The 279,452-nt window shown below is 30.6% G+C and overlaps 19 protein-coding genes, 7 long non-coding RNA genes and 1 pseudogene across 49 annotated transcripts; 13 read left to right on the top strand and 14 right to left on the bottom strand.

Annotated features, from left to right (window-relative positions):
• Positions 1-2,964: 2,964 nt before the first annotated feature.
• LOC123263706 lies at positions 2,965-3,435 on the top strand. Its single transcript, XR_006509213.1, has 3 exons — positions 2,965-3,008; positions 3,072-3,161; positions 3,235-3,435. It is a non-coding gene; the product is annotated as an uncharacterized LOC123263706 (long non-coding RNA).
• A 1,645-nt stretch (positions 3,436-5,080) lies between these two features.
• On the bottom strand, positions 5,081-14,244 carry LOC123263026 (muskelin). 2 transcript variants are annotated; one of them, XM_044725539.1, is made up of 5 exons: positions 13,618-14,243; positions 13,462-13,531; positions 13,231-13,373; positions 7,975-8,112; positions 5,081-7,893 (listed from the first exon to the last, which is right to left on the bottom strand). In XM_044725539.1, the coding sequence occupies exons 1-5, from the start codon at positions 13,713-13,715 to the stop codon at positions 6,081-6,083; spliced, it is 2,262 nt and encodes a 753-aa protein (XP_044581474.1). In that variant the 5' UTR covers positions 13,716-14,243; the 3' UTR covers positions 5,081-6,080. The 2 variants fall into 2 exon arrangements, with proteins under 2 accessions (XP_044581474.1, XP_044581475.1); XM_044725540.1 differs by lacking the exon at positions 13,231-13,373 and having other exon boundaries at positions 13,618-14,244.
• Positions 14,245-17,172: 2,928 nt separating this feature from the next.
• Positions 17,173-19,209, bottom strand: LOC123263806 (nucleolin). Of its 2 annotated transcripts, none has more exons than XM_044726785.1 (4): positions 18,916-19,209; positions 17,746-18,508; positions 17,517-17,655; positions 17,173-17,424 (listed from the first exon to the last, which is right to left on the bottom strand). In XM_044726785.1, the coding sequence occupies exons 2-4, from the start codon at positions 18,468-18,470 to the stop codon at positions 17,212-17,214; spliced, it is 1,077 nt and encodes a 358-aa protein (XP_044582720.1). In that variant the 5' UTR covers positions 18,471-18,508; positions 18,916-19,209; the 3' UTR covers positions 17,173-17,211. The 2 variants fall into 2 exon arrangements, with proteins under 2 accessions (XP_044582720.1, XP_044582721.1); XM_044726786.1 differs by having other exon boundaries at positions 17,746-18,505.
• Positions 19,210-21,628: 2,419 nt separating this feature from the next.
• LOC123263812 lies at positions 21,629-42,067 on the bottom strand. The gene is made up of 3 exons (XR_006509236.1): positions 41,667-42,067; positions 35,094-35,098; positions 21,629-21,639 (listed from the first exon to the last, which is right to left on the bottom strand). It is a non-coding gene; the product is annotated as an uncharacterized LOC123263812 (long non-coding RNA).
• An 11,718-nt stretch (positions 42,068-53,785) lies between these two features.
• On the bottom strand, positions 53,786-56,382 carry LOC123263802 (DNA primase large subunit-like). 2 transcript variants are annotated; one of them, XM_044726776.1, is made up of 8 exons: positions 56,287-56,382; positions 55,979-56,205; positions 55,556-55,893; positions 55,211-55,438; positions 55,016-55,153; positions 54,564-54,942; positions 54,318-54,485; positions 53,786-54,235 (listed from the first exon to the last, which is right to left on the bottom strand). In XM_044726776.1, the coding sequence occupies exons 2-8, from the start codon at positions 56,139-56,141 to the stop codon at positions 53,988-53,990; spliced, it is 1,662 nt and encodes a 553-aa protein (XP_044582711.1). In that variant the 5' UTR covers positions 56,142-56,205; positions 56,287-56,382; the 3' UTR covers positions 53,786-53,987. The 2 variants fall into 2 exon arrangements, with proteins under 2 accessions (XP_044582711.1, XP_044582712.1); XM_044726777.1 differs by having other exon boundaries at positions 55,979-56,196; positions 56,287-56,302.
• Positions 56,383-57,051: 669 nt separating this feature from the next.
• LOC123263798 (nuclear pore complex protein Nup93-like) lies at positions 57,052-60,291 on the top strand. Of its 3 annotated transcripts, none has more exons than XM_044726767.1 (4): positions 57,052-57,428; positions 57,523-57,707; positions 57,802-57,982; positions 58,055-60,291. In XM_044726767.1, the coding sequence occupies exons 1-4, from the start codon at positions 57,402-57,404 to the stop codon at positions 60,200-60,202; spliced, it is 2,541 nt and encodes an 846-aa protein (XP_044582702.1). In that variant the 5' UTR covers positions 57,052-57,401; the 3' UTR covers positions 60,203-60,291. The 3 variants fall into 3 exon arrangements, with proteins under 3 accessions (XP_044582702.1, XP_044582703.1, XP_044582704.1); XM_044726768.1 differs by having other exon boundaries at positions 57,053-57,451; XM_044726769.1 differs by having other exon boundaries at positions 57,053-57,457.
• LOC123263808 (ADP-ribosylation factor-like protein 2-binding protein) lies at positions 60,275-81,579 on the bottom strand. Of its 8 annotated transcripts, none has more exons than XM_044726790.1 (7): positions 62,285-62,459; positions 61,857-61,952; positions 61,670-61,776; positions 61,499-61,584; positions 61,335-61,431; positions 61,126-61,257; positions 60,275-60,373 (listed from the first exon to the last, which is right to left on the bottom strand). In XM_044726790.1, the coding sequence occupies exons 1-6, from the start codon at positions 62,349-62,351 to the stop codon at positions 61,171-61,173; spliced, it is 540 nt and encodes a 179-aa protein (XP_044582725.1). In that variant the 5' UTR covers positions 62,352-62,459; the 3' UTR covers positions 60,275-60,373; positions 61,126-61,170. The 8 variants fall into 8 exon arrangements, with proteins under 8 accessions (XP_044582725.1, XP_044582728.1, XP_044582729.1 ...); XM_044726793.1 differs by lacking the exons at positions 60,275-60,373; positions 62,285-62,459 and adding exons at positions 62,467-62,494; positions 62,607-62,669 and having other exon boundaries at positions 60,813-61,257; XM_044726794.1 differs by lacking the exons at positions 60,275-60,373; positions 62,285-62,459 and adding an exon at positions 81,480-81,579 and having other exon boundaries at positions 60,813-61,257.
• Positions 62,413-65,822, top strand: LOC123263803 (protein nessun dorma). Of its 4 annotated transcripts, none has more exons than XM_044726779.1 (5): positions 62,413-62,681; positions 63,740-64,661; positions 64,743-64,947; positions 65,024-65,287; positions 65,358-65,822. In XM_044726779.1, the coding sequence occupies exons 2-5, from the start codon at positions 63,745-63,747 to the stop codon at positions 65,610-65,612; spliced, it is 1,641 nt and encodes a 546-aa protein (XP_044582714.1). In that variant the 5' UTR covers positions 62,413-62,681; positions 63,740-63,744; the 3' UTR covers positions 65,613-65,822. The 4 variants fall into 4 exon arrangements, with proteins under 4 accessions (XP_044582714.1, XP_044582715.1, XP_044582713.1 ...); XM_044726780.1 differs by lacking the exon at positions 62,413-62,681 and adding an exon at positions 63,089-63,498; XM_044726778.1 differs by lacking the exon at positions 62,413-62,681 and adding an exon at positions 63,090-63,502.
• On the top strand, positions 71,639-184,887 carry LOC123263801 (RNA pseudouridylate synthase domain-containing protein 2-like). Of its 4 annotated transcripts, none has more exons than XM_044726775.1 (8): positions 71,639-71,894; positions 72,785-73,114; positions 136,171-136,275; positions 157,090-157,177; positions 158,097-158,319; positions 160,886-160,973; positions 182,810-182,986; positions 183,616-184,887. In XM_044726775.1, the coding sequence occupies exons 2-8, from the start codon at positions 72,971-72,973 to the stop codon at positions 184,384-184,386; spliced, it is 1,596 nt and encodes a 531-aa protein (XP_044582710.1). In that variant the 5' UTR covers positions 71,639-71,894; positions 72,785-72,970; the 3' UTR covers positions 184,387-184,887. The 4 variants fall into 4 exon arrangements, with proteins under 4 accessions (XP_044582710.1, XP_044582706.1, XP_044582709.1 ...); XM_044726771.1 differs by lacking the exon at positions 71,639-71,894 and adding an exon at positions 107,150-107,336 and having other exon boundaries at positions 72,961-73,114; XM_044726774.1 differs by lacking the exons at positions 71,639-71,894; positions 72,785-73,114 and adding exons at positions 106,421-106,551; positions 107,150-107,336.
• On the bottom strand, positions 125,840-137,628 carry LOC123263811. Its single transcript, XR_006509235.1, has 3 exons — positions 137,618-137,628; positions 130,431-130,434; positions 125,840-126,054 (listed from the first exon to the last, which is right to left on the bottom strand). It is a non-coding gene; the product is annotated as an uncharacterized LOC123263811 (long non-coding RNA).
• LOC123263810 lies at positions 139,150-153,834 on the bottom strand. The gene is made up of 3 exons (XR_006509234.1): positions 153,821-153,834; positions 148,172-148,181; positions 139,150-139,287 (listed from the first exon to the last, which is right to left on the bottom strand). It is a non-coding gene; the product is annotated as an uncharacterized LOC123263810 (long non-coding RNA).
• On the bottom strand, positions 163,031-165,921 carry LOC123263804. 3 transcript variants are annotated; one of them, XM_044726784.1, is made up of 7 exons: positions 165,394-165,921; positions 164,394-165,302; positions 164,129-164,232; positions 163,801-164,046; positions 163,571-163,714; positions 163,360-163,463; positions 163,031-163,281 (listed from the first exon to the last, which is right to left on the bottom strand). In XM_044726784.1, the coding sequence occupies exons 1-4, from the start codon at positions 165,590-165,592 to the stop codon at positions 163,897-163,899; spliced, it is 1,362 nt and encodes a 453-aa protein (XP_044582719.1). In that variant the 5' UTR covers positions 165,593-165,921; the 3' UTR covers positions 163,031-163,281; positions 163,360-163,463; positions 163,571-163,714; positions 163,801-163,896. The 3 variants fall into 3 exon arrangements, with proteins under 3 accessions (XP_044582719.1, XP_044582717.1, XP_044582718.1); XM_044726782.1 differs by having other exon boundaries at positions 163,360-163,714; XM_044726783.1 differs by lacking the exon at positions 163,031-163,281 and having other exon boundaries at positions 163,317-163,714.
• On the top strand, positions 165,829-169,543 carry LOC123263800. The gene is made up of 2 exons (XM_044726770.1): positions 165,829-166,222; positions 166,986-169,543. Exons 1-2 carry the CDS (start codon positions 165,917-165,919, stop codon positions 169,161-169,163), a joined length of 2,484 nt encoding a protein of 827 aa, XP_044582705.1. The 5' UTR covers positions 165,829-165,916; the 3' UTR covers positions 169,164-169,543.
• On the bottom strand, positions 175,287-181,928 carry LOC123263807 (GATA zinc finger domain-containing protein 8-like). Of its 2 annotated transcripts, none has more exons than XM_044726789.1 (2): positions 181,721-181,928; positions 175,287-177,648 (listed from the first exon to the last, which is right to left on the bottom strand). In XM_044726789.1, exon 2 carries the CDS (start codon positions 177,640-177,642, stop codon positions 176,743-176,745), a length of 900 nt encoding a protein of 299 aa, XP_044582724.1. In that variant the 5' UTR covers positions 177,643-177,648; positions 181,721-181,928; the 3' UTR covers positions 175,287-176,742. The 2 variants fall into 2 exon arrangements, with proteins under 2 accessions (XP_044582724.1, XP_044582723.1); XM_044726788.1 differs by lacking the exon at positions 181,721-181,928 and adding an exon at positions 179,784-180,014.
• Positions 184,888-188,913: 4,026 nt separating the features above from the next.
• LOC123263081 (NADH dehydrogenase [ubiquinone] flavoprotein 1, mitochondrial-like) lies at positions 188,914-196,105 on the bottom strand. Its single transcript, XM_044725618.1, has 6 exons — positions 195,843-196,105; positions 195,574-195,641; positions 194,764-195,432; positions 194,451-194,683; positions 194,160-194,363; positions 188,914-189,188 (listed from the first exon to the last, which is right to left on the bottom strand). The coding sequence occupies exons 1-6, from the start codon at positions 195,889-195,891 to the stop codon at positions 189,002-189,004; spliced, it is 1,410 nt and encodes a 469-aa protein (XP_044581553.1). The 5' UTR covers positions 195,892-196,105; the 3' UTR covers positions 188,914-189,001.
• Positions 196,106-196,393: 288 nt separating this feature from the next.
• Positions 196,394-197,308, top strand: LOC123263082. Its single transcript, XR_006509089.1, has 3 exons — positions 196,394-196,614; positions 196,717-196,829; positions 196,914-197,308. It is a non-coding gene; the product is annotated as an uncharacterized LOC123263082 (long non-coding RNA).
• Positions 197,309-200,291: 2,983 nt separating this feature from the next.
• LOC123262769 lies at positions 200,292-201,808 on the bottom strand. The gene is made up of 2 exons (XR_006509038.1): positions 201,177-201,808; positions 200,292-200,684 (listed from the first exon to the last, which is right to left on the bottom strand). It is a non-coding gene; the product is annotated as an uncharacterized LOC123262769 (long non-coding RNA).
• Positions 201,809-202,644: 836 nt separating this feature from the next.
• LOC123263087 (leucine-rich repeat and guanylate kinase domain-containing protein) lies at positions 202,645-210,148 on the bottom strand. The gene is made up of 11 exons (XM_044725623.1): positions 209,944-210,148; positions 209,332-209,564; positions 209,225-209,276; positions 207,138-207,340; positions 206,908-207,069; positions 205,272-205,570; positions 204,799-205,207; positions 204,150-204,365; positions 203,805-203,961; positions 203,478-203,731; positions 202,645-203,151 (listed from the first exon to the last, which is right to left on the bottom strand). Exons 2-11 carry the CDS (start codon positions 209,395-209,397, stop codon positions 202,885-202,887), a joined length of 2,085 nt encoding a protein of 694 aa, XP_044581558.1. The 5' UTR covers positions 209,398-209,564; positions 209,944-210,148; the 3' UTR covers positions 202,645-202,884.
• Positions 210,149-211,225: 1,077 nt separating this feature from the next.
• On the bottom strand, positions 211,226-213,543 carry LOC123263387 (protein disulfide-isomerase A6 homolog). Its single transcript, XM_044726118.1, has 5 exons — positions 213,181-213,543; positions 212,842-213,035; positions 212,532-212,759; positions 211,924-212,450; positions 211,226-211,856 (listed from the first exon to the last, which is right to left on the bottom strand). Exons 1-5 carry the CDS (start codon positions 213,194-213,196, stop codon positions 211,538-211,540), a joined length of 1,284 nt encoding a protein of 427 aa, XP_044582053.1. The 5' UTR covers positions 213,197-213,543; the 3' UTR covers positions 211,226-211,537.
• Positions 213,544-214,952: 1,409 nt separating this feature from the next.
• On the top strand, positions 214,953-225,378 carry LOC123263370 (ubiquitin carboxyl-terminal hydrolase CYLD). 2 transcript variants are annotated; one of them, XM_044726074.1, is made up of 11 exons: positions 214,955-215,683; positions 215,766-215,907; positions 215,985-216,308; positions 223,135-223,313; positions 223,503-223,625; positions 223,702-223,919; positions 223,998-224,467; positions 224,541-224,656; positions 224,739-224,804; positions 224,938-225,088; positions 225,170-225,378. In XM_044726074.1, the coding sequence occupies exons 1-11, from the start codon at positions 215,201-215,203 to the stop codon at positions 225,355-225,357; spliced, it is 2,460 nt and encodes an 819-aa protein (XP_044582009.1). In that variant the 5' UTR covers positions 214,955-215,200; the 3' UTR covers positions 225,358-225,378. The 2 variants fall into 2 exon arrangements, 1 of the variants encoding a protein (XP_044582009.1); XR_006509154.1 differs by lacking the exons at positions 224,938-225,088; positions 225,170-225,378 and having other exon boundaries at positions 214,953-215,683; positions 223,998-224,472.
• Positions 225,379-227,733: 2,355 nt separating this feature from the next.
• Positions 227,734-230,484, top strand: LOC123263404 (repressor of RNA polymerase III transcription MAF1 homolog). The gene is made up of 5 exons (XM_044726151.1): positions 227,734-229,117; positions 229,196-229,345; positions 229,413-229,694; positions 229,824-229,943; positions 230,026-230,484. The coding sequence occupies exons 1-5, from the start codon at positions 229,035-229,037 to the stop codon at positions 230,108-230,110; spliced, it is 720 nt and encodes a 239-aa protein (XP_044582086.1). The 5' UTR covers positions 227,734-229,034; the 3' UTR covers positions 230,111-230,484.
• A 3,279-nt stretch (positions 230,485-233,763) lies between these two features.
• Positions 233,764-234,485, top strand: LOC123263415 (annotated as a pseudogene).
• A 2,248-nt stretch (positions 234,486-236,733) lies between these two features.
• Positions 236,734-242,152, top strand: LOC123263361 (GATOR complex protein WDR59). Its single transcript, XM_044726054.1, has 12 exons — positions 236,734-236,947; positions 237,284-237,333; positions 237,423-237,564; positions 237,645-237,858; positions 238,622-238,905; positions 238,985-239,291; positions 239,542-240,359; positions 240,443-240,588; positions 240,669-240,875; positions 240,945-241,071; positions 241,372-241,786; positions 241,859-242,152. Exons 1-12 carry the CDS (start codon positions 236,894-236,896, stop codon positions 241,996-241,998), a joined length of 2,904 nt encoding a protein of 967 aa, XP_044581989.1. The 5' UTR covers positions 236,734-236,893; the 3' UTR covers positions 241,999-242,152.
• Positions 242,153-244,042: 1,890 nt separating this feature from the next.
• LOC123263432 lies at positions 244,043-245,210 on the top strand. Its single transcript, XR_006509164.1, has 3 exons — positions 244,043-244,848; positions 244,918-245,077; positions 245,171-245,210. It is a non-coding gene; the product is annotated as an uncharacterized LOC123263432 (long non-coding RNA).
• A 2,334-nt stretch (positions 245,211-247,544) lies between these two features.
• LOC123263389 (angio-associated migratory cell protein) lies at positions 247,545-250,810 on the top strand. The gene is made up of 6 exons (XM_044726122.1): positions 247,545-247,694; positions 249,240-249,414; positions 249,492-249,748; positions 249,845-249,989; positions 250,060-250,633; positions 250,708-250,810. The coding sequence occupies exons 2-6, from the start codon at positions 249,243-249,245 to the stop codon at positions 250,775-250,777; spliced, it is 1,218 nt and encodes a 405-aa protein (XP_044582057.1). The 5' UTR covers positions 247,545-247,694; positions 249,240-249,242; the 3' UTR covers positions 250,778-250,810.
• Positions 250,811-250,964: 154 nt separating this feature from the next.
• On the bottom strand, positions 250,965-253,057 carry LOC123263408 (UPF0598 protein CG30010). Its single transcript, XM_044726160.1, has 5 exons — positions 252,974-253,057; positions 252,487-252,574; positions 252,368-252,416; positions 251,411-251,616; positions 250,965-251,324 (listed from the first exon to the last, which is right to left on the bottom strand). Exons 1-5 carry the CDS (start codon positions 253,021-253,023, stop codon positions 251,073-251,075), a joined length of 645 nt encoding a protein of 214 aa, XP_044582095.1. The 5' UTR covers positions 253,024-253,057; the 3' UTR covers positions 250,965-251,072.
• Positions 253,058-253,312: 255 nt separating this feature from the next.
• Positions 253,313-262,460, top strand: LOC123263367 (katanin p80 WD40 repeat-containing subunit B1). Of its 2 annotated transcripts, XM_044726064.1 has the most exons (8): positions 253,313-253,650; positions 253,823-254,792; positions 254,863-254,990; positions 255,160-255,213; positions 255,409-256,483; positions 258,964-259,038; positions 261,238-261,357; positions 262,021-262,460. In XM_044726064.1, exons 1-8 carry the CDS (start codon positions 253,617-253,619, stop codon positions 262,151-262,153), a joined length of 2,589 nt encoding a protein of 862 aa, XP_044581999.1. In that variant the 5' UTR covers positions 253,313-253,616; the 3' UTR covers positions 262,154-262,460. The 2 variants fall into 2 exon arrangements, with proteins under 2 accessions (XP_044581999.1, XP_044582000.1); XM_044726065.1 differs by lacking the exon at positions 255,160-255,213.
• Positions 262,461-279,452: the final 16,992 nt, after the last annotated feature.

Here is a 279,452-nt window from a genome sequence, read left to right as displayed (position 1 = left end):
AAGTTTAGTTTGAGGTTCATTAAGCAACCTAAATTTTTGTAAGTTGTCGCTAATTCTTCTACTAACGTCCTGTAGTTTTCGCTTTTTATGAAATATCGTCAAAATTGATATGATCTTTAAAAAAATTAAAATTTAATAATTTACAGTTAAATTTTTAATATTGATAATTTTAAATATTAAAATTTATAATAAAATATTTAAAATCCACAGAGTGATGTACAAAGTCTAGAATAATATAAGGACTTGACTTTTGCATTTTTTTAATTAATAACCATGTGTAAAAAATAGTTAATTTTCATCAAAACACAATATTAAATAACATAAATTATATAAATATTAAACCGTCACACTTCATCATTATATAGATTTAGCTTATGAGAATGATGAGATGTATAGTAGCTCATCGGTCGTATAGTGTAGGGGTTAGGTATCGGTCTAGCAAGTGCGCTTCTCGGATTCGAATCTCGGGTAGGACGTACCTGAAGTTCCGAACGTTCGTGAAACAAAATCGTTTTTCATTCATAATTTCAACGATATTAAAAATATCACGCCAAATATTTCTGAAAAACGTTCTTTTGGGGTCTCAAAGGTATGAAAAAAATTTTAATCCTCTCAGACTTCCGGAACACCCCCTAATGACTCCCTTTAACTTTAAAAAATTCATAATTCCGTGATTATTAAAAAGATCACGTCAATTCTCGCTGAAAATTTTTATTTTGGCGTCCTACAACTATTAAAAAAATTTGAACCCTCTCGGACTTCCGGAACACCCCCTAATGGCCACCCTTAACCTTAAAAAATTCGTAATTTCGTGTCTATTAAAAAGATCACGCCAATTCTCGTTGAGAATTTTTGTTTTGGGTACTAGAAGGTATAAAAAAAATTGGAACACTTTCCGACTTCCGGAACATCCCCTTATGGCCCCCAATGACAGCCGTTATCAATGAAAAATTCATTATTTCGTGTCTATTAAAAAGATCACGCCAATTCTCCCTGATAATTTTTATTTTGGGGTCCTACAACTATTAAAAAAGTTTGAACCCTCTCGGACTTCCGGAACACCCCCTAAAGCCCACCCTTAACTTTAAAAAATTCATTACTCCGTGTCTATTAAAAAGATCACGCCAATTTTTGCTGAAAATCTTTATTTTGGGTACTCAAAGGTATAAAAAAAATTGGAACACTCTTCGACTTCCGGAACACCCCCTTATGCCCTTCTAATGATTACCCTTATTATAAAAAAATTCATTATTTCGTGTCTATCAAAAAGATCGTACCAATTCTTGTTGAAAATCATTTTTTATGGTCTCATCCCCTTATAGTCCTTCGGCTGAAAAGGGAAGCCTGTATGCACTTTTAGGTTCTCGGGTTCTGATTGATGATATGTACGTATTTTTTCCCGAGGATCGCGAAAAACTAGGTTGTTTTGCTCACCGATGGTAAGTTTAATTGTTAATAACAATTTAATTGTATAAAACGATATAAATCAGAAACGACTGATTTGACGGGGAAGTTTATTTGAGAAAAAAGTTTTAAAATTAAAAAACCAACAAAAAATGTCTTTATCACTTTTTCGATAAAATGAATATTTTCGGAGTTATCGCAAAAAAAAACAAGTAGCGGTCGAACCTCTCTGTCGCGCGCACGCATGCCACGGACTCTAGCGACGGACGACTTGCAGAAAAAAATATAGAGACGAAAAAAAATTCAATTCTCGGTATCCACTGGAGATTAAGAACGGAAACTCATCGGAATCATAGAGTAGACTCTACAGAAGATTTCCAGACCCATAATCGATCGATTAACCCCATGGACACCGAATGACAGCTCCATAAGAGACGTTTTTTGACTTATTTGACACAAATGTGACATTAAAAAATGCAATCCTCGATGTCCACTCGAGATTTTGATAGGAAACTCATGGAAATCATAGAGTAGACTTTATAGAATATTTCCAGACCCATAAACGATTGATCAACCCCATGGATACCGAATGGGGTGTGCGAATATTCGAGTTTACGAATTATTCGCCTCGAATTCGAATCGAATTATTTGATTCTAATTTCGAATCGAATATTCGAATAATTCAAAAAATTCGAATAGTCCGAATAATTCGAATCATTCAAATAATTCAAACAGCCGTTTTCTGTTGATAAACTGAATAATTTTTGTGTAAAAATTAATTCGTTTTATTTTATTTGACTAAATGAAGTCTTCATGATTATTCGATAGTAAAGTCTGCTTATTATTCGTAATAAATATGTCTAGGTATATTCGGACTCCCCGTCTCGGGGCATCTCGCCAATTTGACATTTTTCCGGAAAAATTCGATTTTTTAAAAAATGAGATCTACGGACCTGATAGATCAGACATTGAAGGAGTGTCAATATATAGACTGCATTATATCTTTACGATTCATGAAATTTCGAATCGTTTGATACCAATATTGTGAAAGCAAATTTTTTTTTTTAAATAATTATTTGTTTAAACAAATGAAAAAAAATTAAAAAAATAAAAGTTATCTAGGCGATAGGATATCTTTACGATTCATGAAATTTGAAATCGTTAGATACCTATATTGCAAAAACAATTTTTTTTTGTTAACTAATAATTTGTTTAAACAAAAAGAAAAAATTAAAAAAATAAAGTTCTCCACACGATAGGAAATCTTTACGATTTATGAAATTCTGAATCGTTTGATACCTATATTGTGGAATCGATTTTTCAAAAGTCAATTAAGACTTAGAAAAAATTATCAAAATAATGAAAACCAGGGCGGGCCCTTACTATGGTTATTTATATATATATAGATATATAATATATATATATATATATATATATATATATATATATATATATATATATATATATATATATATATATATATATATATACATTATAATATATAATATCATATAACATCATATAATATCATATATAAAATAATACAACAGAGCTCAAAAATATTCATCCTACAAATCCTATAAACAACAAAATTTATCAATTAGGTATGTAAATGTCAACCTCACATTTATGTTCGATAAATTTAATTTGATGTGACTGTTTTTTAGAATTTATGAAAGAAAATTTGGATCCTACGCCTGCAATGATTGACGAACATCGTTTTATTCATAAGTTTTCATCAATAACTGTTGATAACGGTAACGTAAAATAATTAGTTATGAACTAGTTTTAAAAATTATGATTAGAATTACGAAAAATTCATATTTTTAGATAAATCTCCCGAAAAACCTCTGAAAGAAATATTCACTTTGCCGTAGGATTATTTACTGAAGAAAAAAATAATAAAAATTGAAAAAACAGGCAAGTCAAAGTTACCATCTGTGGGGATCTCTGATGAATGGTACAAACAATTAAAAAAAGAAAAGTTAAAAAACATGAAAGAAGAAAAACTTAAAAATAAAAAATATTACACGAAGAAAAGAAAAAGTTAATTGCTCAAGTCGAAGAATTAAAAAAAAAAATCAAGAAAGAAAAATAGATTTAATTCAATAATTTTCGTTAATTAATTATTTAACTGATAAAAATTTAATTATGAGTTGATTAAAAATTAAAATAATTTCTTATTTTGTAAATAGGACTGTCTAAAATTAATAAAAATATAAAATTTGATCAATTTCACTGATTTTTTAACTGTCTCAAAAATAGGGTCCTGTGGTTTGAGACACTGGGGACATGTGACTTTAAAGTGTCTCATAGGTTCTCTTAAAAAACCATAATTTAATTCATTTTTAACCAAAAAAATTATAAACACATTAGAAATATTGATTTAATAATCATCAAATTACTGTACAGTGCGATTAAAAGTGTATTTTCTTCTTAAATGGATTTATTATTCGCAAAAATGTTCAACCTACCTTGAAAACTGTCTCATAATAGGGACTTTTACCTTACCGTAGAATTAAATAAAATTTTGCAACCTCAAAATACCGTTCTGCTTACAGTAAACACAGTCGGTAGTCTGGCGCTCCGTTTACAACGGATTTCAATGGAACTTGGCGCCAGATTCTACCGAATCTGTGGATAGAATCACATATAAGCAGATGGCTGCAAATGTTAAGAGCGGGAAAACCCCAGTAAGATTTAAAACACATGTATTTTTATTTCTATAGCATGAGCAAGAAAAAAATAAGAATCCTTAAAATGCTGTAAACTTCTCTATGTTAATCTTTATTGTTAAAAATGGGAAATTTTCTATAATAAATTTTAGGGTATTAAACGAATTTATAATCACCGGAAATTCCCTATATAATTATATAATATGGAATTATATAGAATTAGATATAATTATATAGAATTATACATAATTATTTCCATAGAAAAAAAAAAAATTCGGCGCGTGTGGGAATCGAACCGTGGACCCGACTCTTGAGAGTATACTTCAAGCGTAAACAGAATATTATATTAATTCTATTTAAGTTATTTTCTAAGAAGTTTTTGACTTATTTCATGTATCTGTATTATTGTTAATAAAAATATACTTTTTAAAACAAAAAACAAAAATGAGTACTTTACTACCTGTTTATCTACGAGACTTACTTCAAAAGTAGAGCTTGTAATAACTACAAGTAATGCAAATCGTATACATGATCAATTCGCATTGAACAAAATTCTTGATTAAATTTATAAATTATTAATTATCAATTTACCACTGTATTCTTTACGTTAATTTTGGTAAGTACTACACCATAAAAGTAGAATTAAAATTATCGAGAATAGTAATAAATTAATGCATCAAATTTCCATCAACTGGAAAATAATGTTCAATGATATGTTTATTTATTTATTAATAAAAAAATCGCTTTTTAATATCATAAATGTCCAACTGATCTTTACACAATAAAAAAATTTACAATTCCGTCAATATCTTATATTATTATTATTTTATTTTAGCCTTATCTTTTTTACACTATACTTATGAAATTTATACATTTTTTTCCTCATTTAAAAATCTTACATTAGAGAATATAAACTATGATTTAAAACAATTTTTAAACTCATTAGAACAACAAAAAAAAATGTATTCAGCAAAGCTAATTAAATGAGGCGACTAGTTTATATGTTTTAATATTGTCAGTTGCCATTGCAATTTTTTAATTATGAGTATTAAGTTTTTTATATGCAAATAAAAATCGATTTGTTAACATAAGTAATTTTTTGATTACAATAAAGTAAATGATGTAAAAATCTATTAAAGAAAATATAAAAATAAAAATACCTGAAGACTAATAAATACTTTCTTAAATAACAAATTGATAAAAAAAAATTTTTAATATTTTTAACGAAATATTTGCTTGTTAAAATTAAAAAAATCTAACGTTGAATAAAGCTGGAAATAAAAATTCATGTATGTTCATTATTGGTAACTACATTCAAATTTTTACAATATATTTGTACTGAAAGTTGAAACTCCAGCCTTGATTTAAAGAAAGGATGTAGCACTTGTCACTCAAAAGAAATTCATTGACATGACTTCACAATTTTCCGCACCCAATGGTAAAAATTTAAAGTAGCAAAGCACTCTATAGATTCAATGCTAGTGTAATTTTATTGGTAGATAGAGTGAATCTAGGACGTGATTTGGAATGTCCTACTTTCTTCTTTTACTGTTTAATATGTTATTTTTAAGTTATTTCAAACTCAGTTCAAAATTTCAATTAAGTTGAACAATAGAAAATATGTCTTTGGCACAATTATTCAAAAGATAATTATTTTATTTTTTTTTATCAAAAAATTCCTCACCAAATATGCACCACTTTAACGATTTTTAAATTTAGCCTATAAAAATATCGTAATTCTTTAGAAATTGATGAAATCATAACAATAAATTTTTATTAATTCACAATAAATGGTTACAACGCGATGTACATTAAATTTTACCGATTTTTATCTATCACATTGCATAAAACTTATTATTTTAAAATCTTTGATAAAAACAGTAAAAAAAAATTATATCTTTTTTATTTACTAACATGAAAATTTCGTATAAGATTGTATGATTTGAATATTTAACAATATATTGTTCATTAAAGTAAGCAACGAATTCAACAATAACTATATCACAAAAGTAAAAGATCAACTAAATTAGTGCGCGGTTGAGTGAGTTTTTCGGGGAAAAATTTCATGAGCTGATCAAATAATTTCGTACGACGCTGATGGAATTCTTTCGCTAATGTATCCGAACTACTCGTATTTGATGAAATGTCAGTAACTTTTGTCAAATGTCTCCCTAAATTCTGTTCGTAGAAGAGCACAGAAGTCAATAGTTGAAAGTCCTTAGTTTGTTCAACATCATTATGGTCAATAATTTCAGAAATATCTTTTTGTAAGTACTCAAGTGCTTTCATACTATTGCAAAAAGAAAGTTCTTTAAATTTATGTTTCCTAATTATAAGTTTACATCTTGTAAGAATTTGATCTTGTTGTGGCTTACTAAGTTTTAGTTCCCAAAAATCATCAAGTCTTAATTTTGGTAAATAAGTACGCCCAGGATTACCACCAAATAAATAGTGAATTTTTCTAACGTTGTCATAAACCAATTGATGGGCGAAACGAGGACATGGCTCAAAATCTTGCATTTTATTCCAATATTTTTCACCAACATTTTCATTTCGATAAACACAAGACCAAGTATTACTTTTTATTTTATACACCCAAAATGAATTATGTACATTTTCGTCCCGTTTTTCTTTATTTTTACTAAATCCCGATAGGACATAAATTTCACCTGACTCGGAATCAATTGTTGCTCTTTGCGTATATCCTGCTGCTGGTATATGATTCAACTCTTCACTTTCAAAATCTGATAAACTAATGTGTTCTACTATACTTGTATCCACATCAAACGTAAGGAAATCATTTAGATACTCCTTACTTCTTTGACCAGAAAAAATATACAATTTCCGATCACTTGGGTGAAAAAGCATTGAATGACCAACTCTAGACTTTATTGTAGGTACATTTATTGGAATACTTGATCGAGCAATATCACAGGCTAAAAGTTTCCAAGTATTAGTTGACACATCATATGAATAAAGATCCGAGAAAATAGGTTCGACTGAACTTAATGATATTCCAACTGCATGATCATCAATACCCACTGAAGTTACGAGAATTCGACCACCAAAGACATAAATTACTCTATTTTCAACATCCATACATATCTGATGATCAAATATAAGTTTTGGGCCTCCGTTAACACTTGTATCGTCAGATATTTTAGTCCATTTATTAGATTGTATATCATAAACGTAAAAATCACTTTTCAAATTTTCAGCACACCGATATTGCGTATCTAAATACTTTCCTAATGTGAATAATTGTTTTTTGTCAGGATCAAGGCACATTTTATGACAGGACCGAGCTCCTGGTCCGCCTACACTTTCCGTATCTTGGCAAATAAGAGTCCATTTTTTTTCTCTTATATCATAAGACCATAAATCAGATAAATCCTTATGCCCATTCCATCCACCGAACAAATATATAATTTCTGATACGGAATCAAACACCATTTGATGACCACCTCTCATACCTGGTCTTGGATCGTCGCATGTAACTTTTGTCCAAGTCGCACAGTAGGGTTGATTTTTAGTATATTCGTCAATTAATCCACTGGAAACAGCATCGGTAATAAATCGCTCAGCTTCAAGATAATCTCCCTTATTTACTAAAATATCGTATAAAGCTGATAATCGGTGATCTTCTAATTGAACATTAGATACTTTACCCAGGGTTTCAACTATTTCTGTCTGTTTTATACAGCGAAAATATTTCATACAAAGTCTCAGAATTTCACTTTCAAAATACTGGTTAACCGACTTGATGCAAGGGTCAACAATTTTCGGATCATCAATACCAGTTAGGCGTACATACCTAGGAAAATATTAAAAATTTACATACTTATGTGTACATCAATTAAAATATAATTATAATAAATAATAGAAAGAACCATACCAAATGCTAAAATTAAAGCTCGGCCCCCATGATTGAATAGGCATTATTTTGATGTATTTTATTGGATAGTATATTTCATCCAAACCAATTTTATGTTTAATTTCTAATGTTTCTGCTACTGAATCATTCTTCAAGCTTCTAAAAAAAGTAAAGAACAATTAGTAAATTTATATATATATAAATTTATATATATATATATTAGGGTGTGCCATTTTTAGGCGACTTTTTTTTTTCAACGAAAAAACAGGCTGCAAACTTGCAAGAAGGTAAGAAAAGATGCCTGTTCAAAGCGAAGCTCTTAATATTAATATTTAGAGGTGTCTGTATCTAATTTTCTATTTCCCATTTAAATAACATGGAAAAAAAAATTTTTTTTTTTTTTCCATTTTTATAGCTTGGCATTTACACCTCATATAAATAAGCTGATAGCATATTCTTGTAGAGAATTCAATGTTCTACAAAAAAGGTCTCTTACACTTTTATCATAGAGATAGCCGTTTTAAAGATATTCGAACGTAAACTTCAAAATGTATAAAATTTTGAATTTTCAGTTATGAAACTAATAAAAATTAATTTATTACTATCTTAAAAATTATTTTCATAAGTAAAACTGGTCCTGATGCGCTAATATTTTCATAAAGCTAAAAGAAAAAATACTCATGTATTAAATTTTTTTCTTCTTTATTTTATTTACTGTAAGAAAATCATGACCTGAGTTAAATGAATTTAATATTCAAAGGTTTCACGAAATTATCAATTTACTACTACATGAAAATTTTGAAACATCGTTTATATTATAGAAACGTGATCGTCAGTCAAGTTATAATGAATTACTATGCGATCGATTTGATAAATTATTATCGGCTCAGTCGGTAACATATCATTGGGATTAAGTTTCTCACGAGAAGACATAGGTTAAGATTTTGTTGGTATATCAGCTTCTTTTTATAAATACATCATTCAATTCGAATTCACTGTAATAATTACATTTACGTGTTAGTCATTGTAATATTAAATATTATTGTAAAAAGTACCATTTGGACAATTATGAAGAATTCAATATATTTGATTGGAAATATAAGTGAAAATTTTGTTGGAAAGAAGCTTCTAACCGTAAAAGAGGTTATGTCTAATTTTTTTTACGAACATACTCATGCTAAAAGAACAATTAAATACAGCTCGAAAAATACAATTACGAAAGTAAATAAAGTATGGTATGATGCCGGAATACCCACTTGCGGATTTCAATATGCGACATTAAAATTGACAAAGATTTTTAATTCTTGGAAGTTGTTGCAGAAAAACTGTCAAAAAAAAAAAGTCACCTTCTCAAAAAACAAAAGAAACACTTTTCTTACAAAATCTTAATAAATTGTTTGATATTTCCAAAAAAAAATGTAGAAAAATTACTTGATGATGAAAAGAAATTATTTTTGATGTCTCAAAAATCAACAAACCGCTACGGATTTATTGATAGCATTATCCTCGAAAGATCTTCAGCGAGTCATGATGACGGGATGGACATTGATAATAGTGGTAACTATCAATTTATCTTTTTTTTCGATAGTTAATTTAATAATAATTGATTTCGAATATAATTATTAACGACAGTTTTTACTTTACAGCCTTTCAGATATAAGTCAACCGATGACAGTTAATGCTAATGAGATTTTACCCTCTCAGTCTACGGTTGTTTCATCATTCATTTCAAGTCTATCTTCACGTACCGTTTCAAATTTCGAAGATGAATTAAATTGTTTCAGACCGGCTTCTAAAATTGATGTCATGACTTCAGATCTTTCCGCTGCTCTAGACAGAGCAAACGTTAGTAGCAGGAATGCTACTTTTATCATTGCTAATACGTTAGCGAGTATTGGAGCCAATATTGCCAACTATAATTTGAGTCATCGGACAGTTCATCGAAGCCGTATTCATTTTAGAAAAAGTATTGCTGAGGGGTTAAAAAATAATTTTAATATTGATGACCGTTATGTTCTACATTGGGATGGCAAAATTTTGAAAGATATTATTGGACCAAAATTTGTAGATAGGCTCCCAATTTTATTATCTGTGTCAGGTGTTGAACAATTGCTCGGCGTTCCGAAAATGATTAAGGGTGATGCGGAAAGTCAGACCACAGCAATCATCACTACCTTAAACAAGTGGAAAATTGGTTCTCACATCAAAGCCATGTGCTTTGATACAGCAGCTGTTAACACAGGTATATTAATTTGTTCTTATTATTTTTATTCTTTATGAATAATTAAGTAAACAAAATAACTGGATGTTAAAAAAATTCAATTGTTGAAAATAGTTTCAAAAACTTCAAAACATTCATTTTCGTTGCGCATTATGCTATTTAATTCAATTATTCATCAAAGTTCTGATATTCTATTCTATGTAGTTTACTTTCTTATGAATTTTTTGTGAGAGCCAGTTAATCTTGATATAATTTCTATTCACTGATTTTTATTATCATTTCTCGATCAGGCAAACACAATGGAACATGTGTTCAAATTGAGAGAATTTTACAGCGAGAATTAGTATATCTGCCTTGCCGTCATCATATTCTAGAAGTTGTTTTACGAAGTGTTTTTGAAATTTATTGGTCGGTGAGTTCTGGTCCAAATGTACCAATTTTTTCGAGATTCTTAAAAAAATGGGATGACATTGATCAGTCTAAATTTCAAAATGGCATGACTGATCAAATTGTAGCCGATGCCCTGACAAAAGAAAAAGAAGATTTACTTACATTCATCAACAACTATTTGCAGGTAAAAACTTTCGTAAATGTCTTTGAAACATTTTAAAAATCATTGTTACAATTTATAATTTATATATTATTAGATTTCTCATCCACGGGATGATTATAAGGAACTCCTGGAATTGTCCTTAGTATTTCTCGATGATACTCCAAATCAGATAATTCATTTTAAGCGTCCTGGTACTATGCACCATGCAAGGTGGATGGCAAAAGCTATTTACAGTTTAAAAATATTCTTGTTTAGAGGTGAATTTCGATTAACAGCACAGGAAACGAAAAATCTACGAGAAATTTGTATTTTTGTTGTTTTGTTTTACATTAAAGCTTGGTTTACTTCAACTTCTGCAATTATTGCTCCGAATCAAGATTTAGAATTATTGCAAAAATTAATTCTATACAAAAAACGGAATTCATTTATCTCACTAGCTGCTACTCGAAAACTCTCTGATCATCTTTGATATTTAAGTGAAGAGCTGGCTACTCTTGCATTATTCGATGAAAATGTTCCGGTTCAAATTAAACGACAAATGGTTGAAGCAATGAAAGTAAATCAAGAGAAGACAATAGTTATCGAAAAACGACGCGCAAATGCTGAAAATTCACTGGAAATTTTCTTAAATAAAAATATAAGTGAATTTGTTTCTGAGAAATCATTGAAAATATTTGAAAAATTCGATTTGCCATGTGATTTTCTTGATGAAGATGTGCAATTGTGGCCAGGAAATGAGAGCTATCAAGAAAATTTAGAATATTTTAAAAAATTGAAAGTTGTCAATGACATTGCAGAACGCGGTGTTGCATTAGTGGAAGAATATAATACATGTCAAACTAAAGATGAAGAACAATTTCAATTTTTACTACAAGTCGTAAAAGAGCATCGAAAAATATATCCAGACTGCAATAGAAGAACACTTCAATCGTTTTAGTTACATTGCTTAACTTTGTTTAAAAAGGACAATATCCATTACTTCTAAAATTTTCATGTAGTAGTAAATTGATAATTTCGTGAAACTTTTGAATATTAAATTCATTTAACCCAGGTCATGATTTTCTTACAGTAAATAAAATAAAGAAGAAAAAAATTTAATACATGAGTATTTTTTCTTTTAGCTTTATGAAAATATTAGCGCATCAGAACCAGTTTTACTTATGAAAATAATTTTTAAGATAGTAATAAATTAATTTTTATTAGTTTCATAACTGAAAATTCAAAATTTTATACATTTTGAAGTTGACGTTCGAATATCTTTAAAACGGCTATCTCTAGGATAAAAGTGTAAGAGACCATTTTTTGTAGAGCATTGAATTCTCTACAAGAATATGCTATCAGCTTATTTATATGAGGTGTAAATGCCAAGCTATAAAAATGGAAAAAAAAAAAAATTTTTTTTTCCATCCTCTAAATTAAAATAGATGAAATAAAAATAAGTGTGAAGTTAACTTAGTATCGAATTATCGCAAAAATGTGGTCCCCGATTCCTTATTGGTTGAAAAATTAAGGTACGCAATTTAAATTCCTAGTGTTATTTAAATGGAAAATAGAAAATTAGATACAGACACCTCTAAATATTAATATTAAGAGCTCCGCTTTGAACAGGCATCTTTTCTTATCTTCTTGCAAGTTTTCAGCCTGTTTTTTCGTTGAAAAAAAAAAGTCGCCTAAAAATGGCACACCCTAATATATATAATATATATACAATCATGGTCATTATTTTAAGTATGTTTTTAATAATACTGGAAAATAGCCGTTTGTAAACTAGAACGTTTATTAACTCTAAATTTGGAAATCAGTTGATAATGTCATTTATAAAATAGCGAAAAACAAAAATCTGTGGCTACGTGAATTTAGCCAATTCTTACTGCAGAAACTTGTAAAAATAGCCGATTGTAAACTTTACGAATTGTAAAATTAGCCGTTTTTAAACTTCTTATAACTTTTGAATGGGTCGGTCGAATCTGCTCTAATTTTCAGAAAAACTAAATTTATGAAAGTCCTTTAGATGCCTCAAATCGTTTTTTGATCCGTCGATCCATTCAAGAATTACGAAAGATTTCGAAATGGCTAATTTTACAATTCACAAAGTTTATAATCGGCTAATTTTATAAGTTTCTGCAGTAAGAATTGGCTAAATTCACATAGCCACAAATTTTTGTTTTTCGCTATTTTATAAATGACTGAATACATATTTGGTGAAATTTTCATTTCGCTAATTTCATTAATATCATTTTTTATTAGCGACTAATTTTACAAATTACATTATCAACTAATTTTCAAATTTATAGTTTATAAACGTTCGAGTTAACAAATGGCTATTTTCCAGTAAACTTAAAAACATACTTAAATTAATGTCAACGATTATATATATATATATATATATATATATATATATATATATATATATATATATATATATATATATATATATATATATATATATATATATATATATATATTTAACGAATATTAATAAATAAAAGTATTTACAACACACCCTTTTAAAAGTTCAGTCATATTTTCATGCTCCATACCACCATAAATTATAAACTTCTTTATGTTGCATACTAGAGCTTTTTCAAATTTTCCGAATGTGAGGAATTTAACAATCGCCGGTCGAGATAATTTAAGAACTAAATACTAAAATTTCAAGTTGAATAAACAAAATCTTTGTTAATTTTGTTGTATGCATATTTATAAAAACGTCTATATTTGAGCCAATGTTTACCTGTGGATAGTGGTCATGATCGGACGACCACCGAGAAGATTGATCTTGAGGCTTATCCACTAAAATATTTCTGTGAAAAATAAAAAAAAAATGAAATCATTTTATTAGGATATTATTAATTAAATAATAATTACATGTTCAATTAAAAGTGCTTACTCAGGTAAATATGTGGGTGAATAACTAGAACTTCTAGAAACTCTGTACTCCAAAGTTTTACATTCGAATTTATCATCAGATATATCGGAAGACGCCATATTATATAAGTAACATAACTATAACTTCAATGAATTACATATAACTAGTTCTTTAAAACTTGTTTAAGATTTTTATTTCAAACGGCTAATTTAGTCAATGAAATTAAAAAATGCAATTTAAAAATTAATATCATTTTTTGTTATGAATGATATTGATTTCTTTTAATAACTATTTGACACTCTAATTGGAATTAGTTTTAAAATTATATTGATTACTTCAAAGTCGACAATATAAACATTACTTGAATAAATCATTAGAACAATTTTTTCATGAAAAATCCTGGACTTTGATCATTTTCAATGAAAAAAAATTTAGTAAATACTCAAAATAATAATAAAAAGAACAATCATGAACGATATACATATGATATATTGGACATCTTCCAGACGGGCAGTATTGCTTCGGGTTAAAGTCACAATTCACGTAGATAAGACAGTTGATCTCAACTTGAGAAAAAATTTTCCAGTTGAAATTTGACGTCGTCAAAGCCGCTGTTCTACAAACTTTCGTTGCTTTTGGTATCCAACGTTGATCTTGGAGTTGTAATGCACCTAGTGCATCCAGCAGGTGACGCTACCTGTTATTAGAGCGCTATCTATTATGAGAGCGCGAATTCAAATGAAATATTCAAATTAATAAATATTAAATGATTAAAATTAGTTAAGTTTTATATTCGAAGTAAATATTCAAATCATTTATTTAATGCTTTTACTCTTACCAGTTGTAATAAACATCTTTTAGTTAACTCTGTTTTATTTACAAAATAAAATAAAAAAACATATTTCGGTACAAAAGGACATTGTAACCGAATTCTCAGAACCCATAAAAAGTACTTGAATAATTCAAGGACTATTTCTCGCCACATGGAACTTAAAACCCTATGAGGAAAAGTCGTAAAAGACACGTGTGAAATTCAATAGACCCTTGTTCTAAAGTAACAAAGAATAATACAAAACCATGTGTAACTAAACAAAAATAAGATTGTTAAATAACATTTACTGTTAAAATCTAACTTTATATAATATTGTAGTTAAGCAAAATTAAGTTAAAATAATTAATAATTATTATTTAATTTATAATTAAACGATAATGTCTATTCTTTTATACATGATAATAATTAAATTGACTTATAATTTTATTAGAAAATCCGATTGTAAAATAATAGAAATAATATTTAATTCAAGTTATTAATTAGTCAAACTCAAACATTAATCCAACATATTATAAACAATATAATATATATATTTTCATGTTATAGTTTATTATAATTTTTATTGTAATTTAATTTCAAGTTAATTATAAGTTAATTTTTATTATAAATAGATTTTAAAAGGGTCTGTTAAATTAATAAAAATAGTTAAATAAACATAATGACTGTATTGCTAAAAGTGTATATTAGTGAAGTCTAACTTTCAGGCCGATAGGCTGAAATAAATATATATAGATATAGAGAAAATACATGTTAGTATATAAGGATCATTTATATGTAGTAGAAAATGTGTGTGCTTAGAATATATAGCGTCGTTGTAATCTGGTCTGGCGGTTAGAATCTGCTTCCGCGGTTTCCGCTGTTGCACGATGTCGCCACTACCTTGAGCACTGACGTGCCCCCTCACGGTAATGTCAGGTACTGGCGCGGATGCCACCGGTACTCCCCCTCCAGTGTATTTGACGTTTGAGGAAAATTACGCTCTTTTTTAATATAGGTATACAAATACATGGAGTGATCATATTGTTATGATCTGATCCGATGTTTAGTAAGTTTTTACTGCTGTAGATGTCTCAATATTATAGTTAGATTCGGCTCAGATCGGCGGGCTCTTTAAAATTCGCTAAAGAATACGAAAGTATTCCTGTTACGGACTTTCGTGAATAATAATTAATATTATTATTAATTTATACTAGTTAGGATGAGGATTTGGCATTCGGTATTATGAATGATGAGATTTTATATGCAAGTTATATAGGATATATTGTAAGATGTTTCATATACAGGAGTTACTTGCTTACCGCTATATCTTAATTTTCCTAAGTTTTACATCGAGTTAATAACTTATTTTAGAGGGGAGATTTTAGCTTTAGGGTTGGATTTATTATAAGAATGATTTCTAATTGGTCGATTTCTTCAAGAGTGGGACTCAAAAGTAAAAGTGACGCCTTCACTTAATTTTCTCTCGGAAAAGTGAAACTAACTATGTGTTTAACACATGGCGTCGTAGTCGTTGCCTGGTTAGAAGAAAAGCCATAAAAAAGGGAATATTTAGTTTAGTCTAGGATAATAAAGTCCTTTATTCAAAGTCGTAAATTGTAGTATTTTGCTAGAGTCTCTAAGAAACAAAGATGTATTTGTTATTTAAGATTTTAGTTTCTTCTTTTTATAGCTTTTCTCGAGATATTATATTGCACGCCTCATAGCGCGAAGCGCGTGAGGTTGTGCTTTATACTCGACTCGTCAAGATCAAGCAATTTTGTGATCTTTAAATGCCTCTATCACAACCATATTACACTTATTCAATAATATAAGTAGATGTACACCAAAAAAACACTTAAATTAAACCATCTTTTACTTTCTAAAATCATTTCATGTTGCTATTTTGAAAAAAAAAAAACGTTTTGAAAAAAATTTTACGTGGACGTCCGGATGTCACCCCATTTTGGATGTACCAACGATTACTCCCGAACAAATTGATATTTCAAGACCGGACTTTTTTTATTAGTTTAAGAATTCGATGAACTGGGTCCGTATTTCATATCAGTGGCCTAGCTTATGTATTTTTTTTTAAATTGAATTTTTATTAAAATTCACGGATACAACCGTACAAAGCCAAACGAACTTTTCTTATTTGTCACGTGAAAACTTTGGCGCCACTTGATCAAGCTAGATTTTTTTAGACTGCGTGCGCATATGACAAGAAAAAAGAGCGCTGATATTTAAAAAAATAAAAATACTCTAAGAAATTACTTAATTATAATTTTTTTTAATTAATTATACAATTAATTTTTTCGTAAAAAATGATTGAGCGTTATGAGGCGTGCACTTTTGGATTTTCCAAACTTTTTATTTTCCTCTCGAGTGATCATTCTATATTTAAGTATTCCATATGTTTTATTTTCTTTGTTACGATGTTCTTAATATTATTCTTATTATTTTTCTACAAATAATTATTCTTATAATTATATTATTAATCAATTATTTGTCTGATTTGGATTTAAATAAACCGCTAATTTATATCCTATGTAGATGGCGGCATGTGCTGCTACATCACAATATACTGGTACATGATCATTTATTGGGGCTTTTACCTTATTTCCTGAAAAAAATCGAAGAGACATTTTAAAATAATGTCTGATTTGTTTTTTAATAAGTCTAAATTTTAAATTAAAGTAAGAATTGAATCAGAAATTTAAAAAAATTTGCATTAGAAAATGGAAAATGAACTGTAGGCACAAACTTAGTTTGCATTTTAATACTTTTTTATTAAAATGTAAGATTGTTTATAATTTATTTGTCTCTTGATACTTTTTAAAATTTTGTCGACTTTTAAAATTTTTATCACCAGCTAACTTTCCTTGTTTTCGAAGAGAATGTAACAATTGATTCTTTTTAATTATTTCAGATTTCTTGCCCGCATTTTTGGAACCACTTTGAGTATATTGAACATTTATTCTTCGGCCATTTAACTGAGAGTGATGCAATGATAATCCTTTCTGTAATAAATAAACAGTTTATGAGTTTTACAGTTATATAATTTAAAATACTCAAATTTAATAAATTTTTTTTGTTTGATTCAGTTTGTTACCTCATAATCGATACTGTTACTGAATTCAACATAAGCGAATCCGCGAGGTTCATTTATTTTTTTAACAGTTGGAATCCTCACACTTATTACTTGACTAACTTCCTTAAGAAAATGATTTTTAATTTCTTCAACAGTTGCTCTAGAATATTAAAAATATAAAAGTTATTCATCAAACTATTTTTAAATATTAGTCATCAAAAAAAAAAAAAAAAAGTTTAACTATGCTTACCCATAAGGGATGTTACCGACAAAAAGAACATGTCGCTTTTTTTTTTGTTGTTGTTCTTTGCCAATTTCTTTTTTTGATTGGTTAATACGATTTGTTTTATTTTCTTCTGTTTCTTCTTTGTTAGACAATGTTTTGATGTTATTGACATTTTCTTTTTTTATTTTTTTTGATCGTACTTCATTTTTATTTTTTTGATTTAGGTTTTTTTCATTTTTTGTATTGTGAGTTTTTTTCGCGGGTTGTTGAACAGAATGCTTTTTTTCGACACTTTTTTCTTTGTCATCAACAGTACATACTTTTTCTGCAAATTCTTTTTCAACTTGTTTCTTCGGTAACGCTGTTGCGGAAATATTTTCTTGTACACTTAATTTTTTTTTTAATTTAGCTAAATTTTTACGGGCACTTTTTGTAAGATTGTCTTTGCTAGAAAGAATTTCAATTTTTTTTTTTAATTCTTCCACACTGTAATTTATTTTTTTTGGCTCACTTTCTTCTACGACATTTTCAGTCTCCGATGAAACATGATCTGATTCATTAAGTGTATTTTCCAATTTAATTTTTTTCTCAGTAGTCTGATCCATATTATCTTTGGGAACATCTAAACTTTTTGCCTTTCTTTTTTTTCTTTTTGGAATAGATTCATCCGACGGATTACATCCATTATTTTTATTTTTCAAAGCTTTCTTTTTAGGAGTCTCCATGATTTCTAGTTTTGGTGGTTTCATTTTTTATGTGTTTTGATGTTTTACTTAACTTTATGCTGCTTGATGGAACAAATTAAATTATTAGGTAATCTATTTTTTTTTTTTTTTTTAATTTACATGAATGTAACAAACATTTATTAATATTTTTAAAATTTTTGAAACCAAATAAAATATTAATAGATTAAAAATAAAAAAATGCATATTCAGAAAATTTCAAAATTAATAATATTTATATATTAAGTAATGTCACATTTTAAATAATTTTCTTTACATAATTACAGTACAAAATTTGCTTTGTGCCTATTTCATCTACATTCATTCAATTTGTATCTAATTATGTTATGGTAAATAATGAAAGATTGGATTAATTAATTGTAAATTAAAAACCAATAGAATCATAAAATACAAAAAAATTGTGTAAATTTTTCATATTATCATTATTTTTAAATACATTAAAACTACTTACTTTCTTGATTATGTATTCATAAATTTTGAACCGTTTCTTAAAAATTTTTTGTTTTGTTTGGAGTACACGTGGTAATTTTTAGGTTACTTGAATCAAATAATTGTCATTGGCCGAACTGAGTAAATTCTATATAGTAAGAGTTTTGACGTTCACACTTATTTGCTTTTTTTGTCATATGATTTCCTTACCTTACTTTGAGTAATTTTAGGGTGTGTGTTATGGGTGTTATGGAGGGTAGAAGTAAGAAGGACCATCTCAGTGTATTAAAAAGTACCCGGTGAAAGCCAGCATATTAAGGTGGCGCTATAGTAGCAAGTGGAATAATTTTGAAAGGAGCGCCACAAATTATTAGAGTAGGATACTAAATTAATAAAGGAGAGAGAAATTTCCGCTTTGTTACAGCGCATTTTTTTAAATTATAACTTTAATTTGACGTAGAAAATAGGGCTCCGCGCGGCTGTTACGGCATGCGCGCGCCGCCGCTAAAGAGAGTTCAGCAATAAAAATAATTTTTTTATAACATTAAATGTGATTTTAAAAATTTGAAAAAATTCTAGTATCTTCTTAACACTTGAAAGAATCGAGCCCTGAAGAAAAAACAGTTTAATCACCATTTTTCAAAAGTTTAATCAATTGTTAACTAACAAATTTTTTCCCAATCTCCGTTGGCATAAACAATGGGATGAAAGGTGTAAATAATTGGTCTATAAATTTTAAACTTCGTGGAGCCCTTTTGATATATATATATATATATACTTCATAAGATCCTGCGATAAATTTCCATAAAAGCTTATTAATTTATTAATTATGATTTTTTATAACTATTGAAAAAATAAAAATTAAAAAAATATTGATAAAAATTTTTTTTTCAATTAATATTTAGCTATGTTTGTTTTAACATCAAACAATGGCAATAATTAACACAGGTTATGAATTTTTTACGTAATTTGTTTATAAAATTGTTTCAAACAAATAGAGAAATTGAATATTTTTGAAAAATTTCTTTTTGCTATTTTGTTGTCCACAGAAAATTATGATTTTAAAAAAAAAAATTTTTTCTTAATTTTAATTTTTAATTGTTTAAAAACCATTTTTTTATATTTCGATTGTTTAAATAATTAGTTAAGAAAAAATTTTGCTTTTAAAAATCATAATTTACACTTTTAAATAGTTCGGCAAAAAAAATATTTTTTTTTATTAATTATTTAATTGTTTATTGGTTTAACAATTTGTTATAAACAAATATTGACCAACGGTATATTTTTTTTCTTAAGCAGAAAAAAATTATAAAAACAGCTATATATAAAAAAGTGCAAAAAAAATTTTTTTTTATTTATTATAATACTTTTCAATATCATAAGATACGGTAAATATAGCGCCTACTTGATTTGTCAATTAAAAAATTGATATATCTTTTAAACTATTAGAGATACGATAAAGGACATTCAAGTCTTTTTTATAGAAAATGAATTTTTCTTTCAGATGAATCTAAGATCAAGTTCGTATTTATTGTTTATTAGCTATTAAATGCATTTGTTTATAAAAATTCTATATTTTTTTTACTTTTTCGTATCTTTTGTGATCTTTAACTAGTTAAATTATGCAGATACAGCAAAAAACCTCAAAACAATTTTGTTAAGGCATAAATTACCTAACAAATTATTAATTAATCATACTTTTATTGCTAATTGTTTAAACAATGTACTCACTGTGTTTGGGTGTTCATTTGACTGAAGATCCGTTGAGCATAAATGTATTCTATTTTATTATGTAAAAAATCAAAATTCTTTTTGTGTATATTATTTAATATTGTTCCCGTTATATACTCAACAGTTTGATAGACTTTTCGTCAAGATTCTACTTATTTTTTTTAATTTTCATCCCAAATTTCTTGTTTTTATTTTATACTATTTTATTAATCTATTCGAAAAGTAACTTTTTTTCGGTCAAAGCATATAAGATTTTTTGTAATAATGAATTAAGGTGCTTGAATAATAATAAAATTTATTCGATTACATGTATGTTCTTTATTTTTATTCTTTACAGTATTGCAAATTGTTTTTACGGTTTTTATTTTATATTTGACGCTTTCTTCTTTTTTTCAAAGGAGAAATTCGTGAAGTACTTGGCTCATCAACGTTAGAAGTAAATTCGATCATAGTGTCATAAGAATAAAGGAAAAAAATTAGGAAAAAAATTGATCTGATAAAAAATTTCGGAGTTATTACAAAAAACACTTTTTTCGATTTTTTTCGACAATGATATCTCATGAACGCAACAACCGATTCTGACGCTTTTGGTGGCGATCGATGCAGGTTCTCAAGGTTAAGAGCTGATTAGTTTTTGAAGTCGATCGGTTCAGTCAATTCGGAGATATTTTCAAAAAATGAAAAAAAAAAACAATCTAAGTTTGGCGAAGACCTTTCGAATGACACCAACTGCGATCAAATCGGTCAAGCCGTTCAAAAGTTATAAGAGTTTTACACACACACACACACACACACACACACACACACACACACACACACTCGGGGCAGAAGAGATACTGCTACCGGGCGCGTCTCCCCGAGCGGATGGGAGAACGCTCGCTGTCCTTGGATGACACTGAGTCTCTTAGTTGACAAGGTACAGAGGGTAGGAGCTAAATAAAATACGCTCCCGTGGACAAAACTCCCCTTAATGGGTTGGTCACACTAACTGACCTAGCAAGAAGAAGATCGTTCTCTGTTGTAACCCACTGGGAGTGTCCGGAACCTATGTCGTAGTTTCCGACGACGCAGGCCACGGCTGATGTGAGCTTGCTCTGCCGAGGTGTAAGTTACAGCAGTAGATCAGGAGCCAGCCACCTCGGGCCTTGATCAGGGAGTACGCAGTGAGTGCTAGAGATCGGAATCTTCACCGCTCCGAGCGAGTCTAGTCCGTCCACGTTTTCAAAAATTATAAAAATAAATAATTTATTTGTCCCCGGCTCGAAATTTGCTCGCCGGAGTCCAGGGTCATAAACGGGGATTACATTATCAATAACAAAATATAACAAAACACTTTATTTTAAATAAATCAAAGAAAAAGGAAAACCTCTTTATTGGCCTGATCATGTTAATAAACGATATAAACAATATAAACAAATTAAACAATATAAACAATATATTAGAACACTCTTTTCACACATACTCGCGGTTCAAAATCGCGAACTAACTGTCAAGAGCTGGTTCCCCGCTTCCCCAGGAAACTAGCCGTCACCCCTGGGCCTAAACCTCTACCCCGAGAGCGAATGGAGAGTGTCCTCTTCGCCCCCACCTACACGGCTTATGATCACCTACCGTACCTCAGCTGAAGGCTTCGGCACGGGGAGAAGCACTTTCATCCGGTCGGATCATGATACTTATCTGGGCCTTGGTCAGACTCCAGGTAGAGTATCATCCTCTGGAATTACTTGGTGAAGAGTATTCGCCCGAGTAATTCTCCCGAGAAAGAACTGCTTGCTTTATCGAGCCAAATTTTGGCGTTTATCATTTTTCCCCCAACTCTCTTGTAACGAACCGGAAGGGTCGTTTTAGACACCTGTCCGGTGCCCTCGAACTAGCATTCAAAAATAATTATTTATTATTTTAATCGTAATTTCCTTCATTTTCTATCCATTCGTCTCGCCAAATTCTAAGTTTTTATTTTCGAAACTCAATTCTTTATTATTTTAATCGTAATTTCATTCATTCTCTATCCATTCGTTTCGTCAAATTCACAATTCTTTATTATTTTAATCGCAATTTCTTTCATTATATATCCATTCGTTGATTTTCCATACTAAATTGTCCTCGGGACTTATAAAATCTTCGCTTACCTAAATTATTTCTTACAAAATAATAATCGTCATTTCTTTCATTTTATATCCATTCATCGCTTTCCCATACTAAATCTTGTTCGGAACTTAGAATAATTTTCCCAGTCTTTTAATTTCTTTTACAATTAATTCGCTCGGCTTCGTAATAATTTCTCACACGCTTAATTTCTTAATTTTAATCATACCTTCAGTAACAATAATATAAAATTATTAACTAAATAAATACAATAATTAAATAATAATCGCCGCACTAATAACAATAATTGTTTCTATTAATTTTTAAGTAATTAACAAAAAATAAACTAAAATACTCAAATACAAAAAGTAAAATTTGGGTCATATCCGGGACTGGATAAGTGTCGACTAGGCCTCAGGGAACTGGGGTAGGAGTACTATCTCCGAGGGTACACCCGTTCCTAGTTATGACAACCCGCTCCACTCCGTACGATGCGCTGGTAAATCAAAAAAGTATGAGTAATTTACAGGAAACAAACAAGAGTGGAAACGGGCTACATGTCCAACAAGCAGCGATTGACGCAAGCGCTGAAATAGCGCTTTCGGAACCAGCTCTTGACAGTTAGTTCGTGATTTTGAACCGCGAGTATGTGTGAAAAGAGTATTCTAATATATTGTTTATATTGTTTAATTTGTTTATATTGTTTATATCGTTTATTAACATGATCAGGCCAATAAAGAGGTTTTCCTTTTTCTTTGATTTATTTAAAATAAAGTGTTTTGTTATATTTTGTTATTGATAATGTAATCCCCGTTTATGACCCTGGACTCCGGCGAGCAAATTTCGAGCCGGGGACAAATAAATTAGTTATAGATATTTTTATAATTTTTGAAAACGTGGACGTTACAACATGGTGTTGATGTTGCAACAACACAAGTATTTTATAGCTACAGTCAACAAATAGGGGTAATCAGATTCGAGCGATTTCCAAGTTGCAATCAGGTTAGGATTATTTTTCCAGTCTACTGTAGACCGATTAATAAACTGCATAAGTTCGATAGGCAGACCGCCTGCTTCATCACTGTCAGCGACTTGAATGTTGTGTTGCTCAGCGTCGTCTAAAAAATCCCACAGATCATTACTACCTGAAGATGGTTGATGATCTGTAAGATTATTTTCGCAGGTAACCACAAGAGTTTTCGATGACTTAATTTCTTTTTTCAAAATTTCACATATACAGACAAGATTTCAATACCATATTAAAATCATATATAAATGAAAATAAAAATTTTCTCAAATATTTGAATTGAACGAAATCCGATTGAATGCGAACGCACAGTTAGCGCTAAATTTAAAATATTTTCATAATCAAACATAAAATTACTTTGGGCCATTTTTTATTTAATATACACTAATAGAAGGATTTATTTGTATTAAATAATATTTGTTAGTAGTTAACAAATCATTTATTAGAGACCACTTTTTAATATTAAACAAATATTTCTCAGTATTTAAAATGATTTGTTTGTATTTAATAAATCTGATATTCATTTATTAAATATTAATAAATATTTTTAAATACTAAGAAATATTTGTTAAGGACTAACAAATGGCTTCTAATAAATGATTTGTTAAATATTAACAAATCTTTTTAACTAGAAACAAATCCTTCTATCAGTGTGTTGATGCTATAGTGTTATTACTCCGGCATTAAAATAAATTATAGACTCGATCACTAAGAATCGATTCTGATAACTGGGAATCGAGTCTAAATAATCGAGTTTTTTGACCACAGAATCGATTCTCGGGTAGAATCGGAATCGATTTTACCATCCCTAATATAAACACCTGAGTACCCAACCCTGAGAATCTGACAGCACATTCAAAGCTGTCATCTGGTCATGTGGAAAGCCCCCTTTCCAAAATGCAGTTGACAACAGCAATGCCGGCTTTGTAGCAGTATCAGTAGAGGGCATCCGCTTCTATAGCTGTTACGCACCACCTAGCCTCTCTACTGTCGAATTCACCGCATTTCTGGATCGACTTGCCCAGGACGCGAAGCATTACCACCCAGTGGCAATAGCCGGGGACTTCAACGCCTGGGCAGTAGACTGGGGCAGCAAGCATACAAACGCGCGAGGAAAGGAACTACTAGAAGCCTTTTCTACATTAGATGCAGTACTGCTCAACAGTGGTGATACACTAACCTACACCAAAGGAGACGCAAGTTCTATTGTAGATCTCACTTTCGTCAGTAACAGCCTCACCAGAGGTAATATCAACTGGAAGGTGATGGATATCTACACAGCCGGCGACCACAACGCGATTCTCTGGGAAATATCAAACGTCCCGAGCCCGAGAAGACCTAAAAAGCAACTTAACACCATTGGTTGGAAGGTAAAAACTCTTGACCCAAGTGCATTGTTAGTAGCTCTCAATAGTGACCAGATTATCGCGGGCTGCGCAGAAGAGAAGACCAAGGACCTGATGAAAAGAGTGACCCAGGCTTGTGACGCCAGTATGTCTCGTAGACGTGGCATGAACACAAGACATTCCGTTCACTAGTGGAACGACCACATCAGCGCCCTTCGTAAAGAGTGTCATCAGAAGAGAAGAATATCTCAGCGTGGCTACCGACGACCTAACTCTGCGGAGCTGGTCGCAGAGTACAAAAAAGCCCGTTGATCCCTGAACAAAGCCATCAAAGATAGCAAAAGAAAATGCTGGAAGGAGCTCATCAACGAGGTGGACAGAGATCTGTGGGGTAGGCCATATAAGGTGGTCATGACCCATCTTAAAAACCAGCTAATGCCATCACCCACGTGTCCTCAACTCCTACAGAAGATCGTAAACGCGTTGTTCCCCGAACAAAGCGAGTTTAACTACCTATTAGCGCAGAATGAAATGGATGACATTCCATCTGTCACGGAGGAAGAACTGATGGAGGCTTGTAATCGTGTAGGGAACAATAAAGCGCCGGGATTGGACGGGGTCCCCAATATTGCTTTAAAAACAACTATAAAAGCAGTGCTATCATTGTTCCTGGACGTCTACGACATATGCCTCAAGAAAGGGATTTTCCCTCGGAAGTGGAATCAGCAACGACTAGTACTACTTCCAAAAGGGAAAAAGCCACCAGAAGAACCGTCATCTTATCGACCACTTTGTATGTTAGACACGGCAGGTAAGATATTTGAGCATATAATCCACCAAAGAATAGAAGCAGTTGTCGATCCACTCCTGGCAGACAACCAGTATGGTTTTCGGAAAGGACGATCAACCCTGGACGCAATAAATCTGGTTGTTGCAACGGCCAAGGAGGCAATCGAAGGGATCAGATGGAAGGGTGGAGCGAAGAAGTACTGCCTGGTGGCCACTTTGGATATCAAAAATGCCTTCAACTCCGCCAACTGGGACTGCATTATGCAAGCCCTGGAAGAGAAAAACGTACCAGGATACCTACGTAGGATAGTGGCTAGCTACTTCACAGACAGAATCCTGAGATACGACACGAAGAATGGTCCAAAAGTGTATGATATTACCGGAGGTGTACCCCAGGGTTCCGTTCTGGGTCCACTTCTGTGGAATGTCATGTATGATGGCCTGCTGAGACTGACTATGGTTTTTATTTTGGTTTGTGTCTTTAATAACTAAAAAATAAATGTTTTTTTCTCCTCAAGAATCGAAAAATTCCTATTTATTACACTCTTAAATTCTACACTATTTTTTTTTAAGAATATGTCTGATTATCAATATAAAAACCCTTTGTAGTTCATGAACGTGATTGAAAGATATTCTGTATGGAGCGCCAATTACAACATTAGAATCCATTGGTTCCAATAAAAAATTTTTCTTTTTTTACTGACTCATGATAATTAATAATTAAAACTTCCTAAATTAAATTTTACTCAGTCTGTCTATAATTAATAAATCAAAATTTTTCGAAACACCAATTATCGCTATTTATGAAATTTATGGAAAATTTTTTATTTAAGTTTATCGTTCAACATTTTTTATCTTTTTTGTTAGAAATAAACATCCATGAGATTTGTAAAGAGCTTAAATTTGAAGTCAAACAACTTATCAACTGCTATATTAGTTTAATTTTTTTCTGTACTTTTTTTTTGGGATCACAATTAATATTTCTTTATGTATACCGAAATTGTTTTATCTTGAAACATTTTAGTTTGTTGCTCCTTAAAACTTGTACCATCGCAAAAGTAAATTTTTTTTTCTCTGTGATAACGTTAGTATCTTGCTTCAATAATTGTGTATTTAGGTGAAAGTAAATTAACTTGTCACCGGAATATTTAACCCTTTGCTCTACAATGCTTTTTTTGGCGGAAGCATAGATGTAAAATACAATGAGAGTTGCGATTTTTTATTAATTATAACTGAACAAGACCATGTAAAACAGTTAGATGTTGATGAAGTCATAACGTTTTAATCAACAATTGTTTTAAAATTAGACGTAGTTTATACAGTAGAATTAAATTCGTAAATTTGTTATGGAATTTTAAGATCTTTCGTACGGAATGCCACTTATAACATTAGAATCCATTAGGTTTCAATAAAAAATGTTTGTTTTGTTACTGGCGAATGATAATTAACAAAATTTAAAAAATATAATTAAATTTAGACTTCCTAAAACCTGTAGATATAAATTTTTTTATAGCAAGAATATCTATTTATTAGTTCGTTATTAACAATAATTAACTTTAATTATTTATTTTATTTGCGTTAGTGTCCCAATAAATTTGAATTCGTAAATTTTATTTTGAGAAAATAAGAACAGCTTACTTTTTGGCGCTGCTAATTTTATTGTTTTTTTTTTTTTGCATAAAATATTTTCAATAATTGTTTGTATGGAACCTTAACAGATTATGGAATCGTAAGATATTCTGTATGGAGTACCAACTACTATATTATAATCTATAAGCTTTTATTAAAAAATTTACACTTTGTTTTTGGTGTATGATAATTAACAAAGTTTTAAAAATATTACTATATTGAGAGGCTTTCCTATAAAAAATTCAAAGATACTTCCTAGAAGAATTATTATACATTTATGATTTATGATTAATCAATAATAATCTATTATCAACATCACGTTTTATTTTCGTAAATGACCTAGTAGTTTTAAATCCGTTACTCTACCATTCAAACATACCCTGGCTGCATCTTTGCGCTAAAGAATGTGATCCTAATTTTCTATAGGATTTTTTCAATAAACTGCTATTAGAAAACTGAAGTAGTTCTGGGATTGGAAAGTATTTTATTTGATGTATCGATTATAATATCAGAGTCCATTAGGTTTCATTATAAAATTATTATTCCGTAGCTAGCGTAATTAACAATGCTTTAATAAAATTATAATATTTAAAAAATTAACATGTATGCATGATTTCATGTAGGCAAAAACAATCAATTTTTATAGTCCGGTTCTATTTACGTATATATCTAAAATAATAATAATTTGTAATTTTTTACTATGAAAATGAAAAATTTTGACTTTTTTGCGTGATTAAAATTCATACTTTCTTTCTGCTAAAATGTTCCTAACAATTTAAGTGAAAACCCTTACTGATTACAGGATTAAAAGGTATTCTATTCTTTTGAAAATTCTGTATATGAATATTGATATAGCACGACTCACAATGCGTAACATCAGAGATTGTGCTCTACGTTTCAAAATTTTTTTGCCTTTGTCTCACAACTATTTTAATAATTATACTTTCGGGATTTTTCCAAATTAAAATAATTAAAACATTTTATAAATAATTCAATGGAGATTACTTCTGTCACCTCAAAATATTTAAAGTTAAAATAATTAAAAACAATCAAACAACTATTTATGAGAATTTTCTTTTTATCTGTTTTCCTATGCTTGTTTTTTACAAAGATATTAGCATTATGAGTCGTGCATTTTTGGATTTATTAAACTTTTCGTATAAATTCTTTTTCAATTGACATAAATTAGATTAATTTTTATATTATAGTTTTTATTGAACATTCGGTTTAGCCCAAATAGTAATCAAATTTGTTTAATGTAATTCTCATTGCTGGTTAAGTTATCTTTTTGAAAAATTTCTATAGATGAGAAAGAAAAAATAACTATAATGATTGAATACTTTTACAAAATATTAAGGAATAATTTCAGAAATCTTTTATTTTTATCGTTTAAAATTTTTTATTCCTTGCCAGAAATAAACTTGCACGAACTTTTAAAAAAAAAATCAGCTGTTGTATGTTTAATTTTTCTCTAAATTTTTTTTTTGGGATTGCAATAACATTTTTTTTCTTCTATCGTTTTTTGAGCGGAGAAAATTTATCTTCTGCCAAAATTTGTCTTTCTGCCAAAATGTAAATTATCAGATATCTATTGATTATTTTTTGTTTCTTTAAAAAAAACTCTAAAGAAGAAATAGTTTTTAATCAGTTTTTGTCCCTGTCTTGTTTTTCAGAAACTGAAGAAAAACTTCAACAGACTATAGATAGTCAGCGTACCAAATTTCCTCCAGTTTCGAAACTAGTTTCTGGCACTGAAGAAAGTGATGTGGATATGATAAAAAATAACCGTGAAAAAAAAAAACGTTTCTTATAGAGCTCTGAAGTCCTTTCAATAGTTATTTGCAGATAAAAATATATAGAATTATCTGTATTACTGTATGGAATGTTCTTGTAGAGGCCCACAGCTACACCTAGATGTATTCAAATATGTAACATTAAACCTGGAATAAAAATTTGGTATGGATAGTCTATTCGATCTCATATAGCTTTAAGGAAGTTCTAATTGTTATTTACAGATAAAAATACATTAAAATACTCTTATTTTTATATCGGATATTCCTATACAGGCCTATAGCTACATCTGAGTACATCCAGATACATAATATTGGACTTGAAATAAAAGTCCAATCTGAATAATCCATTTGATACCATTTAGTTATAAGACATTCTTAATTGTATTTTACAAATGAAAATACATAAAAGTGATTGTAATATAATACTGGATGTACAAATAATTTTCTATGAAAATTTAGTGTAACGGGAAAAATTTTAATCAACGGCAAAATTCGTCACACTTTAAGCTAGACAGATTTTAATTTTACTTATGAGACCTGCAATTACTTTAACTGAAACTTTCAATGCTCATTTCAAATTTTTTTCTTCGTGTCAATTAATATTCATTTTTGGAGAAAGCTACGGGAATGTTATAGTGATTGTACATTGAAAATTACAATGAATATTAGCTAGAATGATGACATGGATAAAAAGTACAGGCCAATCCGATAGAGTTTGGAATCTGTGCAAGTCAAAACAATACTCCAATTGAATTTCAAGTCTAGATCTCAAAATACAATTCTATTAAGTGCCTAGTGGAGCGGGCGAGTATATATACAGCTAGTATTCTATAAATGTCAGAAATAATAACATAGATTAAAATTTAAGGGCAAGCGTGAATTGACATAACTAAGAATGGCTGTTTATAATCATACCTGATTCATACTTTTTGGCCAAGCCCGATTATACATAGAATCGTATGAATAAGCATAGATTTTTGTATGATTGTGCATGATAATGTTTAATTTATACAAAAATTATAATTACACATGATAAAGTTGAATACATACAACTATTACTTTTATTAAAAAATCATTACCTTCATTGGATTTTTTTGTTCTTTCTAATTTATTAACCCAATATTCATAATAAAAAAAAAATTAGGAAAACGGTTGACCCTGAAGGCCATCCTTGCAACTTCCCGCTCATTTCGTACCTAAGCGCTTAAAATTGCATTTGTGATGTTTTTGAGCTCAAAAATACAGTTTATGTGTTATTTTGAGCTCTCCGAGCTCAAAGAGATAGCTTTCCTATGATTTTGAGCTCTTCGAATTCAAAAATCTTAACACAGTTCGATGAAACACGATTTTTTTTTTTAATTTTTAAACTGCTATAACTTTTGAATGAATTGACCTATTTGCACGCGATTAGTGGCAATCGATGTAGTTTTTTAAGTTCTATAAATAATTCTCAACAAAAAAATTGATCTGATGAAAAATTTCGGAGTTATTACAAAAAAACACTTTTTTAGATTTTTTTCGACAACGATATCTCACGAACGCATCAACCGATTCTGACGCTTTTGGTGGCGATCGATGCGGGTTTTCAAGGTTAAGAGCTGATTAGTTTTTTAAGTCGATCGGTTTAGCCAATTCAGAGATATTTTATTTTATTTATTTAGTTTTAATGCCAAGGCAGAAGCCAAATGGCAAACTTAATACAATTTAATTGTTTAATTTAGATATAAGTTCACGTATAATTCACAATAGCCAGTAATTTATCACAAATATTGTACAGAAATAATAAATACTTATTTAACACTTATCCAAATATTTACAAATTAAGTTAAAGTTTAAAATTGAATTTAATGTTTAAAGAAAAAAAAAAAAAAAAAGAGAAAGAAAAAAAAAAGAAATTTGAGACTGTAGAAGAATTTTGATTTCTATTTTATGTAAGTTTACTGATTTTCGAAGTCAAGATTTATGAAGAAATCAAAAGCTTTAGATTTAAAAGATTTTAGAGTTGTTATGTTGATGAGGTCTGGTGGTAGATCTCGCCAAAGTCGTATAGATGATATAAATGAGTGTTCATAGGTAGTGGTAGCGAAGTTTGGCATCTTGAAGGTAATATTGTTGTATTTTGCAGCTAATCTATCTGACCGTCTAATAGCTTCTTCTTCTAACAGCTTCTTCTTCAATAAACATGTTTCTTAAGAACTTCGGTTCACCTGAACTTAGTAATTTATAAAGGAAACAGGCTAGATAGTAAATTATTTTGAGTTTGACACTAAGCCAGTTTAAAGAGCGTCTGTGAGGTTTTATATGCTCATCACGTTTCAAGTTGAAGATAAATCTGATTGCATTATTTACCATCCGTTGCAGTTTATAATCTAGTCTCTTTGATGAATCAAGCAATACAAGAGCACAATAATCAATGATGGGTAAGATGGTACTAGTCACTAGAAGCTTTCGAGTGGTAGTTGGAAGAATATTTTTCTTGTACTTCAAACTATTCAATGATGCATAAACTTTTCGAGCAACATGTGCAACATGTACATCCCAAGAGAGGTTGTTTGACAAATGAATGCCTAGAAGTTTGGTTGATGTTACATATGGGATAATATTTCCATCAATGATGAGTTGGGGTAGATCACAATTTTCTAATAATTTTAATTTTCTGTTGCTACCTAGTATCATAACTTTAGTCTTTTTAAAACTTATTTCGACATTATTTTCTTTCGCCCAATCTGCAACAGCTTGTGCATCTGATTCTAGCTTATATGTTGCTTCTTTTAGTTGAAAAAGTTTGAAATGAAGGTATGCATACTTGTCGTCAGCAAAAAGACCATGCTTCGAGAACCTGAGCCGCTTTGACGCTCCATTTATAACAATCAGGAAGAGGATAGGACTTAGAATAGATCCTTGTGGAACAACCGAAGTAGTGCTGATGAAATTTGAAAGATTGCAATCAGATTCCAAGACAGCTTGAGATCTAAATGTGAGATAAGATTGAAACCAAAAAATGACTTCTATCGAAAAACTCATCTCATACATCGTAGTAAATAGGACTTTTGGATCCACATAATCAAAAGCCTTTGAGAAGTCAAATAATAGAAGATATGTTAGAACATCTCTATCTATGGCTTTCCGAATTTCATCAGTTAATAGTAATAATGCTGCTTGAGTGCTCTGGTGTTTCTTGAAACCTGACTGATGATCATCTAGTAAATTGTTTGTTTCAAGATAATTTACCAATTGGTTGGCAACAATGCGTTCAAAGACTTTAGCAAGATGAGAAAGGTTTGCTATCGGTCGTGTATCTGACATAGACTTTGGTGGATTTATCTTATTTAGTGGAACGATGAACACCGATTTCCAAACATCCGGAAATATATTTGAGTCCAGTGAACAATTAAAATAGTCGTGAGGATGATGGATATTTGTGGTAAGTGATCTTTTAACCACTTTAAATTAAGACCATCTGGACTTTGTCCTTTGGATTTCTGCAATGTCAATTGGAGGCTTTTGGTTGTAACGGGTAAAATTGGTGATAATAGGGATTTTAGTCCCTTTTATTATCTAAATTAACTAAATTAACCCGAAGAATATATGGCGAGGCTTTCGCCTACCTCCGAAGAGGCCGTTTCCTGGGCTCAAAAGAGCTATACACGCAACTAAATTAACCCGAAGAATATATGGTGAGGCTTTCGCCTACCTCCGAAGAGGCCGTTTCCTGGGCTCAAAAGAGCTATAAACGCACGTATAATTGTCCTACCCACAGATAGGAAATACCCAGCCAAGTTTGCCGGCAAGGAAAACACCTGTCCTCAAGCATTTACGCTATCATAGGACAGATGTGAATTGAGTTGATTTTAATGTCAATCTGTTCTCGTACTTAGTAAACTGTATCAACCCATTCAACGACTGCGTTGGCCTGATCGGTAATATAATAACAACCCGACCAGTTACCAGCGGGGCCCATGCGGGGAGGTGCAGCCGTAAGACCTGTTTGAGCCGTAACACCTATCCCCCTTACAAGAGTCTCGTTCGTTCGTTCTTCTGTCCATCCTAGTCCCCGAATCTTTGAGCTTACTTGCGTTGCCAAATTATTTTGACAACGTCACGAGGCCTTGCTCAGAACTAAATTAACCCGAGTCCAGTTTCGCTTGATCCAAAAAAATCCTAAAATAGACCGTACTAGACAGTATCAATAAATCCCCGGCTCGAATTTAGAGCTCGCCGATGTCCAGGGTCAAAAAGGGGATTGTCCAATCAAACCATAACAAACGTAATAGAAGAAACAATAGAAATCTTTTATTTAGTAACAATAATTACACATCGTGATGAAAGGAAAACCTTCTATCACCTTTACAAAATAGTAGACACACTCATTCGTCCAAATCCGAGCTTCCCGGTATTTTCCCGGTTTACCGACTGATGGTAAAACAGGAACCTGTTTGTCTACTTTTTTGTGCGATCGTTTTCTGTTTTACCGACCGTCCGGGGTTTTCCAAAAAATCGCGTTCTCCAGTTCGCGGCGCTAGTGGGTTAATTTTCTACTCGGGATTCCCCCGGAGAAACGAGAGGATAGTCTCCAACTCCCTTCTCCCGCGGTGCTGCCACCCAGGTCCCCGAAGTCGAGGTATCTAGCCAACTTCCTCGACCTCCTAATCGCCGTCCCCAAGGATCGAGAGGATAGCCTCCAGCTCGATCCCTCCTACTCGACTATGATCACCTGCCGCACCCTGACAGAAGGTCGGAGTACGGGGAGTCCGTAATACCCTGAAGAGAAGAGCTCCACTTACCTTGGTACAGTCGTACTCTGGGTAACTTGAGTTCCTTAGCGTTTTTCCCTTCTGGATAGCCTCCACAGGGAAAATCGTCTCAGTGGTACTGGATGTCTTTTTCCGCGACAAATTTGGGACTTTATCATTTTTCCAAAAAGTCACTTGCAACGAAACGGAAGGATCGTTTTAAACACCTATCGCCAGGTTTGGAAGCTCGAAAAACGTCAATTAATTCTAAGTTTTTAATTTCGAAATTTCATTTTCAATAATTAATTTTGCACAAAATTATTTCCCTCACTAATTTTTGCCCGGGACTTAGAATAATTTTGGCGTTTTTACGGCCATCCTACGGCGCAATAAAATAATTTACACGGCGTTCTCCAGGCCAATTCTTACGATTTTGGATTCTCCAAAATTCGAGCCTATCCTGGCGGACATTTAGCGCATACCAAAATTTAACATAAATAATACATACTTAACAATAATTGTAATAAACAATCCTCGTTATGCCCAAAAAAACGATATGCGCGGGGCAAAATAATTTTCCTTCGTCGGATTTTATCGGCAAAATTCCAAATTTCATATAGGTTCATACATATACATGGTCTTTAGTTAACCATTAAAAAAAACAATAACAAAAGATATAAATAAACAATAAATTTCGGCTCTTTAATGCCCTCCTGCGCCGGCTCAGCCGGCATAACATACCCAAGTCGCCGGGTGCGTCACACGAATAACAAAAATAATAAAACACACCTTAAATAAAGTTAACTAAATAAACAAATTAAATAAACATATAATACAAAAATGAATCTTGAGACAGTGTTGGGTTCCTGGGGTCGCCATGACGATATCTATGTTGCATGGTCATATCAACTATATCTACTTCCGACCAATTAAAAATACAATTTACTTTTCTCAAAGCATGTAAAGGTAGATCATGAATAAATTCTTGTGAGGAAGAAGGATGTTTTCTAAGGATATTTGCATAGTAATTGTTTAAATCATCAGCAGTGAAATAATCCAGCGGTGACATTTTCTTAGTTTTTGTGATTCTCATTCGTTTTAGACAAGCCCAAATATTAGATTGATGCATTTTATTTTCTACTATATTTTTAAAGTAGTTGTCTCTGGCAATATTTAGCTTAATTTTTAAACTCTTTCTAGTATTTTTATCGATCACAAGTAGATTTAGATCTCCAGTACGACGCGCACGCTTGTAAAGAGCATCACGCTCGCGAAATTCTTTTTTAAGATTTTTCGTTAACCATGGGCTATGAGGACGATTTAGCGTTTTTTCCTTGAATGGTGCAGCGTCATCCAGACAGTTTGTGACTGAATCCAAGAAGTAAAGCACAAGCTCATTTGGGTCTAAGTCCTCACAGTTAAGATCAGTTAAATTTAGTTTCTGATGTAGATTTTGTGTTAATGCCATACGATCATAAGTTCTGAAGTCACGAAATCTAACACTCTTTGTATACTTTACCGGTGGTTCCAATTTGTATTCACAAAAGAGATAGTCATGACTACCAATGAAAGGCGTCGGCGACTTTGAATAATTGCCCAGTTTATCTTGACTGTCAATAATGATTACATCCAACCAGGAGTCCACTTCGTTTGTGTGATAGGTGGGACCATAAGGTATACAAAAAAGGGCAGTTTCCAGAATGAATGACTTCAGATGATTGATCAGATTTGAGGAGATTGCAATTTAGGTCACCCATTATCGCTATGTTTTTATAAAGAGGGTAGTATTTACTAAATTTGACAAAGAAATCATCAAGATTTTCACCTTGGGCCCTTCTATAGATCGATGATAGAAGAATGTGAGATCTACATGGTAAAGTAACATCTATTATTATATACTCTGGGTGATTTAAGTCTCTAACCTCGGAGGTATAGAGTATTTTAGACCTTAAAGAATTATGGATAAAATAAGCCACTCCACCACCTCTTGTGTAACGACCATTGCAATTTAATAGTCCTCTATATCGTCGTATGGTAGTGTAATCTTTAAGAGAGATGAATACATCTGGATTTAGCCAGGTTTTAACAACAGAGATAATGTGTGGCTTTAACTCGTTTACTAGAAGCTCAAGTTCAGCAATATGGGCTAGGTAACTTTATTGTAAGTTTATTTAAGTCAACTTCCGTAAGAATTGGTATCTTCGAAGAGTCATCGTCTTTCTTGATATAGATGGTAACTTCAAACACCCAGACAAATTTGAATTTTAGCTCTTTAGCTTTAGCCTTGACTTTGTTTAGAAGATTGTAGGTATCTGAATGGAGAAACTCATTTATAAATACTTGTCCACTTGAAGAGATTTCTGAGCTGATCGTGAAAATATCTTCTGCCAGAAGTTTTCTAGCACGACGCTTCACATCTATGATATAGTCACATACTTGTGAGGATTTTAAACTTAAGATAAAAGAATGCAATGATTGCTTAGTTTCTGATCTGTTTGAATTTTTCTTGTTTTTGAATTCCCGAATACTTAAAACATCATTTGTGAGATTTCCGACTTCAAGTTTAGTGAAGATTTGATTAATTATTTGACTTGATGTTAATTCATTTTTGACTTGATCTGGTACTCCGGATATCAACAACTGAGATGATTTATGAGTATCAATAATTTGATTGTTTTTTTCTATCAACGACTCCATTTTGGATTTCAATATTATAATATTATAACTTCGTTTGCTATTTTTTTTATTTCTTCTGTAGCTTCTGCGTGAGATTTGGTAATTTCAACTAATGTTCTGTTTACGGCACTTAAATCTTCCGATAATTTTCTGATTTTGTTTATGTTCTTTACAATATTTCTGGACAGGTCTTTGATGTCTTGGTTGGGTTTATTTAAATTTTCTAAGACAATTTGTATATTTTGACTGTTTTTGAATGACATGTCCAATATTAAATTCAATTTTTCATCCATATTTAGACTTGACCAGTCTGGTTTCTCTGAAGATGTTTCAGTCATTTACGGAGAGTTTGCAGCAGCTGGTGACAAAAAAACAGAGTCCTCAACTGAGACTGGTGGTGTACCTGGTGACACATTCAATGATTTACAGCTAGATTGAGATGACTGTTTACGTTTTAGACTTGTAAGACTTGAAGGTCTTAGTATGCTGGAACGAGCAATCGGGTCGTGGGTTGTAGATTGTGAATCACTCGGCGATAGTGGTGTGTGGGACGATTTTACACAACAGTCATTTGGTGGTTTTATTTTTAACACCTCTTTATGACAGCTAGGATGATAAGAACGTTTGCAGATTTTGCAAGTAATCGATTTAATCACAGCTCTCTTACATCTAGCACAAATCATAGCCAAAAATAGGAATTTAGAACCTAAATAAACAAACCAAGGTATAGATGCATGAATAAGGTTTGTGATGACATCTATGGAATGACAGCAGTACTTTGCTAACTGTGAAGGTGTAGTAGCCAGTACGTGGTAGTACAACGGTAGCAATGACTACAGACTAATATCACTGACCCACGAGAAAAACACCTAAGTTCACGTCACATTAGAAAACCATAACCCCAAAGCCAATGCGTGATATTTAAAAAAATTTATTAACCAGCCTGTCGTAGGACAATCTTGATGAATTTTAGCAATCTCGGAAGATTGCAAAAAGACACATGCAATAATATCTGCAACAAAAAAGCCCGAGGGCAAATGAGGCAGAAAAATGAACCAATAAGTCGTACGATAAAAAAGGCGTGTTTGTAGTACTTACGTGACTATAGACTATTTAAAAAAAATGAAAAAAAAAAAAACAACTTTTTTTTTCACTTTTTTTGCGATTTCTCGAAATCAACTGGTCCGAATCGGTTCCAACTTACAGGTATATAAAATAGGCGCGCAGTAGCCCTATCGGATCCGGCCCTTGCTTACCAAAGCATTGGACCGGGTTCGAGTCCGGCGTACACCAATGAATATTTTCAATATTTAAGTGTATTATTCTGCTCAGCCCAAAAAATAAAACGAGTTCCAATCTCAAAAGTTTACCCCCTACCGTAGTCGCTCATGACCTTAGTAGTTTATGCGACTTTAAACAAATAAAAAAAAAAAAAACTTACAGGAAATCTAAGTTTGGCGAAGACCTTTCGAATGACACCAACTGTGATCAAATCGGTCAAGCCGTTCAAAAGTTATAAGAGGTTTACACACACACACACACACACGCGCGCGCGCGCGCGCGCGTGCGCACACACATACACATACAGACGTACGGACATCATCGAAAAAATAGTCAGAAAAGCTTCTTAGGGCTTCAAAACGTCGAGATCTGTTAAAACCTCGATTTTTGCAAAACGGGGTGAAAACAAAAACTCCCCGATTTTTCGAAAATCTTCGATTTTCTTAGTGGAAGTTAAAAATTAGCAACATGGTTGACCCTGAAGGCCATCCCTGCAACTACCCGCTAATTCCATACCTAAGCGCTTAAAATTGCACTTATGACTTTTTTGAGCTCTTCGAGCTCAAAAATACAATTTTTGTGTTATTTTGAGCTCTCCGAGCTCAAAGAAATGGCTTTTTTATGCTATTGAACTCTTCAAGCTCAAAAGTTTGATAGAAGTTTCATAGAATACTATTTTTTGAATTTTCAAACCGAAATAACTTTTGAATGAATCAACCGATTTTAACGCGGTTGACGGTATTCGACGCAGTTTTTTAAGCCTCATGAAGAATCTTTAAGTTTAAATTGATCGAACTAGGAATTTCGGAGTAATTCCGAAAAAAACCCTTTTTCTGGTTTTCTTTCGTTCACGATATCTCTCGAACAAATCAACTGATTTTAACCGGATTAGCGGCGATCGACGTGATTTTTCAAGGTTACGAGCTGATTAGTTTTTGGAGTTGATCGTTCAAGCCGTTTAAAAGTTATTCAAAAAAAAAACACATTTAAAAAAATTATTTTTCTTAGTTTTTTTGAGATTTCTCGGAATCTACCGGTCCAAATCGGTTCAAAATAATAGGAAATCTGTAAATCTAAGTTTAAAGGAACTCTTTGAAACGCTGTTTCGTAGGTTCCGATCTTTTTGAGATTCTAGGAACCTTCCCCGAATGTTTCCGCAATGATGTCCGTATGTCTGTATGTATGTGTGTGTGGCCGTATGTAAACTGCTTATAACTTTTGAACGGCTTGACCGATTGAAACCAAGCTAGTGGCGTTTTAAAGACTTCCATCAAACTTAGATTTCCTGTGATTTTGAACCGGTTTAGGCAGGTAGATTCCGAGAAACCAAAAAAAAACTAAAAAAAATTTTTTTTCAAATGCAGTTTTTTTGGAATTACTTTTAAACGGCTTTACTGATCAATTTTAAAAACTGATCAGCTCTTAACATCAGCAAGAAACCACGTCGATCGCCGTCGGTCCGATCAAAAACGGTTGATTCTTTCGTGAGTTATCGTTGTCGAAAGAAAACCGAAAAAAGTGTATTCTCGGAATTACTTCGATTCCTAGTTTTATCAATTCAAACTTAAAGATTCTTCATGACGTTTCAAAAACTGCGTCGAATGCCACCAATTGCGTGAAAATCGGTTCATTCATTAAAAAGTTATTGCGGTTTGAAAATTAAAAAATTAGTGTTATATCAAACTGCTATCAGACTTTTGAGCTCGGAGATAGGAAAAGTATATTTTTGAGCTCGAAGAGCTTAAAAACGTAATAAGTGAAATTTTGAGCGTTTAATTATGGAATTAGCGGGAAGTTGCAGTGATGGCCTTTAGGGTCAATCGTTTTCCAAATTTTTTCATTTATCGAACGAATGAGCATTATGAGTCGTGTACATTTGGATTTGCCAAACCTTTCAAACTGTAATTTGGTCCAAAAAATACTTTAGTTATTTTTATTAATGTACACATATAAAATATTGTTTTTGTATTAATAACCTTTATTAAGACATAGCATTCATTAATGTGTGAGCAATTTTTGTGAGTTTAGTCATGTTAGAACGGTTTTTTGATGTAGTTAAATTTTTTGAGTTTTGTGCGTAAAAATAATGCAAACTATATCAAAATCGGTTGAATCATACGTTAAACTAGTCGCTATTAATATTTCTAAATTTAAAAAAAAAAAAATTAAAGGGGTCCCATAAGGAGATAATTCAATTTTTCTGCCCAAAACGGCCGAAAAGACCCTAAAAATAATTTTATTTCGATTCTTTATTCTTCTAAAAAGTAGATAACGAAAAAAATTACCTCTGATAAAGTTAGAGTACCGTAATTATTGTATAAGTTACGAGTAATTTAGAAATATTTCTTCAAAACGGACTACTTCAATACGTGTTGAGATAGAGAGCTACACTGATAAAAAAATTGACTTGACTCAAGAGCCAAACTTTTGAACCAAGAATACCATTTTGAAGAAAATGATATTCTTGAGTCAAGAGAATAAATTCTTGAGCTAAGAAATTATTCTTGGTCTAAGAAAATTTTCTTGAGTCAAGAATTTATTCTCTTGACTCAAGAAAATATTTTTCTTCAAAATGAAATTCTTGGTTCAAGAGTTTGGTTCTTGAGTTGAGTCAATTTTTTTATCGGTGTATAAATTTACATTGATTCTTCTTTTTTTTAGATGATCATCGAAGTCAAGTTTAAAAAGTTTAAATATGAGCAAAACCGATCTGTTAGTTTAGGAATGGCAGCAATTTAAAATGTTCAAAAATTAAAAATTCCATACTTTTTTTTTTTTTTAAATAACTTTTGAACACAATAGCTTTCTCAAAAACTAAATTGAATTTTCTTAAACTGCAGAGGAGAGATTATAAAATAATTTTTAATTTCCATATCTCCACGAGTTTCTAGGGTGAAAATAAAATAGTTTTTAGGAACTGTAAGAAATCTATTTCCATTTTGGCTGTTAAATGGCTTTTTTCCATGACTGTATGTAATCGTGCATGATTCGGACAAAGTTATGCCTGATTATTCATCATTCAAATTCATGCTATCAATGAAGTGATTAAAGCTTGTGCTGTACCCTGTTAAAAAACTCCAATAAGATCCTATCAAAAGCGACAAAAGCCACTTAGAAACAAATAAAATTTATGGGTTTCTAAGTGGCTTTTGTCGGTTTTGATGGGATCCTATTGGAAATTTTAAACATGGTATATTTCAAGGGTTCTGAACTTGAGCCTCGACAACGAATAATTTCAAGTCATATCCAGTTCAAAAAACAAAATTACAATTAATAAGTAATATAATAAGATATGAAAATCGAGAAGAGATCTAGATAAAATGCAGACCTAGATTCATTAATTATATGATATACAAATTGGAAATAAATGCAGTATACAAATATTAGAGAATCGTTATCTAGCAGAAACATAATGTTTTTATCTTAAGATTTTAACAAAAAAAAAATAAGTAAAAATAAGACAGTTTTAATTTCCGACGAATTTTATAATATGTTGAACGTTTTGATTTAGTACTCATAAAGTAACTAATTTTTAGTTGATTCCTCATCTAATACTTTGTACAGCTTTTGTCTTGCTTATTTTCCAACTCGATAAGCCTATTATACGTGTAAAAGTGTTCACCATATAAAAAACGAGGGTGAACATATATATGAAACTCGCTACATGTCGTTAAAACACTCACTTCTATCCCAGGCTGTAGTGGCTGATAAGAAAACGTGACCGTGACGTCAATAAACACAGGTATATGAGCGACGGTGAGACTAAGTCCACGTCACTTGTTCTTAAACTCTGCTCTATACATTTGTCTTAATTATAAAGGTTCACTAAATTGTATTAATTTGATATATTTTCATGGTCCCGGCAAATTCAACATATAAAATTGTAAAAAGTTTTTTCATAAAAAAAAAAAAAAAATTTATTTTTAATCAACAAAGTTGAAAAGGTAAGTTAAAGAATTATTATAGAAGTTTAAAATTTAGAAGTATTGCACACTTTAAGCGCAAAGTATTACTTATGTTCGACTCTCACTCAAATTTTTTTTATCTATGCAGTCCATTTTTATTTCTTTAATCTCTCATTGTCTAAAATTGTGAATATTTTTTTAATAAAAATAAAATCTTTTTCACGCAGATGATAGTTGAAACAATAATTAAAAAGAATAAATAATAATAGGAACAATGACAGAAAATCATATATTTACACGTGATGTTAGAAATAATTTCTATTCAGCTGAATTTTCTGAGGTCAAACATTTAAAGAGTAAATTATAAGAATACTATTACTAAAATCAGTACATTGCTCTTCTTTGAATAGTTATCCCGAAGAAACTTATGTAATATTTATACTATCAGATAACTTAAATAAATGATGATGTTAACTTTTGTGATTCATTGTATTATGTTTTTTCCAGTATATCCTAAACTATTCTGAATTAATAATAAAGTATTAATTAAAAGAATATAAAGAATGAAAAAAATTAAATTTCTTCATATTACAGTCTTGAATAAGACATTACTTATAAGTTTTATAATTTTATCTTTTGATATCATTAAAAATGATATCTTGACATTTCCTTTTTTAACAAACATATGGTAGATTTTCGGAGTTATGTCTATTTCACTCTTATTATCACATTCCTTATCATATCTCGTCTGCTTGATTATAGATAATGATATATATTTTCTTTCTTTATGATAAAGATATAAAAAAAAGTTAAGAAACAATAGTGATTCGTTTTGTTATAATCATAATTCATTGTAATTTTGTAATTCTACTTTATTTATGTCCTTAAATGTTATAAATTTAACTGTGAGAATTTATATTTTAATTAAATCTAATTTAAATTTGTATAGAAATTTAATATTCTATCGATAAAAGAAAAAAAAATGCAAGAAATCTTATCATGTATGTCTTCACTCAGTTTAATTATTGATAAAATTGTCAAGAAATTCCAAAATTTAATATGAATAAGACAACTATTTTTATTGTTTCGACAGCTGTTTTTTCTTATACAATATAAAATTAACAAAAAATTTAAATACATGATTGTTATTGAAAAATAATATGATAAAATTCTACGTAAAGCAACGTGTTTTTTTTGTTTCTTTTTCTTTTTTATGAAATATATTTTCGATTGATCTAAATAAATTCTAAAAAAATGCACCGTACACTTACTAACCTGAATGATTGAACTATTTAACCAGTTGTTGAGCACAGGTGAATACATCATGTGATCAAATAAAAAACGTTAAAAGACTAATATAACACTCCCATTTTATTGAAAAGAAAAGAAAAGACGGATAAAAAGATGGAGACCAAATGTCCCATTTGTTTGTTCAAACATTAGGAACACTGTGATAATCGCATGCTGTTGGAATGAATTTAACGAGTTCTTAATCTTACGCAAAATGTCCCTACTCTTCAGACTTCAGAGATGTATTTTGAACCTCTTCGTTCACGCATGTTTCATCGAACACCTTTTATTTAGTCGTTCTTTGAACGTTGAGTGCAAACTACAGCTCGATTACCTACGACACCGGCCTCCATTTTTTTTTAATTCTATTAAAAATTGTCACTTTTTCTCATTGTAGAAAATAATAAATTCATTAATAAGCTAAATTTTCAATAAATTGCTGATAATGTAGATATTACTTATAATCTGCTTTTACAAAATTAAAAAAATCAATAGATCAATAGATTCCTTTAAAAAATATACGTAATAAAATTAAATTTTCATGTCAGAAAGTTTGCCGCGCAATCAGGTAAGTGCTAAATAGAATTGTCGGCTAACACTACCTCGATAACAAGCTAAATTTGTAGAAGATATACTTGGCCTTGTTTTTTTTTTTTTACGTACTGAAAATAATAGAAAGAATTTCGCCGATATTCAATGTACTCTGCAGGAATTAAAAACAAGTTTTGGATGAATCAAATTAGCAAGAAATTATAACAGAATTAATTGAAAAAAAAAAAAACATCTGGTGTATAACTACTGTGAGTGCATACAAAAGATAAAATATCATCAAAGATGGACGCTATGAAGAGAGCTATCCATCGACAGTATGGTAATAATGACACTGTCATGGAATTGCTCTCTTTGTTGACGCCGTCGAACTCAACGATTTATTCTTTTGAAAAGACTAACTGTTTTGCACACTTTCAACATCAAGTCACTGGACGATTTATATTCATATAGAGTCTTAGGAGGATGTTTTCGATTTACTTTTAAAATTAAATAATTGAATCTACAATAAATAATCATATAAACTCAATATTGAACGCATATTGAATGATTTTATGTTTAAGTTTAAAATTAAAGTTATGTGTTTATATTTTGTTATGTGTTTAAATTCAAAAACTCTAAATATATATTATAATTATATAATTATACATTGTGAAATTATTCATCTTTCTTGTAATTTTATTATAATTGTAACCAACAATACTTTTTTCAAACTTAATTGATAAAAGAAAATAAATTAAGATTCATTTTCTAACTCAATCTTGATTATGTAATTGCTTGAATATCTTCCAGGTTTTCATGCTCAACCACATTTTTTTCATTAATGTTTTTGAGTAAGCTAGCTTTTCAAACTATAAAATGCTTTCTCTCGTATAAATAGAAAGTTTTTATGGTAGTACGTTAAATATTATTAAAAAAAAATATGATGAATTAAAGAGTCGGCATGGATGTATGATTATGCATAGATCATACTCAATCATAAGTTTCTAGGGAAGAATATTTGAACATTATCCCGCGAAGTTATACAGAATGATTTTGCATGAACGTTCGTAAATATATCTGGTGTATTTAAATTTGACTTAAGTCAAACTTGGTCATCCATGTCTGTGCTTAGCGAAAAAAATTTTCCATGCATACCACTTTTTGAGTTTTCATCAGGGCATCTGAGTTTTTTCAAAACTTTGATTAATAGATTTGGAAAAAATGTTTCGTGTATCGATCAACAAATTAATAGGGCTATTAGCAGAGTATAAAGGTGTAAAAGTTTGTAAGAATATTAGCTGCCCTATCAAAATTTATCAAAGATTCGGTCGATTTACTGAAGGAAAGAAAAGAGTACTTTTTTTCGACGATTTTCAAAATTATATGGAGGGAGCAAAAAGTTTATATTTATTCAGAAATTACAAAAGAATCTCGTCGAAAATTATTCCAATTTCTGCCCTTAAATTTTGTGTACGACCATTGATTGTTGAGATACCACACAGAAAAAAAAATGTTCTTGAATCAAGTATATATTTTTGAAGAGCTCAATATTCTTAGTTTGAGTAGAAAAATTCTTGATTTAAGAAAATTTTTCTTGATTTAAGATAATTATCCTCTTCAAAATTATATTCTTGGTTTAAGAATTTTTCTCTTGAATCAAATTAACTTTTTTTTCTATGCAGTATTAGGGACAAAAAAATCCTTTTTTATTTAAAATTTGATATCTCCGTGAGAATTAACCCTCACGGTTTTGGAAATGCCGTAAAGATTCGGTATTTATACGATATAAATGCTGTATTTTTACCGTAATACTTCAGTTATTTTAGCCAGTTTTTTTGTCGAATTATTACGAAAAAATTACGAAATAAATTCAAAATATTTACGGCATTACAATAGAAAAATTACAGTATATTAACAGCATTTAAACCGTAAATGTACCGCATATTTACTGTATATATGCGGCACTATTGCAGCAAAAAACCGGAAAAGAAGATCCCTACTTTCTATTACTGGCAAAATACCAAAAATATGCTGCTTTACTACTATTTTTCAATAGCTTAAAATTATTTTTTTTATAATATTATAAATTATCATGAATAATTTTTAAGAAGCTGATAAATTAATTTCTCTGTTATTACTATTATTATCATTTTTTTTAGTCCAGACCGGGATTCGAACCCGGATCATCTAGTTACGCGCTGAAGGCTCTACCAGTTGAGCTATCAGAGACACTATCCGCATCTATTTACTCAGTCACCTAATAAGACTCACCGAGTAATAAACACAACCGTCCATCTTACGGTAAAAAGCATTATATCTTTAATCATATCAGTATAAACGCGGTAAAATTGCTGTATATCTTTGGTATTTTTACCGTAGAAATACGATTTTATTATTATAAAATTATAGTAATATTATAGTTAATAGATAGATTTTTTACGGTAAAAGTTCTAGAGTTTTACGGTAATTTTATCGTATTATTTCTGAACTTTGCAGCAAAAGTACGGTAGAAATGCTGTATAACTATAGTAAAAAAACTGGCCAAAATAACCACAGAAATACCGTATTATTTCAGAATTATAACGGTTAATTTATGGTAAACGCATTAATACCGAAAATTTGCGGTATATTTCAAAAACCGCGAGGGAACGTATTATAGAAAAGTTTCTATTGAGAAATTAAACCTGAATAAATAGGCAATTAGGTTCATATTAAGGCTTAGGTGGGAAAATTTTCTCCAAGCTAATAATAGATTAAAAAAAAAATAGCAAAAAATTTCCACAAATATTTTTTTTTTTATGTTTTTAGAATTACGTGATAGCTAGGGAACTCGTCTTTTTTTTTTTTTTTTTTTTTTTAACTTTCCGCTAAGAAAATTGAAAATTTTCAAGAATCGGGAAGTTATTGTTTTCACCCCGTTTTTCGAAAATCGAGTTTTCATCCGGTCTCGACGTTTTGAGGTCAAAGGATGATTCCCTGACTATTCTCGCGATGGTGTCTGAATGTCTGTATATATATATCACAGACATAATAAAATTTATTCATCGTGCACTACTACCATTTTCGGCTGCTGTTGCGGAAGAACTTAATCAAGACAAGAGAAAAAAAACCTATAATCCTTAGTGGAGATTTTAACGTAAATTTTTCATCGGAGTCATCGGCCGTTTTGGTTGATTTTTTAAAGACCAAATTTGATTTAGCGATAAATAATAATCCAAATGAACCAACGACAAAACATGGGACAACAATAGATGCGGTTTTTTCGAGATACTTAAATAGAATACAGACAAAAATATTTATTTCACATTTTAGCTATCACAAGCCACTGATAACATTTGTTGATAATTCAAGTAATGATAAAGAATAAATAAGATGATAATTCTAAAAAATAAAAAGGAAAAATAAAACTTACATTTGTTGTAAACATAATATTCTTAGAAATAAATTCATTTAAATTTTAATTAAAAAATGTGTAATTGTTTTAATTCTTAAAAACCGAATAATTAATCCAATAAATTTATTTTGTTTGAGAATAAATGAAATGCTATAATATATATTTATATATATAGATCTGTTTATTTATTTAAAGCGGCTTAAAAAAGTTTCACTTCTATTGTGACCTTATGTCTGTGAGGCTCACTCATTTTTTTTTTAAAGTTTATCTTTGCTCTCATGTAGTTTCTTTCATTTTTCTTTCATTTGTTTAACATCTTTACAACTCGAACAGATACCACAAAACTTCCAGCTTTACTAGTATTCAAGTTCGATGGACCGCATAGAACTAATGCAAAGAGAGAATGTCTCTCGACCAATAGTGCAGATGGAATATCCATCGCTTGGCTTGAATAAGGTTCACTAGTCACTTGACCAGTAGGCATGAAAAAAAAAAAAAACTTTAATTTGTAATTTATTAAACTTCTATCAGACTTTTTAGCTCGGGGAGCTCAAAACTACACGAAAATTATATTTTTGAGCTTTCCGAGCTCAAAAACGAAATAAGTGCAATTTTGAGTGCTTAATTACGAAAGTAGCGGGAAGTTGCGGGGATGGCCTTCAGGGTTAACCGTTTTCCTAATTTTTTTTTTTTTTATTCAAATAATTTGCTCATCGTGTAAAATTGATACACCACTAACTTTTAGGTATGTAAAACCGGAAAATTCATTTCTGCAGTGTGAGTATCGCTGTATTTTCAATCATCGATCGAGATCATTCTAAAGTAACAAATTAAAAAAGTAGGAAAATGGTTGACCCTAGGAGCCATCCTTGCAACTTCCCGCTAATTCCATACCTAGACTGAAAAAAAAGTTTTCTACACCGTACGATACGAGATCGCTACTGTCACGATCTACACTTTACTATCTAGAGGAGAGTGAGATTAGGAAAACTGCATACTAACGGTAGCAATACGTTTCGTGAATGGCACCGAATGGATCGTGACGGTCACTATCCAGACTGCTACTCGTAGCCTCTACGGATCGTACCGCGGTGACGATTCACTCTTACTATACAGTAGATCGTGCCAAGCAGAAAACTTTTTTCAGTGTAACACCATTCACTCACCATTCCACTTATTTTGTTTTTGAGCTCTCCGAGCTCAAAGAGACAGGTGATCTATGTTTTCTTCGAGCTCAAAAGTGTGATAGGAGTTTCATAGAACACTATTTTATGAATTTTCAAACAGCAATAACTTTTGAATGAATCAACCGATTTTCTCGCGGTTTACGGCATTCAACGCAATTTTTTGAGCTCTTTGAAGAATCTTAGAGCACGAATTAGTCAGATCGGAAATTTTATTTATATGTAGAATGTATCAAATTTTTTATTTATATGTTTGTGTAATTATGAGTAAATTTATTTATTCATTATATTTTTCTTTTTTATAAGTTTCTAAAAGACATAGATAATTTACAAATGATGAATTCATAACAATTTTTCTTTTTCAGTACACTCAACAGAAGCGTCTGAAAAATTTCGTTAAGATATATTTTTTCCAATAATCAAAAAATACAAAAGTTCTTATTGAAGTAATAACTAATTCATTTCAACTCTCGAATATAATGTATTCTGATAAATAATAAACCTGACACATCGATCAATTGTAAATAAAACATCTAAACTTTTCATTTACATGACTTGGGTCAGTGAGTAACGTAACAGACTGATAATCGTAAGGTACCGCGTTCAAATCCACTAGAGAGACCCATAGGTTTTTTCATAAAATATTAATATCATAGTTACTAATTGAATTCAACATTAATATGCAATAATTGACTTTTTCGTATGCCTCAAGCGCGAATGCGCGGTGGCTATTCTCTATTAACGCCTGAAAAACTAAATCCTCGATATCATTATGTTAAATTTTGTCTACATTCAATAGTATTTATGAAAATCTTATAAAAATGATCCTAATACAAAGAAAAATGATTAATCAATACATCAAAAATAATTCATAATAGATTAATTGAAATATTCGGTAAGAAAAACTATTATAAAAATTTTTTAATTGGCAGGTGGAGACAACTCATGAAGACCTCATGGACTTGATAACTAAACTTTTTGTTGGGAAAAAAAACAGCAATACTCTGTGAAAAAACTGGCAAAATTCCACGAAATCTCCGATAAAACGCCTTCAGAATCTCGTGTAGCAACTGCACAAACTCCGCGTTTCCACCGTTTAAACAACGCCGGTTGATATCCTGAGTTTCAGCCGTGTTTCCAAGTCGAAATTTAGAGCCTATATAAATCCCCTCTAACCCAAAATAGATCCGACTGAGAGCCTTGTAGTCTTTTAACTCCGACTTCGAACCCAGGGGTCCGAACACTCACCGAGAGGTCCGATTTTGAACCCTCAAAGTTCAAAGTCGAAGTCCGACAATATCAGCCTTTTAATATTAATAAATTTCTACTAATTATTTTTAAAATATTTATGATATTAAAAAAAATTAAAGATTTAAAAATTTTTTTTTTGCTAATCAGCTCAGAATCGTCCAAAACGTCAAGATCAGTAAAAAAAAAATTTTAATTTACCAACGCCAAAAGGGCGCATTTCAAAGGTATATGCCCTTTTGGTTTTATAAAAATTTTTCTTAAAGTCAAAAGAGCGTATAAAGAAAATTATGTTTTTTATTATAAAACATGAAAATAATGCAGCATCGCAGAAGCAATATCATAATACTGGTGAAAAATGAAAAATTAAACTATAAAAAGAAGTAAAATGAGCAACGAAAAATTTTTTTTTTAATTTGCTTAAAATTGTCAAATTTTTTTTTCAGTTTCATTTGACTCTATTTGGAACTCTCGAAAATTACCCAATTTTTTTTTCTTTTCTTGTTTTGAAACTATTTTGTAAGATTAAAATTAAGAAAAAATTAACTCTTTTAAAAAATGACTATGATGATTAAATATATTTGGGTCATTCCATGTCAAATCGACCAATAGTTGGAATGGACCCCTTTCGATTTGGATAAATACTGGTCAGAAGTTTTCTTTCATCACAAAACAAAATTCTGCCAAAAGAAAAAAAATAAAAAAATGTTTTTTTTTAAATTTGCAGATTCGAAATTTCGCGATTTTTTCAATTTTTCAATCTTGTTTTTGTAATATATCGAACGCTATCATAGATATAGGAATGGCCATTCGTTTGTATGATAGGGGACACTTGGAACTATTAAAAAAAAATATTTTGAAAAAAGCCAAATTTGTCAATTTCGGAATTTTTGTAAATCGTCAAAAATGACGGCCGACATTAAAATTTTGGCTTGATTTTTTTTGTATAATACCTTGTACTGATCTTAAGAGATCCTGAAATTTTTAGAACTGTGTTTTTTGTTTTTTCAAAAATATGAATTTTTGAATTTAAAAAAAAATTTTTTTTTGTTTTTTGAAACTTTTAAATAAAGTAAAGTTATGCAGTTATATAGTATTGTGATTTTGAGCATTAAAAAATTAAATGCACGACGTCGAAATATAAAATAATAAATTAATTTCAACTTTTTTTTTTTCATTATTTGGATGTAATCTTCAAGTCAGACTTAACACATGATATAATTTCTTATTTTTTTAACGCATGATATATTTTGTTCGTTTATTCACTTCAATTACAGATTTTAACGCCAAATAATTCAAACAGATATTAATTTCCAATAAAAATCAGAAATAATGGGATGAGAATTTGTATTTTTTTCGTATTAACAAGTGTTTATTTAATTTATTGTTAAACCAAAACAATTTCGTATTGTCAAAATTAAAATAGTCTTAAAAAAATTAAAATATAACGATTTACAGTTGAATTTTTAATATTAATAATTTTAAATATTATAACCTACAGTAAAATATTAAAAATATACAGAAGTATGTACAAAATCTTCAGTAATAAAAGAAGTTGACTTTTGCATTTTTTTAACTAATAAACATTCGTCAAAAATTGTTGATTTCCATCAAAACACAATATTAAATAACATAAATTATATAAATAATAAGCCGTCACACTTTGTCACCTTGTAGATTTAGTTTATAAGAATGATGAGATGTGCATCAACTCATGGGTCAACCAGTACTTGTAGCCGAGCGGCTAACGTGCTTGACTTCGAACTACGGGTACTGGCCAGGCATGGGTTCGAGTCCCACCATGGTCGAATAATTTTCGCTATGCGCCAGGTTAATTTTCGATTATCTTCGACTGTGAGGACTCGGCTCATTGCCGAACAAACATTGGCTGTACATGATATTCATAGAGGCCAGCTGGATTACACCAGCAAGGAATATAAAAAAAAAAAGCTCATCGGTCGTACGGTGTAGGGGTTAGTTATCGGTCTGGCAAGCGCGCGGCTCGGGTTCGAATCTTGGTTAGAACGGAATGTGGATTTCACTTTATTTCTATAAGTTTCGTCGAAAGTTAGTTTCAAATTAAGAGTCAAACGGTCTAAACTTGCATTAGCTCTACATCAAAATTAAAATAAAAAAATGACACATAAAAAGTTCTTTTTTCATAATTTTTTTTCAAATGGCATGGACCAGACTTTAAAATTAACTATTATTATTATTATTATTATTATTATCATATTGCTGTTATTGTGTTGTTATTATTACTATCATAAAGTAGAATACAGGGGTATAATATCGGATCTAATTTTTATTTCTACCAGCTCCGACTTTGGACCTGCTAGTCTAGAATCTATTTTGAGCCCACAAGTCCGAGTGGAATCCTACTTATGGAGGTTCTATGTCGGCGTTAAATTTCGACTCGGGTTTTCTCAGAGTTTCAGCGGTGGTGCCTAAACCGCTAGAACGATTCAAAAATTAAAAAAAAAAAAATTTTTTTGAGATAACTTTAAAATTCTTCCACCATTTAACTAAAAACATTATGCAAACTTTGTGTATTCCAAAAACTTCGCCGATTAGTGCCAAAAAAATCAAAATTGAACGACGCGTTCAAAAGATATTGTAGTTTAATAATTTCAAATAAATTGATTGAAAAAATTATCAGATTTTGAAGCTCTAAAAGTTCAGTAGGAATATTTTTATAAGTATAATAAAATTGCTTACATACAAAAATAATATATCCCTCTTCTTATTTTGTCCTGATTTCTGCAACCTTAGATTTTTTTTTCTAGTGTTCCGCATCTATTTAATACTTAATAAACAGTTTTTTAAAAGTAATTACAAAAACCAATAAAAATTTAACATTTCAAAAAAATCTTTACAATTATTCAATTTTTTTTTTTCTAAGTTTGTAAATGCATACCTATGTAGTTAGATCGAGCGACAAACCTTTCACAGGAGAGAAACGCAGTGACTGCGAACAAGAGATTTAATCTGACTTATTCGTTATCGTCAATACAATATTGATCGGGTGGCAAGTGAATCTCTTGATAAGAATAAAAATATATGTATAAAGCCGTCTGAAATTTAGACGACCGGTCTCAATATTTTAAAATAGTGGCAAGGGAATTTTTAAAATCAAAAAATCTGAAGTAAAGCGGCTCTTGAATAATACTAGTAACGATAATGTCTATTTTTAATGCCTCCTAGGAAATTTATTTCATTTAGGATAAAATTTTTAAAAATGATATTTTTGTATCATCAGTATTAAATTAGTTATTTAATTATTATGATGTTAAAAAATTATAATAAATACAAACGTACTATTATTGATTAATATTTATACACTTCCCTATATCATTTTTTTCAATTCATAACCCAAATGTATCGACTGGAATGTAAGATTGAAAAATATCCTTTTATTTTATCTATGCTCAGACATTTGTCTATATAGAATTAGTCTTATGAACTTTTTTGCTTACTATACACCTATTAAGCTACAATATTTTTAAATATTGAATGTAAAAAAGCAATTTCGAACGAAATGATGAAGGTCAACGATCTTGTTGATGAATCTTGATTACATTAAATTTCGACATTTTAAGATCTAAATAAATTTCTCTAATTTCAGAATAAAGACTAGTTGAACTTTGAATTACGTTTACGAAATTCACCAAATGAGATGAAATTTAGAAGCATTCAAAAAGATTTTACATACAGACTGAACCTAGATTTTGTGATTATTTTCAACATTGATCGGCTAAAAAGATTTCGAGAAATTTTAAGTAAAATTAAAAAAAAATTTTTTTAATGAATTTTTAACTACTGAACTGATCACCATATATTATAAAATTATTGCAATTTTATGATATCATTAAAGTTTCAACTTGCTTTTAAATTATTTGAGTAAGCAATTCCTTCAATCTAATCATTATCGCTTTAAAAACCGTCTTACGTGACAAAAACTTTGTGATAGTCGATTGATTTATTTGAAGTACAGCGCCGAAATCTTTTAGAAATTACTTTCCGAAAAAATTTACAAGGAAAAAAAACAATAATGCGGAAGACTACTTATAAGTTTTCAAATAAATGATAGGATTAAAAATAATTGCGGTTCAATGTACTTAAATGGTAGAGAGTGATACGCACCACAGAAATAATTTGCCTTCAGATGTAAATCATTACTATGTAAAATTTTTCAAAGCTTAAGCTCTTAATATTGAGCTGTTTTTAAGTAATAATTTTTTCAATTTCGATAATTTTTAATTTTACTTTTATTTTTTCAATGACTGCTTGTGAACAAAAATTATCTCAATAAAAAAATACAAACTTACGAAATACAGCTATTTTACGAAGAATAAATCTATATGAAAATATTTACCACAATAAGATGTCAATTTTTTAGATGATTATTCTTAATTATAATTTATGACGAAAACTAATTATAATTCAGAATGATTAATCGAAATCCACTTCCATTGCATCTTCATTTAACATTTTTTCAATATCCACAGGCTTCACATCAATTATTTTTCTAGCTAAAGGTTTATCATTTGTTCTGGTTGGTGTTCTGATGGGTGTTCTAGTAGAGGGTGTTCTAGCAGTGGGTGCTTTAGTACTGGGTGTTCTGGTAGATGTGAATTTTTCGGACTTAACTTTTATCTTTTGTTTAGGTGTATTATTTTCTGATGGATTTTCACGAGAACCTGTAAAATAATATGATTATAGCAGATAAAAAATAACTATTATGATATTACACAATGAACATGTTTCGAACTATATACGTACTAGAAGGATTTGCAGTAAGTTTATCAATAATACTTCGACTGTCCGAATAATAAGCATTTGGATGCATCACCGGATGCTCTGGTGGAATTTTATGAGTTACTTCGAAACACTTAGCGCATGCTAGTTGATAGTGATGCTCTTCAGCTAATGAGACAATCTCAGAAACATCTATAATTTTTTTTGATTAAATAAAAATCTTTTTTTAACTGAATTAAGAAAAAAATTTGTTTATATTGTATTTATTACCTGTGGCTAATAATCCGTAACTAGTCAATTTCTTTTTGAGAGTACCACTATCCATCAGTCTATATGGACAACCGTGATACTCTCCTGTACCTGCAATATTACTAATAATTTTAGAACACCCCATCGGTGTATAATTTTTCTGGCTCCCGACTTTTCCATAGATAAATTTAATAGTGTAAGCGTATTCTTTATCAAACTTATCAGCATCAATTTTTTTTGTGAATTCTGTTCGCCACATTTGCAATGCTTCATCCATTTTAACACCAATGCCTTTCAAAAAGAGCCCATATTGTACTCGCCCTGAATTTTTGAGATGATAATTACTTTTTAATGCTTCATGTAGTGTTCTCATACATAATGGATAAGAAGTTTTCGAAAGCTGCAGCAAAATAAAACCATTTAAAATATTTAATTATTAAAATACAATACAAGATAAAGAATTGGAAAAATACTTCATCTAATGCATCAACTGGGGTCTCTGTATTTGACCAAATAGTACGATCATGCTCAGGAAAGTAATTCGGTAAGTTTTTGAGATACTTAAATATTCTTTCGTCGCCTTGTAATTCATAAAAACATTGCGAAGCGATCTGTAAAGAGAAACATTTAAGAATGTGTAAAATAATGGAAATAAGTTTATAAATTACCTCAACAGCTTTTGTTAAATGTCGCTTATATTGTGATACGACTAGAGACGACAGTTCAAATTGTGGAGTATATGCGACACCTTTTTTGAGATAAACTTTTCTGGTTTTAACCAAATCCAGAACTTTTGTAAAAGGCACTTTATAAAAATCAACGTTATCTACAACAAATGATTTAGATATTGAACAACTTAATTCTTCTCGTAATTCATCTTTTTCTTCTTGCGGAATCTACAATAAAAACATTCAGGTGAATAACATAACATGCTTTCCTATTATTTATGAAAAAATATGTCAACAAAAAACATATATTTTTATTGATATTTTGAAAAACGTATTGAAACTTACAGGTTTGTACGTAAAATTATTGATAGCTAATAGCTTAGACATGCCTTCGTTATTTAATGAAGTAAGCCTGAGCTTCATATATTCAACTTCCATAACTACAAACCATTTTCTCAATTCTGGATTCTGAGAATATGCAAGTCTCAAAATGAAATGAGATAAAACATCTCGTTTTCGTGCTTCTATGTCCATATCTGTATGAGACGAACATCCCACTGCAGTTAATAATTTGGCGGCATAATTATAACCATCTTTTTTTAAAGCATTTTTGAGTGCTAACTTTCGCTCTTCAATGGTTTTTAAATCTGATCTGCTTAGCATTAATTCAATCAACTTAAGAGCTGTAACAAAAAACGTTTATTATAAAATTATTATATTATCAAATTTTGAATAGCGGTTAAATTATATTTGTCACTTTAAACTTACTTTGCCGTCTTTCATACCCTAATTCATAGAATTGTTCAAGTTGGACTGAGTTATTCGGATACTCGGAATACATCTGTACATCATGGTTATACTGGTTTTTTACATCGTGTTGTTCTTCAATTTTACAATACCTTCGATTTTTATAATAACTCGTCAAATCCATAGTAGATTTTAAATGTTATTTTGATTAATAACTGACGTGAGATTATTTAATCGCCCTATGTGCACTTTGATTTATAAATTTATTGTAAGAGAAATAAATTTATTTCAAGAAATATATCGATAAATGTGTTAAGAATTTTATTTACCTAATTTTTTTGTGCCAAAATAACTATTTTTTGTTCAAAATTACCTGCAATAAAACAATTAGTAGTATGATAACAAAAGCTAATAGTAACGTTATATACGCTAATATATTTATGTTTATTATAGTATATAGGGATCGTGCGTGAAATATAGAGGCAGCACTACTGTCGAAGTAAGCGCTCTCTAGTGTTCCTTTGCCGAAGATAGTGGCATCAAAACATTCATTAAAAACAACATAAAATATTTATAAATAATGGAAAAAATAATAAAATATGGCTTTCAACCGGTTGTCAATAATATTATACGTGGCCAAAATGATGAAAAAGGGAAAAAGTTATTTAACTCTAATCATGTCTATGGTGTAGTTGAAAAACAAAATAATTTTGCAAGTGTCATAACCAGTTCCTTGGGCAGGTTGACAACTGTACTCCAAATTACGGGAAGAAGTCTATTAGGTGTAGACCAATGAGTTAGATTACCGGTGACTTAGATCCCGATTACCTAGATTTCCATAACCCAAAATCCAATTACCCAAATTATCCATGACGTAGAATTTCTATGAGATAGATTACCGATTACCTAGAATTCCGATTACTTAGAATCCGATTGCCTAGAAATTTTATTGGATATTTTAATTTTTTTTTTTTCATTTAATTTTAATTTTTTTTCAATACATTTTTTATTATATTAATTTATTGTTATTGTAAATATAAATAAATTAATAATAGACTCCAATTTACATATCATCAGATATCAAGCTTTTTATAACTTAAAACAGATATGTCTTGAGAAAAGTATTTTATTTCGATATAAAGGGTATATCAGCCATCTATTAACTGATTGCAACACTATCATACAACTTCCTACTTTATCCAGAAGTAACAGGCGGCATATGTAAAAAAATTTAAATAATACTATTCATTAATAATCCTAGAGACGGCAGCACAAGACATTCTGTTCACTATGTGTGAACTCCTTAATGGATTTATAAGAGTTCGTGGTAATGCCAACTTATAAACTTAAAAAGCCCAAAGTTTGTCGGCAAAGTGTCCCCATCCCAAGTGTCCCCATCCCCTTGTACGTACGTAATATAGCCCATAAATAATTTATAAAGTTGATGGTTGTAAGTCAATCAAGAAGCGCGGTAAAAACATTAAAAACATACATGTATAGGTTATATATTCTTTAAATAAATTGATCAATCTAATATCATACTATAATTTAAAATTTGATTACAGACATTTGTCATCATGAGTGATTCAGATTTTAATGAATTATTAAGATCAGCTGAACAGTTGTCTGCAACTGTTGAAAGCATTACTGAGTTACAAGTTGAACGAAATCTTCGCCAAATTTTAGAAGCTTCCAATGAACTTTGGTCTCGTGTAACACAAACCGGTACTCAAGACACTCAAGTACAAGCGTAAGTTGTTATTTAATCATTATGTATTGTAATAGTTCTAATGATTCAGTTGTGAAGAATAATTTGGCTAAAATTAAATTTATCCATTTTACAGACACCTTTTGTTAGGTTCACGTGGTATCGATTTGCCACAAATTTCTCAGAAATTAAATTCACTCAGCGCAAGACGTACGTTTGAACCTTTAGATCCGATCGCAGATACTGATATTGTCAGTTATTTACGAAATGAAAAAGAAAATGCTATTCTTTCAATTATTGAACAAGTTCACAAAGACGTAAGTATTCCTATCGAAATAGTTTTTAATATTTATGTTTTTATAAATAACAATTAATTTTTATTTTGACAGACGTTTGAGCTTAATAGAATTCAGCAAATGGAGCATATGCTTGGAGAATGGAAACAGATGAGATTTGAGATAATAAATGCAATGACTGCTCCTTCTGGTGAACTTGTTGATTTGAGAGGTACGCCCCAAAGGACAAAATTGGCTGGTTCTATGGTGACTGGACTGTCTAATATTGAAATGGCTTATGTCAAAGAATTAAAATCATACAACGATTATGTACTAAGAAGTATCACTAGACCAAGTCTTTTTAACGCATTTTCAAAAGCTGCGGAATCATTTGACGACAAAAAAGTTTTGGACATGTGGAACATGGTCGGGTGTATGGTGAATATTCCACCAACTATTAGAGGAGATCAAGTAAAATCACGTAGCAGTTTAGAAGTAGAAGAAAAAATAGTTGAACAAGCTCGAAAATATCTAGAAAATCGTTACCGTGAATTTATGAATTCATTGGTTAATGAAAATTTGGCCCAAGCAAAGCGCGGTGGGATTCCGGGTACTGTACCATTAGTAGCAAGTTTTGTTGGAATTAAAGTACAAAACTTACGTGATTTAGAAGATGCTGTAGTTAATGATAGACCACTTTGGCCTCTTGTTTATTATTGCATGAGAGCAGGAGATTTAAAAGCTGCTTTACAATGTCTTAATCAGTATGGATTAACATCACATGAATACAGACAATCATTAGATGAGTCTGTAGACAATTCTCGTCGTTCCGGAAATCGTGGTTCATCATTTCAAGAATTCAAACAAGCACTAGAAGAAGCTCTTGAGAATCCACAGCGACGACCTAGTTCTCGAAGTGAGTCTGTTATCAAGCTTCACTATCGTAAACACGTAAGATCATCTACAGATCCGTATAAAAGAGCAGCTTACTGTACTCTCGTACCTTGCGATCCTGATGACTTACATTCTGAAGTAATGTCTACTGCTGATGATTATTTATGGCTTAAATTATGTCAAGTAAGATCTCAATCAGATACAGAAAATAAATTAACTCTTGAGAATTTACAAACAACTATTTTGGAAGAGTATGGAGAATCATATTATCACGCTCATGAACAACCATTTTTGTATTTTTCAATGTTATTTTTAACTGGACAATTTGAAGCAGCTATTGAATTTCTCGCAAGAGGTGCCAACGCACGACACTTGCCTCATGCTGTTCATCTAGCAGCAGCAATGAATGAACACAATTTATTAGCGCTTAGTCAAAGTGTTCTAGCACCTTTAATAACAGTTGATCCTGCCGATAAACCACCAGCAAAAAGACTAAATTTTGCTAGACTTATTTTATTGTACATTAAACGTTTTGAATGTTCTGATCCAAAAGAGAGTCTTCATTACTTATTCTTACTGAGATGTATGAAAGATCCTAACGGACAAAATATGTTTGCTGCCTCTGCTGCTGAAATGGTCATCAACTCACCACCGGAAAATCGTTCATTATTAGTTGGTAAAATTGATAATGACCGAAGACTTCCCGGTATTTTAGATCAATTCCAAATCAACGTTGATAAAGTTATTAATATTTGCGCAGAAACTCTTTACAAAAAAGGATTGTTAGAAGAAGCTGTAACTATGCACGATCTAGCTGGTAATCATGAAAAAGTACTTAACTTAATGTGTATGTTATTAGCACAAGTAGTAAGTCAAAAAAATACTGCTGGATCATTGAGATCTCGTTTACAAACAATTGCTAATGTAATTAGCTTACGTTATCAAGGGATTGCAATTCAGGTATCTGCTGAGCTAGTTGCTGCTTTTTACACATTACGTGATTTAATGACATTTTTCGACCAGTATCACAATGAACAGTATCAAACTGCTTTACGAACAATTTCCGATTCAAAATTATTACCTCTTCATGTTCAAGAAGTTGATGAAAGAGTTACTGCTTTAAGAAGAGTATCACCTGAAGTTTCAGGAACATTGTCAGATGTTCTTTTAGCTACTATGACAATTCTTTATCGGCAGTACCAAAAATTACGATTTGCTAAACCGGGTGATGAAGCCACTAGAGAACAACAGTTTCGAGATTTACGAGAGCAGGCACAAGCATTAACAAGTTTCGCTGGTACTTTACCTTACCGAATGCCTAATGAAACCAATAGCAAATTGGTCCAGATGGAGATACTTATGCATTAACATAAAAAAAATTAATTGTTCATTTCTAATTTGGTATAATTTTTTTCTAATAATGAATTTAAATACATAAAATTTCACTTTGATACATTGAATATTTTATTTAATTTGCTTTTTTTTTTATCATTCCATTTGAGTAGATTAATACATCTATTAATATTTATATATATTAAGGAAGTCCTTTCGCTCCAATTGAGTCAAAACAACTGTAGTAGTCAATATACGATAAATTAAAATAAAAAACCTATAAAAATTCCTAAAATTAAAAAATAAATAGTATATGAGGCATTGGTCGTTGAAATTTTGAAAATAAAAAAAAAAAAAAAATAGTTGAATACAAAAATTAATTTGACTCTTTCAAATCAGCTGCTAGTAACCTGTCCGTGATTTGGCAACGCTGTACTTCGGTTGTTTACATTTTCATTTGCACAATATAACCTTAACCACGTTTAAGTTTTTGCAGTCAGTGTAAATAAATAAATTAGTTTGAATTTATTGAATGGTCTGAAGCTTGCGCGCTACGCAACGTTGCCAAATGTTTTGACTTTATTTTAATGTAGGTTGCTTGAGAATTTTTTGTGATTTTATAATTTTAATTTCTCCATATATTCCACGGCAACCTATATATTTTATTGCAAAAAATGAAACCTGAATATTTCAAAAACCTTATTTCGATTTTTTTTTTATCCCATCTAATCGGTAGTTAATACCATAATTCGAGAAAGTTGTTAAGGTCTGACTTTCTCGTAAGACTCGGAAAAAATACTAACATTTAAAAAAATTTTTTTTTTTTAAAAATTTTCACGGTAAAGACTTAATTAAACTTTACTAGTAGATAAATAAGGACTAACTATTAGATTAAAATTAATTTTATGCGTAATCTAATATTTTTTATTTAACATTGATGGCGAAAGGACCTCCTTAAGTAAGTACACTTGAGTGAATTGTGAATAATTCGTACCTATTCTAAGCTAGCTCTTTAAATTACTTGAACTTTTAAGCTTTAAAGGAGTAATTGTAATACCAGTACTTAGATCTTGAACCTTTCCTTCTTTTACCTAAATAAAAAGATATCATATTTTTATTATAATTGTATTAATAATTGTAATTTGATTGTACCATTTATTTTACTTACGGCTTTATAATCCAAAATCATCTCTTTAAATGCTAAAAAGTCCGTTAAGGCGTAAAGAATGTCGAAAACTTCACCTTCTAATTTTGAACTGTTATCACTAATTCAAACATAAACAAATTATAAATTCCACATTTTTCTAATAATATAATTTTACTTTAATTTACCTCAGTTGTTTAAATAACATCTCTATTGAAAATTTTGGTATTATTTTTTTCAAATTGGTTTCTATGTAATTTTCTATCGTTTTATGCTGAAAAAAAAATATGTATATACATATACACATATAACATGTGAGTGATTACTTTCTTGACTGAAAAAATATTTTTCATACTTACATATTCTTCAAATATAATCATGTAAATCAATTTATTTTCTTCTTCGGAATCAAATTCTCGCCAATATTTTTCCAAGATATGTTGTTGAGTTTTTTGAAAATCAGTTTCTGGTACACATCAATTATTTCAGTATAAAATAAAGTGAACAAAAAAAAAACAATATACTATTAAAAAATAGAATATTTACCAATTAAAATATCTTCTATGTGTCCAATGACTTCATTGAATGAACTATTACAATCATTGCTGTCAAAATTATATTCTTGCTCCATATCAACGCTCACTGTTGAATAATAAATAAATCAATATTGTATTATAAAGTTGTTTCGTTGGTTTTATCATTAAAATAGTGAAACTCAATTGATGAATTTGACCGTAAGTTTCAGATGTTTATAATTATATATTTATTTAATTATTTATCGTCAACTACTTATTTGTTTATCGTGCTAATTTTTAAATTAGTAAATGCATTGAACATTTTCTTAAATTTTTTTATGCTAAAATTTCAAAAATAAAAGTAATTTTTATACACTTAATAAAATTTTTTTCGACAATATTTCATTCTTCATTTAAGAATAAGAATACTGTTGAAAATTAAATATTTCTAATAATAACAATTAATTATGCCCATAAGCCTTGTGTACGTTGGTTTGTATACGTTGAGGTTGGTTAGGCGTGTCATACACTCGGAGGGTGTGTATATATTATTATTATTATTCTCCCTTAACTATCGTTCATATAAGGCCACGAGCTACTTAATACAAATTCAAGACCGAAAAATAAAAAAATAATCTTACAACATCGAATTTATAAAGGATGTTTTAACCCTTCAGTACCCACGTTCTTTTTAGTGTCTCACTTGCACTGCAGCGACATCCTATAAGTTAAATGTTGTTGCGTGAGAAAAATTCTCATAGAGAGGGTACTGAAGGGTTAAAGATGTATGTACATAGAGCTAAATCACCAGCTGATAAGCCACAGTTGCGAAAAACTCCACTTGAGAATTTCTATTGTAAGTAATATAATATCTAGTAATGAAAAACCGAAATAGAGAAGAAATTAAAAACGAATACAATTAGAAATTATAAAAAAAAAAAATGTTGATATGTGATAAATATTTACAGAAAAAAAAAGAAACGCATTAAAATTTCGAGTGAAATTAAGTTCAAAACAACGTTTATCGAATAATATTTTTATAGCGAAAAATTATCATAATTTTATTCATTTCGTTTGGATTAGTTGAAAAAAATGCTGCAAACACTAATTAATTAATTGAGCAATATCTTGCATATTTTTTGGTTAATTTCGTAGAAATCTATTGCATAATACTAACTTCATCAATCATATATACTTTGTTAATAAATTTAGTTTTAGTAGAATTAAATTATAATTTTTCTAAGAACTCGTAAAATTGATTTAAAAACAAATATGTCACCGGCTATTGGGCACGTATGTATGTATATATCATTTCCATACGGGTTGGAAGTACACACGTATAACGTGCGTGTGCGTCTCCATCAAAATAAAGACAAAATATTAATTAATGAGATCTGTGTATTAATAATAATTAATGAGATCTGCGACATAACCCACTGTTGGAATTCATAAATTCAAATTATCTTTATCTGTCGAACTGTCGAACTGCCATCTGAATCAGCTGATGACTTGTAACGTATTTCTATTTTCAACTGAACATTTTTGAAGGATTCACTCTCAACATTAATTACCAAATAAACAAACAATACTTAATTTTATCATTAGTGACTAAGCTCACCAAAATTATTAACTATCAGTTATCAGTCGGTTGAATTGATTTACTTATTGAACTTGTAAGTATAAAAAAAATATTAATAATACATTAACAAATACTCACCAGAAACGTTATAAGTCTGTTATTAACCCCGGCGACACAAAAAAGTCTTTACTTTTTAGGTAGATTTTGTTCAACAGTTTTATTTAAGTAAAAAATTACTGATAATTTAATTTTTATAAGATTTTACCAAAAAATCTTATGTGCCACTTGGTAGATTGTTGTAAATATACGTACATGCTTGTTAATTTATTTTCTAGGAATAATGGAAGTTTATACTTTTGTCAAAAGTTTTCAAGAGCGTATCAATGAATTTACCGAAATATTATCAAGCCGTGAAACAATTGTTCCAGCATCTAGAATAAAATCAGAATGGTCGTACCATCTTGAGTTGGTGATTGAACCAGTTGGTTGGCAAGCGTTGTGGAAAATCCCTCGATTAACTTGTCAAGATTTACAAATTCATTATCCTACTGTTGTTGTCGTATCAGCAGAACACATTGATTGTTCTGAATTGACTGTCTTTGTAAAAATAATTGCGGTACAAGATGAGATACATTTGCCAGAAAAATATCAAGTACCTTTGATTGAATTATATCCAGCAAAAAATCAAAACAACAGTACATTAGATATAATCGGTACTGCTGAATGCATTGAACAGTTGAGGTTTTTTTATAACCATCTATGGATGCCTTGGGATGTTGATGATGATGAAAACTTCGATTGGGTATTACTTCATTTAGAAACACGGTTAAGGTTATTTTTTGACATTAAACGGAACAATGTAAATAAAGAAACTGCTGATATTATAAGGACTTTAATAAAAGAAGCTAAAGATATTTCTGATAAAATATCTAGATTAGAAGCAGACATTTCTGATGATGACGAAGAAACAGAAGACACCAAGTTTTTGGTAGATGAAGGAAAAACTTGTCAACTTATGAAGCTTCACTTGAGAATGCAACAAATTAAAGCAGAAGTTAACGTACTTGAAAATCCAGCAATGAGAGATGTACTACAACGGAATCCTAATTCTAACACACCAAACCGACAAGTAAAAAGAGAAGAAAGTCTAGATAGAAAACCGGAAGCTTTTGTCGTTTGGCGAGGAGGATCGTTGGAGGATACAATTATAAGCTTAAAAAAAGTTGATAAATTTGTGACAAAAGATACATTTATCAAGTTAGAATAATTTTTTTATTTTTTATTCAATTAATATTATTTTATAAATAATGGATTAAATTGTTCATCATCATTTTTCAGAATTACAGCAGATTTACAAGAAGCATTAGATGCTTCTGAGACAAATGATAAAGTATTTGTAACAGAGGGAGAACATTATATTTCAGGAGCTGGTGGCTTAGAGTATGGAGGCACTATTAAAAGTATTGGCAATAGTATAAATACGATTATTCATGCTAAGGAAAATGTCTGCTGTTCATCTTTATTTGATTTTTCTGGAGAGGAGGTATATATTACTGTTTTGATTTGGGTTTTATTTTCAAGTAATAATTCCACGATTATAAATACATTATTATTTTAAGGTGGTCTTAGATAATGTTACTGTTGATCTTGGTGAGCTTCTAGTGGGAATTTTAGCAAGGAAAGGCATCATTAGGCTAAGATATTGTAAAATATTTGCATCGAATCATAGCGTTATGAAACTAGGAATTGTTGTATTGCCAAACAGTAAATTGATTGCTGAAAATACAATTTTTGTGAATCTTGGAACTGCAGTTGTTGCTCATGCTGATGGAGAAGTTACTTTAAAAGATTGTAAATTTGAAAAATGCACGGAAGGCATTCAAGTATGGTTTTTAAGTTTATACTTTAATTTATTTTATTTATTGATTATTGATTAATTAAATCTAATTTTAGCTCCAAGATGAATCGCGAATCCGCCTCACAAATTGCTGTTTATCAGGCTTTATGGAGTACGGCATTCGCTTAGAAACCCAAAAATATCTTACCAGCGCGGAAGGGAAAAATGGCAGTGTAAATCTTTTAGAGGATGTTACAGAAATATCCTTGAAAGGCTGCACTTTTGAAAATAATATTCAAGGAGATGTATTATTAAAACCTCGTACGATGGCTGTTATAATACCGAATAATGAAAATCCAATGGAATTATGATCTGTTAAAATCATCCAATTAATAAATACGTTATTTTTTTATAATAATTAAGTGGTATTTGATATTTTAAACAAAAGCGACTTGACATTAAAAACTAATTATGTAATTTTCTCAGTATGTTTTGTATCTACAATAAAATAAGTTTTTTTAAGTTATTTTTAAATTATCTTATTAGTCATTAGTAATAAACATAACATTTTGAAAATGAAAGTTGTTCATTTTAAGTTTAATATCAAAATTTATTCATCAAATTAATATCAAGATTTATTCATCAAAATAAAATTCATTTTTAAAGTATTTGTTCTGATAAATTTTTTCCAAATAACAACTTTATCTTTTTATAAATTAATTTCCAAAATATATATATACAGAGTGTCCCAAAAGTGACGGACGCCATTGTAAAATCTGATAAACAAAAAAAATTTTGAGACGAAAAGTCCTTAGCCATTTTTTAATCAGACGCATAGATAATTAATTAATTAAAATAACGTCATTTTATGCGTTAGAGAGAGCTAGTTAGTTGTGTCTTTGTTTGGCACATACTTTACTGGACACTGGCGCTCTCTCTCTGACACATAAAGAGACGTTATTTTAATTAATAATTAATTATCTATGCAGTTAATTAAAAAATGGCTAAGGACTTTTCGTATCAGAATTATTTTTTTCATTAGATGCTACAATGGCGTCCGTTACTTTTGGGACACCCTGTATATATATATATATATATATATTTTAAAATTACCAGGAAAATAAAAAAAAAAACCTTATTGTTATAAGTAAATACCAATACAATTAATTTTTATTTAATTAAAATTTTACTAGAACAATCCAAAACGGATTAAATTTAGCAAAAAAAAAAAATAATTTTATTCTTATTGTTAATTTTTAGCACATGTGCGGGTGGAGTAAGTAGTGGGGTTGTAGGGTCCCTATATTATTTTAAGTACTATATTACATATATTACCACTTACGAAAAGTATTTATAATTTTTTCTAATAGGTGAAGCCATCATGAAGTTTTTTTTCCTCTTGAAATATTAGAATTTTATTATTTAGCATAACATTTATTAATTTTTATACATATATATTATTTATAAAAAAAATAGTTCATCATGTATGCATGAAAATGAAATTAGCAGACATCTGACAATTTTAATCATTGAAAGAATTATAACTAAAAAATTAAAATAAAATTAGAAGATCTTTTCGAAAAACGATAAATACACTTTTTGGAAATTAAAAGAAAAATTTTACATGCAGAAGATTTTTTTGAAAAACTATAAGTGCAATTTTTGGAAATATTTTTTTAGTTCTAATTTAATTAATGAAAAAAAAACAAAAAATTTTTAAGCGACTGCTGATTTCAGTATTATCATTGCATTATCAATAATTTTCAAATAAAACAATTGAAAATTAAAAATGAGTTGACAACAAATTAAATTAAAGGCTGGATTCTAGGAGTCGAATACATTGTCACGTGGTGAATTTGAAAAATTTATGGGTCATTCCATGTCAAATCGACCAATAGTTGGAATCGAGCCCCTTCGATTTGGATAAATTTTGGTCAGAAGTTTTCTTTTATCATATATAATTTAGCATGATATAAATTGTTATTTGTCCTTTTTTTACTTCATTTGTAGTTGTTGACGCCACTTATCGTCTTATTAACATGGGAATAATTTGTAATTTGAGATTGAGAACCATTAATGTGCAGAAATTTGTAAGTAAATAAGTATTCGAAAGAACGAAAAGAAATTGATATTTTCATGAAATTATTTCTGATTTTTATTGAAAATTAATATCTGTTTGAGTTATTTGACGTTGAAAACTGTAATTGGAGTGAAGAAACGGACAAAATATATCATGCGTTAAAAAAATAAAAAATTATATCATGCGTTAAGGATGACTACAAGATTATATCCAAAAAATAAAAAAAAAGTTGAAATTAATTTATTATTTAATATTTCCACGTCATGCATTCAATTTTTAAATGCTCAAAATTACAATATTATGTATCTGCATAACTTTACCTTATTTAGAAGTTGCAAAAAATAAAAAAAATTTTTTTTTTTTAATTAAAAAATTCATATTTTTGAAAAAAAAAATACCTCTCCAAAAATTTCAATATCTTTTAAGATCAGTGCATGGTATTATACAAAAAAAATTGAGCCAAAGTTTTAATGGCGGTCGTCATTTTTGACGATTTTCAAAAATTCAACATTTGACAAATTTGGCATTTTTCGAAATTTTTTTCTAAAATATTTTTTTTTTCAATAGTCCCAAGTGTCCCCTTTCAAACAAACGAAAGCCTATTCCTGTATCTATAATAGCGTTCGAGATATTACAAAAACAAAATTGAAAAACTGGAAAAATCGCTAAATTTTGAATTTGGATATCTTTTGAAAAAAATTTTTTTATTTTTTTTCCTTTGGCAGAACTTCGTTATATGATAAAAGAAAACTTCTGATCAAAATTTATTCAAATAGAAAGGGGTCGATTCCAACTATTGGTCGATTTGACATAGAATGACCCATATTAGTTTATTGTTAATTGATGGAATTTTTTTTATCATTTTAAATATTTATTATTATCACATATTTTTCATGTATTAAAGTAACATAAATTATATAAAATACTATTTTATTTTATTAATTGAAAGTTGAAAATAAATTTCTTATTATCGTTAGCAACCAACTGTTGTGTAAATATGGGACGGCGTAAAATTATGCGAACAATAGAGGAAAGAAGAAGACATTAAACGAATACGATGTGAAAAAAAAAGAAAAGGCAACGTAATCCACAAATTGTTAAAGAAAAAAACCACCCTAGCGGTTTTGTAAATGCCAAAAAAATGTCGCAATTATACAGTATTAATGCGGTATTTTTTCAGTTGTTTTGGTCAGTTTTTTTATCGAAAAATTACGGAACATTTACCGTAAAAATGCGATACATTTACGCTGAAAATGCGGCATTTTTACGGTAATAAGGCGGTAAAATGACTGTATTAAAACCATATTTAAAAAATGGTGTCAAATTAAATAACGCTCGGACTAGGATTCGAACCCAGAACGTCCTGAGGACATGTCGGCTACTCTACCATTTGAGCTACCCGGTCTATACCATAGTGTTTTTTTGCTTATTCAATATACATTAAGCCACACCGTCCATCTTACTATAAGCATATTTAAAATTAAATAATATAGTTATATATGTGAAACAATATAACTTTTCGATTTTAGAAAATTTGCAATTTTCTAAGTGAGAAATTAAAAATTGAAATTAAAATTAGAATATATTTACTTAACATATGTATTATTTTATATTAATTATCGCTAAATACCTAATTAAAAAATAATATTCTAAGTACATATTTTTTATTCAAAAACAGTATTTGTTTTTGCAAAGTAGCGATGGAGAATAAAAAGCAAAATTTGAAATTTTTCATTTTATGCATTTCTAACATAGAAGTGAACTAAAAATAAAACTAAATCTTTAATAATTGTCCATTATGTCAGAAAATATTCGGCAAAATTACTGTATTATTACGGTAATTATTGGGAATTTTTTGGGTAAAATTTGGGCATTAATGCGGTAATTGTATAGTATATTTTTGGTAACTGTACAGCATAAGTGCAGTATATATACTGGATAACTAGAGTATAAAAACTGGCCAAAACAACTATAGTTTAACCGCATTATTACCGAATTATAACGGTAAATATACGGCATGAGCATAAATGCCGAAAAATTACGGTATTTTTACGGCATTATCAAAACCGCGAGGGCACCCAATCAATCCTCTCATATTAGATCATCTTCAAATAATTTCGACAGATATCATATTATAAATAGTAATTCGAAAAATGTTACTATAACACCTTCTGGCAATGCTAACTGTCCCTAAGATTCTGCTTTAGATGATATTATGAACAATTTTGTAAATCTTTCGTCTACGCCTGGTAATATATCATTGTTTAGATACCCAGAAAATAACAATCTGATTTCCAACCCTATGCATCACAATACTTTCCCATTAAAGTCATTTATACCTGAAGCAGTCTCTCCAATAACATCTAACAAACAACACAATGTGAGATCCAATCATGATTATTGCTCTACTGTACATGACGGTTTTTCTACGTCGATCCCTACATCGTTTTCGACAAAATCAGAATATCAATATTCTGAAGACAATCATATCATTCTCCATCTTCGTATGAATCAACGACATTTCAATATTGTCAATCTGATCGTAATTATAGTAAACCAAACGACGAACTTCATCAAACAGAGTTTCCTAATGATAACAATCCAAATCAAAATCAGCCTTTAAGACAACCTAATGAAAATAACTTAACAGTAGCAAACAATAACGATGAAATTCAAGAGCATTACATCATTGGTAATATGATTGTTAAATGTTGACATTGTAATGCAAAACATTTTGTTGCTGAAAAAGTCGCTAATAAATATAATTATTTTAATGATTGTTGCCGTCATGGCGAAGTAGATTTGAATCAAACAGATCCTCCAGCTTTAATAAAATCTTGATTTTCGGGAATTCATGAAAAATCACAAAATTTTTTTGATTGCATTAGAAATTTTTAATAGTTCATTCTCTTTTGCTTCTTTCCATGCTAACTTAGCAAATCTTTCTTCTCAAAGACGTTGATCATATTGTTTCACGATTCAGGGACAGATATATTATCAAGTAGGGGAAGGGGGGGGGGGCAAAGTGGGCCCTCCTAACATTTAGGACTCAAAATTTTAGGGGCAAAGTGGGTCCCCTGAAATTTTTTATAAAAAAGGTGAATAATAAATTATTTATACTTTTAATAATGATTAAAAGTGGTTTTTGTCAAAAAAATTGTCATTGATTATAAAAAGTAAGAAAAAGAAATAAAAAGAACGGTTCGTCAAATTTTGCCATACTGCTTTTTCGTAAAGGGTAATGAGAAACAAATACTAAAAGAAAAGAAATAAGTCAATAGGTTCATTCGCACGCTTTTTCATATTAAAAAATAGCAGATCGAGTTCAAAAGTGATCAATTTGACAAATAAAATACCCCGTATTTTCTGTAATTCTCCTAATTTTTTAAAAGAAGTAATTTGTTAAAGACGTCATAATAGATAATGAAAGAACAACAGTTTTGTTTGGAAGTGGTCGTAGATAAAAATTTAAAACTACAAAAATTTAAGATGTTAATATCTCCTGAAATATTGATGTTAGCAATTTAGTGCTCGGGATCTTTTTTGTAGAAAATCAAATCTACTACAAGTTAGTTATTCAAATGTTTTTCGCAGCTCTTCTCAGTGACGAGAAAAGGACATAAAAACGTAAATTTGATGAAAAAATTGGATTTGGTGGTCCATACTCCCTCGCCAGTATGAGTTACGATTACGCGCAACAATGGGCAGTTTTGTGGAACATTCAATTTTAAGTAAAATAACCCATCTTTGATTGAAATAATGCTATGAAATGCTGCTGAGCTGTGAAAATTTAAGGAAACAGTTCGAGTTTTACGTGTATATTTAATGGGAAATCTTTTCACACCTTGATCGAGCTTTGAGAAGTTACATTATCCCTGATATTACTGAACTTATAATAAGTGATGCTCTAATATATGAAATATGTATAGACGTGTTTTCTATTATTTCATCTGCACGTAACATTGCTGATAGTGGTATAATGAGTGTACATAGGATTCGTGTTACTAGACGTTTACGAAAATGATAATCCTATTTAAATACGCACTAGAAATTTAAACAGTGCGCTACGCGCGCGCCTTAATTTTAACCAATGATAAATCGTGGCCCGACTTATAACTAACTTCAATACTTTTATATATTTTTATTCAGAGGATTATTTTTAGGAATAATTTTTCGGAGTATCCATTATTTTAGTAAATATCAAACAAGTGAATGCACAAAAGATTTGATTACGGGTCTCTGAGTTATTACTAAAGCATTACTTGCACGCGCGCGCTTGCGCGCGAATATCATTTGTAGTATATGTATATTTATCATTTTTAAGTTGCCTGAGTGCAGTGTGTTTTCTCGGACTTAATATGATAATAAAGACAATTTAATATAAAAATATCAATTGACAAAAAAATACATTAATGACAAAATTCTTGAATTTCATAATTCATAAAAATTTAAACCATTTTATACATAATAATAAATTTTTGTTTATAACCTGAAAACTTGATTTGTTATTTCTGGAAACACGTGTACTTTGAGTTGTAAACAGGGGTTCGACAATTACACAGAAAATTTAAAGGTATATTGAATTTATAGCAATAATCATATCTAATTTTAATATTATTCTTTTTTTTTTTTTTCTATCCCATTTCAGAACTATTTTGTTTTAACTTGTTATCAGAAGCATAAATAGTCGAATGCAAATTTAATTTTCTCAAGTGGTTGCTAAAATATTCAATTATAGAATTTTTGTCTATGAAGTTATAATGTCAATATTTAATATAATAGGTGTCCGAAAGATCTATTTTGGAATTTTATTAAGAATTAGAGCGGTCAAAATTTTATCACAAAAAGTTTTTATTAAGAAAATGTCCCAAGCGTAATTTTATTGATAGAAGTCAAAATTGTTCAAGTTTAATAGTAACGTGAAAATATTTTAAATTGTGGATCGTAGTATATATATATTCGAAAAATTGATAAGAATGACAATGTTCCATTTAGTTTCAAAATTTTTTCATAACTTTCTGCGAGGAAATCGCTTAGATGTATGCACTTGTTTCGTTTTTTGATATACTTTTAACACAGGAAAATAAGTATTTATTTTTTGACTGAGAAATCCAAAAATATAAACATTTTTTCTATTATATACTACTTTTGCATTATGGTAATACCATACATTGGTACCCATATTGAAAATTATAAGGCATAAACCGTAAAAGTGGAGAAAGAAAAAATTTGTTACTTACATCAGTGTAATGCAATAAATATATTTATATGGAATTTATCCAAAAATATACGATCGAAATTAATATTTATAGTTATTATAATCAGTAACTTTTTTTTTGTAATTTAACGTGAGATAATGAGACATGAATTTTTTAACCAAGATTTTTCAATATTTAAAGTAATTATTATTTATTTTTTTTTTTTTCAAGTTTCTAAAAAACTTATTTCTCAATATTATTTTAGGTGTCAACAGGAGACTGATCAGTTAGTATTACTACGAATTAAATCGAATGATAGTTTTTGAAGACACCAATAAACCTGACGAAGCATAAAAGTAATAACCAGTTATAAAACTTAACTACTATATTCAGTTTTTCACAAAGGACCTAAAACTTTTTAAAGTTTCGCGAATTGAATAAATTAATTAATATGATAAAAACTAGTGATTTATCTGATCAGTTGATTGATAAACAGACTCAATTTGGTAACAGTCGAATTTTGAGTCCTTCGGATTCTATTTTTGTTTTTAAAAAGACAGAATCTGATTATGAAGAACGTTCTTCTGATGATGAGGTAAGATATGGTTTTTTATTTATTTTTGTTTATCGATATCCAAAACTATTTTATATGTTGAACAACTTTACAAGCTATACATAATGAAAAATATGATTTAATGACAGTTATGTAAAATGCACTGACGTCGACCAAATGCTTTTACGTACAGAGTAAGTTAATTCACAGGTATTTGGGAATTTAAAGTCAAAAAATGATTGAGCCATTGATGATCTGTGATTTTTTATTGCTTCTCTATTAGAGACTTTATCAAGAAACTTAAGTTGTCCAACCGCTTGTCATGATATTAATTATAATCCATGCAGTTAATTAAGTACAAGTATTTATTTAATTTAAACACTGAGGTGAAATTACTTAAACTTTTTTAAATAAAATAAACTAAAATTTCTTAATTACCAGCAATGTGCGCACCCCAATCTATCAGCCAACCCGTGAAGTAACTAAATCTATTTATTTATTTGAATGCCCCGGAAAAAAATGAATTTGTTTAATCATATATAGTTATATATAATCACTTATATATAATTAGACCTGAAAATTGGGAAGATCTAATCATATATAATTAGATATAATTATTTCTATAAAAATAAAAAAAATTCACTGTAAGCGGGAATCGAACCGGGGACCTGACGCTTTAAAGACTAACACGCTACCTGTTTACCTACGAAACTTACTGGAAGAGTAAAGCTTGAAATACCTACAACTAATGCAAATCGAATACATAATCGATTTTTATAAGTTAAATAAATTAATACAGTTCCATTATTTCCTCCACAAAAAAATATAGTTTAAAAGATTATTAATCATTGGAGTAGCAGACTCTGAGATGAAAACAGAGAATGTTTTATAGTAATCACAAAATGCATTTATAATTATATATGATTTATATATAATTAGTTATGATTCATATGTAGTTATATATGATTCATATATAATTATATATGATTTCCGTATAGTTACACTGATATTGATAGAAGGATTTGTTTATATTTAATGAGCTTTATTAACTGTTAATAAGTGATTTTTTAACATCATGGGATTTATTATATATTTATTACCAGTTAATAAATTATTTATTAAATATGATTTATTAAATGTTAATAAATATTTGTTAACAGTTAACAAATATTTATTTAAAATCAAAAGCAAAAATAGCAATTTTCTTTTGACATTTTTTATAACCAGACAGCTGGAATACATAACTGTAACACATGATAATAATTCAAATCACTAAATAAATTAACGTTTTTAATATTGAAAAATTTAAAAGATAATTATGAGCTGTGATAGAATTCGGTATGTTACAATAAACGTTATTATAATGTAATATAATTAATGAAAATAATTTATAAAGATGATTTTTGTTTATAAGCAATCTTCATATATATCATATGACATTGCAAGTGAAACAAATTCACTCAACAAAATATTTATTATATACTAGCCGTGAACACCCGCTTCGCTGGGTCATTTTTAATAGTGCAGTTATTTGTTGATTTTTTTTTTTGCTAAAAAAGAAATTAATGTCGCTGTCACTTTTACTAAGCTAACAAATTGTGTTTTTCCTTATGACGACGAAAATTATTTTATTTTTATTTATCATCCGAGGTGATTATTCTCTAAATAGTTAACACATTTCGTCGCAAAACATGATTTTTATTGATCAAAAAGAGTCGCACAAACTTTCTTTTCCTTATATCTTTCCTTATATAACATATATAAATATATGAAAAATTGATGTGGGTACTCAAATGAAAGGTCTCTATGAGTGTAACTCCAGATGAGCTTATATCGTAGAAAATATCATCAGTAAACAAAATACGACGTCATTTCTTAATTATTGAAATTTTTTAAGATATAAGCTCATCCCGATGTTACACTCATCAAGAGCTTTCATTTGAGTACCCATATGCATTTTTGATATATATATATATATATATATATATATATATATATATATATATATATATATATATATATATATATATAATATATATAAATTTATAAAATATATGAAAAATTGATGTGGGTACTCAAATGAAAGCTCTTGATGAGTGTAATGTCGGAGTGAGCTTACATATTTCAGAATATCAATATTTAAGAAAGTAGAGTGCAATTTAACAAAAATCGATATGTAATTAAGCAAATTTTATTTATTCGTAGTTGGCAATTCTCGGCAGTCACATAGTGACTGCAGGTTGCTCGTGTTTTATATTTTTCAACAACGATGTCTACCGAACTAATTAACCGATTTCGACGTTCTTCATAGCAATCGACGCCGATACTCAAAAGCTATAAATTAAATTACGACTACAATAACAATCCGACATTAATTGAATAAATTATTTCAAAAAAATACTTTTTTTGAATTATTTCGAAAATTTTTTCGAAGTTTTTCGAAAATCAGGGTACAACTACTAATTTCCCGATTTTTTGAAAATCATTGATTTTCATAGCGGGAAGTTGAAAAATACTTCGATTAACGATTAAATTTAATATCTAATTTCAAAAATTTCCATTAATCATTGAAAAAAATTTTTTTAATTTGATATATTTCCATTAACCATTAAATTCAATATTTTAATTTAAATGATTTTTACTGATCATTAAAAAAATATTTTTAATGATAAATATTTCCATTCACAATTAAATTAAATTTTTTAGTGGAAAATTTTTTCATTAGAGAATTGAATTTAATGAGTTAATGAAAATATTTTTCATTAAAATTTTCACAACTCTGGTCTGGTCCCATCGGTCAATTTTTGAAAAAGTTCTAGCGATTAAAAAAAAAAAAGAGGGGTTTAATAAAAGATTCGTAACTTTTTTTGGATTGGGTAAAAAAAAACTGAAATAGTTCCTAAAAATGTCTTTTGGGGGGTAAAAAAAGATACAAAACTTTGAGAAGCATTGAAGAAGGTTGGGTAGAAAATTTGTCGATTTGGCATGGCATGACCACCCATATACTATCATTTTATGAAAAGGACAAATACTCATTGTTATTAATATAATCCTCATGTTAATTTGTTATCTGTATATGATTTGATTTTTTATATGAATACTTTTGTCATTTCTTTAGCTGTCATCACATGTTCGTTTTCTCAAAAGTAATGAACCCATCGGTTGAGATACTGGCCAGCCGTTTTTTTTGCGCGTTTTTTTTATTTCATTTATCCAACTTCTGCTGTTCTTACTATTCGTTTATTTTTACTGCCAAAAAGTTTCTCATCGGCCGTTTCAGACTCTGAGTGTGGAATGCGCTTCCTGGTTGCCAAGCACATTAGACGTATTTAGTAGAGAACATGGTTTCAGCATCATTTATTTGAGTGAGACTGATTCTTAACTCTATTTCTAAAAAATCTAACTTGAGACAGGATGAAATTTTTAGATTAGCCTAAAATTAGATGCTATGTTTCAGGCTTATGACATTATTTATTATATTCAAAAGCTTTTCTATAGATGATTAAAATTTGAAACATGTTCTTTCTCAACTTAAGCTACCCTGATAAAAGTGGTATCCATACCTAGTTCTGACGTCTGGCTGGATTGTCTCAATGACAAAAGAGGTCCTTAGTCCAGTCAGAGTTAACATTTTTCATGGAAATCAGGTTTAGGCTTCCGTACAATCGCTTACATGCATACACGCTACAGCTTCCTCACAATGGACACTTTCATAGATCGTTTAATTCTGAGTAAATTTCAATTTAGACCATTATGATAGTGGTTGCAAAATATTTTACTTTTAATGAAATTCGTAAAATCTATTTACTAGGACTTTAAAAAAATTGAAATACACAATGACGCACACCAAGTACGTTCTAAAATTTTTTTTTTAATTTTTAAATTTACAATAAGATTTTTTTTAATTTCCGAAAATCATAAACAATCATATCGGTTACTTGGATTTTTTGATTTTTTTATTTTGTATCTTTTTGTAAAGAAAAAAAAAAAAAATTTTTTTTCCTAATAGTCTTATGAACGTGGACTTGGCGCGACTTTTTTTTACAGTGAAACTGTTTTTGTTCGGATATACTAATAACAAGCTGACAACACCACCTGTACTTGAGTTACGAAAAAAGCGCGCATGCGTTAGAATTTCTTAAAACTATAAGCTCGGACGGTGATATTAGGTTTTTTCTTAAATGAATAATTTAATTACTCGTACGCGATTGGCTAGGGAAAGTACAGAAACAACAAGTTTTGAGGTCCTGATTACAGTCCTGATTGTCTGTGTTATATAATTTGGTATAAACTGTTTGCTCCGATTGTCATGATACAACTATCTTAAAACTACTAAATTTGATGAAAATTCGGTTTCAGAAAATTGAACTAAAATCTATAACATCTTGAATTTTCGAAAATCTATTATTTCTATACCGGAAAATGAAAAAGATTGACTAGAACTAATAAAATTCTCAAAAACACTGAATTGTCTTAGAAGAAAAATAATTTTTTTTTACTAAAACATTTTTTCTTGGTTTAATAAAATTTTTACAACACTAAAATTATTAGATCCTTTGTGAATATCCTCGCAATTAAAAATGTTTTTAGTTTAGTCAAGATTTTTGTTTACTATATATACAATCAATCATCAATAAAAAAAACATATGTAAGTTTAAAATTTCAATATTGTGACATTATGAGATAGTATTGTGTTTAATTTAAATTTTAATACACGGAAAAAAGTAAACTGTAATATTCACTCGGATTACGGTTAATTTTTATAGTTTCAAACAGTAAAGCGGACATCGGGGTGCCAAAAATATAAATATTACAGAACTTAATGTAGAAAGTATAAAAGCCACAATTTATAATTTAATATCCAAAATAAGTAATTAGCAGCCGTCACTATAGTAAATAACGACTCTTTCATCTTAAAAAATTACAGTTTCAAACAGTAAAAATTGCCATTTCAATATATAGTCGATATTATGAGGAGAAGGGGAACTCAGATGAAAGAGAAGGGGGTCTCATTCTGGGAGAATTTAACATTTCAAACAGTAAAAATTATACTTTTAAAATATACATTTTACCAGTCCAAGCAAGTCAATAATTACAGTTTGATCTTTAGCGTTGCGTTTAAAATTTACCATTTTACTTTATAAATATTGACGTTGCTTATATTAGAAATTTACTAACTTTATTTTATACTTTTTACATATCATAAGATCATTTTTTAGGTACCAAACGATAAATATCAAAGTCTGAATTGTTAATTATTATACTTAAACATTTTAGACATTTATAGCGAATATTACTGTTTGAAATAGTAATTTCTTCCATATAAAGAGTAAATTGTAACGTTTAAATGGTAAATATTATAAAGTGAATAGTAAAATCACGATTTTACTGTTTGAAATGGTAATTTTTAGCAGTTGATCATTACTTATTATAAATCGACTGTTATTTATTACAGTTTACTTTTTTCCGTGTAAAGTTGACAAACTTCTGAGAAAACTTATAGCACAGCTATCTGAGAACAATGTATAGCTTTAATCGCCCTGCTGTTAAATATATCGAGCGAGATTCAACTCTTCTTGCCAATATATTTTAAGAGATTCTTCTTCCCTTGGAACTCTATTACGTCTGATGTTATAAATCAAAAATTTTAAAGAAGAATTGTATTCATCTGTCTATATGAGGTGTATTTTTAAAAGCGCTCTTTGCTCTCATGATACGAAGTATTCCATGATCATATGTCGCACAAAAACATCAATTCAAACGTATTTTAAATACGTACAATGATAAAAAAATCTAACTTCTATTCTACAATAAAATTGCGACTGTATTTTCATGGGAAGAGGTTTGATTTGATCAAATCAGATCGTTGAATTCGATGAAAATTTAGGTATAGAGTGCGTGTGTTGATAGATCCGATTTTATCTGTTCAGATCATACCAGATCTGATCTAATAGGTATTTTTTTTAACGAAATAAAATTTTTAGATTAAGTCAGATCTAGATTGATAAAACAAGATGTGATGTTCAATCTAGAATGGATAGTAAAACTACATAAGCACATCATTTATTGTTAATTTTTTTTGTTATACTATTGAAAAAGTTAAAAAAAATCGAAAAAAATAATAGGCCTAAAGCATAAAAAAATTTAATACTGGTAAACATCAACTTCAAATCTCTACTCTCATCCTCATAATTAATAGCTTCAAAAGTGCTTTTCTCGAAACTATATTTTGAAAGTTGGAAAGTAACATTTTACGTAAACGGCTCAACTGATCAATTTAAAATTTCCATGTAAGTTTTATAGGTATTTATTTTAGTAATTAATTAAAGATGAACTTTTTCAATTGATACTAGCTTTTTTCAAAAAATTTTAATGCAAAAATATTAGTTAAAAAATCAGTATCCCTTTTTCGAAAGCCGCAATTTTGTAGAAATCTTGTAGAAATAGATTGATTTATCCACAAAATTATGGATATTCGTATTTTTTTGAGCTGAAAAAAGCTAATAATATAAGATAAGTACAGCTTAGAATGTTTCGAGTTCAAACTAACGAAAGGTTCGAGGAAGACAAAGTCAACCATTCTTCAAATTTTCTAAAAATAAAGAAAATTTCTTTTCCTATTTACCTCACCGATGACATCACATTTGAATGTCCGTCTCGTGCACGTACGTCATATATTTTTTTCGTATTATAACTGCATAGCTCTTGTAGAAAATCGAATTATTTCCATTAAAGACTCTTGTTATATCAGTGTAATAAACACGTAACAAACACACGTGCATGCACTTTTCCTAAAAATAGCTAGTTTTTTTTTTTTAATATTATAAAATGTTGACGTCTGTTGAAATTTAAATTTCAAAAATTAGTCAGCCCGTGACTAATTAAGTTTCTATTAAAAATGTAAAAACTAGGTTTTAACACTCAAAACATGTATTGTAAACAAATAAATATACTTAATTTTAATACAACACAGAAATAGAAGTTTTACTGGGAAATAAATTTTTTTGACTCTAAGAAAATATTTAAAAGGACGGAGATTTTTTTAAAGAGATAAAATTTTCGTGCTTCTAGAAAATTGTCATTTGAATCAAGATTGTTTCGATTCTTTCCAAAAATATTAATTGTTTAAGTAAATTTTTTCTTCGTACGTTACGTAAATTTTTTATACAGAAACATTCAGAAAAATTGCAAAGGAATTTTTTTTTTCAATTTTTTCAGAATTAGCAATAAGGAAAAACTTATTGTTTTTACTTTTTAAAGTATTGAATTAAAAAATTTAGGTTTATAATACAAGCACAAAATTCAACAGAATTCACAAGTCTTTCTCATAACTGATGAATTTAAATTTTCCGTGTCCAATTGAACTAAAATTAAAACTGCCCGAAGAGCATTAAAAAGCACAGAAGTATTCAAAAAATAAACTGAAGAAATGGATCATTAACTTATAAATAAAAAACGAAAAAAAAAATTATTACCAATAAATGTTTAGTTTATTGAACGGCATATATTCATGAAGCTACTTTACGGTCACTGATGTAATTCAAAACAATAACAATATAGAATACTAATTATTAAGTTTTGACGAGGTGACAGACAAAGATAAAAATATTTATAAGGTCTCGTGTGGTGTCTAGGATCAAATTAAATGAGAGACCAAATGACTTAATTTTATAAAAACAGTTTAAAGTAGCAATTACATCGAGATAACGCGATAACCGATAAATCTTAAAAGAGAAAAGCACATGGCAGATTTACCATTATGCTATATGTGGAAGAAAAATCGGCTCATACAACGGTTTTTTAAAATTTTATTTTGTTTATTTATAATTTTTGCCCATATCTCTGTTACAAACAATAGTATTTCACAAAAATTTGGAAAAAAAAATTTTGTCTATAAATAAATTTTGATGAGTAAAAATTTTCCTTTAATATTAAAAGATATTATAATATTTCAAAAATTCTTTGGTCAAACTCAAGAAAAGGAATACGCTTAAGAGAAAAAATTAGAATATTTTCTGTGGTTCAATTAATTGATTTTAATTAACCTAACAACAATCGAGTATCGATCAAAGATCACAGTATTTGAAATCAAAAAAGTTTTACAAAATTATCCTATAAAACCTTCGTTGATTATCAATTATCATAATCAGATTGAATCACCATTCAAATCATTACTTTTTTTTTTTTTTAGATAACATACGCCAATAGTATTTTATATACATATAAACATTCTATAGTATATTGCTGGGTAAATATGTTTCTGAATAGTCTTTGTAGTTGATTTAAAAATTTGTCTAGGTAATTAATTACCATTTAAAAGATTAAAATGTTATTTATCAACGCTTTTTCCCAAGCTGATTTTCAATCATATGTATAGTTACTTATTCGTAATAAATTTAGTTGCTACCTTATTTCAACATTGTTGTGTAGAAAAGCAACATAAAAAATAACAGAAACTGTTCCCCGGGCAATCACGTGCTCTGAGCCAAATATACTTCCAGTGTCTTTCAGCTCTCGGCTGTTACTGGGTAAGAAAGCAGAGAGCGACCTGTATGTTTTTGTTTTACTTTTCTCTGTATATCTCTATTGCTCGTTTTGCGTGCTGTTTCTGTCCTTTAATTTATTGTGTGCTGTCTACGAGCATTTTCCTTGTAGTTATTTTACTGCTTTTATGCGAACTGTCTATGCAGCAGTATTACCAAATACAGAAATCTAATTAGAGATGGTCTGAATGCAAATTTACTTCATTTTTTCCGGTGTCTAAAACGTACTGCATCGTATTAATGGTGACACGTATTGATAGCCTCGAACAAGTATCCCTGCAATAGAATCTTCTGCGATAAAAGATCACTCTGATATAATATTTAATCATTTTTACCGTAAAAAAGACATCCAAAAATGACGGTGACTTCCACTGTTTGGTAGTACCATGCTAGTTGTAATTTTGTTCATTATCACGCGTTTTTTTTAGGATTTCAGTTGATAGAAATTTTATCATAGGTACTTTGTCTACGGTTATTTCGTTAAGGTGCTATCATGAGATGATATTATATTGATATTCTGTCGTGGTGATATCTAATCGAGAGAATTTTTGTCTGGTGATTTTTTCTCACAGGGATATTTTGTCGGGAATATTGACGCACGTGACGTGTATTAGTCTACCCCCTAAATGAATCTTGAAATTTATTATTGTAATAAGCAATACTGATTTTTTCAGGTTTTACTTAACGGAAAAATTTATCAATCTTCTATCACTTCTAAAATTTGTACAAATCTTTCAATTTTTCAACATATTTGATTAATAGTAGTCAAAAAATGTTCTTTAAATTTACACCATTTAATTTTACTACATTGTATCTTCGTTTGAGTCGTTTTAAAAGTCATAAAACATTTTTATCAAAACCGATATATTTATCGACTGATAGATAATTGCAATCTAAATATTTTATCTTTAGTTAAGCTCAAAAAATTATGTTGAATGTCACAGGCCTCGCCCAACTCAATTGATTTATTTAATTTATATTATGTTATAATATTGTGATCAGAAAATTAGAAAAATAAATGTATTTTTCTTTAAATAATAAGAAGATTTCTCGGCCACTATTCATTTACTCATTCAAAAGATATTATACAACAAGTTCTTCAATAATGTTTATTTTTTATTTTTTAATGTGTTAGAGTTATAAAACAAAAACAATACGAAGTGCAAAATCTAATTAAAGAAATCTAACCAACAATAAATGACCGATCTTTTTGAACTCAAAAAGAAATAAATAATTATGTGAGCTCTTGGAATCCCTTAGAATTTTATTTAGAAATTTCCAATTTGATCGCAAATTATTCAAGCAGTATTATTGTATCAACCTAAAATTTAACGGAAAACTTAAATAAAAGATTACATTTTTTTATGTTTCTCTCGCATATTTTAAAGTTTTACGATCTGAACTGCATTAAAATTATTTATCTTCTACTCGAAGTTTTTCTTGACATCTTTAATGAAAAAATGTATTTTTGCTTAGGGAATTATAAATAAAAATTGAAATTATTTCTCAATCAATATCAAAAGTAAAAAAAATTACAAATAATTTTTTAGGATGATAAGAAAAATACATTTTTGAGCGTGGAGTTTTGAAAAATTTCTAATAATGAAGTGTCGAGCTCAGGGTGCTGAGCTCTATAAAAGTTTGAAGTTTTTAACTTGACTTAAAAAATTCTATATTAATCGTTTGCATAAGTGAAAACTTTAACAAATATTCCGAAATATCGAATACTTTAATTATGTGTACTGATAATGAAGAAAAATACATAGAAGATAGACAAACGAGAGCAATCTGGTATTCTTGGAAAAATTTGAAGAATACGCCCATTAAGTGCATCTTTGCCAACTCGATATTAAGTACAATAAGACTCTCCTGTTTTTTTATTTACTGGCTTAAAGAGAACTCATTACACTTTTACATACCGTATAATCTTACTTCAAGTTGCATTTATATTCGCTCATATTACTGCAACATTGAGACCATACTTCATTTCATTCTTTGTGTTGATCTCACTACATGCCATAAATATAAAGCTGAATTAGATTATCTGTTAGTATTCTCCTAAAAAAAAATAATTTATCACAGCGCTTGTCTTGAAACTTGAAGTTTTAATGACTTTTGAGCCTGTAACAAGATTATTTTAGACTAATGCGATATTCGACTGAAGAAACTAGTCGGTTTCTCCCTGAGAGTAGAAACTGTTCAGTTTCTGTACGCTGATTAAAAGTTAGAAATATTTATAAGCAAATATTTATGAGACAAAAGAAATAATGTAAGCATTTGCTTTTGTTTATTATAAATCTCAAAATAACTGAATGAACCGAGATTTCAGACTCCGGACGAAGCAGTCTTGAAACCGCCTCGTTTTATTCCTTGCTACACAATTATATAATATTGTAGCAAACATAATTTCGTGTATACTTATCTACCTAATACAAAATTTAAATTTACTTTTAAATCTACACTAAAAGTATACACGGAAAGAAAATTATCGGAACTATTCCTATACCTTTATGGGAATGGTTCCCATAATACTATAGGAATAATTCCTATACTATTATAGAAACTATTCCTAAATCATTATGGGAACTAATCCCATAATATTATAAGAACTATTCCTATAATATTATGGGAATGGTTCCCATAATGCTATAGGAATCATTTCTATGCTATTATAGGAATGGTTTCCATAATTTATGGGAACCATTCCTATAATAGTATAGGAATGGTTCCCACAACATATAGGTTTAAATCCTACATGGAAAAAAAAAATTGGGGCTGCCGCATGATATATTACTATGGAAGATACATGATTTTCATATGACAGCAACATGATTTTCATGGGGCAGGCAATAATAGTTGAAACAACAATAATGATTAAATAATAATCATAATAATAATTTACATTATTAAGAGAATAAGAACAATTTTGTCTCCTAGATAGTTATATGATGAAATCGATTTTTTAGTGAAATTTAGTGTCATTGCAAAGGATTTGACATGAATTTGTGCTTTTTCAAGGTTTCATATCATTCTCGTCGATAGTCAATTTATAATAGATATTTAGGTTGCATTCGAAAATGCTCTATCTCTAAACATGTAATTAAGAAATGAGCTTGTATCTTGTGAACTGTCATTTTTAAAAAAATAAGCTCATATTGATGTTACACTCATCGAGACCTTTCATTTGAGTACCCACATCAATTTTTCATATATTTTATATATTTATATATATTATATATATCGTCCCCTTTCTGTGTAAACCTCGTAACTCCATTTTTTTCGAAATTAAGATTTTTAGCGAAAATCACTCCTTAGTATTTTTGTAACGTAAAACCAAACATGCAATGTTCATAATGATAATAGAATTTTTTTTAGAGACTTTTGATTTTTCTCGTATCTACATGTTCGAATTCAAAAACCTCGTATCTACCGTAAGTATCGCCGAAAACGTTAAGATGGCGCTGTTGTCTTATTACTGAACGTTTGTAAACATGTTCACACTTATTTGACTGTATTTTGTTGATTGACATTTATTTTTTATCCATATAAATCCATACAAATATTATTTAGCTCTTCGAGCTCAAAAGTCTGATAGAAGTTTGATAAAACACTATTTTTAAAATTTTTAAACCGCGATAACTTTTGAATAAATGGACCGATTTTTACGCGGTTGATGGCATTCAACCCAATTTTTCAAGTCTCATAAAGAATCTTTAAGTTTAAATTGATTAAACGAAAAATTTTGAAATAATTCCGAAAAAATACTTATTTCGGTTTTCTTTCGTCAACGATAACTCACAAACGAATCAACCGATTTTGACCGGACTGGCAGCGATCGACGTGGTTTTTTTATGTTAAGAGCTGATGAGTTTTTGGAATTAATCGGTAGAGCCGTTTACAAGTTATTCCAAAAAAAACACATTTAAAAAAATTTTTAACTTCCCGCTAAGAAAATTGAAAATTTTCAAAAATCGGAAAGTTATTGTTTTTACCCCATTTTTCGAAAATTGAGTTTTCATCAGATCTCGACGTTTTGAGTTCCTAGGAAGCTTCCCTGACTATTCCCGCGATGGTGTTTGTATGTCTCTATGTATGTATTAGGGTGTGTCATTTTTAGGTGATATTTTTTTTTTTACTGCTATACCAGAAAATCTGGTAGTATATAGAAAATAAAAAATTATGCCTCTGAGCTAAAGGTTTTAAGTCCAATAGCGGCTTAGCTCATCAAAAAATTCGATTTCCCATTTAAATAACACAGGAAAATTTTTTTTTTTGTTTCAAGTAGACTTTTCGTTATTAAAAAATTTTTTTTTTGAAAAACCTTTTTATGGTTTTTGTAGGAAATTAAATTCTCTACAAAAATATCTCTTTGGACGAAGACTGTAGAACCACTATTTTCGAAGTTATAGCCCGTTAAACGGTAACATTTAAAAAAATACACATTAAATTCCATTTAATTTTCAATTTATTACTCTTAATAATTTGATTTATTATTCTTGAATAATTTAATTTTATTGTACATTTTTGAGCATTAAAATTTTTAATTAAAGTATTGACTCGTTTCAATATAATAATCTAAGTCAAATTATTATTAATTAATCGTTATAATTACAAAAAATTTCATTTTTTCATTTATCTAAAAATGGTAACATTAACGTCTGCTTGTTAGCATTTGGAAATATTTTCCTGTGCATAGCTGAAAATTGCAATAAGTACTGTTTCTTCTCTTCATCAGCAGTTAAGCTTTTATTGTAGGCTTCCATTAATTGGACCGCCCGTTCCGCAGTATCATTAACAAGGTGTAAATTTTTTAAAATTTTGAGGCACGTATTGTAACTTTTGTCAGATATCCACTGATCAGGATGTAAATTTAAAAAATCAGTTGGGAGTTCCAACCTTTTAAAAATAATCATCGACTCTTCTGATGCAAAGTCATACAATTCTTTGTTTAGTAAGGAATTAATATTAACATTTTTTACATTAAATCGTTTATAGTTTTTAATTTGACTTTTTTTTTTCTGAACCGATTCAATTAATTTTGATTTGATTTCTGCGCTAACATTGTCTCAACTAATTACAAACAAATAAGTTGTTCAGATAAATACCACAAGTGATTGCTGAATTTTTTTGACGCTACTTCTAAAAAATTTTTATTTATTTTTTTATAATTCAGTTAATCTTTCATTAGAGAAAAAATGGCGACTTCTCGGTGCGCGGCAAATTTGAAATTGAAATATAATCATAAAGCTTTTTTGCGATAAAATAAATTGTTGTTAAACATACATTAAAAGTTCATGTAAATTATAGCAGATTTAATATATTGAAGTGATATTTGCAAATTTAAACAATAAACGAACACCGTGAGCAACTGTTTTAAGTACCGACCTTACATAACCTATAACAGTTGTTATTGTTTTGTGACAGCCCAGTACTTGTCAGTTGATATTTTAATAGTTATATTATTATAATTATTTGACCATAATTATGAATTGAATTTAATCATTTAAATTCTGATTAGAAATAATTTTATATTTTATACTATTTTTCGAGTGATCTCTTGCAAAAAAGAAAAAAAAATATCTATTAATTTGACCTCAGAATACGACGATCAAACTACCTTAATAATGAATTGAAAGCCTTGCATAACAAAATTTTTCGCCAATGATCTTATGAAAAAAAAAATTTTTTTTTGTTTCAAAACCTCGTATCTGCAAAAAAATTACCAGGGTATTTGATAAAAAAACTCGTATATACATGAAATTGACAATAACAACAAGGTATCGATGCAGATAGCAAAAATCATGTTTAATTTTTTTAAGGTGATGAATGAAGAGTATAAATTTCAAATTAGTTATAAATTTTTATCAAAATTAAGTAACCTTAAACGTTTTTATCGATTTACCGAAAATTACGATTTTGTAGATACGAGGTTTACTCAGAAACGGGACGATATGTATATATGACAAATATATCAAAAATGCATGTGGGTACTCAAATGAAAGCTCTTGATGAGTGTAACATCGGGATGAGCTTATATCTTCAAAAATGTCAATAGTTTACCAGATACAAGGTCATTTCTTCATTATGTATCTAGGCACCGAGCATTTTCGAATGCAGCCTAAATTCTTATTATAATAAATTGACTATTGATGAGAATGATATGAAACCTTGAAAAGGCACAACTCCAAGCAAAAACCCATTTTATCACATAAATACACTGGCCACAAAATTTTCCTTATTCTCTTAATAATATAGATTGTTATTATTATGATAATAATTATTATTATTTAATTATTATTGTTGTTTTAACTATTATTGCCTACAACATGAAAATCATGTAGCTGCCCCAATTTTTTTTTTCCGTGTATATATTATAGGAATTATTTCGAACTCACTCCGCACGAAGATTTTATCTTTATTTTATTTTGAGAATGATTCCCATAATGGTATAGGAATTATTCCTATAACATTCTAGGAATCCTTCCTATACCATTATGGGAATAGTTCCCATAATGATATAGGAACCATTATTATATCATTATGGGAATATTTTCCATAATATTATGGGAATGGTTCCTATAATTGTATAGGAATCATTCCTATAATTATAGAAAACATTCCTATACCATTATGGGAACCATTCCCATCATTATGAGAAAATTTTCCCATAATTCTGGGAAAATTTCCTATAATTATGGGAACAGTTCCTATAATTGCCTGGGAACTGTTCCCATAAAAGTATGGGAATACACGGAAAGAAAATTGTATGAAAAATTACAATGAAAACATCGTAATTTTTAGTATAGGAAATTGCAGTGCTGGACCAGAACTCAAACATCGTAATTTATACGATGCAACATCGTAAATTTCTATCACTCAAATTAAAAAGAAGTTTAGGTCACCGAAAAACCAGGATTTTGTATCTCGGTTCCTGGAACCGGAAACCAGAGCTGAGCTTATAATCTACAGCGAGAGAGAGTGGAGGAAGGTGATCTGAAAGAAATAAATTTTTATTTAACAATATATCGATATTTATTAACCATATAAAATAACAATTGGTGATCACTCACGCACTCACACTACAATTAACAACTTAAGACTAGGCTTAACAGCCTAGCTAACGGCTGGCCAGAACTTCTTAAAACTAACAGCCTAACTAACGGCTGACCAGGACCTCTTAAAATTAACAGCCTAACTAACGGCTGACCAGAACTTCTTAAAATTAACAGCCTAACTAACGGCTGACCAGAACTTCTTAAAATTAACAGCCTAACTAACGGCTGACCAGAACTTCTTAAAATTAACAGCCTAACTAACGGCTGACCAGGACCTCTTAAAATTAACAAAAATTCTTAATCCTACAGTACCCTCATTGGAGCGTCTATACTGCAGTTTCTAACTAAGTCGCGCTGTCCACCGGACCCTCACGCTCTATAAATGCCTCACACCACCCACACGATCTTCACACACACACACACTGGCTCTACTTTACTTTTTACTTCTGACTTATAAAATTAAACTCCAAAAATTACAACATTAATTTTTTTTATTAAAATTTTCAGTCATTAGCTCGCAATTAAATCGTAACCCATTTTCACAACTAATAATTTGATTCTCAAAAAAATCTACACTAAAAACCGACGCTTGAATTTATTCCAAATTATCCACGAGTTTAATACTCAACATTAAATAAAATTTTAGGAACAATATTGACGCAAAATTTTACTCCAATTTCAACTCGTAATTTTATTTCTTAAATTTTGAATAAATTCTTAAGAATAATTCTTTGTAAAATTCTAACTAAATTTTCTCGGACGTAATCCATACTGATAAATAGTTTTACAAATAATTCCAATAAAACAATAATTTTAGTCTTCGATAGTTCAATGTATGAATGACCACGTGGAATTTTTCGATTTATAAATAATTAATAAAACAATTTGTCTCAATATAAAATAAATTCACGAAAAATTATCCACGGGTAATTCGATCTCAATTGCGTCGAAGTTCAGTAGCCAATTCTCAATAAATTATATTAAATAAATAATACTTTCTTGTAACAAATAATATTAATAAATGATAATTCAATTGTTATAATTTATAATAATAGTCCAGTTGTTAATTTCACAATTTACTGCGTACTAAAATTCACAAGGAATTTGCGCGCCAAAAATGGACGCCGGCGTTCGTAACTGCGTAACACGTTTTGACCTCGGGTACCAAATACTATGTCGTGTTGACTGGGACTTTCTCGATGTTCAGAATTTAATCAATATAAAATAGATTTATTTAACCCAATCTAAGATGTTAATAATTATTAACCAGCTGTATTAATAAAATTAATTATTCATGACTTGCAAACCCAAGAGGTCTAGAACATTCCTCGGGTATAATATCCCCAAGAAGAATGTTCAAACTGCTAACGAACCAAATTAATTAAATAAATAATTATTATTAAGTAAAATTATTATAAACAATTGAATTACCAAAAAAAATTAATTTATAATGAGAAGTAGTAAAATTGATGAGCCGGGTATATGACCCCCTTGGCTCATCAAAGGAATCAAAGTCTCAATACCTGTGTAATTTTTGTGCTTTGGAAACTCAGGCTTCCTTCTTTGGACTGTTTTGGCTAGCAATGTTACTGCATTGGTCACTGCACTACTTCTCACTTGTTGCCTCTACTCAACTGACCAAGAAACCTAAAATTTCCCTCACTTAATACTAGTCGGGTCCCGAAGACCGAGACGCGCCAGTGCTGCGTCGACTAATTCACGCACGAGTGCGGGTTTACCGTCAAAGGGTAATTTACCCTGTTACAATATATATATATATATATATACATGCCTGATAAAAGTTTCGATTATTCGTTCTTAATTCATTCAAGAGTTATTGCACTTCGAAAGTTCAAAAAATAGTGTTCTTTGAAACTTTTATCAGACTTTTGACTTGAAGAGCTCAAAAACCTCATAAGTGCAATTTTAAGCGCTTAGATATGGAATTAGCGGAAGTTGCAGGGATGGCCTTTAGGATCAACCATTTTCCAGATTTTTTTGTGATAAATGAGCGTTATAAGACGTGCACTTTTCTGATTTTCCAAACATATCTTTCCCTCCGTGTAGAGTAATAAATTGATAATTCCGTGAAACTATTTAAAAATTTAATTCATTAAACTCGGGTCATGATTTTCTTACAGTAAATGAAATAAAGAAGAAAAAAATTTGATACATACACATACACACACACACACACACACACACACACACACACACACACACACACACACACACACACACACACACACACACATACACACATACGGACTTCATCGCGAAAACATTTAGGGAAGCTTCCTATACACTGAGAGAAAAATATGGTCAACTGAACTAGGAAAATCTAGTTAAATAGCATCATCACTATTTAATTGCAGTTATTGTACCTAACATTATTTATTATATTGAACCCCAATAGATAGTTACTTGAACTATTTTCAGTTAAAAATCAGCTTAATAGCCATCTTGATTAACTTTAACTCAGAAAACAGAAAAAATAATTCGGATAGCTCGGACCGGGAATCGAACTCGGATCTTTTGGTTACGCACTAAGGGCTCTTCCAGTTTAGCTATCTGAGACGTCGTCCGTAAAAATCTTTCAGTCACCTAATAACTTTTTGTTTAACGCGATAACAAAAACATATTAATTAAAATATAGTCGATATAACTATTTATCAATAGTTACTTAAACTAATGCATAGTTTGAGTAACTACAAAAAAAAAGTTCAGAAAACTATATTTTCATAATTGTGATGTTATAATTCAGTTAACTATGCACTTTTTTCTCAGTTTAGGACCTCGAAACATCGAGATCTGATGAAAACTCGATTTTCGAAATACGCGTTAAAACCAATAACTTCTCGATTTTTGAAAATCTTCGATTTTCTTAGCTTAAAAAAAAAATTTTTTTAGAAAGTGGTTTTTTTGAAATAACTTTCAAACGGCTCTATCGATCAACTCCAAAAACTAATCAGCTTTTAACCTTGAAAAACCACGTCAATTGCCGCTAATCCGGTCAAAATCGGTTGATTCGTTCGAGAGATATTGTGCAAGAAATAAAACTGAAAAAAGTGTTTCCTTGGAAATACTCCAAATTTTCTAGTTTTATAAATTAAAACTTGAAGATCTTTTATGATGCTCAAAAAACTGCGTCAAATGCCGCCAACCGCAAGAAAATCGATTCATTCATTCAAAAGTTATTGCAGTTTGAAAACTCAAAAAATAGTGTTTTATCAAACTTCTATCAAACTTTTGAGCTCAAAAGCACACAAAAGCTATTTTTTTGAGCTCGGAGAGCTCAAAATAACACAGAAATTGTATTTATTAGCTCGAAGAGCTCAAAAACGTCATAAGTGCAATTTTAAGCATCCACACAGAAAAAAAAGTTTTCTTCTCCGCACGATTCGAGATCACTACTGTCACGTTCTACACTTTACTATTTTGAGGAGAGTGAGGTTAGGAAAACTGTATACTAACGGTAGCAATACGTTTCGTGAATGGCACCGAATAGATCGTGACGGTCACTATCTAGACTGCTACTCGTAGCTTCTACGGATCGTACCGGTGACGATTCACTCTTACTATACAGTAGATCGTGCTGAGCAGAAAACTTTTTTTTCAGTGCAGGTTTGGAATTAGCGGGAAGTTGCAGGGATGGCCTTCAGGGTCAACCGTTTTCCTAATTTTTTTTTTTTTTCTAATCTTAACTCCATTTTTCATGTCACAAAAAATATAGTTCAATATAGTATATGTTCCAAAAGTGAAAATCCTGGTGGACTTCATGAGTATTTTATTTATTTGTGATTGTATGATATGTTGTTAACAAAATCTCGCACACAATATATGCGGTCTTCTTGAAAATGAGCCATAATTTCAGATTCGCAATCTCACTTTTGAAACCTGTTGGAATCTCTATATTTGCACACATGTACAGAAAATATCTATTTACACATATTGACATATTGATTTTCAAAGTTTGGGCAATAGTTTATTATTGTTGTCAAGCTTTGAGCTTGAAACATGCAATAGTGAAAAAAGCCATTTTTGTGAGTTTTATTACTCAAATAGTTTTCGAATGAATCAGATATCCTATTTTGAAAAAATGTTTGCTAAAGATGATAATAAAATTATTTGTTAGCCAAAACTCGCATTCTATCATACTCAATAATATCATACTTAAGTAGAAATTGCGTCTATTATTTTTAATAGTTCGTAATTAAACTCCGTACACTTATTCTTTTAAGTAATCATCTTAAACGAGTTTAAAGTTAAGAAGAATCGTTTAGTTAATGAAATTGCGGTGAATAGTTTGAAAAGTTCAAATCAGCAATACACGTTTTCAGAATTCAACTTATTAATAGTTTTTTTATGTGTATATAAGATTAAAATTTTTTTTTTTATGTAAGGCTAACCACATGGATTTTTTTGTGTTATTATAGATTTTTTATAGTTTTGTAATCATATATCGACCCACTTATTTAAGCCAATGAATTAATTGAGCTAAACTTCATTTATGATATTTGTAAATATGAGTTTTATAAATTTTACTTTATTTAATTCTCCAATTAACATTATCAATTGTGTATGGAAATTAATCATTTGTATTCATCATTTCTATAATCATACGAATTATAATAGTGCAAAGCGTGCATCGATTTTTAATTAATGAAAAGGAAACAGCGGGTGAATCTTGATTTAACCTTATGTTATACTACATACTGTAGACGATTATCCATCTTCAGTTCTATATTCTGTCCTATGAAAATGAGGAGTCTCGCACTGAGTTACTTGAATGCAATGCTCTGCATTGCGGTAAAAAGTACTGCCTGCTTCTATAATATGTTGAAACTCTGAGAGTGAAAGGAATAAAATGAATTTGCTTGAAATTCAAGTGATAAACACACAGAATTTTTTAATTTTTTCGATAGAACTGATAAGAAAATTAATCAAAAAAAAGTACTGCAGTGAAAGAAAATCAAAAAGCTGAGTTCTTGGTATAAATATTTTGAAGTATAGTAAGAAATTATCGAAGAAAATTTTCTTAACCCTTCAGCACTCTCGCTATGAGATTTTCTCTCACGCTCATCAATAACTCAAATTTTCTTTCAAATTTCAAATGGAATGACTATGTGATTTTTTTTCTATCTGCCAAAAAATTAATATTATTTCAGATTGCAATATTATTATTTAAATTGTTCTATACTATAAAAAAATAAAATAAATTTCATTAACTCTATGAGATATTTTCTCATCGCAATAGTAAAGTAGAGGGGTCAGAATTTAAAAAATCGGTACAGTTCGGAGGTTCCCGTAAGAGTGCATTTGTGTTTGGATGTATTATTATTAAATAAGTAAATTTTTTTTTATTTTAAAAAATTTATCTTGTTTGAGATTTTTTAAATTAAAGGGGCTATAAGCATGCGTGCGCTTCCACAAAAGGCGTGAGAGTTTTTCTCATCGCGCGAGTAATGATAGTAAATCGTTTTGCGAGAGTGCTGAAGGGTTAATTGTGCTTAAGATAGAAAAGAGAATAAAAAAAAAATAAACCAGAAGTATCCAGAATCAATTTTCCCAAAATCATTTACTAGTGATATGCGAAAACGCAAATATTTACTTGCATTTATTCACAAGCGTTGATGAAAGAAAAACTAACTTAGAAAAAAATAGTTGTGTTTTTTTATTTTTTCGGGATTATAAAAACGATTATTCCAAATCATGGGATTTTCATCTATAATTTTTTAATTTCTGGGAATATCTTTTATAATTATCGGTAACAATACTTATAGGCCATATACAGTTACAAAATTATGACACTTTTTTTAGTACTAGGTCGGAATAACTCGACTACTTTAAAAGCCACTTCACAAGATTTAATTCAAACGCACACAGTAAAAAATTTTATGTATTAGTGCTGAATACGGTTTGTTTTCAAAATAATTGTGTTGATTTTTTTGTGTTACTCACTTTTTTAACATAAAAAAAATAAATGTGTTATTTAGTCTTTCGTAACACTTTTTCTGTGATACTTAAAAATCATTATAAATTTTGTGTTGAAATGTCAACAGCAATAAAAAGTTTGTGTATTGACGCTCTCTTTCTTCGGTTCACACAGCAAAGCGCTACATTAGTAGTTACAGTGAGATAATTCATGTTTGTTTTTGTTATCAACGTATTATTATAATAATATCGTTTAAAAAAAGATTTTATTTTAATAAAATCGCGAAGTTCATTTCTAATAACAAAAATTTAAAATATCAAGCTGTAACTTACAGTAATTAATACATTATGATTTATTTATATAACCTCAAATTTCCACACGATTATTTTATTTAAATAAAAAAATTTATTTGAGTCATATTCATTAAAATAAACAAAAAGAGATAATCGTTAGACAATTTATTATTATTTTTTTGAAAATAATATAAAATTTAATTTAAAACAAATATATTAACTATTTGTACTTGATTTATTTTCTTTATCTGGTTGGAATGAATAAAAATGTGTAATGAAATAATTTGCAAATAAACATCGTGAGTTTCTTTCCTTAAAACTATTTACCGGAATCTCGTTTTCATTCAGAAGCCGTATTAAAATTAATTATTAAAAAGATGCAAATTTCAGTTAATTAGCACTTAGTTTGTGTTTCTATTGACAATTCAATTGTGTTAGGTCATTTATTTTCTTTTAGTGACAGTATTTTAACACAAAATTTGTGTTAAAAATTTGATATATTTTTTTTTGTAAAAATTTAACATAAATTTTGCGTGTGCCATACTTAACAGAAGAATTGTGTTAATTTGACACAATATTTTTTACTGAGCATGGTTCGATCCGAAAAATAATTATGATTTGATTATCATCAATTACATTATTTAACAATTAATTCAAACTTATAAAAGTAATATTATATTTTTTGAAAATTTTAATTTAATATAATTGGGTGCGAAAAAATCTAACGAACTAAAATCGAAAATTAATCAGATTAAAAGATAAATTTTTTTGTGATTAAAAAATTTACTTCAACTAAGATAAAATATTATTCGAAGGAAGAAACTAAACTTTCTTAAATCAGGAAAGATTTCTTGAATCAAGGAAAAAATTTCTTTCAGGAAGACTTAATTTTTTTGAGATGATATAAAAAAACAATAATAAAATTTTTTTTTCTTGATTCAAACGAATCCTTCTTTGTATATGTTATTGAAAGAATAAATATTTTATTTTGTGACGACACATTACCGCTGAACACATTAAGTCCACCAGACAGCATATCGATCGCGCTTTGGTCGAGATACATCTAAACATAACATAACCTTTTATTATTTGTTAACTTTCTTCTTATTTTAAATCATTAATTATTAATACTATCTGGGCAAGGTATATTGCAACATTAATTAAATTATATTACATAAATATGCGAAAGCTAGGTAAACTTTTTGTGGACAGCAAGCAGTTCCACTCAATTTTTTTTCTGCATGTTTGGATTCACGGAGAACAATGTATCATATGTATCAAGACTCTGATTGGTTAACTGGAAAGCATATTGTAATTGTACAAAAAATAAAATTTATCGAATATTTTTTTTTTAACTTCCCGCCAAGAAAATCGAAGATTTTCAAAAATTGGGAAGTTGTTGTTTTCACCCCGTTTTACGAAAATCGAGTTTTCATCGAATCTCGACGTTTCGAGGTCCTAGGAAGCTTCCCTAACTATTCCCGCGATGGTGTATGTATGTATGTGTGTGTGTGTGTGTGTTTTTTTTTAAGGGGGGGAATCTTTTTTACGGATTCTAGGCATATTTGTTTGGCCTGGATATGTGGTGACTCGACGCAGTGTCATACTAAAACTCGACGCTAACGCCCCTACCCACTAAACCCTAAACCTCTTTTCCTCTTTCCCCTAATCCCTCATGGAAACCGCCGTTAGGCATTACTTCGTGAGGGGAGGATCTAGCTACTGCTCTTTCTTCTGGTAGCTAAGGTGTTATTTTACCTTTCTTCTAGTTGTTGTCATTTGCTCTTCTTCTTTCGATGAAACGCAAGTCTATGAGGACTTCTGTTGCAAATATGCTGATGGCGTTCCAGGAGGCTCTTGATGACAACATTGCTTCTACTATTGTCTCTGGTTGGATTTTCTTCTTTAGGATCATCTCCAGCTCATCTCGCTGTGGGTAAAATCGTGGGCACTCAAAGAAAACGTGCTCCGCGTCTTCATTGATTCCTGGGCAGGGCGGGCACTCCGGTGAATCATCATGCTTGAAGCGGTGAAGATACGTCCGAAAACATCCATGTCCTGACAACAACTGCGTCAGATAGTAATTGACCTCGCCATGACTTCGGTTTAGCCAAACGTCGATCTTCGGTATGAGACGGTGTGTCCATCTCCCTGTTGTCGCGGCGTCCCATTGCGATTGCCATCGTGCGATGCTGTTCTGCCGTTCTTTAGCTCTGAGTTCCTCGGCACTTAGTGTGGTTGTCCTCTTTCGTTGATAAAGGTTCCGTCTTTCCTCAGCTAGGACTCTGAGCGGCAAAGTTCCGGAAATAACACACACTGCTTCCTATGATATTGTTCGAAAGGCGCTGGCTACTCTTAGCGCGCTCAGTCGGTAAACTGGACATGCTTTCCTCCATGATTTTTGGATCTCAAGTGCGTCGGCCCAAATGGATATACCATATGTGAGGACCGATGTAACTACTGATGATAGCAATGACCTCCTTGTCTGCTTCGGGCCACCGATGTTGGGCATCAATCGTACTAGGTTAGTTACTACTGCTAATGCTTTGGCGGTCACGTGTTCAACTTGTTGTTTGAAGTTAAGTCGGGCATCGAGCACCACTCCCAGATATCGAATGAATGGTTGGGATGTGATTTCTTGGTCTCCGACGTTTAGATTGATCGTTTCCACCACTTTTCTGCTAGTGATAAGTACAGCCTCGGTCTTCTGTTTAGCCAGTTGTAGATTTACTGTGTCCATCCACTGGTTAATTCGCTCAAAGGTGATAGCGAACATATGTTTTATCTCATCAAGATGCTTGGCGACGATTACTACGGCTACGTCGTCCGCGTACGCTACCAGTTTGACATTTCTTGGTAGTTTCAGTCTCAGCAATCCGTTGTACATGACATTCCAAAGAAGTGGACCGAGAACAGAACCCTGCGGTACACCTCCAGTAACATCATACTCCTTTGGACCATTCTTCGTGTCATATCTCAGGACTCTATCTGTGAAGTAGCTAGCGACTATCCTTCGTAGGTATCCTGGTACGTTCATCTCTTGAAGAGCTTGCATGATGCAATCCCAGTTGGCGGAGTTGAAGGCATTTTTTATGTCTAAAGTTGCCACCAGGCAATATTTTTTCGTTCCCCCCTTCCATCTGGTACCGGCGATTGCGTCTTTGGCTATACCGACAACCAGGTTGATCGCGTCCAGGGTTGATCGTCCTTTCCGGAATCCGTACTGATTGTCTGCTAAGAGTGGATCGACAAATGCTTCTATCCTTTGGTGGATTATACGTTCTAGTATCTTACCGGCTGTATCCAGCATGCAGAGTGGACGATAAGATAACGGTTCTTCCGGTGGCTTTTTCCCTTTAGGAAGTAGTACCAGCCGTTGTTGTTTCCACTTCCGAGGAAAAATCCCTTCCTTCAAGCAGATGTTGTAGACGTCGAGAAATAACACTGGCGCTGCTCTAATAGATGTTTTCAAGGCAATATTAGGGATTCCGTTCAATCCCGGTGCTTTATTATTCCCGACGCGGTTACAGGCCTCCAACAATTCTTCTTCAGTGACAGGTGGAATGTCGTCCAGTTCACCTTGCGTTGACTGATAATTGAGACTGTGTTGCTGTGGAAACAGCGCAGTGACGATTTTCTGAAGGAGTTAGGGACACGTAGGTGACGGCATTTGTTGTTTCTTCAGGTGCGTCATGACCACCTTATACGGCCGACCCCACACGTCTTTGTCGACCTCGTATATGAGCTCTTTCCAGCATCTTCCTTTGCTATTTTTTATGGCCTTATTAAGTTCACGACGAGCTTTTTTGTACTCTGCGATCAGCACTGCAGAGTTAGGTCGTTGATAGCCACGCTGAGATATTCTTCTCTTTCGATGACACTTTTTACGGAGGTTGCTGATATGATCATTCCACCAGTGTACCGCAGGTCTTGAATTCATAACACGTTTTCGAGGCATACTGGCATCACAAGCTTGTGTTACTCGCATCATCAGGGCCTTAGTATGTTCTTCTGCACATCCAGTCTCTATCGGATCACTATCGAGGGCTGTTAACAATACTTCTGGGTCAAAAGATTTCACCTTCCAACCGACGGTGTTAAATTGCTTGATAGGCCCCCTGAGGTTCTGGTCGTTTGACGTTTCCCAGAGTATCGCATGATGGTCACTGGCAGTGTAGATGTCCAGTACCTTCCAGTTAGAGTTACCTTTAGCAAGGCTGGTACTGACAAAAGTGACGTCTACAATCGAGCTTGCGTCACCTTTAATGTAGGTCGGCGAGTCACCACTGTTGAGCAAGATTACATCTAGTGTAGAAAGAGCTTCTAGCAGCTCTCTTCCTCGTGCATTAGTCTGCTTACTGCCCCAGTCCACTGCCCAGGCGTTAAAGTCCCCGGCTATCGCCACTGGATGATGTTGCTTCGCGTCCTCGGTCAGTCGATCCAAGAAGTCAGTAAACTCAGCAATTGAGAGGCTAGGTGGTGCGTAGCAGCTGTAAAAACGGATGCCATCTACTGTTGCTGCTACAAAGCCAGCGCTGCCATTGGTAGCTACACTCTGGAAAGGGAGCTTACCACAAGCCCAGATCACAGCTTTCGTGGTGATATCCGTCTCCCAAGGTTGTCCAGCTAAATGTTTATATGGCTCCGATAAAAGCACAACGTCGAGCTTTAATTCCCGTACTGTCTGCATAAGCAGGTCATGCGCAGCTTCGCAGTGATTGATGTTAAGCTGCAGTATCCTCATGTTCGTTTATTTGTCAGCTTCTGGAGTGCTTCTTGGAAGACTGGGCATCGGCCAGAACCAGACCGGTGAGCAGTGTCCTGAGAGCCAGTTTTTTCCGCACATAACGCACATTTCACTTTATTTGGGCATTGAGCAGCTTGATGACCTGTTTGCTCACATTTGATGCAAAGCCCAGATCGGTCGGCTTCGCTTTTACATTGGGCAGTAGTGTGCCCAAAGTGCCAGCACTTATAGCATCGTAGTGGTGTCTTAACTGCTCTGACATGGCAATTTACCCAGCCAATCCTTATTTTGCCTGTCTTTCCGAGTATCTTCTGCACTATTGCTGCTGGCAATCGTACCGAAGCAGTTTGAGTACCTCTGTAGGCCGGACGAATTTTAATGATATCTTCAGGTGTGTGTGTTTTTTTTTTTTTTTTTTTTTTTTTTAGGGGGGGAATCCTTTTTACGGATTCTAGGCATAGCTGTTTGGCCTGGATATGTGGCGACTCGACGCAGCGTCATACTAAAACTCGACGCTGACGCCCCTACCCACTAAACCCTCCATGATCCCCCATGGTACCGCCGTAAGGCATTTCTTCGCGGGGGGAGGAATTAGCTGCCGCTCTTCCTTCTGGTGGCTAAGATGTTATTTCTTCCTTCTAGATTCTGTCTTTCGCTCTTTTCCTTTCAGTGGATCGCAACTCGGTAAGCACTTTTGTAGCAAAAGTGCTTGTGGCGTTCCAGGCAGCTTCTGACGACAACATTGCTTCTACTATTGACTCTGGTTGGGTTCTCTTTTTCAGAATCTTCCCCAACTCATCGCGCTGTTGGTTGAAACGTGGACATACAAATAAAACATGCTCCGCATCTTCATTGACCCCTGGACAGGACGGGCACTCTGGGGTATCATCGTGCTTAAAGCGGTGAAGATACTTCCGGTAACATCCGTGTCCTGATAACATCTGCGTTAAATAATAGTTGATCTCACCGTGACTGACCGACCTTTCTCTGAATCATTCCAGTCTTGTTGCCATCTTGCGATGCTGTGTTGCCGTTCTTCCCTTCTAAGTTCTTCAGGGCTCAGTGTGGTTGACCTTTTTCATTGATATAGGTTCCGTCTTTCCTCAGCTAGGACTCTGAGAGGCAGAGTACCGGAAATAACACACACTGCTTCCTCTGATATTGTGCGAAAGGCGCTAGCTACTCGTAGGGCACTCAGTCGATATACTGGTCCAGCCTTTCTCCATGATTCTTGCGTCTTTAATGCGTCGGCCCAAATGGATATTCCGTAAGTGAGCACCGATGTGACTACTGATGACAATAATAGCCTCCTGCTCTGTTTTGGGCCTCCGACGTTCGGCATCAGTCGTGCATGACTAGCCCTCACTACTGACGCTTTGGCACTGACATGTTCCACTTGCTGCTTGAAGTTGAGTCGGGCATCAAGCATCACTCCCAAATATCGAATATAAGGTTGTGATGTGATTTCTTGTTCGCCGACTTTCAGCTTAATGGTCTCTACCACTTTTCTGCTGGTAATAAGTACTGCCTCAGTCTTGTGTTGCGCCAGTTGCAGGTTCACTGCGTCCATCTACCGGTTAACGTACTCAAAAGTGAGATCGAACATATGATTTATCTCGTCAAGGTGTTTGGCAACGATCACTACGGCTACGTCATCTGCATATGCTACGAGTTTGACGTTTCTTGGCAGAGTTCGTCTTAATAGACCGTCATACATAATGTTCCACAGGAGCGGGCCTAGAACTGAACCTTGTGGTACCCCTCCAGTAATATCATACTCCCTCGGACCGTTCTTCGTGTCATACTTCAGGACCCTGTTTTCAAAGTAGCTTGCTACGATCTTAAGCAGGTATTCTGGTACATTCTTCTCTTGGAGGGCCTGCATGATGCATTTCCAATTGGCGGAGTTTAAGGCGTTTCTGATGTCTAGTGTCGCCACCAGGCAATACTTCTTCGTTCCACCTTTCCATCTGGTTCCTGCGATTGCTTCCTTGGCCGTATCAACAACCTGTTTGATTGCGTCCAGGGTTGATCGTCCTTTCCGGAAACCATACTGATTGTCTGCCAGGAGTGGGTCGACTACTGCTTCAATTCTCTGGTGAATTATGCGCTCAAATATCTTACCCGCCGTATCTAGCATGCAAAGTGGTCGGTAAGATGACGGTTCTTCTGGTGGTTTCTTCCCTTTAGGTAACAGTACCAATCGTTGCTGTTTCCACTTACGAGGAAGTCCCCTCCTTGAGGCATGCATTATAAGCATCGAGGAATAATGTTGGAGCTGCCTTAATGATGGTTTTCAAGGCTATATTAGGGATTCCGTCCAATCCCGGCGCTTTATTATTCCCTACACGGTTACAGGCCTCCAGCAGTTCTTCTTCAGTGACAGGTGGAATGTCGTCGAGTTCGCCTGGCGCCAACTGGTAATCGAAGTTGCGTTGCTGTGGGAACAGTGCAGTGACGATTTTCTGAAGAAGTTGAGGACACGTAGGTGATGGCATTTGTTGTTTTTTAAGGTGGGTCATAACCACCTTATAAGGCCTACCCCACACGTCTTTATCCACCTCGTATATAAACTCTTTCCAGCATCTTCTTTTGCTCTCTTTGATGGCTTTATTCAGTTTACAACGCGCCTTTTTGTACTCTGCGATCAGTTCCACTGAGTTGAGCCGTTGATAGCCGCGCTGGGAGATTCTTCTCTTTCTATGACACTCTTTACGGAGGACGCAGATGTGGTCGTTCCACCAATGCATCGAAGGTCTCGAATTTATGCCACGTTTGCGAGGCATACTGGCATCACAAGCATGTGTTACTCTCCTCATCAGGTCCTTAGTATGTTGTTCTGCACATCCAGTGTTGATCGGATCACCATCGAGGGCTATTAGCAACGCTTCTGGGTCAAAAGATTTCACCTTCCAACCAACGATGTTAGACTGCTTGATCGGTCTCTTGAGGTTCTGGTCGTTTGATATTTCCCAGAATATCGCATGATGGTCGCTGGAAGTGTAGATGTCCAACACTTTCCAGTTGTAGTCACCTCTAGCAAGGCTATTACTGACAAAAGTGAGGTCTACAATTGAGCTTGCGTCACGTTTGGTGTAGGTCGGCGTATCACCACTGTTGAGCGAAACTACATCTAGTGTAGTAAAGGCCTCTAGTAGTGCTTTCCCTCGTGCGTTGGTATGTTTGCTGCCCCAATCAACTGCCCAGGAGTTGAAGTCTCCGGCTATCGCTACTGGATGGTATTGCTTCGCATCTTCAGTTAGTCGATCCAAGAAATCAGTGAAGTCAACAATGGAGAGGCTAGGTGGTGCGTAGCAGCTATAGAAGCGGATGCCCTCTACTGATACTGCTACAAAGCCGGCATTGCTGTTGTCGACTGCATTTTGGAAAGGGAGCTTGCCACATGACCAGATGACAGCTTTGGATGTGCTATCAGATTCCCAGGGTTGGGTACTCAGGTTTATGTGGCTCTGCTATTAGTACCAAGTCAAGCTCTAATTCTCGCAAGGATTGCATGAGCAGGTCATGCGCTGCCTCACAATGGTTGAGATTGAGCTGTAGTATCCTCATGGTTGTTTGTTCGTCAACTTCTGGAGCGCCTCTTGAAATACCGGGCACCTGTGGGAAAAAGCATGATTTTCCATGCGTTAAGGATGACTTTGAGATCATGTCCAAAAGATATAAAAACGTTGAAATTAATTTATTATTCAATATTTCCACGTGATGAATTCAAGTTTTAATCCTCAAAATTACAATACTATGTGTCTGCATAACTTTACCTTATTTAAAAGTTGCAAAAAACGAAAAAAAAATTTTTTTTTGAAATTCAAAAATTAATATTTTTGAAAAAAAAAAACACCCTTCTAAAAATTTCAGAATCTTTTAAAATGATTACTATGTATTATACAAAAAAAATTGAGCTAAAATTTTAACTTCGATTGTCATTTTTAACGATTTTCAAAAATTCAAAATTTGACAAATTCGGCATTTTTGATAATTTTTTTCCAAAATATATTTTTATTGTTTAATAACTATAAGTGTCCCCTTTTAAACAAACAAAAGGCCATTCCTATATCTACAATAGCGTTCGAGATATTGCAAAAACAAAATTGAAAAACTGAAAAAATTGCGAAATTTTGAATTTGCATATCTTTTGAAAAAAATTTTTTTATTGTTTTTCCTTTGGCAGAACTTCGTTTTATGATAAACGAAAACTTCTGATAAAAATTTGTCCAAATCGAAAGAGATCGATTCCAACTATTTGTCGATCTGACATGGAATGACCCAATTGCCAACTATTTCTTTAAATTTCGAAATTTAGTTATTTTTAAATGGTTATAACTAGTCTTTTTGTAAAGATAATCATACTTTGTCTTAGAGTTTTGTAAAGCTCAAAGACTCTACTTTAAGAATATAAAATCGTTTTTTATATATAGTTATATCAAATAGAAAGATTTGAGAGGGTAAGAGTTGAAAAAAAAAATTAAAAAGTTTTTTTGAATCACTTTAATATATATATATATATATATTAGGGTGTGCCAAAATGTAACTCTCGTGGAGAACCTTTTAAAACTGGAATTTTGAGTTCCGCTTTTAACAGGGGCTGTGTTTAGGCATTTCCTGAGATATTTTAGGGTGAGACGATGTATTTGATTTTCATAGAATTTTTTAACAGAAGCTTAGTTTGGGCATTTCCGGTGAAAATTCAAAATTTGGCCGGAAGTACCCAATTAAATCTCCTGTTAAAAAATTCTATGAAAATCAAATACATCGTCTCACACCAAAATATCTCAGGAAATGCCCAAACGCAGCCCCTGTTAAAAGCGGAACTCAAAATTCCAATTTTAAAAGGTTCACGGAAATTACATTTTGGCACACCCTAATATATATATATATATACATCCGATGTAACGCGGTTTATGTCCACCCTGACTCCTAGGATTCTTAACGGATTTTTATGAAACTCATCATATATATTCTCCACATGATTGTCGAATTCAAGTCCAAATTTGAGCGGAATCAATTGATTAGTTAAAAAATGCCAGCAGATAGAAGTTTTTAAAAGTTCAAAATTTTTCACTTTTACTGCTTTCTCCTCCAATAACTTTTGAACAAGATTTTTTTTTTTGGTTTCTATAAATTTCATGTCAAAGCCAGTAAAGTAAGCTTTAATTTACATACCTGCATGAATTTCTAACATAAAAATTTCCCATATCTTTCATGAAATTGTACTATTGCATTCGTTTTAATTTACTTTTGATAAGTGAGGAGCTGATTTTCAAAAGGGTATCTTTTCATATTTTAAAAGACCAGTTTTCTGAACTTTTAAATATTAATTACTTCGAGAATTATAAAGATTTATAAATGAAAATCGAATTGCAGCTTCATAACTGATAGCACTTTATAGCTAAATTAAAAAAATTAGGAAAACGGTTGACCCTAAAGGCCATCCCTGCAACTTCTCGCTAATTCCGTTAATACCTGGCCGCTTTTTTGAGCTCTTCGAGCTCAAAAGTACAATCTGTGTGTTGTTTTAAGCTCTCCGAGCTCATATATATATATATATATATATATATATATATATATATAGCAGCTATATATATATATATATATATATATATTTATGTAATATAACGCACAGCTTGTGGACACGATAACTCCCACAATTCTTAATGAATCTTCATGAAACTTGGTAGACTTATTCTATAGATAATTAGCTTGGATGAGTTCAAAAATGAGCTGAATCCATCCAATAGTTTAGAAATGGCAGCCGTTTGAAATTTTCGAAAATCTAAAAAATCACATGTTTGGTGACTTTACTAGGGAATAACTTTTCATTGAGAAATGATAGGTCGTTTTTCTGCATTTTATTTCAAAGCTTATGAAATTCTCTTTAATTTAACCTATAATAAATTTACTTTTCATCAATTACACCAAAACTTTAAGAAGCTGAATGTCATCTGAATCAGTTTCAGACAAGCACACAACACAACGCGGCTTGTGGACTCGATAACTCCCACAATTCTTAATGAATCTTTATGAAACTTGGTAGACTTATTCTATAGACAATTAGCTTGGATGAGTTCAAAAGTGAGCTGAATCTGTCAAATAGTTTAGAAATGGCAGCCATTTGAAATATTCGAAAATCTAAAAAATCACTGTATTTTAAAATTTGGCAGTCGATTTACTTTTCTCATAAACTTGAGGAATAATAATTATTTATGATATTGTTATTAAAATCATGGATTACATGAAATCTACCTTCCATCTTGACTGGTGCCAAATGGCCTTTTTTTTTTTATTTACTGAAAAAAAAATTAACTTGAATCAAGAGAAAAATTCTTGAAACAAGAAAATAATTTTGAAGAAGTTTATTGTCTTGAATCAAGACAAAAAATCCTTGAATCAAGTAAAATTTACTTAAACCAAGAAAAATTTCTTAGTTTAAGAATTTTTCATTTCAAATCAAAAAGATGAAGCTCTACAAAATTATTTTCTTGATTAAAGTAAATTCTTTTTCTGTATATGTCTTATACTACTTTAATTCGTATTTATATACACATTTATAACTTTTTATAAAAGTGTAATGTTTTTCGAATATTCTTAATCAATTCTCGCGGAATATGACGATTTTCAATATCCGTATACAATTTAGGATACGGTATATTCAACGCACAATAAGTTTTTTAAATCGCATAAAAAAGGTCCTAGTAAGTGACTGGGAAGCGAAGACGTAAGCGGGGAAGTCTAGTCGCCATGTGCTCACGCGTGCTTACTTACTCAACATTCAGTTGTTGCAGTGCGCTCGTCGCGGGCACGTCAAAGCATTTCAGTGTATTTTAAACTGGTGTCGACTGTTAGATAATCATAACAAAATATTACAAATCTTTTACTGTTCATAAAATGGTATTACCACTTAAATAATTTTAATACTCTAGTATAAATGAACAATATGTATTGAACCATATTATCAGAAAATAATGTGTACAACAACTTTTAATTGTGAAAGTTATGATTTCTTCTATTTTCATTTTTAACTTTTTTTAGATATCAGTAATTTGTTTTGTAAAAAAAGCAAAACAAATTAAAATACAGTTTGTTTTTATGCAGTAAGAAAAAAATTATAAAGTTAAAAGCAAATTTTTTTTTCTAATCGTGATTCTGAAGTTTTAAAAATGATCTAACAGCTGAATTTAAAAAATCATTCTAAATCCATATCAAAGTACTTCAACGATTTTTTTATTTACTTTTGATTCGACTGAAACTTTTACTGAATCTTTTTATTAACTTTTTTATGTTGGTGCTTAGAATCGTGAGTGCTGTTATATTTATTTTTCTTTGACCTTTATTAATGACTTTACCACAAAGTGATATAAAGCAAGACAATCATTGCAACAGTTGCGCAGTTCTCTAAAATTGAATTCGTCTTTTACTCGTTTTTAATTTTATCGGTCTAAATTTAGTTAAAAAGCAGTAAAAATTCATTATTCTATAAACATTTTAGGAAAGTTTATTTCATCATTGATTGTTGTAAAAGGATGCATCACACAGCGCCATGGTATCTACCTTGGAGCTTAAAGCTCGTACCCTTACCGTTACCTGCGGCTCATCCAACTACTGGAATACCCAGTCCAGCTGGTTTGCATTTGCTTGCACCGCTGCCAAGTATTTATGCGCCAGAACCGAGAAAGGTATTTTTCTAAATATTCTTTTCATAATAATGTAATTTCCAGTACTCTTAGTTATTAAATAAGTGTTAAAGTATTGAATTCACTTAGGAGATATCGATGGTCATTCCCTTAAAATTTTTAATAGATCAAAAATTATTATTCGGAATTTATGTCTTTTGCTCTTTTCCTCAAAATACTAATTTAAAAAATAGAAAATTTCTGATCAATATCGAAAAATCTGTTTGAAAAAAGCTTAAGAATTGATTCAAATTTTTATTTCAAATAATTTTTGCCTAAGTTATAGAAATTTAAGACAAATAGAGGTTTTTTCAACTATTGATGGCTTGGCAATAAAAGTTATTAAATCGTAAAATTTATTAAAATTTTCGATTTCGAATAAATCTCAAAATAATTGACTTATCGAAAAATTCTAGGAAGTTTTTATTCGGGTTAAATCTCTAAAAAAATATACCATGGTTATTCCGACCACTGAAATCACAAAAAAACATCGCTGTGTTATTGAAGAAAAAAATATGAAATTTACAATTCATTATTGAACATGATTGAAGAAAGAAATTATCCTGTTCACCTTCAAATTCTAGCATATATGTAAAATTCTGAAGTTATTGAAGTATAAAAATTATTTAATCTTTTACGTTTTTTGCGTTTATTTCACGTTAAAAAATAGTACGTCAAATGGCCTAATTTATGTTCAGTGAACTTTTTATTAATTAAGCTAGTTCTGTCAGTTCTACAATGATAATTCTGAATTTAATGAAATCTGGTACATTAGTAGATTTATAGTAAGATAATGGTCTCATTAAATTTTTTAAGAGCTACAGAGCATCAGTAAAACAAATATTAAGCGTTTTAAATTTGAAGCTTTTATACTTGGGTTTGGTCGAAAATCAAAATTTTTACCATAATTCACAAATACCAAAATTCTGACAAATTTATTATAACAAAAAATCCCGGTAATTATTTACAAGTGGGGTCAACCCCATTTTGCCGTATGTTTGGCCATAGAAATTTTTTATTTTTGATCAAATTGATCAATTTTTTTTTTAATTGTTCGTTTTTTATGTATTAAAAAAAAATATATCAAGAAAATTGAAATAGAAATTTTATCCAAAAACATGAAAGCCAATATTTTTTCTAACTTTTAAAGGCAGAAAAGCTATCAAAATCTTTATTTTTTCTTTTCACGACATTTTTTATCATAAATGCGCCGTAAAAACAATCAGAATAAAAAAAAAATTTTAAATGTTAATTTTTCACCTAGTTATGGCCCAAAATGGAGGGTCAACCCCATTTGTATGTAACTACTAAAATCCCCACTTCGTTTACGGATTTAGAGTATGTAATAGTAAAAATTAGTTACTTTCGCAAATGTATTTTATTTCGTTCTCTTCATTGCGGTAATGACTGTACTAAATACTCCGTAAGTTGAAAGAGTTAATTTTAAATTTGACATCTGAAATGTCGATAATAATGCTTAAAAATAATTCTAATTATGTTAATATTTTCGTATTAAGGTAGCTACATTTATTAACGATTAATAAATGTCGATGTACGGTTACGTAATTGAAATAAATGTCCTTCTGATCCTCTTAGAATCCTTTCTCTTCAACATTATCGTGACCTCTGATATCTTACAAATAACTTCACTTTGCGTCAGCATACAAATTTACTTAAAATGTACGTGCTAAAACGCTGAAACTAAAATACGGCTCATTCAACTTTATCTACTCAGTTCTATCCTTCTCAACTGATCATTTTTTTACGGTCAAACGATTTAACCCTTCAGCACTCTCGCAAAACGATTTACTATCATTACTCGCGCGATGAGAAAAACTCTCACGCCTTATGTGGAAGCGCACGCATGCTTATAGTCCCTTTAATTTAAAAAATCTTAAATAAAATAAATTTCTTAAAACAAAAAAAAATTGACTTATTTAAAAATAATATTTAATAATAATACATCCAAACACAAATGCACTCTTACGGGAACCTCCGAACTGTACCGATCAGACCCGATTTTTTAAATTCTGACCCCCCTACTTTACTATTGCGATGAGAAAATATCTCACAGAGTTAATAAAATTTATTTTATTTTTTTATAGTATAGAACAATTAAAATAATAATATTGCAATCTGAAATAATATTAATTTTTTGACAGATAGAAAAAAAATAACATAGTCATTCCATTTGAAATTTGAAAGAAAATTTGAGTTATTGATGAGCGTGAGAGAAAATCTCATAGCGAGAGTGCTGAAGGGTTAACAATTTCTTGAGCTAAGAATATATTGAAAATTTTCAAGAACATAAATTCTTGTATCAAGAAAATTTTCTTAGTAAAAGTATTTTTTTTTCTCAGTGTACCCATAACAGAGACGTAGATGAGTGTGTGAGTTAAACATTTCTCCCTCTGTAACTATATTTCTATCCTTTTCTTTTTTCTCAGCTGTTGACGCGATGTTGTCAAATCTTTATTCGAATAAATGGCTGACGATAAACGAGTTACAAACATAAAATTTGACTTTAAATATTTCAAAAATTATATCGGTAATGGATTATTATTAAAATTGTTTTTATATTTTGCAATAATCCAAGTTTCTTGTGTGTAGTTTTTTATCCGTTAAAGTTGGGAGGTTAATATTGAAAAAAATAATTAAAGTCTCGACAAAAGTTTGTCCGCCATAAGAGCCCGTGTATAAGGAGATAAAATATGTGATTTTTAAAATTTAATATCTAAGTATCTAAACGGTGAATCTTTTTTTAATTTAGGGATTATATAAATGACGTATTTATTTATACGTATACTTAATTTCAAAGCTCAAAGTTAGAAATTATTTTTTACATTAGATTCGCTCGAACTTCCTTAAGTCCTCTAATATAATCATTATTGAGAACTTTAATTCAAAAGATAATAGTGAAACTATAACAGTGCAATAATATTATTGTAATTATTTATAACCATTAAGTAAATTTCATTATTTACGCCTAACTATTTATTGTTGAAAATAAACATAACAATGTAACCTCAGTTACTGAATATTGTGATGTTGCTTCAATAGTTTATATCTTTTATTAATAAATGATGATGCGTAATTTTATTTCAAGGTTGACAAGAAAATCAAAAAATACATTAAGAAATACGTCCAAATATCTCATACCACTTTACACATTATGAATAAAATTCGGCTTTGCAAACTTTAAAGTACTGCTACTACAGATTATAATTCAAATTATGTCAATTAACCCTTCAGCACTCTCGCTATGAGATTTTCTCTCACGCTCATCAATAACTCAAATTTTCTTTCAAATTTCAAATGGAATGACTATGTGATTTTTTTTCTATCTGTCAAAAAATTAATATTATTTCAGATTGCAATATTATTATTTTAATTGTTCTATACTATAAAAAAATAAAATAAATTTTATTAACTCTGTGAGATATTTTCTCATCGCAATAGTAAAGTAGGGGGGGTCAGAATTTAAAAAATCGGGTCTGATCGGTACAGTTCGGAGGTTCCCGTAAGAGTGCATTTGTGTTTGGATGTATTATTATTAAATATTATTTTTAAATAAGTCAATTTTTTTTTGTTTTAAGAAATTTATTTTATTTAAGATTTTTTAAATTAAAGGGACTATAAGCAGGCGTGCGCTTCCACATAAGGCGTGAGAGTTTTTCTCATCGCGCGAGTAATGATAGTAAATCATTTTGCGAGAGTGCTGAAGGGTTAAATTAATTGAAATAATTTTTACTCAATTTAAATAAAGCTATTCTTTTGTTTATCTACTATCCAAAGATAAATATTGATGTTCTTCTCTTCAGAAATTAATAATTAATAACAATAGAATATTTGATCGTCAGCGAGTTTCTTGAGCCAAGAAATTGTTAATTGAGCAAAAGTATTTTTTTTTCTCAGTGTATAATCAAGCGCGCTATTGCCAAATCTGTTTCTTTATTTTGACAAGTAATAAATACCAAAGTCATTTTATTACTTTACTTTATTAAATAAGTAAAAATCATCAATTATTAAATTGTTTAAATTATTTTAAATTAAAATAAAGAATTTTGACGAATATTGGGAATAAAAATATATCAACGTTTGCACTGGTATGATTAATCCATACTAATATTATGAAGAAGAGAGATTTGATTGTTTGTATGTTTGCATTGAATAGGCTTCCAAACTATTGAATCGATTTAGAAAATTTTTTCATTGTTGGGAAGCTATACTATCCCCGGGTGACATAGGCTATATTATATTATAATTAATTTTGAAATTGAAAAATTACATTATAAATCGTAATAAGCGTCGCTTCGTGTAAAAAACTAAAAAAATTGCAGTTCGAAATAACATTTTTCTAAATTCAAACTTTGAAAGTTAATTTTCAGAGCTTTCAATGTAATATTTACATTTTACAATGTAATTCTTACAAAATCTGTAATAGTTAAAATTTGAAAATGTAATCTTTCCAGTTTTCTATACCGAGCGCCACGTTACATTATATAATGTAATTTTTTTATTTTTCTTTTTTCCATGTATTGGAAAGCCTTCGAATACGGGGTCAAATGAAATATTTATTCTCATTATATTTAAATATTCAAACATTATGACGTTCATGTATTTTTTAACTATTCACATTTACAGAGAAAACGATTATTGAAATTGTATGAGATTTATTTAAGCCAAAGTTTTCATTTACTTAAATATAGTTAAGTAAACATTTAGTTCCGACAAAGAAATAATATTCGATTTGCGCTAGAAAAATTTTTTATCATTATCATACATAATGATCATTCAAAAGCTTCGATGCTACAAAGATGCTTACAGTTGATTTAATGTGTATCCAAAAATTATGTCTTCTTCAGAATAAGACAATGACTGTCCTAATTTTCAAACGGAAAATTTAAAAAACGCGCGTGCGCGCGCGCGCGTGTGTGTGTGTGTGTGTGTGTGTGTGTGTGTGGGTGTGTGTATGTATGTATAACCCTTGCATAATTTTCGAACGGCTTGATTGATCGAAACGCGATTTTCTGTAGCTGAAAAACACCTTTTGCCCTAAGTTTTCTTCAATATTTGAGTCGATTTGGCTCTGTAGATATTAAGTTATCGCAAAAATAAATCTTAAACCGAAAGAGTATTTTTTGCACGGAAAATAAATTGTGGCGAGAGCAACAACAAGTACTGTTTAATTTACTACACAATGGAATAAAGTCTGCAGACTTCAATGGAGATTTCTAACTTGCGGTAAATTCAACTACCCTTGTCGTCGCCCTCCCCTGTTGAAAATCTCCAATAAGATCCCATCAAAAGCGACAAAAGCCACTTAGAAACCAATAAAATTTATGGGTTTCTAAGTGGCTTTTGTCGCTTTTGATGGGATCCTATTGGAAATTTGAAACAGGGTCACCACAATTTATTTTCCGTATGGGATAAGCCTTAAACTAATGTGCTAATTAATTCTAAAATCTAATCATTTTTTCTCCTCAAAAATCTGCGTCAAATGATGTCAAGCTCTTTTAAATCGATTTTTGGAAATAGTTAAAAAATTTTTTACTATTCTTTACGAAATTATTAAGCAGGCTCCATCAATCAGGTGAATACGATAGTTAATAATATGATCAGCAATTCGAATTCTGGCTCGGACCGTCTCGTATTTTTTCTGAATAATCTTTACTTTTTATTTACTATGATAATTATTGAGTAAAATTAATAAAGTACTTATTAATTATTATTATTTCTGATAATCTTTAGGCTATAATAAAGTAAAATAAATAGTTTTTATTATTAATATTTAGATGCATCATTCCCAGCTCGTCATTAAGAACATGGATATGTAAATCGTAATATTATCTATAGCAGATACTGTTTTTTCTGTCCACGATACTTTACATGCTCTTCCAGACATGTTGAATGAAGTCGAAAATAAATTTAAATTATCAATTACAATTTTTACGTCCTTTTAATCACGAATAATGTCTAAGTTAATCATTATACTAGATAGTAATTATATCATTTTTTAATTGATTTCTTGCTGATGTTTTAAACGATTTAATCTAAAAGTTTGAAAAATTTTTTTCATAAGATATGAAAGGAAAATAATTTTAAAAAATTCTGAAAAACGGTTGATCAGCAGGCCATCCCTGGAACTTCCCGTTTTTTTCACACACACACACACACACACACACACACACCACACACACACACACACACACACACACACACACACGCGCGCGCGCGCGCGGCCAGAAATAGTCGCTACGGTTTCCTGGGACCTCAAAACGTGAAGATCTGATCAAAACTCGCATTCTCAAAATCGGACCGAAATCTATAACTTCCTACTTTTGAAAATTATTAATTTTCAAAGGGGGAAGTTAAAAAAAAACTGTTACCACTTAACCAATGTATTGTCATAACAATAAATTTCTCTGTTAGGAGTAGTCGTTAGTTTTTAATGTATTACAGGTTGCGCTAAATTTACTTTTATTTACCACTCGTTAGTATCTTTATCATAAATACGACTACTCATTTATCACAAATGAATTATATGTTTCAGTCTTATAATTATATAACTTGAACCAACTATTATATTTACTTGTAAGAAATCTATTTATTTATATTAGTATAAAAATTCTAAAGAATGATTAACCCTGAAGGCCATCCTTGAAACTTTTTGTGATTTCCGAGCTTGAAAAGCTGTTGTTGACTTAAACAATACAGTGGACTCTGGACTCTGGACTCTGGTCTACAACTCAACCTCAACTGCATCAAGTCTTGAATTCTTAGAATCGAAGCTAAAATACCTGGAATCAAAATTAGTAAATACACATTAGACAACAAGTCCCTCCATTATTTTTTAGTGAAAAATAGTGGGAAGTTAAGGTCAGGAGACGAAAAAATTTGAGAGGCTTGACTCTACTTCGTAATAAAATTGAATACATTAGATAAATTAAATCATATTTATTAAATAGGCCAGTTTCGGGCAGCCAGGAAGACAAACTTATGATTGAAGTAAACGAGAAAATTAGCGATCCAAAAATAGAGTGGTATTTATTCTATTTTAACTCTTTTCTTAATCAAATTTTAATTTTAAAAAATTCAGTTTAAATTGAGTATCAAAGTCTCAAATAATACTACGTAAAAATTACAAAACTTTTCGTTATTTTCAACTTTTGCACAGCAAGTTTTGAAGGACAGAATTTCGGTGCAGCTATTATATTAATATACGAAACACCACTGCTCGGCAAATTGTCACAATAATCAACAACTTTGGAGTGTATCCACAGTTTAGTTATGATTATATGAAAAAGATATGGGGCATTTTATTCCAAATCATCCGACTGTTGAATTTTGCAACTTCGATCTAGCTTATATTTTGGTATTTCTTTAGACTCCTTCGAAAAAATATCCATACACGGAAAGAACAATAACCCACTACATCCTCGTATAGTATACTCCGTGGTATTTGTAATGAAAAAAAATTTTAAACTATAGTCAATATTCTTCAAAGTATACTAAATTATTTTATTAACGATTTCGCTCAGTCGTAAATATTATTCTGGTGTGAAATATTTTCTGAACATTATTTAATTTTACAACAATCTTATTCCGTAATAAATATGGACAGTGATTACAGTGATTTAGACGATGATTATAATGATTTTGTTCCTGACGAGATAAAAGAAAAGGCGAAGAATATAGCTTTACAATCAATGCCAACAAAATCTAGACGAATGTATGTGGCAACTTATAATGCTTTTAAAGCATGGCGTAAAGAAAATGTTAAATCAAATTCTTTTGCTGAAGATGTAATTGTAGTCTACTTTGATAATCTTTCTCAAAAATATGCCCCTCCCAGTTTATGGGCTTTTCATTCGATGTTGAAAACTACTATCAAAGCATTTGATGATGTTGATATTGGTAATTACAAAAAAGTAACGTTTTTTTTTGAAGAAACAAATTTGTAAATACGTTGTTAAAAAATCTGAAGTTTTTACAAAAGAAAATATCGAAAAATTTCTAAATGAAGCCCCTGATAATAAATATGTTGCTACAAAGGTAATTAAATATTTATTGATATGTTTAGTATGAAAATGTCTGTATAGTCTAAACATTTGTTTATTTTATTCTTACTGTTGCAGGTTTGTTTAATATTTGGAATTTCTGGTGCTTTAAGAAGAAGTGAATTCATGAACATGAAACTGGAAGATGTCAAAAAAATTGATGAGAACACTTTATTTATTAAAGTTCCGATAGTAAAAAATAATCAGCCAAGATCATTTACCATTAATGGTATATATTACGACTACGCAAAAGAATATATGGATGCTAGGCCCCAAATCTGTAAAACAGATAGATTTTTTTTGAATTACCAAAATGGTCGCTGTACTTGTCAGCCCATAGGAATTAACAAGTTTGGTTCAATGCCTAGAACCATTGCTGAATTTTTAAAATTAGAAAATGCAAAGAAATACACAGGACATAGTTTCCGTCGAACATCTGCCACATTGTTAGCTGATGCTGGAGGTGATATGACAGTGATGAAGAGACATGGTGGTTGGAAGTCATCAACAGTAGTTGAAGGTTATATTGCCGATTCCGTTAACAACAAAAAACGTACTCATTCTATGATCACCGATGGAATTGTTTTGAATAAAAAAACAAATACAGTTGGATCCACTCCTCCATCTACTGAACCATCTCCTGTAATTACAAACATTACCGTTTTGAATAAATCAACCGATTCAGATGTTTCGACAAAAAAAAATTTTACAAAAATTTCAAATGTTTTACCAGTATTTAATAAAAAATTAATTAAAACAGCAGTCTCAATGTCCAAACCCAAAGATAATGTTTCATCAAACTTTGACCAACCTTGTTCATCAGCATCAAATGAAGTTAAAGTTGATACATTACGCCATCAAAAAAAATTTTAATCTACTTTGCAAGAAAATACTGTTGCAAGAAAGAAAAATTCAACTTCTCAACTCGCCGATTGTGAAACTCCTCATTCATTTATCTGTTCTACAGTATTTTATGATCAAGACTTAGGTTTGTGCGTGAAAAAATTTGAAGAGTCTCAATGTATGGTATTCCAAAACTGCTATTTCACCATTGAAGTTCAATCAGAAAAAAGATAAATATTCGTTAAGATTTTACATTTTATGATTTTAATAATAAATAAAAAGTGGAAATTAACATTTTTAAGAAAATTAAAAAATTATAAAGTGACAGCTAAATTTAATGTTATTTAATTTTACGTATTGATTGTTTCAATGTGTGAATTCATTTTTTGTTAATTAATATTAATCACTTTGGATTTATTATTTGATATGTATTTGTTTCTTTTTTTTTAACTTTTCATTTGTTTTTGGGACTGGGGGGGCTCTGCCCCTGGACCCCGATTTTGGGCCTTCATATATCACCGCATTTGTAATAAAAAATAATATGTGCAACTCGTGCGACGTTGTCGATTACTACAATTAGATTATACTATTAGACTATTTTTAAGCAATTATTTATTTTAGCATTCTAAATTTTATTTATTTGGAATGCTTGCGGTCCTGCTATGCATGATATACTATTTTTGCTTTTCCTTAATTAATTTTTATATTTAAATTTGAATAAAACTGAAGACGAATTTAGGACACTGGTGCTACAAAATAGTGTAAGATACTCGTGGCTTAAATGAGCGATTATGACACGGCGTGAAGCGAGTGCGCTAACACGCCGTGTCATAATCGCTCATTTAAGCCACGAGTATCTTAATGTACTATTTGGACTGTACTCAGTGAAGTCTCCGATTTAATCGATTAATTTTTCTGGTTATATCGCGTAAAACTTTACGGGATATAATCTGAAAAATTATTTTGTGTAAATTAAATTATACTCTGTTGAAATTTGGATTATGCCCACGGTGACTCCGCCAATTTTTTTTTCTAGCGCTTGCGCACTTAGCATTATCATATCTATTATGCATTTTAAATATTAGGTTAGTCAAATATTGTTTTAAATAATTATTACATACATCAAAAACATTTAAGGAGCATTAAAGCACAATTTTTCCGATAATTTGGGGTTAAAAATCTTTTTTTTCTTTTCTTAGACTCTTCGAACTTAAAAATGTTAGGCTAAGAAAAAAATATTTTTACATATCAAAATATATAAACAGTCACACACTCATATAATTCACTGATTATATTTTAATTAATGTCCAATATGCTGATTGACTATAACTCACAAATTATAAACAGCACTTTACGCGCAGGCCCTAGAAAAAAAAATGTCGGAGTCACCGTGAGCATAATCCAAATTTCAGTTTTACGCGATATAACCAGAAAAATTAATCGATTAAATCGGAGACTTCATTGAGTACAGTCCAAAAATAATTTAGTATACTTTGAAGGATATTGACTATAGTCTGAAATTTTTTTTCACTACAAATACCACGGAGTATACTATACGAGGATGTACAGTGGGTTATTGTTCTTTCCGTGTAGTTTTAGTAAAATTTTTTTCGCAAATCAATCATGAGGTATAAATTTTTTTAATTTTGATGATTTTTCTTTCAAATTGCTATAACTTGGTAAAAATTAATCCGATTTGAAAATTTTATTTTTTTAAAGTTATATTTTTTTATAAATGTTCTGAAAATTTCGTGCTAAAAATTAATCATAGCTATAACTTGATTAATTTTTTTTTTAATTTTAAAGTTTAAACGTCATTTTTCTTATTGTTGTCCTGTTTGATTTTTAACTTCCTGCTAAGAAAATCGAAGATTTTCAAAAATCAAGAAGTTATTGGTTTTACTCCATTTTGCAAAAAATCGAGTTTTCATCAGATCTTGACGTTTGAAGGTTACAAGAAGCTTCCCTGACTACTCCCGCGAGGTTGTTACTATGTCACTATGTCACTATGTGTGTGTGTGTGTGTGTGTGTGTGTGTGTGTGTGTGTTTTTTTTTTATTTTTTTTTTTATCTTAGGGGGGGGAATCCTTCTTACGGATTCCAGGCATAGTTGTTTGGCCTGGATATGTGGCGACTCGACGCAGTGTCATACTAAAACTCGACCCTAACGCCCCTACCCACTAAACCCTAAACCCCTTTTCTTCTTTCCTCTAATCCCTCATGGAAACCGCCGTCAGGCATTACTTCGTGAGGGGAGGATCCAGCTACCGCTATTCCTTCTGGTGGCTAAGGTGTTATTTTTCCTTCCTTCTAGTTTCTGTCATTTGCTCTTTTTCTTTCAATGGAACGCAGCTCTGTAAGCACTTCTGTGGCAAAAGTGCTTGTAGCGTTCCAAGCAGTTTGATTCGACATGTGTGTGTGTGTGTGTGTGTGTGTGTGCGTGTTTGTGTATGCGTGCGTGTGTGTGTGTGAGTATGTGAACTAGGGTGCGTCAAAATTTAATCTCTAAAAGCAACCTTTTAAAATTGGAATTTTGAGTTCCGCTTTTAGCAGGAGTTAGGTTTAAGCATTTCCTGAGATATTTTGATGTGTCAGGATTTATTTGATGTTCACATAATTGTTTAACAGGAGTTTTGTTGAAGCAATTTTTCTGAAATTTCAAAATTTCAAAATTTGGCCAAACGAAACTCCTGTCAAAAAATTCTGTAAATATCAAATAAATTGTGACACACCAAAATATATCAGGAAATGTCCAAATACAGCTCCTGTTGAAAGCGAAACTCGATTATTAAAATTTTGTAATCTATTACAATTTCAATTTTAATAGGTTACTTTCGAAGATTAAATTTTGACGCACTCTAATGTGAACCGCTTATAACTTTTGAACGGCTTATTCGATTTCATCGCGGTTGGTGCCATTTGAAAGGGCTTGGACAAATTTAGATTTTAAGTATAATTTGGACCGATTCGGATCAGTAGATTTTGAGAAATCTTGAAAAAACTAAGAAAAAAAATTTTTTCAAATGTGGTTTTTTTCGGATAACTTTTAAACGGCTCCACCGATCGATTCCAAAAACTAATCAGCTCTAGACAATAAAAAAACACGTCTATCGCCACCAAGCTGGTCGAAATCGGTTCTTTCATTCGAGAGATATCGTGAACGAAAGAAAACCGAAAAAAGTGTTTTTTCGGAATTACTCCGAAATTTTTGGTTCGATCAATTAAAACATAAAAATTCTTTATAAGATTAATAAAACTGCGTCAAATGCTGCCAACCGCGTGAAAATCGGTTGATCCATTCAAAAGTTATTGCGGTTTGAAAATTCCAAAAATAGTGTTCTATGAAACTTCTATCAGACTTTTGAGCTCGAAGAGCTCAAATGCATAGAATATCTCTATGAGCTCAGCGAGTTCTAAATATCACATGAATTATATTTTGAGCTCAAAAATCTCAAAAACGTCATAAGTACAATTTTAAGCGCCCAGGTATGGAGCGGGAAGTTGCAGAGATGGCCTTTAGGGTGAACCGTTTTACTAATTTTTTTTTTTTTTTTTCAAAAATAGGGTAAGTGTGGGTATTACTGCGGTTTTTTCTGTAGGCCTTACTTCAAAGGCATTTTTATTAAATTTTTTAAAAATAACAATAATTTTTTTTTTTGTAAATTAAAGTTTGACTCATTATTGACTCAAAAAAAAATCGAAAGTGCGATAAACTAATATTTTCTTTAATTAATAAGCATTTAAAAAAAAGTTCATATACATGTATTACTGCGGGTATAAAAGGAGCTTGTCTCTATTACTGCGTGTCTATTACTGCGGATAAAATTCAATGATAAGCAACTTCGGGATCATATAAGAAATTAATAAAATACGTTTGAAATATAATTATTTGTTTAATAAAATGACTTGATTAGAAAAACGTATTTCTGAAATCATTTGAATTCATATCAATAAATATGATAATTTAACGCAGTGTGTCTAAATTAATAATAATGACCGGAATAGTGATGTATAACATAACAAGCAGGGTCTTTATAGTAATTAAAAAAATTAACTTGATCGAAGAAACACAAATCTTGATTGAAAAAAATCATTTTAAATTTTTTTATATCAATCAGAAAAATTTTTGAATAAAGTTACATTCACTTAATTTGATGGAAATTTCTTGATTTGAAAGTTTCTTTGCTTAATTTAACACAAAAAAATTCTTTATTATAATTATCGCTTGTATTTTTCATCAACTTTGATTTATTTATTTTATTTTTTATCAATTTTCTGTTTATAATTTATTTTAAAGATTATTTATTTTCAACTAAGAGCAATTTAAAGGCAACTTAAGCTGTCAATTGACAGGCAATATTTTCTTTCTAGGTTAGAATATATGCATTTTACACTCGCAGTAATTGGTACAAATGCATGCAAATAGAGGTCCTTCCTCACTGCGTATTATTGAAAACATTCGCAGTAATACAAACATGTTCAGTTTATTGATACCTATTATTGCGTCCTTAAATAAACAATATTAATTGATCAAAATTCAATTTTTAATACATGACTGATATTAAAGAAGGGTTATCTTTTTTTTATATGCAAAAAATATTAAATTTGAACCATTTTATGTAAAGAAAAAGATCTTTTAGTATCATCTCTTTTCGTATAGAAACTCACAAAAAAGCTATAGTTTACTACCTGCATAGCCAGTTAATTTTAATTTATTAATAACAAATTGAATAATTGTTGTACATGTAAAACTATTGTACAAATATTTTCTTGAAGATTTCAATTATTAGCAACAATTTTTTTTAATTTAAAAAGCTCAAGTACCATTTATTTATAATTGAAATAAAAAAATCCGCAGTAATACCCACACCCGCAGTAATGCCCACACTTACCCTACTAGTTCGCAAAACATAACTTTTAAGCCTGGTACGGTAATGGGGACATGATAGATAACAACTTTTTTGCGAATTTTTAATATGTCAGGACATAGTCAAATAATCAAAATGGTTTTCTAAGACCTCAAACCGTCATCTGATGAAAACTAGATTTCCAAAGATAAGGGTGAAACCAATCACTTTCCAATTTATGAAAATCATTGAGAAAATCATTTTCATAGAGGGAAGTTAAAACGTAAATTCAGGGTAGATTCAATTTTTTTTTTATGCCTAATAGTTTTCTATTTTTTTTTGGCGTTTAGATATTTTGTGCTCGGGAAGAAATTTTCGTTAATAATTGTAATAATCGTAGAGCATTATGTAACCCTTAATTTATTATCAGCTGTTAAATAAAAATTAGGAAAAATTTCTCTCTGTACAGTAACATTTTTCATTGGAATGAGCAATCAGTATCATTGAGAGATCAATATGAGTTTGAGATAACGTAATAGAATTTTAGCGTTCCGGTAATAGTTGAGCTTTCGGGTGGTAAATACTTAAATCTGCAGTCGTATTCCAATGATTTTCAATCGTTAAATTCTGTACTATGATGTTTAGTTCGGTAAAATAATTTTCTGCGCAACCTACTGATACAACCTTTGTGGTAAAAATTTATTTATTTTTCTTAGAAACTATCACATGATTCTCTTTTTAGTTTCACAATTTCAATCTCATACGATGTTTATTAACAACTGCGAATTCAAACTATTCAAGAATCACTGAATTAAAGAATTAAATACTTGAACTTCATCTAGAAAATAATTTTAAGATTCTATTTTTATCAATAAATCGAATAAAAAAAATTAATTAATTTCAAAATTCATAAAAATTTGTTACCTACTATTACCGTACTAAGTTTAAAAGTTATTTTGTGAACCAGTATTTAAAAAAAAATAAAAAACAAATCAAAGGGAATAAACAATAAGAAAAAATCATGCTCTTACTTTGAAATTAAAATAAAAAACAATCAATAAGTTAGCTATGAATAATTATTTCCATAAAATTCTTAGAATATTTAGCAAAAAATACACCATTTGAAAAAAAAATTTTATTGGATTAATTTGAACGAAATGCTGGTCATTTAAAAAAAAAATCAGTACAACTTTAAAAAATTCGTATCTTATGATTGAATGGTTAAAAAAACATAACTTTTTTCAGAGATTAGTATTCCGATTAAAAAAAAAAAAAAAAAACCGTTATAAATCCACGTCACGTGGATGTAATAGGATTTTCTTAAATAGAAGAATCTCAAATTTTTTGTTGAAAGAACTGTTTGTAACTTTGCTAAGTCTATTTATTGTTTGAATACTCGAAATTAACTATTTATGATGTTAATTGTTTTTACGGGAATATTCAAAGAAAACTATATATTAAACATAAAGTGTGATATAGTTTGATTATAAAAATCTCGAATAATCACATTGATTATAAATTCGTTAGTATAAGGCTAGAAAAAGTTATTTTTTTCGCTTTTTGTTGAACGCGTGACGCAAGAACTCTCTTGAGAAAACCGGAAGGAATGTAAAGGAAACAGATAGTAAACGTATAAGAAGAAAAACGACCAACAGACATGAGAATTAGCTAGCACAAGTTTCATCGATTCTCGTAGGTTCTGTAGGCGGTCAGCCACGTAGATATACTTTACGGGTATGTACAGAACTCAATGAATTAGTAGTGCAGATACTTTTTTTAAAATAATATAATATTATATCAATTTTCATTTTTGTAAATTTGAAGGTATAGACATAATTGCATTAGGTTATACGTTTTAAATAATATGTGTACTTTTTATCCATGTGTAGTCCTCCAATTTTAACTGCATACTTTCTAATAATAATGATAGGTTGATTAAAGATAAGTTACTTGAAATTAATGATTTTACAAAATTATGAATTAAAATAAAAACAAAAAAAATTTTATATGTACACACATATTTATACGTGCGTATTTGTTTGAATAAGGCAACTCAATTGTAGATCTGAATAAAACTTTTTAAGTTTATTTGCATTACACACTTTTAGTTACTAATTCGAAAAATCTTAATTTTTTAAGTAAAACTAAAAATTTGCTAACTCGTACAAATACACGTAACATCGATTTCTGAAGAATCGATACGTTGAGTATCTTGAGATAGGTATACAAAATTTATTGTAACAAAAATTTTGCGTTGAAAATGTTAGATTAGGGAAGAGTGGGGCACGACGGCACCCTGGGGCACAACGGCCCCTTTCAAAAATTAGGTAAAAATATTTTTTTTCATTTTCCGTCAAGTTATGACCTCTATGATGTTTTGATGATTTTTTAGGCCAATATATGATATGTGGGGCATAATGTACTACTCGAAAAAAAAGTTTTATCGAAAAAATTATTTTTCTTTTTTCGAATTGTGATAAATTTAAAAAATTCATTATTTAAGGCCTTTTCAGGCCGGTTGTATTTATCTTGGGTAAAATGAATTAGAAAAAATTTAATTGAACTGAAAAATTGAACTATATAGCTTATAATTTTTTTAACTTCCCGCAAAGAAAATCGAAGATTTTCAAAAATCGGGAAGTTATTGTTTTCACTCCGTTTTGCAGAAATCGAGTTTTCATCAGATCTCGACGTTTTAAGGTCATAGGAAGCTTCCCTGACTACCACCGCGATGTTGTCACTATGTCTGTATGTATGTGTGTGTGTGTGTGTGTGTGTGTGTGTGTGTGTGTGTGTGTGTGTGTGTGTGTGAGAGAGAGAGAGTGTGTGTGTGTTTATAGAGGTAAGATACATTTACGTATGCCAGGACTTGGTGTTGGTGCCAGTACTAGGTGTTTGCCTGGGTATGTCGGACTCAGAAGTCAATATTATTTTGCAACAATACCGACTAAACACCCTCCTCTGTCCTTTCCCCATACATGTTACAGGGAAGACTGGATCGGGACCGCGTTAGCATTACTTCGATCCAGTCCATGTTGTGTGTCACGACACCTACTTCTTGTTACTACTGGTTTCTAATCCCTTTCTGCTATTTTTTCTTTTAAAAGGCGTTGCGCGTAGGCTGCGATAGCTGACCAGTTTTCTTATTTTTTGATCATGCAGGTTACCAAGCTCTCAGGGGAGAGCGTTATGCCTATTGTTTCTTCGGTGCTGATTCTGTCGTCCTACCACCGATCACACTCAAAAAACGTGTGCTCGGCGTTGTCAATTTTGTCTGGGCAGTATTTGCACGTTGGTGTGATAACCCATCTTGAAAAGATAGTCATTGAACTGCCCATGTCCCGTCAATAGCTGGGTCAGGAAGAAGTCCGTATCCCCGTACTTCCGAGAAAGCCAGACGTTGATGTTTGGGATCAGGCGCGCCGTCCATCTGCTCGTCTCTCCCGATGTCCATCGGTCCTGCCACTCTTGCTGCGTTTCCGCCTTTATCCTCGTTCTTGCGTCCTTCATGTTTTCGTCACTATTTTTAGCGTCATAGAGTTTTGCTCTTTCGAACGCTAATAGGTCGATGGGCGCGGCTCCCGCAATGACCAATACAGCCGCTTCGGAAACTGTGCGGTAGGCGCAGGCAAACCTGAGAGCGCACGCGCGCGCGCGCGCGCGTGTGTGTGTGTGTGTGTGTGTGTGTGTGCAAGTATGTGAATCGCTTATATCTTTTGAACGGCTAAACCGATCGGAACCTACTAAACGGCGTTCTAAAGAGTTCCCTCACACTTAAATTTCCTGTGAATTTGAACCGATTCAGACCGATAGATTTTGAGAAATTTTGGAAAATCTCAAAAAAAATAAGAAAAAAATTTTTTTTGAAAGTGGTTTTTTTGAAATAACTTTTAAACGGCTTAATCGATCAACTTCAAGAACTAATTCGCCCTTAAGCTTGAAAAACCACGCCGATCGTCATTAATCCGGTCAAAATCGGTTGATTCGCTCGAGAGATATCATGAACGAAAGAAAACCGAAAAAAGTGTTTTTTTGACATAACTTCGACATTTCTTCTCGGATCGTTTTTGATGAAATGAAATAATCCTTAGAGTTTAAAAAACCGCGTCGATCGCCGCCAAGAACATAGAAATCGGTTAATTGGTTCGAGAGATATCCTCAATAAAATATTTTGAAACAACTGTTTTTTTAACATAACTCCGACCTTTTTTGAATAACTTTTAAACGGCTGCACTGATCAATTTCAAAAACTAATCAGCTATTAGCATGAAAAAATTACGTCGATCACCGTCAAGCCGGTCAAAATTGGTCAATTCGTTCAAGAGATATCATGAATGAAAGAAAACAGAAAAAAGTGATTTCTTGGAATTACTCCAAATTTCCTACTTTTATAAATTCAAACTTGAAGATTTTTTATGAAACTGAAAAAATTGCGTCAAATGCTGCCAACCGCGTGAAAATCGGTTGATTCATTCAAAAGTTAGTGCGGTTTGAAAATTAAAAAAATATTGTTCTATGAAACTTCTATCAGACTTTTGAGCTCGAAAAGCTCAAAAGTATAGAAAAGCCATCTTTTTAAGCGCGAAGAGCTTAAAATAACACATAAATTGTATTTTTGAGCTCGGAGAGCTCAAAAATATCATTAGTGCAATTTTAAGCACCTAGGTATGGAATTAGCGGGAAGTTGCACGGATGGCCTTTAGGGTCTACCGTTTTTCTAATTTTTTTTTTATTATTATTATTTAGAGTCGGTTTTAACCGCTGTGGTCATATAGTCGACTTTAACTGTCGGGAGTGGTACATTGGGGTCTTTTTGGGCTGTAAAAATCTTGACCTACGCGGCAAGGGTCGAATCTCAAGCAAGCTGGTTTCTAAGACCAGCTTGGGATTCGAACCCACGCCTGGCCGGTATGCTAGTCCGAGTGCTCTATAGGCCATGCGCCTTAGACGACTCGGCTAACGTCACCGGTTCTTATAAAAATTAAAAACAGTTTTTTTAAATTAAAACATTAATTATATTATTAATTATTGATCACCGTATCCTTTGCGCCAGGCAGAAACTCAATCTCAAAGTTCTATTTGAGTTCCTTAAAGGACTGGTTCAAGATATTAGATATGTATTTTAAAAGCTCAATCCGAAGACTCAACATGTGCAAATAATGCATGATCGTGTAAGATCATACTCAATCATGTACTTTTCAGCATGCGTGATTGTGCACGATCAGCCGTAACTATACACGGAAAAAAAAATTTCGTTCTGGTTACGTAACTGTAGAGTTACCACAACTATACACAGTTTACTGTTCGTTGTAGAGTTACAGTAACAAAATGTTATTTAGTTCTGATAACTCAATGTTGTTGAGCTCTCAGAGCTCTACGGGATTGTTCTCAGAGCCAACCGGTATAGTTGGGAGTGCTCTACGTTGCGCAGTAGTGGAGTGCGCTGACATATTTCATAACCTTCTAAAATGACAAACAGAATTATTTTGTTATTAATCCATATTATTAAAAATATATGAGGACAATTAAGTTCCCAATTTATTTATTTTAGGAAATAGGTTTTTTTTTTTGTCAAATTGAATTTCGTTAGAACACTTTTGTATTTATGGGTTTTCATGGTTCATTTGCAGTGACTGTTAATTTAATTAATTTATTAGTTGAATATATTGTGATAAGTGATAAGTTATCGCAATACATTAAAAAGACCCCATTTAACACAAAAAATTTGTTTTCGTTTATTTATCTTTTCTTGTGCATATACGGTAGTGATTTTATGTCCAATATTTATTGATATAATTAAAAAAATAAGATAATTTTGTGAAGACCATATTTTTATTTTACAAATAATTTTTATTTGTAACGTAAGTTCTATTATTATTTTATTTCTATTATAATACTATTCTTATTTGTCATATACAATTATTGTTGGCAATATAAATTCATTCTGCCGCATGTATTTATTAAATTATCAATGCTAAATCGTAAAAAAAAATTATTAAGCAGACTTCCAAAAATTTGTTATAGTCTCGTAGAACGATCCTGTAGAGTTGTGAGAGGTAAATAACGTTTAGTTCTCAGAGCTCAACGATGTAGAGTTGCGGGAGCCAAACGGTATTTTTACTATAAGAATACGTTAACCTACTGGAACTTTTTACAACTAACTAACTACTATAGAGTTCCTATAGCAAAATTTTTTTCTCCGTGTACATGATCATACTCAACCATACTTAACCGTGTATAAACGTATACTATGAGAACTAAGATGTCGTGCATAAGTCTATATGAAGGAGTATGGCCTTGTATGACCATACAAGAATCTTGCTTGATCAAGCTTGATCGTGCACAATTCAAGCTTGACCAAGCTCAATCACGTATGACCATTTGTAACTAAGCTAAAGAAGTGAGCGTAACCCTACTTGACCATGTATATGGTTTTGTATGATCATTTCGAAACAACACTTTTTTTTATAACTATTAGTTGTAAAACAAATTGAACTTTTTCGTGATCCATGAAATTAAATAAGAATAATTTTTTTAGTAATCATACTTGAGAAAAAAGAGACTTTAAATTTGAGTCAATATATAAAAAATTATAACATAAAAATAATTTTCTTATCGAATTTTCAAACTTTTAGAATATTACGAATCAAATTCATAATGGTATCGTATCCGGTATTGATTTGGTTACGGAAAAAATTATTGTGCATATCCACGCTTGGCCAAGCCCGATCATGAATGATCGCGCAAAGCAATACGCAGTCAAGCAGGTTCATGCTTACTTATTCTATTCAATCACAAATGCTCATGCCTGATCGAGCTTGGTCAAGCATGAATTATGTATGACTGTTCAAGGGCATGTACAGTCGTGCATGATAGCCCACACTGTGTTAAATGACTTTTTGCATGATCAAGCTCTACCAAGCATGAATCATGCATGATCAAGCTTAATCAAGCAAGTTTCTTGTATGGCCATACAAGGCCATACTCCGTCATGCAGGTTCATTAGGGTGGGCCAAAAAAAACTTTTAATTTTTTTTTCTTTAGCTACCGCGAAAATATCGTCCAAGATGACGAAAAAAAAATTCTGGTAGAGTTTGAGCTCTTAAGGCGGTATGGTGAAAAATCACTTTTCTTACAATATTCCTCAATTTTTGAATACGCGTACTTCTAAGTGTCCTCTATACGAATAAATTTTTTTTAATAGTCCTTGCGGTGTTAATTTTCGAAATATTAGCAATCAAAAATCGTACATTTAACATGTATTCCCTATCCTGACCGTATTTAGAGCGAACATTTTATTGAATAGCAACCATACTTTTCTTAGGATTTTTTTTTTAAAAACTGAGAATATTTAATTGAAGTTATAACAAGTATTTTTAAAAAAAAAAAAAACATAAACGAGAGATATTAATTTTTAACTTCCCGCTAAGAAAATTGTAAATTTTCAAAAATCGGGAAGTTATTGTTTTCACCCCGTTTTTCGAAAATCGAGTTTTCATCAGATCTCGACGTTTTGAGGTCCCAGGAAGCTTTCCTGACTATTTCCGCGGTGACGTCACCGTATCTGTATGTGTGTGTGTGTTTTTTTTTTTTTTTTTTTTTTTTTTTTTTACAGAGGAGGTCAAATACATTTACGTATACCAGGACGAGATGTTTGTCCTGGGTATGTCGGACTCGGAAGTCAATATTATTTTGTAACAATACCGACTAAACATCCTCCTCTCTCTTTCCCCATAAATGTTACGGGGAAGATCGGGACCGCGTTAGCATTACTTCAATCCAGTCCGTGTTGCGTCTCACGACAGTTTCTTCTAGTTACTAGTCTCTTTCTGCGACTTTTTCCTTTAAAAGACGCTGCGCATAGGCTGCGACAGCTAGCCAGTTTTCTTTTTTGATCATGCAGGTTACTAAGCTCTCAGGGGAGAGCGTGGTGCCAATAGTTTCATCAATACTGCTTTTGTAGTCCTTCCACCGGTCACACTCAAAAAAAGTGTGCTCGACGTTCTCAATTTTGTCTGGGCAGTATTTGCACGTTGATGTGCTTTGCAGTCCCATCTTAAAAAGATAGGCATTGAACTGCCCATGTCCCGTCAATAGCTGGGTCAAGAAAAAGTCCGTTTCTCCGTATTCCCGAGAAAGCCAGACGTTGATGTTTGGGATCAGGCGTGCTGTCCATCTCTCCCGATGTCCATCGGTCCTGCCACTCTTGTTGCGTTTCCGCCTTTATCCTCGTTCTTGCGTCCTTCATGTTTTCGTCACTGTTTTTAGCGTCATAGAGTTTCGCTCTCTCAAACACGAGTAGGTCGATAGGTGCGGCTCCCGCAATGGCAACCCTGAGAGCGCCTCGGCGCTGCACTGCCGCTATTTTTCGTCGGTAGGTCTTCTGTTTCAATATGTCTGCCCATATTTCTGCTCCATAAAGCAGTACCGAGTGGACTACTTCTAGGAGAACTTTTCTCTTTTTGGTTCTTGGTCCCATAGTGTTGGTCATGATTCTTGCTAGGCTAGACACCGTCTTGCTGGCTTTCTTGCATGCACTGTCAAGGTGTTCGCGGAAAGATAGTTTCTCGTCTATCATTACTCCTAGATAGCGCAGGACCCTTGTTGACGTCAGTGTTGTTTCTTCCATGTCCACAGCGAATGGTTTTGGGAACCATTTTTGACGTGTCAGAACAACCATCTCGGTTTTATGCTTGGCGAGTTTCAGGTGGTGTTTATCAAGTCAGGTCTCGACTGCGTCAATGGTTTCCCGGATCAGTAATTCGGCCTCTTCTACGCTGTCTACTATCGTGGCCGCAACGTCGTCTGCAAAGCCTGTTAGCCCTACTAGCTCTGGCAACGGAATTTCAAGCAGCTCGTCGTAGACTGCGTCCCATAGATCGGGCCCCATTATTGAGCCTTGCGGCACGCCAGCCGTTATAGCGTATTCTTGTGGGCCTTCAGTAGTTTCCACTATTAGCTTTCTATCGTCAAGGTAGTTGTCGACTAGTGCTAGATTCTCTGGTTCCGCGTCAAACTTGTGCTCCAGAGCGTCTAAAATGTCTCCCCAATTTGCGCTGTTAAAGGAGTTTTTGACGTCTAGCGTAAGGAGAAGACATACTTTATGAGCTTTGAGGCTGCCAGACCATGCTTGTTTTGCTGTCTATGACTTTCTCGATCGCTCCAACTGTCGAACGACCTTTCCGGAAGCTATGTTGGTTGGTGGCAAAGCCTGCGGCACGGTCGATGTCGTTACGAAGTTTTTTTTGTATGAGCTTCTCGAGCAGTTTGCCAGCAATGTCCAGCATGCAGAGTGGTCTAAACGACGAAGGTGTTACGGGGGTTCCTTTACCTTTGTCTAAGAGAACCAATCTTTGCCGCTTCCAGACCGCGGGAAACGTGCCAGTTGCCAAGCATGCATTGTAAGTGTTCAGGAGTATGTCTGGGTATTCCAGGGCTGCAGGTCTGATCACCGACATCGGGATGCCATCCTCTGATAGCCCTCCAGGTGCCCTTCCCGTCTTGAGAGACTTTGCCGCGTTTTGCAGCTCTTTAGTTCTAAAAAGTGTTGATTTGCAATCTTTTCCGTAATGTCTTTTCTCCCGCGGCGGGTGTTTAGTAAACAGCTCCGCTACAATGCTGTCCATTAAGGCAGTGTGTGTGTGTGTGTGTGTGTGTGTGTGTGTGTGTGTGTGTGTATGTGTTTAATAACCTTCCCATATGTTTTTGATGGTTAAACCAGTTTGAACGAACTTGGTGGTGTTTGAAAGGGCTTCACTAAACTTTGATTTTTTGTACCTCCCGAACTGATGTGGTCCAATAGATTTTGAAAAATTTAAAAGAAAGTGTTATTTAGAATTTTATCTCTAACTAATATATCACTTGCAAAAGCTAATCAGCTCTTAAGCCTAAAAAATGACGTTGATTGTTGTAAGCCGCACTAAAATCGATCCATGCGTTGAAGAAAAACCATGATCGAAAAATTCTGAAAAAAGGGTTTTTTTTTTTAATAACTTTGAAATTTTTCCTTGAATTATTTTTGGTTTGATAAATAATAATTGAATAAAAAAAAATATTTAATTTTTAAAAATTAAAAAAAAAAGTTTATTTTTTATAACTTCGAAACTTCCCTTTAGATCGTCTTACATCTAACAGACTAATTATAAGTGCTTAAAAATCTCTTTTAAATCGGTCAAATCATTCATGAGATATTAACGGTTGTAATAGTTACGTAACAAAATCATTTTGTTACAGCAGCAAAATCATTTGGTTACGGCAACAAAATCAGCTATGTTAAAGTAACAAAATTATTCTGTTATCCGAACAAAATTATTTTGTTGGGACAGCAGATTGATTTTGTAAACTAACAAACTGATTTGTTATTACAACATAACTAATTTTGTTAATGTAACTCATAGATTTGTTGTTATAAGTATAATGATTTGTTATTTCAACATATATTTTAGTTATCCTGTCTTTTGTTATCATAACAAATTATTTTTATACGTGCGGTTTCCATGAGGGAATAGGGGAAAGAGGAAAAGGGGTTTAGGGTTTAGTGGGTAGGGGCGTTAGCGTCGAGTTTTAGTATGACACTGCGTCGAGTCGCCACATATCCAGGCTAAACAACTATGCCTAGAATCCGTAAAAAGGATTCCCCCCCCCCTAAAACAAAAAAAAACACACACACACACACACACACACACACACACACACACACACACACACACACACACGCACGCATGGCACCAACCGCGATGAAATCGAATAAGCCGTTCAAAAGTTATAAGCGGTTCACATTAGAGTGCGTCAAAATTTAATCTTCGAAAGTAACCTATTAAAATTGAAATTGTAATAGATTACAAAATTTTAATAATCGAGTTTCGCTTTCAACAGGAGCTGTATTTGGACATTTCCTGATATATTTTGGTGTGTCACAATTTATTTGATATTTACAGAATTTTTTGACAGGAGTTTCGTTTGGCCAAATTTTGAAATTTTGAAATTTCAGAAAAATTGCTTCAACAAAACTCCTGTTAAACAATTATGTGAACATCAAATAAATCCTGACACATCAAAATATCTCAGGAAATGCTTAAACCTAACTCCTGCTAAAAGCGGAACTCAAAATTCCAATTTTAAAAGGTTGCTTTTAGAGATTAAATTTTGACGCACCCTAGTTCACATACTCACACACACACACGCACGCATACACACACACACACACACACACACACACACACACACACACACACACACACACACACACACACACACACACACACACACACAGACATAGTGACAACATCGCGGGGGTGGTCAGGGAAGCTTCCTATGACCTCAAAACGTCGACATCTGATGAAAACTCGATTTTTGCAAAACGGGGTGAAAACAATAACTTCCCGATTTTTGAAGATCTTCGATTTTCTTAGCGGGAAGTTAAAAATAATATTAGTTATTATTTAAAGAGAAAAAATTTTAGTGTCGAATATTTAACATTTTAGTGTTTGTGATTTAACACAATCGTTTGTGTTGTTCGATTGATCTGTTTTTCAACGCAAAAAATGTTATTCGATCCTTAAATAACACTTTTTCAATATTACATTAACACAAAGTTGTATTACTTTTAACACAGAGCTGTAATTACTTCATCGCTACACACAGATTGTGTTGAAGTGACACTAAGTTTGTGTAAAAAAAGTTATCATAAATTTTTTTGTTGAATTTGACGAAAAATTTTTTACTGTGTATGTAAATTCAAGAATTTATTTTCAAGTAAGAATTTGGAATACCTAATGTTTTATGTTTGGAGCGTCTTACAGCACAAACTACAACTCATTAGTAAAATGTTAGATTTCAACAATGATGTTTTAGATAGTAACCATATGAATAAATAATGAGATTGTGTTCTTATTTGTATACAGACAAAAAAGCTAGAATAAGCGATGAAAGTAAATCGGCTAGACCGGTAGTGCCAGGAACACTTTGGGGCGCATTAATTAACGTCAGTGCGACGTTGTACCACCCTCCGCCTTCTTTCTCATCCGAAGTTTTCAATCACTACCCTATTCTAAAGATCATGCATTGTGATAAAGAACCCAGAGAAGCTAAATATGAGTTAAAGTTCTAGAATATTTACTTTGTTTTATTGATCTGTTCATATCATACATTTGCATTTTGTTTTATTTTTGTTTGGGTTTTTCAAATACGTTATATCAAGTTTTTGGTTAAATAGAGTTTCGATATATATTTTCCACTAGAATTAAATAAAATTTGAGGTTACAACGATTGATTGCTAATTATACTTGTAATGTTATAGCTAGACAGCTTTTTCTGAACGATGCACTATTTTATGAAACAGTTAGTATTCAATTTCAATGTATTGAGAATGTTGATTTTAAAAAATTGCTGTGATGAGAATATAAGACTATTTAAACCAGAATTTCAATCTAAATCTCCTAATTACATGTTAAATGTTTTACCATTTAAACTACCAGATCCTTTACATGCACTTACTTCTTTTCAATTCAGTTATTACTCATTACTAATGAGTACAGTATTTTAAAATTGAGCTAGTTTTTTGTATTTTAAAAATCCGTTGAATGTCGCAAATTAAGGAGGTCCTTTCGCCATCAATGTTAAATAAAAAATATTAGATTACGCATAAAATTAATTTTTATATAATCGTTAGTCCTTATTTATCTACTAGTAAAGTTTAATTTAGTCGTAACGGTGAAAATTTTTGAAAAAAAAAATTTTTAAAAATGTTAGTATTTTTTCCGATTCTTGCGAGAAAGTCAGACCTTAACAACTTTCTCGAATTATGGTATTAACTACCGATTAGATGGGATAAAAAAAAACTCAAAATAAGGTTTTTGAAATATTCAGGTTTCATGTTTTGCAATAAATCACATAGGTTGCCGTGGAATATATGGAGAAATTAAAATTATAAAATCACAAAAAATTCTCAAGCAACCTACATTAAAATGAAGTCAAAACATTTGGCAACGTTGCGTAGCGCGCAAGCTTCAGACCATTCAATAAATTCAAACTAATTTATTTATTTACACTGACTGCAAAAACTTAAACGTGGTTAAGGTTATATTGTGCAAATGAAAATGTAAATAACCGAAGTACAGCGTTGCCAAATCACGGACAGGTTACTAGCAGCTGATTTGAAAGTCAAATTAATTTTTGTATTTAACTATTTTTTTTTTTTTATTTTCAAAATTTCAACGATCAATGCCTCATATACTATTTATTTTTTAATTTTAGGAATTTTTATAGGTTGTTTATTTTAATTTATCGTATATTGACTACTACAGTTGTTTTAAATCAACTGAAGCGAAAGGACTTCCTTAAATCAAAATCAATTGGCTTATACAAAATAGATATATCGTAAAAAAAGAACTGCTGCATATCGGTTAAGTTATTCTAAAAAATAAAAAATAACTTTTTTTTTTCGAACAGTGTTAAAATTTACAGACCTGTGAATTTTTTAATTTATTCTTTTTTATATGCTAGAAAAATTATATTTAATACTATCAATCATAATAAAATCTATCTGTTTATTTAAAAGATAATGCTTATGAAAAATGATGGTTGACCGTGTAGAGCATCCCTGGGAATTCCCGCTATTTTTAAACTCTGAGTACTCGAAAACATGTATGTTTCTTAATTATTGAGCTCTCCGAACCGAAAAATGTGAAAACTGTTTAAAAAAATAATATTTCAAAAATTCAGACATTTCTTTTCAAATTAATCGATTTATTTTCGCTTTTACAGCGTTAGATGTAGTTTTTTAAACACATGAAAAGTGATGAGATTAGTAAAATTAATTTATCTATAAATTCAATCGTTACACATGTTCACGTACTAATCACATTAAAATTTAAAATATAGGTTGTTGGCATAAATATAATTTTAGTAGCTTTGTAAGTCTATCAAAATTTTGTGGAATTAAATACCATAACAATGAACTTTAGTCGGCTCAGATTACATTATTATCCTTCAACAATTAGTCTGAAAATAGCCTTTTTTCAGGCGGGATGATTTTATTCAACTCTTTCAATATCTTTACTCATTTCAAACACTCCTAAAATAAGCTTTTAAATGCTAGTCTAATAGCTATTCTGGTGTTTGGTAACTTCCAAAATTACCACGTGCAACGTTCTTGAATATAAAAAATATATAATTCAAGTAATTCTTGACTAAAATAGTATTCTATACAAAATAAGCATGTATGCGAAGAACCAGATTAATAGATGTAGTTACGAGAAGAATATAATCACAATTATGTATCATGGAGAGAAATTTATGGAATAATTGCAATATATAGTATGGAAAAATGTCCAGCACGTATGGTAAGAGGTATAATGAACATCTAAATTATAAAAGTGATAACTATGATTATAATGGTAATCATTCCTATCATTATGTATATCATCCCTATACTACATACTATGAATGAAAATCATTCCTATAACAGTTAATAAATATGGCCCCCATACCATTAACATTAAAAACTATTATTACACTCAAATATTTTTCATTTTCGAAAAGATACGCAACTTATAAGTTTTTTAACTTAAAGTCTTTGCTATTGATTTTTAATGTAAATATAATTTTTCAATAAAACAAGTTGATGTAGAATTTAAAAATTAATTACTTCTTTTTTATAAATATTTTAAAATAGTTCACCGAAATGCAAGTGTAATAATGATTGGTAAATTCTAATCTTTGAAATCATTATTTCTTAGTGTTTGAAAACGGTTTCTCTATTTTTGGGCCTTTCTATCTTATACTTATACTCTGCTAGATATGAAAAAACTTTTTTAAATTTCTGTGAAAAATATTTTCAATGACAATAATCTGTATTTTCTTAGTTAAAAATATTAACTATTTTTTTAAATTAATAAAAAGGAATAGTTCCAAACAATAGAACTTATGATAATTATTAACTTATTAACTTTGATTTAATATACGTACTAACTGAAACGAGCATGACATTTCTGTACAATTCGAAAAAAGTCGTTTTAAATAATAACTTTATGCAATCGCATGTATTCTACCATACTTATGTATGTATTTTTTTTTTGTAAATTTTAGGTCGATCTCAAACCTCTCAGAGAACCAGCCAAAATTTTATCACCAGCCCAGTCCACAGAAAAACGTAGAGCTGAAGATTTAGATGCTAGTAAAGATTTAAAAAAGGTATACTACTAATAAGTTTCTGAACAAATTTTTAAATTAATAGTCTCTCAATGGTCTTTAATAAGGTGAAATACCCAGTAGTTGAAAAGTTTTCAAAGTGAAATGTATTCAACCCTTCTTTTAATAAATAAAAATATATTTATTAGTTAAAAGAAGTGCACTGATAGATGGATTTGTTTAGGAGTAATAAATTGATTTATTAAATTTTTTTCAAGTGATTTTTTTTGAAAATAGCAAATATTTAGTAATTATTAACAATATTCATTATAATGAAATAAATAACTTCTTTATTATTAAGAAATATTTTTAATGCCAACAAAGCCTTATTAACGTAAAAAAAATATTTGATAGTACTAAACAAGATTTATTAATATTTAATAAATATTTTGAAGAGAATTTTTCGGTAGAGGGCTATACACGAGCTTGTAGTGGTGTACACGTATTAGAAAGAGCTATATACATGTGTGTGGTTGCGATGCCATATTGTTTATTCCGTTCTTACTTGCTTTTAGGTTATAGTGTTAATTATTATGTAATTGTATTTTGAAATTAAAAGAAAAAAAAAATTAAATTAATCATGATATAAAACCTTCAATTAATTTGATTACACTCTTCTTTTAGATGAAGACTTTATTTAATTTGCAGTAAATAATACTAGTCCCAATGCTGATTACTAATGACATGAGCTATTATAGGTTACAGTGCTGTCAAAATTATATTTTTACAAAATAAATAACTTTTCAGTTCAAAATATTTATTTTTGTTGCATAAATTGCTAACAAAATGATGAAATTATTATATTTACATTGTTTATATCGGTAAAAAGTAATTAAACCACATTGTTTACTATTACACCACTACTCTGTAAGCTTGTTCGAGTTCCGGGTACAACTTTGAAAATTTGAAGGTGTAGTAGATAGACGACAAAATTTAATATTAAAATCATATTTTTTAGCTTTGTAAAAAATATGTAATGTTTAAAAAATGCTATTTTATTTATTGGTACCATTTTTATTACTTAAAACGATCATATGACGTTTTTATTACTGATTAAAAGTTTTAAGGTTTAGTACAATTTTCATGGTAAAAGTAGCATCTATCAGCTATTCTCAATATACCAACTTTTAAATTAACCAAAATATAATTATATCGATTTAGAGTTTTAAAAACTTTTAAAAATTAGTTACGAAGTCAACAAATAATGTTAAAATACGGATATTACTTATAATAAGTATCACGATTTTGTATTAATATCAATTTCGAAAATCTTTTCAAGGATTAATCTCTTTTTCTACGGTATTCAAGTACTGGGTATTTTACCTTACTTTTAATTTCGTAAAACAGATATTTATTATTAATTCATATTTGTGAAGTGAAGAATTTTGTATTATCGATACGAGCTTAATAAGGTTATTATAAAGTTATTATGCATTTATTATGAAATCAAGTCCACTGTTATTATATTCACCTAGTAACTCTCATTTTGAAAGAAAAATATAAATTATGAAATAATATTTTATATTGTTTTGATCCGTGAAGAAGTATGATGTATCGTGCAAACAACTATTTTTTACTACATACTGATTAAAATTGTTAATGCACTATCGTCTCGCCCTAATTTACAGTCGTCAATGCATTCGTACTATGCGTCTCAAAATTTTTTTGTAATATTTTTATTATTATGACAGCTAATATAATGAGTAAAGTAATTTTCAGCCTAGCCTTCAGATATGTCGTTAAAGACGTAAAAAAGTTTGAATTGAAGAGTTATTTTCTGATTGAAATAACCAGGGCCATTCATGCCATCACAATAGAAAATCCATGTCACAGCGGATATTAGTTTCAATAGTAGTCGTTATTTTATAGCAAGCAGTTTTTGTAGTAGGACGTATAATTGTGATGTGTGTGTATCAGAGATAAATTTTTTCTCAGATGCTTAAAGATTGCAAGGTCAGAATGAATCTTTTATATTTAATAAAGCTATAAATTTTTAGTTGAAGTGCATATTAAATATATGAAGGCAGATAAAGCGCGTCTTATAAAGTATACACTGAGAAAAAAAAATACTTTTATTAAGAAAATTTTCTTGATACAAGAATTCATGTTCTTGAAAATTTTCAAGAATATATATTCCTAGCTCAAGAAATTGTTAAATTAATTGAAATAATTTTTACTTAATTTAAATAAAGCTATTCTTTTGTTTATCTATTATCCAAAGATAAATATTGATGTTCTTCTCTTCAGAAATTAATAATTAATAACAATAGAATATTTGATCGTCAGCGAATTTCTTGAGCCAAGAAATCGTTAATTAAGCAAAAGTATTTTTGACGTGATAACGTCTTATAAATTGATGAACACCGACAGCGCTCACGAAAAAGTGTCGCGTTCCGCCTGAGCGTTCCTCCTGAGCGTTCCGCCTGAGCCTGTGCGTGCAAGCAAGAGCGCGCAACAAGCGATAGAGAGGCACGATCAAACAAACGATAGAAAGGCCCAAGCGTTGGCTTGTGACACATATATCTCTCTTTTCGCGTAACGTCAGAGCTAGCAGTCAGAATATTGTTCTATAACTAATTGTTCGTGATTATATTTAAACAAATTATATCAATTATATCAGATTATTATTGTTGATAATATTAATAATTGTTAATAAATAATATCAATTATAAATAAATAAATTAATAATAATTATAAACGATAAATTAATAAAATAATGAAAGATAATAAATTAATAAAATAATTAATATTAATTATATATAATAGTAATCATATCAATTATCAAATTATTATATCAATTTTTGATTAACAATGTATCAATGCCCTTTTTTTTGTTAAAAGAATTTTTAAATATTCAAAATTTATAAATTTTTAAATACAAAATAATGATAATTCAATGATAATAATTCAATTCAATTCATAAGAGTATGCAATTTTTCATCAATGTTTCTTTATGACGTTATCACGTAAACTATCGTCCGTAAACCGTCTTTACAGACAACCAATTTTTTTTTTCTCAGTGTAGAGCAGAAATCACGTTCCATCATATTTTACTGACCCGTACTATCAACATTCACGTACGGTTAAATAGAAGTATGGATTTTGGATATGGATTCATGGCGGTTGTTAGGTATTATAAGTTAACTTATATTTGAGAGTTAGTCAATACTGTTTTTAATGGTATTTCATTGTTGATTATGTTCCAAAAAGATAAAAACACATCTACGCCCAATTATCCCTTTGATGAATTTCGATCTTCCTAAAGGTATGCAAGCCTCACCACGTAATTCGTTTCGAACCTATTTTACTAACTTCGTTAGTATAACGACCTTATCGTGATATTGAAATTTGTTAGATGAAAACCATCTTCTCCTAGGTGTATTTACTCAGAAAAAAAATAAATTGAATCAAGATAATAATTTTGAGGAACTTTATCGTCCGCATTTGTGTAGAAAAATTCTTAAACTATGAAATTTTTCTTGGTTTAAGTGAATTTTGCTTCTTAAGGGTGTATTCTAGTCTAGAAGTATGAATTTCAGGTAATTTTTAAAAGTACCGTAAAAAAAAGGCAATCAATATTTTTACCACCCATTTTTTTATAAGTTACTTATTAATATTACAAGAGTACAGAAAAAAATAAAAAAAGTTGAAAATTCAAAAAATTAGCAACTGATGAAATGGGGGGGGGGGAGGGTCTCTAAAAATTGGCCCGTGACCATGCCCACGATTCCAACCCTCCTAGCAATCCGAAATAAAAAACTAAAAAAGATTATTAATCTAGAGTAATGTCGCTATGGCATGAACTAGGAAAAAGTTGCAAAATAGTATATTACACACCTAGGGAAGTAAAGTAAGAAATGTCTCAGATCACATGTAATTGTTGGCCGAGGCGAAGCCGAGGTCAACAAACATGTGATCTGAGGCTTTCTTATTTACTTCCCGAGGAGTGTATACTATTTTTTTGTCCGACGAAGGCGAAAAGCGGCAACTTAGTTTAGCGCAGCGGGACGAAAGTTGCCACTTTCCGCCCGGAGGGCAAAAAAAATTTTTTCACAAAATGGCGACTGCCTGAGAAAAAAAATTAGTACAACGGTTGACCCTGAAGGCCATCCCTGCAACTTCCCGCTAATTCCTTACCTGGACGCTTAAAATTGAACTTATGCCGTTTTTGAGCTCTTCGAACTCAAAAATACAGTTTATATGTTGTTTTAAGCTCTTCAAGCTCAAAGACATAACTTTTCTATGTTTTTGAGCTCTTCGAGCTCAAAAGTCTGATAGAAGTTTGATAAAACACTATTTTTTGAGTTTTCAAACTGCAATAACTTTTGAATCAATGAACCAATTTTCTTGCGGTTGGCGGCATTCGACGCAGTTTTTTAAGCCTTACAAAGAATCTTTAAGTTTGAATTGATCAAACAAGAAATTTTGGAGTAATTCCAAAAAAACACTTCTTTGGGTTTTCTTTCCTGCACGATATCTCTCGAACGAATCAAACGATTTTGACCGGATTAGCGGCAATCGACGTAGTTTTTCAAGGTTAAGAACTGATTAGTTTTTGAAGTTGATCGATAGAGCCGTTTGAAAGTTATTTCAAAAAATCCACTTTTGAAAATATTTTTTTTACAGTTTTTTTTAGATTTTTCGAAATCCATCGGTTCGAATCGGTCTAAATTGTATTAAAAATCTTAGTTTGGCCAAACCCTTTCGAATGGCACCAACCGCGATTAAATCGGTCTAACCGTTCAAAAGTTATAGGAAGTTCACACACACACACACACACACACACACACACACACACACACACACACACACACACACACACACACACCTGCGGCAGAGGAGAAGCTGCTACCAGGCGCGTCTCCCCGTAGTGGGTGGGAGAACGCTCGCTGTCCGTGGATGACACTATGTCTCTTAGTTGATGAGGTACAGAGGGTAGGAGCCAAATAAAATACGCTTCCGTGGACAAAACTCCCCCTTTAATGGGTTGGTCACACTAACTGAGCTAGCAAGGCGATCGTTCCTTGCTGTAACTCACTGGGAGTGTCCGGAACCCGTGTCGATTATTTCCGACGATGCGGGCTACGGCTGATTGAGCTTGCTCTGCCGAGGTGTAAGTTGCAGTAGCGGATCAGGAGCCAGCCACTTCGGGCCTTAATCAGGAAGTACACAGTGAGTGTTAGAAATCGGAATCTTCACCGCCCCGAGCGAGTCTAGTCCGTCCGTGTATTCCGGGACTGGCTAAGTGTCGGCTAGGCCTCAGGGAACTGGGGTAGGAGTACTATCTCCGAGGGTACACCTGTTCCTAGTTATGACAGTCCGCTCCACTCCGTACGATGCGCTGGTAAATCAAAAAGTATGAGTAATTTACAGGAAACAAACAAGAGTGGAAACGGGCTTCATGTCCAACAAGCAGCGATTGAAGCAAGCGCTGAAATGAAGAGAACGCAAGCGCTGGAGCGCCTTGAAAAGCTGACCATTGAGCTGCAAGAGTTTGTCCAAACTAAGGTCAATATCCACAAGGAGATAAAGACGAAGACAACCGGTGTAGTCAATGCTCTTGGAAGATTCAAGATACTGGACGAGGAATAGCAGTCATCACGACGACGCATTTAAATTGAAGTTGAGACGGAAGAAGCAATGGACACTGGAGCCGACGGTGACGGTGAATCTGCTGCTGAGGACAAGGGTGAAACTCACACAAGGCCTGGAAAGAAAAAGGACCGAAATTCGCCAGAGCCAACCGACAAAGTCACAAAGAAGAAGGACTTGAAAAAAAACCCTCCCCAACGACTGGCAGGGCAGGGCGACGAACCTAAGAAGGCGACTGATTGGGAAAAAGTACAGTCTAAGAAGGAGAAGAGGAAGCTAGCTAGAGAGCAACTCTCAAAGCAGCCGCCGAAGGAGCCCAGGTCAGAGCCTAAGCGGAAAAAACCACGCAAATGGATCAGACCCGACGCACTGATCATCCGCCCGGTCGAGAAAACAAAGTATGCTGAGATTCTGCGTCGCATAAAGCAGGAAATCCCAGATGAGCAGATTCGTTCAACGGTAGACAAGATCAACAAGACCAGAAATGGCGGCTTGTTGATTACGATTTCGAGGAAGAGCATTGACAAAGGCCAAGCCCTCCAAAAGACGATCGCAGACATCCTTAAGGAGGAAGCCAAAGTGATCTGCAAAGGACCACAGGAGACCATCGAGATCCGAGATGTCGATGACGACACGACGAAAGAGCATATTCAGACCGCTCTAAAGAGGGAAGCTGGAGAAAGTTGTGATATCCCACTAGAGGCAATCAAAATCCGTAAAGCTTTTAGGAGTACGCAGACAGCCACAGTGTTACTACCAGCAGCTGCAGCACAAAAGTTACTGGAGGGAAACTGCAAAATAAGGATCGGCTGGGTCAATTGCCGAATGAGAGCAACGAAGAGACACATACAATGCTTCAAATGCTGGCACTTTGGGCACTTCGGATCTCAGTGCAAAAGCGAAGTCGACCGGTCTAAGCACTGCATAAGGTGCGGAAAAGAAGGACACAAAATTGCGGATTGTAAAAATCCAGCTAAATGTGCACTGTGTGTTGAACAGCACGGCGTAGAAAAGGCGGCTCACCATGCAGGCACGAACAGATGCCCCGTCTTCCAAGAAGCGCTCCAGAAGATAACGAAGCCAAGAACATAAAGATATTGCAGGTCAACCTCAATCATTGTGAGGCTGCGCATGACCTACTCATGCAAACTGTGCGCGAATTAGAGGCAGACGTAACACTTATAAGTGAGCCTTATAGACACCTGAGTAACCAACCCTGGGAATCCGACAGCACTAACAAAGCCGTCATCTGGTCCTGCGGTAAATGTCCTTTTCAGAGAACAGTCAACAATAAAGAAACCGGTTTCGTAGCAGCATGGGTAGATGGCCTCCGCTTCTACAGTTGCTATGCACCACCTAGTCTCTCTAATGAACAGTTTGAAGACTTCCTTGATCGGCTTACTGAGGACGCAAGAAAACACTTTCCCATGGGAATAGCTGGTGACTTCAATTCCTGGGCAGCAGACTGGGGCAGCAAGTTCACTAATACACGTGGAAAAGCACTTCTCGAGGCAATGGCCACATTGGACGTGATCCTTCTTAACGCCGGTGACACGCCAACGTAAACTAAGAGAGAGGCAAACTCAATTGTCGACCTTACATTTGTCAGCAGTTGCTTAGCTCGAAGAGGTTTTTCTTGGAAAGTATTGAACATCTACACAGCCAGTGACCATAGTGCGATACTATGGGAAATATCAACTGGCCAGAATCTAACAAGAGTCAACAGGAACGCCAGCGCGGTTGGGTGGAAAGTTAAATCTCTCGACCTCACTGCTTTAGTAGTAGCCCTAGAGTGCGATCCGATCATCGTAGAAACTGCTGAAGAGAAGACCAAGGACCTAATGAGAAGAGTCACCCAGGCTTGCAACGCCAGTATGTCTCGGAAACGTGGCATGAATTCAAGACCTTCGGTGCACTGGTGGAACGATCACATTAGCATTCTACGTTCAGAGTGTCTTAAAAAAAGAAGAAAGTCTCAGCGTGGCTACAGACGACTTAACTCCGCAGAGCTGTTGGCAGAGTATAAAAAGGCCCGTCGAGAAAGTTTAAAAAAATTATTATGCATTAACCCACACTGTCCATCTTACGGCAAGCATTCTTACAAATATAAATAATGCTGTGAAGCGGGAAAGAATAGGAGTTACGGTAATTATTACGTGAAGCGTTCCACATTCACGTAACAGGATATTTGTAGGAAAGGATTGAGAAAAGAATGTGGAGAGGATCATCTCAATGTGAGTTTATAGAATATGCGAGAAAAAATTATTAGATAGCTCGGACTGGGATTCGAACCCAGAACCTTACGAAGACATGTCGGCTACTCTACCATTTGAGCTATCCGGTCTATACTAAATTTCCTTTCGCTTATTCTATATACATTAAGCCACACCGTCCATCTTACGGCAAGCATTTTTACAAATATAAATAATGGAGAGAGCCATTAAAGAAAGCAAAAGACGCTGCTGGAAGGAACTGGTCGCAGAAGTAGAGAAAGATCCATGGGGCAGACCGTATAAGGTGGTTATGACCCACCTGGAATGCCAGCCAATGCCATCACCTACGTGTCCACAGCTCCTAGAGAAGATTGTTACTACGTTGTTTCCCCAACAGCTGGTATTCACCTACAAGTTGGAGCAGCTCAATTCTGAAGACATCCCAACTATCACGTTGGACGAGTTGATAGAGGCAGGCAATCGAGTAGGGAATAATAAGGCGCCGGGATTGGACGGAATCCTTAATATTGCCCTGAAATCAATCCTTAGGGCAGCATCGGCATTATTCCTGGACGTTTACGATACATGCTTGAAGGAAGGGACTTTTCCCCAGAAGTGGAAACAGCAACGGCTAGTGCTACTTCCGAAGGGGAAAAAGCCGCCGGAAGAACCGTCATCCTATCGACCACTTTGCATGTTAGACACGGCCGGCAAGATATTCGAGCGCATAATTCATCAGAGAATAGAGGCTGTAGTCGATCCACTCCTGGCAGAGAACCAGTTTGGTTTCCGAAAAGGACGGTCAACTCTGGATGCGATCAAATTGGTTGTTGATACAGCCAAGGATGCGATCGCCGGAACGAGATGGAAGGGTGGAAAGAAGAAATACTGCTTGGTGGCTGCTTTGGACATCAAGAATGCCTTCAACTCCACTAACTGAGACTGCGTTATGCGGGCTCTAGAAGAAAAAAACGTACCAGGATACCTTCGCAGAATGGTAGCGAGCTACTTCACGAATAGGGTTCTGAAATATGACACGAAGAACGGTACGGAAGTGTACGAAATCTCCTGAGGAGTGTCACAGGGATCAGTTTTAGGTCCTCTGCTATGGAACATCATGTATGATGGCCTTCTGAGAATAGCATTGCCCACGGGAATCAAACTTGTAGCATATGCGGATGACGTAGCTGTCGTGATCGTCGCAAAGCACCTCGAAGAGATAGAAATGGCATTTGATATTACATTCAGACGAGTCAATTTGTGGATGGACATGATGAACTTGCAACTAGCCAAGCATAAAACCGAGGCAGTGCTCATCACTCGTAGAAAAACGGTAGAAACTATCAAGTTGAGAGTCGGAGAACAAGAAATAACATCACAACCATTTATCCGTTATCTGGGAGTGATGCTGGATGCCCGACTCAACTTCAAGCAGCAGGTGGAACACGTCAGTGCCAAAGCGTCAGTAGTGAGGGCTAGTCTCACACGGCTGATGCCTAACATCGGAGGCCCAATGCAGAGCAGGAGGCTACTATTGTCATCAGTAGTCACATCAGTGCTCACTTACGGAATATCCATTTGGGCTGATGCACTGAAAACCCAGAAATCATGGAGAAAAGCTGGACCAGTATATCGACTGAGTGCCCTACGAGTAGCTAGTGCCTTCCGCACTATATCAGAAGAACCAGTGTGCGTCATTGCCGAAACCCTACCTCTTAGAGTTCTAGCAGAGGAAAGACGAGCCCTTTACCAACGAAAAAGGTCAACTGCACTGAGCCCTGAAGAACTTAGAATTGAAGAACGGCAGAACAGCATAGGCCGATGGTAACTACAATGGGGTGCTGCAGAGAAGGGTAGGTGGTCGCACCGCCTCATACCTCGGATCGACATTTGGCTTAACCGGAATCATGGCGAGGTCAATTACTATCTTACGCAGATGTTGTCGGGACACGGGTGTTTTCGAGAGTATCTACACCGCTTTAAGCACGATGACTCTTCGGAGTGCCCGTCCTGCCCAGGAGTTGCTGAAGATGCGGAGCACGTCTTCTTTGTATGTCCTCGTTTCGATCCACAGAGTTGGAGAGGATCCTGAACCATAGAATGCAACCAGATTCACTAGTGGAAGCAATGTTGTCATCAAAAGCTGCCTGGAACGCTACCAACACGTTTGCAACAGAAGTCCTCAAAGACTTGCGTTCCACCGAAAGAAGAAGAGCAAATATCAGAAGATAGAAGAAAGGTAGTTAACGCCTTAGCCACTAGAAGGAAGAGCAGTAGCTAGTTCCTCCCCTCACGAAGTAATGCCTGACGGCGGTTCCCATGAGGGATTAGAGGAAAGAAGAAACGGGGTTTAGGGTTTAGTGAGTAGGGGCGTTAGCGTCGAGTTTTAGTATGACGCTGCGTCGAGTCTTCGCATATCCAGGCGAAACAGCTATGCCTGGAATCCGCAAGAAGGATTCCCCCCTCTGAAAAAAAAAAAAAAAAAAAAAACACACACACACACGCGCGCGCATAAACACACGCGCACACACACGCGCACACACACGTGCACACACACGCGCACACACACGTGCACACACACGCGCACACACACGCGCACACACACGCGCACACACACGCGCACACACACGCGCACACACACGCGCACACACGCGCACACACATAGTGACACCCTCGCGGGGATAGTCAGGGAAGCTTCCTGTGACCTTTAAACGTCGAGATCTGATGAAAACTCAATTTTTGCAAAACGGGGTAGACCAATAACTTCCCGATTTTTGAAAATCTTCGATTTTCTTAACGGGAAGTTAAAAATATTTTTTTTGTAACTCTTGCTTCCAAAGTTCAACATTCAAGCCTTGCTCAGCATACGCAAAGTTGCGTATTCTCGTGATGGTTGCATACACTATAGTAGAGTGCGGGAAAGTAGGTGGAGTCAAACTTTCCAACTGCTTGACCGTGCGGGAATGAAAATTAACTACAATAAATGTATAAGATTCATAGAATGTACATATGTCCGCCACTACCACTACAAATCAAACTATCAAGCATACTAAGATTAATTCTAGCGCCTGCGCATACCAAATAACCACACATGAATAGCAGCTTGTCGATCATATGTTCAACTCTGTGCAACTACTAACTATAACTGCGTGTATTATTTATATTATTTATAATTTTTTGATAACTGATATAGTTCAGCTAATTACAATATTTCTTTGTAAATAATAATTTCTCTCTGTTGAACTTTGAAAGCAGTCGTTACAAAAAATATTGTTCGATACATATGTCCCAACTGAGGCATTCACAGGGCTTAATTGAGACACTCGCCAAAAGAAACGATACGTTTACAATGAGACTGAGTACGCTTACCCCCGTAATTTGCGTACTCGGCTCCATTGTAAATGCGCCGTTTCTTAGACTCGTGTCTCAATTTTTAAGCCCTGGGAATGCCTCACTTCGCACATATGTATCGAAAATATCTATTTTACTACTGTTTTTTACATTTTTAAATTTTTTTAAAATAGTAAAAATTGAAATTTGGGGATGACCGTAGTTCATGCCATAGCGACATTACTCTAGATTAATAATCTTTTTTATTTTTTCATTTCGGATTCCTAGGAGGGTTGGAATCGTGGGCATGGTCACGGGCCAATTTTTTTGAGACCTCCCACTTCATCAGCTGCTAATTTTTTGAATTTTCAACTTTTTTTATTTTTTCATATTTTTCTGTATTCTTGAAATGTTGATAAATAACATAAAAAAAATGGATAGTACAAATATTGATTGCCTTTTTTTACGGCACTTCAAAAAATTACCTGAAATTCATGCTTCTAGACTAGAATACCCCCTTAATGATTTAAGAATTTTTTCTCTTGATTGAAGACAATGAAACTCTTAAATTATTTTCTTGGTTCAATAATTTTTCTCTTGATGCAAGTTAATTTTTTTTCAGTGTACCGTTTAAAATATTCTACCAAGCTATTCGATTTAATTTTGTAAAGTTATAAACGACTTGAGCAGAATTATTACATGCAGAATGATTACATCATAATAAACAAACAACATGGTTTCACAAGAGGTAGATCCACCACCACCAATTTATTTCTATATGTGAGCCAACTACTAAACGCCATGGACTCGGGTTACTGCGTCCATAGCATTTATACTGATTTCAGTAAGGCATTCGATCGCGTTGACCATGAAATACTTATTACTTATTAGTAAACTAAATGACTACGGAGTAAGTGGTAATGCCCTTTCCTGGATTCGCTCGTATCTCACAGGAAGACACCTCCAGGTCAGAGTTGAAGATCATTTGTCGGATGATTACGAAGTGCTGTCAGGGGTACCGCAAGGATCCCATCTTGGTCCAGTGCTGTTCAATATTTTTGTCAACGACATTGGTAACCATTTCTTGTCTGAATACCTACTTTACGCTGATGATCTGAAAATATTCAGGCCGATCAAGACAGAATCAGATGTCCGCATCCTACAAGAAGATGTAAATCGTATCTCTGACTGGTGCCATAGAAACAAGCTAGACCTCAACACAAACAAATGCGCAGCTGTTTCCTTTTCCCGACTACATACCTCTATTTCTACCAACTACGTTCTGCGAGGAGTTAAGATAATCGAGGTGGAAGAGGTAAAAGACCTAGGCATCGTTATAGACTACAAACTCACGTTTTCGAAGTACATAGACAAGATGACCTCCAAGGCTTTCAAGGTTCTGGGATTCATCCTTAGGTGTGGAAGAGGTTTTAATAATCCTAGCACGCTGATCAGTCTTTTCCAATCGCTGGTCCTTCCTATATTGGATTATGGTTCTGTAATCTGGAGTTCCTTCACCAATGCCTCGATAATCAGAGTCGAAAAAGTCCAACGTAAGTTTTGCAAAACTCTAGCATACAGATTATCGTCTCCCAGTCACATCGTCTCCACTGACGAAGCATATAAGTACTACAAAATCTTTCAACTTTATGCCCGTCGACAGGTCGCTGACCTTGCTTTCTTCTACAAAGTGGTGAATGGAATTATAGATGCTCCTGACATAATAAGCTTATTCGAATTTGCTCCAGTGGGTCTAACCCTAAGACACAACAGATTACTAAAAACATCCAAATTTAAAAAGAACTATGTGATACACGGTCCACTGAATAGACTAGCCACTCTAGTAAATTCCCATCAAGGTGAAATTGAGTTCTACGGAGGTTCCTACGGCGCTTTCATCAACAACACTAGAAGACATCTACTGATCATAGCAGAACACTAATAATACAAAAAATACAATTAATCCTTTTTCAAATTCTACCTTCTCCGCATCTAGCACTTGCAAGTTTACTTTTGATTTTCAAAATTGTTATTTTATCTGTCCCCCTCACCATCATGTAACAAAATATTATTTGATTCTATATATTTTGTGATGCCTTTTCCGGCACTGGCGTCGACAGGACCGGATCAGGTCAACAAAAATTAATTGGCCTACCTGGTTCGTAGATTTGGTTGGGCGCCAGGAACTCAATGTTCCACGGGTCGATATCGCTGTTGATCTTCGTTGGGCGGCGGGTCGGTGTTGAAGAGATTCAAAAATCGAATAACGGCAATCGACGGACAAAGAAATCGAAATTGGACGATGGGATCGGTTAATCAGAGCAACAACAATTAAAAAAAATAATTGAGGCGTGCACTTCTAATCCAGCAACGGTTTATTCAACAACAAATATAATCTGTCGGCAATGTCACATTGATAACAAAAATTATTTTAACGCAAAAATAATTCTAACGCAAAACTAGTGCTAACGCAATGATTCAACATTTCAAAATAAAACAAATTACAAAAAAAAAGTATTCGAGTAACCAAAAAAAATTACAAAGTCTTTTCTTTAAAAAAAATATTAATTAATTCAACTCGCCAAATTTATTCAAAAATTTTCAAAACAAATAATTAATTCAACTCGCCAAATTTATTCAAAAATTAAAAAGGAAATAATTATTTCAATCGCAAAATTTTATCAAAAATTTCAATCGCCAAATTTAATAACAAAATCTCAATCGCAAAACTTTATCAAAAATCGCAACCGCAAAATTTATTTAAGAAGTTTTCTTTTTTTTTTTTAAAAAAAAATAATAATTTCAATCGCAAAATTCAACCAATAATTTCAATCGCAAAATTTTTAATACACAAATTTCTAGAGAATATAATAAATTCAATCGCAAAAACCTAATAAAGATCTCAAAATTATCCAAAAATAATTCAAATCGCCAAATTGTTCAACAATGACAAGAAAAAAAAATCAAATTATGCGAAGTATTCAAATTAGTCAACTTATTTTCCAAAGCAATTTACTAAGCCGCTTTGTCGGGTATTTGAAGCTCGAGGTAGGTAAACAGTACTTATAATCCCGACCAAAAATTCCACACACACAAACCCGCGACTCAACGGTACCGAGCCGCAGAGTGTCGTCACTCAGCTTCAAAAATACCGCACGGAATTAATCTAATTCCGTGCAACTCGAATTACAAACAAATTATTTTAACACGACGAAATTCGCGGTGATGACACCCTGGGGCTAATAAAGACAGCGACCAGACTTACCCTGCAGCTACCGTAGACGTCTCGAGCGATGCTGGCTAAGTAGGCGAAGTTGGCGGCAAAACTGACGGAAGAGCGTCGATGTCTCGGCGATGGCGTGTCCGGGGTCGTAGTGTCCAAAACAACTCGGCGAAATATTGCACAATAATGTACACAATTGTACTCACGTCAGCGACAAATTTAAAAAAAAAAATAAACAGCAAAAAATAATCAAAAGAGAACTGCACGATGCCACAGTCACGGCATCCAGATCAGAATTGCATAAAAATGGCTGCTTCCTCGGCAACATGTGTTCTTTTCTTCTGCGCAACCAAAAATCTGCGCGGCACAAACAGCTCACGGCATTTTCCAGCCGGCCGTAGTCAGTCGTGGTTGCGTTCGTTCCTCTGGGCGATCGATAATTGGTCGATACTTCGATTAGTGATCAGCCTCGTGTTCAGATGGCGCTTCGCATACTTGTTGTTGATCGCTCTCCGTCGTCATTGGTCCATTCAAATTTTCTCGTCGTTCCATCCTCGCGGCTAGATGTCGCGTTGATCGTCGATGGCTCGTAGAAATAAAGATCTCAAAATTATCCAAAAATAATTCAAATCGCCAAATTGTTCAACAATGACAAGAAAAAAAAATCAAATTATGCGAAGTATTCAAATTAGTCAACTTATTTTCCAAAGCAATTTACTAAGCCGCTTTGTCGGGTATTTGAAGCTCGAGGTAGGTAAACAGTACTTATAATCCCGACCAAAAATTCCACACACACAAACCCGCGACCCCGCGGGTCGTCTGATCGCTATAGTCTAGTCTCACTCACTCATGCATTCAACAATAGTTCACACTCATTCCGGTATTCTTTTTATTTAAATTTTTAATTTAAATTCGGCGCGTTTTCTTTTACTAATTTTACCTCGAGCTTGTCATTCTGATCGGGAGGCTGCTTGGGGCGACACAGGCGCATCGAATCTCTGCTTTTCCTCAGCTTAGCCAACCTAATAATTTTAAAACTCGTAATTTCAAATTTTAGAAAATTTTTCCCATGTCACAATCTAATGAATTTAATTTTATATCTTTAATGTATATTGCCGCTTGGCGTAAAATGAATAAATAAATGAATAAATAAATAAATAAATAAATAAATTATTCTCTTCCTATTGATAGTTGTCTTTATAGATTTCAAGCAAGTTCTACTATTTTGTTTATAGTCAAAAAAATAACGTGCAAAAGAGTAATATGCTTCGTTTTATAAGAAATTTTTTACGATTTTATAAAAATATTGTTAAAAAATCTGAAAAACGGTTGACCAGGTTATCTCCATTATATACAAGTTAAAAACGATCGAGAAATAATGTATCCCCATGTTTTGGGCTCGTCGACCTCAAAAACACAATTTTTATACTTTTACGAGCTCTTCGAATTCAAAAATCTAATGGTTGTTGAATACATATACGTTTTTTACAATTTTTAATTGCGATATCTTCCAATCGAATCAATCGTTTTTGTTGGGACTTGCAACACTCGACGTAGTTTTTCAAGCACGAAAAAACTATTTATTACCTACTAAACGATTCGACGTCAAATTTTGGTTATTTTATAGAAACACTTTTTCAGAATTTTTCAAAATCGGCTTGTAGCAATCAATGTTGTTTTTTGAGGTTAGGAGCTGATTAGATTTTGGAATTAATCGCTATTAATTGTTACGTCGGTTTAAAAGTTATTAAAAATAACTTTCTAATCAGGGAGATCCAGGTTCGATTCCTGGCTTGGTAACCTACCCCATTTATTTTTTCAAAGTTTATCTTTGCTCTCATGTAGTTTCTTTCATTTTCTTTCATTTGTTTAACATCTTTACAACTCGAACAGATACCACAAAATTTCCAGCTTTACTAGTATTCAAGTTCGATGGACCCCATAGAACTAATGCAAAGAGAGAATGTCTCTCGACCAATAGTGCAGATGGAATGTCCATCGCTTGGCTTGAATAAGGTTCACTAGTCACTTGACCAGTAGGCATGAAAAATTTTAATTTACATATACATAATGGGTCAATGAAAAAAAATAATTGTTAATTAAAAATAACATTTTTTTGAAAATTTTATTTTTGAGATTTCTCAAAATCTACCGAGCCAAAGTGATTCAAATTCACATGAAATTTAACGGCAAAAGAACTCTATCAATTACCGTGAACCGCGTTTAAATCGGTCAAGCAGTTCAAAAGTTGTAAAGAGTTTATATACTTACACACATACATACATACATACACACATGCATACTCGCGAGGGAAGTTCAGCCGGGAATGGTCGGAACGGATTCCTAGGACTTGAAGACGTGGAGATTTGATAAAAACTCACATTCTCAAAATCGGATCGAAATCAATAACTTCTTACTTTCTTAAATTATCAATTTCTACAGCGAGAAGTTAAATAACTCCTTTATGAATTAACATTTCATTTGTTACTTCGAAAAACTTGAAGCACCGGTTAAAAGACTACTTTTAAGTCTGAAAAATTTGAAAATGTAAAAATGAACTCAGATTCACTCCGAGAGAACGTTATAAAGTTAACCATTTTTAGGTTTTTGGAAGTAGTTTTCAAAAATAACCAGTATCTCAGGTGAGATCGTCGCACGATTTTTATTTTATGTAAATATTCTATTTTTCCATGGAAATCTATCAACCCGAGAAAAAATGTTTCTATATAATCATATATAATTGTATATAATCATATATGACTATATATGATTATATATGGAATCACATATTATTATATAGAATTATATATAATCATATATAATCATACATGATTATATATGGAATTGTATATGAGGTCATATATAATTATATATGACTATATATGGAGCAATATACAGCCAAGCAAAATTATATATAGTTCCATATATAATTATATATAGTTATACATAATCATACATGATTATATATGGAATTGTATATGAGGTCATATATAATCATATATAATTATAAATGACTATATATGGAGCAATATACAGCCATCCAAGATTATATTTAATCCCATATATAATTATATATAAGTATATATAATTATATATGCTTATATATAATTAACATATATAAAAATTTTTTCTTTGAAAAAAAAATTTTTTTTGGTAATCACGAAAAGTGTAAAATGATGTTTATAATTACGTTTAAATAATTCTGAAATACAAAATTTGTTACATTTCCTATGAGATGTTTTGGTCTGCTCTGCTACTACCTAATAATAAAATCATTATTTATTTTATTATTTAAATAAGTGTTATATTATAATGAGATTCGGTCAAATAAATAAATTATGAATTATGACTATCCAAATATATTATAAAATCAATTTTTATATTATATTTATGATAAACTCATATGATACATTATGTAGATCATAGAATCATTGTCGTCTAAGACAGCAGCACAGCAGACAGAAACTTCAAGACGCACGGAGATCACTAAAGTTAAGCAGCATTGAGCAGGGTTAATAGTTTGATGGGTGACCGCTGGTGTTATAGCCGTAAAATTATAGCTAGATATTTTTTTTTGCATTATAATTGGTTACAGAGAATTGCGTAGGACCATATTAAATACTATATCCATAAAATTAACCCAATAATTAATTAGATGTAATAAATATATCATTAAATATTGTTATATATAATTATATATGATTAGATATGATTATATTTGGCCATTTTTCATATATAATCATATATAACCAATTTATATATAAATATTTTTATCTCGGGAAGTTAGTTATAGTTACGCAAAATAAATTAAATGATTAAATAATTCCCCTCACGAGTTTAAGTAAATAGTAGGTCATTTTTTTAGTAACTTTGGTGACTGAGGCGACCTACTGACCAGGGTGAACCCGCGCTTCTCTAGACATGTATAATTTTAGTTCAATGCACATAGTTTGAATGTAGTCTCATTGAAAGTTATAAAATCCTCAGTAGATTCAAGTTATCATTCAAATCTATTTGAGTTCATCGCAAAATTAGTACGTAACCGCCAACCATTTACAACTATTAAATATTCTTATATTTGTATTTATAATATTAAAATTAGCTCAATTTAGATAATTACTTTTTTATCTATGACTAGATAAATCATTTATTAAATTCGTTATAGTCAATCTATTAATCAATTTTTTTGTAAGATAAACACAATAAAACTAAATCAATTAGATTTTTTTTGCCATTTTATGCACTCTTCTGCTATATTATGAAAATAAAGTTTATTAGCAATACTGAACTTGAAAAAAGAAAATAATTAATTTAAACTTTATTATAAATAAATCCTTAGTAAATTTTTTATTTAATAAACGGCAAATTTTTGAAAGTTCTAACAACTATATTATGGGTTAATAAAAAAATTTTATGTTTTTATAATTTCCATCTCAATCGTAATAAAAATTCTATTATCACTAACACTGTAGAACAGTATCAGTTTATAGAAAATTGCAAGTTTCTGATATTTCTGATTATAGTGTCTCCGGTATCTATATAATACTTAGATTTTTGTACTTCTTTCTCTGAAATACTTTCCCTCACTATTACAATACCTTTTTAATCTATAAGTACAACTAAACTGTTCAAGCTTACCGGAAACTTTATCGGTAGCCACGTACGTTGAAACATATATGCAGTTAATTAATGATTTTCGCGAGCGAACGACCAACTATGCTATTTCGCATTGTTATTATACTGTCTCTTTACATCTCATTGCATCGATCAATGCTTTCATTACCTGTCGACACAATAGATTACTCACACCATGATGCTCTATTTTCAAATCGGGAGCTACTGTCGACAAGTCTGACAAGAGAAATATATCTCTAGGTGGTTCATATTAAACAGTTAAGTTTGAATATTATTCGCAAATGAAACATCAAACGATACTGTAATTTTTATTTAAATTTCATTGATTATCAAATTTTATTATTTTTTCATATTAAAACGTGTTGTATTTAAGCATAAAAAATTCTTTTTTCTTTTTTACAACATGAAAATTATATTTACATAAATCTATGAAATAATTGAGCGCGCATACAAACTCACAAACTTTCTCTGCTTCCAATAACAATAAAAACATTTTTCAGAGTATATTTTTTGAAAAATTAACTTCTTATTTTTCACTAAACCCAAAATTTTATTACATAAATTATCTTGATATTTTTTATGGGCATAGACGCTCACAAAAAATGGGTGTTTTGTAAATTTGATCTAAAAGATATATGTCTTTAATCGAGAGAAATATCGAACAATAATAGTATTGAAGTGCCTGAGAACAAAGTTTTTGATAATTTTTTGAAACGGGAACTTTAATTACTTAAACTATAAAGTTTCAAAGAACGTATGTATAACCATTTTCATAAAATGAATATAAGCCTTATTAGTTTATTACACACGGAAAAAATGAAACCCGACTGGTTCGTTTTCGGCACCAGACTCAGTCGTGTGCAAGAAAAAATGGAAGAAAAATTAGTTTACACCAGACTGAGTCGTGTGCGCACCCGAATGAGTCTAGTGCAGCACAGGACTCAGTCATGTGCTGACTAGACTCATTCGGGTGCACACACGACTCACTCTGGTGTAAACTAATTTTTTTCTCCTCCGGGCGTAAAGCGGCAACTTTAGCCCCGCTGCGCTAAACGAAGTTGCCGCTTTCCGCCTTCGTCGGGGAAAAAAAAGAATACACTCCTCGGGAAGTAAATAAGAAAGCCTCAGATTACATGTTTGTTGACCTCGGCTTCGCCTCGACCAACAATTGCATGTGATCTGAGACCTTTCTTACTTTTCTTCCCTAGGGGTGTAATATACTATTTCCTCCATTTTTTCTTGCACACGACTGAGTCTGGTGCCGAAAACGAACCAGTCGGGTTTCATTTTTTCCGTGCACTATATTATCCAACTCTTATTTTTAATCATAAATTATAACGGTAAAATAGACTTGAAATTTATATATTTTCTTTTTTAACTTTTCTTTGCGAAAAATTTGTCAGATTCCCGAATAAATCATTTTCAATTGAATTTTTGAAAATCAAACTCTTTCTAAATGTTAACATTTTTGTACTCTTGAAAGTTTTTTGGAGATATTGCCTCTACTTCTATGGGTAAATGTCTTATTACTCTAAACGAATTATTGATTGGACATTCAACTTTCCATTACAGTTCAAAAATCGTATTAAATACTGTAAATCTTGAAGAAATGATGAAAAACAGCTATTTTTTTATCGACAAAACTTATTAATTTCAAAAAATTGATGAAGACCTTACAAATGTTTAAAAGCTCATATTTTCATGGTCGAAGAGCTTAAAATATAATAAATTATATTTCCAAATGGTTCAAGAAATTTTTTAAAATTTCTGCAGATAAATTGATTTCGACGAAATTAATTTGATTTTTTTATTGTGTTATTCTAGGCTAAATTGGAAACGAAAGCTTTGAAAGCTAAGAGACCTGGATTTACGGATGATCGTTATAATGAGACTAGTTATTACATCGAAAATGGTAAGTTTACATTTGTTTTTTATATTTTTAATTGTTATGCTGATTAATTGTATATTTAATCATTTTCTCTTTCAAACTAAATTCATTACAAAATTATTAGAAACCAATTTGATCTTTATACATACTATTGGGCTTAGTAAAGCATAGGTATAGTGATTAATATAAAATAAAGATTTAATTTATCTAAATTTTTCATGTAATTAAATCAATATTTTTATGCACTAATCCTTTATTAAGAAGTTGATGTGACGTTTTCATTGTTGTCGCTTTTCATTGTTATGGTAACCACTTTGGCAACGGTTACCATGACAACGGTTAAATGTTAAGTTAATGAATAAAATTTGTAAAAATATTGATTAATTAATTTGTCGATAATAAACATTTTGACAGAAGTGCGCAAAGCGAGCTCGACTTTCTATTAAAAGAAAAAAATAACATTATATTATTTAATTTAGCTTTTATAAGTTTTTACATACTTTTAACACGTCTTTCTATTTAATGAATAACGTTTGTAGATGAGTAGAAAAGTAATATCTATCGGACTAGCCAGCCGACTTCATATAGACTTATAGATTATAGTAGCACTAATTTGATAAAAAAAATATATTTTGAAAATTATAAGATTATAAATTGAAAATAATAAACGAATATTTTCCGAAAACTTCAGTTTTGAAATTTTTATAAACTTACTCGATTAATTGAAGTCAAGTTATTCAGAAAATTTGAATGGATTAAATTTTTTTTCTAATTTCACAAGTCATATCAACATACAGAAAAGGAATATTTCAGTTGAATTTTAAGTATAGATTTCATAATTCAAATTTATAAAATGTCTAGCGAAGCAGGCGGAAATGAGCTAGTATTTTATAAATTGTAGGGTGTTAATAAAACTTGATTTTAAATCTCAACATTTTTTCAGGATTGCGGAAAGTATATCCATATTACTTCACGTTTACCACATTTACAAAAGGCCGTTGGGTTGGTGAAAAAATTTTGGAAGTATTTGCACGTGAGTTTCGAGCTCATCCAGCAGAAGAATACGAGAGATGTATCCGTGCTGGAACTCTAACAGTCAATTATCAAAGAGTAGATGTTGACTACAAATTGCGACACAATGATTTACTTGCTAACGTAGTTCACAGGTAAAAAAATATTCATTCATTGACATAATTATGTATTATATACAAAAATATTCAAAAATTTATAAATTTTTACCCAACCAGTATTTTTTTTTATTTAGTCTTGAAATTATATTGTATACATTGAAGACAAATTCTATTACAATTTGAAATATCCAAGTGATATTTATTAAGACGTATCAATCAATATGTGTGTTACCAATCTTGAAAAATAATCAGGAAAAATCGTTAATTTTACTTAGATGCACCAAGACCAAATTTGTTAATAGTTCATTTAAATTTAGTCTGAGTCGATCTAAAATTTAGTCTATATAGATCTACATGCAAATCTGATAAGAAATATATTTATATAAATTTAATTAGATCAACATGTAAATATTTAGGTCTGAAAAGAAGTTAAGATCTTGCTCTATAAGAGTGAGACGTTCAAATAAGAATACCCTTAACTTTTGCCCCAGAAAATTACGTTATAACAAAATGTAATTAAAAGACAACGGAAATATAAGGTTTAACAAAGTCTAACTCAATTACTCTAATTAAAAAACTCTAATTCAATCCTAAAATAGGATATCGATGAAGAACATTGTTAGAAATAACTAAAACCGAACTTCATTAAAATAAAATATATTTGATCCATCAAAAAGCAAAAAAAGGTAACTGCACAAAATTTTCTAAGATAATTCGTTCATGAACGAAATTTAAACCTATAAGTTTAAAACTTTCACGTAGATGTATTTCTTCTTTCTTGCTAAATCAAGAAAAAAACACGTCGTCTTAGGATAATATTGACATAGCCCTCAGATCTAATGATCTATTTCGTGAAAATACTGAACTACAGTTACCACAAGGCCGTATTTAGTTGAGTTTTACTCATCAAAATTTTAAGCTATGACTTATCCGTCCATGCCGAATAATCTGGATTGGTAGTGCAAATACTCAGGATACGGTGAAACATGATTTCTTCTTTATACTCCATAGAAGACTACCTCTGTACACCTTGACATTATGCTTTTTAGCAAAGATGGTCTGTCATTAATTTCTCACCTTGAATTACCATCAGAAAATGAACCTTCACATTCTTTACAAGTACAAAGAACATCGATATCATGATACTTTCAAATCATGCAACTTATGATTCCTCGCAATCACCGTTACCTACGAAAAAGACTACCTGTATCGCCAGTGGGACAGTCGATATTGCCTCAATAGTTATCAACATCACAACCAAGGCTACATTCTATACTAGTTGATCTTTCATCATTCTTGGGAAGAAATTGGTATTTTTTGTTGTGAATATTTACATTTGCTATTATTTTCCTTTGCAACCGGTTCACCGGTAAAAAAACACCAATTACTGTAATCTCAATTATCATCTACACAAAAAAATCAATCGCTCTTCTTTTTTCAAGAAAAAAGTTATCACCGAAACAATCATCAATCTGACTATATAAAGTCACAAAGCCAGCAAAATAATTCACTGATTAATTTTCGCCGTCAAGGCAATTCATTTAGATGATGGTAATCTCCAGTCTGTCTATCATCAACTCTACCCTCCTCATCAACTGTGAAAATAGCATTCACATGCAATGAACCTATCATCAAATCTACTTTTGTTAATACTTTATGATACTTATAACATTTCTGATACGATGGAAATATTCAATAAAAACGTCAGTCAAAGCCATCGAATCAAATAAAAGAAAAATTATTTCAATCGTTGATGTTTGGAACCGAAAGCCAACATGTAATTTGTTTCATGCAAAAATATTTACATTGAAGAAAAAAATCTTATCTTAACCCCCAATGTCTTGAGTGACATAATTTTCTTCAAATCAAATTATCAGCTTATATTTTACTTAATTTTGATAGAATCTTCTATATTAATTTAATATAGTAATAGAAATTTTAAATATTCAATTGTCTAAAGTAAAATTTCATTTATCAATTAATTGATATCAACTTACTTCGATACAAAAAGTTAATGCTTTATATGTTTTACTATAATGTTAGTATTAGCTTTTATAATCATGTTTAATTTCAATTTAAAAAACTTTCTTGGAGTAGATATATTTCGGAGTAGAGATTGGAAAGTACAATTAATGATTTTATTATTATGTCATTAAAAGGATATGACTATTTTTGTTCTAACGTATATCATTTCTTAATCAAATTATTTTCATAATTTTAAATGCAAAAGTTTTATAATCACAACTATTATTAAATGTAAATTGTATACTCTACTTAAAAAAATAATAGAATAAACAAACTCCGAAATCATTCTATAACTAATTTTTAACAAGTTGTACCCAGAAAGAAGTTTCTGTGAGAAAAAAAAAACCTTAAATAACGCCAGTGGTTGTTCGAAAACTGAACTAAAAACTATAAATTAAAATCGTTGAAGATTTTTTAACAGGCACTTCTTTTGACTATAGCTTGTTGGAAATCATTGAAAAGTCAAAATTTTTCCTTTATTTTTCAATGGTTTTAGTATTATATTTTATTAGTTTACAATTAAAAAAAAAAAAAAAAACAAAGCCATGTTAAGCTGGTTACAATTGGTGTGTTACAGACACGAGGTCCCTGTCACCTCGGAGCCGATCACGGTGATACATATGGACGAGGACGTCGTCGTTGTCAACAAGCCTGCCTCCATCCCTGTAAGTGGTGTACTTTTATAACTGTACTGCCAAGTATATTTTGTTTCTTCATAGTGCACTATTTTTCAATTTCTTTTTTATTAACAATTTTCATTTAGTTTCATTTATCACGTACTAGTTCATTCATTTATCAAATTCAATCAGGAATTTCAAACAATTATTTTTAGATCTCTTTTTATATTGTCTAATTCTTATCTTCACTTTTATTTTTAATTAATTAAAATAGATAATTTAACTTTTAAATCTTTTTTCAAACCATTAAAAAAATACCAAAAATGGATAAAAATAAAAAAAAAATAATTACAACTAGTTTGTGCAGTCATATATGAACACTCAAGAATGATTTTGAACTATATCCATGATCAAATTATCACTTTTGACAATAAATAATTCATGCAAAGTCGCAAATGGTTTATATGAAGCCATGGTTGATCATGCATAATTATAAAGTAATATTACAAAAATATAAAGAAAGGCTCGAGCTGAGATCTCACTCTGTCGTAAATACAAAATATTATTAACTCTTCAGCACTCTCGCTATGAGATTTTCTCTCACGCTCATCAATAACTCAAATTTTCTTTCAAATTTCAAATGGAATGACTGTGATTTTTTTTTTATCTTTCAAAAAATTAATATTATTTCAGATTGCAATATTATTATTTTAATTGTTCTATACTATAAAAAAATAAAATAAATTTTATTAACTCTGTGAGATATTTTCTCATCGCAATAGTAAAGTAGGGGGGTCAGAATTTAAAAAATCGGGTCTGATCGGTACAGTTCGGAAGTTCCCGTAAGAGTGCATTCGTGTTTGGATGTATTATTATTAAATATTATTTTTAAATAACTCAATTTTTTTTTGTTTTAAAAAATTTATCTTGTTTGAGATTTTTTAAATTGAAGGGGCTCTAAGCATGCGTGCGATTCTACAAAAGGCGTGAGAGTTTTTCTCATCGCGCGAGTAATGATAGTAAATCGTTTTGCGAGAGTGCTGAAGGGTTAAAACTGCACGGAAATGAATAAAAAAGTGCTGCAACAGGACGCAGTTTTGTGAAAGCAACAGCACGTAATAGCGCCATGGTTGTCTTGCGACCGACAGATAACTTATTGTTATTATTGATTAACAATCAATTACAAGATCTATTCAGCTCTTAAACTCGAAAAACAACATCGATTGCTGCAAACCTCAAAATCGGTCTATGCGTTGAAGAGAAATCGACGACGATAAATTTCAAAAAAAGTGTTTTTCTCACATTATTTTCGAATTTTTTATTTATTCGTTTATGTGATGACTTTTTTTTTTAAATTTCCCATCAATTGGTGCGTCAATTACATCAAAATCAGTTGATCCGTTCGAAAGTTATCGTTGTCAAGAAATAGAAAAAAAAAGTTTTTTTTTTTTTTTTTTTTTTTTTTCCAAATAACTTCGATATTTCTTTTCGAATCATTTTTTGGTGTAATTAATCAACTATATTAATGTTAAAAAAGCAGCGTCGGACGCCGCAAAATTGGTCAAAATCAGTAAATTTGTTCTTGAGATTCAATTTTGGAAAATTAAAAAAAAATGTGGTTTTAGTATATAATTTATCAATTCTTCATCAGATTGGATTTTTTTCGAGCATTCTAAAATCGATTGATTTGTCCGAAAGTTATTGCAGTTCAATATTTTCAAAAAAAAAACATTTTTGCTGAATACAATGTAGTTTTTTGAGTTCGAAGAGTTCAAAAATCTACAACAGTTCGGGGGCTCTGAAAGCTTAAAATAGTTGCAAAACCATTTTTTGAGCTTAAAGAGCTTTTAAACGTCGTAATAAATTTTCCACCTATTGCGTATAAAAGCCATTCTTATTGTTTGTATTACATGTTTATTGTTTATCCAGCTATTTGGACTATGTCCAATCACATAACCATCAAATCAAATACTGAAACAGCCTTGTGTATAATTCTTTTTCTCGCATATTCTATAAACTCACATTAAGATGATCCTCTCTACATTCCTTTCTCAATCCTTTCCTACCAATATCCTGTTACGTGAATGTGGAACGCTTCACGTAATAATTACCGTAACTCCTATTCTTTCTCGCTTCACAGCATTATTTATATTTGTAAAAATGTGGAACGCTTTCTCAACTCATCACCGTATATCTCAAGTAATGTTTCTTTTACCAACGTTTTCCAATCGTAATTTCCTTTTATGATTTCACTTTTTCTTTCTATATAAGCATAAGTGCCCTTTGAAAGGTAAATTTCGTAATTGGGACTAATTTTCATTTTTGATTTTGCGGGCTCAGTATATTTATCTGATATCTGAAAGTTATTGAATAAGTTATTTTACAATATAAAAAAATTAATAAAAATGGACAAATAAAAATTAATAAATAATACCTCATGCGTTTGTCTTTGAGGCAACAATTCTCGCTTCTGAATCTCATAAGATTCCTCAACAACTTTTACAATTTTATTGAAAAATAGTAAATCTTCTTCACTAACTAAATAATTCGAAATTAAATAATTTAATTTTATTAGTTGTTTTAATCTTAACGTATACACAATAACAGAGATGTAAAGAATTTTCTTTCGAAATTAGACAACTTACTCTTATCTGGTTGGTAAGAATCGCTGGAATTCTTTGGTTTTATGGTGACACTAGCCCTTTTATTATAAGACAATTTGTTAATTGTACTATTATACATTTTACTCGTGATAATAATATTTGGCCCAACTTTTTCTTTTATCCAGTCTATAAAAAAATCAGAGTAATTTTAATTCATAAATAAAAATTAATAATGAAAATTCTTATATAACAATAAAATAAAACAATTATACCAAAAATAGAATTATACAGCCTATCATCAATTTTTCGATGCCCATTAGCATGAGTTCCCCTTGCTGAATAATTAGAAATATTATCACCATAAATTTCTAAAAGAGTGATTTGACAATGGTCTCCCAATCATTGTTTCCTTGACATGACATTTCAATTCTATTTTTTACATGTAATGGAAAGAATATTTTCGAGTTTTTGGCTATTTCAATCATACCATCTCCAGGCTGAGTATAAAATTCAGGAATCTGTATCAAGTAAAGAAATATACTCATGAAAATATAGAAAATAAAAAAGTAATTTTTAAATATAAAAATTAATTTCTTTTACTTCGAAAACTTTAGAAGAATGTCTATTGTAACGTTCATTCGACTCATAAATCCGGGTTAGGGCTGCTGCAACCATTTGGATAAAAGTTACATCTGTTTCCCGTACTGAAAATGTAAATTAATATAATAATAAATATACCATTATTTTTAATATTTATTACAAATATCCATTAAATTATTACTATTTATTGAGAGATTCGGGCTATTTTTTTTTAATTTTTAAAAAATAATAATACCAAATCACTATGAATAAATTTAAAAGTAACCTTCGTTTTTTAGAAAAGTAACCATCGATCCAATATTCGAATTCTTCTCTGTGATCTCAAAAACATTTGATTTATTTCCACTCGTGTCAATCTCAGCAAGTACTAATGGTTCCAAATGTAATTCTTTGGTAGATTTATTCTCCGTAATCGGGTGAAAGGTAGTGCTAATATTGGATGACAAACTCCATGGTCGGAAAATGCCAGCATTTTCTTTTCGATTGAGTTGTATTTGATCAGAATATGACAGCAATGGATTAGTACAATCTTCATTTGAACTTTTTAACTCTAATAGATCTGATGACATAACTGGTGGTATATTAGATTCCTTAACTAGAGAACGAAAATCCTCGATAACTGGAGTATTTGGAACTGCCCAGTTACTGAAATAGTCGTTAGTCCAAATAGAAGATAAACCTAACCCATTTTCTGTTGGAACTTGTAAGTCAATCTCATCAATTATTGAGTTTTTGACGTTTGATAGACTTGAATACTGATTTTCACAAGCAGTTATAGAAAATTGAGCTTCATATTGAGTATTAACATCATCGCTTTTGTCAATATCAAAATTTACTGAACTATTGTTATTTTTAATGGATGCTGTGTTAGGTAGGATCTTGGAGTCATCATATTCAATAGCTCGTGTCTTGTTTTTTTGCGTTGTTTTAAACTTAATTTTTTTGTCGCGGTTAGTGTAAAATGACGGATCATCAATCGAGAAAATAGGAGCTTGTTTGTCAATTTCTTTTTCTGTTTCATTTTTGTTTTTCTTCTCAAATTGTTTTTCTATTTTTTTTGAAACATCTATAACTTTTTTTTGTTGTACAATAGTTTCACTTAACATTTTCGTATTCTCATCACAAATATTGCCTTTATTATCCAACTTGATTCGGTCTAGCTGTTCAATCGTAGCTATTAAAATAGAAAAGTTTATTTTTATAATTTTCAAATAATAATCATTTTTACCAGGAGTTATTTTTTATCAAATCGAACGTATACTTACCACCAAATTCAATAATTTTTGCAAAATAATTTTTTCGCTTTCCGTCACTTCCTTCCCATCTAATTTGGATGTTGACATTTTTTTCACGCTTCGTTTTGGGTATTTTTGACAACTCTGTAATTGTTTTTGTACCCTCCACAATCCACCATATTAAGACGTATTTATTATCATTAACTTTCTTCGATCGTTTTGGTGCCATAATAATAATTAATTCTAACTTTTTTTTTTTTTAACAATTTCTTCGATGGAGTAAAAACAACGCAAACTACAAATCAAAATGGCGACTGAAGATTCACTTCCCCAAGCCCCGCTCAGCTTCCTTTAGGTAACGTAGCCTCGTGAATTACTGTCGGTAATAGGATAGATTACCTTACCATGCTGTTTTTTAACACATGCGCACTCAACCTCTTTTGTTGATTACTGCGTTTATTTCGATGTGCAACAAACAAACAGATGATTTAGAGTATTTTTTTAGTGGAAAACGATAATTAAAAATTATTAAAGTGAAAATACGACAGTGAAAATGGTGAAAAGGAATTCTAGGAAATGTTATAATGACTACTCAAAAAAAAGAAAACTTGATTGCTTGAGGAGTATTCTCAATGATGATGACACCAGTGATGACGAAAATAATCACAATGAATTTAATAATCAATTAGATCGCCAAATTGTTAATGTAATTAATGAAGTCAATGACGATGATGATATTGAAAACAGGTTAAATGGACAATTGGACAACTTTATTGTTAATGTAGATCATGTAATCAATGATAACGATGTAAACAATGCTAGGTTAAATGAACAAGTCAACCAAGTCAATGCTTATGAGGTAAATTTAATATATATTAATATTTATTGTTTATTACCAATAAAATAACGGAAAATTACATGCATTCAATAAGAAAATATAGATGACGCTAAAGTTTACTGACATTAGAAATTTTTTTATAATTTTATAGCAGTTAAATTATTATGTAAAAAATTTCATTAAAAAATTTTACATTTGAAAATTATAAAAAATTATTAGTGAAAATTTTTTTAAACATTTTTTTATTGTAATTTATATTTTATAAAAATAAAAATAATTGACAGCTGTCAGCTAAATTCAGTATCATAAATATAATAAATATACTTTCAATGCAAGTCTATGAACAATTATTGAGGTTATGTGATCTGACGTATACTCCAATAAGTTGTAACATCTCTAGATATTTGTGTAATTGCTAATTACACATAAAACTGTAAATTTGATCGTTATAAATATTTAACTTTTTTTTTTAATTAAATGAAATTTTAAAATGACACTGAAGTTGACATACATTAAAAATTTTTTTATAATTTTATAGTAATTAAATTATTAATAAAAAAAATTTAATTTAAAAGTTCCACGTGTGAAAATTAATAAAAATTATAAGTGAAAGTTTTTAAAAGCATTTTTTTATTGAAATTGATTTGTATAAAAAGTTTTTAAATTGACAGCTGACGGCTAACTTCGGTATCATAATTTTAAAACATAATGAAAATTTAACATAAATTATAATTTCATCAAGTATATTAACTAAAAAGTGATTAAAATAATTTTTTCACTATAGGTTGAAGGTGCAGAAAATGTGGATGAAGCAGCTGATGATATACAGGACATTCCAGAGGAAAGTGATCAAGATGAAACTGATGAAGAAATTTTAAATAGAAATGACATTATAGAGGAAAGTGATCAAGATGAAATTGATGAAGAAATTTTAAATAGAAATGACATTATAGAGGAAAGTGATCAAGATGAAATTGATGAAGAAGTTTTAAATAGGAATGAAGAAAATGAGGACAGTGAAGATGAAGTGGAGAGTGATAGTGATGAGGAGGAAGATGATGAGTTTAGAAATTTAGACTATGAACAACTATTATATCCTGGAGCACCGTTGACAGTAAGTCAAAGTATGACCTTGATATTATCTTTACTTACCCGACATAACGTTACCCAAACTTGTCTGGGTGATATTATTGCTGTCATCAATTCACACTGTAATCACAATAATAATAATTGCTTCAAAAATAGCCTCCATAAATTCCGCAAATTTTTTTCATTGTCAAAAAAAGGAAAAATTAAGAAAAAAAAACATTTTTACTGCTCCATTTGTCAAAAAAATTTAAAAACAGAGAATGAAGTATGTGACAACTGCGAATCAACAAAAACTGCTTATTTCGTCGAATTGCCTATTAAGAGTCAGCTGAAAGAATTATATCGAAGACCAGGATTTTACGAATGTTTACAGCAACGTTTTCATCCTGATGTAGATGATGATGATAATCCTCATATCGATGATGTGTACAAAGGAAGTTTGTATCAAAAATTTATTGAAATTGGGTTTTTAGCGGACAGAAATAATATTTCTTTGACTTGGTACACCGACGGGATACCAGTTTACAAATCCTCTAAAGTTAGCATGTGGCCAGTATATTTATCTATAAATGAGTTACCTTTTGCTGAGCGGACAAAACGTGAAAATGAATTATTACTACTTGGATTGTGGTTTGGATCTGAGAAACCTAACGCTAATAACTATTTCAATAAATTCTATAAACAATTAAAAAATTTATCTGAAGGTATTCAAATTACTTTGGCTGATAATCAGATCATAGAAGTCAAAGCGGTATTACTTATAGGAACTTGTGACGTTCCAGCAAAGTGTCAATTTTTTAATTTCACTTATTTTATGGGTAGTTATGGCTGTCCATCATGTTTATGGCCTGGCGAAACTTATCACTTGCCACCTGATGGCAGTTCTCATACTCATGTTTATCGGTACACGCTGGATCCTCAAATACGAACTTCAAGAAAATGTGTTACCTTTGCTCGGCTCGCATTAAATGATGGTTCTCCTCATATGGGTGTCAAAGGACCCTGTGCTCTATCTAAATTAATGCCTGATTTCATCGTTGGAACTGCTATAGATCAAATGCACTGTGTTTTTGGTGGTGTGGTAAAAAAACTACTATCATTATGGTTTGACCCGAGCAATAGAGGTGAACCTTACTCATTAATTGATATGTCAAATATCATTAACAACCGATTAATTAATATCAAGCCACCCAGCTTTGTTCATCGTATGCCTCGCTCAACGGAAGATCTTGTACACTGGAAAGCATCTGAGCTTAAGAATTGGTTCTTTTATTATGCTTTACCAGTCATGCAAGAAGTCATGCAACAAGAGTATTTAGAACATTTTTCTTTATTAGTTGCTGGAATTGCGCTTTTAAATTTAGATTCTATAACAAATGCTGAGATAAATATGGCGTCGAACTTTCTACACAAATTTGTACGTGAATTTGAAAATTTATATGGTTTAAAAAATTGTTCCATTAATCTTCATCTTCTGATACATTTACCTAAATGTGTACTTGCTCTTGGACCTTTGTGGGCTAACGATTGTTTTCGATATGAAGATTTAAATGGACAATATTTAAATGTAATTCACGGAACACGTCACATTGATTCACAAGTGGTGAGATCTCATTACCAGCAGTTGAAGGTTCAAAAATTTTTTGAGCAGCTACCAGAAGGGAGGATGAAAGATTTTTGCACTAAACAAAAACACAATAATAAAATTTGTGATCGATTACAAGACAGATGTTATACTGTAGGCACTTATAAAATTTTCAATGAGACTTATAGAATTCCTAATAGTGTTCAGCAAGCTCTAAGAAATTTATTACCAGTACGAAAAATCGCAGAGTATTTCCGTTTATTAAAAGATTCGAAGCTTTGTGTCTGAACGATACACTCGAGCAAAACAAATGTCATCGTCGCTTACTCTGTACAGAGATCATGCTGGGTATCATTTGGGTTCAATTATATGCTTCGTAAAATTAGATTACTGTCAATGTTTGAATCCCGATGATTGCCTGAATCATCCACCTGTTCATCAGGCGATTATTCAAACATTATTAAGTGAAAAAGTATTCAACGCAAAAGGTGACCATGATGTACAGTACGAATTTTCATTTATCTATAAATGTTCAAGAGTGGAAAACTTTGTATCTATTCCCATCGACCAATTGATTGCTGTTTGTTTTGAAATAAAAATTGACAACAATTTGTATATTGCGATGCCTGTAAATTCTAACAATACTGAATAGAATCAAAATTATTTTACTAATAAAATTATATTTGTACTAAAATTTCTGTTGAAGAAATATTTAATTTATTGTTATTATAAAATAATAATAATACTTGAAATTTTTTTTCCGTAAAAATCCAGTGTTTTTTCAGTAAAAAGATTTAAAATTTATAAAATTATGATCAAAATTTTGAAACGGGCATATTTTTTCATTCGGAAAAAAAATTTTTTATAGTTTAATTTGAGATCACCAGAAAACAAAAATTCACTCAATTTTTTTCTGTGCATTACGTAAAAAAAAAAAATTATTAGTTTGATTAAAAAAAGAAATTTTCAACTCAACAAAATCAACTTGAATTTTCACAAAAAAAAATATTAAATTAAATTATATTAAATTTACTTAAAATATAATTCTTTTTTTTAATAAGAATTTTTTTTTTAATCAAGTCAATTTTTTTTATTTAATAAAAAATAATTTTTTAATTTTTTCATGTTAATAATAATAATAATAATAATAATTATTATTATTATTATTATTATTATTATTATTAATGTTATTATTATTAACTAATTAAATAAATTTAAAAAATCAAATAATTTTCTTTTAATGAGAATTTTTTTTTTTAATCAAATCAATTTTTTTTATTTAATAAAAATAATTTTTCAATTTTTCATGTTAATAATAATAATAATAATCATTATTATTATTATTATTAATGTTATTATTATTAACTAATTAAATAAATTAAAAAAGTTAAATAATTTTTTTTTTAATCAAGTCAATTTTTTTTTATTTAATAAAAAATAATTTTTTAATTTTTTCATGTTAATAATAATAATTATTATTATTATTAATGTTATTATTATTATTATTATGTTATTAAATGCTCAGGGGTTGTCCCCGGAGTCCGATTCTCCGAGGGCCCAGCCTGAGCTCCATCTGTTACTGCTGGACCACTCCGCACAACAAGGCGGTTAGTGATCACAGCAGGCCAAAGTCATTTTCCCAAGTAGACGGAGGGAATTTAGTATGACAGCCTTCTGCATCCTGACCGCCAAGAATTCAGCTTTTGATGAGCAAGCTGGAACTCTGGCAAGTGAGGATACAAAAGACTGTTTCATCCCTCCGAGGACGCCAACAATCAGGACGACGAGCTTGACACGGTAACCTGGGTAAAGTTTGCCAATTTCAAACAGGAGATCCTGATATATCTGTCGTTTGTGCTCTTCTTTGGCTGAGATGTTGTATTCAGCCGGGGCCGAGAACTCAATGACATAAATGTCACGAGTAGCCTTGTCGAAGAGCACAATATCAGGTTTGTTGTGATCTATCCGCCGAGTTGTTGCAAACGGCATGTTCCAATAAATTTTGCAACTGTCATTCTCAACAACCTGGGGAATATCTCCTGGCAGATAAGGCAGCACCGGTGTCACGTCAATACCGTAGCGGTGACGAAGATAAGTACAGTACTCTCAGGGCAGCATTGTGACGTTGGATGTATACACCTCTAGCCAGCACAAGACATGCTGACAAAAGGTGCATGAGCGTCTCCGGTGTTGTTTACACATCCTACATGACGTGTCCAGAAGCTGCACCTGGAGCACCTTGCTACGGTATTCTAGAGTGTTAATGACACCATCTTGGCAAGCAAATATGAACCCTTCAGTCTCGGACATCAGGCCAGCTGACTTTAAGAAGGAAAACGTCAGCTGGGTGGACAAGCCATGATCACGCACGTGTTTGAAGAACACGCTGTGCATGGACTTGTCCATCAGTTCGCCTAGAGTAGTTTTTCCTCGGCAGTTCCTGATGACGCTCTTGAATTCCTCCTTTCGGAGTTCCATAAGAGCGTTTATCTCTCCAAGACCAAGGGTTCTTGCTGCATATATAGCTGCCTTATACAAGAACGACCCCTTATGCGCATTCTCATGTTTATGAACAATTTGCATAAGAAAGTCATCCTCGTCTGCAGTGAAATTGACAACTTCGTGTGTTAAACCCAGGACCAAACGATCATGCAGCCGCTCCAAACTCTGCAGACCTCTCCCACCGATGGACCGGGAGAGGTATAATCTGGCGACTGATGAATTGGGGTGCATGCTCCGGTTCATGTTGATAGTCTTACGGGTTTTGATGTCGAGATCTCGCAGATCCTTTCAGCCCATTTTAAGACACCGAAAGAGTATAGTAAGACTGGGACAGCGAGCGTGTTAGTAGCGGAGATTCTTTATTTTTACCGGAAAGTTCGGAGGGCCAAATTTTCCGGAGTCTCCTAACATACTCGCTACGGAGAGTTGCTTGGATCTCTCGGAGACCGCATGCATGCGGTGCTCTTCCATTCCTAGATATCTATACAACTCTCCGGCGTCTAATTGTCTTAAAACGCTCCCATCTACCAACTCGACATCATCACCCGTAACAGAGCACTTACCCCTCGCCAGATGTACGACCGCACACTTGTCCAACCCAAAAGACATTCCAACATCCCGCGTGTACTCTGCTACGATGTTAAGAGCCGCCTGTAGATGATCTTCATCAGCACTATACAGCTTCAGGTCATCCATATAAAGCAGATGGGTAATCGAGTATTTTCGATCACCCGAAGGCCCCACTGAGTACCCACGAGTTTTACGGAGAGCAACAGATATAGGCAGCAGTGAGATGTAAAACAGCAGAGGGCTTAAGGAATCGCCTTGGAAGACCCCTCGTTTGTACTCTACAACTCCGGTTACGTGCAGTGCGTTTCCATTTCCTATATGGAAACGCGTTCGCCAAAGCTGCATTGTAAGCCGAATGCCTTCCACTATTTCAGGATTGACCCCCAGGCATTTGAGGAGATATAAAATCAACTCATGAGAAGTTGAGTCAAATGCCTTGGTGATAGTCGATCCAGGCCATTGACAGGTTGCGTTGATAGTAGATCGCATCTTGTGTGACACATCGATCAACTATCAAGTTCTCTTTGCAACCTGACAGGCCTCTTTTGCTGCCACGCTGTTCATATATCTGTTGCCATACAAGTTCTATCTCCTGCAAAATACGGTTGTTTAAAATTTTTGTAAAAATTTTATAAACCGCATTCAAGCAGGTGATAGGCCTGTAATTCTTTGGGTCAGACAAGTCACCTTTTTTTGGTATCAGTACGGTTCGCCCTTCCACGAACCAGTCTGGAATCGGTTCGTCAGCTCTAATGTACGATGTAAATATACGGGCCAGATGGAGGTGGGTAGAAGTAAACTTCTTCCACCAAAAGACATTTATGCCATCTGGACCCGGGGCAGCCCAATTTTTGCTGCCATTTAGAGCTGAACGAACTTCATTCACACTGACTGCAGGGGTTTCATCAGCATTCTGTCTACGGTGTTCCCGACAGAATGCTTTAAAGTCGTGCAGAGCTGGATTATTGGCGTTCACGTTTGGTTGATCTCCATATAACTCAGTCCAAAAGCTTCCACCCGCTCAGGTGTTGGATAATTCCCGGTAACATCGGTCTTTGATGTCAGAAAGCGTGAATGTTATTATTATTATTATTATTATTATTATTATTTTTATTTTTATTTTCATTATTATTATTCTCTGGATAAAATTTACATTGAAAACGGAACTCAGTGGAGCTGTTTTCACTATATCCTTAGTTCACCCCGACTTTTACAGCTAAAATGGGTGTGATGTTTCGACTCTGCATTATTATTATTATTTTTTGGATAAAATTTACATTGAAAACGGAACTCAGTGGACCTGTTTTCACTGTATCCATAGTTCACTCCGACTTTTACTGCCAAAACAGGCGTCTTCTAAGGCGGCGAATTGAACTACAAAGGATTTGGAAACTTTTACAGCTTAAACGGGTCTGATATTTCGACTCGGGCTACTCTACTATTTGAGCTATCCGGTCTATACTAAATTTCCTTTCGCTTATTCTATATACATTAAGCCACACCGTCCATCTTACGGCAAGCATTTTTACAAATATAAATAATGCTGTGAAGCGGGAAAGAATAAGAGTTACGGTAATTATTACGTGAAGCGTTACACATTCACGTAACAGGATATTGGTAGGAAAGGATTGAGAAAGGAATGTAGAGAGGATCATCTTAATGTGAGTTTATAGAATATGCGAGAAAAAAATTATTAGATAGCTCGGACTGGGATTCGAACCCAGAACCTTCCGAAGACATGTCGGCTACTCTACTATTTGAGCTATCCGGTCTATACTAAATTTCCTTTCGCTTATTCTATATACATTAAGCCACACCGTCCATCTTACGGCAAGCATTTTTTACAAATATAAATAATGCTGTGAAGCGGGAAAGAGTAGGAGTTACGGTAATTATTATGAGGCGGTGTGGCTTATATAGAATATAAGCTCCTACCCAGATAATGGAGCTACTACCTCCAATTCTTTGGAGAGAATCTTTTATAAGGAAAAAAAATTATCAGTCGAATGATTTGTTATCAGCTCGATAACTACAGAGCACAGTAATATTTTTTTTCGTGTCCTGGTGAGATTACGTAATTATTATTTTCTGCAGTTAATCCCAATGATTTTCCTGTCTTAAGACATAGCTACACTGATGTTTCATCCACATTGCTAATACCCCTGTAGCCACCTCATACTATAAGTTCTTGTAGTTAAGTGATTGCAGATAAGTTAGTGACAAGTTAACGTTAAGTTAACGTCAAGTCCACAAATGCCCATCCTTATATGCAAGTTGACAATAAGGTGGTGCCGAATTTTAAAAACAAGTTATCTATAAGCTTATAGTAAACTTGAATAGAAAATTTCGGTAACTTAACGACAAGTGTTTCACTACAATTCGTTGAAGTAAACTTGACCATAACTTTGCGATAAGTTGTAGATTAATACTTATTATATATTGCCAGCCTACTTCGTCAAGTTATCTATAATTCGCAGCACTAAGTTATCTGAAAGTTATAGTATGAGATGGCTATCAGGGACGGGACTGATTTTTAATCAACATCAACAACGCCTTCTGTTATTAATGATGATTTTTTAAGTCTGAAAACCAATCTCGGATATTTTCTTCAGTAACTGCTACTTTACTTTCAGATAGAACTTTGGTATTATTTGAAGAAATCTCTAGATGTCACTTCAGAAATAATTTGAGCCACATCTCCAGGCATATTATTTTTGAAGAGATTTGATCGAGGAGCTTGATCTAATACACTTATTATTGCTTTTTTTACAGTTGTAGGATGCATAAGAAAACAAATACGAGCTTTATTAATCGCTTTCTTAAGCTAATCGAATTAAAAATTTTTAATTTTCAGAGTTTGTCGCGTTCATCCAAAAAAGTTCTGATAAGTGACCAATTAAGAATGTACATGACAGAAATATATTGAAAACTTGTTCTTTACTGTTTAAAAATTTTAACTACTTGTTTTAGATAATAATACGCAAATTTGCGTTATTGTGAAAATTTTCATTTTGAAATTTTGAAAATTTAATTTGTAAAAACGAAAATATATTCTGTGCTGAAAGAGTTAATATTTTTACTACTACAAGTCTACTATCACTCAAAAAATCGAGAAAAATTTTTCGCCAAACTTGTATATCTCATAAAACCATCTATTTTTTTAATTTGTTAGTGATAAACATACAGTGGGAATTATTTTCCATTATTATTTTCTTTGAATAAAAATTTATTGATGAAAAAATTTCTAATTAACAATAGTAAGTTGATGAATTAAAAAATGAAATTAACTGTATAGTTGAATAAAAAAATCATAGAAACTAATTTGAAAATTGAGAGCAAAAACTTTTTTTAGTTATAGCAAATAATTTGCTATTTAAAAATTTTGATTCAAACAAAATTTTTTTTGCTTCAAGAGTTATTTCTTTCTTTGGATGTTTGCACTAATACTTAAATAGGAGCTTAGCTAGAATAGTAATCCTTCTTTCAGTAAAGAATTAAAAGACAAATGTCATGAGCGGATTGCAACTTATAAACGAACTGAGAGGATTCGTGACCCACATCTTCTAAACCTAGTGCTCAAAGTTCTCCTTCTTTTTTTTCTTTTTACAGTGTATCAGATACCCTTGAGGTTACGAATTTTCAATTTTTAGGAATTTTATACTTATTCGATCATCACATAATATAATTTTGCAGTGCACTCAATAGACACAAGAGAAAGCATTTTTTTAACGTGTGTTTCAAAAGAAGTGTTTTTCTCTAAATAACAGAGGTAATACCTTTTTCTATTTGAATATTAATTTTTAATGTCAGAATAAAATTAAAAATTTTTAAAAATTCGGAAAATTATTGTTTTCAGTTCAATTCTAAAAAATCGAAATTTCATCAGACAGCAAAATTTCGATGTGTGTGTGTGTATTTGTTTCCGAAATGTGGTCTTTCAAAAAAGTTCCATTAAGCTTAATTTCTTAAACATTTGAACCGATTCGACCTAGTAAATGTTGAAAAGCCGTAAAAATAAAATTTATGATAAAAACGAAGTTGAAAAATTATGAAATAATTTTTTTCTTTGAACGTCTAATTCACTTCACAGGGGACAACACGTTAATTATTAACTAAAAGCTTGATTACTGAAAATATTAAAACTAATTTATCGAAACATTATTGTTACTATCGTAAATATTTAGTTGTATTTTATATTCTTCTTTATAACTCCATTTCTTCACAAGATTGTAGTTTATCACTGATATAATCTTCTCGTGAATGTAGATCACATACTTTTGATAATAGTGCAATTACTAATTTTATAAATCTTTCGACAGCTTGAGTCTGAAGTCAGACCAGATAGCATTGAGTTCATCAATAAGACTGTAGCTATTCTAGCTTCAAATTCATTTACCTGAGTCTGTCCATTTGTCTGTGTCTCAGTTCATTTCCATGATTTACGTTCTCACAGGCGGGAAGATTAATTTAATTCTTCTCAAATCAATTTCTGTTTATCATTCAGATTTAACTATATTAATGTTTGTACACGAAAATAAATTTTCTTTAAAAATTACCGTTAAATTCACGTTAACCATGGGATATAGTGCGGCCCTTAATTTACTACCTTCTTTAAAATAAAAGTTACAAAAAAAAAGTGCGTGCGTACAAAGTACACATGTCAGAAGTGAAACTTCTTTGGCGAACTAATTTATCAGTCTTGTCTATATTTATACAAATCTAAAACTTTAGATTTCCGAGACTTAAAGGAAGGGAAAAAGGAAGATATGTTAGGAATTTAATTGTCATTAAAATATTAAAAGTGTTGAAAATTAATATAAATTATAAATTTAGTTTGTGGATATTTGAACCCATTATATACAGTCATTACTGGAATGTTATTTTTGTTTAATGCGTTAAGACATGTGTTGCATAAAGCAATTTTGTCGTTTGACACATGAGGAAGAATTATATTTAATATCTCTTTGTGTTGAATAGATGCAGATTTTAAATCTTCTTCAAACCACAATCTATCACATACTGAGCAAACATGCCCAAACGAGTTATTGATAAATTTTTCCTTAAATTCCTTGTGAGCATTTTGATGCCTGTGAAAAGTAGAATAAGGTACACGTAAATCATTATCTTGAATACGTCTCGTATTATTTCTAATATTGACATTATGATTTTCATCATCGATATTATTATTATTAATATTATTATTATCACCATTATTGTTATTATTGTTATTATTATTATTATTAGCATTAATAATATTTGATGATGTTTGAAAATCTTCAATAATGTTTTCTGAAAGGTTTGTCAATGATTTTTTTCTTGCTCTAAACTCACGAACACGTTCTCTTGAAGTTTTATTTTTTTCAATTGGTAAAGTCGAAGTCGAAGGTTGAGAATTTTCTTGTTCTTGATGTACTTCAACTTCAACAGTGATTCGCGTCAAATAATTTGACTCTTGATTTTCTTCATATTTTTGTCTTTTTCGAGCTCTGTAGTCACGACTACGCTCTGCTGGAGTTTTTGGTTTAGTTTTTGTAATGATGGACGATGAGATATTCAACTCTTGGCTAGCTGCATTTTTTAAAGCCTTTTTCCGCTCTCTAAATTCACGTGAACGTTCTGTTGATGTTTTACCTGGCCGTCTAACAGATATTTTATTTTTAATTGTTTCACATTCTCGCACCACAATTTTTGGCATTGCGATCTGAAAATGAAAAGTTATTTGAATTTAATATTTAATAAAAATAATTAAAGAGAATTATTAAAATACATTTATTTTATATTGTTTGAAAAATAATATAGTAAAATCTCAGATGTTGAATATTAAATTAAAATTCCTCGTGATTTTTTGTCAATAGTAAAAATACCTGACCTCAATTTAAATTTATACAAAATCATTGTAAATTAATGATAACTATAGAAATTCCAGGTTTTAAATTAAAATTTTGTCAAGAGAATTTATGAAATATTGCTATTTATATTTTACGCAAAATGATTTATTGAAATCTCAAATGACGAATTGTAAATAAAAATGCCACGTGTTTTTTGTCAATATTATAAATTATTAATTAAATTTTTTTTTTGAACTTAAAATTTAGAAAAGCGAATTTATCAAATATTTTTATTTTATGGAAAATGATTTATTGAATTATTAAATGACGAGTGGCAAGTTGAAATGCAACATGTTATTTGTAAATATTAAAACTACCCGGGAAAAAATGATCAGATATGAACAGGCATGAGTCTTCAGGTCTGATCAGATATGAAAAATGACCGGGTCTGATCAGACCTGGCCAGGCATGTTCATGTCTGATCAGACCTGTTCATGTCTAACTCGATCAGGTCCATAAAAAAAAAAAAAAATTGGTGCCCACAGGGATTCGAACCATGTACGTTGCGCTCTTCAGACTGACACTTTACCTGTTGACCCAATGACTCATCTTGTCTCTAATGTACCTTTCAAACTACTTTAAGTAATTTAAATTTTATACATGACTTATCCTTATAGTTAACGGAGTTCTATACTTAATTTATTAATTATTAATAATTAATTATACACAGTAAAAAATTTCGCGTCATTGCGTCAAAAAATTTCGTGATAAAAATTTTTATGTTAAATATTTAACACTTTTTTGTGTTAATTTAAGAAAATAAATGTTAAATTTACACATAAAAGTGTTAAATATTTAACACAAAAATTTTTAACAAAAAAATAACAAAAATTTTTAAGTAAAAACAAAATTTCTTCAAGGTTTATTCCGCAATTATAATTTTATTGTTTTCTTTTAAAATTGAAGTTTTTTTTTTTAATTAAAACGTATAGGAAATGAAAAATTATTTGTGTGTTCTACAATTTAGCAGCTTTTGACACTACTGCAATGGACCAAGGCGGTAGCCTAAAATAATAACAGACACCTTGAAAGGACTTATCGCCTATCGATATCAACTGATATATTTTGGTATTTTCACGCTATCAAACTCAAACTTTTAATAAATAATCTTATTTTTCGCGTATTCAATAGAACACAGTAAAAATTTTGTCACTGCGTCAAAATTCATCGTTAAAAATCATCGTTTTGGCATGGAAAATTAAAAAGTTCATGCTTATATAAGCCGAAATTTTAGATGAAAGTTGTACATTTAAAATTTATAAGGGGATAGAAACTGATACGTCATACGGAACAAATTAATTTTAAAAATAGAACTGCAGACTATAGTTCGATAAAATTTTTCTTCCAGACTTAAAATATCATTTAAGAGGGCAAATCATGCATGAACAGTTCTTGTCAGCTGATATATGGAGTTTTAATCCTTATCTATTTTAGGCTAGATCAGACATGATTAGACATGGACAGGTCTGATTAGGTCTGAGCATATTTAACGCTTTAGACATGAACAGGCATGGACAGGTCTGATCAGGTCTGAGCATATTTAATACTTCAGACATGAACAGGCTTGATCAGGTCTGAGCTTATTTAATGCTTCAGACATGAACAGGCGTGAACAGACATGAGCAGGCATGAACAGATATGAGCAGGCATGAACAGGCTTGATCAGATCTGAGCGTATTTAACACTCCAGACATGAACAGGCATGGACAGGTCTGATCAGGTCTGAGTATATTTAACGGTTCAGACATGAACAGGCACGGACAGGTCTGATCAGGCCTAATTTCAGGCCTGATCATACATGAACAGGCCTGATCAGGTCGGATTTCAGGCCTGATCAGATATGAACAGGTCTGATCAGTCCTGATCATTTTTTCCCGAGTACCTAACCTTCAAACCAATTAGCTTAAAAATTGTAAATAAACAAAAAGATAACAGATATATTACTTACTTCGAGTAACTGCTTATTATAGGACGACTTTAAAATTTATCACAAAATATTATTCATAAAGTTTATTTATAAATTTAACTCACTGTTTATACACTGCATAAGTGCTAATAATATTGTAAATAGATGAAAGATCTGCGTTTACTGCAAATGACGTTATGCGACAGATTTGCCATCTAAAGTTCTAATAATTAACTAGTAAACGAATACACAAACCAATATAGCATGTATTATTTCTCAGTATCCCTTATTCTCTCTCTCGTTCAATCTTTCTCACTATAGCTCTCTCCCACCTCTCGCTCCATGGCACTGTGCGTGATACGACAATCGCTCTATCTCACTTTTTCTTTCGATCTTTCTCACTTGCTTGCTCCCTACTCTCACTCCATCGCTAGTTGCTTCATGCTACGTTCGCCCTGTCTTACTCTCTCTCAATCGGTCTCGATCGCTCTCTCTCTCTTTTTCGACACTTCCGTTGCATACTTGCGTGACGTTACATTTGTAAAAATTTTACCCTCATGCGCCTAAAGAAGTTTCACTTCAAAAATTCATTTATTTTATGATAAACAAAATAAAATTTTTAGAAAACCTAATATAATAATATTTACGGTAAATTGCGGTAAAATTTGACGAAAAAAAACTTAAAAATTCAATTGGTTTAAGTTTTTTTTTATAAATTTTGAGAAACACAAATTAAATCTTGTCTTTGTGACTTTTTTTTTATTTCTCACCAAGTAAAACAATCAGCGACTAATCACAATTTTAAAACGAACTCAAGTACATTAAGTTTTAACGGTTGTGTTTAAATTTATTCTTACAGTCTCAATGTGTGAAAATTTGATATTCGTAAAAAATAGTTAAACTAAATTCGTGAACAATAATTTTCTTAATAAAAACATCCCTAAAAAATTACCTTGAAAATTACAAATTTTTCACATTCAAAATGTTTTTTGGAATAACTTTTAAACGTATGTAACGATCTATTTCAAAATCCAATCAGTACTTAAACTCAAAAAACGACGTCGATTGCTGCACTGAAAAAAAAATTAACTTGATTCAAGAGAAAAATTCTTGGACCAAGAAAATAATTTTGAAGAGAGTAATTCTCTAGAATCAAAACGAAAAATTCTTGAATCAAGTAAAATTTACTTAATAAACCAAGTAAAATTTTCTTTGTTTAAGAATTTTTTTACTCAAATCAAGAAGATGAAGTTCTTCAAAATTATATACTTGATTCAAAGCATTTTTTTTTCTGTGAGCAAACCACATCAAAATTAGTTGATCCGTTGAAGAGAAATCGATAATGAAAAAAATGTGAGCCGTCACGGGACGCCTGGCAAATGTGAAACATCAACATTATTTTATAAAAGTAATATGCAGAAAAGAACAGATTGTAATAGGAAATAAATATGTCATAATGATAAAATAAAATTTTACGATTTTTTTTTCCAGATAACGATGACTATTTATTGAATAAACATTTATTTTCATTAAATACAAAAATTTACGAATTTATTTCAAATCGTGACTACTTAATTCGTTTAATCAGTGACTTCGGTAATAGTTATATTCGATGTTGCCTCTGAGGTTCTCTTGGATTGTTATTAATTTGCAATTGAAATTCTTCTTGGAGAAACGTAATTAATGGCGTTGATTCATCTTTTGCAAAATTTACTTTTAAATCCCCAGTATACGTAAATCTATTCTCTAATATACGTAATTTATTCTCTAAGCAATTGTTTTAATGCATTAATTTCAATAAGAATGAAATTAAAATTAATAATTAATTTAAAAACATATTATGCAATTAAATTTATGTGAATTTTAATCTACCAAGAGAGTAGATTTTACATTTACTGGCGCTCAAAACACACCAAATATACGCGTGCTTAATGCACAGATAAATGCATACTTTAATTATAAAAATATAATTAACTTACTGATGACTTGATAGTGTGTCATAGTGTGATTTTGCTTTCTTTGCAGGAGGCTGATCACTTTCACTCTCTAAATTATCACGGTCAGACATTTTATTATCAGAAAAATAATTTTTTTTCAAGTAAAACACAGGTTATGTGTACTGTAGTAAACAACACTGTATACACTACGGAGTATACACTATAGGTATCCGAGCTCAGTGTAGCGAGAGAGATGGCTTAACGCCGGATCGAGTGGGAGAGAATCGCACAGTCGATTGCGCATGGCGACGCGTCGTCACACCGTACACACTACTGCATATAGACTGTATATATATACCATTATATAGCGTGGCGACGCGTCGCCACGGCATGCATCACCACGCCAGAAATCGGTTTTACGTGCGGCTATAGATGTTTCACATCAAAATTTCGAAAAAATTGTTTATTTTAGATAACTTCGAAATTTCTTTTCAAATCGTTTTTGATGTAATAAAATAATTATTTGTGCTCAAAAAACTACGTCGAATGCTGCCAGTCTCATCAGAATCGGTCAATTCGTTCGTGAGATATTCAATTTTTTTTAATTTCGAAAAAGTGTTTTTTCAAAATAACTTTAACATTTTACATCTAATCGTTTGATAAGTGACAAGTAATTTCTTTGTATTTGAAAAACGACGTCGAATGCTGCAAGCTCCATTAAAACGATTGATTCGATCGGAAGATATTGCAATTCAAAAATAAAAAAAAAAAAAAGTATGTTTTGAACAACCACTAGATTTTTTATATCCAAGAGCTTGAAAAAGCATAAAAGTTGTGTTTTTGAGCTCGAAGAGCTTAAAACTTCAGAGTAGATAATTTCTCAAGCGTTTTGAACTCGTACCTAACGGGAAGTTCCACGAATAGCCTGCAGAGTCTACCGTTTTCCAGATTTTTTTCAAAGGGACTAATAGAAGAAGTCTGAATTTAAAATTTAATACCTATCGAAGACTTACAAATGATTTTTTAATGTGTGCAATATAATTTTTCTTTGTTGAGTTTGTTGGAAAATACTACTAGACACACGGCTAGTACATATGATTAAGTATTAATTTAACTTTTTTCTGATTACAGGTCCATCCTTGTGGTCGTTATCGGCACAATACTGTTGTTTTTATTCTGGCAAAAGAGTATAACTTGAAGAATTTACGCACTATTCATCGGCTGGACCGACTAACAAGTGGTATCCTATTGTTTGGACGCACTCCAAAGAAAGCCAGACAAATGGAACACCAAATTCGGAATCGACAGGTTTGATAGTCATTGATTATCTTTCAAAATTCAAAACTTTTTAAATTATTCACCGATCAACGTGGTTATAAAATAAGTTTCTTCTTCCTTACGCTTTCATATATAGTTTTTAGTCAAAAATATTATCAAATCACACTTACTTATATGAGTAACTTGATAGCAAAAAGAAACATACTTACAGACTTACGAAGTTTTTTTGAAAATTATCATAATGATTATTATCAGATTACTATCAGAATTCTGCTGAAATCAATTTAACTGGACTCTAAAATAGGACTTCAAAAAGCTCTTATGTCAAAAATGACACTTTTCAGAAAAAAGACAAAATATAAGAATGATACCTTTTCTTGGAATTGAGAATAGGGGTTGATTTTAGCGTAATTTCACTGTATAATAATAGTTCAACACTTAATCTATTCACATCCCGCGGTGTAACATATTAAGCACTCTCGCATCAGCTCATACACTATAGAAAAGACTAGTCTAACTTAATGAGCATATTCTTCTTCACTTTAGTGTAAATAAGCAATAACACTTTGTTCTACTTTACCACATTGATGTATAATAGATTATTTTTCGAAATACTAATTATAAATTATAAATTTATAACTTTCATTTGCATGTTGCAGGTTCATAAACAATACGTATGCCGTGTAGAGGGTAAATTTCTGGATGACGAAGTAGTTTGTTCAGAAGCAATCGAAGTGGTTTCCTATAAAATTGGAGTTTGTAAAGTATCGCCAAAAGGCAAAGATTGCATTACCCGTTTTAAACGTTTAAGCTACAACGGGAAAACTTCAGTAGTTCTTTGCAAACCACAAACCGGCAGAATGCATCAAATTCGTGTTCATTTGCAGTATCTCGGTTTTCCAGTTGTTAACGATCCTTTATATAACCATGTTGTTTTTGGACCTGAAAAAGGTAAAGGCGGTAACATTGGTAAAACTGACGAAGAATTGGTTAAGGACCTTATTAATATTCATAACGCTGAAAATTGGCTTGGAATGGACGGGGATTCTGAAATAAATCTTTTCAAATCGAAATTAGAAATAGAGGATACTGTTTCTAATTTAAATACTGACAAAGAAGGATTATTATTTCCAACAACTAATTTTACGAAAGAGGAACAGAATTTGTCGCAAGAGCAAAAAAATTCGACTACTCTTAAAGTTACAGTGGGCACTCAAACAGGTTCAGAACCACCTGATTCAACATACACAGATAATAAACTCACTGTGGATCCCCACTGTTATGAATGTAAGGTAAAATACAGAGATCCTAAGCCTTCAGATTTAGTGATGTATCTCCATGCTTGGCGATATTGCGGTCCAGGCTGGGAATATGAAACACCACTCCCTGCTTGGGCAGCGAGTGATTGGACTGGTGATGGTGATCGATAGTTAATAAATAACCATCGTTCTCAAGTAAAATTCATATCTTTTAAAAGTAACAGTACCTTCATATTCTTTTTAAATGCTATTCCGTGCCTTCCATTCATTATAATAAAACTTAAGGTTTGAAAAATATTAGGATTATGATAATAAGTTGAAGTCACTTGGGATTCCATATTACGGACACTTTCGCATTATTCAAGTGTTTTACTAAAGTCACCAAGTCCTAAAGTTTTTAACAAGATTATATTATCCCGAGTAGTTAGATTTGATAATGTGAATTATTATCGTAATAACTTATTTGTATGTAATTCATGTTAATTAAAATAAATACAAAAACAAAAACAATCAAGCAAATTTCTCATTCGAATTTAAAGCATCACATGACCAATCAAATTACGAACCTTTTGAATCTGAAATATTGTAGCTTCTGGTTCCAAAATTATAAGACCAAACACTTGCGTGCCATATCATAATTTTGTGTCTAAATAGATTAAGAAAAAGCTGAATCTTTTAGATTTATTTATGTAAATTAAATAAAAATTAATTTATTGTTAATAAATTTTATTTTTATAAATTATAATTTTGTTTCACACAACTTTTTTGATTTCAATATTATTTATCAGAATAAAATTCATTGGATTTGATTTTCGGAAATTATTGAAGCCTACAGATATAGAGTATCGTAGATTTTCTATTAGATTCTGAAACTAAGTTTAACTCACAAATTATGTGTTTTGGACCAATTATCAATATATTCAACTACTAATTTACAAACGTATTCTTTTAACAGATTGGAAGAAATTCAATGCCATTATAAAAATTATATCCTTTTTCTAAATTGAAAAAAAAAATATTCGAGATAGTATTCAACATTTTGTGAGTTATTTTTAATATCAAGTCATGATAATAAAGTAATCAAAGGAAGAAACTTCTATTTTTTTAGGCCAATAAAAATTATATCAATCAAGATTCTTGATACAGCATCTACTGAAGAATTTTCTATCGTTTCTGATAAATTGATGTTTATTAAAAAATCTAAGAAACGACTGGCTTTGTGCCCAAAAGCTTACGTATTTTCGAATACGAAAACAATTTTTTTATCTGCATTCTTGAACTCTTCTAACTTATAAATGTTGTGTCAGGTGTCAAGAAAGGCATTTTTTGATATATATCATTAAACATGATTAAAATTAATTAATAAATAATATGAATTTTTAACCTGTATTTAAAATAATTCTCAATAAAGTCTTTTTATTTTAATAGAAATATTAATAAACGGCCTAAATAGAAGATACTAGAATTTATTTATTTTTATTTTACGCGCTTGATTACAAAGTGCCCCAAAGAAATGTTTTTTTTTTGCACATTTTCCACAAACACGAGTTATTTAACCAATAAATTAATTGGAATAAAATCAAAAAAGGCCTTAAAAACAAAAAGCTGACAAACTTTTTGAAGTATACAATAAGTTACAATAAGAACAATATAAATCAATTAAAAATGTTAGAAAAACTTATAATATTCTTATCTTATCGTTAACGACGACTCCAGAACAAAACAATGTTTTAATCGATTTACGTTACTTAATTCAAATGGCCAAATCTTGAAGAATGCGATCAATCGAAATTTTCAAAAAATTCAAGTTCAGTGGAGTCTTTTCGAATGCTGCACTCCGATCTTAATCATTTGTTTCATTGAAAAGACATGCAAGAGTCGCAAACATATGTAAACTAGAAGATATATCTAAAAATAGTTCGAAAAGCTAAAAGAATCGGACTAAAAGCAATAACTTTCTGACTTTTTGAATATTTACAGTGTTCTTGGCGGTGAGTTTAATGAATATATATTTTATTCGTAAAAATTTGTACTGTAAACTGGTGGAAATCAAAATGCTATTACAATCGCACCAGCACTAATAATATATTATCACATAATATGAGTTTCAAAGTTGGCCTTTATTTTAGAACTACTTAAAGTAATATCACAGTTTTGAACAGAATGGATGAGAATATTTTAGATATAACTATAAAAATGTACTTATAAACAGAGAGAGATACTCTTAATAAACCATAAAAGACAGTTTGTGCGCTTTTGACTAATATAATAATGTAAGATTAAATTTTAAACAAAGAGTTTATCAACAAATAAACCTGCTATATTTATGTATTGAAAAAACTAACTTTTATTTATATGATTAGAAAAAATTCTCAGAAGAAAGTTTCAATAAATAATTAAAATAGAAATACTGATTGTCTTAAAGCAATCATTTGTGTACATAGTCTATAATTGAATATTAACATCATGACAACCTATTCTACGTAATACTGAATGATCAACTAATGTTGACATCTGCGAATTTATTTACTTTTAACGCATAATTTGTTAATGCTCGTACATTTAAAATAATGGAACTTCTTGTATAATGGATTAATAAATGATAACTCTTGTTAAATAAAACAATCATAAAAATTGTAATATATATATGTGTCAATTTAATACTTTTATATCATTTTTATCCTTTCTAATAATATTAAATCAAAATTTCGTTGTCACCTAAACACACAACGACTTTTTAATCAATTGTCTCTTCATTTTTAGATATTTTCAATTAAAAAGATCCACTATTTATGCTAATTTAACTATATTGAATTTTAAAAAATTGCTGTACTCTAAATTCTCATCGAATTAATTTAATGTCACAGTATTGTAATAAATAGTTGAAGTATGACGATGCAGAAGAGTTAAAATTGGAGATTAAGTCATCAATATTATCTATAATCAAAAATTTCTGATATTTTCTCGTCTGTAGTTAATATTGAAATTATAATTTATTTTAAATAAGTTTACAATAAATTTAACAAAGAATCTTCATAGGTACCCTCCATCATACATAAATGAATATTTATTGGTAAGTAAAAATTTGAAACTTCGAAAATTTCTTGACTTGAATCCTCTACAAGCAAAAAAAAAGTCGCTCTGTAAGTAAGTAACTCTGAAATTCTAATTTTTTAACTATTATTATATGTAATTCAAGGATTAAAAAAAATGACTGCTTTATTTACAAAAAAAAAAAAAAAATATAGTCAAATAGTCACTCATCACGAAATCTTGAGAACAACAGGACTTAGAAACGAGAAACTTGGTAGGAATATTACTTTTGCTATGTAGAGGTCAGTTAACAACGGTTTTTAAGAAATTCATCTTCCAAAGGGGATTGCGGGGGCGTTAAAAATGAAAAATTCCCGTTTTTAAACTATAGCTCCTATAGACTATATATGTGATGCAGAAATGATCTAAGAGCGGATTTTACAACCCACCGTCAATAAGGATTGCGGAGGTGGGTGTTAGAATGTTAAATTTCTATTTCAAAACTGTAAATTCTGCAGACTCAAAATTTGGTAGGAATCTTCACGTATGATGTCAAGTTCAGAGAAGAATGGATTTTATGAAATTCCAACCCCAAAAGGGATTTCGGGAGCGTTAACAATGAAGAACTTTCACTTCCAAACAATAGTTTCTATGGACTCGAAGTTTTGTAGAAATCTTTTATTTATAATGTGGAAATCATCTCGAATAGGATCTTACGAAATTCCTCCCTCACATAGGAGTGCGGGGGTGTTATTTATCAAAAATTCATATTCTTCTAATACAGTTCCTACAGATATAATATTTGAAAGAATCTCAAGAGAAATAGGAAATTACCGGGACGGCCTCCAAGGTCAACCATTTTAAATATTTTTCTTTCTTAACAATTAGATATCAGCTGAAAACGAATTTCGCGATAATTGTCTTAATATGTAGGTTATGTCAGAGTGGGGAGTAGAATGAGAAAAAAAAATTTTTTATTTATAAACTAGGACTTCTTGAGACATGAAACTTAGGACGTATCTATTAAACTTTAATAAATTCAGTAAAAATTTTCTTACACCAACGTCTCTTTAGCAGCGGCGAAAAAGTCATTGTAAGGTTTCCAAAACTTAACTTTACATATAGCTATTCAGTCAACGGACTAAGAATTTTACATTCATTTTACTTTTTCAGATCACATAACCGATGAATTCTTTTATTGTGGGATCACAGGAATGTAACAGATTAAAATGAATGCATTTCCCAAGCACTTGAGATGTGGAAAAGAAATTTGGCTACTTATTTCAATAGAATTCATAAAAAACATGTACAATTAATTTTCTATAAAAAATTGATGTCACGGAGGAAATTTTCATTAACAGAAAATTCGTCGCGAATATTTCATAACAAAAATTCATAACGAATATTTTTTTTTATAGCTTGAAGATGACCTCTGTCCTATTATGTGAAGACCCAATTTTTTTACGCTCTTGTCTAGTTGTATTGCATATCCGCTAATTTTGATTAATTTTTAAGTTTTGCATTAAGCAAAATATTAATTTTATTACGTTGGATCATTAGTTCTTTAAATTTTTTTTTTCGATAAAAGTATTTTATTATAATTATTTATTAAATACCTAAGAGTAATAATCACTAAATTCTATGTAAAAATTAATGCAACAAAACTTATAAAAACACATTATTTTAATAATATTTATTACCTACATAATTACAACAGCAATAAATTACTTTACGTTTCTGAATTTGATATTCATTAATTAGCCACTGATTGTTTAAAGTTTTGCATTCTTTCCTCAATCACAGGTCTAAAATGTCGAATAAGACCTTGTACTGGCCAAGCAGCACCATCAGCTAGAGCACAAATGGTATGCAATTCAATTTGCTTTGTGAGCTCCCAAAGCATATCAATTTCATGTTTTTCTGCATTCCCAAGGACAAATCTTTAATGAAAAAAAAAATGTATGTTAATTACCAATCAAAATAGAATTTAATTTACATCAAAATTAATTGCGAATTGATTATTTTTACGAAGAGAATTACAATTTTATAATTATTGATACTAATAATTACTCTTAAATGAATATGTTAACTTCTACTTCTACTTCAAATGAAATTTTAATCACAGTAACGGATAAAAATTATTTCCAGTGTTTATCAAAAAGAGAAGAATTGAAACTTGATAAATTTTCAATTACTTCGAAACTATTGAATTTACAGTAGAAATTAAAAAATTTAATGTTGTAAAGACAGAAAATTTTTATTGATTTGAATGAAAACACGAGATTTTAGTACAATTGGGTATTTGCATGAAAATGATTTTGCAAATAAAGTTCAGTTAATAAATTCTTTGATACACATAAAATACCTACGTAAGAAAAAAATTTAATTTTTACAAATAATTTTTAAATAAATAAATAAATAAAAGTGGTCAAATATGATGTAAAACGTGATGTGATTGGTCTGACGTCATTGTGCATATTATTGGCGCGTTATTTGAATGCATGATAAACGACGAATGATAAATTATTGAAAAAAGTTTCAAGTTGGTTTTTATTTATAGTGAGTTTAGTTATATTTTATCATTAAGACTAAAATTTACTGAAAGTAGCATAAATATTTTTCTTTAAAAAGAATAATTAGCATAGATATTATGATTATACTCTATATTACCATAAATGCTGAGTGGTACTAGTGGTACATGTGAACGGGGTGATAGTAACTGACAATAAATAATTAAAAAGAAATAAAAATGCCTCGAAGAAAAGTCGATCCTGGTTTCAGTGAAGCTCGATCCGATAATCTACCTCGTGTTGATGCTTTTATGGTCGCATCTTACTTAGCTACTAACTCCAATTTTGTATCTGCAGAAATGCAAGGCGCAAAAGCTAACCTGTGAGTATAAATTTTCATGATACGTAATTTCATTATTGTTTAATAATTTTTGGATTTTTTGATAAACATTCTGTGAGTGGATTGGCGCCAACAAATTTGAATGGAATATGCACAATGACGTCACATACGCAAGAGGGAGCTACCTATTCGTTTAAAATTTAACAATTTTTTTATTGTTAAATAGTTTAAATGTTCATAAATAAAAAAAAAAATTTTTTTTTTCAAAAATTTTCAAAAATTTTTAAAAATAATAAGACATAACTATTTAATGGATTGGAAAATCATGCAAATACCCAATTATAGATTTCATCCTTAGTATAAAACAAAAACGTCTTATAAATTTCAAGTACGAATTTCATAATATATACTCAACTTAGATAAAAAGTATTAGAAATATTTTGAGTTTTTTATTAGTCAATTTATATTATTATTTATTTTATTTTAGAACTGACTACTCAAATTTTAAAATTTTTTTCTTCGTGTTCATTAAAATTTCAAATTTTTCGAATACCAACTTTATGAAAAGTTAATTTCTTCAATGAATTTTTATTTCATTAATTGAAAATTAATTTACAAACATTAATTCTTCAGAGTCAAGTCTCTAATTGGAGTAAAACAAAATCATTTTATTTTATTCACCAAGTGTTATTCACGAGTACTACTCTTAATTCTGTGTACGTAAGAAATCTACAGTTGACTTTGCGAAGCTTAAAATTTTTTCACGTTGATATTGTAAAGCAACAAAATAGTAAAAGAGTGACAGAAAATTGGTTTTGTGAAAATTTAACTGTATTAATTTTGATACAACAACAATATCTTTAAATAATATTTAAGAGTTATTCAAAAAAAAAATAATAAATGCATAAAATAGGGTAGAAGTACCGTTTGTGGCCACTGTACCGTTTATGGCCATTTATTGTTCAAATAAACGATAGAAATGAATTTATTTTAATAAACCATTAAAAATTCAATTTGTTTTAACATAAATTTTTTAAAATTCAACAAAAATATGGTTATAAGATTATGATTTTTTATAAATTAATTCAAATGTTAACTGGCCAAAAACGGTGCTAAGGTGTCCAAAAACGGTACCTCTACCCTACATAATTTTTTAGATCAATTCGTGTTTTAAGGTCATAAAAAAGGTGACACGACTGCTGATCCGCAGACAATTGATCCGCGACATTTCATCAGCGACGATTGATCCGCATGATAAGTGATCCACCCTACAATTTATCCTCACTCATTTTAGATAAACACACACAAAATCCATGATAAAAGGGCACAACAAGGTAACATTATCTGAAAATTAATTATGGATCATTTGTCGTGCGGTTGAATTGTCGAGCGAATCAATCGTCCGCAGATGAAATGTCGCGGATCAATTGTTACGTAACCTATAAAAAATACTGGTATTTTTTTTTTACCAAAATTGAAAAATATAAATTTAACCCTGATCGCAGAAGATATTGAATACATTATTGAGAAAATATAACTGTGACTCTTTAACAGGAAATTATTTTTTTAAAAATTTCATAAAATTTGATTTGAGGTAAGGTAAAAGCCCCAATTATTGACGCTATAAGAAACAAAGTTATGATTTCATTTTTTTTAAGCAATCAAAAATAAATATCGATGAATTTTGTTTGTGGTAATGTCTTCAGTAATGTTTTAACTAATCAATTTCTTTTTTTAAAATGATAATCAGTGATATTTACTAATTAATTTTAAATAATTAAATATATGATCTGGATACACCAATTATTGACGGGTTAAAAAACTGATTGATCTAATTATTGACGTACCGTAACCCCAATTATTGACGCCCCTACTGCACATGCGTCGAATCATTTGGTTATATTGTTATTTATCAAAAACTTGATATAAAGTAATCAATATTATTAAAGTTAATTAATAATAATTTCTATGAATGAATAATTATTATGAAAAATATAACAATTTATTTAAAAACTTATTTAACACTAAAACACGCCGAGTTATTTGACAGTTAAAAGCCTTGAATATAATCGCGTATATAACGTATTTTATACTTAAAAAAAAAGGCGTCATAGCGCTGTCGACTGGCTGTCAATATGGGATTCACCTGTGATGTAGCAGCACATGCCGCCATCTACATAGGAGATAAATTAGCGGTTTATTTAAATTCAAATCAGACAAATAATTGATTAATAATATAATTATAAGAATAATTATTTGTAGAAATATAATAAGAATAATACTAAGAACATCGTAACAAAGAAAATAAAACATATGGAATACTTAAATATAGAATGGTCACTCGAGAGGAAAATAAAATATAATATCTCGAGAAAAGCTATAAAAAGGAGAAACTAAAATCTTAAATAACAAATACATCTTTGTTTCTTAGAGACTCTAGCAAAATACTACAATTTACGACTTTGAATAAAGGACTTTATTATCCTAGGCTAAACTAAATATTCCCTTTTTTATGGCTTTTCTTCTAACCAGGCAACGACTACGACGCCATGTGTTAAACACATGGTTAGTTTCACTTTTCCGAGAGAAAATTAAGCGAAGGCGTCACTTTTACTTTTGAGTTCCACTCTTGAAGAAATCGACCAATTAGAAATCATTCTTATAATAAATCCAACCCTAAAGCTAAAATCTCCCCTCTAAAATAAGTTATTAACTCGATGTAAAACTTAGGAAAATTAAGATATAGCAGTAAGCAAGTAACTCCTGTATATGAAACATCTTACAATATATCCCATATAACTTGCATATAAAATCTCATCATTCATAATACCGAATGCCAAATCCTCATCCTAACTAATATAAATTAATAATAATATTAATTATTATTCACGAAAGTCCGTAACAGGAATACTTTCGTATTCTTTAGCGAATTTTAAAGAGCCCGCCGATCTGAGCCGAATCTAACTATAATATTGAGACATCTACAGCAGTAAAAACTTACTAAACATCGGATCAGATCATAACACACCATAAAAATTATGAACTAGTTATTGACTCCCATTATTTAAATATCATAAAGCATACAATTAATTTCGATTATTTAATTTTATAAATATTTCATATATTGTTAATTAAAAAAAAAATAGATCATATAATTACATGAAAAAATTAATTTAAACTCGGCAGTTAAAAAAAATGCTTTTGTAACCAAAGTTGTTAAGAAAATAGACGCTGGTAAGCTGATTTGATGAACTGGTGCTAACTTTATTTTTTTTTAATAATTAATATTTAATATTTTGAACTGAATGTGATTTTTTTCAATTTTTTAATTAATTAGAATTTAATAAAAATTTATTTGATCGTTATTCTTATTGCAGATAATTTAATATATTTAAAAATAATTTAGGGTGTCAATATTTAGACCCCCGTCAATAATCGGGGCTTTTACCTTAATTCAAACAAAACTTTTCTAAAGCTACATTTCTGAACTGATAAGCTGATAATGTTGATTTTATAACTTTATCAATATATTTATCCAAACTTCCATAAAATAATTCTCTCCGTGTACTGCTAAAATACTTAAGGCCTTTAAGGTAGTACTACCGTTACCACAAGAGTCAAATCATAAAACCTAACCTTATTTGATTAACGTAGTAGATTTCCCTACACTAAATCACGTTGGAGAAAGAGAGACAGAGATAAATTTTGAATGTTTTTTATTAATAAATATTCTCATATTCTTGGAAACCATACTGATTATTATTAAATATGTTCTAGATGTTATTTTCTCTGGTTGTCTTGATTTTTATAAGAATCTGAACGTCCAGTTTTGTGAAATAAAATAAAGTCTGTGATTCTCCATAAGGATCAATGGTAAAAGCAAAAATATGTAGATATTAATATCTTTTTTTCAGGACTTGCTCAGGTTTCAAAAATTTTACTGCTTAATTATGATATTATAAAGTACCAATATGCCAAATTTCATTAAATTCTGAACGTCAATTCTAAAACCGGTAGTACTACCTTAAATAAATAAGGATAAATAAATATGAGTTACTGACCGATTCATTATTTTGTACATCCAACTAATTCCCTCGCGGCAAGGAGTACATTGGCCACAGGATTCATGTTTATAAAAGCTTATTAGTCGAGCAATTGCCTTGATTACGTCAGTCTGTTTATTCATCACGATTACAGCAGCAGTACCAAATGAACTTTGCACTCTCACAAGATCGTCGAAATCCAAGAGAACAGTGTCACAAACACTATTATAAAAATCAATGATGTTATAGATTATAAATGATCTAATTTGCATTTATAAAGTTATCAACTGCTTTAAATATTTACGTTACCTTTTTGGAATAATAGGAGTTGACGATCCACCGGGAATGACGCCTAATAAATTATCCCAGCCACCGATAACACCGCCCGCATGTCTTTCTATCAACTCCTTTAAGGGTATCGACATTTCTTCTTCAACAGTACAAGGATTATTTACGTGCCCCGAAATGTTAAATAATTTTGTTCCATGATTTCTGGGTCGACCGAACGAAGCAAACCATGATCCTCCCCGACGACATATTGTCTAACAATAAAATTTTAAATTAATCAATTTCTCTTTTTGTAAGTATCAAAATAATTTTTTTTCTTTATAAATATACATACTGGAGCAACAGCAACCGTTTCTACATTTGTTACAGTAGTAGGACACCCAAAAAGTCCGACATCTGCTGGAAATGGTGGCTTCAATCTTGGTTTACCTTGTTTTCCTTCAATTGATTCAATTAAAGCTGTTTCCTCACCACATATATAGGCTCCAGCTCCCCGTTGAACAAAGATATCAAAATCATAACCAGAACCACATGCATTTTTCCCTATCAACCCAGCTTGATAGGCTTCAGCAATAGCTACTTGCATGTTTGAAGCTTCGTTGTAAAACTCTCCTCGAATATAGATATAAGCCGCACAAGCTCCCATTGCACGACTAGCAATCAAACAGCCTTCTACTAATTTATGAGGATCATGACGCAAAATTTCACGATCTTTACAAGTTCCTGGTTCTCCTTCATCTCCGTTGATTACTAAATATTTAGGTCTACCATCTGAAGGTTTGTTCATAAAAGACCATTTCATTCCTGATGGAAAACCAGCACCCCCACGACCTCTTAATCCTGATACTTTAATTTCATTGATAATCCAATCAGCTCCCTTAGAAAGGATTTCTTTAGTTTTGAACCAGTCACCCCTTTTCAATGCTCCCTTCAACCTCCAGTCATGTCGTCCATATAAATTAGTAAATATCCTATCCTGATCATTTAACGGACTTCCAAATTTCTATGACAAAATAAAAAATAAATAAACAGTTTATTATTTACAAAACCGATATCGCTTATGAATTGTACGTACAATTTGTTTCATAGCATTTAATAATTTGAAAAATTTATACATAATAATAGTTTAATTTTAATAAATTACCTTTCCTTCTGGTGCAGCATCTGAGAAAGTCTTTACTTGTTGATTATTCAAAGCAACACCAAGAAAACCTTTCAAAAAAATTTTTTATTAAATTATATAACTTACTCATGTCAAATTAATAACAATATGAATATAAAAACAAATGCAATATAAATATATGTACACATATAAATTAGTTAAATGACTCATAAATAGTAAATTATTGTATTAGCAATATCAAAATTAACGATAATTATAAAAATTATAAAAATAACACGCAGTATACTCACTTAATTGTCTTTGAGAAATCTGAGTACAGCGGACAATAACACCCGCCATTTTACAAAAACTAACGAATACTACCTTTTTGTTAGCAGATTTTTTTGTCAACAGGCAGCAGCACTAAGTGTAATTGTTGCCAAAACGTTTTTAGTGGAAAAATTAATTAACAAGAGTAAAAAAAAATAAAACCTACGAAACTTTAAGAGGTTTGAGGGTAGTACTAAATTGGTGATACTCATTTTTACCGCTAGGGTTGCGTTAGTATCATCTTGATATCCGCGATTTCACCCAATAATACGGAAGCCTGGTAGTGACATGTGTGCAGCAATGGTAGTACACTTTCTCCCTATCATATGTCATACTGTCATACATAGTGTGTCATACATAATGTCATACATAGTCATACATAGTATGTAATTTTTTTCTCATGAAGGTAGCGCCACTTGCTTAATCCACATGGAAACTCAGAATTTGAATTAGAGTATGAAAAAAAAATGTCTTACTTCCGTTTTCGTTCTAAACTGGCTTGGCTTTAAATTATTTTAATTAATTTGATATCATTATGAATCCTGAATTTATTAAAGTTCGATTTGATAATCAAGAGCTTTCATTACCTATAAATTCCAATGGGAATTTAAAATTATCTATTGAAGCAATATTTCCCTCAAGCATCTAGGTTAACCTATTCTGCAAATAATCAAAAATGAGGCTTGCCTATTGAATCGGAAGAAATTTTAATTAACCGTAAAATTGAGTATTATGATGTACACGTTGGACAAGGTATTATTTACACTTCTATTCACGTTTTATAAAATAATAATAAGTTCCAACAATTATTTTAAGAAGTTATAATTACTATTCATGTTTTTTTTTTTTTTTCAGATTTAAAAAGTTCCATCTCAAGCAAGAAAAGAAAACTAGTCCATGAAATGATCAATAAAATCCAACTTAGCCAAGGAGTAAATTCTTCTAAAACTCACATGACGAAAATGAAGGTGTATATTTTTTTGTTTAATTGTTTATTTGTAATTTTTATCGTTAATTAGATTTAACGTTTTTATTTTTTTTTTTAATTACAGAACAAGTGGGCTGATTGTTCTACTGTAGTCTCAGCACAACCTACATTAAAAAGAGTACGACTTGGATAGCTAGTAAAAAGAGGAGATCGTTATGAGCAAATGAAGAAACCTATAGGTGGAGTCAGAGAAGTACCTTTAGAAGTAGGCAAGAAATATTTAGTTAGTGATATAAAAAAAAAAATTGCGATAGAAAAGTTTTCTTGCAATAGCGAAGTATCATTTCAAAATTCGGATGTACGTCTTGGTCTTTTTGATCGCACTATACTAACCAGCTTTAGAGACAGCAAGGGTATTTCCTGTGACTTGTGGACTTTTCTAAAAGAGCAAAAATCGAGATTATTTACTTTGTATATAATAACGTCTCCAAAAGGATGTGCTGAGACATGTGAACAACTTAAAACTATCCAATTTTCTCACCACGAGAATGCTAACCCTCAATTATCTCGGCCTAATAAAGATTTAAAAGGATCAACAGCAGTTTCTCACAAAAATTCCGCACCTTTAAAAAATACTATTTTTATGAATTATGAAGTGATCCACCAATCCGAGTACACTGGTGATTATTGCATATGTTATCTACATAAAAATGATTTATACATCTCTAATAGGCGCCAAAATTTTTGTTTTTAAATGTACTTTCAACTTTTCAACACCATTAAAAGAAAAAAAAATTTTTTTTTTTTTTGAAACACCCTACTCATTATTCTAATTAGAATTTTAGTTTTGAAACAGTGATTTTAAGAGAATTTTAAGAAACTCAGGTAAAGATACAAAGTATCTTCTGAGCATAATATTATCTATTGAAATAAGAAAATAAAAATATAAATATATATAATATTTATAAAGTTAATAGAGATGTCTACATAATATCTTTTTAATTTTATAACAAGAATTAAGCAAACAATTTCATTTTAAACATTACACCTTTTACATCGAATAGTAATTATTTGATTCTAAATCTAGTAAATCTGCTAAGTCTATTTACTCAGTTACTTATTTATTATCAGTTATCACTTATAAAGCTATTGATTAACAACAATTTCTTATTTATCCTGTTTATTTTATTATTACCAATATTAATTATGTTGATATGAACCACTTGTATACTCTGATGTTAATGAGTACTTAAAAAATTATTATTTGAATTATTTATATTAATAAGTTTAATAAATTCAATAAATACAATATCTAAAGAATGAATGATATTTATTATTTAGTTGCTAGGATACTTTATCAATTTAAATAGATTTGACACCTACTCTTTATATGCGTCCATAAATATAAATTAATATTATGTCTAAATCAAATTATGAAAAGTATAAAAAAAATATAAGCATTGATGTGCCTTTTTTAGTAATTGATGATGTACCAGATGTAATAAATTATAGTACTCTTGTAAATTTAATTATTGAATAAGCAGCTCTCAAGGGTGAACGTGGTAGACTATTTCGTGAAGATGGAATAAAATTGGATGAAGTAACTAGAATATGAATTAAATTTTCTAGAAAAGTATTTTTGAAAGTGTATATGTTAATTTTTTTATTAATATTAATAAATTTTCAACTCCTACAGAAATTTTGAAAATAGACCATCTTTGGATTATGACTAATCTGACAAAACTCATATTATTCCACAATATTATGGACAAAATTAAAAACCTCGACAGCCTGGTAAATCTTCAAGATCTTGATCTTTCTTTTAACCGAATAAAAAAATGGAAATCTAAATAAATTAATAACAAGATTTTGTGAATAAAATTTATCTTTTAGGTTTTATATTTAAGAAAATTTTAAAATATGAGAACTGTAAATATCACAGGAAACCCTTGAATTTTACCAGACAATTATGATAATTATCTTGTTGCTTACAACCTCAAGTGATTTATTTTTCGTATGTCTTAATCAGCAAAGAAGAAAGAAATGATGCCATCAAAAAGTACAGGTATGTTTCCTAAATATTTTAAAATTTTAATATAATTTTAATATTTTAAAATTTTATATAAAATATTAAAAATTAGTCAAATCTAAATTCGCTTTGTTAATTTTCGTTATCTTAAAAATTTTACTTTTCAAAAATAAATTATATTATTCAAAATCGTAACATTCGATTAAGATAAAAATTAATTTTTTTTTTTTTTAAAGCTTCAATATATAGATGCAAATCTTTATGAACTTCAGGCTGAGAGATAAAATTTGTAAAACGAAGGGTATCAGCATCTCAATTTTTCTTCAGCCATTCAATTAATTCACTTCTCAAATTCATATTAGTGGCATGTCTTCCTACAGCTAAAAATAAAATAATTATAAGTTATAACATACAAACTATTACATAATTTAATTTTTTATTTTGCACTCATCGATTTTTATATTGTTTGTGTGTGGAATTTTTTTTGTGATAGTTTATTAAAAACGAATCCTAAAAATTATCAAATGGCTGTCAGTTTCAGTAATTCAAAAATATAAAGTTTTTTGGGACCTCAAAATGTGATCGTCCAATGAAAACTAGATTTTAAAAAATATTTTATAGATGTTATAATTATTAATAACTAAAACTTTATATTTTTGATTATTTTAATAAATAAAGAATACACATGAATTTAGAAAATTATCGAGCTTTTGTTTCTGATAGATGCATCGCCTGAGAGTTTTACGATATAGAGAAGTTTCATTGTAATCAATTGTTTCCTGAGAGATTTTCAAATGAAGGATTTTCCAAATTGATTTGTTTTCATTGTAGAGTTTTATACTGAGTTTTTTAAAATAAAAATTTCTGCTGAGGGGTTATAAAATGTAAAGAAATCCTCTGAAGAGATACTCCCCACCCGTTAATTTAACTACTTCTTAAGATATTTAAAACGTTCTATTATTTTTATTTATATTGTAATTATATATCTAATTCATTTGAGTTTTCTTCAAACGTCAGACTGTGCCTAATTCCATCAAAACTTTTCACAGACTTATTATTTTTAAAAAAATTTAAAAAAGATAAATATTGTCGGCGACACTCACTGAATATCCATAACTTATTTTTTTTTTTTATAATTCAGATTGTCTTGCTGAATCGTTTAAATTTATTGTTATTTAATTTGAAAATAAGATGAATTAAAAATTTTAATTCTTTGTTATTCAAAAAGACAATTTGTAAAATTAAATAATTTTAACAATGCGTAGTTTTTGTACGTACACTTGTTTACAGCACATAAATATTAATATTTTCAATTTAATTATTAGATTTGAACGTAATAGTAACGATAATTTAACAGAATTTATTCCGTTTTATTTAATAAAGTGATCGATTTGTTATCAAAGAAAAAATATAAAAAAAAAATATTTCGATATTTAGAATTACTTTTTACGCTTATTAATGACAGATTGTTACTTCCAGATGCTGTTTAGTGTAACAATATTTAATTCGATAATTAATTAATTAAAAACAAAAAAAAAGAAAAGGCTTTTGCTAACTTCGTGTTAACTGAGGATCAGTAGCGTTGATATTTTGACTTTGCACATGACAGTCGTTTTTCGGTTTTTTGAAAATTGAAACCAGCGGCTCTTGCATAGTAATTATATTACATATAATTATATTATTATTGTAATTGTATTATTGATTTGAGTCAGTAAATTTTTCACTTGAGACCAAGTCAGGGCTGGGCCCAAAGCACAAAATGCAGTGATAGATTAGGCCCGTTAGCTTGAGGTGATCATCTGAAGCGTGGATGCATCATCGGCGTTAGCATTGGTCCACCAGGGAATCCCATTCGAGTCGCGAATGCTGGATGCACAAAATATAATCAATTATGATATTCCGTGAAATGATATTGTTTTTATTTTATTTATTTGCATAGAATTGTCAATCTAATAATATTTATAATAATAATAATAATAATAATAATAATAATAATAATAAGACTAATAATTATAATTCATCTATCTGGTACAATTTAGAAAGAAGGACAAAACATTGAAGCAGGACGCATGCAGATTATTATAATCAAAGTCTTTTTTAATGATTAATCACGTACACGTTTTGTGTAAAAAATTTTTAATTAATTAATTAAAAAAAAAAAATAAATAAAATAGAATTACAGAAAAAAAAATTTTTTGACGTTAGAGATCCGAAGACTCCGATACCCGTACTCAAAAATAGAATTAAAATTAATTTATAAATTATTGATAATAAAGATAATAAATATTTAAATAAATAAAAGCGTTCATCAACTACTTTAATCACAACACCAGGATTCCAAGCTATAAAATTGCTCACCCGTGTGTCTAATGAGGACCACGAAACAAATCAATCAACGGCCCACATCTGTAGACTGTAGTAGTTGGAGTCTGAACTTTTTCTTTCAGTATTCTCACTTTGAACTCGTTGTACTCAAACATCTTCAAAAAATCTTCTTTAGTCATTTCCAGACGCTCAAATGGTTGCCTATAAACTTCAATTTATTAAAAATTTCATTATCAAGTAAAACTGAATTTTAAAATGTTGTATATTTTTTTTAAATAGCTTAAGAAATCAAATGAAAACTATTGTTTCCAAGAAATTATCATGATCGGGTTAAAACATATAAAATTTTTAAAATATTTGTAAATTGGATTCTTAAAATTTCTATTTCGACGTATCTGAAATATTAATGATTTATAAATTTATTTTTTATTTTCAGTTTATCAATTATCTTGCCAATCACATTAGGGAAAGTAAATTGCTTGAGGTATTCAATTTCTGGAACTTTTCGTAATTTCTCCAATGAAAAATCGTTATGAACCTGATTAATATAATGTTTTGATGATTTAAGAAACGCATTCAAATTATCAGAGTATACCTTAAAAGAAAAAACAAATTATACGAGTACTTATTCTACATTCTAATAGCATTGTTTTCTAATCTAAATTGTCAACTTTCCGCTAAGAAAATCAATTATTTTCAAAAATTGGGAGGTTATTGGTTTCATCCCAATTTTCGAAAATCGATTTTATCTGCTCGTATCAGATCTTTACTTTTTGAGGTTTCAGAAAGGTGTATGTGGCTTGAGCGATCTAAACACGATTTGCGGCATTCTAAAGAATTCTATTGTCCTTAAATTTCATGTTAACTTGAACCAATTCAGCTAAATAGATTTTGAGATATCTTAAAAATGAAATTATCATAAAAATGTTTTTTTTTTTTTTTTTTTTTTTTATTATTATTATTATTATTATATATAAATAACTACTGTATCGATCAATTCCAGAATCTAATACTAATAATCTACTAATCTCAAAAAAAAGAAAAAAAAAAAAAATGTCGGTTGCCGGAAGAATTCGAAAATCTGTTTGTGTTCAAAAACTGCGTTAAGGTAGTTGTAGCGTGATAGGCATTTCAATAGAAAATTATGAAATTTTTTTTATTGAAAGATAAATATATTAATAATTCACTACCAAAATTTCAGATCAATTGACCGCACCGTTTTTGAGTAATTAATTTTCGAAATTGTATCTTTTACACGTAGAGGTATAGAGAGATGGTAAAGTTAGTATGAAATCTTCCATACCACTCGAGTGGGCCAAAGATTTCATACTAACTTTATCATCTCTCTATACCGCTACGTGTAAAAGATGCAATTTCAAAAATTAATTACTCAAAAACGGTGCGGTCAATTGATCTGAAATTTTGGTAGTGAATTATTAATATATTTATCTTTCAATAAAAAAAATTTCATAATTTTCTGTTGAAATGCCTATCACGCTACAACTACCTTAAATGCCGCAAACCTCATCGTAGTCGGTCAATCTGTTAAGGAAATATCGCAATTTAAGACGATCATAAAAGGGCTTCACCAATACATTCTCTAGATTTTTACGCTCGAAGAGCTTGAAATATATAAAAGTTGTATTTGCGAACTCGACGAGCTAAAAAGTTTGTTATAGAATATTTTTTTCAGCGTTTTGAGCTTAAAATTAGCGGGAAGTTCCAGGGGAAACCTACAAGGTTAATCGTTTTCAAATTTATTTTGATATACTACCACCAAAGAATAAAATCCAGGATTATTCAGATGTTGATTAAGATAAACTTGCCGTGACTTTAAAATACTTTCAATGTATTCATTCTTAAGTTTGTTGATATTTTCATATTTCTGAAATGATGTATCGAACAAAATATTATCGGCTTCAAATTTTTCCGAAATTATCTCTTGACTTACTTTTTTTTGCGCATTTTCATGGCTATTCATATTATTTATCATTTCTTCTGAGTCAATCTATTAATTTAATAAATCGTTTAATAGACCATCGAAAATTCAAGCATATTAAATCTAAAAATTACATTTAATTTTGATTCATTATCTTCGCTATCTGTGAACGAATCCTGACATAAATTTTTTATGAAGGATTTTGAATTCTTGATTTTAACATGTTTCTTATTTTTTGATAATTTGTATAGTATTGTCACTTTTGGTAATATAGATTCATTTTTCAATAATTTTTTTGACATACTTTTCGAATTTGAATATTGTATCTCACTAGAATAAGAAGAAGATACGTCGACTCTATTGGAAATAGTAGATACAATGTTCATTTTATTAACCATTGAATCTACATTATTTATATTATACTCTCTATGAATCGATAACGCCCATAAATTTTTAGAGCTATTTTTAATCCATCTAAAAATTCGAAGTTTATCTTCGATCCATTGTCGATGCATTTCTTCGTTTTTAGTGAAAACAAGTATCAATTTTACTTGTGGATATCTTATTTTTATTTGTATTGTGGCTAACAAATCTAGTTGTGTTATACCAATTTTTTTTTCTTTTTTTAGTTTAACTAGTTCACTAACATCTGAAAAAAAAAAAAAATATAAATTTATTTTTTTTTAAATATATAATCGTTAAAATGATTAATTATTATTTACGAAGTCCATAGCTATCTCCTAAAATCTCTTCTATAGTTAAAAATTCTCCATTTCGAGCCATTTCATGGAATTCTTCGTGATTCACAAAATAAAAACCATCATTTTCTATATTATTTGTAAAATTTTTTCTTGTTGTATGGCTGCGACAATATTTTATCTAATGTAAAAGGCATTAAATATAAACAAAATACTTTTTTTTAAATCGGTGTCATATAATATAAACTGTTTATTCAATAACTTTGAGTATAAGTTTAATATTTATGTTTCTAATAAAAATAATTACAAATGATCAAAAAACTAAAGGTTAAATAAAATTTAATTTATGAAGTAAAAAAATAATCTTACTTTATCAGAGTTTTTTAAAAATAAATGTCGACCTAAAGCTAATTTTTTTACAGCCAATGGGCCACTAAGTATTATTAAAGGTGGGCTATTTTCATCATACGAAGTCATACTATCATCAATTTTGGGTACATTCAACTGTTCTAGTAAAGTAAGTTGAGTAGCTCCACGGGATGCTAATAAATTGATCGGTGGATTGAATGTAATAGTCGCTGAAACCTATGTTTAACATGATCCATAAAAAAAAAATTTCAATACGGATAGCCCAGCACGTTTTTGAGAAACTCATTAAATTTTGACATCAATATTTGTGAAGGAATTAATTGATTTAAGCGAGATTTGTAACATTTATCGAAGTTTTGTGATTTGAAATTGAAAAATTGATCGTTATAGAAATTCTAATTTTAAAGTTCAGGGCTAAAATAATTTGAACGATAATGTTATATACATAAATGTATATTTTTTTTTTTTTTTAAGTATTATCTTTAAGATTGTTCAAAACTTAATTGATCGATTAAATGTAAATTTTCAAAAAATCCAAAATGAGTAAAACTTTTTTAAATGCTACACATACCCCAATATTAATAAATTTTCAACTTCGTTAATGAAAAAATAAAAAATATAATAATTAAATTGTTAATTATTATCATACCATTTCAGATTCTGTAACTTCACTCCCATCAACGAAAACTGCACTTGGAATTGAAAATAAAACAATTTCTTTATAATTTGGCCATTTGGTACAAGGATTGTTTCTTAAATCAATTTCATATATTAAACTATCCAAATGAAATACTTCCATTAAATCTTCAATTGCATTATCTTTTAAGTCTATAAGACGTAGGCAATGTACATCCCGAAGAAATTTCAATGATGATATATTATTGTGACACATTAATAAAGTTCTCAAATTAACAAACACACTATTTTTTTTATTTAAGTTGATGAATATAAATTTTTTTACACAGTTAAAGTTTAAATTTAATTCTTGAATATTTAAATGTTCCAAATGTTGTACATACTCGATAAAGTTATGCGAAAGATTTAGATATTTCAAGTACCTAAAAAATTAGAAATAAAAAACTATTCTCTTAGATTATGAACGAAAATACAATAGAGAAGTACCTGAAATTGTGTAATCGGGGAATTTTCTTTATAAAATTATAAGAAAGATCTAAATTGACGATACTCCAAAAATTTTCTAAACTTTTCATCGATGTTATGATGTTATGTGATAAATTTAAATAAGTTAAATACCTTGGTGGTGCAAAGTTCGAAATATCTTTGAGCTTATTGTGTGATACATTTAAGTATAAGAGGTAAGGAAGTCTACTTAAAGACGATAAATCTGATAAATTATTGTGAGATAAATCTATGTATTGAAGATAATGATACTTTTGAAGAAGGTGAATATCTGTCAAATTCTATAAAATTGTTCAAGTTTTATACAAGCATTCTGAAGTTGATGGTATTGATAAACAAAATCATAATAAAAAATTGATCTGATTTTACCAAACTTATTAAATCACTTTTAGTTATAACATAAAAGTGAACCTCTGGTACTATTAATATACTTGAATAGATTTCGATTACTCGATCAGTCATAGTCTCTTTAGTTTTTATTTTATTTAAGTTTACTGATGAAAAGCTTGACACTGAAATTATTGTTGTATTGTACTTATCCCATATATTTTTATTAAGTGCGTAAGGGAACCATTTATTTTGTTTTGAAAGCTTCACTTGGTCTTTTTTTATCATTCTTATACTTATTTAGGATTTAATGAGGCATCAGGAATCACTTTTTATAGATAAAATTTATGAAAATTGTTTTTTTTTTGTTTTTGTTGTAATAATAAAAACAAATGAAAATTAATACGTCAAATTATATATTACATGTACATACTTATATTAAGGTAAAGAAGAAATTAGCATAATCATTTAGGGCCAGTTTTTCAATCCGGGATAAAATTTTATACGAGATAAAAGTACCGCCAATAAAATAAAAAAAAAAAATAAATAATTCAGCGACGTGATATTGCTCTCAATTAGTTCTCCATGAATTTGGTCATTTATTTAAATAAAAATAAATAAATTCATCATAAAAATAATAATAACCTCTTATTGTGTCATTTAAATTATTTTAAATTAATTAACACAATTATAAATTAATAATATATATGTCAAACGCAAGATATGAACTCGAAGGGCTCAAAAGCATAGAACAGCTACCTCTTTGAGCTCATAAAGCTCAAAATAATACATAAATTGTAATTTGGAGCTTAAAGAGCTCAACAACATTATAAATGCAATTTCAAGCGCTTAAGGATGGAATTAGCGGGAAGTTACAGGGATCTCCTTCCGGGTCATCCGTTTTCCTAATTTTTATTTTATTTATTTACAATCAGGAAGTTGTCACAGTTGGAGGTGAATATTTCTGTGACATGTGGCTAATGCTTATTTATTTTAATTCAAAATAAGTGACTGAATTCAAGGAGAATTACTCGTAGGCAATATCACTGTGCTGAATTATTTATTTTTTTATCATAATGGCAGTACTTTTATCTCGAATAAAATTTTATCCCGGATTGAAAAACTGGCCCTTAAAGAATATTTATCATGGGATTAGTAAACTTGTTATTTCTTTTCAACAAAAAGTAATCGATAAAATAACGATTAGTTAAATACAAAATATCAATTCTAAACGACATAATATTTTAAGAATCAAGAAGCAGTCAATTAACATTTGATTCATTTTAACTCATTTTTCTATAAGTTTCTGTAAGCCATCTGCTTCTATTCGATAATAATGCCACTTCTCTTTTTCTGTAATGTCAATCACACCTCTACGCTTATAAAATTCAGCAGCAGGGTTCCAATCCAAAACTATAAAATCGAGTCGACAGCAGCTATTTTTGGAAGCTTCCTATAAGTTGATTAATATTTATAAATTTTTTTATTAAAAAGAAATCATGATTAAAATATGACAATTACCTTTGCTACTGCATCAAATAATAAACTGCCAATATGCATTTTTCGATGAGATGGCTTAACATAAAGTTCATCTAAAAACATTGATTTACCACGCCAAGTAGAAAAAGTGTAATAATAAATTGCATATCCAACGATTTGATTTTCAACCTCAGCAACAAAAGAATGAAATAATGGTTGTTCTCCAAAACCGTTTTTTTCTAAATCTGTTAAAAAATTAATTTTTTTTTTTTTTAGTATTTCTTAGGTAAAGCTTATTTTTGTTAATTACACACGATTATTTATCTAATTAGCTATGTTGTAATATAGTACTATCAATTCTATCATTATCTCATCTTAAGGAAGTATAGGACATACATTCCGTTCACTGAGTTTCATTTCACAATGCATATATATAGCTATACTATAGTACGTGACTTGAGAAGGATTCATTTTGTTCGAGACTGTACTTTCAGAAAACTTAACAAGTTTTTACTAGTGATTTAATGACATTTAGCTTACCGAAATAATCTTTTATGCATTAAATAACTATATTATTATCAAATAATTGATGATTTATTTTAAATTTGAATAAAATAATAAGTTTTTTAATTTTAAATATTTTTTAAAAAGTTTGGCAACGCAATAAATTTTATCGTGGTTGCGCATGGGTTGACTGCTCTATTCGTGTTTGTGATGTGTACGTGTGTATTATGTTTACAAGTAATGCTGTTAAAAATATTAAAATATTAAAGCATTAAAATATTTAGCAATAGAACACAATGTGTTAAATTAAATAACTATACTAGTGAAACTAAAACTATTAAAGTTGGGGTTCCGCAAGGCACGATTCTTGGGCCTTTGCTGTTTTTATTATACATAAATGATATTTTTAAAGTGATACCAAGCAATGCTATAGTTTCCTATGCTGACGACACAGCTATTTCTTGTACTGGAAATAGCTGGAATGAAGTCCAATATAAATTAACTGAGTGGCTTAATAAAATAGATATATGGCTCAGGGAAAACCAACTATCTCTTAATGTAGAAAAATCTACTTTTGTTACCTTTGGAAGCTACATAGACAGTATCCCAAATAAGTTTGATTTACAAATAAATGGTAAGCCTTTGACAAGAGTTGATAATTGTAAATATTTAGGGATATATTTTGATAAACACTTGAAGTGGGATAAACATGCCTATGAATTATCTAAGAAGCTTAACTATTTCACTTTCCTTTTTTACAAGCTTAGCCAGGTACTTGATTCTTCTATTTTAAAAACTATTTATCATGGACTGTTTGAAAGCATAATAAACTATGGCATTGTTGCATGGGGAGGAGCTTATAACAATTCAATTAAACCTGTCACATCTCTTCAACATAAAATAATTAAAAAGCTATGTAAAAATAATTACAACAATATCCCCTTGACAATTAGAAACTCATTTATAATAAATGCATTAACTTACTACTATCAAGAATGTAAAAGCCTATTCTATGAAAAATGTACAAATACAAGATCTAAGTTGTTAGTTCTACCAAAAATAAACAAAACTATTAGTACTCAGAATGCTTATTATGTAGCAATTAAATATTATAACAAACTCCCTGCTGATATGAAAACTATAGTCTGTAGTAAAAAATTGTTAAAAAAAAAGTTAAGTTACTGGATAAGAAACCTTAATGGTTAACATGCTTGAAAAATGTAATGGAAAATGCGAGTATTTGATTGGATATTTCTTTTTATGATAATTATCTATAATTTTGTATTTCTTTCTATATAAATTTATTACTTTTGTACTTATTATCTCTTTGCATTGTATTATCGACAAAAATTTTGTAAAAATTATATATATTGTAAAATTGGTATTTTTGTACTGGTTCTATAAACAGGTGTCTTTACACCTCGATAGAATTCTTTACCAGATAAATAAATAAATAAATAAATTTCAGATAAATAAAGAAGAATAAAACCATTTTTTGAGCTTAGCTGAGTTTTTACCTCATACTAAACAGTAAAAATTTTATTCTAAAAAAACATTTATGCTTATGATTTTTTTTATCACAAGCAGGTTAGAATACAAAAAAAAGGTACGATTTTTGACATTACCTTCAGCATCAAGCTTTGGACCATCGGGCATTTCCTCAAAATCCGCTAGTTCCTGTAAATAAATAAGTTAACAAAGTTATAAAACTTATTTTCTTTTTGAAAAATACTTGAACAAGATTTCTGAGAGCGACACAATCTTCTCGCTGCAACTTGCGTATTTCTAATTTATCCATTTTAGGGATTTATCAATTACAATTTTCTAATGATATTAATATTTTATTACGGGTATATCCCGACATACCTTGCGACCACTGTAGAAAATATTTTATGACGCCGATCTTTTCGAGCTATTCGCTGGGTGCGTGACCCCACCGCCACCTGACGATACAACTTACGGTGGCTTTTTTAAGAAAATTTACATGTATTAGATGCCAAATAGTTATTTAAACAATTAAATAAACTTGAAAAAAATTTGTTTTTTATGTAAAATGTGACATATTACACAGAATGTAGATTAAATTAAAAATTTTTTCTTGGGTCAGTTGAAAATAGTAAGGAAAATAAACACAATAACTAAAACAAATCTCAAGTGAATTAGGTTAATCAGTGTTAAAATCTGTCAAGGTGTTTATTGTTAAATTAATATTAAATGAAAAATCCGTATTAATATTAAATATATAACAATCTGAAATTATATAAAAAATAACGAATAGCTCTATTTAACATAACTTTATAATCATACTATTAACATAACTTAAAATTAGATTAAAGATAATTACATCGATTATTGAATAAAGACTTATTTATAAGATTTTCCTAATACTAATAACAAAAATGGAATTGACAGTCTCACTTTAAAACAATTTGAGAGTGTTAACTTAACCTTCAAGTATCTAAATTTAGCAAATAGTCAAAGATTTTGATCTTGAATAAATCAAGACTAGACGCATTTACAATCTCAGGTGGTAAGTTTTGCCATAAACGAATAGCAGTAACAACAAACGCACCCTCATGAAGAGAAGTCGTAAAGTTAGGTATCTTAAAATTGACATCATTTCTCATAATGGCTAAACGATCGGAGCGTCTAGCATCAATATCATCCCTGATAGCCACAGTTTCAGACCAACCAAGTTGGTGTCAGATAGTTGCCACCAACTTAGCGACAACTTGCGGTCAACTTCCGAATTTGTAACTGTTGGTGTCAAGTTGGCTACAAGTTTCTGAGAAAAACAAGACCAATATACTGCCGCAATATGTCGCCAAATTTCTTGAGAAACTTGTCGTCAACTTGGTGCGAAAGAATTTCGAAAGCAATTTTTGCCGACAACTTGGTGAACAACCGAGTTCATTTCCACAACTTGCCGCCAAGTTGGTGACAAGTTGCGGCAGTAAATCGACGGAAAGTTGCGACCGACTTGGCTATCAGGGTATCTATAAATAATTCTCGTAAGTAGGTTTTCCAACTGCCAATAATTTATAAAAATAGGTAGATAAATAATATAATCTACGACTAGTGATAGATAACCATTTCAGTTCACGTCTGTAGGGGTGACATGTTCTCGTCTTAGATTATAGATAAAACGAATAGTAGAATTTAAAGCTCGCTGTAATTTCGAATTATTTGAAGTGTTTAGATCATCGAATTAAATGTGACGCTAGCAGTCACAAAGTTCAAAATAAGTCGCTCTTTAGCGATTTATTCACCAGCAGACACCATTTTTTCTCGATCTTCAAAAAAGGATTAAATAAAAAAATTTTAAATAATAATCTTAAATTAAATTTTTAGCCATGAAAATTTCTAAAAAACTTGAAATTTTAGATTGCTCAAATAATCCTTAAAAAATAAGCAATCAATTATTTTACAAGTCTTTTGCTATGAAAATATTTCAAACAAACTGAACAGTGTAGATAAATATTATATTAATCATCAAAGTTTATGGGTTTAGAAGTTAAAATTCTGAAATCATCTATTTATTAGTTGAAAACCCTTTATCAACAATAAATAGAAATTGAATATCCTTTTTCTATTTGAATTTCAATATAAAAAATGACACACTTATATAAAACTATTTAAATTAGTTTTTTCATGTATTTAGGTCTTAGTTATGATGTTACACTAAAATTTGTTTTATTAAATTATTGTCAAAAAATACAAAAAATGACTGATACTTTCTCATAAAAATTTTCAGCGGAATGTAAATCCATAGAAAAATTTTTCTTAATAAAACTCACTTTAAATTTATTTACAATCAATGAGATAAAAAATTATTAATGACTTTATAGATGACATGGAAGAATTGAAAAAGATTTATGATTATTTACTGATGATGTTAGATTTTTAAATCAAGAAAATTTAATGCATTATTAAAAAATTTATAGTTCATCTTTATCATTTAAATCAATATCACTTAGATCAATTTTTTCTTCTTGCGGTGGCTGACCGTCTTTACCATCCCATGCTTCAGTCTCATATATTTTTGGAAGTTCAGCGCCTTTCAATGGAGCAGTACCTCCTCTACCATAGCTGAGATCTCTCAAAAACGAGTTGATACCATCTTCTGAGAAACTACCTCTCATTAATGAATACTTCATTTTTTTGGTATTGACAACAGCTAAAGCTGGATATCCAAATCCACCAATTTCGAGAGCTTCTTCAAGATCTGGCTGCGCTCCAGCTTCTGCCCATACCCATCTGAAATAAATTAAATTTAGTTACAATTTCTTTACATACTTATAACATTGAATATTTTTCTACTTACCCCCACATCTTCTTCTTGTATTTTTCACCTAAAACTTTTAATATTTCCAAGTATTCATTTCTGCATTGAGATTGACAATCAAGAATATGAGGCAGCACTGATATAACACACAATGGTTTGTCATCACATGCTTCTTTCATTGACTTTTCACCAGTTACTTGAACTATTTCTGGAGCTGGAACATTTTCTGACAGCTTATCAAGAGCCCAATTGACAATGTCACTTGTTGTACGACCACCGCCATATTCAGAAACAGAGTCTGAATCTTTTTTGCCGGGAGCAAAAAATTTAATTGTTGGGTATCCTCTGATTTCATATTGGCTGCCTTTTATTGTGTTAACAGTTGCATCCAGAGCACCTAATTTTACTTTTCCTTTCAACTCAGTAGCAGCTTTAGCCCAAATTGGAGCAAGATTCTTACAATGTCCACACCACGGTGCATAAAATTCGACTAACCACATATCTTCAGAGTTTATAACTAATTTATCGAAGTTATCATCCGTTAGCTCAACCACATCTTTAGAGGACTAATAGAAAAATTTTTAATTTTTATTAATAAATTATTTTTTTACAAATTAAAAAATATATTTTTTTACTTAAATATTTACTTTCGAATCTGGACCACTTGACTTTCCACCTAATGCTTCTTTAGCTTTTTTACTTGCAACTCTTAAAGCTTCAGTTACAAGCCCATCAGCCGTTCGCGCACCATTATAACTCTCAGGTTTCTTTTTATTGACACCAAATATTTTAATTGTAGGGAAACCTTCAATTCCAAATCTAGATCCAAATGATTTATGCTCATCTACATCTACGGCTCCAACTTTTATAATTCCCTAATAAACAAAAATTTTGTAAATATAAACATATGAATACGATTCAAATAAATTCATTAAAATCACATAATTTATACAATACCTTAAGTGCTGTGGCTGCTTTTTCATATTCAGGTTTTAAATTTTTACAATGACCACACCATGGCGCATAAAATTCAACCACCCATATATGATCACTATTTGTTACTAATTTATCAAAATTACTGGGTGTTAATTCAATAACGTCTGACATGGATGAGTACATACAATTAGCACTCGCAATTAACAGCAAGAGACCTGAAAAATTTCGTCGTGTAAAAATTATGATCATTGTATCAACAAAAGTAGAAAAATGAATAAAAAATTTTAAGATGTTTTCCTTTCTCAAAACCGGCTTCATAGAAAGTAAAGAAAGTATTAATTAATAATTGTAAATAATTACCTATTAATGCTCGCATGATGGTTTTCTCGGTAAGATCCTTATAGAAAAAATTTTAAGTTGTAGTAATTCAACTAAATATCTTTCCTCATAAAAACGAAATGTCTAACTTATAAACAAGACCGTGAATATATTCCACCGCGTTAACTCTTCTAAAAATGTTCGTGGATTGTTTTGATTGGTCCACGCAGATCAATTACTCCGTTGTGAGTGTGACAAATGTAATTCTTTGTGCGTGGTGCGTGGGTGTCAAGCCAAACATTTTTCATCGGATATAGTAAATAATAACTATTTTCCGTAATCTTAAGCCAATCAAGAACAACATTGTTATTTGGCTTTTATTTATTGGTTCGAAACTAATTATCTAAACTTTTTTTCCAATATTGATGTTACTGAAAACTCTTTTTTATCGACTGTGATTTGTTTAAAATGTTTTCAAGTAAAACAAAATTAATTCCGATTCAATGAATAACTTCATATTTATAGATATATTTGAATAATACTTTCTTAATATAAAATAGTAATAAATTAGAATCATTTTTGTCTCGATCTCACGAAACTTTGATATTTTTTAATTTTTTTTAAGTTTCGATGTTCTTAGTCGCATACAGATGACACTGTTTGTTGATAAAGCGCTAATTTAAAATGTTAACCGGTTTCCGTTTTTTTTTCTTATTAGTTTGAAAAAAATTGTTTTCACTAAGAATTATTCAGATGAATTCTATAAGTTAAAAACATCTCAGAAATAATTTAATCGAATTTTGTTAAGATTTATTATATCCAAATATTGATCTCATCACAATATTCTATCAAATAATACTGAATTAAATAGACTGTTTTTTATTTTATTCAACAAACAAATCATTTCTAAAAAAAATACTTCAAGAAATTACATTCAGAGATTTCTTAAATATCTATACATGGACCTTTTTTTTTTTTTTATTTTTTTTTTGCAGCAATATGTTTGTAAACATAAATTCTTAAAATTATCAGCTGTAAGTTTTCTGGTATACTACCAATTTTTATAACTTCAGTTTATAGATTTAGAAAAAAGAAAACGAGCAACATATTAATTATGACAATGAAATGAGCAAACATTTGGGCTATTTTTTGGATTTATTTAAGAAAAAAATTAAAAATAATTTAGTCAATATTTTCATTCTGACATGTATTTTTTTTTTTTTTTTTAATGATAATTTATTTTTTAAAGATGTAACAATGGCTTCTCAAACTTCAATCATTATATTCATTAGATCTAAGATTTTTGTCAGACAAACTGACATTACCTTACACTTGTAAAATTACTCCACCATCCCACTCCACTTCTTTTCCTAACCACACAGCACCCCTCCCCCCAGCCTCCTAGACAAGATACGATACTAATGTTTTTTTTTTATATTTCTAATTTTATTTTTTTACCGTCATCAATTATTATTTAAATGATATTAATACCATCTTGAGCTTCAACCAAATATGTCGTTTAAAATGTCATCGTTTTCTGGAGAGACACTTCGTTAAAAGACCGTCAGAACATTTCTCTAAAATTAGTGATTAAGTTTTTACAAGGTGTTTATTGCTTATGTCTATAAATTTAAAATTTTTTAAAATAAGTAACTTTTTTAAAACCTAAGCCTAAAAAGTTAACAAAAAAGTAAAATTACAAAATTACTGTGAAAAATTAAAAAGATCGATAAAGAAGAAATTTTTTTACATTTATTATTTATTGACAGAGACTTGACATATTATGTGTGTATATGTGTATATACTTTGATGAAATTGAAAAAAATTCTTTTTGTTAATTAGATTTCTCAAATATTATTATTTATTCTACTATAATTACTCATGTAAGTGACGTCAAAATGTTAAGAGTATTTTTTTAGTGGTTTAGTGAGTTGTAATGCATTTACAAATTATAAAATATAATGTAAGCCATGAAATTAAATTACTTAGCCCAATAGAAATTTAATTTTTTTTCAATTTATTTGTTGTTTGAGTAATACGCAAAACAGTTGTTAATAAAAAGATGGATAAGTGGAGTATCTATGACAGTATGAATTTATCAACTTCTCCATGTCACTATGTAGCAATTAGAAACACTATTTTGAGTAGAATATCTGGTGAATGTGATCAAAGTGTCTGTACATTGCGTCTTGGAATGCTTGTTGAAGCTAAAGAGATCCAATCAGATGGTGGGCTCAGGATTCGTGTTAACGATACGAATAATGCTGATATCTGGAATAAAACAGAGTGGAAATGTCACAGAATTGATTTAATACCTGTACCACAAATAGTATGGTATTTCTTAGCAGCTGTGCAAGCTCCAAATGAAAGGGTTCGATTAGCTACGGACACTAAATTTTGTGAGGACGTTAGTAATTTAAAAATAAACAATCAAGTTTGGTTCAATCCAGAATCGAATTCAGCAAATAAACATTTAGCTGTAATTAAATTCATAGGGGTAGTTTCAGAACTAGGTCCAGGATTTTATTTTGGACTAGATTTATTGGTAAACTTACATCAAGTATTTAGTAACATTACTATAAATGTATCCAAACAAATTTTCTATAATATAATTTATTTTTGTTAAGGATAAACCAGACAGTATCCGAACATCACTCGTGGCGAAAAAACATTTTGCAGAATCATCAAACAATAGCACCTTTGCTACACTCCTTAATATTCAACCAATAAATCATGATGATATTAACCATGCATCTTTCAATGCTAATGGTAAAAAAATTAGTAATATTTCCGTTTTCTAAGAATAAAAACTCTTAATAAACAGTTAAATTTTTTTTGGTTTACAGCTGAACTATCATCAAATGAAATTGAATCGTCCTGGTCGAAAGAATTAGATGGTTTTGTTAATAGCACTACCAATAACCACACAATCAATGATAAAGGCATACGACATGAATCAAATGTTGTTACTTCAAAACAACTAATCAATTTTGAAGATAAAAATAATAATAATCACAATAACAACAATAATAGAGAACCAGAAAGTTTTGGTTTTAATGATGCATTACTACCGAAGATTATTCATCAATCAGTAAAGTCAAGTATATTACATAGTGATGATGGAATCAATTTGAAGAAAAGTTTAAATAAGTGTAATTTCATTCCAATAGGTAATTTGTTAATTAAAATTTTAAAATATAGATTGAATAGTATTTTTACTATGATTAGCTTCCGGTTTGCCAAGTAACTGAAAGAGTTAATAATATCCGAGACTTAAAATAGCTACAACAGCAGTTTGCGTGTTTTAAACGGTTATATCAGACATCTGGGCTCTTTCTTTAATAAAGTTATTTCAATTTTAACATGACAACATTACAAAATATTCCTTTATTTGTTCTTCAACATAAATGGAGCAGTGATGTGAATTTGAATGTGCACAATGATTTTTTTCCACCTCCAAATTGCCTTAACTCGTTGAATCGTAAGCTCAAATTCGTTTTTTATTTATTTATTTATTTTCTTTTTACTAAACACTTACAAAAGCAATACTATTAATCTTATTTTTTGACAGTTCAATAGAAACATGCATATGTTCATACTAATACAAAAATTTTATTACCTTAAAAAGTTACTTTTTAACTTCCCGCTATGAAAGCCAATGATTTTAAAAAGTCGAAAAGTTATTGTTTTCACCCCGATTTTCGAAAAGCGAGTTTTAATAAGATCTCGATATTTCGAGGTCCTAGAAAGCTATTCTGGCTGTATGTGTGTGTGGGTAGGTAGGTGTGTATGTATGGAAACATGTAAACATCTTATAACTTTGTAACGGAGTATCCGATCGAAAAGCGATTTGCGGCATCTAAAAGGGCCTCGCTGAAATTAGAATTCAAGTTTTTGTAATTTTCACAGAATGTTTTTTTTTAAATTACTTTAAAACTATTGTTTTGATCAATCCTATGATTTAATCAAGTTTTTGACTAAAAAAAGGACGCCGATTGCCGTAAACCGCATCAGAATCGGTTGATTCATTCGAGAGATATCGTTGTCGAAAGGAATCTGGAAAAAGTGTTATTTTAAAATAACTTGAAAAATTTATAGCAAATCAATTTTTTCGTCATGAATTTTTTTCTTAAGCTCAAAAAACTATGTCGATTGCCGCAAGCCACATCTAAATCGGTTGATTTGTTCAAGAGACATATAATTTCTAAAAACTAACAAAATATGGTTTTCCAATTATTTATCAGAACGGATTTTTAACTTCCCGCTAAGAAAATCGAAGATTTTCAAAAATCGGGAAGTTATTGTTTTCACCCCGTTTTACGAAAATCGAGTTTTCATCGAATCTCGACGTTTCGAGGTCCTAGGAAGCTTCCCTGACTATTACCGCGATGGTGTCTGTATGTGTGTGTGTGTTTTATTTTTTTTTTTCCTTAGGGGGGGGAATCCTTTTTACGGATTCTAGGCATAGTTGTTTGGCCTAGATATGTGGCGACTCGACGCAGCGTCATACTAAAACTCGACACTAACGCCCCTACCCACTAAACCCTAAACCCCTTTTCCTTCTTTCCTCTAATCCCTCATGGAAACCGCCGTCAGGCATTACTTCGTGAAGGGAGGATCTAGCTACTGCTCTTCCTTCTGGTGGCTAAGGTGTTAACTACCTTCCTTCTATCTTCTGCTATTTGCTCTTTTTCTTTCGGTGGAACGCAAGTCTTTAAGGACTTCTGTTGCAAACGTGTTGGTAGCGTTCCAGGCAGCTTCTGATGACAACATTGCTTCCACTAGTGAATCTGGTTGCATTCTCTGGTTCAGGATCCTCTCCAGTTCTTCACGCTGTGGATCGAAACGAGGACATACAAAGAAGACGTGCTCCGCATCTTCAGCAACTCCTGGGCAGGACGGGCACTCCGAAGAGTCATCGTGCTTAAAGCGGTGTAGATACTCTCGAAAACACCCATGTCCCGACAACATCTGCGTAAGATAGTAATTGACCTCACCGTGATTCCGGTTAAGCCAAATGTCGATCCGAGGTATGAGACAGTGCGTCCACCTACCCTTCTCTGCAGCATCCCATTGTAGTTGCCATCGGCCTATGCTCTTCTGCCGTTCTTCAATTCTAAGTTCTTCAGGGCTCAGTGCAGTTGAGCTTTTTCGTTGGTAAAGGGCCCGTCTTTCCTCTGCTAGAACTCTAAGAGGTAGGGTTCCAGCAATGACGCACACTGCTTCTTCTGATATAGTGCGGAAGGCACTAGCTACTCGTAGGGCACTCAGTCGGTGTATTGGTCCAGCTTTTCTCCATGATTCTTGGGTTTCCAGTGCATCAGCCCAAATGTATATTCTGTAAGTGAGCACTGATGTGACTACTGATGACAATAGTAGCCTCCTGCTCTGCATTGGGCCTCCGATGTTAGGCATCAGCCGTGCGAGACTAGCCCTCACTACTGACGCTTTGGCACTGACATGTTCCACCTGCTGCTTGAAGTTAAGTCGTGCATCCAGCATCACTCTCAGATAACGGATAAATGGTTGTGATGTGATTTCTTGTTCTCCGACTCTCAACTTGATGGTTTCTACCGTTTTTCTGCTGGTGATGAGCACTGCCTCGGTTTTATGCTTGGCTAGTTGCAAGTTCATCATGTCCATCCACAAATTGACTCGTCTGAATGTAATATCAAATGCCATTTCTATCTCTTCGAGGTGCTTTGCGACAATCACGACAGCTACGTCATCCGCATATGCTACAAGTTTGACTCCCGTAGGCAATGCTATTCTCAGGAGGCCATCATACATGATGTTTCATAGCAGAGGACCTAAGACTGATCCCTGTGGCACTCCTCCGGAGATTTCGTACACTTCCGTACCATTCGTCGTGTCATATTTTAGGAGCCTGTTCGTGAAGTAGCTCGCTACTATTCTGCGAAGGTATCCTGGTATGTTTTTTTCTTCTAGAGCTCGCATAACGCAGTCCCAGTTAGCGGAGTTGAAGGCATTCTTGATGTCCAAAGCAGCCACCAAGCAGTATTTCTTCTTTCCACCCTTCCATCTCGTTCCGGCGATTGCATCCTTGGCTATATCAATAACCAATTTGATAGCATCCAGAGTTAACCGCCCTTTTCGGAAACCAAACTGGTTCTCTGCTAGGAGTGGATCGACTAAAGCCTCTATTCTCTGATGAATTATGCGCTCGAATATCTTGCCGGCCGTGTCTAACATGCAGAGTGGTCGATAGGATGACGGTTATTCCGGCGGCTTTTTCCCCTTCGGAAGTAACACTAGCCGTTGCTGTTTCCACTTCTGGGAAAAAGTCCCTTCCTTCAGGCATGTATCGTAAACGTCCAGGAATAATGTCGGTGCTGCCCTAAGGATTGATTTCAGGGCAATATTAGGAATTCCGTCCAATCCCACTATCGCACTATGGTCGCTGGCTGTATAGATGTTCAATACTTTCCAAGAAAAACCTCTTCGACGTAAGCAACTGCTGACAAATGTAAGGTCGACAGTTGAGTTTGCCTCTCCCTTAGTATACATTGGCGTGTCACCGGTATTAAGAAGGATCACGTCCAGAGTGGCCATTGCCTCGAGAAGTGCTTTTCCACGTGTATTAGTGAACTTGCTGCCCCAGTCTGTTGCCCAGGAATTGAAGTCACCAGCTATTGCCACGGGAAAGTGTTTTCTTGCGTCCTCAGTTAGCCGATCAAGGAAGTCTTCAAAATGCTCATTAGAGAGACTAGGTGGTGCATAGCAACTGTAGAAGCGGAGGCCATCTACCCATGCTGCTACGAAGCCAGCTTCTTTATTGTTGACTGTTCTCTGAAAAGGACATTTACCGCAGGACCAGATGACGGCTTTGTTAGTGCTGTCGGATTCCCAGGGTTGGTTATTCAGATGTCTATAAGGCTCACTTATAAGTGCTACATCTGCCTCTAATTCGCGCACAGTTTGCATGAGCAGGTCATGCGCAGCCTCACAATGATTGAGGTTGAGCTGCACTATCTTCATGTTCTTGGCTTCGTTATCTTCTGGAGCGCTTCTTGGAAGATGGGGCATCTGTTCGTGCCTGCATGGTGAGCCGCCTTTTCTACGCCGTCCCGTTCAAAGCACAGTGCACATTTAGCTGGATTTTTACAATCAGCAATTTTGTGTCCTTCTTTTCCGCACCTTATGCAGAGCTTAGACCGGTCGACTTCGCTTTTGCACTGCGATCCGAAGTGCCCAAAGTGCCAGCATTTGAAGCATTGTATGGGTCTCTTCGTTGCTCTCATTCGGCAATCAGACCAGCCTATCCTTATTTTGCAGTTTCCCTCCAGTAACTTTTGTGCTGCAGCTGCTGGTAGTGACACTGTGGCTGTCTGTGTACCCCTAAAGGCTTTACGGATCTTGATTGCCTCTAGTGGGATTTCACAACTTTCTCCAGCTTCCCTCTTTAGAGCGGTCTGAATATGCTCTTTCGTCGTGTCGTCATCGACATCTCGGATCTCGATGGTCTCCTGTGGCCCTTTGCAAATCACTTTGGCCTCCTCCTTAAGGATGTTCGCGATCGTCTTTTGCAGGGCTTGCCCATTGTCAGTGCTCTTCCTCGAAATCGTAATCAACAAGTCGCCACTTCTGGTCTTGTTGATCTTATCCACAGTTGAACGAACCTGCTCATCAGGGACGTCCTGCTTTATACGACGCAGAATCTCGGCATACTTTGTTTTCTCGGCCGGGCGGATGATCAGTGCGTCGGGTCTGATCCATTTGCGTGGTTTTTTCCGCTTAGGCTCTGGCCTGGGCTCCTTCGGCGGCTGTTTTGAGAGTTGCTCTCTAGCTAGCCTTCTCTTCTCCTTCTTAGACTGTACTTTTTCCCAGTCAGTCGTCTTCTTGGGTTCGTCGCCCTGCCCTGCCAGTCGTTGGGGAGGGCTTTTTTTCAAGTCCTTCTTCTTTGTGACTTTGTCGGTTGGCTCTGGCGAATCTCGGTCCTTTCTCTTTCCAGACCTTGTGTCAGTTTCACCCTTGTCCTCAGCAGCAGATTCACCGTCACCATCGGCTCCAGTGTCCATTGCTTCCGTCTCAGTTTCAGTTTCAATGCGGCGTCGTGATGACTGCCATTCCTCGTCCAGTTTCTTAAATCTTCCAAGAGCATTGACTACACCGGTTGTCTTGGTCTTTATCTCCTTGTGGATAGTGACGTTAGTTTGGACAAACTCTTGCAGCTCAATGGTCAGCTTCTCAAGGCGCTCCAACGCTTGCGTTCTCTTCATGTCAGCGCTTGCTTCAATCGCTGCTTGTTGAGCATGAAGCCCGTTTCTATTCTTGTTTGTTTCCTGTAAGTTACTCATACTATTTTTGATTTACCAGCGCATCGTACGGAGTGGAACGGGTTGCCATAACTAGGAACGGGTGTACCCTCGGAGATAGTACTCCTACCCCAGTTCCCTAAGGCCTAGCCGACACTTAGCCAGTCCCGGAATACACGGACGGACTAGACTCGCTCGGAGCGGTGAAGATTCCGATTTCTAACACTCACTGCTGCAGCATTCACCTCGGCAGAGCAAGCTCACATCAGCCGTGGCCTGCATCGTCGGAAACTACGATACAGGTTCCGGACACTCCCAATGAGTTACAGCAGGAACCAATCGTCTTGCTAGGTCAGTTAGCGTGACCAACCCATTAAAGGGGATTTTTGTCCACGGGAGCTTATTTTGTTTGGTTATTTTGCTTGGCTCCTACCCGCTGTACCTCATCAACTAAGAGATTAAGTGTCATCCAAGGACAGCGAGCGTTCTCCCATCCGCTCGGGGAGACGCGCCCGGTAGCAGTATCTCTTCTGCCCCGAGTGTGTGTGTGTGTTTTTGTGTGTGTGTGTGTGTGTGCGTGCGTGTGTGTGTGCGTGTGTGTGTGTGTGTAAACCTCTTATAACTTTTGAACGGCTTGACCGATTTGATCGCGGTTGGTGTCATTCGAAAGGGCTTGGCCAAACTTAGATTTTGAATATACTTTGAAACGATTCAGACCGGTAGATTTTGAGAAATCACAAAAAAGCTACAAAAAATAATTTTTTCAAAAGTGGTTTTTTGGAATAACTTTTAAACGGCTTTACTGATCAATTCCAAAAACTAATGAGCTCTTAACATCAAAAAACCACGTCGATCGCCGTTAGTCCGGTCAAAATCGGTTGATTCGTTCGTGAGTTATCGTTGACGAAAGAAAACCGAAAAAAGTGTTTTTTCGGAATTACTCCGAAATTTTTTGCTCTATCAATTTAAACTTGAAGATTCTTTATGAAGCTCAAAAAACTGCGTCGAATGCCACCAACCGCGTGAAAATCGGTTCATTCATTCAAAAGTTATTGCGATTTGAAAATTCAAAAAATAGTGTTTTATCAAACGTCTATCAAGCTTTTGAGCTCGACGAGCTCAAAAGCATACAAAAGCTATTTTTTGAGCTCGCAGAGCTCAAAATAATACACAAATTGTATTTATGAGCTAGAAGAGCTCAAAAACGTCATAAGTGCAATTTCAAGCGTTTAGGTATAGAATTGGCGGCAAGTTGCAGGGATGGCCTTCAGGGTCAACCGTTTTCCAGATTTTTTTTTTTGGTAAACCTCTCTTAACCACGGTAAATGTTGCCAAGTGTTCTAAAAGCGGATGATTTGTCCGAAATATTGTAGCTTAAATATTATGAAAAAAGTTGTTATTAAATACAAACTGAACGTTTGAGCTCAAAGAGCTCAAAAACGTCGTAACAAGTTAAATTTAGAGCGCTTTGTATTTGAAATTAGCGAGGTGTTGCAGGGATGGCCTGTAGGGTATACCGTTTTACGAAATTCTTTTTTTTAATTTCTCGAATAAAAATTTCTTTTTCATTTGAATTTAACAGAAATTTAAGTTATTTGTTTATTTGTATAAAACTAAATTTCTGATAGTAAAATTTAATCTTTTTTTTTTGTTTTTTTTTTAGTTTTTTGTTTACATCTCAATGGTATCACAACTAATTTATCGATTTTTAATTATTTAGATAATTTATTAACAAAATATGATAACAATCAAATGATTCGAAAAGGCAATGACAAACCTTTTGATTTGGGAACCAAAGTTGAAGTTCTTGTGGGTTCTGAATTACGACATGGAATCATTCGATGGATCGACAATGTACCGGGAAGTAATCCTGGAAAAATTATGGCAGCTATCGAGTTTGTAAGTTATTTAATGTCACATTACAGTTTCTAAAATTCTAGTATTTGATGAATTTTATTTTAAATCAAAATTTTGTTGATATTTTAATGATATTAAAATATTAAATTATATATTAAATTTTAATGATATTAAAATATCATTATAAAAATAAAATTGATTTTATCCATATATTATTTTTGATGATTACAGAAAGATGAGCCTGACTTACAAAACACAGATGAAGTATACAATGAGTTAAAACATTTTAATATTAAATTAAATAGAGCATGTTACGGAGATTCTGAAACTTTTATACAACCTAATATAACATCTGTAAGTATAAATATTATAAAATTAAACGTATGGTACATTAAAAATGAAAATTCACAAATAAGTTAATCAATTATAGAAAGACGATTCATTATTAAGAATCAATGATGATAATTTAAGTCAATCTGAAAATTTGATAGTTAAAGGTATTGTAAAACCTATATGTGTCGAAGATGGTCTTGAAAATATATGTGGTAAATATCGTGGCATTCAAGGCCATCATAATTCATGTTATTTAGACGCTACATTATTCTGTATGTTTGCTTTCACAAGTGTTTTTGATAACTTGCTTTTCAGGTGAATAATTATAAATGTAAAAACATAAAAAATCGTTTTTCATTTTTTAATAATCCGATAATTTGTTATTTTAATTAGACCTCCAACTGAGAAAGACTGCGCACAATATGAACAAGTACAGCGAGTATTACGAGAAGACATCGTAAATCCTCTACGAAAGAATGTTTTTGTACACGCGAATAGTGTAATGAAACTACGAACATTACTTGAAAAATTGTCATCAGTATCTGGTTTAACTAGTGAAGAAAAAGATCCGGAAGAATTTCTCACTTCACTAGTTGCTCAAATATTAAATGCAGAGCCTTTTTTAAAGTTAAGCTCTGGTCAAGATGCGTATCATTATCAACTTTTTGTTGAAAAAGATGATCACTTAAACTTACCTACAGTCCAACAATTACTCGAACAAAGCTTTTTAACGAGTAATATTAGACTAAAAGAGGTTCCATCATGCTTAATAATACAAATGCCGCGTTTTGGAAAATCATATAAAATGTACTCAAAAATTCAGCCTACACTTTTACTTGATGTCACGGATATTATCGAAGATTGTAGAGTATAAATAATGTTTATTATATAATATACGGAAGAAATTATTTTTGATAATTATTTTATTTTCTGTAGCTCCAAGACAATGTACAATCTGTGGAAAGTTAGCTGAATATGAATGCAAAGAATGCTATGGTCAACGGGGATTAGGTTTAGAAAGTATTGCATTTTGTACTTCTTGTTTAGATCAAGTAACTATTAATTTTTAACTGTATATTTTTATAATTATATCAACAACAGTAATAATAAAATTAATTAACTGAAATATTTTAGGTACATCGACATGAAAGAAGAACAAATCATGCATCTACAAAATTGAACGTACCCACTGAATTTAAAGTAAGTTCTGGAAAATATTAAGTAAAATTTTATATTTTTTTAAATCTTCCGACTTAATAAATAGTTTTGTTTTACTGAATCAACACACTGAATTTAGAACTTCTTTTTTTTTTTTTTTTTTTTTTTTTTTTAGATTCTACAAGACCATTGTCCAGTTCCACGCCTTTTTTTGGAATTATCAGCTGTAGTCTGCATTGAGACATCTCATTATGTGTCATTTGTAAAATGTGGATCAGGCTCTGAAGCACCATGGTGCTTTTTCGATTCAATGGCTGATCGCAAAGGTAACATCACTTTCTTCAGGCTATACCAGAAATATTTTTCAATTTGTCACTAAATGTGATTGATTTGATGTTAAATTTTAGGCGAACAAAATGGATTCAATATACCTGAAATGGTATCATGTCCAGATTTTCCATACTGGCTAAGTGAAGATGGAGCAAAAAAAGCTGAATCCACTGATGATCGACAATTACCGGAATATGCTAAAAGGCTTCTTTGCGATGCTTACATGTGCATGTATCAATCATCGGATGTGATGATGTATAAGTAATATAACTATATTCTAACATAAGATAAATAAGCTACAGAGTGGATCGATTTTTTTCAACGATATCAAATGTGATTAATTTGGATGATGAACAAAATTATTGATGGATATACTTCATTCACAATATACCATTTTTATATTTATACTTTAGTTGTGATAATTCATATAATACTTTTAATTATTAACATTAATATTATATATTATAAAGATCACAGTTATAGTTATCTGTCTAGAAACATTAATTTCTTAGAGTTGATTTTTTATATAAAATTCAGTGTCTGTTGTTCAAATAACAATTATGATTTTGTTGTTAAAACATTCATTTCATTTAATTATATATATTTTCAGAAAAAAAAAATTTGTCTGCACAAAATAAAGAACTTTTATACACTAGTAAAAAAAATTTGCTATCTTCATTTTTTGATTTTTTATGGCTAAAAATCAGAAGATCCTCACTTCTATATAATTACTAGAAAAATTATGTTTAATAATATTAGATAATTTAGGAATAAATATAATTGATTGTTATAAAAATTTACAATAAATCATTGTCTATAAGATTTTTTGATTGATTATTTAATTTTATATTTAATTATTTATTTACTAATGAAATGTAAGACCCCTGATAAAAAAAAAAGTATTGAGACAAAGAAAAAAGTATTGAAAAGTATTGGTTTTCTAGTCAATCCAATACACGATAAATTAAAATAAAAAACCTATAAAAATTCCTAAAATTAAAAAATAAATAGTATATGAGGCATTGATCGTTGAAATTTTGAAAATAAAAAAAAAATAGTTAAATACAAAAATTAATTTGACTAAATTAAAGTTTTAGCGCCTAGCGGTCAAATGACTAGTAGATCTAAATTCAAGCCAGTGATGCCAACTTGGGGGATTTTCCCCTAAATTTAGGGGTATTTTGCAAATAGCCGGAAAGTTTTAGGGGATACATTTTTTTAGGGTATTTTTTTGGGAATTTTTAATTCGTCAGAAAATATATTTTAATATAAAAAAATAATAATAAATAACAATTCTTCAATTATTAATTTTTAAAAGAACATTTTCAATGTATATATTAGGGTGTGCCAAAATGTAACTTCCGTGGAGAACCTTTTAAAATTGGAATTTTGAGTTCCACTTTTAACAGCAGCTATGTTTGGGCATTTCTTGAGATATTTCGAGTTGAGAGAATTCATTTGATTATTTATAGGATTTTTAACAGGAGATTTAATTGGGCACTTCCGGCCAAATTTTGAATTTTCACCGGAAATACCCAAACTAAGCTTCTGTTAAAAAATTCTATGAAAATCAAATAAGGTAAAAGCCCCAATAGATGATCACGTACCAGTATATGATCACTCCATGTATCTGTATATCTATATTCACAAATATAGGTATACAAATACATGGAGTGATCATATACTGGTACATGATCATCTATTGGGGCTTTTACCTTACATTGTCTCACACCAAAATATATCAGGAAATGCCCAAACGCAGCCCCTGTTAAAAGCGGAACTAAAAATTCCAATTTTAAAAGATTCTCCACGGGAGTTACATTTTGGCACACCCTAGTATATATATTAGGTGTTTATAAAAAGTAGTAATTAGGTGTAAATTAGGAGTAAATTTGCTACTTGCTACTTAATATTAAAAATACATTAGAAATAAACCCCATTTATTTTTTCATAGTTTGTCTTTACTCTCATTTAATTTCTTTCATTTAATAAACATCTTTATAACTCGAACAGATACCACAAAAGCTTTCAGCATCACTAGTAATCAAGTTCGATGGATCCCCATCGAAATTATGTAAAAAGAGAGAATATATCTCTCGACCATGACTGTGAACTTAACCGACAACCGACAATCGACAATTTTGACAATCGATATTTCAACGAAGAAATCGATTTTTTTAAATTAAAAAAATAGCAGTTGTTCTTTTTCTGAATACTTAAAAGAGCATTTATTTGTAAATGAAATATGATTTTTTTTTCGCGATAAAATTTTGAAAATAAAACTTTGATGAGTGCTCTAATCAACACTTTTAGATAAAAAAAAATCTGAAATTGAGTACTAACCTTTTTTTTTTAATAAATTTAGACCTGCATTTAATTATTTTTTTTGAAAAATCACTAGAATGTTGGGCAAGCAATAAAAATTAAAAAAAAAAGAAAAAATTAGGAAAAATAAAAAAATGCAGGCCTTTATTACACCCAAATCTAACATCCTATAAGTTGAATGTTGTTGCGTAAGAAAAATTCTCATAGCGAGGGTACTGAAGGGTTAATAAGCGTTTATGTTCCGCATGTACCAGTAGACACTTAATATAGTTAGAGTTTCGGGGGTAAATGTATCTTCTTAAAGAGGGTGATAAAAATCAATAGCAACAAATAACTTGTATTTCCTTTAAATATTATTGATCATTAATAATCAAGTGGGAGAGAAACGTAACCCTGAAAGTGTAACTTTATTGAGAGTCTACTGTACTGGGAATAAATGGAATAAATCTGTGTCTATTGATACGAAATATTATGCGCAATGGTGAGAAAACTGAACATGTATTGCGCAACCACCAAACAAACCACTAAAAAAAGACAAAAAATGTATATTCATGATAGATAGAGAGAGATATTCAAACAATAAAAATCAACTTCTGTCAAAAGAAAGAACCAGAAAATAAAATGGTCTGAGTTATTTTAACAAGACGACTTATAAGTGTGCGTCGTATTGACATTGCAATTTTTAGATTTTCCTCACTTGGTGATTAATCTAAAGTTATTGTTTTTCTCGTATTCATTATATTGATGCAATTTCGGAGATTACTTTGAGAATTTGTGTGACGTGAGATACTGTTTACGTGAATCTTGTCATTTCTCAAACTTACAACAGTGTCCAGTTAGAAAAACAACTACAACAATGTTTGTAATCATGGATTGTTCGCTATAGTACCGAAAAAGTGAATAATTAAATGGTTATTAATTAACCAGTTGGGTTATTTGAGTAAAAGTAAATATTTAAAACTTTATATCTGTTGCTCAAAAGAGCAAAAAATTTTTTACTTATTCTTCCCTCAAGTGTATTGACTATATTATTTTTAGTACGTAGTTTTTATGCACAAGCTATAAGCGTCGCTGACAAGAGAATAAAAAGAAAAGAGAAAAAAACAAAAACTGTTTGAAGTTAAAAATTCATCATAAAAAACTAACTAACTGTTGTTATTTTTTTTCTTTTTCTATTAAAATAATAAAATAAATACTTTAATTTTATTGAATATTTGATTAACTTGAAAAAAATAAACAGTAATTTTGTAATGTACCGCAAGTGTAGCACTGAAGAATACGCAGTTACATCGACAATAAAATTTGTTCACTCGAAGAGAAAAGGAATTTTTATAAATATAAAAAAAATGCTGAAGAACGAATTTAGTAGCCGTAATTCATTGAATTTTTTGATATTTCGTTTGAATTGAATTATCAAATGAAGTGAATTATAGAGTAAATTTATTGAATTCAATAAAATTTGTCGAAGAGCTGATAACTCTTATAAAAAAAGGCAAATATCTAGAAAATGTTAAAATCTTACTGTTGAGAACATCTCCAACGACATTTAAGATTTTGAGAAATTTAATTCAGAGGATAATTTGATTTATATTTTAATTAACTACGTTATCAATCAACATGAAACTATTGGAAAGCACTAGATTTGAAGCAATAAACAGTGCTTTGTTTATCAAAACCGGTGACTGCAAAATCATCGGAAGGTAGTCATTTTTAATTTTATAGTCGTATATATAAGTAAATTATTTTGTAATAATGAAAGAACAATTTTTTTATTTCAGAATTGAAAGTTACTCTTGTAAAATGGCTGGAAATGATAAGCAAATGTATAAAAGATTTAATTCTGAGCAAGGAGTTACACCACACGACCTTCAAGCTTTATCTCCACCACAAACATCTCTTGGCACGTCACCAGCCCAATCCTATTTCAGGTATTTATTTTAACATTTTTTTACTCAATGCAAAAGAAAACAAATCGTTATATAAATATTTTTACAGTAAAAGTATCTCTGGAGATGAAGAAGGACCTTTATGTGACACAATCAGCCGAAAAACTTTATTTTATTTAATTGCAACTTTAAATTCAACATTCTGTCCTGATTACGATTTTTCCGATGCTAAAAGTCACGAATTCAGTAAGGAACCCAGTTTGCAATGGGTCATGAATGCAGTTGACAGTAATCTTAGTGCTACTGCTGGTGATCATTACCGCAATTTAAGATCTGCATTGTGGGCTGCAATTGAAGATGAAATATCAATGAGCGAATGTGATATTTATAGGTAACAATAGTAATAATTAATAAGTAATAATTATAGTACTTGTTGCATTGAAAAAGAAAAAAAAATATCTTTTATATCAATATTTTGACTTTCTCACACAACTTATTAATTCTCATTACTGCTATACAGCTATAATCCGGATTTGGCGTCAGATCCTTTTGGAGAAGATGGTTGCTTATGGTCATTCAACTATTTTTTTTACAATAAAAAATTGAAACGCATCGTATTCTTTAATTGTAGAGCAATAAAGTTAGTATTGACTTTCGATCATTTTTATAAATAACAGCATATGTGTAAATATTATTAATACTTTTTTTTTATGTTGTTACAGTCCTCTGTACGTTTTAGATTCTGGAGTTGGTAGTGATTTTGCTATGGATGAAGATGATGATGACATTGACAACGATCGTTATTAAGCGATAAATATAAAATTTTTACTTGCAATTCAAGCGTAATTTTATATTTAAATTAACTTTTTTTCAAAATTTTAAGAAAAATTAATATTAGTTATTTTTTTCGAAATATTTAATTTAAAACAATACAACAATATGATTGTTTCCGCGATAAAATTTACAGCTTTATAATTAGCTAAATAAAAGTTTAATTTTCTTTAAGAATCATAATCGAATATTATCACTGTATATTGCGTGTATTTAATGTCTATTATTCTACATTAGTTGTAGAAAATAGAAATATATCAAATTATATGGCTTTCATATGTTTTTGGGAGATGGAATTTTGTGCATTCTTCTACTATAGTTTCGAGTCTTTAGTATTTAAACTTATCCATCAAAAATACAATAATACATATTTAATGCTCTATATGATTATCTATACTTTTTCTATATACAAAATCAAATTTAATAATAGTTATTAACACCTAAGAGTTATTAATATTCACACAATTTTATAGATCATACAAAATGCATGTAATTATTAAGTACTTGCAAAAATTATTATATCTTAAATTTAAAATTCAAGTATCCAATTAAATGGTAACTATTTAAAAATACTAAGTTTTTTAGAATAATTTACAGTTAAGAGAAATATAACTCTATTTATTTTTTCTTTTTTTTTTTCCATTATGTCATAATTCTATGTTATGGAAGAGTTATTGAGAGTTTTTACTTATAAACATTAATTAAGTAAAAAAAAATAGTTTTTTACAAAGAGTAAAAATATTGTTGAATTAAAATGTGCTACTATAGTAATAAAACATCAGTAAAAACATATTAACAATGAGAATTCGTACTTTTATTTTATAATATTCTTTCTTTTGTGTTTTTGAATTTTTCTGAAGTGTTTTTAACGATTCTTAAAAGTTTTATGCATGTTTGCATCTTTCAGATAAATTTTATATCATGAAATTATTCGCAATACAAGATGCAGTTGCTATATAATGGGCAAAAAAATTTCGATGTACTAAAATCACACACTAAAATTAATTTAATGAATATATATATAACAAATCATGCACTTATTAATTTTTACAGCACTAGAATAAAAGAAATCTTAATGAAATTTAATCATTAAATAAAACTTTTAGAAAAATGAAAATAAAATTAGAGATGTAGAATATCAAAAAAGTAAAAGAAATATTTTGTTTTTACAATTATTGTAGAACTTGAATATTATTATTTTTAGAGTTTATTAATTCAATAAGTATTCATCAGTTTATGATAATGCGGGCAGCAAATACTTCATCAATATTTATGTAGAAGTAGATCTTCATTGATTTTCAGTCATAGAAAATCGAAAAATGAAGACGTTCGAAAATTTCTTCTCTTTAATTTTCTTTTCTTTCAGCGAATTACAGATAAGAACTGGTTTGATTATCAGAAAATCAAAGTTTATGGCGATTTTTGAATTTGAAAAATCTCCTAATTAAACTTAAATTATTGATCGACAATTTAAAGATGATGCACTTTTCTTTAAGATTGGTAAATTTTTTTTTGTGTATCTCAACAGTAGAACGATTCGAAAACAACGTTGTCAATTTTTCACCATTTTGGTGGAAGAAAAAAAAAATGAGTAAGTGAATTTTTCGATTTTCTATGTCTGAAAATAAGTAGAGCCCCACTTATATATAAGTACTAAAATAAATTTTACTCTAACACGCGAAATTTATGTAAATTCATAATCATAAAATCTTTCAAGACATAACGCAATACTTAGAATCTTCAGTTTAAAAACAGAATATTTAATTGGAAAAAAATGACCCTTATTTAAAGCTGACTTAAAAGAAAATTGTTTGTGTCAGCTTCGACGCACGACTGGAGTTTACTCGTTACGAATGATTATTATAATTTATACAGAACTATAAATTTAAATAGCGCGCTACGCGCGCGCCTAAATTTTAACCAATAATGAATCGTGGCCCGTATTTTGCGAGTTTCGACCTTTGACTAACTTCAAGACTTTCATCTATTTTATAATATAGGATAGAAATAGAGGGTGACGAATGTCCGCATCTTTCAAAATAATAGAAGCATCGACATATCTATTCATATGTAAAAAAGTATGATCCTGAAATCAGCAGACATCTTACAATTTTTGAAAATCTTTTAGCAAATCAATTATAATAAAAAAAATATTTTTGAAAATTCGCATTTATAATTATTTTTAATTTCTACATGTGACATTTTTGTACTAAATTTTTTTTATAATAATTTAATTGTTATAAATATTTAAAAAATTGTAAGATGTCTGTTGATTTCAGTATCATAAAAAAGTCCGAATAAATACATGCCGTGTGAATGTAAGGGTGTTACGGCTAGGTCGTAGTAAATGCATTTTCTGAAATTTTATTTTTCTAATTACTTTTTGAAAAAAAATTTTAATAAACTATTATAAAGCTTCCACATCGCTAATCTTGTATTATTTTTCTAAAACTTTATTTAATTTAATTTCCAGATTTATGTAAGATATAATTAGAAAAAATAAAATTTTTGAAAATACATTTACAACGGCCTACCCTCTGTGATGTCATATCACGGTTTAGTTGAATCGCGACTGGCGCTGCCACGCGAGCACTGATGATACCCCTTTGATAGCGCAAATTTTAACATTAAAATTTATTTTTATAATTATAAGAAAACTTTTGGGAAAACCCCTCAATCTAGGTCTAGACTTTTAGCTATTAGTAAAAAATGTTATTGTTAAAATGTATTTTTACTCTCTGAAAATTCAGCATAATAGACTAGGAATAATAAGATAGAAAAGAGGATTAAGCCATAAATATATAAATTTACTACCTAATTGCCCTCGACTTAAGTAATTATAGAAATTATAAAATATATTTTAATCTCATAAGAAATATAACATGTTGTATAAAAAAATGCGAGAAGATAGTCTGAGCAGATTAGTGACCCTCATTTATGACGAGTCCAGTTCAACCACTCAGTCCGGTAAATTCCCAGGGATGATGAAACTTCGGACAAACTCTGCTGGCGAGCCCAGGTAGTTCAACAACGGCCGGAAAGGACGAGTACCTGAGTAGGAGTACAGCTAGGACCCAGAAGGAAGAAGAAGGACCAATCAACGTTGCCAAAAGGCCAGTACAGCGGAATACTCGGATGGCAGGGAGATCCGCCCCCGCCACTTCTACTGCTGCGAGTCGGACTTAGTAAATTTTAGTGAAGAATCAGAATAGTATTCGAGCTCAGACTTATCACCTCGTTTCTAATTTTGTGTAAAGTCTTTTGAATATATACTTCGATTCAGTTAACTTCATTCCGTTCAATTATTTATTTAATTTATATTCATTTTATATCATTTTCCTCATCCTACAAGTTCCCGTTGATAAAGTTGAGTATTTCAATATTCCCGGGCAAATCAAAGACCACGTCGGTAACTTTAAATTTAAATAAAGATTTCTATCGTTGTCCACCAAGAAGAGGACATAACACCTCAACATTGAATAAAATTTTACCTCGGATTAAAAAACAGGCCCGAAATTTTCTACACACTAGTTGAGAGTAAATTCATGTTTGTAGATGGAGATACCTATGAGTAAGGTATGGACATGTAACATCACATCGAACTGCTGATGTTTCAGAGTTGGAATCAGTCCCATCCGAAAGTCAACAATCATTAAAAAAATGTATCGATAGTAGCAAAGAAAAATCATCAATGAGCTCTTTAACTAAGAGAGCTGAAATAAAAATGTGTGCTTTCATGGTTGCGAGCATAATTTATCATTCAACATTATGGATCACTTAATAGATTTACTGAAAGACTGTTATTGAAACTCGAAAACACTTCAAGAAGTACAATTGAAACCGACTAAAGCTAAAGCAGTTGTTAAAAATGTCATTGCAGAATCACAAACTGTGACTTTGTGTGAAAAATTAAAAAATACGTTTTTCAGCATATTAATTGATGAGTCAACTGATATTTCAGCGATTCAAACATTATGCATTGTAGTCAGGTGGTTTTTATTTTTGCTTTTCGTCAGTATGATTTTCATTTTTATTAAATTTCATTTCTTTTTATACAGGTTTTACGATAATGTTGAAGGAAAAATAGTGAGTAGATTTTGGAAACTGCAACAGATTTTTGAAAGAGAAATTAATGACTCTGGAATGGATGTTTCTACTGCTGCTTCTTCTAGTCAAGAAATCATTGCCCAAGCAGCTACAGCTGAGCACTTATTTAAGGTAGTTGTAGCGTGATAGGCATTTCAACAGAAAATTATGAAATTTTTTTTATTGAAAGATAAATATATTAATAATTCACTACCAAAATTTCAGATCAATTGACCGCACCGTTTTTGAGTAATTAATTTTCGAAATTGTATCTTTTACACGTAGAGGTATAGAGAGATGGTAAAGTTAGTATGAAATCTTCCATACCACTCGAGTGGGCCAAAGATTTCATACTAACTTTATCATCTCTCTATACCGCTACGTGTAAAAGATGCAATTTCAAAAATTAATTACTCAAAAACGGTGCGGTCAATTGATCTGAAATTTTGGTAGTGAATTATTAATATATTTATCTTTCAATAAAAAAAATTTCATAATTTTCTGTTGAAATGCCTATCACGCTACAACTACCTTAAATGTATTGAGAACTCATTCGATAAATATAACATAAATTTTAAAAATGTGATAGGATTTGCATCTGATGGATGTAATAAAATGATGGGAATTAACAATTCAGTGGCTAGCCGGTTTCGGGAAAAGTGTCTTGGTATATCAGTATTAAAATGCATTTGCCATTCAATGCATTTGTGTGCAAGTGAAGCCTGCAAAGAGCTTCCTCGTACATGTGAAGATTTAGCGCGTGATGTTTATAATTATTTTAAATCTAGTTCTAAGAGACAGCCTCATTTTCAAAAGTTTCAAATATTTTTGGATCTAGACATCCATAAAATATTACACCCGTCGCTGACTCGATGGTTGTCATTGACTGCAGTAGTATCACGATTATTAGAACAATGGAATGCATTACAAATATATTTTAAACAAGAAAAGTCGAAAGTAAAATTGCGGTCTGTAGATATAACATACTGTATGCTCTTTCGGATCCGTTAGTAACATTGTATTTTTTATTCCTAGACTGGATTTTACCAAAATTTACAGATTTAAACAAATTGTTTCAATCCGATAAACCAATAATTGCTAGTATGTGTGATGAAGTCAAACTTATCTACCTTGATTTATTATAAACATACATGGTACGAGACTACGTTAATAAGACTTCGATACAAAAAATTGACCCATCGAATCAAGAACAGTTTTTACGGCTTGAAAACATGTATCGAGGATCAAACGTCGCTATATATTTACAACAACCGGAAATGAGAAATAATACTCAACTAAAAAATGATTCTTACACGGGTTGTAAAAATTTTATTTTGACTGGCTGTCTTGAAATTAAAAAAAGATTTGATTTTGACGATATTACATTACAAAGAATGTCTGCATTAAAGCCAGTAAATGCAATGAATGAAACCTATAGAGATATTGTACCGAGCTTGCTTCCTTGAATGCAATCGTTACCACGATTAGTTGATGAAAATCAATATCAAATTATTGATAATGAATGAAGAAAGCTACCTGCTTATGAATTATCTTCCCATATGAGTAAGGAGGACGATATTAACGTTTTTTGGCACAATTTATTTGACCGAGGTGAAGATGACCAAGTATTTTATAGCTTCAAAAATTTGTCCAAATTTGCGTTGAATGTACTTTCTCTACCTCATTCCAATACAGAATGTGAAGGAGTATTTAGTGCAGTAAATTTAATAAAAACGAAGACAAGAAATAAATTAGTAACATCAACTGTTAATAGCTTGCTTCTAGCTAGACAACGAGTGAACAAAGATTGTGTATCTTATGAGCTAACTCGTGAAGAATGCAGTAGGATGACGAGTATTGTACTTTATCCTAAAAGTAACAAGAAAAATAATCAAAAAGCTAAAGAAGTACCTATTACTTCCACATCTGCAAATTTTGAAAGAATGGTTCTGTCTTTGATTGATGAATCAGAATCTGACAATTCAGACTCTGAAAATATTGATAATGTAAGATTGCCAGATTATAAAAAGTGAAATATTTTGTGATTGTTTTGATTAATGAGCAATATCGTAATTTAAAAAAAAATTAAAAAGATATTGAATGTTTTAAATAATAAAGATATAAATTATTACATGTTAAAAATCGAACTTAATTTTATCAAATATTTAAAATTGAATAAATATTATTGAATCTTTAAAATTAAAAAGGAAGTTGGTGACATTATTTTTCTGCAAAATGATCTTATTTCCTTACCATGATCTTATTGAAATACCTGAGTTAAATTTCCCGCCATATTAATAATTAAGTAAGTTCTCAAGTGTAGATACTCGTCTAAAAAATTGCATTTCTACAAAATTATGTTAAATAATTACATAATTATCATATGAATAGTAATACTTTAACTATATTTTAAAAAACTCAAGCAATCAAGCGACAATTAAACATAATTTTGAAATGTGCAATAATTTTATTCAAAGTACAATAATTTTACGGCCCTGATACAATAATAATTTTTCACGGGTCTGCCAACACTGTCTATCATAGAGGATGATGAGATACTTTTATCTATTGGAATGAGAAATGTAAAAAAAAAAAAAAAAAAACAATAATACACCTAAGTCAACTGTCTAAAACTCTAAAGAATGGTGAGAACTTGAAATATTTTTTAGTAAAATGCTGAAACGTTGGGTAAGTGACTATGTTGTCACTGAACATCGAGATTTACAGGTAAAATTATTATTTAAATTAAATACATATATTAATACATATACATAAACTAAAAGACCATATTCATTTTTTTAATTGTTACTCTTACGTCGTTTTTTAAGATTTTCTATTTAACTCTTGTCGAAATAATTCAATTAGAAATAAATCTTATTTAAATTACAATTACTAATTTTACCCATTAATTTTGTAAATCCAGTATTTAAATTATTTATTTATTTACTTAAGAAAAAAATTATCGTACATCAGTTACTTTTAATCAGAGTTATCTCTTATGATATTCAACTATGATCAGAATACTCGAGAAAATAATTAATATCAAAATTCCATTATTTTTAGGCGAACACAATGGCATTGGACACTACTGGATCTTATGTCTTGTTAGCTGGGTAAGTATCAATTTACAATAATTCGTTTTATTAATATTAAAATTTTACATTATTTATTTTATTATTTTTCTTTATTCTATTATTTTTAGGCGCAGATTTTTAGCCATAAAAAAATTGGATGATGGTGATGAATTAAATTCATTAAAAAAATATCCCCGACAAAGTAAATATGAAGTTGGCTCTGCTGAATGGAATCCTACTATAAGTAATTATCATTTTTGTGCCATATCTGTGAGTTATTGTTTAAAACTAAATATATCTATAGGGAGAAGTGAAATGTTTCTTGATTAAAATAAATTATATTTTAATAGAGTAACACAAGAATTGAAATTTTGAGTGTTGCCGGTAACAATAATCAAGATCTGCCAATAATTCACACTCTAAAAGGGCACAACAGAGTTGTTAGTGATCTAAATTGGCATCCTAAGGAACCTGATATTATAGCTTCTTGTAGTATAGATACTTTTATCCACGTTTGGGATCTGAGAGATTCCAGAAAACCGTCTCTGTCTTTGTCAGCAGTAGGTGAGAATGAGGAATTTTTTGTTTTACAAAATGACTGTTAGTTTATGCGTTTGCTAACTAAATTTACCTTGAACTAATCTATGCACTATCAATAAGTTAAGTTTTATGGTGTATGTAAAAGTTTCAAGTATTATAAAAAATTAATTTACATTCTTATCTAATCATTTTTATTTAAGGTAGTTGTAGCGTGATAGGCATTTCAACAGAAAATTATGAAATTTTTTTTATTGAAAGATAAATATATTAATAATTCACTACCAAAATTTCAGATCAATTGACCGCACCGTTTTTGAGTAATTAATTTTCGAAATTGTATCTTTTACACGAAGAGGTATAGAGAGATGGGAAAGTTAGTATGAAATCTTTGGCCCACTCGAGTGGTATGGAAGATTTCATACTAACTTTACCATCTCTCTATACCTCTACGTGTAAAAGATACAATTTCGAAAATTAATTACTCAAAAACGGTGCGGTCAATTGATCTGAAATTTTGGTAGTGAATTATTAATATATTTATCTTTCAATAAAAAAAATTTCATAATTTTCTGTTGAAATGCCTATCACGCTACAACTACCTTAACATAAGCAGCGCTTGGACTTCCTCAAGTTAAAATTTTTTTACGCTTTCTGTACTTCCAAAATGAGAAAACTGAAGTTACAGATTGATAATTTAATTTAAACTTATCAATATTTAAATACACAAATATTCACTTCTTTCAAAGAAATTGAATCTCTACAAAATAAGGAATTTGTTTTATTATAGCGGGTTCTTCGCAAGTAAAATGGAGTCCCTTACTATCTTATACGTTAGCCACAGCTCATGACGGTGATATTAAAATATGGGATCAGAGAAAAAGTAATAGTCCTGTACAATACATTGCCGCTCATTTAACCAAGATTCATGGATTAGACTGGTGTCCATTTCAACAAAACCAAATAGCTACCTCAAGTCAAGATTGCACTGTTAAAGTTTTTGATATTTGTAATCCTCGTAAAGTCGACAGTATTTTGTCAACAAATTATCCTGTTTGGAGAGCCAGATACACGGTTTTTTTTTTTTTTTTTTTTTTTTTTTTTCATTAACTGAGCCAAGTTTTTTGAAATTAACATTATTTTTTCTTTCTAGCCATTTGGAGAAAGTCTGGTGACAATAGTTGTTCCACCTCTGCGTCGTGGAGAAAATAGCCTCTTACTATGGAACATAGCAAATCTAAATACGCCAATTCATACTTTTGTCGGACACACGGATGTTGTTTTAGAGTTTCAATGGCGGCATCCTAAAGTAAACAGTAATGACTACGATTTGATAACATGGTCAAAAGATCAATGTTTGAGGATATTCAAAATTGATGGGTTTTTAAAAAAATTATGTGGTCATGATATGGACGATGCTACATCCTTATATACCCAATACTCTGAAGATACAAATTTAAGTAAGTTAATACTTTTGCGATAATAATCCAGCTTACGTACTCGAGAAAATATAATTTTTTTTGTTTTAATAAACAAAAAGAATAGAATCATTTGATTAAAATACTTTCAAAGTTATTATAGACGTGAAAATAAGTACAAATAAATTACTCAATTTTTCTATTTCTTTTTCTTCCAAGAAAATAAAATTTTGATCATTTCTTTCTATCATTAAAATCAAAATATGTATATGTATACATATTTCTTTTACAGGAGCATTACAATCTGTTCAAGATCTTCAACTGAATGACTCTCAAAATGATAATGAATTAAGTTATTCATCTTCTCAGGTTGATATGCAAATGATATCTAATGAAGCTAGTACCAATTTAGACCATGACAAAGAATTACCATCGCCAACCCAACCAAAAACTTTACAACAAGAATTTTCATTAATAAATATGAATATTCCTAACATCGAACTGAATTCAATGGATGTCATAGAAAGAAGTTGTACAGTGACAGCGAGAAACAAAAACTATCATGTTATATTAAAAGTCAATTTTCCTGGAAACTATCCTTATAGTGCACAACCTACGTTTCAGTTTTGTTCGGGTACTACAGTTGATAATACAACAATGGCTAAATTATTAAGAGTTCTTAAACAAACTTCGCAACAAAGAGTTAAAAAAAATCGAACTTGCTTAGAACCTTGCTTAAGACAACTTATCATAACTTTAGAACAAACTTGTGTTCCAAGCGAAAGTGAATCTAATCTTTTAGATTATCACATTCAGTCTAATGCTGATTTTTTAAACTCAACGACTATTTGTACAAATTATCAAGATAATTATATTCCATTTCCAAGAACATCAGGTGCTAAATTTTGCAGTTTAGGGATTCTTGTTTGTTTCGGTCGCTCAACTTTTACCAGGCGCTCGTTTGCTATTAAACCAGATGGTAGTACACCGCGTTCTCTTTCTGCTTTGGGAAATATTGGGAATAGTGGATCATACATGAATTTATATTCCAATTCATATGGTCAGTCTGGAGATACTATGTCAATTAGTTCATTTTATTTTCCCGAACGGGTATGTTTTAATTATTTTTTATGGATATTTTTACGTCAAATTCCACACTTAATTTTAATAATTTATTATCTATTATAAAATAGCAACAAAGATCATCAAGAAAAAATGTTTATAATTCATCTGTAACTCAAAATCAGAATTGTTATAACAAAAATTACTATTCATTAGTTACTGTGTATGATACTTCATTATTATTTTTTGTAAACAAAGAACTTGCTGAGAAGTATATGTAAATACTCAAAACTTTAATGATTAATATTTATATTTAAATTAACAATAATTTATAGATAATATTCAAATCTTTTCTAGCTTAAATTTGTTAGAAATTCCGTCAATGTGTCAACATAATGCTAATGTCGCTTCATTATTAAATCGTCCTGATCTAATTCAAGCATGGTGTTTATCTGCACTTGTTATTTCGCCGTTATCAAATCCGTCACAAAATTTATGTCAAATTCAAGACATAGTTTTGCCTTGGCCACTTCATCCATTTGGACAAAAACTTGTACATTCTCTGTAAGTAAAGTGATATATTAAATTTATTTTCAATCATGATTTATAACATTTTAAAATTAATATTTATAGGATTCAACATTATGTAAATCAATCAGATATTCAGATGGCTGGAATGTTGAGCTGTGTCTTTAGCGATCGTTCAGAAAGTCATGACAATAGTCTGGGATACTTAACGAGTAAATCAGTCAATGTTAGCGTAAGTTATATTGATAATTTGAACCAATAATGCATAAGATGTATAGAATATTCTGTATTCTGGGAATTATATCAATTTAAATAGAATGTCGCATTTAATTAATAGTACTTGATTAGCTACTTTATGAAATTTATTGCTATGATGTTTAGAATATAATTAGTCCTCAAAACTTATTGCCAGTAAAAAGTTAAAGTTGAAAAATTAAATAATTATATATTAATTAAAAAATTATTGACAAAACATGACAATTTTTGAGTAGTAAAAACCGATCAGTAAATAATACTGCTATTTTTTTTTAAGCCTGGAGGTTCTCCATATCACACAATTCATCATGCGGATACTAGCTCAGAAGGCTGGAGTGTTCAAAACTTGAAATACAATCGATCAAGTTCATGGTCCGAATCATTGGATGATTCAAAAACTTTTCCAGATTCTTTAAATGATATAGGCCGCAGTATTCGATTATTGGATGAAAACAATACTCTATTGTATGACCGTTACAAAAAAGTTTATGCAGAAGTTCTTCACAGGTGGAGACTTCTTGATGGAAGGGCTCAAATTTTAAAACATGTTAGTGCCTCCCACCTCGACTCGCAGAAAGATGTTAAACTTCAAAGCGAGTGTCATCTTTGTAAGCAAACAAATCGAGAACCACAATGTACTAGTTGTAAACGCTTAACGTTTCAATGCATTATTTGTCATATTTCAGTTAAAGGTGAGTAGTTAATTAATACTATGTAGTTGTATAATAATCTTCTTTTTTTAATTATATTTAATAATATTTTAGGCCATAGTACATTTTGTCTTATTTGCGGCCACGGTGGGCATACGCAACATCTTGCAGCGTGGTTTACTAATGAAAGAGTTTGTCCGACAGGTTGTGGCTGTGCTTGTCTTCAGGAAAGTACAAATTTGTTAAAATCATAGAAATTGATCAAGTTGTAAATAAATTATGTATAAATTAAAATACTTTCCAGATGCTTCCTATCAGTTCCTATCAGTATTAAGTGTATATAGAATTTAGATATACATTTTTTAAATATCAAAGTTGTGTGAAAATGAATCTATGATCTAAATTTAACATTGAGTTTGATTATTAAAATTTTAATAACAACTGTAATTTTTTAGCAAATCCATATTATTTATAAACCACAATAACTTTATACATCACGACAAATTATCTTGAAATATCGTGACGTTACACAAAAAGAAAAAAAATTGCCGTGATTCACTGAGAATTACTACTGATACGTTGGGGTAACTGTAAAGCAACAGTTACGCAGAAAAGATTTCTTCACCATAAATATATTGTTTATGGAGACTATACACTATGCGTAGAGTCTCCATAATATTGCCGTTGATTATTTTCAAATACAGCGCTCTGCTGTGTAGCTGACTGTAATAATAGTCGGCTGTTCGAAGCGAGTAGCCTACGAAATCTAGCCAGTTTTACCCGGTTTCGGTAAATTTCGATACCCAACCGATTAGTTAAGAATTCTAATAAGTATCTAACGGTGGATTTAATTTGTATATAAATTATAAGTAAACCAAAAAAAATGGGAATTAAAAATTAAATATCTCCAAAACTTACATTTTTTTTGTTTACTTATAATTTATAAATAAATTAAATCCGCCGTTAAATACTTATTAGAATTATTTTCTTTTTTTTTTTATTATTATTTGTTTGAAGTTGCATAAACTACTAAGGTCGTGAGCGACTAGGGTAGGGAGCAAATTTTTGTGGTAGGACTCGTTTTATTTTTTTGAGGATTTTAAGAGGATTAAGCCATAAATATATAAATTTACTACCTAATTGCCCTCGACTTAAGTAATTATAGAAATTATAAAATATATTTTAATCTCATAAGAAATATAACATGTTGTATAAAAAAATGCGAGAAGATAGTCTGAGCAGATTAGTGACCCTCATTTATGACGAGTCCAGTTCAACCACTCAGTCCGGTAAATTCCCAGGGATGATGAAACTTCGGACAAACTCTGCTGGCGAGCCCAGGTAGTTCAACAACGGCCGGAAAGGACGAGTACCTGAGTAGGAGTACAGCTAGGACCCAGAAGGAAGAAGAAGGACCAATCAACGTTGCCAAAAGGCCAGTACAGCGGAATACTCGGATGGCAGGGAGATCCGCCCCCGCCACTTCTACTGCTGCGAGTCGGACTTAGTAAATTTTAGTGAAGAATCAGAATAGTATTCGAGCTCAGACTTATCACCTCGTTTCTAATTTTGTGTAAAGTCTTTTGAATATATACTTCGATTCAGTTAACTTCATTCCGTTCAATTATTTATTTAATTTATATTCATTTTATATCATTTTCCTCATCCTACAAGTTCCCGTTGATAAAGTTGAGTATTTCAATATTCCCGGGCAAATCAAAGACCACGTCGGTAACTTTAAATTTAAATAAAGATTTCTATCGTTGTCCACCAAGAAGAGGACATAACACCTCAACATTGAATAAAATTTTACCTCGGATTAAAAAACAGGCCCGAAATTTTCTACACACTAGTTGAGAGTAAATTCATGTTTGTAGATGGAGATACCTATGAGTAAGGTATGGACATGTAACATCACATCGAACTGCTGATGTTTCAGAGTTCATAAGTATGTGTAGATGCATTAGCTATCCAGTCTGTCTATCATCAGTGTTGGCAGACGTACGATAATTATTGTACACGTATCACAATTTCATGTTTTTTTCAATCTTCAATCCTAAGCGTACAATCCTCAGAAAAATACAATAATTTGGCACGACAGCAATTTTATAAATAAAATAATTTCTATAACATCTTTTCAAGTATAATTTATAATCCCGCCTCGAGTCTTGGATAAATGTTTCCTATTATGTTTAAAAGATAGCGTGACGATAGTGTCAGCCAATGATGAATGTATTTTTAGATATGTATTAATGTGATTGGTTAATTTTAATTTGTCAGTGTGTGCATAGTATTTTAGGTACCCCAGTCTAAAACTTTAATAAATTTATACTTTAACGGTTTCTCTTAACCTCACGCTAAATTCTAAATCTACGACTGATAGGAAGAGCTTCTGGAAATAAATGGTTTATTTAAAGTGTATTGATTCTACTTTAAAACATTTGGGAAGTCTTTATGACTATATATTGACAAAATGATCGATAAAAGTTCTGATTCCGATGAATCAAATTTAAATACACTTCCTAAGAAAAAAATACGCAAAAACTTTCTAAGCACTCATCGAGTTCAAAAATTTCGATTTGCTTGGCAAACTAAAAAAAACTATGGAAAATGATTGATGCCTCACCCTGATGACCAAACGAAAGCCATTTGCACTATTTGTAATAAGAAATCTATGAAAGCTGACATCGGAGTAATTGATAAGCATGCAGAATCACTGAGTCACACAAAAAAAATGGAATCAGTCCCATCCGAAAGTCAACAATCATTAAAAAAATGTATCGATAGTAGCAAAGAAAAATCATCAATGAGCTCTTTAACTAAGAGAGCTGAAATAAAAATGTGTGCTTTCATGGTTGCGAGCATAATTTATCATTCAACATTATGGATCACTTAATAGATTTACTGAAAGACTGTTATTGAAACTCGAAAACACTTCAAGAAGTACAATTGAAACCGACTAAAGCTAAAGCAGTTGTTAAAAATGTCATTGCAGAATCACAAACTGTGACTTTGTGTGAAAAATTAAAAAATACGTTTTTCAGCATATTAATTGATGAGTCAACTGATATTTCAGCGATTCAAACATTATGCATTGTAGTCAGGTGGTTTTTATTTTTGCTTTTCGTCAGTATGATTTTCATTTTTATTAAATTTCATTTCTTTTTATACAGGTTTTACGATAATGTTGAAGGAAAAATAGTGAGTAGATTTTGGAAACTGCAACAGATTTTTGAAAGAGAAATTAATGACTCTGGAATGGATGTTTCTACTGCTGCTTCTTCTAGTCAAGAAATCATTGCCCAAGCAGCTACAGCTGAGCACTTATTTAAGGTAGTTGTAGCGTGATAGGCATTTCAACAGAAAATTATGAAATTTTTTTTATTGAAAGATAAATATATTAATAATTCACTACCAAAATTTCAGATCAATTGACCGCACCGTTTTTGAGTAATTAATTTTCGAAATTGTATCTTTTACACGTAGAGGTATAGAGAGATGGTAAAGTTAGTATGAAATCTTCCATACCACTCGAGTGGGCCAAAGATTAAGATGGACGGTGTGGCTTAATGTATATAGAATAAGCGAAAGGAAATTTAGTATAGACCGGATAGCTCAAATGGTAGAGTAGCCGACATGTCTTCGGAAGGTTCTGGGTTCGAATCCCAGTCCGAGCTATCTAATAATTTTTTCTCGCATATTCTATAAACTCACATTAAGATGACCCTCTCCACATTCCTTTCTCAATCCTTTCCTACCAATATCCTGTTACGTGAATGTGGAACGCTTCATGTAATAATTACCGTAACTCCTATTCTTTCCCGCTTCACAGCATTATTTATGTTTGTTAATTATATTATATTTAACGGCAATTATATTTTACAAATGGTAAAAAATCTTGAACTGTAATTTGTGAAGCGAGCAAAGATTAATCAATTTTTCTTTACTAATTTAAATTAATATTTTCAGAGATTATTCCGGAAGGGACAAGCATATGCTGCTGCTGTAGATTTCGGGCTGCTGTCTGGGCATTTATTAAATGCGGTCATTTATGTCTTTGCAATGAGTGCAATCGAAAAATTGGAGATCGCTGTCCACTCTGTCGTGAAAAATTACGAAAAATTAAAATATTTACCAATCATCCATAGTGCAGGTTTAGATTAAAAAAATAAAAGAAAATCATAAAAATAATTTCTTAAAATTTGATCGTGTTGAGTCAATAATAAGAGTTTTTTTTTATTAATTAAATTAATTATAGTTAATAATAATATTTAATTAATAATAAAATGAATATTATTGATTCAACACGATCAAGTTTTCAGAAATTTATTTGTGGAAGCATTTTTTTTTTAATATTTCTGTTCTTAACTGATTTTAAGATTTTTTTCGAACATTTGTTTTCAATTTTAATAAGTTTTAATTATTCTTACATTTGAATCATTATGATTTCGCCAGCGTTTTTTTATAAGAAAAAAATTTTCCTTATAACTAATTTCTTAAAATTTGATCGTGTTGAGTCAATAATAAGAGTTTTTATTAATTAAATTTATTATAGTTAATAATAATATTCAATTAATAATAAAACGAGTATTATTGATTCAACACAATCAAGTTTTTAGAAATTTATTTCTAGAAGCAATTTTTTTTTTCACATACTTGTTCTTAAACCTAATTATTTTAATGTAAGCTAACAATTGTGCACAAAATGTTATTTTATAATAAAATTGTCTTAATTTTAACTAATAAAATATTATAAAGTTTTTATAATCAAACTAATTTTTTAAATAAATCGTGTGACCATAATTATCAAAATTAAAATATTTTCATTAATATTTAAATAGTTTTAACCCAAGTTTTATAATTTTTATAATTATTTATAAAGGTATAATAAAATAGACTAGTTTTTTTTCTATAAATAAATCTAATAAGTAATGACTAGTTTATATTTATTACCAAGTTCAATCTATTTAAATATTATCTTGATTAATTCAAGATGATTTCGGAATCTCCATACAGCGCCATATGGTCATTTCTCTCTGATTGAATTCGTTCTTACCGAGGCTTGCTTATTTATCTATTCAGCGCTGAGTAAACTCTGCATTGAATACTGTTGGCTTTGAATACAGTGCGACCCTGATAGCCACGCTTTGATTAAAAGTAGTTGCATTTCAGCAGTTACAGTTAACTTGACATCAAGTTTGCCGTAAATTTTTATAGTACAATAGTTGTAAACAATTTGAATGCAATTTACAGCCCCAATTTGAATACAAGTTAACACCGAACTTTTAGTTAAATTGTACTACAATTTTACTACAACTTGAATAAAATACTTGTACTGAAAGTCTTGACGTCAAATTGCACTGTAACTTGTAGACAACTTAAGTAAAAACGTTTGGTTTGCAACTTTTTTCATCAAGTTGGCTACAAATTTCGGCAGTAGATTGAATAAAAGTTTAAGTTAAGATGGCTATCAGGGGAGTTGAGTAATTTGGAGTACAGTTGTCAACCTGCCCATAACAGTGGAGGGTGGGACGAGGGTGTGACAAAATGCAGAAGGTATAAGGAACTTTTGAATTCTAAGGTTGGTGAACCTGCTGTACTAAAGATATGCTATAGCAAATGATAAAGGGGCGTTCATCATGGATAAAAATGCCAAGCGGTGCCTCCTACTTGCGACTAAGCTTATCGTAAAAAAATTGATAAAACAGGCCGTTCTAATGTTCTAATTGATGTAGCATTAATGTAATAGATGGCGCGTACATACGCATTTCAGCCTAGAATAATTTTTAATAGCATTATAGGGCTAATAGTGAACGTATACGTTTTACATTGATAAATGCAGCTAATAAGTCATGTGTTTATGACTAATGTACCGACCAGCCTCCACTCACGTGTTGATGACTACATATCTGTGATTTACGGTGTAGTGCAAAATTTAAAAAAAGATTGAGTAAGCTTTTTGTATTGTCTATTTTTTATTTTATAATTTACTATGATACGTGTTAATATGTCAATCGTTTTTATGATTCTGAAGTTCAATGATTTGTCAGAATATAAAAAATTCTAGATTTAAAAAATGAGAAATTTTTAGTGTTCCGATTCTTTGCGTGTGACAATCAAATAAATATGCCTATTTGGGAATGAGTATTTTTTATAATTCAAAATCAGTTTTGATTTATAGTTATTCAAGCTTAAACAAATGATAGATTCTAAAAATCAAACAATATTTGAAAATTCTTTGATACTATCAATTTTTTTATCGTAAATTCAATACCTAAGTTTATTACTTTGTATTAAAATTCTAAGTGAAAATTTATAAAACTATGTACAAACCTTTGCCATTCGGCAAATTGCCTTGGCATATTAAATAAATACATACATACATACATACATACGATACGGAACTTTTAAATCTCTAATTTATTAATATATCGATAATCAATCATGTAAAGAATTACTTACTACCTTATATAAAAAAAAAAAAAGACCATTCGGCAGCCGAAATGGAAGTAGATTTCATTTTATTACTTATCAATCAAAATTACAATTGAATTTTAACGTATGATTTTTATTGTAATTATTACAATGATAGTGTTCTAATGAAAAAAATTAAATTAAAAATTTTATAAAACGAATGCAATAGCAAATTTCATAATTAACATAGCGGAATAAGACATAATTTTGGGACTACAGAAATGATATGATACTCAAATTAAAACTTATTTAAAGAGCTTTCAGATGCAATTTACAGAGATTCAATCAGTTATCTCATTCAAAAGTTATTTGAGTAAGAATGTGAAGAAATATAAATTTTTATGATTTTGAAAATTTTGAAATCATGGCATTTCTAAATGATTTCGAGACTACACATATATGGTACTCAAATTGAAGCTTATTTAAAGAGCTTTCAGATGCAATTTACAGAGTTTCAATAAGTTATACCATTCAAAAGTTATTCGAGTAAAAAAGTGAAGAAATATGAGTTTTTATGATTTTCAAAATTTTGAAATCCTGGCATTTCTAAATTACTTGACTGATTCAGCTCATCTTCGAACTTGACTTCGGTATTTATCTGTAGAATAAGTATGTTGAGTTTGGTTGAGATCCGTTGTAAATTGGCGACGTTATCGTCGTGACAAGCCGCGTTATATCCGATATATATATATATATATATATATATATATATATATATATATATATATATATATATAAACTTTTGAACCATATGTATTTTCTGACTCAGTTCGACGAGTATAGTCAGAATATAGCAAAATTTTTTAAAAGTTCCGTCATGAGGACCAATGCAATAGTTAGATTTCTATGAAATCTACTAATAATCTTATTTATTGATATAAAAAATGAAAAGTTCAATTTCTATTTTCAAAATTTAAAATTATTTATACACAAGAGTTTGTTTATGTTGAAATAAATATCATTTTTTACATAAAGACGAGTAAAAAAATAAATAAATAAATAGTTATTATTATTGTTGCAGAAAATGTTTCAAGATGACAGTTCGTCAAAATCTGACGAATTTGACGATGATATCGTTTATGTGGATGAGATGGAAGAATTATTCGATAATTCCGAATCAGATACAGAAAATGGTCAAATGGAAGCAGATGATGCAGAAACGGACGATGCTATAACTGTTTTTAGACATCATAACGGTATAATGAATTTTCCACTATTGTTATTAAGTTCAAACTAACATTGATAATTTTTTCTTGCATCATCTATATTGTAGATGCAATCATTTGCGGATCTTTATCAAATGATGGAAAAATTGCAGTTACTGGAGGTCAAGATGATGTTGCTTTTGTTTGGGATACATCATCAGGAGAAATGATTTATAAATGTTCTGGACATACGGATACTATTATTTTTGCTGAGTTCAATTATGATAATTCTTATTTAGCTGTTGGAGATATGAATGGTTTTATTCAGGTTTGGGAAATGAAAAGTAAAGTTATTGTTTGGGACTTTAATATGGGCGATGCGGCGGTAAGTACCTTAAATTAATTAATTTTAAATAAATTAATTAAATTAATTTTAATTATCAAAAATTATTTATTGCATCAAGAAATTTTTAATTTGCAGTGGATGAAATGGCATAATTTAGCAAATGTTATTTTGGCTGGTAGCACTATAGGTGAAACATATATGTGGAAAATTCCAAGTGGTGAATGTAAAGTTTTTCAAGGATATGGTCACAAAAATGAAACTGGAGCTCTTACACCAGATGGTATTTCTATCATTTTTTTTAAGCTGATCAATTATTTAGTAATTTATTACAATTATTTATTTTTAATTAGGAAAGAAGCTTGTTGCGGGTTACGAAGATGGAACAATACGTGTGTTGGATTTAAAAGGGGGTATTGTAGAATCAGCGATACCGGCGAATACAGCACATTCTCAAAATATTATATGCTTAGAGTGCCAAGTCGATGGTAAATTGATGATGTCAGCAGCGCAGGATGGAAGAACAGTTATTAGTACAGTTTCAAATGGAAAGATTATTAATGTACTCCAAAAATTACAAGAAAATAACACAGTTGAAATAGACAAAATAGATGATGAAGGAGCTGAATCTGAACCTCGAAAAAATTGGGTTGAATCAATAAGATTTTGTAGAAATCTTGAACTTCATTTAGCTGCTACCGGAACTATTGAAGGAGAATTATTTATTTGGGATATTTCTAAGCAAGTAATACGACATAAAATAACTCAAGAAAGTGGTATTGTTAAACTTGAATGGATAGGAAATTCGTCATTGTTGTGTACAGCTGGCTTAGATGGCATCGTAAGATTTTACGATGCAAGAACGAGTCAATGTCTCAAAGTACTTTATGGACATTCTAGAAGTATTCTTGATTTAAACATTGCCAAGTAATTATTGAACTTTTTTTTTCATTTTAATTTTTTTTTTATTGTGATTCATGATCTGTATTATTTTGTTTTAGGACTCAAAACAAAATTTTAACAACATCTGATGATGGCACAGCTCGAATTTTTGATATTTCTATCTTATGATAAGATTAACAAAAAAATAAAAATATGTATAAATAACGATTTTGTATCGTTTTCAACACTGATTTTTTCCGAATTTTCTTTTTTTTATCTATCAACTGAAACTAAATAATAACTTTGTTATCTGACGATTATTTTTATAAATAACTACGAGGGAGAGTATAAAAAGTATAAATTAAAGAAATCTTCATTCTTTCTGGAAACAGACAAGATTATTTTCATCATTCATATATTTTTTATACTATAAGATTATTAATCAGAGTGTTAATAACTTTTAAATTACTAATAGTGGAAAAAGTTATATCTCAGTATTATTTTTCAACAAATGAAGTTTATCTCGATACCATTGTTCCTCCAGAGAATGTCTTGTTCCATTCCAATTAAAATGTGTAGGGGCTTGGTTCTCACCATTGTCAAATTCAAAGTATGAACTTAATTCTATACCGAGTTTTGATCTGACAAGACCTATTCCATTTGCTGTTATTGGTCCTGGATGATAAACTTTGCCAGTTTGAATGTTCATAAATAGTTTATTTGGCTCAAATGATACCTATTTCATGTCAACTACTTTATAGTATTCTTTTGAATAAAATACAAAATAAATTATCAAAAGCAATAAAAAAAAAAAATACGAACCATTAAAGAATCTTCTCCATAGCCATAACTTAAAAAGTCTGAACCATTTTTGTATTGAATTATATGAGTAAAAACTATTGGCAAATTATCACATCTTACATAATTTATTTCTTTGCCACATAATGATAAATATGGAAAATCATTAGCATACCGATTTGTATCATTTATCTTAAGTCGTTTGAAAAAAAACGTAAGAAATTTTTTTTCTAGAAAAAAAATACAGACGCGTCTCGTTATGAATCCTATTAGGGCCAGTTTTTCAATCAATAGTTACAATTAAACTATCATTGTGAATATATATATATATATATATATATATATATATATATATATATATATATATATATATATATATATATATATATATATTTATGATGCATATAGATATATTAATAATGATAATTAAATTTTAATTATTGATTGAAAAACTGCTCCTTAGTGTCTCTTATATTAACGCGAGTCTGGTTAAAAAAAAGAAAAAAAATGGGATTCATAACGAGACGCGACTGTATTTAAATATTTGTCATGATTATTCTTAAGAGAAAAAAAAAACTTTACACTACTTTCAATTTTTCTATAATTTTATGTCCAACGTCAAAAAATTTTTTTTACACATCCATGGATATTTGTTAAAAATCTTTTTGAAATCTCTAAATTTCTTTTAGAAATTGTTTTGTTTTCATAATGTTGTAAATTATTGACAATAAATAAATTCAAAATTAATGAGTAATTCGAATACAGTCAGAGAATTATTCCTTTTTAAAGTACTGATTAAAAAATTTTTGTAATAAAAAAATTTTGTTAAATATCAAAATTGCAAACCAAAAAATGTTGATATAACTTGAATTTTAAATCGAAAAGTTTCATTCATTTGTTTTTCACAACAAATACATGAATTTATACCTCTACAAACAATTAAGACCTAAAATTTTACTGGAACCAAACTGATACTATTACCTTTAAAACAAGATGTAAAATTTTTCATCCGAGCATCATCTAAAAATAACTGTAAATGAGAATAAAAAACATTAATAAAAGTAAAATAAATACTAAATACTTTAATAATATGTATATACCATTCCTTGATGATTGATAAAATAAAAATATTCTCGTATGCGAGATTTTGGCGACTGACCTTGTATATAAGTAACCAAGGACTGAGTGTTAGAAATTTGAATAAGACGTGAATATTTCAATATATTCATCATGTTTCTAATGCTCAGGTTTTTATAAAATTTTTAATAATAATCTTTAAAGTCAATTATAAACTGTTACAAATATCCATCAAATTATTCTGTTTGAAAAAAAAATAATCTGAAATATTTCCATGATTAATATTAATACTTATATATAAAAAAAAACTTATTTGAGTAAAATCCTTTTTAGGGTATACGACAAAGCTAATTAAATTCATAATAATTTTACAACAGAACAACTGTCTTTATATGGTGAGACAAGTTTAAGTTTACATTAATAATGATTACTTAACAATTTATTAGCTAAGTGTGTATATTATTAATACTTATTAAAAAACGACTAAAGAGGAAAATTTTAATGTTTTACCATGAAAAAACGACAAATATGACATCTAACGACTCGACTTCGAAGTACATGCAACAATGTGAATATCAGGTACATACGAGCAGCAGGCAGCAGCGAGTATGGAGGCTATAGGCATCGTATCTGTTTAGTTCCTATAACGAGGAGAAAACCAGCTTCGGGAATTATCGGCCTTAATTTTTGTTCTGTGTATAGTAAAATACTCTTGCCTCGGGTCTGATGGTATTGTGATCGAGATTTTTTACGATCTCAACCTCAAGCTATTTAATAGTATCTCAAGTGATCTTAAATATAAGTTTCCACTTAATATTTTCTCAATTCAATCAACACGTCACTTGACTTCGTGCTACCCACCAATGAGTGGATTAAAAAAATAAAATGCAGCAAAGGATAATTGTATTAAATTTATAAAAATCTTGAGCGTATCTCAAGAAAGAGACTGCAGTTTATGACTTATTGTTGTTATTATGTTCTCATCCTAAATTCGCCTAAAAAATTATATTGACCATATATTGTAATTGTAAATAATTAATTATGCAGCCAAACTTTACTAATAAAGATAATTTTGTTGTTCTTGGCTTTTACGTTAAGTTTATTGTTTTCATCAAATGAATTTAGTGTACAATTGAATTATAATTCTAGTAGAATGGCTACGTCAACTAAAAAATCTTGGAAACTCCGTAAGTAAAATGGGTCCAATTTCTAATTAATCTTATTTCGATTTACATAATGATTCGCGTATTTATATGCATATAACTACGTGTATGTCTATATATATTTATGCAAACATACATCTGTAAATTTTTTATCTACTTTATTTTTACTATACTAATAATTATTATCATTTTACAGAAGATTTTACTGCTCATACTTCGAACGTTAATTGTCTTGCACTAGGTCACAAATCGGGAAGAGTTTTAGTGACTGGCGGAGATGATAAGAAAGTTAATTTGTGGGCAGTAGGAAAACAAAATTGTATAATGAGCCTAAGTGGGCATACTACTCCTATCGAATGTGTACGTTTTGGGCAAACTGAAGACCTTGTTTGTGCTGGTTCTCAAACTGGAGCTTTAAAAATATGGGATTTGGAACATGCGAAATTAGCTAGGACACTTACGGGACATAAAGCTGCAATAAAGTGTATGGATTTTCATCCGTATGGAGAATTATTATCATCAGGAAGTTTGGATACTGGAATTAAATTGTGGGACATCAGGAGAAAAGGTTGTATTTTTACTTACAAAGGCCATGATGAAATAGTTAATAGTTTGAAATTTAGTCCTGATGGACAATGGATCGCTAGTGCAGGAGAAGAAGGTATGGTTAAGTTATGGGATTTGAGGGCAGGGCGACAGTTAAAAGAGTTTACAGAACACCGAAGAGCAGCAACAACTGTTGAATTTCATCCTCATGAATTTTTACTTGCCAGTGGAAGTTTAGATAAGACAGTTCATTTTTGGGATTTGGAATCCTTTCAATTGGTATCTTCCACTGAACCTAATTCATCAACAATAAGATGTCTTCATTTTAGTCAAGGTGGAGAATGTTTGTTTACTGGAAGTCAAGATCTTTTGAAAATACATTGTTGGGAACCAGCACGAACATTGGATACAATACCTACGAACTGGGGTAAAATTCAAGATATTGCTATCGCACAAACTCAATTGATTGGTGCAAGTTTTAATGGTTCCAATGTGATGTTATTTGTTTGTGATTTAAAAAAAATAGCGCCTTTTACTAATTTTTCTCAATCATCTTCACCATTTGCTCATGGAAATCCAACAAGGAGAAGTTTTACAAAAGAAAATTTTAAAAAACCTTTGTAAGTATTAATGACGATACTGTTATAATGAATTTTTTACTAACTATTTTTTATTATTGTTTCTATTTAGAGTGAATGTAAAAACAACTATCGAAGAGGGACATGATAAATTAGGATTTGAGCCTGAAGACGAAATTCGGCCTGTTGAATTACCTTCTTTAGCTAATTGCGAAGATATTTTTCAACCTCATCGTTCATGTAAGCATAGATGTTTAAAATTATAATGTTGAAACTGTATTGTTTTGTGGTCTAAAATAATTTGAGTACTAAATTTTTTTATAAACAATCTTAATGTTACTAATTTTGGGCATTATATTTGAGTTATATACTTTTTGTGAATGCGCATGAATTGCATGTTATGTTTTAGTGTCTCGGACACCTCCACCAAAGCCTGAGACTGCTGCAAGGCCTCATGATTTTGGTAAGGAATAAATGTTTTTACGTTTTGTACATTGACAATCGTTTTTAACTGTGAATGCATTTTTTTAATATTACATGTTTGATATGTTCTATGTATGATTGGTATTCTATATAGTTGTTTATCTTTTAAGTATCTTGAGAGACTTGATAATTTTTTTTTTTTTACTGTAATGTAATATTTATTCTTGTTTTATAGATCCTACACAACCACAAATTATTCACAATCTCAGTACTTCAATGACAAATCTGAATACAACGGAAGAATTAAGTACTGTAGATAATTTAACATCTTCAAGTTCATTAGAGCCATCGACGTTATTTACAAAACCTGTGTCTGTTCGCAACAGTTCTATAAAATCATCACCTCCCGTTCAAAGACACTTGATTCATTCAAGCAGTCAAGTTAAATTAAATTCACAGTGTATAAATAATAGTATTGGTAGAAATGTTAAAAATTTTGCGCAAATTCCACCTTTAAGACAAAGCATCACACCATTCACTGGAAAAAAACCTACGCCTAATAATTCAAATATTCATCAACCTATGGGGCCTCAAAGATCAAATTCTACTTTGACATCTCGAGTTGCACCGATGGCAGCAGTCGCTCCAGTTGTCGGAGGTGATGGAAAATCGAAAAGTCGTGCACCAAGTCCAGATTCTCCAAAACATTTTTTCAAACGACAAAGTAGCTGTCAAGACAGTGAACATGGTTATGAAAGTGATTTTCCAGTGAAAATAAACACTAATATAAGACACAGTCCTTCAGATCCGGCTTTAAATCGACCAAATACTGGGCAAACCCGATCAAATTCAATAGCTCGAAATTTTATCAACTCTGGACCACTATCAGCTAGAAACCTATTAGCTGTTAAAAAAAATAATCGCGCTCAAGTACCTCCTAGTCTAAAAGTAGATATAAGAACATCACAACCAAGGCCTATTGAAACAATTGAGAACGATGAATTTGTGCCAATAATATCAGATAAACCAATTGGTTTAGAGATGGAAGACTTCTTACCAAATAACCTTGCAGGATTGGGAAGACTTGGGTATAGCCAGAGATTAACTGAAATATCAGAAATTGAAGTTATCAGTAGTATAACCAGAGGACATGATTCTATGATGATGGTTTTAACAAATCGTCAAAAATCTCTTCAAATTATTTATTCGTTTTGGCATAATAAAGATATCAAGTCTGCCATTGATTCTGCGGTTAGAATGAACGACTTATCTGTCATTGTTGATCTTTTAGGAGCTCTGAATTTGAAACCGTAAGTTGTAAATGCATTCAATTTTATATTTACTTTAAATGGTAGTTAACTAATCATTATGTAAAATAAATTTTAAATAATAGCGTAGAAAGTTTTGATAGTGAAGAAAAATTAAGCAAATTACAAGTTCGTTTTAATTTTTTTCATCTATAAATCTTTTAAATTTTAGGAGAACTAATCAGAATTAGTTCTTTGCCTACAGTTCAATGATGAAATTATGAAAATGTTTTGTTTTAGTTTTTTTTTTTAACTTTAGAGCGGATTTATTCTTTGTTTAAATCGAATTTTTAGAAAGAAATAGAGAAAAATTTTGCGATCTCTAGGTACGTTTGACGATTAAGTTTCTGTCAGAAAAAAATCAATAGGCCTGTTAGTGCGCACTTGTCATAACAAATGATCGTTTTTTTAAAAACAAAACCAATTATAAAATTCACTATTCATACATTATAAACACCAATTGATTTTGAAAAACGGTCACTCAAATCGCGTATAGCTTTATTGAGATCTTCTAGCGAAAACTTCACCGGTGTGTTAATTTTAATAAATTTTTATAATAAAATAAATTAAGATGAAAAACGTAAAAAATTATAGTCAATTGATAAAAGAAATACATAAAGTTGAATCGCAATGGGTTTCTCGGTATCAACCACAAAAAATCAAAATTCTTTTTGAATTAAAAAAAAAAAAGATACAACTTGATAACAAATGAAAATTAAAAAAAATAAAATTAGGAAAACGGTTGACCCTAAAGGCCATCCCTGCAACTTCCCGCTCATTTTATACTTAAGCGCACAAAACATTTATTACGTTTTTGAGCTCTTCGAGCTCAAAAATATAATTATCGTGTAATTTTGAGCTCTCCAAGCTCAAAAATCTGATAAAAGTTTGATAAAACACTATTTCTTAAATTTCAAAACTGCAATTACTTTTGAATGAATAAACCGATTTTCACGCGGTTGGTGGCATTCGACGCAGTTTTTCAGGCCTCATAAAGAATCTTTAAGTTTTAATCGATCGAAGTAGGAATTTCGATGTAATTCCGAAAAAACATTTTTTTCGGTTTTTTTTTCGACAACGATAACTCACGAACGAATCAACCGATTTGGGTCGGGATAACAGCAATCGACGTGGTTCTTTTTTGTTAAGAGCTGATTAGTTTTTGGAATTGATCAGTAAAGCCGTTTAAAAGTAATTCCAAAAAAACCACATTTGAAAAAATTTTTTTTTTTAGTTTTTTTGAGATTTCTCAAAATCTACCGGTTCGAATTGGTCCAAATTTCTTTCAAAATCTAAGTTTGGTCAAGCCCTTTCGAATGGCACCAACCGCGATGAAATCGGTCAAGCCGTTCAAAAGTTATGAGAAGTTTACATACGGCCACACACACACACACACACACACACACACACACACACACACACACACACACACACACACACACACGAGACATACGGACATCACCGTGGAAACATTCGGGGAGGCTTCCTAGGACTTCAAAACGTCAACATCCGTTGAAAACTCGATTTTCGAAAAACGGGGTAAAACCAATAACTTCCTGATTTTTGAAAATTTTCAATTTTCTTAGCGGAAAGTTAAAAAATTGTGATTAGGGGAAAAAAAAAATAGACTCTAGATGGGCCCGTTGCTCGTGGCTCTCTCAAAATTATAATTATTTTGGTGAAGGGTTAAAGTTAAAATCAATTAATAACACTTAGTTATTTAATATGAGTACGTATATTAATAAAATCAGTCTAATTAAATTTAATGGAACCAGTCGAACTCCGGACATACGTCCGGAGTCTTGGATGTTTGTCGGCTGACTGGCATGCTCTGGATTTGCATCCAGTACAATAATTAAAATTTATAAATTTTGCAACGCCGCATTTCAGGCTACCCTATTCTAGAGTCGTCGTCGAAGTCCAGCTCTCACGCTCGGTGTTTAAGCTGGAGCCTGAGGAGTCTCTTATCAGAAAGAAATTTCCGTTACTTTGCTTATGATGATTAAAAGTCATCACCAACGAAGCAAACGATAATTCTCGGAACTATAAACTAAATTAAAATTAATAACCTGCAATTTTTTTTAATTTAAAATCGACGGGAACGTTACACTAATAAGCACTGTCTCTCAAGATTAAAAGGTTACGATGTAACAAGGCAGCTAAGCTATGACGAAATATTTTTGCATAATATAAATCAAGTAGAAATAAAAAATTTACTTTGACACTCTTCTATATGAATGTTCAATTTTATCAAAAAGCCATTCTTATAGTTCTACTATAATTTTAAAACTGAACTCTATGAAAGCAATAAAAATTTTATCATATCGCATAATGAAAGATAAATTCAGTTGACTCATATTCTTTGACAAAGTGTTAAATCTAAAGTTTATTTTTTTTTTAATTTTAATCTGGATTAATTATATAATTTCTTATTCCAACAAAAAATGTTTAATAACGAAGATTTTTTATTTTGTATTTTCTAGAACTGTTTGGAATTTGGATGTATGTAATTTACTACTCAGGCCAATTACTGAACTGATCCAGAGTAAATACGAAATGTAAGTTAATAATTACTATTTCTAGATTAAAATTAGTGATTTATTCCACTATGTACGTCCATCACCATATAAATAACTTGAAAGTTAAAAGACTATAAAAGTTTGAGTGCATCTTGCTAGTGGTTAGGTTATTATATTTTAGCCACAAACTTATTATTTTTTTTCCTTATAATGCTCTTAAAATAAAAAAGAAAGTAGATGCTAAAATTACACTCTTATACTTCATGGCACAATGCACAAAATTAAATAAATGTTCAATAAAATGATTTATATTTAGAAGAGACAGTTCTCATGTGTATTATTACTGATATTACTATCAATAAAAGACAACTGTGTAATATAAACTCGGAAAATATTCTTATTGTTAACGTTTATAATACAATAACCATCGCATGCACATGTAAATCTTCTCACGAATAAAACCAGTTGTCTTTCTACTGCAATAAAACCTTTTCTTTTCATACTTTTGCGTATAGGAAAAGCTAATTCAACATTTTAAACCCAACGCTGCAGTTTACATAGAGAAGGACGTAGGGTTACTGGAAAATTAGCCAAGACAATAAGATACAGTAGCAGATGCAAATTTTTACATTGAGATTTTCTGACGTGTATCTATTATTGAATAATGGATTGAAATTTTAAAGGGCTTACGACTTGCGCACATATGTTAATATTTTTTTTTTTTTTTTATTATCAATTTTCAATAGGATTGCTCGCCACACGATAAACAACAGACACGTGCTTGTTTGTCTGTTGAAATTTATTTTATTATGTCGATGCTAGATATCAAGTGTATTGATATTTCTTTTTTTTTATCGTGATAATATTTTAAATTGATATATTTAAAATAGTTGTATCGTGCTATAAAGATTATTATATTACTCTCTCATTTTCTATTTCCTTCTCTCGCACTTACTATCTCTTACTCACTTTTACTCATGTATATTTTTAAATACTTTACTTATTTATTAAGAAAATCTGAATTGAACTTTTTTTTTCTTACCTTTAAATTTCTTATTTAATTCTGGTTTGAGTGTTTATAATAATCTTAAGAAAAGTTGTGATAATTATTTATCAGTAGGCTCCACAATACAATATATTAACCTCTGGAAATATTTAGAATTTTTTTTAAACAATCACATATTCTTTTTTTTTAATTTATCAAAAATGAAATAAAATTTAAAGAACCAAAAAATGACATTTTCGTATTTTATTGAATTGTTTTCTTTTTTACTTATAGAATATAAAAAAAAATCGCTAATATCTATTCTTCGATATTTAATTGCCAAAAACCTGAATGGACCTCTCTTCTAAATATAAAATTATTAACAATAATTATTACCAAGGTTTTTCACTTATTTATTATTGATATAATAGTAATTAAATATTATTAAAGTTTTTTTTAGTTCGTGTCAAATCAAAATGATAAGAAGATAAGGAAAATTAATTTTTTTATGTTCGTGAAGATCTTGATTTAAATTATCAAAAAATTTATTTAATCGTCCGAATTTTAGAGTTTCAATTTTTAAATTTTAATGAATTAATTTATATATTAAGTTATCATGTGAGGCTTATAACTTGACAGTTTTGTATAGAATAGTCAAGTTTGCATAACTACATGCTTAGTTTCACGGTTCATTTGCTACACTATTTACAACGTATCGCCCGGCCCCAAACTCGTGAGAAAAAAATTTCAGCCATAAATCTTCATGTATACTTTTTACAACATATTATTTAATTGACACGTATTGTAGAATATAGTTATAGATGCATCGATAAAATTTATAAAAAAAGCAATATCTACTTATAGTAAAGTTAATCTATTATTTTTTATTTATCAAAATATATTATTTATATTACTCATTACGACGCTAAACAGGAATTTATTGCTGACATTTAAAATTTGTCATAGTATTTCAAGAATAAGCCTTTGAAAAACCCTTTATTGGTGATACAAAATTCAAGCGAGTTAAATTAGAACATTCGCAAGCCCCCGTTATATATTACAATTGTTATGCTTCAATAAATGTTCTCTAAACTATAAGGCGTTACTATTTAGTGGGTGGCTACTGATCAAAATTATACAAATAAATAAAAATACTAAATTTTAGTAAAAAAATATATTTTTCAGTATCTTCAATAATTTTTTCGACCGTTTTGTAAATTGAGAGATTATACTAAAACTCGTTTTACTTGTAGGTATGTGACGGTTGGTTGCACGGCGTTGAAATTGATTTTGCGGAACTTTGCTCCAGTGATTAAGTCAAATGTCGAGGCGCCATTGCATACCATTGGCGTAGATGTTTCTCGAGAAGAAAGGTAATTCTTAATTAATATTTTGTAATATATTTGGTAATAAGATACCTTCTTGTAATTAGGTCTAGTTTAGAGATATTTATCACGAAAAGTAAACTATTTATAAATTTTGATGTTAATCATTATTTGAAGAAACTTTATATAAAATATAAACAAAAAAATTGTTATTTTTGCTTTAAAAAAAAAAAAAAAAATCAATATTTTACGTGTAGTAGGGTAATAAGGCCTGTACCAATTTAGTATACTTACTTGAATAATTAAACTATATTTAATGTATTTGGTATCGGAAATCAATAATCATATTAGTTTTTAAATAATATTATGATTATTGATATTAAATACCAAAGATATTTAAACTATAATTTAACTATTCAATTATGTTGAAGTAGGCCTTACATTAACCGACTATAGTAAAATAAGGCCTAATTGTAAGATTTTTTAAAATGTTTAATTTTATTTTTGTTCGTAGTAATAGTTACCATTTTTTATTTATATTTTATAGAAAATGTCCTTAAATAATGATTAACATGATGAATACTTTGATAAAATTGAATATTTTTCATTTTATCATAAATATCTCTAAACTAGGTCTTATTATCCGCTGGTATCTTATATTCTTTAAATGCAAAAACAAAAAAAAATATGAATTTGATTTTTTTCATATAGATATCATAAATGTCTATCATGTTATGAAAAACTAGAAGCAATGAGGACTTTGATAAAGAAAAAGCAAATGAGCTCAGGACAAGTTGGGTCATCTTTCCGTGAAATAAATGTTCTCATGAATACGCTAGTGTGACCGAGGCGATTACAAGCCGTTGTTTCTGCGGTGCTACAAAAAACTTCCAAAAAGTGTAAGAATTGCCAATCTCATAAATTGAGACTGAAATAAAAGCCTATTGTGTACTTTAGTGCATTTGTTTGACCTCGCGGTTGCCGACTAGTCTTTCCGAGAGATGAATGAATGGAACAAAATTTAAAAAGTATATTTTTTTTTGTTCAAAAGTGATCTATGTTAACAATCTATTGTTATATTATTTTTAATGCCATATACTCATGAACATCATATAGATAAGAAGAATAAACCTTTAAATATATATAATAAAATTGTACCGGTCGGGTTTTCTGTGGTTTTCCCATATAGTTATGGAGGTAAAATGTCATTATAGAAGTACCTCCATACTATTTAAGACCGTAATGCAAATGCAGGTACTGATTATACAGTCAACGCTCTCTGTATTTGACTCACCCGTATAGGACCATTCTCTGTATTTGACTCGTCCTTGTCCATAAGAGCTGTGTAAAATCGTCAAATACAGAGGAAGAATGTGGTCAAATACAGAGAGCGGTCAAATACAGAGAGATCCAATACAGAGAGCGTCGACTGTAACGCGTAAGTCGGCCACAGTCGCAGCACATGTGTGTCGGGCATGAGAGAAAAAATCCCGACATGCAGGGGGGTGGGGACGAAAAAGTGGTTGAGAGTTATAATGACGGGGTTGAGAGATTATATTGCGGAGAAAAAAGTGGAGAGACAATAATTCCCCACCCTCCCTTGTAAAACACTCTACAGTGATACAAGTAAAACCATCCTCAATTATAACCTCAATTATTATATATAATAAAATTTACAGTAATTAAATACAGCCCGATTAATAGAAACTTATGCTAATAGTTTTTCTTTGTATCTTAAACGTTATAGTACTATCGATCAATAATGTGCGGAATCGTGAATAATTAAAAACATTAAAAACAGAACAGATCGAAATGGATGTACTTGATGTAAGATTCCAATTAATTTTATTACACTCTTGTTGATGTTAAAACATTCAGTTTTTACTTCATATATATCATTTCTATTATTTCTATTATTGAAACTTGAATATTATTACAGTTAGTTCAACAAAAAGGAAAAAATTTTTTGAAATATATTAAAATAAATATATAACTTTTATTCTCGTAATAGTAGATCTTGTGGATTAATAAAATAAACCAACTATATATTGATAATAGTGGCATAAAAGATTATTTTAAAAAATATCGCAATAAATTTTTAAAAAATCTGACGTATCTTGACAATCACGATGAAAAATTGTGTTTGTTTATTTATTCTTTAAAGTTAATCTAGAAAAATTGGATAATCAATTTTCTAGATGATGAAAAAAAGTACCAGTCACTTTTATGTTTAAAATTGTGTAGTTGTTTCTTTTAAATATTCTTATATTTAAAAAAAAAAACTGATCGTAATTTTTCCAATTATTTAATTATATATATGTACTAAAAAAATATGTAAATTAGCAAAGTGGATACATACTGGCCTGCAAAGTTGTAAGACTTGAGTTCAAGTCCAAAAACAACTTACATTGTTTATGCGAATATAAATTCATGGTATTATAATAAACGGTAACTTTTATAACGATCTAATTATTTTTAAACAGTAATTTTGTTATATTTTAAAAGAAAAAAAGAAATTATTGATAACTTTTAAATATTAAAGTACTCTAATAATATTAATTAATAAGATCGTTTTATGGTTAACTCTTTGAATCCGTCCAAAATTGAATAATTTTATATATAAGTGAGAGAAAAATAAACACATAGCATGTACTTAAAAAGTGTATTTAATATTTCTAAAAACTATACTCAGCTAAAATTAATTACTGAAAAAATCTAATTTGATGTAATATTTTTTTTCTTATTTAAATAAATTCATTATTGCATACGATGTTCTATAATATGGTCATTGAGACTGTAAATTACGTCTTCTCAGATTATAGCTGCCAAGACAAATTAATGAAAAAACAAACCCATGGAGTATAAAAGAAATGTAAAAAAATAAGTAACTTTTTCAAAATAGTTATAAGTTTAATTAAAATATTGTATATAATTGTAAAGAAAAAAAATGAGTTCTAACTTTTTGATATTAATTTCTTTTAATTATGAATTTTAAAATTGTTTTTATTGTAGTTGAAATTATTTAAAAAAAAAAATTATTTATTCGAAAAAATGAATCATGTAAAAATGTAGTAAACTAAGTATAGTTGTTGATAATATGAACTTAAAACAAATACATTAATTTCTTATGGTGGATAAATAAAAATTTTCTATTATTTTTTACAAATCCTTAAAGCTGAAATGTTGATATTTTAGAAAAAACTTAAGTGAAATCATGTAAGGATTAGAAGTGATGTCTAATACTATTTTTTGTTAGTCATCCATCAATATTTTTTTCATTTATGCACATAGAAATAAGTAATGATAGCATAAAATGCTAGATATCACTATTTTCTTCAACTTTAATTCGGGATGAAAATAAAAAAATGTGAAGGGGTGATAAATACAGAATATAAATTTTAGTCAATCTATGATCATGTTACGATAAATTATGAAAAAGGTTTGAACGTAGTATTTAATCCATGAAATATTACAAGAATAATGTAAAATACAGACATACGCGTGCCGACTGTTTACCCACGCGATTTTGAATTCATGGTATTATATTCTTAACATGAAGCAGAGAGAAGGGTACGAGAACCCTTCGTTTATTTCATTGAGCGAAACGGTTTCTCGCTTCTATATTACTAACAAAGTATCATATTATACACATTTTAATGTTCAAGTATTTTAATGATAGATATTATGTTACGTTCATTATAAGAACATCAATCATCCATACATGTCTTCCAGTCATAAAATAATTATATCTTGAAACTATCAAGCATGTAATAAGCGAAGAGTTGAGTATGATTTATTATACAAAATACTCCAGATCGATTAGTCTATTATCCGACTTAACTTATTTGTTAACATCACTTTTTAGTAGATTTTATAGAAATCTAACTATTGCATTGGTTCTCATGACGGAACTTTTGAAAAATTTTGCTATATTTATATATAACAATTAAACGTAATATCCTATTAAATTTCTATGAATTGCATTAAAAGCTTATGAAATGAGCTTCAATTTGCATACTTTTTTTTTTTTTTTTTTTTTTTTAATTGAATAGTATAGGTCAACAATTTTAATTCTTTTAAATATTCAAAAATTGGTACTTTCACCGTTTCTTTGCAAAATAACTATTGAAAGCGATAACTTGTGAAATTTTTGTGGATAGGATCTAAAAGTTTGATAAATAAGTACACGGAAAAAAGTAAACTGTAATAAATAACAGTCGATTTATAATAAGTAATGATCAACTGCTAAAAATTACCATTTCAAACAGCAAAATCACGATTTTACTATTCACTTTATAATATTTACCATTTAAACGTTACAATTTACTCTTTACATGGAAGAAAATACTATTTCAAACAGTAATATTCGCTATGTGAAAGTCTAAAATGTTAAAGTATAATAATTAAGAATTCAGACTTTGATATTTATCATTTCGTACCTGAAAAATGATCTTATGATATGTAAGAAGTATAAAATAAAGTTAGTAAATTTCTAATACTAGCAACGTCAATATTTACAAAGTAAAATAGTAAATTTTAAACGCAACGCTAAAAATCAAACTGTAATTATTGACTTGCTTGGACTGGTAAAATGTATATTTTAAAAGTATAATTTTTACTGTTTCAAATGTTAAATTCTCTCAGAGTGAGACCCCCTTCTCTTTCATCTGAATTCCCTTTCTCCTCATGATATGGACTATATATTGAAATGGCAATTTTTACTGTTTGAAACTGTAATTTTTTTCGATGAAAGAGTCGTTATTTACTATAGTGACAGCTACTAATTACTTATTTTGGATATTAAATTATAAATTGTGGTTTTTATACTTTTTACATTGTTATCTAATATTTATATTTTTGTCACCCCGATGTCCGCTTTACTGTTTGAAACTATAAAAATTAACCGGAATCCGAGTGAATATTACAGTTTACTTTTTTCCGTATACTAATTTGCATATATATCCATCGGTCTAGGCCAAAAATTACCTATTCTCTGAGTCAATTTAATAAAATTTTACTTTTGCATTCGTTTTATCTATACTTATTCTATACTAATATTATAAAGAGGAAAGATTTGATTGTTTGTTTGTTTGTTTGTTTGCATTGAATAGGCTCCGAAACTATTGAACCAATTTGAAAAATTCTTTCACTGTTGGGAAGCTACACTATCCCCGGGTGACATAGGCTATAATATATTATAATTAATTTTGAAACTTTGTTAAGTACCCATGCAAAGCCGAGGCGGATTGCTAGTAGTAGATAATTATTTTATTAATAATTTGGAAATTATTATTTTAGTCATAATGAAATATACACGGATCAAAATTGTATAGTGTCTATTGATTACTTCAGATGTACACTATTTATTCAGACATTTGAACGATGTACCTGGTGTACGTAAACGTATTTTTTTTTGTATACGATCCTAGTAGTTTTTTTTTTATTCATTATGAAATCTACTTCCGTTTCGGCTGCCGAATGGCCTTTTTTTATAATTTATTTTGTAAAATTAAAAATTTTGTTGTATAATTTGTATTAAAAAGTTTAGTATGACCTGTACTTGTAAAATTTTAACACTTTTGATCTTTTTTTCATAAACTTCATTTGTAAAATAAATATCATAAATCTAAACATTCAGCATAAAAACTAGTTGAAGGTACATCAGTGGGTTATTATATAATATTTCACTTGACAAAATTGAATTCTTTTATACACTTGAATTTTTTTGTGACAAAGATAAGTTAAGAGATCCTTTTCGTTGCCACCTTGAGCGATAAAAATGCTGTTTTCTCACAAGATGTGAGAACAAAGGTACTGGTAGTCACGCCGAAAAATGATGACAATACAACTAAAAAGAGATTTTCGTAGAGATATAAAAAGATTGAACAGAAGCCTACTGTGTAAGCGGATTATCCTTGAGTATTAAGACATTGATACACACGTCTCTTCGTCTGCTTCTAAGAATTATGATCGCTATGATGAAAATCCAATGAAATAAACATTCTTCTTTAATTAATGTTTAAAGAAAAAAATTTGTTTAAGTTTTTTTTTTTCTAATTTACGTAAATAAGCTTCTTTTTTTCAATAACTGATAGAAATAAGACTAATGTTATCAGTTTTTGCTCATACAGCGCAACGAAGCTCTGATAGGCTAGTAAGTTTTCAGTACAACACGTTAAATCAGTTTTTGGACAAATCAATCAAACTTTTTCAACTACCTAAGATAATCAAAATTCAATTTTTATATAACTATTGATTTTTAAAATTATATCATAAAATATTTTGATTTAAGAGAACACCTATACTGTTTATTTATTTCCTGGATAACATTGGTTCTTGTTTTTAATTTTTAAATTAGATTGTTTTTATAGAGCGTCATGACCTAAGCGTCTACAATTCTCAGCGGTTCCAATGAAACTCAACATAGTTATCCTTTGGACGATTCTCAAGGTCGTTCGAAGATGAGCTACTAATTCGGAAGATTAGTTCAGAATGAAAGCAATTCAATATTTTCAAAAAAAAAAAGCGCAAAATCATATTTCTGTATTTTTTTTTCGAAATACCTTTCGAATGCAATAACTTATCAAATTTTTGTAACTTGCACTAAAAGCCCACGAAAAAGCTTTAATTTTCATGTTATTTCATTCTCCTAGATTGGAAGTAACATATTGATCTATATAGGCATTTGATGAAATTTTACTGTTGCATTTGTTTCAACGATTATACAAGTTTTAACTTTTTTTATTATATTGCCTAAATAAACTGAACTTCTTGTCATTACTTTTTTAAGAATTAAAATTTTAATTTCTAATGTATTTCTTTTATAATCCTATTTAATAGCCAGTCCCATGGCTAAGCGGTATAATGCTTGTCATGCTTGCTTGGGACTGGTGAGGCGTGGGTTCGAATCCCGGTGTGAGCTGAAATTTAATTTTCAGTGAACATCGGTGCTCGTAACTCATGCCGGGCTGTACAGGTTTGGGTTTTTCGATGGTTTCCCCAAGCCCTGTGCTACCGGTGGGGCACAGGCAAATGCGTGCAGTTTCCCCAAAGTCGGCCCATCGCCGCATTACTCTCCAGGCTGAAAAAGTATGTAATACCGCCAAACTTATTCTGCCAAACTTAATGTACCGATCAGCCTGGAGTCCCCTTCCGGTCTCGGCCGGACCCCCATCGAGACAGAAGTCTGAAAAGCGGAGTTAAAATAAAAAAAAAAAAAAAAAAAAAATAATCCTATTTAATTTAAGTCATATTATATTCCGAAATTAGTGTGAATCATAATTTTTAAATTTATTTATTTTCTTGTTGAACGAAATTTTGTATTAAGATTTGTTATTTTTGTAAAAGATCTAAAGTTAAGAGCGGTTCTAGCTATAACCGGTTCATGAATTTTTCCTAAATAAAGATTTTAGAAAATACGCTCTGCTACTCGATAGATTATTTATTCATATATTTTCTAGCAGAGCGTTTGTTTTTTCGGATCTTTCAACATGTTCAAGAAAAATCATGAATCTGCAATAGCTTTGTTGTTGCGAGTACGATAAAGATAGTGCAGTGTCTTTCGATAAATGCAAGAAGAGAAAAAGACGGGAATCATTCTCAAGATAAGAAATATCTTAAGAATGGTTCTTTATATATACTTTCCCTTCGGTTGCCGAATAGCACCTTTTTAAGATATTAAACTAGATTATCACAAATTAAGTTAAATAAAATGACACACAAACGAGTTTTCGATTTAAATACACGCTTTCACACTTGAAGGGTCATTCGACCGCCGAAATGTTATTACATTAAATTACTTAAAACTTACATAACCGGTGAAACAAATGCAATAGTAAAATTTTATCAAATATCTACAGATGAGTAGGTTATTTTAAGTTGAGGAGAATAAAATAACATAAAATTTCAAACTTTCTTCGTGGACTTTTAGTGTAAGTTACAAAAATTTGATAATTTATCGCATTCAAAAGTTATTTCGAGAAAAATCTACAAAAATATGATTTTTTGCATTTTTTGAAAATTTTTAATCACTCTTATTTTTAAATTAATCCGCCAATTTAGCTCATCTTCGAACTTGACCACGAGGATTGTCCAAAGAATAAATATATTGAGTTTTATTAAGATCCTTTGAGAATTGTATATAGTAGACGTTAACGTCAGGAGAAGTCGCTTTGATTCGTAAATGTATATATAAACTTTTGAACTACAAGTATTTTCTGAATTAGCTTTACGAAATGAATCGATAAATGCAATAGCTAGATTTCTATGAAATCTACTAAAATATAAATTATTGTTATCGAAAACCGATTTAAGATGGTGACTTTAGCAGTTTAAATAAGTCATTTGTCTCTTACCGATTTTTTCGACGAATCCCAAGGTATTTTCATATCGATACTGCCATTTTAATATGTCGTAACCCACAAAATTTAACAAATTGACTTTTTTTGAAAAATAGAATCATAACAATATTATGAAAGTCATATTAAAAATTTAAAGGTCAAATAGTTTAATAACTATTCTTAAACAATTACTTTCATCCGTCGAATCCCATATAATCAATGTTAAAAATGAACCGTTTTTACTGTCTGCTGTAAAATTTTATAAATGTGGGATACGACGTATTAGAATGGCAGTATCGATATTCATAAACGGATATATGTAACATATATTATGAAAATAAATTTGATCCTCTTTTTTATAAAATATTTTTAACTCACTATTACAAACTTTAGATTCAAATAATATTATTATTTATATCGTAAGTTATACGTGTTTAAAAATAATCTTATTAATCCTAAACATCACAATTAAAAATTGCGCTTCAACAGACATGTTATTCTGAATACGTATTATTGGTTGAAAAAAAATATTTTCATGAAGCAACGAACAATCTCTCAATATGATTGGCTAATTACGTATGTAGGGAGCAGAGAAAATATATGACGTCATGGGGCGGGTTGCGAACATTGCGATTGGCTGAAACAGGGGTTAGCAGCCCTTTTTGTTACGCGCTAACGCGCAGAGTGGGTTTGTGAGCATTCACCCCTCGTCATCGACCGTTTTATTTCAAACGTTTTGCGAGGTATGTATCGTGTTACTGGGAATGAAAAGAAGGGAATTTTAAGGGGCGGTAACATATGATGATGGAAAAAAACAGCTCAGAATTCGGAAAAGTAAATTTAAGAGACACAAAAAAGAGGGATCTGTTAAAATATTTTGATAATATAAAATAAGTATTATAATTTTTGTTTTGTTGATACTGATGGAATGGAAACAAAGCAAACAATAAAAAGTTCTTGATTTAATATATGGAAGAAGTTAATTTGAAGAGATCACGCAAACACCAGATGGACTTCGCAAGACTTTTCAAAATTGTCGGAGTGTCTATTTTAACTTGAAATGTATACAAGATATATAATTTTAAATAAATTTGCAGCTGGTCGTTTTTTGTCCATATTACAAAAAAATTAATTCGTTTCTGAAATAATTATAGCATGAAAAATAAATTGTAGTGAGAACAACAAGTGTAACTTTGATTTACCACGTGTTAGAAATCTCCATTGAAGTCTCGATACTTGATTACATTCTGTGCTATATTGAACTACACTTGTTATTCTTACTACAATTTATTTTTCATGAGATTTTTTCAGATTTCTTATACATAAAATTTTTAAATTAATATGTGCCAAGTTTCATTATGATCTGAAAAGAATTATATATATAGGCTCTATTCTGATGACAAACGGTTTACATTGTACTTTGTTTTTTTGATATTTTCTGAGTGGTTTTCATATTCTACTATAGCTACTATTTTGAAATTAGCCCGGCAACATTGCCCATATTTAAATTATTCAAGATTATTATCTGCAAAATAAGCGTATTAAATTTAATCAAGATCCAAGACGAATTGTATAGGTGCGATTTATCTGTACTTTATATTGAACTTACAGTTTCAGAATCTTTGGAATTATCTTTTGTGTAATAGGTTAAAATGAAAGCTACATAAATTACTTTTAACTTATGTTTTTCAGAAATAAATTATCTCTTTCCATTTATGAAACAATACTTGCGGTGATTTCTATTTTAAAAATTTTTAATGGTTGCCATTGTTAAACTGATTGATTTTGTTCATTTTTGAATGCATCTTGGTTAATCATTCGCAAATAAGTGCTCATGTTTACCATGTGTCATTATTATCTGCTATATAATCAATAATGATTATAATCGATATATATATATATATATATATATATATATATGTATGTGTATCGTGTACTTCAGGGACATTTTTCCGAGCGAACGTATGGTTTAGGGACATTTAGTGACTCTGAGGACAGGACTCAAAAAAATTATATGTCCAACGTTATTTTCAGGGACATTTGTATACTTGGAGGTCAGTATATATTTTGAGTACTGTACCTGAATTTTCGTTCATTTTTTTCTGGGACAGATCTTGTAATTTATATAATTTATTATGTACATCAGAACTGTCTTCAAAATTTGTACATTTCTGAAAAAAACAGCTAGATATATATATTTTGAGGTCAGGCACTCTAATTGTCAATATATATTTTCGGAACTGACCTTGAAATTTACACATTTAAAATAAATCTATTTATCTATTAGGAGGACTTACTTTCAAATTTCAATGCACCGTTTTAAGAGCCGTTAAATAGTTTTGTCTTCATTTTTGTCAATTTTTCATAATAATATATTTACTAAATTCCTAAACATTTTAACAAAACTGGAGCATGATAGAGACCCTTTCAGCTATTTTTTGCGATTATGTTAAAAAACATTTTTTTCAATTTTTTTTGACAACGATATCTCACGAACAAATCAAGTGATTTTATCCGGGCTGGTGGCAATCGACGTAGTTTTATGAGGTTAAGAGCTGATTTTGAAATTGATCGGTTCAGCCGTTAAAAAGATATTTTAAAAAAACGAATTTTTGGAAATTTTATTTTTGAGATTTCTCAAAATTGATCGACTCAAATTCTGTAAATTATCATCAGAATTCTAGGGGCAAAGGAATTCATTAGAACGCCGCCTATTTCGATTGAATCGAATAATCCGTTCAAAAGTTATGAGAAATTCACATACATACATACACACACACACACACACACGCACGCATACATACATACATATGTATGTGTATTGTGTACTTCAGGGACACTTTTTCCAGCGAACGTATGGTTTAGGGACATTTAGTGACTCTGAGGATAGGACTCAAAAATTATATGTCTAACGTTATTTTCAGGTACATTTGTATACTCAGAGGGAAGTATATATTTTGAGTACTGTACCTGAATTTTGGTTAATTTTTCTGGGACAGATCTTGTAATTTATATAATTTATTATGTACATCAGAACTGTCTTCAAAATTTGTACATTTCTGAAAAAAACAGCTAGATATATATATTTTGAGGTCAGGCACTCTAATTGTCAATATATATTTTCGGAACTGACCTTGAAATTTACACATTTAAAATAAATCTATTTATCTATTAGGAGGACTTACTTTCAAATTTCAATGCACCGTTTTAAGAGCCGTTAAATAGTTTTGTCTTCATTTTTGTCAATTTTTCATAATAATATATTTACTAAATTCCTAAACATTTTAACAAAACTGGAGCATGATAGAGACCCTTTCAGCTATTTTTTGCGATTATGTTAAAAAACATTTTTTTCAATTTTTTTTGACAACGATATCTCACGAACAAATCAAGTGATTTTATCCGGGCTGGTGGCAATCGACGTAGTTTTATGAGGTTAAGAGCTGATTTTGAAATTGATCGGTTCAGCCGTTAAAAAGATATTTTAAAAAAACGAATTTTTGGAAATTTTATTTTTGAGATTTCTCAAAATTGATCGACTCAAATTCTGTAAATTATCATCAGAATTCTAGGGGCAAAGGAATTCATTAGAACGCCGCCTATTTCGATTGAATCGAATAATCCGTTCAAAAGTTATGAGAAATTCACATACATACACACACACACACACACACACACACACACACACACACACACACACACACACGCATACATACATACATATGTATGTGTATTGTGTACTTCAGGGACACTTTTTCCAGCGAACGTATGGTTTAGGGACATTTAGTGACTCTGAGGATAGGACTCAAAAAAATCCTATGTCTAACGTTATTTTCAGGTACATTTGTATACTCAGAGGGAAGTATATATTTTGAGTACTGTACCTGAATTTTGGTTAATTTTTCTGGGACAGATCTTGTAATTTATATAATTTATTATGTAAATCAGAACTGTCCTCAAAATTTGTACATTTCTAAGACAAACAGATAGGTATATATTTTGATGTCTGGTACTCAAATTGTCTATATATTTTTTTAAGACTGACCTTAAAATTTATATTTTCTATAATTTATATTAGGAGTATTTTCAAAATTTGTACATTTTTGAAGAAAACAGCTAGATATACATATTTTGAAGGCTGGCACTTTAATTGTCAATGTATATTTTCTGAACTGACTTTGAAATTTACACATTTAAATCAAATCTATTCATCCATTTAGAGGCTTCATTTTCAGTCATAATTTAAATATAAGTAAATTTTAGAAATCCCACTCTTTAATTTTCGAATTTTGTAATTATTCAAATAATCAATATTAAAAAAGATTAACGAATATTTTTGTACATAATTGAACGGTTTATAACAAAGATCTCATACAATTTTAAAAATCTACTTGTTTAAATTTTATTCAAAGCTAAAAGTTAAAATACTACTATTTTTTTTGTAGTTTATTTTATTTTCTATAAATGACCTTGTGTTAATTTTTCGGAATTTCTGAGGGTTCTCGAGTCATTTATAAATTTATTGAAAGCACTCAGAATACTATTTTTAGTAAATAATACACACAAAAAATCTACCAACTCAATCTCTAAGAAATTTCGAAAAATGATTGAAAGATAATTAATGAAATTTTAGACAATAATCAATGGCAATTTATTGATATTAGAGCCAAAATTTTGATCGTCTAAAAAATTTTTGGAAATAAAAATTGGTCCAAATTTAACTTTCGAAAAAAATGTCTTATACAATTTTTTTCTAAGACCAATAGAAAAGTCGGAATTCCAAAATTGAAATTTTTTTAATCAGCTCAAATTTATTTCATTCATTATGAATCTTTAGTTTGGAATGATGATAAAATATTGATCGCATAAAAAAATTATAAGAATCTTCTATTACAGGAAGGTTACATTTCCGATATTTGTTTGAAAACTTCATTTATATAATCAATCCTATGGCTGTTATGTCGAGCAAGAATCTCGGACTTGACCATTAATGATGAAGATAACATGATAATATTAATTATAATTGATATTTTTTAAAAAACTTAAACTTTAAAAAACTTTTTTTTTATTAGATCAATCTTTTGGCCATAATATAGATTATTCAAACTATTTCTTCAAAAATTACTGCAAAAACTTCAACTATGACGATTAACGATTGAGATAATCATTGTAATAATATTAATAATAATTAAAATAAAAATAGAAATGATAATCATATTATTAAATAACGAAATTATTTATTTTTTCAAGTTAATTGATCGAAAGTCCGCAAAATAAACAAAAAAAAAATCATAGAGTGTTAAAAAAAAGTTGACAAATTTTCATTTTTTTCTTTCAAATACAAATAAACGATTAATCGCAAACATAATTAAGTGGTAGTTGAATCACTACATAAAATTGAAATAATGAAAAATAATTGTAGTATTATTAATGAAACTAAAATTTTTGCCCTTATATCAAAATAATTATCAATAACTAATGATTGATTACAGTATTATTAATATTACGAAAATATTAGCTGTCTAAAAAATTTTCAAATAAGTTGTTTAAAATTTCACTTTATAAAAAAAATGTCCCTTATAGATTTTTTTGAATCAGTCAAAAGGCCATAATTTCAAAATTAAAATTTTCATCAATCTTAATTTTGTTATTACGGGAAAACTATTAATTCCTTAAAAAATCTTAGGTGACATTTTATTCTAGAAAATTAAATTTTCGACATTTATTTAAAAATCATACGATCACTCTTTTCGCCGTAATATCAAACATTAAAACTATTTATTTTTAAGCTTAGGCAGAAATCTCGGCCTCATTTATATAAATAGTTAAAGTAATCATAATGCTATTGATAATTAAAATAGTTAAGTAATTATAAGTAGTATTTAAACGTAAAATTTTAATGATAATAATAATAACAATAGTCGTCATTAGAAATCTAATAATATTATCTATACTTAAAATTATACTAATTAGTTTAAATAGCTCATCGTTATGAAAAATGAGCAAACATTTAGCTAGGTAAATTATTATACCATGCATATTTTGAGAACAGTCCCGATAAAAATTATAAATTAGAAAAATTACAAGGTCTGTCTTGGAAATATTTATAAAATTAACCAGGTACAAAATAGCTGATACTAAGATTAATCATCCAGTTAATTGACCGTCAGTAATGGTGAAATACTTTTTTTGTTATGAATTAAATATTTCTAATGAACATCATTTAAAAAACTACGTCAGACTTATTTAACTAGATTACGAAATTTTTTCTGTAGAATTGACCAGTGGAAATTATACTTAAATACTTTTTCAACATTTAGCATAGTCAATTATTATACTACACATATTTAGATAGATACTTGTAAAAGAAACCAAAGAAAAAAGTTGAATAACACATGCAATATGAACTTTAAAAAAAAATTCAGTTAAAAAAAAAAAAAAAAAAAATTAGGAAAACGGTTGACCCTGAAGGCCATCCCTGCAACTTCCCGCTACTTTCGTAATTAAGCGCTCAACATCGCACATTACGTTTTTAAACTCAAAGAGCTCGAAAAACATAATTTTTGTGTAATTTTGAGCTTTCCGAGCTCAAAAGTCTGATAGAAGTTTAATAAAACACTATTTTTTGAATTTTCAAACCGCAATAACTTTTGAATGAATGAACCGATTTTCAGGCGGTTGGCGACATTCGACGCAGTTTTTCAAATTCTATGATACATTTTTAAACACAAATTGATTAAGAGCTGATTAGTTTTTGGAATTGATCGGTCGAGCCGTTTAAAAGTTATTCGGAAAAAACCACATTTGGAAAAAAATTTTTTCGCAGTTTTTCTAAGATTTCTCAAAATCTATCGGCCCAAATCAGTCCAACTTGTATTTAAAATCTAAGTTTAGTCGAAGCCTTTCGAATGGCACCAACCGCGATCAAACCGGTCAAGCCGTTCAAAAGTTATGAGAGGTTTACACACACACACACACACACACACACACACACACACACACACACACACACACACACACACATCCGTACATACATACAGACACTTTCGCGGGAATCGTCAGGGAAGCTTCCTAAGACCTCAAAACGTCGAGATTTGACGAAAACTCGATTTTTGAAAAACGGGGTAAAAACAATAACATCCCGATTTTTGGAAATTTTCAATTTTTCTAGCAGGAAGTTAAAAGAAGTGTGTAAAGTTCAAGACATTATTAAAAATGATAACAAAATTTTGAGGCCTGTCCTCAGAAGTTTTAGCAATCTATGCTATAGTAATATGTATAAATTTCGAAGAATGTCTTGAAAATAAGTGGAAATTTTCAGCACAGACCTGAAAATATATATATGGTCTCAAAGTGCACATAAGTCCTCAAACAATACATTCGCTCGAAATTGTATCAAAATTTTGAACTCATGTCCTTGAATTATAAGGAATGCTTTAAACATTGGAGACAGTCTTCGAAATTTTAACTTTGAAATTTATATATAAAAAAAAAAAAACTCTCATCCCCGATTGCCAATTGTATTTTTAACGTAATTAAAGAAAAAAAAATAGGGTGTCTCAAACTATACGTTACACATATATATATATATATATATATATATATATATATATATATATATATATATATATATATAGCTCATATTATTAATGCTTTAAAAATTTCATGAATTTGTTGTTAGCATGAAATTTTATAAATACTTTTTTCCGCGGTATAAAACCAAGCAACGAAAGTTTTATAGAACCAGAAAATTTTAAAGAATTGGAACGTTTGTATATATATCCAAAATTAAAGAATAATAATAATAGTTTAATTTCATGAAGGAAACTTTAAAAGTCATATCATGATAATAATGAAGCAGCCGATGATGAGACCTTGCGTATGTTCCAAATGGTATAAAGTTACCGGTATCGAATTATACGGCATCTTAAATTGATACCTAGAAGAAAAAATTCGTTGCGGTTTAAGAGAGTCAAAGAAAAAAAATAAGAATAAGGAGTAAGAATAGGAAGTTAAAAAAAAACAAAGTAAAGAAGAAATGTATTTTTTCGAGTAATGCCTGAGTAATTTGCCCGCTAAAAGAATCACTCAGAAACACATGAGAACAAACAAAGAAAAAAAACGTCCTGACAACAGTTGAATTGATGGATCTGCAAACCACTTATAGTCTTTATGTGGTTTCTCTTAGACTTGCATCGTTAAAATGACCACAATAAAGAATATTATTTTCAACTTTAACGAAGAAAAAAAAATTTTGCGAAACTTGAATACTACATAAGATTGAAAAAAAATCTATAGGCAAAGTTTAATGACAAATTTTGGCTGATCTATTTCAAAATTGACAAAAACTTCAATAAGTTTAAAGTTCCTCTTAGAGACAATGTTCCCATTTATGGTACATTATGTGAATACACTAATTTATAAAAAAAAAAAAAAAAAATACGACAGTATACTCTTAAAGAACATGATGAATACAACGTTGCGTTCATTTTGATAGCAATTTACCAGTTTTGCTGTCAATTCTTTCTGTATTGTTAAGATATTCATATATACTTAGGATTTTATGGGGTACGGTGGTAGATTTTGTTAATAACTAAACGTGAGATTAATTAAATATATCTATCTTGTAACAATTCTCGACAAAATTATATCACCCGGAGCTACGTGCACTCAGGACGGGGAGTTAGGTCGGAATAATAGTGTCCACCACTCTTTTAAAAGAAATCTATGGAATATTTCACTGGTTCACCAGTGGAAGTTCACTTATTTCAACCAGTGAATGCAATGTCACTGGTGAATCAGTGGATTTCACTGATTCAATCAGTGGACATACCAGCGCGCATGCGCGCAGATATTTTGTTCACTGATTCGCAGTGAATTGCATTGGAGTGACCTTCCACTGATGAACAAGTAAAATTCCACTGCTAATTTCTTTTAAGAGAACACTGCTCTTTAGATATCAGAGTTGAAGTTCAAAGGGTAGTAGTGGAGTAGAAGGCCCTGAAGATTTGCGAAGGTACACGAAGGAAATCTTCGCCGGGAAAATAGAAAAGTGTGAGAAAAAAGTGCAAAGAGGCAATAAGCCTTCGTGACGTCAGCGGGCTCGAGGGTACAGCTGACCATGCTGACCTCGGGTCCTCTATCGCTCGGGTTTATTGCACTTAAAGAAAAGAGTAATAAAACAGAAAAGGATAAGGAAAGTTGTCGAAAAAAAACTTATGGAAAAAACCCATAAACCAGAGGGAAAAGGCTCCAGATCTTAAAATATCAAAATATTTACAACTTAATCCTATTACAACTGGGGGCTTATAACTATATTACCCTATTGAATTTACTATATTTTACAATTTTAAATTTTAACTGTAGACTAAATGCATAATAGAATAATTTTAATTTTAATTAATTTTTAACCAAACTAAATGTCAGCAGTCACATGACCGCCATGTATATATATATATATATATATATATATATATATATATATATATATATATATATATATATATATATATATATATGGGGCATTCCACGCCAAATCGGATAGCATTCTGCCTTTGCATCTGCGATTTTTGAAAATTTTTTATGTTATAGTACCCATTGAAAAAGACCTCCATGATTTTTTTCAATTTTTTTTGCCCAGCCGTTTTCGAGATATCAATTTTTGAAAAAAATCGCTTTTCTTTTTTTCAAATGTCTGTAACTTTGCGAAAAATGGGCCAATCGGGACGTTTTTTTTTTGAAAATTTTTGTTTTTAAACACACTTTTAGGATATAAAATCAAAAAAAATTTTTAAACTGTATTTC

This window comes from Cotesia glomerata, linkage group LG4, assembly GCF_020080835.1.
Source record: "Cotesia glomerata isolate CgM1 linkage group LG4, MPM_Cglom_v2.3, whole genome shotgun sequence".
NCBI classification, from domain to species: domain Eukaryota; kingdom Metazoa; phylum Arthropoda; class Insecta; order Hymenoptera; family Braconidae; genus Cotesia; species Cotesia glomerata.
Note: the sequence above shows the minus strand (reverse complement) of the source record. Positions and strands in the feature narration are given on the sequence as shown.

What these genes read in the sequence shown, in the direction of transcription:
- LOC123263026 (XM_044725539.1), bottom strand. Translation starts at nt 13,715, where the DNA reads ATGGCGTCTTCCGATATATCTGATGATAAATTCGAATGTAAAACTTTG. An exon ending in TCACCCACATATTTACCTGA is followed by an intron (nt 13,532 to 13,617) that starts GTAAGCACTTTT and finishes TATTTTTCACAG; the next exon opens with AAATATTTTAGTGGATAAGC. An exon ending in ATCATGACCACTATCCACAG is followed by an intron (nt 13,374 to 13,461) that starts GTAAACATTGGC and finishes TTGAAATTTTAG; the next exon opens with TATTTAGTTCTTAAATTATC.
- LOC123263806 (XM_044726785.1), bottom strand. Translation starts at nt 18,470, where the DNA reads ATGAAACCACCAAAACTAGAAATCATGGAGACTCCTAAAAAGAAAGCT. An exon ending in GTCGGTAACATCCCTTATGG is followed by an intron (nt 17,656 to 17,745) that starts GTAAGCATAGTT and finishes TTAATATTCTAG; the next exon opens with AGCAACTGTTGAAGAAATTA. An exon ending in GTAACAGTATCGATTATGAG is followed by an intron (nt 17,425 to 17,516) that starts GTAACAAACTGA and finishes TATTTATTACAG; the next exon opens with AAAGGATTATCATTGCATCA.
- LOC123263802 (XM_044726776.1), bottom strand. Translation starts at nt 56,141, where the DNA reads ATGGATTTGACGAGTTATTATAAAAATCGAAGGTATTGTAAAATTGAA. An exon ending in ATTTAACAAAAGCTGTTGAG is followed by an intron (nt 55,154 to 55,210) that starts GTAATTTATAAA and finishes TTCTCTTTACAG; the next exon opens with ATCGCTTCGCAATGTTTTTA. An exon ending in CAGTTGATGCATTAGATGAA is followed by an intron (nt 54,943 to 55,015) that starts GTATTTTTCCAA and finishes ATTTTGCTGCAG; the next exon opens with CTTTCGAAAACTTCTTATCC.
- LOC123263798 (XM_044726767.1), top strand. Translation starts at nt 57,402, where the DNA reads ATGGTTGTAAGTCAATCAAGAAGCGCG. An exon ending in TAAGTCAATCAAGAAGCGCG is followed by an intron (nt 57,429 to 57,522) that starts GTAAAAACATTA and finishes ATTTGATTACAG; the next exon opens with ACATTTGTCATCATGAGTGA. An exon ending in CAAGACACTCAAGTACAAGC is followed by an intron (nt 57,708 to 57,801) that starts GTAAGTTGTTAT and finishes TCCATTTTACAG; the next exon opens with ACACCTTTTGTTAGGTTCAC.
- LOC123263808 (XM_044726790.1), bottom strand. Translation starts at nt 62,351, where the DNA reads ATGACACGCCTAACCAACCTCAACGTATACAAACCAACGTACACAAGG. An exon ending in TGATTATATTTGAAGAATAT is followed by an intron (nt 61,585 to 61,669) that starts GTAAGTATGAAA and finishes TTTTTTTTTCAG; the next exon opens with CATAAAACGATAGAAAATTA. An exon ending in TGATTTTGGATTATAAAGCC is followed by an intron (nt 61,258 to 61,334) that starts GTAAGTAAAATA and finishes CTTTTTATTTAG; the next exon opens with GTAAAAGAAGGAAAGGTTCA.
- LOC123263803 (XM_044726779.1), top strand. Translation starts at nt 63,745, where the DNA reads ATGGAAGTTTATACTTTTGTCAAAAGTTTTCAAGAGCGTATCAATGAA. An exon ending in ACAAAAGATACATTTATCAA is followed by an intron (nt 64,662 to 64,742) that starts GTTAGAATAATT and finishes ATCATTTTTCAG; the next exon opens with AATTACAGCAGATTTACAAG. An exon ending in AATGCACGGAAGGCATTCAA is followed by an intron (nt 65,288 to 65,357) that starts GTATGGTTTTTA and finishes ATCTAATTTTAG; the next exon opens with CTCCAAGATGAATCGCGAAT.
- LOC123263801 (XM_044726771.1), top strand. Translation starts at nt 73,089, where the DNA reads ATGAAGAACGTTCTTCTGATGATGAG. An exon ending in CTAGTAAAGATTTAAAAAAG is followed by an intron (nt 136,276 to 157,089) that starts GTATACTACTAA and finishes GTGTTATTCTAG; the next exon opens with GCTAAATTGGAAACGAAAGC. An exon ending in TAGTTATTACATCGAAAATG is followed by an intron (nt 157,178 to 158,096) that starts GTAAGTTTACAT and finishes ACATTTTTTCAG; the next exon opens with GATTGCGGAAAGTATATCCA.
- LOC123263804 (XM_044726782.1), bottom strand. Translation starts at nt 165,592, where the DNA reads ATGGCACCAAAACGATCGAAGAAAGTTAATGATAATAAATACGTCTTA. An exon ending in AAAAATTATTGAATTTGGTG is followed by an intron (nt 165,303 to 165,393) that starts GTAAGTATACGT and finishes CTATTTTAATAG; the next exon opens with CTACGATTGAACAGCTAGAC. An exon ending in ATTCTTCTAAAGTTTTCGAA is followed by an intron (nt 164,047 to 164,128) that starts GTAAAAGAAATT and finishes TACTTGATACAG; the next exon opens with ATTCCTGAATTTTATACTCA.
- LOC123263800 (XM_044726770.1), top strand. Translation starts at nt 165,917, where the DNA reads ATGGTGAAAAGGAATTCTAGGAAATGTTATAATGACTACTCAAAAAAA. An exon ending in ACCAAGTCAATGCTTATGAG is followed by an intron (nt 166,223 to 166,985) that starts GTAAATTTAATA and finishes TTTTCACTATAG; the next exon opens with GTTGAAGGTGCAGAAAATGT.
- LOC123263807 (XM_044726789.1), bottom strand. Translation starts at nt 177,642, where the DNA reads ATGCCAAAAATTGTGGTGCGAGAATGTGAAACAATTAAAAATAAAATA.
- LOC123263081 (XM_044725618.1), bottom strand. Translation starts at nt 195,891, where the DNA reads ATGGCGGGTGTTATTGTCCGCTGTACTCAGATTTCTCAAAGACAATTA. An exon ending in ACTCCTATTATTCCAAAAAG is followed by an intron (nt 194,364 to 194,450) that starts GTAACGTAAATA and finishes TTTTTATAATAG; the next exon opens with TGTTTGTGACACTGTTCTCT. An exon ending in ATGTACAAAATAATGAATCG is followed by an intron (nt 189,189 to 194,159) that starts GTCAGTAACTCA and finishes TTTTCATTAAAG; the next exon opens with ATTTGTCCTTGGGAATGCAG.
- LOC123263087 (XM_044725623.1), bottom strand. Translation starts at nt 209,397, where the DNA reads ATGGATAAATTAGAAATACGCAAGTTGCAGCGAGAAGATTGTGTCGCT. An exon ending in TCCAAAGCTTGATGCTGAAG is followed by an intron (nt 207,341 to 209,224) that starts GTAATGTCAAAA and finishes ATTTTTTAACAG; the next exon opens with ATTTAGAAAAAAACGGTTTT. An exon ending in CCCCGATTACACAATTTCAG is followed by an intron (nt 205,208 to 205,271) that starts GTACTTCTCTAT and finishes CTAATTTTTTAG; the next exon opens with GTACTTGAAATATCTAAATC.
- LOC123263387 (XM_044726118.1), bottom strand. An exon ending in CAAGTGGTCCAGATTCGAAA is followed by an intron (nt 212,451 to 212,531) that starts GTAAATATTTAA and finishes TTTTTCTATTAG; the next exon opens with TCCTCTAAAGATGTGGTTGA. An exon ending in TACAAGAAGAAGATGTGGGG is followed by an intron (nt 211,857 to 211,923) that starts GTAAGTAGAAAA and finishes AATTTATTTCAG; the next exon opens with ATGGGTATGGGCAGAAGCTG.
- LOC123263370 (XM_044726074.1), top strand. Translation starts at nt 215,201, where the DNA reads ATGGATAAGTGGAGTATCTATGACAGTATGAATTTATCAACTTCTCCA. An exon ending in TGCATCTTTCAATGCTAATG is followed by an intron (nt 215,908 to 215,984) that starts GTAAAAAAATTA and finishes TTTGGTTTACAG; the next exon opens with CTGAACTATCATCAAATGAA. An exon ending in GTACTTCTTGTTTAGATCAA is followed by an intron (nt 224,657 to 224,738) that starts GTAACTATTAAT and finishes GAAATATTTTAG; the next exon opens with GTACATCGACATGAAAGAAG.
- LOC123263404 (XM_044726151.1), top strand. Translation starts at nt 229,035, where the DNA reads ATGAAACTATTGGAAAGCACTAGATTTGAAGCAATAAACAGTGCTTTG. An exon ending in GACTGCAAAATCATCGGAAG is followed by an intron (nt 229,118 to 229,195) that starts GTAGTCATTTTT and finishes TTTTTATTTCAG; the next exon opens with AATTGAAAGTTACTCTTGTA. An exon ending in TTTAATTGTAGAGCAATAAA is followed by an intron (nt 229,944 to 230,025) that starts GTTAGTATTGAC and finishes ATGTTGTTACAG; the next exon opens with TCCTCTGTACGTTTTAGATT.
- LOC123263361 (XM_044726054.1), top strand. Translation starts at nt 236,894, where the DNA reads ATGCTGAAACGTTGGGTAAGTGACTATGTTGTCACTGAACATCGAGAT. An exon ending in ATCATTTTTGTGCCATATCT is followed by an intron (nt 237,565 to 237,644) that starts GTGAGTTATTGT and finishes ATATTTTAATAG; the next exon opens with AGTAACACAAGAATTGAAAT. An exon ending in TTTGGAGAGCCAGATACACG is followed by an intron (nt 238,906 to 238,984) that starts GTTTTTTTTTTT and finishes TTTTCTTTCTAG; the next exon opens with CCATTTGGAGAAAGTCTGGT.
- LOC123263389 (XM_044726122.1), top strand. Translation starts at nt 249,243, where the DNA reads ATGTTTCAAGATGACAGTTCGTCAAAATCTGACGAATTTGACGATGAT. An exon ending in TTAATATGGGCGATGCGGCG is followed by an intron (nt 249,749 to 249,844) that starts GTAAGTACCTTA and finishes TTTAATTTGCAG; the next exon opens with TGGATGAAATGGCATAATTT. An exon ending in CTTGATTTAAACATTGCCAA is followed by an intron (nt 250,634 to 250,707) that starts GTAATTATTGAA and finishes ATTTTGTTTTAG; the next exon opens with GACTCAAAACAAAATTTTAA.
- LOC123263408 (XM_044726160.1), bottom strand. Translation starts at nt 253,023, where the DNA reads ATGTACTTCGAAGTCGAGTCGTTAGATGTCATATTTGTCGTTTTTTCA. An exon ending in TTATCAATCATCAAGGAATG is followed by an intron (nt 252,417 to 252,486) that starts GTATATACATAT and finishes TCTCATTTACAG; the next exon opens with TTATTTTTAGATGATGCTCG. An exon ending in ATGGAGAAGATTCTTTAATG is followed by an intron (nt 251,325 to 251,410) that starts GTTCGTATTTTT and finishes GACATGAAATAG; the next exon opens with GTATCATTTGAGCCAAATAA.
- LOC123263367 (XM_044726064.1), top strand. Translation starts at nt 253,617, where the DNA reads ATGGCTACGTCAACTAAAAAATCTTGGAAACTCC. An exon ending in TTTTCAACCTCATCGTTCAT is followed by an intron (nt 254,991 to 255,159) that starts GTAAGCATAGAT and finishes GTTATGTTTTAG; the next exon opens with TGTCTCGGACACCTCCACCA. An exon ending in ATCCAGAGTAAATACGAAAT is followed by an intron (nt 259,039 to 261,237) that starts GTAAGTTAATAA and finishes TTTTACTTGTAG; the next exon opens with GTATGTGACGGTTGGTTGCA.